Source organism: Fusarium vanettenii (assembly GCF_000151355.1).
Source record: "Fusarium vanettenii 77-13-4 chromosome 5 genomic scaffold NECHAsca_5_chr5_3_0, whole genome shotgun sequence".
NCBI lineage: Eukaryota > Fungi > Ascomycota > Sordariomycetes > Hypocreales > Nectriaceae > Fusarium > Fusarium vanettenii.
This window is the reverse complement of record NW_003315878.1, coordinates 129,577-352,939: the sequence shown is the minus strand read 5'-3', so window position 1 is coordinate 352,939 and position 223,363 is coordinate 129,577. Positions and strand designations below refer to the sequence as shown.

Here is a 223,363-nt window from a genome sequence, read left to right as displayed (position 1 = left end):
GAGGGGTCGTGCGGCTTGTGGTGATCGTCGCTCTCTCGCGATAGAGTTCGCGGGCACACCAAAGAGAGCAGCCATGCACCCCGCAACCCGCGGCTGCGGACCCGCGGTGCTAATGCAGAGATCCAAGCGAGCGAGCCTTCAGCCCGTCCGTCCAGGTGAAAGGGCCGCTGACTGATGGGTGGTGCAAGGTAGGGCGAGTTGAAGGTTTGGGTTGGCAGCAAAGTCAATTCCAGTGTCCCGTGCTTTGATAGTATCGGCAGTTCAACCAACTCGATAACCAGAGGACCGAATGTTCCGAGTATCATACAGGCATATTGTAGTAGCTGGTTCTCGAAGCTCGGCAATTGCTTGATAGGTGCTGGGTCTTTTGTCTCAGAAGAACCATCCAGACTACTACGCTCAACTGCGTTGTGTGGGAAACAGAGGCGTCTCAGGCTTCACCAAGACTTGTACCCAGAGACTAACCAGTCCTTGGAGCGGTTAGCTCGTGCAGGATGCCGTGCTCTGTTTCTCGGCATGGCATTCACACATTCACCTCCCAACTTGCTGATTCCCATGAAATCTCGCTGGAATGTATGCTCACGGGACCGGCCGCCTGGTAGAGGAAGCCACCAACAAGAGTGCCCCCTTGGGGCCACTCGTCTACCATTCGCCAAGTTTCACTCGAAACTTGACAATGAGAAACCCAAGTCACCCACAAGTCGACGGTCCAGTCCCCCAGACTGTGGGTGGGAGGGCGTAGTGTCCATCCCCCTCCATCTGCAGCATCCCTTCTGCATGCTTACCGCACCTTGTTGGCCCGCAGCCAGTGAAATGCCGCATCATCAGGAATGGGCGACTCACAGGTCTACGACGGAGATGGGAAGGGAGCGGCAGCTTGCAACGCTCTAGACCGGGCTGGAGTCTCAGCTAAGGGGAGACCACGGCGTACCGTGTGCCTCGGGTCATCGATTTCCCTGATGTCGGTGATCTTTGCGCCGTGGACGTCGTTGCGCTTCAACTGGCGCCTCGGGCTTTGAATATCGAGGTATACGACCCGGTATGTTCATGGAGCCGACGGGCATAGATCGGAGATGCATTGGTCGTCTTCTGGAAGGGCGGAGTGAAGAAGACCAATCAGCCGTTGGAACTGGCTATGACGACAATGTATGCGAAACGGTCTCTCAAGAGGCTGAGGTTAACAGCACAGTTCCCCCGAGCTCGGCCCCTGGATTCCACGGAGTGTTTAAGCCGTTGACATAGTTCTCGACTATCAGTCAAGATAATTTATCGGCGAAACTGTGTGTTAGTCTTTGGACCTCCACAGACACAGTTGAAAGTCTGGAGAAGGGGATTGACAATCTGGGGCATCGGCTCCACATGTCGGAAGCCGGTGTTCATCTCGTAACCGCACCGCAACCTCGCGGATGTTCCAGGCGGTTGTCGGAAATAGGGCGCATGATTTTGTCAGTCAAAGATTCATCAACTCGGCAGACTACCGGATTACTTGCTTACATATTCGCGCAGACGGCATGCTATTGTAATCAACCCGGGTGGACACGATGCCGAGTAGTCTCCGCAGGTGCAAGCAATATTAGGCGAGGGCCACTTTGATTGGGCCCTTGTTGCGCCTCGGAGATGTATGTAAGTACTATGTAGAGATTCACGGCAAGTTTACATCATGGCCGCACCCAACATATAATCACCAACAACATGCAGATATATATATATATATCAACGACTCAACACCAGACTCACAACATCGCACGCAATTATCCCTACCCTAGACAACCACGACACAGCGGAGTCGCCGTGCTAGAAGCCCCCCACGAGCGCCGCCCCGTTGCAGCTAGCGCCGCAGTTTCGGATACCGCATCGGGTCTAAGAGGCGATGATGCAATCGGCGCTCTATCTGATTCGACCGGATTTCTAAGCATCACTGAAAAAAAAGAGGTCGGACCCAGCAACAACCACCACAAGCCGAACGACGATGCTTGGAAGGCGAGACGATTCGAGTTAGAGGCGAACGAGTGCGAGTCGAGCAAAGAGAATTTGTTTCCACTGGAGGATCCACAGACAACACCACCACCACCACCACCGTAATCGCTCCATCCCCATCCCGCTCCCGTTTCCTCTTCGTTCGGCGCTTCCTGAGAGGAACCCCACGACCTGACCTGTCAAGAGCTCGTGGTTAATAAGCGATTCCCTCTTGTTTTCTTTCTTCTCTCCATTATCATCACCTTGACTCGCTCTTCTCAAATCATCCACAAAAAAAGAGAGTCCAAAAAAGAGGGCCGCTTGTGCTTGACGATCTACACGGCCCGCCTGGTCTTCTCCAAGTCTCAAGTCAAGACTCGGTTCACGTGCGACAGCCTCGGCGACGCCTCCGGGTCGTCGCTCACCAACCATCCATCGGTTCAGCGAGGCGATACCAGACTAGAGCGCGTTTTGCGCCAGAGATTTCCGCCTCATCTTTTGTCCTGGGTTCTCAATTGAGGGATTCTCTCACCAGGATATCACCAGTTTTTTTCTTGTCAGATCGAATATCGAACCCCTCCGATACTTGGCGTTTCCCCCGCCTAGCGGCATTTCGCCGGTCTCGCTCTCGCTCTCACTGACGAGTATATACGACATCATTCGCCATCTTTTGAAACCTGAGGTTGTCTCCTCTATTAATCTCATTAGCATTTTTTGTTACCATCGTATCTTTTTTTTTCTATCAGCTGTTTCTCGCTTGTTTTAACCTTTCTGGGTTGTCTTTTCCGAACTTCCGAGTAAACGCCTAGAGCCCAGAACTTTGAGACGGCGTCTCTGGGCCACCAACCAGACTCAGACGCCAACTTCCTAGACCCGAAAATTCAACTCTTGCCCACATTCACTCACTCTCAACTTCAAACTCATCACCATGGGTTTACTGTAAGTTATATCACTCACAAGTGCAAGAGTGCTTGTCAGGTACTGCTCAGAAGCATCATCAAGCTGACTTGACTTCAGAGCACTGGGAACTGCTCTCGACTGGCCCGAGGCCAAAAAGCGCGCTCCCCAAGTCCGGGAATGGGGTATCAAGGTGAGTCTCATTCTCTTTCAAATCGCTGTTCGTGTCAGTGGCTGGTAGATGAGGTCACTGGCAATGACGTATCCAGACATGAATGCTGACGTATGCAACTCAAACAGCAACTTCTCGAAATCTGGAACAAGGCAAAGGGCAAGGAGCGCGATGCTTTGTTATGGGGCGATGAGGTTAGTTTTCAGTTATGAAATGAAAGTCTAAACCGCAACTCACTTCCATCTAGGTTGAGTATCTGGTTGTGACATACTCGGAAGACAACCAAAAAGTCTTGCTTTCTCTCCGACAAGCGGAGATTCTTGAGGCACTGGCTGCCGATAAGGAACTCAAGAAGGAGGGTGGTTGCGTCCCTGATCTTCAAGATGTTGAGACGAAGAAAAAGTAGCTCACCTGCCTCTACTCCTCTGTTCAAGGGTGCTAACTGTTCACCAGTTCAAGGACCATTCCTGTGTTCCACCCCGAGTTTGGCCGCTTCATGCTCGAAGCAACCCCGGGTAAGCCCTGGGGCATTGGCTTCAAGGAGTTGCTGGATGTTGAACCCGACATGAAGCTGAGAAGGAAGATTGCCAAGGAGCACATGCTGTCCACTGAGTACCCTATTACTCTCACCACATTCCCTCAAATCGGTGTCCCTGGGCAGTTCACCGACCCATACTACCCACCATCGGGTCCTCGCCTGCGCTCTCAGTTTGTTCCGGATGAGATCGCCAACCCCCATATCAGATTCCCAACTCTGGCGGCCAACATCCGCTCTCGCCGTGGCCGCAAGGTTCAGGTCAACGTCCCCGTGTTCCATGACAAGAACACACCGAGCCCCTGGAAGGATCCTACCGTCAACTTTGACATGCACAACTGGCCCGAAGACGACGATGTGCGCAACGGTGCGGCCCCTGAAGACTTTATTCATATGGACGCCATGGCCTTTGGAATGGGCAGCTGTTGTCTCCAGATCACCTTTCAGGCCAAGAACATCACCGAAGGAAGGCAGCTCTACGACCAGTTAAGCCCCTTGGGTCCTATTATGCTCGCTTTGACTGCTGCTACACCCGTGTACAAGGGCTTCCTTGCTAACACGGATGTGCGGTGGAACCAGATCAGCCGCGCTGTTGACTGCAGAACACCAGAAGAACTGGGAGAAAAGGTACGTGAAGGGCTCTACACTCGCAGAGAAGGATTTGTTACTTACATTTTCATAGCCCCTGAAGGAAGGTCAACGGAGGATACCCAAGTCACGATATGCGTCCAACTCGACGTACATCTCGACGGACCCACGATTGAGGAACGAGTATCTCGACCCTGACTTGGTCTTTGACCCAGCCATCAAGGCTCAGCTTCTTGAGGGCGGCATGGATGACCGACTTGCCACACACTTTGCACATCTCTTTATCCGAGATCCCATTGTCGTTTTCGAGGAGGACCTTCAGGAGCTGGACCTCACCAAGACGGATCACTTTGAGAATATCCAGTCAACTAACTGGCAGCACATGCGGTTCAAGCCGCCGCCTGCCGAAAACAACATCGGATGGCGAGTCGAGTTCCGGTCCATGGAGATTCAGATCACCGACTTTGAGAATGCTGCATTCTCTGTCTTTATGGTGCTTGTCACGCGTGCCATCTTGTCGTTCGACCTCAACTTTTACATCCCCATCAAGAAGGTTGATGAGAACATGGAGCGTGCCCACGCTGTGGATGCAGTCTTGAAGGAGAAGTTCTACTTCCGAAGGAATCCCTTCCCTAATCGACCTTCGAGAGCCAACACGGTGTTTGGCGAGGACAGCCGACCTGGCTCAGCACATCCCAGTCGACCCCCATCCCCTGGAGGACCTGTGGAGCTCGAGTACGAAGAGATGACTGTCAACGATATCATCAATGGATCGGAATCGGGCGACTTCCCCGGACTGATTCCTATCGTTGAGAGCTACCTCGATAGTGTCAACGTAGACGTCACGACCAGGTGCCACCTCTCGACATACCTGGACCTAATCTCCAAGCGAGCAAGCGGCGACCTTGACACGACAGCTCGATGGATCCGCAACTTTATCGACGTGCACCCCAAGTACAAGCACGACAGTGTTATCGACGACGAGATCAACCACGACCTCATCGGCGCCGTCATCGCTATCGGCGAGCGGGAGAGCGCGGGCCGGGGTTTTGCGGGACTCGGCATTCACGGGCTGGAGCGGCTACTGAACGGTTTCCGGGGAGGCTGCGGCGGCGGTAACAGCAGCAAGGCGGCCAACGGCAACGGCAACGGCAACGGCACAAACGGAGAGGTGGAGTCCGGCAACGGTACACTCAAGCGTAAGAGCGAGTGGATTGACGGGAACGAGGGGGCGGCGCCGTGAGGAGCGAGAACATATCTGGGACGGAGCTTTTGGTCCTTGGACTGTAATGATGGCGACTAAGGATGGGAGATGGCTGGCAGCAACCGATGTGACAGATAGACACATCCGGACCGGTTATCCTTGGAAAAGCCACGACTGGTTGTTGAAATGCTACTGCTACCAGGGGGGGGGGGGGGGGGGCTTGGAAAGAATAGCCGGCTTACAGAAAGAGATGCACACACACACACACACACTCAGTCAGGCACACACACACATACGCACGGGTCGTCGGAGCCATGTTTCTCATCACGTTCCCAAAGAGCTGAAAAAAGCCTGTCAAAATATTAAAGTCAAACGGCATGACATGCCCGCCATTCCGCCTCATGACTACACCATGATGCCATTTATGGAATTGAGACAGAAAGACGACACATGCTCTCGGACAAAAAAAAGAAAGCATATCTCTCTTTCGCTCCTTGGCATCCTGGACCCTTGACACCTCAACAGCCAGAGTCAAAGCAAGGTCCCTTTGAGTTTCGGACCATGTCTCTGGCCCATTCATCTGAGACCACTGATGGATGGGCTTGAACAGGACACACTTGACTCATGTTCTCCCTTACCGGAGATGTCAGAACCCCCCCCCTCGTCTTTCAGGGAATGCCAATGCCAATGCCGTGCCGTGCTTTTCGAAAACGCCATATTTGTGTGCTTGCTACCGCTGCAAGGTTTTGATCTGAGTTGTGTTAGTGTCCAGGAGACTATGAACTTTGAACTGCGCCCCCTTTTTTTTTCTTCTCGAGATACTCTTTTCGGACTTTTTATTAACCATTCATGGCCGGTTCCGACAAAGTCCCATAAACTTCCATCATGGCAAAGTCAGAATCAACCGTTCCTTTTCTCTGCGCACGCCCTTTGGTTTGCTCCGTCCCCCCGCGGACCCGGCCGCCGGATCCCCGAGACGGGCAACCTCTCTCTCTCCGGTCCAAACGACAGGGTCTCGACCACGGCGGAGTCTCAGGACGGAGGGAACGACGATGAGACGCAAACAGGGACCCTTTGCGGATGAGTGAGAGAGACAGAGACATGAAGAGGGTCGCGCCAGTTCACCGGTCTACGCAGCGCGCCGACCGGTGAGGCGGCCCATCTCTATTTAGAGAGGCATGTCATGCAAGATGCTGCGCTGTTTTTGCTTTTTGGGGGATTTAGCGAGGGAGGGGGGGGGGTCCAACGATCGATAGCGTGGATGGGAGGCGGGCTGCAGATGGGGGCATGAACTAGAAAGCTACATGTCTCTTTTCTTTCTGGTCTAGCTGAACACATGTTTTTTTTTTTTTTCGAGCTCGCCACGGAGAGAGACAGTTGATATCTGACAGAAAATTTAATCGAGATGTGAGAGGGAGGAGCGGGAATCGAGATCTAAGGATGGAGAAGTAGAAATTGATTGTCATATTTTTCGCAACCGGAAAGAGAAAAAGAAAAGAAACGATGTGAGCAAAAGACACATGAGACTCTGGATAGTTGTGGACATGCACGGTAACCAAGGCGGGAAGGGATCGTCAAAAAAAGAGGTGCGGCGGGCCATGCGATGTGAGATGCTGTTTATGCCTGATCTGATCTCTCATCACGTCGGAGCCGGGGTTGAGGTTTTCTTTCTTGCATCTCGGAGAGCCGGTAAGACCGGGATGGGCTGAAAGGAGGGGGGGACGGGACGGATGGATACGCGTATGTATGTATTTGCATAGGTATCCTGCTGGTGAGATGTCATGTCTCGGAGAAGGAGGAGTTTACTCCCCTGCGAGCGACGACTTGGTAACCAGAATAGGCTGCTCACATTGGGGTTTTTATGACTATATCTTTGTAATATATGAGAAGCTACAAAGACGATATACGAAAAAAAGGTGATTGATAGGATTAGAGTTTCTGACAGAATTGCTTCAAGCTAGTTTACTTGATACCTCCTTTACTTGATGTCACCCTCCTTTTTTTTTAATTTTTTTTTTTACTAATGCAGTGACGACTGCAGTAGAGCAGAGTAGAGAAAAATGTCGCAGACGCCCGTCATCGGAGAGAAAGAAAGAGCCTCTGGAACGTGGGAAAAGGCGTTTTTCTTCTTGTGCTGAGTGGAAATAGGGACCTGGATTGCGGGATCTTGGAGGGGTGGATCAGAATCAGATCATGTGATCAAGTGGATTGAGGCCCTTGTCAAGCGGGAGAGCATGTGTCTTTGAATGATGTTTTCTTCTTCTTCAAGCAATGCATGTCTCTCATTGTTTGCCATGGTGTTTTTTTAGTGTATGCCATGGAACAAACAAACAACCATGTCTTGAGGTGCAGGTTTCTCGTTGTTTATCGATTACCCAATTAGGCAAGCTCTCCCTTTTTTTTTTCCCCACATAACTGCCGACAACATTCCAATTTCTTTTACACTCTCTCTCCCTTTTTCATTTCTTGACGCCGGATCTCGATCCTTGAATCGATCTAGCTTTGCGCAGAATCGGACTTGACGTGTCGTAAAACCCAATCTCCAGAAAATGAGCTGAGACAAGAGAGAGAAGTCCTCCGGCCGCGGTTGTGTCCCGATCCGGGGGGCCGTGACGTCGATCACACTCCGGAGTCGGGGACCGGGCTTCTCCGCTGGGGTTGTACAAGGTAAACCTCAACCATGATCTGATGATGCATGGCAGAGATCTTGCTTGACGAGAGGAGCTGAAGAAGAAAAAAGAAATGAGATGGGAGAAGCACAGCTGAGCAGGGGACCAAAGACCTTGCTTCATCTTCACCGTTTGTGCCCTTGAGCTAGAGACCCTGGCGTTCTCGATAGTGTGTGCCTGTCTTTTGACGGGACGGGGTCAGTCACCAAGCTACGGGGAAAACGTGTGACGTCGTTAGGCCGCGTTCTTGAGAGGTTATCATCGGTGTGTTTTGGCTAAGAGTTTCTACTCCGTATCCGTGTATAGCTTGACCATGAACCCAAGACATACAAACACAACGAACAACAGCTGCCGCGATAGCCTCCCCCCCCCCCCCCCCCCCCCCCCCTCGCCTAGAGAAACCACATCCCATGCAGCGTCGCAACGCAAGGGACACACATACATTGCCGGACCTGCAGCGCGTCTATCAGGAAAACCGTTTACCCAGCCAGCGCAACCACGAGGCAGCCCTCCGCCTTTTTGGTCACATTCCTTACAGCGGGCCTCGAACCTTTGCTTTTTCCGAACAGAGGTCTTGCCTCTGCCGCCTTATGTTTCTCTCTCCCAGCCCGCTTTTCTTATGCGGGCGTGGGGGAATCTCTCTTCTCCTTGCATTAAACGCCCCCTCCCCTAAGGTGCGGCATCGACAGGAGGGAGCTTCACTCTTTCTTGACCGGGCACCACGTGGTTTTCCCGGCCGGTAGCTCGCGCGTGGCTGAGACAGAAGGATTGGAAAGAGGTATGGAGTGGCTGCGCGTAGACCATCAATGACGGGGAACGGACTATATGGCCTTGATGGGAAAAGCTGAGAAAAAGGCGTGGCGAGGTTTTGTCTCATCTTAGCCTAGCAACCTCCCCAAATCTTGAGGCCACCCACGATATTCTGTGGGATGATTTATGGTGCTACAGCTCTCTCTCGTCACAGTGACCATGTGAAAGGACGTTATTAGAGTCAAAGAAAAGAAAACAAAAGAAAAGAAAGTGACAAGCATCCGGGAACAAGAGAATAAGTCTCACCGTGATGCACAATACACATGGCTGGCATGCCACACAGCTCCGCTCTTTCTCTCTCCCAGAGCCTCACAAAATGTCCTACAGGGAAACAATAACAAAATCACAAGGGTGTGAAGAGATGAATCTCACACTCTCGGGCGGAAGCAGGAACTTGAGCAACAAGCAGTTCAGATTTTCAACCAAGCGCTGACAGACACGCGGCACAAGAAGAAAACCCGCCCTTGACGGGAAGAGAGAGAAGCAAGTGTAACCGTCACACGAGGAAAGAGTATAGAGTAATAGGCTAAGGAAAAAGATCTTGAAAGACGTGCAGATCGCGTGCTTGCAGCCATGTTTCTGATGGAGTGGCACAGGGGGGGGGAGGGCAACACTTTGGGAGAGCGGGGAGACACGACGCATACGAGGTCTTGTGCTACAGAGAAAGGTATTAAATCAAGGCAACGGGAGTTCAGTATATTATGTGAAGTTGCTTGTGTGTAACCAGACAAGGGAAGAGAGTCATTGAACACTCCTGCAGCTTTGGGTGGTTCAGGCATCAAGACGTCCAGGGATGGCTTCACAACCGATGCCAATCTCAGATGTTGCCTCACAACGACTTCTTGTCGATCCTTTAACATGGAAACTTGGCAGGATACATTTAACCAATAACTTGGTCAATAATTAAAGAGTCATCATAGATATTAGACAAAGAGATGAACGAGAAAAAGAGTCAAGCATCAACCTCCAAATAACACCCCGTGTAACCCAACCTCAACCTCGACGCGATACAAACACAACAACTCACCACATGCACGCACGTTCCCGTGTCCGATGAGCTCAAGCAGGCTACCCGTTCGTTAGATCTCCCCCCTCCACTACCACCCGTCCCCGGGGAGGAGCCTTGTGTACTGTCGCCCTTTGCCCGCATCCCGTCCCATCCTCATCCTCCTCTGTGCGAGTGTGACACACGCCCCCCTCCCTTTCTCGTGTAACAATGTCTGTTCTCCTCTTTCTCTACCCTCAATCGCAGATAGCATCCTCTTGAGGCATCAGCAGCCGCCGTCTTTTCTGTTTGCAGCTTCACTTTCTGTCTCTCCGTTAAAACTTAATGCCAGCCCCTGTGGAAAGGATAATGATATATATAGTTCACCCAGGGTTCAAATAGTCGGCCAGACTAGGGATGACCCAAACACACGCAGGCAAGACAAACACTAGCTAGACCCGGCTGCTTGCCTACCTCCTGTCGTCAGACCCTGAACCTCCTCCTCCTCCTCCCACGTCTTGCTTCATCGGCCGAGTCCATGGCCTGATGTGGCGTCCTGCCTTATTCTACCACCCCCCTCCCCAGCAGGATTCCTTTCTCTTCCACTGTAGATGGCCTCGTCCATTAGATCTGCGACACTTTTCTGTTCGTTTAGCCCCTCGGCACAATTTAAGCGCGGCCAAGATCATCTCTTCACCTAGAATGCAGCTGATGGACCGCTAATCACCGAGCTAACCTTCGCCAATCTTGGATAGTCGGCACAGCAAGTAGTCTAGCCTCGATGCCCAAGTGGCAACTGAGCGCCTCTGTCCTTGTTGGGCTCATGCTAATGCTCATGCTCATGCTCATGCTCGCCCTGAGACAACTTGGCACATTGTGAGCACAGAGCCCATAGCACAGCACAGCACAACTCCATCTCTATGAGCGCCAAGCCTGGTCCAGCATGGCCTTCAACTCCATGCCTATCGCTCTCTGCAATCCCTACATTACATCACACCCGAGAATGCACATTGAGTGAACAGGTGACAGACAGACAGGTCCTCATTGTTGAGCGTGACACAACCACTGATTGCTTGAATCTACTTGCTGCTAAACATCCATCGTTGCTTGTTGACTCTGTCAAAACAGTGATCCGTTTCGCTTCAACATCTGCCTGCTCTGTTCCGCTCTCTTCTTGCCTTGATCGTGTCGTAAAGAAACATGAACCGCACATGCTGTCCGTCCATCCATCCTTCGCCTGGCCCACTCCAGGAGCCACAGGTGGTCTGAGACACTTCTTTCATCCTCCATCCATCCCTTCCCTTCTGCTTCTTCCATCGCCCACGCCGTAAAGCCGCTGCAATTTTCCTCTCGCCCCACAACACCATGTATAACGTACCCTCCAAAAGGAGCTAGGCCAACATCCAGTTGGTCCTATGCGATGATTGCTCTCCGCTGCTGCCCCCACAAACTGTTCCTGGTATCTCTCCACTGTTGGCGTGGTCCAGAAATCTCTTTTGTCTAGGAATTCAAACCTAATCGTTCCGCCCAGAAATTCGACAAAAAGGTACACCTGAAAATAATCCGTGCTTGAAAAATAGTTGGAAGAAAAAACGCCTGAAATGCCGACGGGTCCATCCGCAAAGCCTGAGGTATCCGAGATGTAGAAACGTATATACAGAGAACGCCCTGACGTCGGCGTTCCGAAACCGGGTATTAATAAACGTTGAAAATGTGTCTTGCTTGAAATCATCAAGTGAAGGTTCGCTCTCGCTCCGTCTCGAGTGAGATGTGATGCGAGGAATCGATCATGTGACTGTCGTCCATCATGTCGCAATTTCGTGCGTCGAGGCCGCCAGATGCTGCCCTTGTTGACTATAGTCCGAGAGATTTCATTGTCGGTGGGCCTCTTCAGGCTTGGGACGGATCGACCTGGCCTCAAGCTGGCGCTTTCTCTCCAGTTTGGCGTAATGCAGCCCACAGGCGTTGCAGAGCGTCCTGGCTCCATCGGGTCCACGTCGCCATTCAGGAGTGTCAATTCGGTTGCAGCTGTGGCATCGGCCAGGAGGAGCAGCGCGCTATTTACTTCGTCAGTCCTGAAAGACATCAACGGTTAACAGTCCAACTCACCCCTCGTCGCTTCTTGACTTCTGTGATACCGTACTGGGGCTTCATTCCATCCCCGTACATATTCACATCGTGCTCCTCTTCGTATGGCCCCTTCATCTTGGCACCTTCTCGGGCTCGCTCGTTTTGAATCGAGGTTTGCACAAGGTCCCTCACTTGCTCCAAAGATCGCTTGATGAGCTCAATGTTACTGAGCATATCCGTCACTTCACGTTCCGTGGGCAGTCTTGCTGGGATGGGGTGGGCGCCATGCTGTTCTTGCGCGATTCTGCTGTAAGCTTCCGCAAAGTTGAAAATCGTGCGAGACGAGCTGCCAATCTGTACGGTATTAGTATGCTTTCGTCAATTCGTTCAGTCTCTCACTTACCCGACTCAGCGAGTCTTGGTAGCTCCAGCTCTCAAAGTGTCGGTCCACGGTAGCGTCATATCTGGCACGGGCGGCGTAGTCGGCCTCCTCAGCGTGTGTGGGCGGTCTGGGGTCGTACGGTCCCGGAATGTGAGGTGGCACACCATGTCTGGGAGAAATCGGATAAGTGGGCAGAGGCATCTGACCAGGAGGTAGTTGGCCAGGCTGGTAGGCAACTGGTCCTGGTGGAGGAGGAGGAGGGTGAGCATAGACGCCGTTGAGCGGGTGGTGAGGCTCCGGGGGCTTCTGCTCTGTGTGGTGGTGATGCTGAGGAGGCAGCTCAGGCTTGGCTGGTGGGCTTTGGCGGCGATCAGAGACGGGAGGAAGAGATGGCCGGCTGCTGAAAGGGGGCCGAGGCGAATCTGAGAAGGCAGGTAGAGCATCCTGTCGCGGAGGGAACGATGATGTCGGGTGGAGAGGGCCTGGGGAGTGCTTCTCAGCCTCGGGGAATGGTCGAGGAGCCGTTGCAAAGGGTGAAGGCAGGCTGGAGGCGGATTGGAGGCCGGAAGAGTGAGCGGGAGGGTAGTGACCCGGTTTGGTGCCTGAGATGACCTCTGAGATGGATGGAAGCGACTGGCGATTCGATGGCTCGTGGTCGTCGGTCGACTTTCGAGGCTCAATGGAGGAGATCATGTTGGAGATGCTGGCACCCGAACTCGGATGGGAGTAGCTGGAGGGCGACGAGAAGGACGGCTGAGGTTGATAGTGGGAGGACGGAGTGATGAGAGTTGCCGTGGCCATGGCGGGAGTGTCCCGATACGACCTGTCGAGAGAATCCCGCGAGTAGGATGAGTGATGTCGATGATCCGAGTAAGGCTGTTCGGGTTGGGGTAGGTGGTGGAGTTGGTGTTCGGAGTTTGTTGCAGAGTGACGGCTGTGGGAGCAAAGGGGATGTTAATATGGGAGGGGCAGACAGAAATACGAGAGCTCTCAGGTCGGGATTCAGACGGACCTTTGCCTGGTTCCAGAGTCAACCGCTTCCATAGCGGGTCTGGCAATTACCAATGATGATTTGGGACAATTTTAAGGCCGTAGATGCATCTGACCTGGCTAGATCCGGCTGGGGGGTGCTTGACGGGTGAAGGAAGAGAAAGAAAAAAGATGGGGAGGGGGTGGTAAAGGAACTCAAGGAGCCAGGAATGGGGTCAATACACGGGACCAGGACAAGATGTGACAACGGACTCAGGTGAGGATTGGGGATGGGGGTGTAGAAACGGGGAGGGGCCGACGAGGCGAAATAAAAAGAGGCGAAGAAGCAAAGAAACAAATAATACCAGGCAGGGCCAGGGGGGTGTGGGTTAGATCTGGCGTGCGATGGGCAAGCGACAGGGACCCTCGTGGTGGCGCTGGGCGGGACGCTGGCAGGGGGTTCCGCCTGGGTCTTGGTTGGGACTTGTTCTTGGTCAACCGACGGGGGGGCTGACTGGAGACCGCGGCGTGAAGGGTTGGCGTTGGCGTTGGCGCTGGCGCTGGAAAGGCTGACTGGGGAACGCCAGAACAGAACTCTCGGGGCAGAAAGATGGATGATGCTCGTCTCCGGGACACAGACGAGAGAAGCAGAGTAGCGCAAACTCAACAAGGCGGCCGACTGTCGCGGAGCTGGCCCAATGGCCGGGGTCTGGGGACGTAGCGTTCACTCTGGTCCAAGACAACGCGCGAGAGATGGTCGAGTGGAGCCAGAAACCACGGCACTGGATTGCACTTGTCTCTGGCTGGGAGCTAGCGAATTGCTGAGGGGGGCCTTGTGTTTTTGGCTGGCGAGGGGGGCAGATCGCTCGACAAAACGTGGGCAACGGTGTCGCGCGGCGTGGGCTGGAGTGGGAGCCTCGTGCTGGAATGTACCAGTTGGTTGACCGAGCCTTGGCTTGGCGGCCTTCTTTCTTGGTTCTGGGAGCCGTGATTGATGCCGTCACGGTAGTAGTAGTCGTCGTATCAAGCGGATCTGAACAAGAATCTCTTCCTTCCTTCTAGCTTCGTGGCTGCGTCCTTTGGTGTTCCGATATGTGAGGGGACCTGGGAATTGACTCGCGGATATGTCGACAACACACAGACACGGAGCCGGGCAGCGCTGGCCACTAGAATGGCGGGCAAGGACAAATCCTGCTGCTGCTGCGGACGGCGGTGTCTCTGCAAGCGCTTGAGTCAGCGCGGGAGGCACAAAAGAGGCACAGAGTGGGTAATTAGGCGATGGGAGATGTCGAAGTGAAAAGACGAGGTCGAGGATGGAGGTCGAGAATAGAAATCGGTTATCTCTAAAGGATCGAGGTTAGGTTTCCGTTGGGAAAGGAAGGGGGGAAATGTGGAGGTGGGAGGAAAGAAAGGAAAGAGAGGAGAGGGAAGTAAATGGAGCACAAAGGGCAAGTGCGGAGGAAGATGAGGGAGATCGGGCAGGTAAGGTAGGTTGAGATGGAAGGAGCAGCACAGCAAGCAACATGCACTGCAATTACCACCTCACCTCAACGAGTGCAACCGCCGAGAAATCACCAAATGCATTTGTTGCATACACCAGATGTGAGATCAGCGCCTTGAAAACCCGTCCATTTACCACTAGGACGGGCCAAGGTCACGAAAACTACGGGGACCTGGGGGTCTACGAGAAGCAAGCAAGCAAGCAACCACCTAGACAGGCAAGCAGGCAAGCAAGCCCAGCCCTGGAGAGACACATCGGACATCGATGCATCCATCACACACACAACACACACGCGCGCACGCATATTGGGAAGCGCCAGCAGCCAGCCAGCAAGCAAGCAAGCAAGCAAGCAACCTTCAAGCAGGGGGGAGGGTTTTCGTTTCTGTCAGTTCAGTTCGGGGAGCGTGAACATGGATCAGCCAGCACAAGGTACCTGCGGCGCGGTTATTTGTAAGAGATACAAATCAGCCGATCCAACACGGCAATGTGCCTTGACCGACCGTGTCCCAGGATGTCTGGCCTTGGTTCTACGAGAAGGAACGCTTGATCGGGATCAAGAGATGATCTCTATGGGTGGTGGACTTGCGCCGCCAGCATCGGGTGACGATACAGAACTCTACAGGCGCTTCACAAGAACCGTTCTTTGACGCAGCGAGCGTTAGGTCGTCGCTCCTGCCGGGAACGGTCGCGGGTAGAGGTACCATCCACGCGACAGGGATGATCAAGGTTCGCTTCCAGTTGGAATCTGGTAAGGATGCCAGGGAGAAGGGGGGAGGACGACGGCACGACGGTTTACAATACGGTATGGGTGGAGAGGAAGCGCAGGGATCCGACAGAGAATCGATCATGGATGAGTGGGCCTATTGAGAACAGACGAGCGAGGGTGATCGATGGCCGATGAAGCAGGCAAGGGCAGGGGACGCCATGCTGCCCTAGGGCTGTGGTTTTTCGCCTCTGGCGAGATTTGGAAGGGGGCTCAATCTCTTCATCTCTGCTCATCTCATCTTGGTCGCCAGCGCATAACAGAATTGCGTCCCCGATCTCCACCGTCCGCTTCAGCGCGCTCACCCAGACGCCGCGGCTGACGGGTTTGCGCGAGTGCAGAGGCCGGAAGGGGCGAGACATTGGGGCACCATTCATCCAGTGCCGTCGATTCAGACGCTGGCCTTGTCGGGTTCTGCACCGATGGCCAGGGCATGACGATAGCTCGGTGCAGTAGCGGCTGGGCTTTGGAGATCTCCAATCTCGAGCACTGGAAAATGGTACGACTTGCAGGGGGTCCTTGCTCCTGGGGGTCAGCAGCGGTCTAGCTTTGGTGGTCCACAGAGAACACCAGCATCCCCCCGGACCACCCCCAATGCCACTCGACTGGGAACCGACGTTGTTTTGTTGATGCTTCCAGGCGAGGGCGCGAGCCGTCTTGGCTCCTGCTGGTCCTTGTTGGGTCTGGCGATGGTGGTAAGCGCAGCGCACGTCGTGAGAGGCTGAGGGTGCTGAAATCTGACGTCGGGCCTCTGATGACGGACGCGGATGGGGTCATTGGTGGGTGAGAAGCTCGGCTGGGGGAGGGAGGCCACGGCTGCAGCGCTTGGCAGCAGTCTTGTTGCTTCTGACGCTGCTGTTGGACCTCTCTCGTGGGCAGCCAGGCCACCCATCACATCGGCATTCTGGCGCTGGGCTGGAGGACTGTCTCTCATCGACACATCACATTTCGATCCAGCACGGCTCCCCTGCCTACTACCCCCTCCCTCCCCTGCCGTTATGCGCTAGGGGCGTGGGAGTGCAGCGACGCTAGCCTGAGGTAAATAGGGGGCAAAAGGGCAGGAAACTTTGCCATGGCTCAGATGCGTCAAGATAGGAGATGAGGGCACCGTGCAAGCTTGGACGAGAAGCATGGAACATGGGGGATTCGCGGCTACCTAGAAGAGGCAAGGTACAAGCTCGTCGTCGTCGATGCTAATGAAGAGGCGCGGACAGGCTGCGGAGGAGCTTCAGCCGCGGAGGTCGGGATGGCTCCAGGGTCAGGCGTCTAGAACGATGAGATGGAGGACGATGAGGGAGGGTGGTTTGACCGCGGGTGGGATGGTGCCAGGTAACGCTACAGCAACTAAACCCCCTCTAGGCGATGACGGATGGGCGAACGATGGACGATGAAGCGATGGACGATGTGACGATGAGCGAGATGGGCCGCTATCCAGACCCAGATTGGGGCGTTCCGATGGATGGGCGGCACCACAGCCAGGTACGTCAGCGGGCTGGGATCAGGCCCCGAGCATCTTGTGGCCGTCAATGAGGTAGCGGCATGTACGAAGTACCTGGGAAACCTCGGACTGACTGGCCTCGAATCTCCTTACATCAGAGAACCACTGTCCAAGTACCTCGAGGTCCCCTTGCCGGGGGAAGAAGAAATCCAATTGAACGGCCCCCCCGCGAAGAAAGCGGCAGGGATAATTCCCAGACGGCCTAGCCGCCACCACGCGAAGTTGTTGACGGCGCCGCTCTGGCGGGTTGCCCATTACCCAGCACAGATGGCCCGCGGACCTAATCTCTCCAGATCAGACACGCCCTCGATTAGTGCGCCGCCGCAGTGGACGGACGGGCTGGGTCGGTGTGGTTGTCGCCACTTCGCCGATGAGCCAAGATGAGATGAAGATGCCGTCCTGGAGGGATACTGTACAGTACTGCGTTGTGCTGACTGGTGTTTCTGGTTGGGGCATGTTTCTACCGCTCGCCGCCAATATCTGGTGCCCGACGACACCTTCTTGCATCGGCATCAGGTCTTGAGCCCGTCGTCAATCGGAGATGGGGTGGTTGTCAGCCAAGATTGGAGATGCAATGCACCTCAATCTTTCTACGGACTCGCCGTCTTCGCTTGACGTCGACAAGCAGATAGGCAGAGATGGATGCTGAACCAGAGGCGCTCGTGCCAAGCAACGTGGACTACTCCTCATGGTCATCTGGTGATGGCTTCCACCGACCTTCCTCCTCGGGACAGGCAAGGCCCGGCAAGCACCTGATGGCCGCCGGGCACATCCCACGATTTGATAATGAACGCCAGCCCGGGCAGAGGAGATGACTGAAACACATGGATAAGTGTGTACTGCACATGAATAATGTTGCGTACACACGGCGTCGATAGCGTGAGGGTTTCAATCTGAAAAGCTGAGCCATCATATCGCCGGGCGTCGCATCCCGGATGCCCGACTCGCCCTCCCCAGGGTGATCCCGGCGGGCCATCGCCCGTCCCAATCTCCGTTGCCCCAAAATTCCCCATCTCACCGGCCTTCCAGAATGTTGTACGAAGGTGGTAAAGCGCGCAAATCCCTACTCTAGTCGGGGTTCTCTGGTCTAGTCGGGGTCCGACTCGTTACCGTGTTTGTCAACCGTCTTTCTTTGCTGATCTGTTTGATGTTGTAGCATTTCTGTCTTGTGATGGGCAATTCTGGCTTGTCTACGACGCTGAGATGTCACCTCGCAATCACCAAAACAAGGCATCACCGGTGTGTATTGGGGAATCACGATCTGCAGCTCGCCCTCGCACGGTTGCTGCCAGGAGGAAATGGATGGTTAATGGGCAAAACCGCCATCCATGACGAGACAACCCAGAACGCCCCTCCGCTAGAACTTCTCGTTTGAGCACTGGCCCTTCCAAAAGTTGATGAATGTCCCAATCTCCTCGGCCAGGGTCCTGTTGTTTTGGGACAAGTCCCACGCGCCACGGGCATGGCAGATGATGCTCGTCGAGACATGGGTTCCCTGCTAGCAGGCCCACAGCCGCCCTTCCGGCATCATTCACGATGCTGTTCCCAATCGCCTGGGAATCGGCTGAGCCCTTTTTCGCTTCCCTGAGGTTGGGGTGTCCCGTCATGAGCAGCAGCAGCAGCAGCTGACGAGGGTGGACCTTGGAGGCCCTGCCTGCAAACACCAACACCATTGAGATTACGGGCTTTTGGCCGCCTTTCATTTCCCTGTCTTGTGAATGGCGCTTCTGGCACTCCCTCTGGTGGCTCTTGGGCAATTCCCATTTCCTCCCCTCCCCACAGGCGCTGCGAAAACGGCCATGCTGTGTTACGGGGTCTGTGTGAGCGTCTGTGAGTGAGTGCATGTGTGACTTCAGGGACATTTCCCGAGGTGTCGATCTCGGCCAGATCGAGCAACCATCTCGCGGTTCCTATAGGCTGTCGGAGAAGAATCCGGTCAAGCTTGTTTTGTTCTTCTGCGTTCCCTCCCTTCCCTTCCCAGGTATAGGGTGACAGATCTCGAGGTTTACCCAGCCCCGAATCTGACCATCTGCCTCAATATCTGGCCCGGACTTGCGGATATGCATGATGTGGGATGGGATGGTGACCTCTGCTCGTGTAAGAGGGCATGATCCATCATCTCGCAGCGCAGCATGATTGATCCTTATGGGATGGTGGTGTTGGCCATCTATCTCGTTCGCCTTTCCCGTCCGGCTGCAGTACTACTCCACCATCAAGACGTCACGTCGCTCATGATGGCACGGACACGACTCGGAGAATTCTGCCAGCGCAAGAATCTTGTGCTTGTGCAATGAGCCATACACCTACGGTACATCCATCGCATCGCGTCTCTACCCGAGGATCCCCGGCAGCCATGATACGACTTGAATACCCGGCCGTTACCTTGCAGTTTCTTCAAGGCCAACAAAGTGAGAGATCAGAATATGCTCTGGCTCTGCCCCGTCAGCCTCCCCAGCTGGATGCTTCTAGCCCTTCTAGGGTGCTTCTGTGTTCCCCCACTGCCCAACGGTCAGCCTCGGCTGCCACTAGCTGGGTAGCTCACTGCCGACCTGAAGAGTTGCTTCATCCATCGTCAACTCCAAATTGGGCCAATCTGGGGCATCGCTGACACTTGGATTCATCTTCGACCCACCGTAGCCAACAAAAGGATGCTTGTTTGCCATTGCCTGCAAATTCAAAATCGCAAGCTTGTTTTTCTTTTTATTCCTTCTTGCTCTCTTTATTTTTCCTTTTCACTCTCCGGTCTGCACCCACAGTAAACCGGCAACCCACCTGTCCATGGATCCATGACCATTGGGCGGGCCAACCCATATGTTAGTCATGTGTGCCCTCATCAAGAGCTCGGGTCATACGTTTTTTGACCCTTCCGCGATGTCCACCCGGCGTCTTCCCCGGCGGGCGAAGGCTCTGCGGCGGAGAGCCCCGCTCACGATCCGGTGCCCACGCAGTTATAGCCGCCGACGTGGGAGCGATGCCTGCCCATCGTCGTCCGGCTCCGGGTTTTGAGTCCCTGACATGCTACGATATGGGACTCTCCTGGACTGGAGCAGGAGGTAGAGAAGAAGCTTCAGCCATGCCATCCCCACCGAGGAAAACCGAAGAGAGAACCCGGCCTGCCCCAGAGAAACAGACGGGGGTCGACCGGCCACTTGGCAACCTAGGCATCAGAATTAGATGCCGGCCGGGCTTGGAACACCGTCCTGGCCGCACGACTTTGATCCGACCTCAGGCCAATACGAGAAATACTCGGCTGGATGTCATGATGCATCTGGCCGAAACGACTGATGTGTGTTCTCTTGCCGCCAGAGCGCGCACATACTGTAGGTACGGTGCAGCAAAACAGACGGGTAGGTATTGCCGCGTCTGTACGGAGTAGCGGGCGGGCGCTTTAAGACGTGCTGATGTGAGGTGCCGTCTCGGTGCTGTATGTGTGTCTGTTTGTGATGGTGACGGATCTGTGCATCTGTTATGCCGTGTCTTCTGTGGCTTGGCTTGTCTTGATGACGGTTGCTCTCCTACTATTCTTACTGAGCCACGCCTCCTCCCGTGCTCGACTGCCGCCCGGACAGATGTGTCATATCCATCTTGCCGATGCGTCGACTTTTGGGCATCATGTTTGAGCCTCTCCATCTCTCGCTTGTACCTCGGCATTCTGTGACGGTTGTCAAGCAACAAACACGCCATTGACGTTGCTTCTTGAGCGGTCCCCCTGGACGACATCTGCTCTACCCAGGCACAGTACAGGAGCCAGGCCAGGGATGTTGGCCTCGGGAATAATAGCAGGGTCTGTATGCCCATTGTCCGTCCTGCGTAAAAAGGAAAATGCCGTAATCTGCGCATGACTGGCACCTCTTGACATCGGGGAAAAAAAAATTAAGCACGATGGCCTTTGTTGCAGGGTGGGTCTCCCATTGTCCTCACCATTGCCTCAATAGGCATGTAGGTAGTATTCACGAGATGGATGTATGGATCACGGGCCCATAACGGTCAAGAAGTATGGATGTCTCTGGAGATGCTGCGTGTCAGAAGCATTCCACACGAATCCCATTGCCCTGCTGCGCTGCGTGTACTGTACCGTACTGCAAGTATGGATGTATGTACGCAGCACCTACATCGAGATTGCTTTTGCGCAACCGTCCATCGCCCTCGCGTCTGTTGTACAGTCTTGTAATGGCGTCGGCCTAGTCTAGTTGGCTTTTCAAGGTTCCAACGGCCGGGATCTAAAGGCCAAGACACGCGGAGAGTTGCTCTTGGTTCAAGAGAGACTCGACATGCCAGCGAACGAGCAGCCACCTGTTGGTCATTGGGCGGCGGGCGGTGGTGAGCCGCCGGCTGGTTCATGAGGAAGAAAAGCTACGAATCGGCCTCAAGACTGCAGTTGCAGTGACACGGCCGCGCCCACCCTCCCCCATGTCGACGAGTGCGCCAGAAACGCCCAATGTCGTCAGGGGCCCCGATCTCGAACGCTCCGGCCCTGTAGGGACCTTGCCAGGAGCCCACGCGTTTCTTCTCTTCCCTTTGGGATGGCGGACACGATCATGAGATCCCCACGATGCGGCGTCGCGCACGGTTGGAGGTCCAACCCAGCTCTGGACCACTGGCGTTGGGAGCTCACCCACCACCAACTCTTTCTCCCGCCGCTGGCAGAGGGCATTGCCATGGATGGGATGCCAGAGAGCTAGGGGCAAGCCACCGGCGTCCGGTTATTGAACTGCGACTTTGGGGCTGGTGGTGGTGGTGGGCCAGGAAAGATCTCAGGGCGTGGGCAGCGCTAGAAGCCTAGAACGCCCTTGACTGCAACAAGGGGCTTGCGAGGTGGTCTGATGTCGATCGCATCGAGCAACTTACTCGCGGAAAGGGCTTTTTCTCTCACTCAAAAGACAAGAAAACCTTTTCCAACCTGGGGCCCTTGACGATGGCAATGCAAGAGAGAAAGAAGGAAAAAAGTCACTAATGTAGCCATCCAGCCTCCGCCCCCCGACAACGCCCGGTTCGCTGCTTACAGCCCGTGGTTACACCGGAACCATGGCCAAGTACAGTACAGTAGAAGCAGGCGACCTGTAGTAAATTCATGGAGCTCTTTTTGGTGATATGCGGACTTGTATAGTGTAGTGTCTGGGGGTGGACGGTTATCCAAGCCATCAGCTCTCGCCGGTGGTGGTGACACAGCCAACTCATCAGACATTCATGGAACCCTACATGCCTTGTGCTGCCAGGCAAATCAATCAATCAGCCGTCTCATCACTTGCTCAATGACGACCGTGACGCTCCAATACTCGCTGGCCTCACATGTCGCCCTCTGTTGATGGGGTTGCAGTCATGGAAGGGGGCATTTTTGGTTTCCCTCGCAGCCCGCCAACCATGGTTCGCCTTGGCTCTGAGACAGAGACACATATGTACAGTACACACACACACACACACACACATCTTTAATGATCGAGGTCTTGAACTCCCATCGAGCCTGTTTGCCTTGCCTGCCTGTTATTCCTCGATACCCCATATTCACAACTCGCTTATGCAACTCCAGCCACAGTCAGATTCATTGCTTTGCCCCCCTCCACCTCCTGATACAGTCCAACTCGCCGCGCTGCTGCGGCAGCATCGGATGCGATGCATGCTGCCCAGCTGGGGTTGCTCCCTTTATTTCTCATACATGTCGGTCATCAACCAAACTACGCTACACTACCCCCAGTCTGCGAGATCCAGGTACATGGTGGTGACCTCGATCCGCATGCCCCCAAGGTATGTATCTGGTATCGCCAGATGGATCCTACCTTGCCCTGGGCAAAAAAAGACGCCGCTGCGGTCCCGGTACTGGGTGTGCTGCGCCGCCTCAAGTCCGTCCTGCGGCAGCTGGCAATGGGATCGAATGAACGAGAGGTCACTGGCACCATCAAAAGAAACCAGATCGAACGGTTTAACTGGGGAATGGTCTCCCGGACAGAAGGCAGCTCTAGCAGAGCGTTGCATCGCCGAACTTGCTGTTTCCCTTTCAGGCCCGGCCGGTGACACTTGGGTGTGCGGGCTTGTCTCATTTTTTCTTCTTTCTGGTGGTCCTTTTTGCTTGCCAGTCTGACACTGCAAAAAAGGTCTCTAGCTACCATGTGGATAGTTTAAACGCCCACCCCCAAGCACTGCCCGTTTAGAAGGGGGTTCCCTATCCTACCCACCGGGATCACACGTGGTGGGCCAAGGATGCAGGCCCGCGGACGAACTGCATCTCGAATCCCACCAACTGGCAACACCCGATCTCCCGTCGAAGGCGTGCATCGCGTGCCGCGTGCGAATGGCCTTGCGTGACCTCCCGAAGAGGATAGGAAGAAAACGCCTAACTGATACCGCTCATCGCCCTCCGCCATCCCGGCCTCCGTCGACGGAGTGTGGGTCCTCCGGGCCCCGAGTCCGTCCGGGTGGAGGACGGGATGCAAGAATTCTTTGGGAAAAATGACAAGACGATTCAGTTCTCAAATGTAAGAGGGAAAAGAAAAGGCACTGCAAGGGGAATGCGACAGAGTTTTTGGAAGGATTGAGATGCCTGCTATTTGCCCTCAAAGAACTTACTTTGCCCGGGCCAAAAAGCACTAGTCTATGTGCTGTGATAATGATCGACTCCAACATGAATTATGTCTTTTGCCCCTTCATATCCCATATCATCCTGGTCCTGGGAAATCTGGATCTACCAACTATTGGCTTCGGGCTAGGCTAGGACACCGGCTACGGAGCATTATGGCTGACCCCTTTTGTTAGCTCTAGAGGTTCTGGAATAAGGCGGATGAAATAGAGTCAGACCTAGGCATTGAGCAATAATAGATGATGCTGGTCAATTGAAGTTGTAAACATCCGAGCATAACGCCTAATGTAGATAGACATAGCTGAGACAAGATAGAGGTACTGGATACACCGGACCAAAAGACACCCATCCAAGTGAATTCAATTGCCATTCCCCCAAATTACCCAATTGGTTTACCTCGACTCCGCATTAGACCTCATCAAACAGCCCAGAGGTATCCGTACCAACGGGATACTTACTCGCTCACCTTGAACCTTGAACACCGCGGTGTTTCTCTGTCCGCCAGTAACTGGTACCTGAGTACGTAGTACTTTGGTAGTAATGTAAGCTGTCAACAGGGAAGCGACCCCCCCGGATGGCTCCTTCCACGCGCCGTTTCGTTTTCCAGGCGGAAAAGCGGGACCTCTTCCCGCCAGGGCTTCCTTGTCTTCCAACCGCTCTAGTTTCATCCATCAACGAGCTCCAAATTGTGCATCCCAGACATCGGCTCCGCGGCGTCTGATGATCCAGCTAGCAGGTGGAATACGGATAGCCGCAAGCTCTCCCTTCATCATCGACCTACTGCAGAGTGTCTATGACACCTACCACCTTGCGGCGATGCTACCCTTGGCCGTCCGAGTCGTGAGATTCACACGCGAACCCCCTTCGCCTTGTCTCTGATGCTCCCCCGCTGGTCCCCGAACTACGGATACCACGACCCCCTTCGAGGGATCCATCTCGATTGCTTGGCGCGTCAAGATGACCATGTGGTAAATCCCGTTGGTTTCAATTTCCTGTCCTCGACACGCGAGAGACAGACGCCTCCTTGCGCTCGACCTCATCCCTGCTTTTAAACCGTCACCACTCCGTCACGAACGCTCATCTCTCCGTTCCAGATTCTCGATGCAACTCGACGGCACCAACCAAAACCCTCTTGCCGACAAGCTTTCGCCATAACCAGGCACCCAATTGTCTAGTTGGTCGCCGGATCGGTGGCTCTGCGCCGCATCCGAAGTCGGCTCGCCTCAGTTCAGCGCCCGCGCCAAAGCAAGCGATCAGCGCCAGCATCGGGGTGCGATACAGCAGTTGCCGGCTCGAATACCAAATGTGTCTCTTTGGTGAATTATCCCCGACCGATCTCATGCAAAGCGCTTGCCATTTTCTCCTCGGCGGTTCCAATGCCTGGTCCTGGAAATCGGCCAGGGGTCCCCCGGCCATCGTCTGCCCCCCTTTCGATCTTCTTCGCAAATCGACCGTGTTGACGGGTCATGTCGACGGTTGGCAACGGCCCTCCATCCCTACCGTCCCAAACACTGCGGCGACATCTCCGCAATGCCCTAAACTAGAATGCTCACAGGCTGCATCTCAACCATGGCCAAGACCGGGGATCACTGACCGCCGTTGGCAATCGGGCAATGGTGGATTTGCATCCCTACGCGATTTTCTCGAATGCTCTGATATCCGACAGTCTAGGTGATTGGGTGTTTCGGGTTGACTGCAGCACACACAAGCGCGGGATTCCGAGGCAACGTAACCTGCGACAGACAGATCTGAACTCATCGTCAAGTGTGTGATGGTTTCCGCAGATGGACTAACCAAAGACGGGCAATTCAATGCCAATCACATTGCAGCCAACCTCGACGAAACAATGCCAAATGTGACGGGCGTTTGCAAGAGTCCTCAATTTAATTAATAACCAGCTACGAAGTAAATGCCGCCAGCATAATTGACGCCGCGAGATCTGATAAAAGCACACGTCGCATTTCGCTGCACATCCCTACTATTTCCGCAATCGGACAGTGGCCCTAATGTATCAAACCGTCCCCTGCAGCTTGTCGATTTCAACGGCCGCGATTCTGCAGCAGGCCCGAAAAAAGAAAGCAAGCAGCAGCAGACAGACATGGCCCTGCAAGACTCTTTACAGCCGCTGCCGGTCCTCATCGAAGTCCGGGTTGTGGAGACGGCTGGCTGTTTGTCGTTGTTTTTCGCGTCAGAGGACCACCAACCATCATCCATCCATGGATGGTGCTGCAACGCTGCAGTGCGCGCTGCAAGCGCATCAAACTCAGCTCTTGTTAGGGCGGCGAATCATTCGGCAGTTCTGTGCACTGCACAGGTGTGTACAGTGGCACATTCCAGGTCCTTTTGACGCCTAGCCCGAGGCGCCGTTTCTTATTAATCGCCGGAGCCTCTACGTAAGAGCATCCTGTCAGAGGCTTGCTTGGTCCTTGACCTTGACGAGGCCTCCACGGGAACCCTGTTTAAGCATCAGAGGCCTGACTTGCACCATGACCGAATGCGGCAAGTGACCATCTAGCCACCTTTCAACTGCCGCTGTCTGTCTGACTACCCCATGTGGAGGCCCGGGTCTCACTGGTTTCTTCCGACTCGATGAGCAAGTCTCGGGGTTCTCGTTTAGTCATGTGTCGTGGACGCTATGAGAGGTGGTTACATCCATGCCCCGTCATCAGATGATGATAGTTTCCACTGTCGACTCCGCCGATGAGCCTGCCAGAGCTCGTGAGCAGCCGGCGGGCAGGCAAGACAGACAGACAGACAGTTGAATGGGGATCCCGGCCCACGATCGCATAGCGAATGCAGCCGAGATTTGGGTGGGAGTAAGCTCTCGCCGAGTGTGGCCCCCAAAGTCTTCCATCCAGCCAACGCCAGCCGATCGGATCACGATACAATGACGTGGCCGTGCTTCCACAAGCAGCCCGGCCACACCCCCAGATCGATACCTGATTCCTGGGTCGAACTGTATCCCTACACCACATGCAGTCAGGTCCTGGCCTCGAAACACTACCGAGGCGCTCGCCCAGATGCAGATGCATCTGCCTACGATGCTGACGAATCCCACAGCGACGCCAAGTCCCATCCGACCAGTTGACAAGGGAGGGTTGCGTCCGAGGCGATCGGTGAGAAGCCGCGAGCACGTCTCTGTGGCTCCCTCGAACGCCAATCTACTCGGTGAAGGTCTTCAACAACCTGAGCAGTCAGTTATACCAGACCGTCATGTGAGCTATCGCCAATAATTCAAGGCAGATGCCTCTTTCTGCCCGTTCATGTATGGTACAGCCCGTTGGGCTTGAACGACACAGACGCAAACACGCGTTCATCACACATTCAGGCTGAAGGTTAGAGGCGAAGCAACAGGTCGCACCCCCAATCGACTCCCCCATTGACCAATTCAGGAGGAGCAAGGACAAGGGTTCCTCTGCAAAGACTAAGACGAAATGGCGGGAACCCTGGGATCTGGCTGCGGTGGGGCGGATTCGACAGGACGATCGTCTGATCCCAGGGCGCCGTGCGCTAGCGAGATCCTGCCCGTCCCGCGAACACACCACACCGCTTCCGGCTCTTAGAGACACGCCCCCCTTTTGCTAGCACCTCCTGTACGCATGGATACTTTGTTCGGAGCGCGCTGGAGTAGCCTGCAAGTAGCGCCGGTTGTCCTGTTGCTGCAGGCGTCTCGAGAGCGCTATGCTCGCCTGGACATGCTTGATGCTCCATGCTCCTCCAGTGACAACAGGAGCATCAACCTACCTCGGCTTCATCTGCTGGCTCATGTCAAGCCAAGCAAGGTCTCAGAAAGAAGGATCCAGGAGACGTCGCTACGATCCGGCAAACGTGCGATCTCGGGCCTGCAGATGAATTGATCGCGATGTCGTGGTTAGTTAGCTCACCTCACCACCGGCTGTGCAGCTGGACCCTTGGGCTATCGAGCTTCCTGTCTTGGTTAACTGGCTCTCGCTCCATGACACACCCCTCTGCGTACAGCCGTCAGCATCATGAGCATCATCATCAAGTTGTCGATGCTGGCGAGCGCTACTTTACGCTGGACCTGTCTCCCGATAGTTCCAACGCGCACAAGCTATTGGCCACAAGCGCACTGCAACGATAACCTCAGATGCTAAGGGAATTCTCTTTCAGAAACGGACCATTGCACAGCGCCTCTCTCTTTGGATACGCGGGATATTCTATGGTTTCTTCGGCCCTAGCATCTCCATGCTTCCATCATCCGTCTACGAATACTCGAATGGGGAATTGTCGGTCAAGGATGTGAGATGCAAGTGCAAGCCACACCACGCCGGTCAACGATTCAGCAATTTGGCTCCAGCATCCGCTCCTTGGCGTCGCCGAGTGGTCTGATGTTGCGGAATGCCATTGTCGGGCATCTGCACGGCCTTATTCAACTCCTCACATGCCCGAACGAGTCATTTACTTGGGGTAGGTGACATGGCATGGTATCCGTATGGCATAGCACCTATAACACGGGGTTCCTTCACCGTTTGTCAGCCTCGTTATGGAACACAGGAGGCTGCGACGAGGCTGGCAACTATAGCATTCCTTGTCGCCACGACGACATCGCATCGTTCAGCGGTACGGTGCACCGCAGGGTGACACCCTGGTCGATGTGATCTCGGGTCTTCGCTTCACATCATGCCCTCAGGGGAAGGAGAATAAGGAACGGCACGCGACAGCCACCTCTTTCTCTGGGGGTTTTGAGTTTGACGATGGCCTCAACGGCGCCGGGGAGACGAGTTCCAACCGGGTTTTGGGCGAGCGCCACGAGCGGAAAGAAGCTCTGCTCGGACAGTCGCCCTCGACGGATAATTAACTAGCGTCGAGGTGATGGCAGCCGTAGGAGATCCAGGGGGGTGCTGGCTGTCATGCTCAACTTGGCAGGGCCCTCAAGCAGTCAAGCTTGAGCTCGAGCGTCTGGTCAGTGTCCGGGCGTGGAAATCAACCCACACCAGGGTGGTTGCCGTCTCTCTAGCCGATCCAACTTGACTAGTGGGCGACCGCGTTCGTGGATTCTTTTGCGGCGCGAGATGAGAAATTTCGCATTCTCTCCCCAGTACCGGCCCGTCGTCTCAGCCTTACCAACCCTAGCCACCGACCACAGTTTGGTTTGCACGGGCTGGGGCTTGACGAATAGTGTAGCTGCAAGTCAGCTCGGCTGGCCGAGGCTTGCTTGCTTCTTGCTGCGGCGGCCCCCTGGAGGCAGCACACGACCAATCGCGTCTTGCAAGCTGGCGTGATGCATCATACGATGTCGTCGCCGGCTGTTGTTCCCCTTGACGGTGTGCCGTCCAGTCATCGAGATGCCGAACGGGTCGCGACCGATCTCTGCTGCGCACGACTGGGGTTTATTGAGATGCGGGCAAACATGACACGGGCGATGAGGAAATACGGCAGATGATGGGCGTGCGTGTGATGAGATGGACTCTGTCAGTGTGAGTATCCCCCACATATTGGGCCAAGCAAGGCTGCGTGTGTCTCTGTTCACACAATCGGCACTGGAGAGTCCCAATTCCCCGTATGGTCATCGCATCTCATCTCATCGTATCGTATCTCATCTCGCCAGTATCGTGGCGGGGGTGCCACCCCGGCGGCTGGCGCCCCGCTAGAACGGCGGCCCCTGATTCAAAGCCTTTACTGTCATTCATCTCGGTCTCGGTCTTTTTGTCCTTTACAGTTTGGCTTCTCCGGCGTCGAGGAGACGGGACATTCTACGGCATTTGTGTTGACAAGGGTGGGAGAAGCTATGACGGCACACTACCTGGTGCCTCGATATACGGATGCTACGTGGCTCTGGTGTGTGAGAGGGCACACGCAGGTCATCGTGGAAACATTGGTCTCGTGGAGAAGAAAAAAAGAGAGAGACGGTCCGGGATATGCAGATGCATGCATAAGACTGTCACGCACATCATTCCAACGAGCATTGACTGCTGCTTTGGTTGGCTAGTTATGCAATGCCATCGAGAAAAAGTGACGACCACGAGTCAAGTTCGATATGAGAGCCCCACGAGTGGAGGTTACCGACGAAAGCTTCCAGAAGGCCACGAGGTGAGGCGAGGGAGGCGGTCAATTTGGATGAGACAGAAGAGATGCAAGGCCTGGCAGAGTTTGACTGGCCTCGTGCTTGCTTTCTTTTTACGTCCCCTGCCTTGTTTCTCCTGTTGGTGACCGGAGCACGACGCATTCCGAAACCGAAGAGATTGTTGCGAAGACGAAAGACTCGGTATATCCAACAATGCCGTGTGTGTGTGGTTCCGCTGTCAAAGATTTTTTTTGTTTCTGGTTTCGTTTCAAGTCGGCTCATACGCATCCTCTTTGAGAGGTTCCTTTCTTTTTCCACGTACGTTTCGACCTGGAATCGTTCCACGGGTACTGCGTTAGCGGGTGGAGTTGACCGCGATGTCAAGAGGTTGCTTTTTCTCCGCCATGTGAAATTCTTTGGGTGAGCGGCCCCTTTGGTTTCTTTTCTTTTTCCTCCGCTTTTCCCTGCGGATGTTTGCTTTTTGGTCCTCGTCTTGCAGTTCATCATGATATGATGTTCGGCTACGGGGTGGTAAACAGCCCGGGAAAGCCATGACCCTTGACTTGATTATTCCCTACCCAAGTCCGTCCACCTCTCGGCTCCGCGCCCCCGGCGTCATCAGTGGAGAATAAGGAACGGGGCCGTCTCCTGGAGGGCGTCGATTAATTTTGACTTGATCGCTCAAGGAGGGATGAGAGGCAGGGCAAGGCAGGGAAGGATCCTTTGTTTCGTCGAATACGGAGGAACGCATCGCATCGAGGGCCTCTGCTCTGCATGCCAGGCAAGGGTCGTGTATCGGGGGGGGGGGGCGCATTCGGGCTTTTCGGGGTGGAGAGCCAAAGCAAACAATGAGAGTATGGAAAAAGTAAACTATCGAAATGTGCCAGGTTGTAGACATGGAAATGGCATCATGTCGATGGATGGACGGACCTAGAGAAGAGGGCGTGCGTGTTTGCATCCATCCCAGGAGCTTGGGTCAGGCTCCAAATCTGCAAGGACAGGACTGGACACCGACTCTTGGAGTTTGCTCCTGTTGTCGATGCAAAGTGTTCAACTCGTTACGAGTCACCTCCAGTCCATCAAGACGCTATCGACAAGCCGGCCTCTGATTCGGGGATCGGCCATGGGGTCAGATCAGGTCAGATCAGGAGGACCCTTTTTCTTGTTTGTGTCGATCACCCGGGTCTGGACCTCTGCCCTTTGGTTGGCTCAGCTTAGACCTCAGCCGCTCTCCAAGGAGGCCACATCCTCGTCGCCCATGCTCACCAAGGACTAGGTGCAATTCCGATGCTCACCGCCAGCTATGGGTGTGCGTCTCTCTTCACCAAGAGACGATGAGACAGTGGCTAGGTTGACGATCCAGGGTCTTCTGGTTCGGGTTGAGAGCTGACGGTTCCTGCTTAAGCGGGAGAGATTAAGGCAAGCCACCAAGATAAAAGTGCATTCTCCAGAAGCCATTTTGGGCCCGACGACAAGAGATTGAGGTTAGAGCCGAGACGGACGCTTCTCAAAGGGGAGCAAGGCTTTACTGCTTCGGTCATGGGACCGAGACAAGCGTCGACCCAAGATGCACTCTATCTACGGAACGTAAACGACCGACGACGGCGCGGAAGGGCTGAAATCTCACGAGAGACTGCAGATTGGCTGCATCGATGTGGAAATCGGAAATCTGCAGCGCATCGAACAGCTCTTGGCCGGCTGTCTGTCGACTAGCTACTGCGGATGACACGGCTGAAGAGAGGCCAACGTCTGAGACATTTATCGACGGATCGGTTTACAGGTCTTCAGCTGTGATTCAGCCGCCGTCGAAATGGTTCACCACCCCCCGTGTCAACCTGACACTGACTACTGCGCAGTAGTAGGATGGGGGGAGCTAGCTACTGTAGGTAGCTTTGACTGACAATCCGCCCGCCTGCCTGCGCTCGCCGCCTCTTGGAATCGGTATGAACAGGGCAGAGAGAGAGGCTGATGTTTGTCTCTGATACTGCTGGATCTTCTGCTGTCTCAGCCTGCGCCTTGCCTTGCGCATGATGGGTCTCGATGTCAGAAAGAAGGACAACAGCGAAAACAACAAGACTCCAGCGCATGAGAGGCTGGGGGCGTGTGCACGTCCACGCCCAGCATCAGATCATGACTTTCTCCCACTCACCCACTAAACAAGGGCGTGCGCGATCGGGATGATGGGGGAAAAGCAGGGAAGAGCTGAGAAATGTGGTTATGCAAGATCTAGACGGGGATCCACGGCGAATGAGGCAATCAATGGCCTCGATTCTGGCGCATGTTGGTTGTGATATGCAACTATTGAGTGGGTTTGATTGTTGGTGTTGGTCGGCTCATGCAGTGAGAATGAGTGAAGATCGGGATCCGTCTCTATCTTTGCTTCTCCTTGACGACACGACATGATATGACATGACGATGTTGATGTTGGTTGATATTCGGTCAAGAGGGCTGGGCCAAGACATAGTCACGGGTCCAGTCTGTTTGTCGTTGGCGCATGGCTGTTGGTTGGTCGGTGGTTGGCTGATGCCATCGCCAACTGCCAACTTTTGGGTGCAGGGTAGTTGGGACAAAACTACAAGTTCGTCTGTTGGTCGGCCTCTTGTTGCTGTTTCGTCGTTTTGCATCGCGTACCGGGGGCCTTCTCTTCAAGGTTTATCTAATTCTCGGTACCAAAGGAATCAGAAACCCTGGCGAGTGATGAGAACGGCACGGTTTGATATGCACCCCAGGTATGTATTGTTGCTCTGTTGGCAGACTCACTACTACATGCCATACAAGGAAACCACCCTTGGCCCAGCCCGGTTGGAATTGTACACACACGGGGGAAAGACGGCCGCAAGGAAGGTATTGTGCTGGAAGAGATGGCCATTGACCATATCCCCCCTCTGCTCACCAACAGCGGGCTGGCCAACAAGAGCGTCTTGCCAACAAATGTGTAAGTGGCCAAGGGACTGCAACTCCCTGCTCATATTGACCACCATAGTTGGACCGAGGTGCGTTGTGAATACAACTTGCACCAAGCCAACGTAGTATCCCGAAAAGAACAAACACATGCCGACGAGTGCATGTGAAGGTACTGGTAGGACAATGGATCAGGTCATGCAGCCACATCTGCCCTCCAAGACTCTGAGAACGGCCCGATGAGATGACCTTTTCTACGAGAAAGTAAATTTCTCTAAATCGACGACAATAGAAAGTCAAGTTCATGACTAATGCAGTAGTATAACATAACAAACCCAACGCCCAACAGACAACTTGGATATGAGGTGTCACATTTGAGCTGAACTATCATGACACTGAGACATATGACCAATAAGTAGAGTAACAAGAAGACCTAGAATTGCTGAGAGAATAATTGGCCTAGGCTAGAAAGACACAATTGTAAGTCAAGTTACTTGACATCAATATTGAGACTTGAAATACAACTCTTGTAGGGGGTAGTTGATCAACTTGATATGACAACACCTGCACTAACTCAACATCACAAACAACCACAAGAGTATTCAAGTCAAGATCGTGTCATTTCATTCATTATACTATAAAAGTCCGACTATCGCTGCGACTCCTCCCTCTTCTCAACACCCTCCCGTCCAATAGAGCTCATATCCATACCCTCACCCTGCGTAGCCGGCTCCCGCAGACCACCCCGTGCAGCGGCATCTGTACCAACCCTAGCATTCTCACCACCAGCACCGACGTTGACGGTCCGGGCATCGGCGGATTGCCAGTCCGAGGCTGTGGGGGGTTGATCGGGGAGGGGGAGGTTGGACTGCGTGTTGGCGATCTTTTGGTCTTTGGATTGAGACATGATGACTTCTGGAGAACCTATTAGAACTTGTTTTTCTTCTTCTTTTTGGTAGAGGGAAAGGTCAAACTTGCTGTGGTTGTGGAGAGTTGGTTGAGTTGAAAGGTATGTAAATGTAGTTGTGGTTGTAGCTTGAAGTTGAAGTTGAAGTTGAAGTTGAAGTTGAAGTTGAAGTTATCTGACAACTCAACCACGTTCAACAGCCCTTTTAATATTCAACCCCCAGCAACCTCTAGTCATTCAGAAGCTCCCCTGACAAAACTGCAATCGCGATCTTTAACATCATCGCTGACGTCAGTGACGTCACCAGAGCCTCAACTCGCACCTAAAGCTCCGGCCCTTCTCCACCGTTACAACATCATTACCTCCTCACAAGAGATGGAAGATTCTGACGGCTTCTGATCTACGCAAGTCGAGGATCGACACATTGACAAGAGTCAAATCGAACACGGCCAAGAAAACCAGGTTGGAGACAAGGTACTATGATGAATATACCCACCACAGTCCAGGGGGAGAGCAGTGCAAGTAGCTACAGCAAGGTTTCATTTCCTCTATCATGTCTCAAAAGCCAATGCCAATGCCAATCCATCGCCCAAAACGCCCCGTGCTCGCAACGAAAATGTCTGACAATATCAACATCCAACCCGCTCTGACGTTTGTTGCGCGGCTCTACCTATCCCCACTTCCTCAACCCATGCCTTTCAGACTTTTCAACACCCCTAGCCTACTCGTCGATCCGTCTCGGCCGACGTAGCTTTCTCTCCTGCATCTGGGTTGAGGTAGTCGGCGTCTTCGGCGGCCTCGTACTCTCCAATAAGGTCTGCAACTACTTGTCGTGCCTCGTCGAACTCGTTGAGGTTCTCGGCAAAGGGGGCTGTCTTCTTGTATCCTTCCATGAAGGCATTGCGCTTCCGCATACCATCATACTGTCTCAGAATCCTCTTGAAGAGCTAATTGTGTTGTTAGAACGGTGTAACACCACGTAACAGGACTCAAACTTACAGTTGCAATACTCGTGTGATTAGCCAGCATCAGACCGCTCACACGATGGCTCATGGGAATATAAGGACTCCTCTTTGTCAAAGCCACCTGGATACTCGCAGGACCCCAAGGGATGAATGTAGCGAGACGTCGCTCCCGGATACGTAGCAGACTCTTGTGGACATCAGTAGGGTCAACCTCGCCTTGGATCACGTTCAGGATCGAGATGTAGCAGCTCTTCTTTCCGGGAACTGTTGACACCATGCGGTTCTTGGGCTGGAGCAGACGTCGCATCACGTCCAGCACCGTCGTCTTGCGCACCGTCTTGGCTTGCTCGACCTGGTCGCCGGTGAAGGGCGTGTATGCTGTCATGAGGAAGTGACACCTGGGAGTTGGGATGAGAGAGGCGAGGATGCTGACGAGATCGTTGTGCATGTAGCCGGGGTATCGTAAAGTCGTTGTGCTGGCCGACATGACAGTGGCAACCTGTGGGACAGTCAGTACCCCTTATCTAATGGTTCATGTGGTCTGGGCTAGTCTTACAAGTTGGTTCGTCTGTTGGAAAGATGGCTCCTGAACATGCAGCCTGTCAGCGGCAATGTGGGACAGGGCACCATTGTCGAGCACGACAACCGAGTCGGCGTGCTGCGTCAATCGTCTCATGGAGAGAACACTGTTGTATGGATGGACAACGACATCGCCGGCGTTGGTCGTGTCAGGAAAGACCGAGTAGGTCTGGATGATCTTCTTGGGGAAGCGGTCGTTGAGTTTCTCAAGGAGAAACGAGCCGAGACCGGAGCCAGTACCACCGGCAATGGAGTGAAGCATCATGAAGCCCTATGATAGTCAGCAGGTGGTCTACCTACGGCAACTCGATGGGCACTCACCTCGAGGGAGTCACTGCCGTCAGCCTCTCGATCAATCATCTCCATGATGTCTTCATATACTGCCTCGCCGCTCTGGTAACCATCACCCCAGTTGTTGGCGGCACCCATGCCATCCTTCCCCACGTAAAAGTTCTCGGGGTTGTAGATGTTCTTGTAAGGCCCCGTCTGGATTCCGTTGAGGACCTGCCCAAACGTCTTAGCATATGATATCGTCCGTCGAATCTCGTTTCATCGCACGTACCCTTGGTTCCAAATCAATCAGGATGGCTCGGGGGATGTATCGCGTATCGTCGCTCTGGTAGTAAAAGACATCCTTTCGGTCGCCGCCTTCGGTCGCAAAGTCTTCGAGGTTTCCGTCTTGGCTGATGCCGTGTTCCTGACAAAGTTGCTGCCAGAACTGGCTTCCGACTATGGCGACAACAAGAGTTAGCGAGTGATCATGTTGTCAGAGTGCGCAGCGTCGTGGGCATTATCATGTGCGATGCGGTGCGGTGAACGAACGGGCTGGTGGGGGAGAGGAGGAGGAACTGACTGCTGTTGCCGCACTGCCCGGCCTGGATTGTGATGATTTCCCTGTAATAGATTATCAGCTGCTGCCTCTCGGCTTGAATTAGAGGTTGCTTTACCTGGGCATCTTGTCTTGTCAGGGAGTGATCAAGGTTGATGTTTTAAGTGGAATCTTTTCTGCGACAGCTCAGCCTTGCTTGTTTGGTACAGTAGCCGTAGCTCATGCTCTTTCTTACGCGACGCGTGCCGCACCTTCCCTACCCAAGCTCTGCTGATCCCCGCCCCCGCGTTTCACAAACAATTCACACCAACACCAAATATCACTATTGTCAATAGACATATAACATCACTATTACATTACATTTAATAGACTATTGTTACAAATGAGATTGGATTTGCACATGTACTGCATGTAGTTCCCCCTACAACTATTGATACACTCACTCACTCACTCACTGCTGTCCATCTTACAAAACAACCCTTCCTATATCAGTCTCTGCTAAGACGAGATGGCATGCCATCACTCGGTACTTGATAAACAAAACAACAGGGGTCTCTGTTACTGTGACCCCTTCCAATGCTTGCTTGGTTGCTTATGAAACGCAACTTTTGTATTTCATACAAGTCAAAGTCAATCTTTCTTTGCCTGCTGGGAAAATAACATCTCCCATCAAATGTCTCGCCTTGGCCTCCCTCCCTCCGCTCAAGATGGAAGACAAGAACCTCGAATCCCTTCGCAACGCCCGCAATGCATGCTGCTCCAAAAAAGAACCTTACCTTTCTATGCTGGCACCCGCATTGTGCTTCTAGTATACTCCTGTTTTCCTGTCCTCCGCATTACTTTTTCTTGTTCAACTCCTTGTGCTTTTCCATGGCAGCCGCCAACTCCTTAGCCAAGTCTGCCGTCTTGACCTGGATCATCCAAGTCTCAAGTCCGTCGCCCTTCTCATTCGATGTCGTGATCTTGACATACTTCTTGTCTGCCTTGTACGACATGTCTGGCAGGACAGCTCGGTTCAGCGCAATGTGTCCTCGTGGCTCCGCCCGCAGGAGCAGTCGCACCACGCTCGTCTCCTTGTGCTTCAGCAGCCGGAGAGCTCCCACGCCCTGCGTTGACCAAGGGCTCTGAGACTTGGACTTCTTCTCCTCCGACTTCTCACCGGCTGGCACAAACTTCAACACCTTGGCTCGTACATCGTGCAGCACGTCCTCATCCTTCTCCAGATTTTCCGTCAGGTTCACCTGCTCTTGCTTGTCGCCCTCGTCGCCGGCCGCCGCCGCTCCTTCAGCCTGGGTAGATGGTTCCGGGGTCCCGCCAGCTGGTGTTGTGGCCAGGCTAGAGCCTCCCCCAAGACTGAACGGTGTGTCTACACCCGTCGCTTTAGTGGGAGGATTTTCCGACGTGGAAAAGGAGACTTACTGGTCCCGGTGGTAGATCCACCAGCTGGCGGTTGGAGGTTGCCAAAGGCCGGAGCAGCTTGGTTGGAACCAAAGGTTGGCGTCGAGTTCTGTGCCGGGGAGGCTCCCGAGAAGCTGAACGCCGGCGCTCCAGTAGATCCTGAGGCGCTTCCAAAAGAAGGAGCGTTGTTGTTGCTGCTCTGGTTGGCGCCAAACGTTGGAGCTGCTGTGCTGCCACTGGCATTTCCAAACTGGAATGGGCTGGAGCCACTCGGCGCGGCTGAAGTGCTTCCAAAGCTGAACATGCCTCCAGAAGTCGAGGTCGGGGCGGAACCAGAGTTGCCTCCATTGTTACCCGAAGCGAAAGGGTTGTTGAAGGAAGATCCCGAGTTTCCAGACTGGAAAGAAAAGCCTCCGGATCCTGAATTGCTTGTTGAGCTGGCAGCGCCGAAGCTTGTGTTGGCACCGTTGGTGGTGCCCGAAGCACCGCCAAAGATGGGAGCAGCAGGAGTGGTCGAAGCATTGCCAAAGCTGAAGATGGGAGCGGCTGACGCTCCAGTGCTGCCACCATTGAAAGCCTTCTTGGCTGGTGATGGTGCGTCCTGCTTCATGGGACTACCACCAAACATGGGCGCTCCAGACGAAGCTGGCGACTGGGGTGCGCCGAAGAGAGGCTTCGCAGGCTCCGAAGTGCCATTGGGCTTGGCGCCAAAGCTGAAGATAGGGGCAGCAGCAGGCTTGTCAGCAGCAGGAGCATCAGTCTTGGCCGCCGTCGATGCATCACTACTAGCGCTAGGAGCACCGAATAGGGGCTTCGCAGCAGGTGTAGTTGATGCGTTTCCAAACAGGTTGGTGGCATTTGCTGTAGGCTTGACGCCAAATAGAGATGACGCCGGGGTGGTTGACTCGCCACCAAAGAGCGAAGTCTTAGGAGCCGTAGAGGACTTGTCACCCTCGGCAGGCTTGGCACCAAAGAGCGTGGAGGACTGCATCACAGGCCCACTGGATTCCGCGGGCTTGCTAACAGAACCAAACAAGTTAGTTGTGGAAGGAGTGCTGGGCTTGTCGTCGACCTTCGCTCCAAACAAGCTGGAAGCAGGCTTGGTAGGCTCAGCCTCCTTAGGAGTCTCAGCAGCTGGCTTGGGGGTGAAGAGAGAAGATCCAAAGCTCGGCTGAGCAGTCGGGGCCTTGACCTCGAACATGGGCTTCTTGGGAGCCTGATCATTCTCCTTGTCAGATTCACCTCCCGTCTTGTCAGCTTGTTCAGAGACTGGTGTTGACTCCTTCTCAGCAGGCTTGTCCTGCTTGGGGGCACCAAAAATGTTGGAAGTGGTAGTGGTCTTGGGAGCAAATAGGGAGCTTGTCGGCGCCGACGTAGTCTTGCCGAAGAGAGAGCCAGCCTGGCCGGTAGAGGATGGTGCAAACTTGATAGGAGTGGTTGTGGGATTCCAGGTTTGGTCAACGGGCTTGGCCGCAGGCTGCTCAGGAGCTTCAGTCTCAACCTTGTCCTCTACGCGCACAGGCTGACCGTCACTGCCCTTGGTGACTCGATCGAACAGGCTTCGTCCGGGAGTGCTCTCCCGGGTTCCAGGCGCACTGGTATCGGCCACAGCACCACTGGTAGGAGCCTGCGGGGCGAAAAGACCAGTGCCGACCTGTGAAGCTGTCTCAGTGCCACTGGCAGCAGCACTGGGCTCGTCACTCTGTGCTGTCGCCTGGCTGTCCTCCTCAGCATCCGAGTCGGCCTCGCTCTCGGCATCGGCGTCGACACCACTGTTCTTGGCCGAGCTTGCATCAGAAAGATAACCAAAAATGTTGCCACCAGCCGCGGCATTGCTTGGCTTGAGATTCTGCCCAAACACACTGCGGGCAAGCGCAGATCCGCCGCTGGTAGGCTTGTTGAAAGCGAAAGGGTTCGGCTTGGCGCTGCCGGCCTCATCGACGGGCTTAAGAGAGGGCTTCAGAGGGGAACCGACGGGTGTAGACGACTTGTTCGCAATCTTCTCGAACAATGTCTTGGCCATAGAGGCCTGGCCCTTTTGCATCTTGGAAGGCTGGCTCTCGGCCTCATCGCTCACTGAAACCCTGCGCTTGTTCTTGCCAAGAACAGACGCAGGAGTAGGTACCTCGACGGGTGTCTCAACAGGTGCCTCCTCCTGCTCGGGAGCGCGTCGTTTGTTGCTGGTCGAGATACCATTCGAGACAGTGTCCTTGGAAATATCGTCGTCGGCCTTGCGCTTCTTTGAGGCTGTGGGCTTAGTAGGAGTAGGCTCAGCATCCTCCTCCTCAGGCTCAGGGAGACCATGCTCTCGACGCCACCTCTTGAGAACATCCTTGGATGGCTTGACGTTCTGGAACTCGTACAGACCGTACCGCAGCAGAATGATACTCCGGCTCTTTTCAAACTCCTTTGCAAAGTTGATGACGTTCAACTTCCAATCCTTCTTGGAAAAGATCTCGTTCGCCGCATATTTGAGCCGTCGAAGGTCGAGGATGCAGAAGAATTGCCGTCGCTGCTCTTCATCAAAGTCTGGAGGGCAGAGGTGGGAGAGGAACTGGTCAGCGTAGATGGATCCCTTCGAGTTCCAGTCCTTGGGGATCTTCTTGGTGAGGGCCTCACCAGAGAGCTCTGGATCAGGATCCTCGATGCGCATGGTGAACAGCTCCTTGGACGTGGCCTTGGACGCCATGCCCCGCGGCGTAACCTGTGCGGTCGACTCTCGGAACGTCCGACTCGGCTCGGGAGTAGCGCCAGGGGCAAACACCTTCTTCATGGTGCTCTGAGGTAGGCTGGGGGAGAAGGGCGCCACCGGGGGTGTGTCGGCGACGGCAGAGACCCGGAAGATGTTGCGGGCGGTGGCAATCGAGCTCTTGCTCAGACTGCTAGATGGAATCTCATCGCGAGTCGTCAACAACCTCCGCGACGATTGGGGAGTGCCACTAAGGCGGCTGGTCTTGTATGGAGTCGAGACGTAGGCGCGCTTTGCGAAAGGCAGAGCAGGACGCGGACGAGGTGTGCTCCTGCCGACATCAGCGGCGTCGCCGTCGCCGGGGATTGAAAAGGTGACCATCTCGCACGACTGTAGATGGGGGAGATATTAAGCGGGGGGGTGTGTTGGCAGGGTGGTGATGAAAGAAATATCGAACTCGACGTCGCGCGTTTTGAGCTCGATGGATGGGATGGGCGTTGAGGTGGCTCGCAGACGAAAGGGGCGGGCCCAAAGGGAACGGGCGGAAAGCGAGTATTCGATCTGGAACAATGGACAAGGAGCTTAGACAAGCTGTCCTTGAAGTTTGGCGATGCGGCTTTGATGGCAGCGCAATCGCATTTGGCCCGAGGTCGCCCTAGGAAACGGCACGAGAAGGCGAGTTGCACGAGGGCGAAGGGCGGGTGGTGTTTTGGGTGTGCGAGCGACGCTGCTGGGCACTGGCTTTCTTAGGTTCTTTCAGAAAAAAAATAAAGGCGGGTCCTCTTTCACCCTCTGTGGGCGGTCCTACCGTCACCAAGGTAATAGAAACGGACCTGACTCCTCAGGCACCAAGACCCAAGGCCAAAAAGAGCAAAGCCGGTCTTGCGGAATGCGTGCAGGTCTCGTGACTTGGCGTCTCTCTGTCACCTCTCCACCCTCTCTTTGTATTCACCCTCGCGCGCTCAGTCCACCTCCGGTCATCTTGGATGCAAGTACGGATTATGATTCCTGTTTAGTTGGTGTACCTGGAATCCTCTGGATCCCTCGTACAAGCACGGATTCACTACACGGGTCATTCATGCCAATCATTTCAGACCCAACGAGCATCGCCTTGCGCAAAAACTTGCGGTCCATTGACCTTGGTACTTGCTGCATCAGCTGCATGTATCCATCCACCCACAGGCATCTGGATGCCTGTCGTTGGGGCTTGGGCACCAAAAACTTGGCACACAAAGATCATCGCCCCCAAGGCAAAGGTCACCATCAAAAACATCACACTCATCATTAACAAGGCACACCATATGACAGTAAAAGAGCAAGTTCCATTTTTTGCATCCTTATCGGTCAGTCCTAACTAATGAGCGTGGGCTCCCCTCACGGAACAAGATACGACTTGAAATCTGTAATACCTGGCGGCAACTGTTTTCCGGCCAGCCTGTGTAAGATTGTCGTAAGATTCGCCAACCTTGACGAGGAGAAGACAGAAGAAATAGTACAACAGAGCAAAAGAGGGGGAGACGACACACAAAATGATCATCGCAAGCAAACCAAAATCCAAGGCCCAATATCCCAGCTTAAAAAATCAACAACAGGACGCTCGCTCGCTTACTTGGTAGCGAGCTTCTTCTTTTGTTCTTCCAGATATTCCTCATCTGAGGCATCCAGAATGTCGTACTCCTCGTCTGTCATGAAGCCATCATCGGAATAGTCCCAGTCATCCTCAGCACTTTCAGCCTCCTTGGTTTCCGGCTCCTCAACGACGGGAGCGGGCTCAGCAGCCTCGTGCATGCTGGCCACGGGCGACTCCTTCTCGAGCTTGGGGAAGATCATCTGGCTCGAAGCCTGGCTCTCCTCCTCCTGCTGGGGCTCCTCGACTGGGGTCGGCTCCTTGACTTCAGGCTCGGGCACGGGCTCGGGCTTAGGCTCAGGCTTGACCTCCTTCTTGACCATGCGGACATTGACATCGCACCAGAGACGGTGACCGAACCTCTCGCCATCGGGGTTGGTCAGACGCCAGTACGAGATGACCTTGCCAGGGCGGGCAGGAGTGCGGAGCAGCACGGTGAAGGGGAACTCCTGGCCGGGGGCGAGAGGAGGGTAACAGACAGTAGACTCAGAGGCAGAGAGTAGCTCCGAGACACCAGCAGGGTGGTTGGAGTCGACGTGTCCCATGTAGTCACCACCGACGAACCTAACGCTGCAGCCAGCGGGCCAGGTCTCCTTGCCCTCATTGCGCATAGTCCAGGTCTGCTCGAAAACATGGTTGGGAGGGAGGATGGTGCCGTCCTGAATGCTGTCACGGACGAAGACAGCCTTCAGCTCCTCCAGGGGAGCTGGGACGGGGATGGAAGTCTCGCGCTTCTTCTCGTCCTCAGCCTTGACCACGGGCTCGGGAGCCTTGGCAACGACCTCGACAGGGGCAGGCTCAGTTGGCTTCACGTCGACAACGGTGCGGACGGGAATAGAGTTGCTTCGGGCCGCAGGCACAGGCTCAGGAGCCTTGGGGGTGGGAACGCGATCACCCATCTCACGCATTTGCTGGCCGTTCTGGTGCTCACCAGTGGTGGTAACACTGACGTGGCGGACAGGAGTCTTGAACTTAATCAAGGGGTGAGTCTTGTTGTGAGTGTTCATAGGACTAGCCTCGCAGTTGGCGCAGAAATCCAAGTCGCTGCAGATAGCGCACTTGTAGCGGGTACCGCGAATGTAGTTGGGGTAGGCCTCGCTCTCGCAGCAGAGGGGGCCATCACAGCAGATGCCAATGTGGACGGCAGGGGGTGTTCGGACCCGAACGTCAGTGAGCTGCTCATAGATTGGCACAAATCGGTGGCCGTGGTGAGTGATCTTGGAAGACTTCATGCAAGTGGAGCAGAAGTCCCAGTCGGGGCAGTCAAGGCACTTGTGGCGGACACCACAAATGTACTTGTCACAGCCATCACAGATAGCGTGGTGGAAGTTGTTGCGGCCAGGCTTCATCCTAATAGTGATGTTGTCAGGCATCTTGGTGTCCTTGACAGCAGGGACAAAGCCGTGCTTGGGATGGTGACCATGAGCATCCTTTCCGAAGCATGTCTGGCACAGGTCAAAGTCTTCACAGACGGTGCAGTGAAGGAACTCCGCCTCGGGGAATTCTAGGAGGGTTAGCTTCTGGCGGGAATGAGCGCTGAACTTATACATACCTCGAACGCAGCAGTTGCAAGTTCGCATGACGCCGAGGTTGGCCCATCGAGCAGCCAGAGGCTCGAACATGGGGTGAATAGAGGGAACCTCATCCTTGGGCTCAATCTTCGGCTCAACCTTGGGCTCGATCTTAGGCTCGACCTTGGTCTCAATGGTGGTCTCAACCTTGACCTCGGGCTTCGGCTTGGGAGCGATGGTCTCGGTGGTGCTCTGCACGAGCTGGCCGTTGACAGTTGTGCGCTTGATCAGCCAGTGGTCCTTGCCGTGGCAGGTGATTCCCTGGTCGATGCAGGATTGGCAGAGGTCAAAGTCTCCGTCGTCACAGGTGGAGCAATGGTAGTGAACATCAGGGATGGTCTGCTCGCAGCTGTTGCAGCAGACGGCAAAGGTAGCGCCAGTAGCAGGGCAGATGGCGGGAGCCTGAATGTGGCTGGCGGGGGAGTGGCCGGCGGGGAGGACAGTGAAAGGGGCCTCATGCAGGTTGGTCAAGTCGTGGCCGCAAGTTCGGGGGACCCGAATCGGCTGTCGCTGTCGCTCCATAAAGTTGGCAAGTCGGGCCTCGAAGTCCAGGCGGGTGTCACGACGCTCTCCGATGTATCGAGCGGCATCGTTGAGGAGAGTCGCGTTGTAGGTGCGAGAAAGAGGGCTGACGCGAGCGGGAAGATCAGCATCAGGCGGTGTGGTTGTCGCGACCGGAGTCGGCGCGGGAGCCTCAGCCGTGGGAGTAGGAACGGCGCTGATTTCTTCCTCTTGGCTCTCCTGAGCGGTGTCCTTGGGCGTCTCCTCGGTCATCTTGGGGACGATGGGGGATGCGAAAGCCTCGGGCTCGTCTTCGACAGTGACGGGTTTGGGGATAGTCTTGGACAGGTCCTTGATGGAGACTCGGATCTTGAGCTTAGACTTGGCCTTGGCAGCGCGGTAAAGCTGCTTATAAATAGGGATGTTTCCGGGCTCAAGTAGGACGTAGGATCCTGCAGAGTCAGAGTATCGCTCAAAGGTAACCTCGAGATCGGCAGGAATGTGGAGGAAGGTTCGGAGCTGGCTGGGAGTTAGTTTCAAGGCAATTGCTCGTGATGGCGTCGTGAGGTTAATGAGGAAAAGTCATGTATGTGAAGAAGTAGATGGAAAATACAGCGGCTGTGAAGTAAATTGAAAGGCGTGATGAAGATGTCAACATACGTTAGTCTCGAGTGTTCTGGGGACCATGTCCCGAAGAGGCATCTTGGTACGTCGAGTGATGCCCTCGAAGATCACCTTGACGGTGATGACATGGTCAAGAGTAGAATGCGAATGAGTAGCCATGATGGCAATTTGCTCCGGCTGATGCTATCGCGAGAAAGTTAGAATGAATTTCTTCCGCCGCCTCGATCCTTGATGGATGAGGATGTTGAAGGAGAGGATGACGATGCTGACGGGTGGAGCCTTACATTGCTAGTTCGGGGCGGTGACGAGGATGCTGTTATCGGCCGAGATAAGGAATCGGCGGTGACAGGACGGCCGTCGCCCGTCGTATAGATGCTCCCGGGGATTATCTCACGGAGAGGAAGGATGCAGTGTGGAAGGGGAAGGGGGAGAGGTCTGTCGGAGGTATGGGGGGATAGGGTTTTTGAAGGAAAACGGGGTAGCGATGGAAGAAGTAAGAACGAGGGAGGAGAAGGAAGCGGGAGAAGTAAGTTAAAAGAGAGCCCGTCCAGGACTTGAAAGCTTCCGCACGGGCACCTTCCTCGCGTCTAGGTGTTGCCAGCTGCTGCTGCTACCGGCGGCTGCAAGTTACTGCTGCTAGGATCCAGCCTACCTAATGCTAGGCACTGTACCACCTACGAACGGCGGCTTCCACGGGGCCCAGTCCACTCGCTACCCGCCGCCGCCGCTGGCAACTTGACTGGGCCCCCGGGACAGGCTTGTCGCCGTCTCTGCTGTAACTTGGCGAGGTCACAGGTGCGCCAGCTGACGGGGGAGCCTGGTTGCCTTCGGCACTGGGGGAGGGGGTCGGTCGATCGGGGTACTTTTTTGGTGTTAGTGCGGCCATCCCCATCTCGGGCCCAGGTCCAGAGTCACCTATCAGTGACGGGGCCGTCAGCTACAGTACGGAGGAGTCCGCCCTGGCGCCCCGGATGTGAGAAAGCTTGAGGCGACAAACGCAGCACTTGGGGCCAAAGGCAAAAACCTACAAGTCGCAGGACGGAACTGATGATGATGAGGTCGTTCCAGGCCAGGGGTGTGTACTTAGGTACGAGTTCCATCCTCTGTTGCAATTGGTCTCTACGTCGGTGGTCTAGCCGGCCGGCCTCTTTGAATCCCCCTTGCTCAGGCTGCCTTGCCAGAAAGTGCACTTTATTCATTACTGTACAACTTCTTCCACCTTCTTCTCTGAAGTAAGGCAGGCTCTTTTTGGCCACTCGAGTCCTCAAGGCAGCCGAGCATGATTCGCAAACGGTCGCCTCCGAGAAACCAATGTCAAGGCAAAAGCCGAAATGGGCAAACTGTGAGTAACACAGTCAACTTTCTTCTTTCCCTGTGACCTGTGAATCGATGGGCGGTGGAGTTCTACTTGGTTGTTGGTTCGACGTTCCCCACCGAAAGGCGCAGGAGTAACAAAAAAAAAAACATGCACTATCGATACAGCTGAGACTTGGCTTTTCGCATGTATCATGGAGACTACTCTGACAGTAGAACATGGGTTGAAACAAGGTTGATCAGATTCATCTCTAGTTTCTTCTCTTCTCTTCTTCGCCATCGATACCCCTGAAAAGAACCTGACTGACTGACAAACTCCATCATCTGCCTGGTCACTCTAGTCACTGTGCAATTCATCCATCCATCCATTCTGTCACCCCCCTGGTCCCCTTGTTGTCAAATGCTAGGTCGCTCTCTTTAGCCCATCCCCAGGATTGATCAGAAAGAGTGGAGAGCATGAAGCAGGCTGCGAGTGGCGTCCTGGATCACGGAAAAAGAGGGGCAGGGGGGACGGGCTACCAGACGCGCGATAGGGCGAGAGCCTCACGCAGGCCCTGTCTCAACCCCAGACGCTATCTGCGGCCAGGTACCACATGACGGCAAATGCTTCCCTCTGAGCTCTTGATCGGTGGACGACCGGGGGGTGATACTGTGTAGGTACTTACGCAATGCCGCCTCACCGATGCCGCCATCCATGCTCTTCAGGTCACGGACTCGCGGTCACGATGCGTCTTGGGAAGACCCATCCCCCGCTTTCGAAGGGCTCGACACGACACATGGAGAAGGGAAATGTTGCTTTTGTCGAGTTCTCGGTCTTGTCTCGGGACACGGTGTTTCTTTCAGATGAGCATTCTCCCCCCAAGATTCCCAACCTCTATCGCAGTTGCGATCGATTGGCGATTCACCACTCTCAGCTCAGACCAGCGATATGGATGTCGTACAGTACAGTGCATCTTTGAACCCCAGCTCACTATCAATCCGACTGAACCGCACCCCCGGGACGTCCGGGTTTGACCTGGAACGCGCCCAGAAGGAGAGGGAGGCAGCAGCTTGGCCACCTAACTACAGCGCCAGCACCAACGCTTGGTCAGCCTTTGGTTCGTGTTTGCTTGCAATCGCCATCACCATCTTTCTTTCAAGGCTGCAAGGACGCGAGGCAGTGAGTTTGCGTATGTCTTGTCGCCTAAGATGGTTCGCCTCATAAGCGATCAAGACATTGCTTACGGATACTGTCACCGTCTGAGACAGCTTCCGCTCGGCGACGGACAGCCTCCTCCGCCGAATATGTCTTTGTAAAAGAAATCAAACTGCCCCCTCGGGCAAGGGATCCAGAAACCAGGGACATTTCGAGTTCCTAGCATCAACAGCGTCAATGCACCGCCCAGGGAAAAATAAACAAAGATCATCTGGACAAATCTCTAGATAGATCCGGCTACCTACCTTGGACAGACCAGACCATCCCTGACACTGATACGCCGGGTCCACCCACAGAAGCTAGTACCTTGCCTTGCCTACAGTAGGACTTGGTCAATCCTGGCTCTCTCCAGTCTCAGGCTTGTTGTCGCTCGCTCGAGGCGGGGGACGAGATAGTGTAGCGTGCAGTGCAGGACGGAGTACATGCCGTCTGTTAGCGCGCCGCCCTGCTTCCCCCTCCAGCCTGTCACTATCCGTCCTCCACCACCTTGGTCGAGGCGATCCGATGCAAGCTGCTATCCAATCTCTATCGCGTGACGCAGAAGGCAGCTCGACGCGGTTTTGGAATGTGCGTCGTACAGTATCACACACATGCCGCCGCCTCCCCCTCTTCCCAATCACGACAGTCTGACTCGGACCTCGGACAGTTGGTTTGACGAGTCGGAATTGAGAGTGAGGTGAGCTGGAGGCTCGAACGACACACGACACGAGCTCTTGGAGCTTATCCCGTCCTGCCCTGCAGCTGTGCTAAACTCGATGATTCACTTTTGTTGGCTTTTGCTGACTGCGTCTGTTGGAGGCGTCTTGGGACATGCATATGATCAGTCGAACCTCCATGATGGGAAATCCGCAAACAGCTTCCAAGTACCCGGGTACCTATTTCCAACTCTGCTCAATGACCACGAGCTCACAACACTTTTCCTTCCAACCTGGACACGATTCCATGCAAACCTCAATACTTCGTACGTAAAGTATCCTCCCGCCAAGCCTCAGCTCCCCATGCCCGTACATGCATCCCTACCCTAGACATGGACGTTGAAAAAACCTGTGCTGTCACTTGGAAGTAAATTGTCCGTACAGTATCAAAAGTATCGCCCGTGACTTCATTACCGCATCATCCAAACCCAAGTACCCGTCCAATTGCCCTCCCCGTACCCCCTGGTCTTTTGTACACCTTGTTTCCAGAAACGTCAACTCGCGTCTCTTACCCCATGCCAGTCGGTCGTGTATGTATGTGCAGAAGAATCCAACAAACAGCAAACCCGTCCGTGTCACCCCGGAAAAAGAGCCATTCAACTTTGTACATACATGGCCACTCCGGCGCTTGAGGTCGTCTGACTGCTCTGCTTTTTTTATTACTGCAATATCCCCTGTTTCTCTTTCTCCAGATGGAGCAACGGAACCAATCCCCATGCTTGTTCGTCATCCCAGGGGTTCGATGTTTCCCCGCGAACAACTCAAGTCAGACACGGAAACGAAATAAGACGAAATTTCTCTTCTCAGTTGCCGAGTTTGACCTTTCCCCATGGACCCATGTTCCCCATCCATGGCTGACTTATGACCATGGCTAAGCCATCATCTGGTTGGCCAATGCCTGACTCGACAGTCCTCACATGAGTCTCTCGAAACGGGAAGCATAGCCATGCTACCCATGGAGCTATGGATGTCTTTAAGCGAGGTGGAGACGGGGGAATCAACAAATGCTCCCCTCAATTGCACATGCCTGTCACAGCTCCGCTGCTATGACGTGTGAACAGCTCAGATGGACGACCGGACCGAAGAGCCAAGAAAGGCGTCATGATCAAGCTCGGCTTCTTCTGTTCTCTGTCCAGAGTTTTACTCACTGCCTCGGGCCATGATGAGCTCCTCGGACTATTGTCAATTGAAACGTGACTCACACGAGAGAGACCGTAGGCATCCTGATGTGCCCCAAGACTTGATTCACCAACATCAACCACAGACCGTGAATTCAGGTATATAGTGCTCCAGACAGACAGACACCCAAACGCCGTTGCCTTGAAAGCACAGCGCCACGCATGAATTTACACCAAAACACACATAATAGGGGGAAGAATAGATGGATTGCTAAGGCAAGGAGCAGAAATCCCTAGCAAACCACCTCCCCCTCCAACCTCCAAACTTCTTCCTATCCGTCCCGACTTCACCGGCCATGGAAAAAAACTCCATCTCCTGTCAATGATAAGAATACCAGCCATGATACCCCTACTCGATCAACTCCCATCCGTCAATCCATTCCAGGTAAAGATGCCGAGTCCGTAGAGTTATGGTAGTCATCACGCAGCCATCTTCTCTTTGGCTGGGAGCCTTTCAGGCACAAAATAAGAATAAGTCGTCCAAGAGACCTGTGATTGCAATACGAATCATCAGGGGATCTCCAACCGTCTCGAGATGAAACCTCAAGCCCCCCGAGGTGTATCACAGACGCCCATCATCTCCACTGCCTCCTCCTGCTGCCCCGCGGGGCTTTTTGGGAATAAACGTCGCAAGTGCTTTTGTGTTTTTTAGGTATAAGGTCGTAGTTGTAGCTATTAAATCGAGTACGCGTAGAAAGCATTGGGATAAGTGAAGAAAGGGTAACCAGACATGTCACAGTTCTACTGCGGGTAGTAGACCATGCCGGGGGCCTGCTGGGGATAGTAGAACGCGTCTGGGCTGGGCGTCACCATGCCGTTCATGCCTATCACACTGGGCTGGTATCCCTGAGGGGCCGAGTAGGTAGGATAGTTGTTGACTGGCGGGAGCTGAGAGGCGTCATAATAATAGACCATGCCGTTGACCTCCTGTGCCACGAGATTCGAGCTTGGTGGAGGGGGTTGGCCGTTGCCAGGCATAGCCAGTTGCTCAGGTTGGTTCTGAGGCGTGTAGCTGCCAGGAGGACCTGGCTGACCAGGGACATACGGAGGTGGACCACCTGAAGGCGCCATGTTAGGATTGTTGTAGTTGGGCGGGTAGTAATAGCCTTGCTGTGGCTGAGGCTGGGGTTGGGGCGGCTGCGCTTGGTAAGGCTGCTGGTTGTAGTACGGTTGCTGGCCGTACGTGTTGGGCTGGAATGGTGCAGCATGGATAGCCCTCTCAGGGATCTGGGATAGGGGGGTGCCGGTTGAAAGCTGAGATGGGTACGAAGGCTGACGGTTGTGGGATTCTTGAGAGAGGCCGTTAGCCATCTGGATCGGCACCTGCTGATGGAAGGCCTGCTGGAAGGCCTGAGGACCCTGCGTTAACGTAGGCGATTCAATATCGGCAACTGAAATGCTCTTCTGCGGACGAGGCTGATGCATAGGCAGCGCTGATGTTGGCCGGTTCTCCTGGAAGGCAGGCTTCTGGGGAAGCGGGTATGTCTGCGGCGGGGGCAGATCATTAATCGATGTCTCAGACATGATAGGTCGCTCAACAGCAAAGGCTGGATCGGCCGGTCCGGGGATGGACACAGGCATAGGAGCTGCCATTGGCGGAGGAGCCATTGTGTTCATGGGGGGCACGTCTGGACGAGGAGCAGGAGGAAGTCGAACAACTGGTCGAGCATTCTCAACGGGGATCGGCGGCCGAGAGATGACGGAGCCGGTAGGAGAGAACATGTAGTCTCGATCAACGATGGACGACCGTCTGCTGAGGGCCACACTGGGTGTGTACACACTGCCACCGTAGTAGCTACCACCAAACATGCTGGTCCGTCTCGAGAATCCACCCATGGAACCGAAGCCAGAACGGGGCTTTCCTCGCATACGTTGCTGGTTCGGCCTCATTGCCCGCGGAATAAAGATGAATGACCTATCAGCGGCGGGATAAATATATCGAGGAGGGTTTTCGGGTAGCGAGATGCGGACGGGCTTGTCCCGACGCAGAGGAGGTCGGTGATCGGGTAGCTTGGTGTACTGCTTGACGGCAAGACGAGGGATGACAGCTGCGGCCTTCATGGACGGAAGGAAGACCCGGACCTGCGTGTTACCAATGTGTTTCTCGGTGGAGAGGGTCCGGTTGATGGGAGTCGGGTTGGGTTCACAGGTTGGGATGAAACCATTCCCGTTGGCTGGACCCTCATCATCAACAATCATATGTCGAGGCCGTGCTGGAGGCGGTGGTTCTACAACAGTCTCGTGCATATCATGGGTCCACGGAGAGTTGGTCGTTGGGTCTCCCGGGTGGTGCAATTGACTGTTATCGGTCAGTAAACCTACGGTACCGAAGAGGGGGAGTGACGGGTGATGACATACTTGATGGGTGCATACGGACCCCCGATACCACCACGTCCGCCCCTACCTCGACCTCGTCCGAAAGGGCGGAAGCCATTCGCCGCAGGCCCGGCATGTCTGTGGTCGTGCATGAAAAAGGCGCCGCGGTTGGGCACAAAGGCAGGATCCTCGTCTCTCCTGCGCTTGTAGTCTTCGTGCTCCTGGCGACGTCGATTCGCAGGGGCTGCCTGTGGTCTAGCAGACGCCGAGCTCACGACGATGGGAGCTGCAGGCGATCTGGGGGGCGACGGGGCCGTCACCTCGTCGAAATGCATCACCTGGCCAGGCTGAGACTGATCCGTGATGGAAAGACCGTGAAGCATCATGTCGGTATCCGTCACAGGCTTGCCGTCATGGCCAGAGTCGGTGCCCAACTTGGAGGCATGTCCGGCGTGTCTTGGAGCAGCAGGAGCGCCATTGGCCTTCTTCCTCGCATTTGGAGCCGTCGGGGAGGCCTCGTCGATGTTGCTAGTATCACTGTCATCGGCCGGATCATTGTCGTCGGTCAGGGAGCCGTCGGTGATGCTATCGTCATCGAGGTCGAGAGCGTCCGGGCCACCCTCGTCGTCGCCCTCGTCCTCGACGCGGCGGCGTTGACCGATGAGCTTTCTACGACGAGGAGCCGCAGCCATGGTTGCGCAGCGATGAGGGAGATGAAGGAGGCGACCGAGGGGGCTTTGTGGACTCGAGGGATGGGATGCGACGAGATGTGGTTGTCATTCGGCGGCGGCGGCGGCCGGGGGGGAATGCGAGAGAACAACAGCGAAGCGAGCGAGCGAGAAGACGTCGAGTTTGAGGCCGAGGACAACCAAAAACCGGCCGGCGGCGAAGAGCACGAGATCAAGAATCGAATTAACCCCAAAAAATACACCAGATGCTGATGGAAATAGACCCAGACGCAAGAGCAACCGACCAGCCGCTAGACGATGAACCCGAGAGACAACGCAGAGAGGAACCAAAGAAAAAAAAGAAGAGACAGAGAGGGGAAAGGGGAAGGGAGGAGGCTCGATGGAAGCTCTCACGCCGTGATGCAGAACTCGAGGCTGCAGTTTGATGGCGATGGTGGAGAGCGACAGTCGCGAGAGAGAAGAAGGGGGGAGGAAGAGGCGGCGAGTGGAGGAGGAGGAAGAGACACGAGAGCAGCAAAGATATGTGGTGATGGTGGTTCCAAGAGAAGATTTGGCAAGGTAAATCGGATGGATCGCCAAAAACTGCTGGGCCCCCGGCCGATGAAAGTGGTGGTCCGCCGCCAGCGCCAGCACCTCTACTTACCACTACCACTGACTTGCTGCCAGCCAGCCCCATCCATGTTACTGAGCCTGTCCACCCACCCAAGCAAACAAGTACCGCCCGCGCAAACCTGCGGTGCGCCGTGACATGTCAGACTAGCTCCCCCACCACCGGCTAGCAAGAGAGTTGCTGAGGAGGCTTACTTCATTGCACGTTAGCCCCATCGCCCATCCAACGCTGGCTGTCCGGAGCATCCATGGGCGGGCTCTTGATTCATCATCATTAGAATCACCACAGCATCCGCCGCTGCCCAGAGACAGTGAGAGAAGGAAGCACTCTTTCTTTTTGCTTCCGGGTTAGAATTCCACCAGAGACAGTCCCGATTGCGGACTTGCTCATTCCTCCCGTCGCTCTGTTGCGCAGCGCAACACGTCAAAGGGCAAATCACATTCGCCTCGTCCCGCTTTATGCGACTTGAGGCGCAATCAGCAGCGACCTGTATCCTCCGTGACGGACGACCTGGGCCTGCCCAGGCTGCGAGGCATCTTGCCAGACGACCCTGCTGCACCACACTGCGTCAGACACATGATGCCAAAAGGTCACCTCTCGTCTTGATGATTGCGGGTACATTGTCCATGGAAGCCATTTTCAACCCCCATTTGTCACCATGTTTTTTTTTCTACTGTTGCCCCGCGTTGCCTACCGTCTGCCTGGGCGTCCTGCATTCGACGTCAGATCACGCCAGATTGTTGTTGACCATGCCACCCAGGTTCAAATTGACTGGTTTGCGTCTAACAGTTATCAATCCTCCCAAAAATAGAGAAGACTGGAACATCTAAAAGTAGTTATGTTTTTGTATACGCAGCAGCGAACACGAGAATACACCTGTCCCCATCTTGATTGGAGAAGCCATGTTTTTCAACTGGCCACGGCAATTGACCCGAATTACCCAAATAGGTAGGCTGGATAAGGTTGAGGTCGTTTTTAGCTACCTAAATTTATGATGATGCTGGCCGGGGTCGTGAAGCTATAGCTGATCCTTAGGATGCTATTAATAACTCGCATCGACATCTGAACTTTCCAGAATAGGTAGGTATTCGCTATCCTAATTTTTACGCTGAAGAGTGAATACCATCCACTCTCTTATTCCCTGTGATAGCCTTGTACTCTGTTGTAACCTTGATTATCTATCGTTGTCTTGGTCACATGTCACTTCTGGCGACCCAGGTCGCTTTCCCTTCACAACAACGCGAGGAGACGTAAGCCATGTAACACACAAGAGTCATTCTCGCTGCCTAGGGAGTCATCCATCACTGCCAGAAACCTGCTCAATAGTAATGGCAAATATCAGTCTTGGAGGGATGAAATGAGGCTCCAGGCTAGATCACCAGGTGTGGGTGATACAATGCAAGTTTGACTCCGTTTGAATCTGCTAACTGGATTTGGGGATCTAGAGATAATGCGAGGCAGAAACAGTGAGTTACTTGTCGATGCTTTAGGTTTGATTTACTATACAATGCTGTACTTGATGCAGTAAAGTTGAATCAGGCAAGCTATCGTGAACGTGGAAGTAAGAATATACCTTGATTTTTCTCAGTAACAGAGTGCGTTACTGAGGACGAGCTAGAAATGTTTAACACGAATTAACTTGTACTCCCTTAAGTAAAAGCATTCTGCAATTTCTCTTACTTGCTGGAAACGAGATAACGGTAAATGTTGATGGCGAGCTGGCTAGTGTGTTGGGTGCGACAACAATGACAAGAAAAGTATCAGAACCGCATGCCTTTAGATGAAGCAAAGTACATGCAGAAATTTTGAACGAGATAGAACAGATAAATTTACTTGGAAATCCCTTCCAGACGTGGAATACGGCTGGTTTTGGCTGTTGAGGACGGTCGCTAATAATGAAGGATGCTAATAGAGGAACCACTCGAAGCTAGAATTAGCATGAATGTACAAGCATTTTTCTCATTGAACCCATCTTCGAACCTGATTTACCTTCATCTCTGCTTGTTTTCACAATTTCAGACCGATTGTATGAGTTGAAACCACAGCGACTTTAATGGGCGCTTGACCTCGGTCTTGGACTAGGGGTGTATTCAACTACGGTCACAGGATATGGACAACAGCTCATCTCTCAATAGTGATACCAATCACTCCTAAGTCATTGATCTCTTTCACATGAAGAATTGCCAACAAATGGTCAAAGATCCGTATTTCCACACGCTGGCTGTATTCAGGCCTCAAGAATCTTGCTGAAGGGGAGTTGTAATACTTGAACCGAGGGCCGAATACCAAGACAGCCCCCCTCCCACTTGAAACATCTGCACCGGGTATCGGTCGATGCATAATTTCCTGGGATTTGATTGCTGAGGGAGTTGATTTTGTGGAATGCGATATTACTTGTCAACGCTGAGTTCCAGATTAGCACGGGCGAGGTTCTGAGACATCTTGAGGAATCTGTTGACTGGCCAGATTCCTTTTTTGAAGCTCCTATCCCGAGGTTGTCCGGGAAAAGCACGTTTGGTTGTGATATGTCGATTTGAACTGACTCGATGTCTTGAGAAGTTGACAGCAAAGGCGTTGGGAGTCCAATGATGATACCATTGACCATGAAGCAAGTTTGTCTCTGCAAGCACATCTCGAACAAGACCAAACGAAATTAATGATTAGAATAGTAATATTTGAGCATTGGCCTCTTTGCTTGACTACGTATCTACCATTCATCTCATCGACACCAAGATGTTGAGCCTCTCCCGCACACACATGCAGCAAAATCAGCCTTGTCAGATCCCAAAAGCAAAACCCACGCAGGATCTCATTATTCCCCATCAATCCTTGGCTCTCGTCAGCGGACTTTGTCCGGACGAGTTAAAAAAGGAGACATGGGGTAATAGAAATTAACAAAAAAAAAGGGCCAAGAAGCAAGACATTCCTCCACAGCAGGGCATCTTTTACCCCACGGTTTGGCAAAATGCTTGCCGAGCCAATGGCAAGTACTTGTTGGTTTGTTAGCAGCTTCAACCTAGCCCCATTAGCTTCGATCCCTGGGCCTGGGGCTTTGGTTAGAGAGGGATGGCATTCTCGTGGATTGCGAGTGAAGCGCCCGTGATATTATCACCAGCCCCTCCCCACTGTGACGTAGCTCTACCTAGCCAATGCAGCTAGCTAATGAGGTACCTAAACCCAGTCTGTGGAAAACGGCGGCATAGCCGCTGAGCTTCGTCGGTTGCTCCAGTGGAGACAAGGACTCCCTGAAATCAATGGGAAAGGCGGGGGTTTTGCTTGGAAGTTAAAAGCTGCTGATGCCAGCTCACAATCGTCTCGTAAACTGCGTGACAGGTGCAATTGTGATTATGCCCTCGTTGACTGTCCACCTTGATCACATGGTCGTCATATCGAGCCTGATGCAGAAGATGAGAGCTTCCCCTCCTTTCAAGCCCGTTCATGGTGGGGTTGTCCTTGGTATCAAGAGGAGACTAGAGATAGCGGAGGTTAGCAGACCTTACGCAACTGACAGGGCACGGCTCCCAGCGGGGTCCAGCCTAGCCAAGCGAGGGAGGGGGGAGCTCCAGGGCTTGTCACTGGTGCAGCTGCTGTGGTGATGGATGGCTCCCGTCCCAACACCAGATCGTCACCTAATTATGGGAATCCATCCATCCCCCTCCACCACCACCACCACCACCACCGCCGCTGCCGCAATCTCTACTGCTACAACACCATATACCCCTCTCCCTCTGCGCCAATTCCCTCTCACAAGCCTCTTTTCACTCTGCTCGACCCTTCCAATCCTGAATCAACCTTGCTCATACGACCCTCGAGACAGCTTCAAGCTTGTCCGCTACAAACCCGCCATCATGGCCAGCCTCCCCTCGCAGCACCCCACCCTCTCCCTCCACCTCTCCGACGTCACCCTCACCCCGCTCATCACCTCGGCCTCGTCGCAATCCCACCTCGAGTCTCTTACCGCCCTCACCTCGAGCGCCCTCTCCTCCCAGACCGCCGCCCAGCGTCTTGGTCTCGGCCGTCCTCAGCGCCTCATGGTCGAGTACCCGGAGCGCGGGCCCGTCGTCCTACACTCTTATCTCGACCCCCGCGATACCGCCGAAGCCAGCGCCGCCGGGAACAATAACGCCGCAGCAGCAGCAACTTCGAGCCGTCCCGGTTCAGCACCCGGCTCTAGTCACGGCCCCGACTCACGGTCCGAACCGCCACCCGCAAAGGACGACCCACGCTCCGAGGACGCGGCGCCGCTGCTCGTCGGTGTCGTGGTCGCCGGATCCGCCGAGGAGGCGAGAGAAGCCCGCCGTGCCTCTGCGAGGCTGGAACGCGTGGGTAGAGAGTTTCAGAAGGAGTGGGTGGTCGAGAGTCAAGACCGCGCACACGAGGATGGGCCCGAATGACGCGACTCCCCTGCAGCCAGCCATGTCAGGGACACGCACGGCGTCCGCAGAAACATGCGCCACGACCAAGACCAAAACCACGATTACGAAGCGATGCAATACAAATGGGATAATACCACGGAGGAACGAACATGAAGAAAAGAGGCGAGCGAGAAAGAAAGTGTATGAAAAATCTTGGTGACATGGACGCTTGCCATCCAACTCGAGCCGTCATCCTTAAAAGAGGAGACGAACTACGAGTATTTGGGTTTATCTATGGAGTATGCTACTGAGCGAGATACCTCAGAGGTCGCACATAGATCGATCGGTATGATTTTTGGTCCGAGACAGACCAGACCACATCCACCACATCCATCAAACTCTGTTTTTTGCCATGTCGTGGAATCATGGAAATCACAGAATCACATGGCAAGACATATATACCAGTTACAACAACAGACGCAGCAGATACAGCACAGTTACTTGTTCTAAAAGATTTGAATTCATCTCGCGAGACGTCTAATTTACCATACGTAGCCCATAAAACCTTGCTCCAAAGCCCGTCGTCATCACTTGCATAATCATTCTGCCCGGGGTCGGCCCGTCCCGAGCCTCTTGCTAACTCATCACTCTTATTCTTGTTTTTGTTCTTATCTTGTTCTTATTTTCTTTCCTCTTTGCTCTGCTCGTCTTGAATCTAGATGATCTGCTTGAACGCGCGGTTGAGGGGGGAGCGGATGTTGGGGACGTCCTTCCAGAAGTCGACGGTGGCAACGGCACGCTTAGCGACACCCTCGGGGGTGAACTCGAACTTCTATAGTCGGGGTTAGCAAAGGATTCTGCGGGGATAGAGATCTGGGGAACCGCCTGGCCCAAGCTTGAGCTGACCAGGGGTAGGGGATAACTTGCCTTGTAAACATCCTTGTAGGCACCAGAGGCACCGAATCGGTTGATACCGAACTGCTCGTGGGTGTAGCGCTCCCAGCCCATGGTGGTCATGACCTCAACGGACAGCGAGGGGATGCCATCGGGGAGGACAGACAGGCGGTACTCCTGGTCCTGGAGGTCAAAGGCCTCGAAGCAGGGCAGAGAGACGACACGGGCCTTGATGTTGTGGTTCTCAGCGAGGACCTTGACGGCATCGAGGGCAATGGCAACCTCGGAACCAGTGGCGACGAGGGTGATGTCGGCGCCCTCAACCTCTTGCAGGACGTAACCACCCTTGGCAGCCTTCTCGATGGTGGAGCCCTCGAGCTGGGGAAGGTTCTGGCGGGTCAGAGCAATGATGCTGGGAGTCTCCTTGGAGGTCAGGGCGACGTAGTAAGCACCGCTGGTCTCGTTGCCGTCGGCAGGTCGCCAGACGAGAGTGTTGGGGAGAGCACGGAAGTGGGCAAGAGTCTCAATAGGCTGGTGAGTAGGACCATCCTCACCGAGACCGATGGAGTCGTGGGTGGCGACCCAGATGGTGCGGACGCGGGACAGGGCCGACAGACGGACGGCACCAGCAGCGTACGAGACAAAGTTCAGGAAGGTACCGGCGTAGGGCAGGATGGTGCCGTAGGCAGCGAGACCGTTGAGGATGGCACCCATGGCGTGCTCACGGACACCATATCGAACATATCGGCCGGTGTAGTCGCCGAGACCGGTCGACTTGGGCTGGAAGTCGACGGCATCCTTCCATCGGGTCAGGTTGGAGCCAGTCAGATCGGCGGAACCACCAAACAGCTCGGGGATGGCCTCGTGGACCTTCTGGAGAACAGTCTCGGACAGCTTTCGCGAGGCGATGGCGGGGTCGGCGGGGCTGTAGACGGGGAGGTTCTTCTCCCAGCCCTCGGGGAGGTCGCCAGTCTGTCGTCGGGCGAGATCAGCGGCCTCGGTGGGGAACTGCTCCTTGTACTTGGCAAAGAGCTGGTTCCACTCCTGCTCAGCAGCGGCACCCTCGGAAGAGTGCTTGCCGTAAAGGTCGTAGACCTCCTGGGGAACGACGAAGCTCTCCTCGGGGTTGAAGCCGAACTTCTCCTTGAGCTGCTTGATGTCGTCAGCCTTGAGGGGAGAGCCGTGGACACCGTGGGTGCCCTGCTTCAGGGAGCCGAAACCAATGGTGGTCTTAAGCTGGATAAGAGTGGGCTTCTCAGTGTTGGCCTTGGCCTCCTTGATGGCAGCCTCAATGCCCTCGAGGTCGTGGTCACCGTCACCGACGGTGAGGACCTGCCAGCCGTAGGCCTCGTATCGCTTGGGGACATCCTCAGTGAAGGCGACAGCAGTGTCACCGTCAATGGTGATCTTGTTGTCGTCCCAGATGGCAATCAGGTTGCCGAGCTGGAGGTGACCAGCGAGAGAGCAGGCCTCGCTCGAGACACCCTCCATGAGGCAGCCATCGCCGAGGAAGACGTAGGTGTGGTTGTTGACGAGGTCGAAACCGGGCTTGTTGAAGACAGCCGCGGTGTGAGCCTGGGCAATGGCCAGACCAACAGCGTTGGAGATACCCTGGCCAAGAGGACCAGTGGTGACCTCAATACCGGGTGTGTCATGGGCCTCGGGGTGACCGGGAGTCCGGCTGTCGACCGACTATAGCAACGGTAAGCAAGCAATGGCGAGAAAAGATGTCAGAATCACGTACTCGGAAGGCCTTGAGGTCATCGATGGTGAGGTCATAGCCAAAGAGGTGGAGGAGGGCATACTGAAGCATGCAGCCGTGGCCGTTGCTGGAGACGAAAAGTGTCAATTTTTTTTTTATTTGAATGAGCTTGTGGCGTCGGCCGCCGGGTCAAAGACTTACGAGAGGACGAAGCGGTCACGGTTCAACCAGTCAGGGTTCTTGGGGTTGAAGGTCATGAACTTGTTGAACAGGACGTGGGCAACAGGGGCCATGCCCCTAGATAAGAGAGTCAGTATTCATGTATTTTGCTGTAGAAGCTCATCGGCGACGAAGCGGAGGGTGGGAAAACTCACATGGGAGCACCAGGGTGTCCCGAGTTGCTGTGGAAGGTCGCATCAACCTGTTGAGAGCTCGTCAGTTGACATTATCTTTTGTTTTCTGCTCATCATGAGAGCTATGAAGCTGCCAGGTACACGCCGAACGCGATGACGAGATGAGAGCCAGCGAAACAACAAAATCAATGAGGCGGTGACGCCCTCTTGCGATGGTTGTGACACTGTCTCTCTCACCACATTTCTCTGCGCGTCCCCCCCCAAACTCAAGGTGAATGAATGGCGGGGCAGGCGTGGCGGGGTAAAATCCAATGCACAAGCAAGAGCTGGAGGGGAAGAGGAAAAAGCTTACCGCAAGGGTGCGGATGGTGTTGATGGCCTTTTGATCGATCTCGCCGTAACCCATTTTGCCGAATGTTTGAGAGACTGGTTCTATGAAGGAGGAGAAAGGAAGAGGAAGAGAAGGAGGAGGAGGAACGAGGGAAGAAAAAGGTCGTCGAATGACGGGGAGATGAACGGAACAGGTCTGACGTTTGCTGGAGGGGTCGTGTCATGTATTTAGCGGTCTCCAGTTTTCCCAGTCTCGAAAAAAATGGTCGGCCGGGCGGTATCCCGCAGGCCTTGGCCATCATCGCCTCGAGAATGAGCGGACATTGGCTGACACGAGGTACATGCTCGAGTAGGTACAGTCTGAATCGAGGTACATTGACGTTGGGGGAACAACAAGATTGCTCATCATCCAGATGGTAGGTAGGTAGCCGTCGAGGCATCTCAACTGTGGCGGGCCCCGGAGCTTGGGTGGTTCTCGGGTCGCCAGGGGGGCAGCTCCAGGGCCCCTCGGCGCCATGCAGCCTGCGTCTTCAGGGCATCCTCCCCAGCGCGGCCAGCAGGTACAAGTCCGTCCGGTCAAGGTGGCGGCCACGCCAAAAAGGGCAGGCCACCCAGCTTCCAACTGGCTCACCACTTCACCTTGCCCACTCACAACTCAGATTCGAGCTCAGCAAAAACAGCACAGAGCTCGCCGCTCTCGCCGCCCTCGCCGCGGGGGGACAAGGTCAATGGCCGGCGAGACGCCGAGTGGGGTCCCGGTGGGGGCCGTCCTTGACACCAGTGACGCTGGGAGCCCCTCCTCCTGCGACCTGGCGCCCCTCGAGATGGCTCTTGATGTTCCAGTCGAGATCCCGCAGAGCCCATTCACGGGCGACCGAGCTGCTGCGTGCTCGAGATTAACCTGCAGGTGCCTGCCTCTTGACGCAATCCCTCCCAATTCCCAGCGCCCTCGTTGATCCGTTCGCTGGCCCCTGTGGAGTCTTGATGGAGGCAGATGGCAACGGCGGCACTTGGCTGTGAGGAACCTTTACCTCTGTGACGTCGGTTGGCCACTCCATCATTACTCGAGTGAGTCTTCAGATGCTGATGATCTTGCCGCGTAAAGAGTCTTTTTAAAATCTCTTGCGGCTTTTTCTCGCTGTATCCTTCCTGGCTTGTAATCGCACTAATATGAAAAATCTCCACGCCGGGCTCCGGAGCGAGTACATATTTCGCTCATAGGCTGTGAGACTGCAGAGCCTTTCTCACCAAATTTAACCGGAGAGAGGGTGAACAGGCAGAAAAGGATACCTACCTCAGAATGGATGGCCCGGAGGTTGGAACACTGGCTGGCGGGCCCCCGCGGGGGCTTCAAGAGGGGCAACTCCGTCTTCCGTGGCCGAGTCGGACACAACTCCGTTGCGATGCTGTGGCTTCAGTTGAGCGATGCGGACCTCTGACAAGCACACGAGGCCCGCTGGATAAACACGACCCGAGTCCCTGGTTGGACCGGCTGCTGGACAACCTCACGATCCATCCGCACCAATCCAGACAAGTAATTGGCCTGTCTCGGTGACAGAACTCAGAAGTACACATAGGGAGGAGCAGGTCGAAGGAGCGATAGTCGGAGAGGAGGGCCGAGTGTGATGGAGCAAAGACGGAGATGTGGCTGCGCTCGTCAAGGTGTGCTCGCTAGCAATGCCTAGCACCTTGATGCTTGAACATCCAACCAGGTGTGTGGTTGCACTCGGGCACGTCGGCGGAAATGCAATGCCCCAGCCCAAAGACGGTAAAGGATGGACTGTGTAAGCGGTTATCAAGAATGCAGTAACGGCTGATGAATGATATGATATGTATCCGCCCGGTCTGCCCCAAAACCTTAGCAAACCTGGGCGGCGGCCGCCTGTCGGTGAATAACACCAACCTAGGCGTGATGCCACACTCAGGAGACGAATCTTGGTTATCATGCCTGCGAGCTGCTGACTTATATGGCGACAAGTCATGACACGTCCGACGTCTTCACCGAGAGATTGGCCGGGTAGGAAGCTTTCGGCCGGAGTGGGGGTTTCACCGATTGTACGGATACCCCACTCTATTTTCCAATGGAATTTACAAACCACCACCAGACGAGACGACGACGACAATCAACTCTTTTGGAACTCCGAGCTCGCCGATACACACGTCTTGGCTGACCAAGCTAGACTAGAGTGAAATGGTCAAGAAGACGGGCCCCTCCAGAAAGGCTGCACCTTCAAAGCAGAGCAACAAGAAGTCGGCCGCCCCGGCGCAAAATCAGGAAGCTTCTTCACCACCACCTCTGCAGAGCCAAGCCGAGCAGCAGCGTCTGCTCGACGTCTTTTCCAATGCCTTCAATTCGACCCTCACGTCAGATGACTTTGCAGGTCTGCTGCAGGAGGTGAAGCAGGCTCTGTTCAATCGCGACTTTGCTACTGCTTTTGGGAGGGAGGATTATCTCGAGGCGTATGCGGCGAGATGGAGTCCTACACGGACATTATGCTATACCACTGTTTTCCTCGGCATCAAGGAACATCTGGATGGGGTTCTAGCTTCTGAAGAGGGGAGTTTCAGTGGAAAGAATCTGGAATTGAGTACCCAAGCGGGTTTGACCAAGGATTCTAATGCTCTGGAACAAGATATAGAACCTGGTGAGGCATCTGCTGAAACAGGACCAGATGCTCCCAAACCCGAAAGGTCTCAACCACGAAGCACTCTGCGAATGCTCTCAATTGGAGGATGCGCAGCCGAGCACCTCGCTTTTGCATCCTACCTCCAATCCACCTCGAGCAATGGTCATCTGACGCTCCTTGACTCGGCTCCCTGGGCCAGCGTCATCTCTTCTCTCGAGTCGAGCACAAACTCCCCGCCCCCCATCTCAAAGTATGCGTCGGCGGCCGCGCGCGCAGCGAACCGCGCGCTTCTTGAGCCGGGCCAGCTTTCTGTCGAGGTCGTACAGCAGGATGTCTTGGCTCTTGATGCCGATGCATTGACAGCTCAGTGCGCTGGTGGCAAGGTACCCATCGTGGTGACGCTGTTGTTTACCCTCAACGAGCTGTATACCAGCGGAGGCATTGGGAAGACGACCAAGCTCCTCAAGAACCTCGGACAAGCCCTCGCGCCGGGGAGCTTGGTTCTCGTGGTGGACAGTCCTGGAAGCTACTCAGAAGCTGCCCTGGGCAAAGAGAAGAAGCGGTACCCTATGCAATGGCTGCTCGACCACACTCTCCTTGAGACCGAGACACCGGGTTACTCCTGGGAAAAGCTGCAGTCTGATGATTCCATCTGGTTTCGACTCCCAGAAGGCTTGTCATATCCAATTCCCCTCGAGAATATGCGGTACCAGATACACCTGTACCGTCTGGAAAAGTCGTCTTGAAACAATCCTATTATTATACTGCAAAAAACTTCATGGTATCTAAGGTCTGTCGTCTATGTCGTTTCTAGATGGGAATCTTTTTCATGCCCATACCATCTTCTTGAGCGAGTGCCCCAGCTGCTCTAGCAACCCGGTGTTCTTTTTCGCCTCTTCCAAAGAGATAATGTCCCCGGACTGGACCAGGCTCTTGCGCTCTTCCCCTGGGCGCTCTAGTTGTCGTTCCAGCGCCAATCGCTCAATCTCTTCGCAGATGGTGGAAACCTGCTGTGTTTCGGTCTGCCGTGGGCCATCGTTTCCGAGGACGGCTACGGAAGAGTCTACATATGTTGCCTTGAAGACAAGCTGGCGCAGGCTGGATGCCGACGACGGTTTGCTAGAGAGCAGGTTGGCCAAACTGGCTGGGATGCTGGCATCCTTCTGCGCAGAGGGGTTCTCCTTGCCGGCCATGTCGCCACGGCTTGAAAAGGTTCGGGTGTTAGTGCGTCGAAAATCACTCTTGCCTGGGTTGTAAGACACCACAAAGCCGGCGTTCTTGGTCTCGTCGATGTGAGAAAGAGAGATGGTCGAGGTGATGTATGTGCCGTATTTGATGCCCGTGATGTTGCCGAGCTCGACGCGCTCAAACGAGGACACCTTGTCCGACTTCCAGTCGAAGCGGCAAAGGTAGAGGGCGGCATCCGTCAACAAGAGGACAACTTCCTCCAATGGCAAGGCCTTGATGGTATCAGGCGCGTTGGGGCTGAGGAGTACCCATCCCCCGTGAAACTCTTCCTTCTCGTCTGCTATCACTCTCTTCTGGCACAGCTCAACCGCCAGTTGTCTCATCCTGACTACCGACACGGCAGGATCCTTGGTCATCATGTCGCTTTCAAACTCCTCAAAGATTTTGGCCGTGACGTTGCCGAGGAGGAAGTCTATCGCTGCCTGGCTAAAGTAGTCATTGACCATTCTGTTTGGTTAGCAACTCGATGAGCCGTCAGGGGATTATCAACATACCCGCTGTAGAATCTAGCAAGAGAGAGACCCAAGTCGTTCAAAGCACCTCGATAATCTCTCTTTCGTGTTCTCGTATAATCACCCTTCATGGCAGCCGTCGACGCGTACTGCTTAGACACCGCATCACCGTTATCCGCCCACAGGGTGTTGAACCAGGCTGTCTCCTGGTCCACCTGCGCGCTCATGTCGAAACCCTCCTCCTTGAGCTGGACCTCGAGCATGTGCTTCCCAAATGAGCTCTGACAGACGTTGGTCCGGTCGAGGCAGTCCATGCAGTTGGTTCGGAGGACGCCCTTCTGCTGGATCAACTGCTCACCCTCTTTCTGGACGGTGCTTCCGAAGCTCTCAATCTTTTGCCTTAACTGTAGGAGCAAGATGCTCACGTTTTCAAACTTCATGCCCCTACAGGCCGCATGGAAGTCGAACCATTCAAAGGGTATCGTCTTGCCCTCGCCTGCTTCTTTGTTGAGCTCTTCGACACTCTTCTGGTAAGCCGAGCCAATTGAAGCCTCGACACCATGCTTTTCTACAAGATTGACCACTTGCAACTGCCCATAATTTCGAGAAAGGCTCTCAAAGTGCTTGTGGCAAGCGACACGATTTGCCTCCTCGGAGTGCTGCTGAATGGGCACTGGCTTGAAAGAGTATGGGGACTGTGTGAAGAAAAGAGGAATGCTGCCCCTGATTTGCATGAACGAGTAGACTTTTGAGGATGCGTCCCATGCAGGCGAGGATAGAAGCTGCTCTGTCTCAACCATGTTTGCGACGAAACCGTCTTGATCTATACCGCGGCGGAGATATCTCAGACCAGCTCGCTTCGTAGACCTGCGTGATATCAAGGTGATGAGATATCTCCTTTCCGATGAACGGAGGTCAATTGAGGCTCTGGAGCTCTCAAGTGGAGGAGTATCCGCTTGGGACTTTGACGGCGTGAGGTTGGACAGCTCGACGGAGTCCTTGCCCGTGTCGTCCATTTGCGGAGGTTGACCATCAACGACAAAGGTTCTCTGTCCAATGAAGCCTTGCATCAGAGGTAGAGCCAAGGAATCGTGCCCAGAAGAGATAAAGGGCTGTAAGAGGTTTCGGTTCCAGAAGAAGACGTCGTCCACCTGGGCATGAAGGGGCGTGCCATTGCTGGGTGACACGGATCTCTTGGCGAGTGAACGCGTAAGATCAAAGTCGTACGAGAAGTAGAAACTCCGTGATGAACCAAAAAGGACTTGAACAGTCTTTAACAGCTTTGGGAGAAGCTCTGGCTCACTGAGGCGACCTTTCGTGGGTTCTTCATCTGGCGTCTTGCTTGGTGAAGTGTCGACGATGGCCATTTCCGGAACGCTCGCTGAGTTGCTCAATCCCATAATCCTCTTCTGATCCATGGTCCAACCGCTACGGCTGAACCATCGCTGGGCGAAACGCCCATAACTGCCCCTCCTGCGGATGACGTCCTCGGCGACACGGCTCCTGGCAGAGTCTGGCCTAGCATCCCCATCCTCAATGACAGCGTCTTCGACTTCGTCCGATGTGCGCGAGGGAAGCTCGACTTCTTCCTCACTGCTATCGCTCTCATCACCAGAATCGCGAGCCTGTCGTGATAGGTGACTGGACGTCCTTCGAATGGACTCGTCGGCGCCCGTCTTGGAGGTGCATGGTGTAACGGCTACTTCGGTCACAACGTAGATTGGATGACCGCAGATCTGGGCGACCTGCTGACGGCGGGTAATTGTGATGAGATAACTCAACTTGGAGACAGTGATGAGACCTGGAAAGGGTAATCGACGTCAGCCATGTCATACATCTAGGGCTGTAAGCGCGCGGGGCCACAATGGCATACCAATGACGCCAAATGCCTCGAAAGAAGACTCGGGCTTGGAAGCGTCGGGGATATGCTCGCGTGCGACGTGCGAGACGGTGGCATCGCCATACTTGATGCGGACGGGCTGGAAGGGCCGCTGGCCTTTGGAGGAGAGAGGTTGGATGATGAGCCCGTCGATCGCTGCGCAGATGAGAATCTTGCGAGCGATGGCTGGCATTGTGCGCGGGGAGCCCGTGTCGTTCACTGTCAACAGCTGAATATATGCATGAGTAGGAGAGAAGTTGAGTCTCAATCCAAAGTGGTCACAGTAGAAGGAGCATAGGAGAGACCAGGACCATCCAAGCTGAGCTGAGCTGAGCTGAGCTGCAGCTCAATCGATCACCAGTTCATAAAAAAGCAAGCGACTGCGGCGCCTAATGACCGCATCAGTGGAGAAGCTCGAACAACGCTGTCCACTAAGCGGCCCACGCACACCAAACTCCGACGTCGCATTCGCATTTGGCAATTGGAGAATGGGAGCTACATCCACTTGGCCTCGTTTTCGTATTTGCCTTCACCTCGAATTGTCATGAGCGTCCTTGTCTGTGCATTAGAGTGGACATCCATCGTCAAGTCCTTGCATGAACTTATTGGCTTCGTCATGAGAGTTGCTGATATTACTGTCTGCAGCCTCGGTAGTCCATCCAACACCAATTCAACCACCCCGACGGCCCGCCTTGTCAAACATTAACCACATCCAACCAACAAGCCGACAGGGCCCTCATCGACGAAGTATTCCATCTTTTTCTTTCCTCGTTCGGTGGGTATCTTAGATGGCGAGGCGCTCGACCTTGTCACGCATGGCTCGGATCTGGCCAGCAAGCTCGCTCGCGTCGTTGCTGGTGATGCTGGCGGCGATGACAGCACGGCTGACACCGCAGGCACGGCCAAGGTGCATCTTGCTGCTGACGTAGACGTAGGGGACTGTTAAGATGTCGTTAGTAACCTGTCTGGATCGCAATCTATCCAATTGCACTCACCGTTCTTATCCTCGCAAAGGAGAGGGAGGTGGAGGAGAATAGCGAGGGGCTGAGTATCGGCAGCGAGGATGACAATCTCAGAGACACCACGGTTCAGGGTCTTGGTGGCCTCGTTGGCACCCTTCTTGAGCTGACGGGCATCTGCGCAACATGTCAGTACTGGTTTTCGCTTAGTCGGTGTCGAGGGAACGTACGCTGGGAAGACTGGACGAGGTCGAGGAGCTCCTGCTCGAGCTTCTGGTCGGCCAGGGGCCAGGCTGGCGAAAGGTTAGTCTCTGGAGATAGACCTGTAGATAGAATATCCATACCAGCACTCTCAGACATGGTGAAAGAGTAGGTCGAGGTTTTCGTGAGAGGAAGAGTATCTGATAAAGCGCGGGTTAGCAGCTGGTTCCTCTGGAAGCGGTGCCGCGAGATAAAGGGGAACAAAGGGGAATAAACTAACAAGATGGTGTCAAAGATCAGGGTTCCTTGCGTTGGCTCGCCCTGAGGACTATAGCTAGAAGATTGAGACGAAAGTGTTGATGTCGAACAAAGTCGGAGGGAAAGAAAAAAAAAGAGCCACCAAAAAATGCGCCAAGGCCCCCAGAAAATTTGAAGCCTTGCGCCAGAGTGTGGCTTGCAGTTCCTGCGCGGGATCCACACTCTTGAGATCGGCCAACCACAGATTGCTGTGGCTTTGACCTTCGGGTCCATCTTTAATCCGAAACAAGGCGCCCCGTGTCAGCTTATGTAAGGCACCCCCGTGCTCTCTCCCTCAGCAGCAGTGTACAGCAAAACCTTGCCGCGCCTGCCTTCCTTGGTTGAGACCTTAACAAGCAAGCAACATCGCATCGCACCTTCGTCATCCAACGACCGTCAACAGCTCATCAGCCCGTCGATCTCGTCGCATTTCCCTCTTCGATTCTGCCGACAGTTTGCTTCGTTCAACGTAAACCACAAAACACAACACCGCCAAAATGGTTTCCGAATACTGGTACGTAGTGTTTGGTTGCGCGCCTCCTTGCCCCCGTCATCACCGCCGAGGAGCTCCCTGGGCATCGTCCGGAGCTTCAGGCATCTCCCAACACGGTCGAATTCCATTGACACGACCCTCTACCTTCTTCTTGTTGATGATTGAAGCTAACATGCGCGTTCACGCAGCCCCGTTTACTCGGTTAGTCCTCCACGTCATCCGTTCTCCGACGTCACCCGTGATGCCTCGCCTGGCTTCCAGGGCGTCCACGATATCGATCCGACATCGAGCTCAACATAGCTAACCATCTCTAGCCCTTCTTCGGTGCTATGGGCTGCACCTGCGCCATCGTCTTCACCTGTCTCGGTGCCTCCTACGGTACCGCCAAGTCTGGTGTCGGTATCGCTGCCATGGGTGTCCTCCGACCCGATCTTATCGTCAAGAGTACGCGACCCCGAAGCCATCGATCGCCATCTCGGTACTGACCTTTATAGACATTGTCCCCGTCATTATGGCTGGTATCATCGGTATCTACGGTCTCGTCGTCTCGGTTCTTATCTCGGATGGTCTGAAGCAGCACCTGCCCCTTTACACTAGCTTCATTCAGTTCGGTGCTGGTCTGTCCGTCGGTCTTGCTGGTCTTGCCGCTGGTTTCGCTATTGGTATTGTTGGTGATGCTGGTGTCCGAGGAACTGCTCAGCAACCCCGTCTCTTCGTCGGCATGATTCTGATTCTGATTTTCGCCGAAGTCCTGGGTATGTTTCTGAAACATTGTCACATTACGTATTACCCGCTAACCAATCCACTTAGGTCTTTACGGTCTGATTGTCGCCCTGCTCATGAACTCCAAGGCCAACGTCGAGGCTACCTGCTAAATTCGACACGGCGACGCGACGTGTTTGGAAGACAGCTTGACAACTCCTCAACCACACGAGCTGCTCTCTCTATCATGTCTTGACTACACAAGACAAACGGCGTTACAGTTTTCTCCGTCGGTCTTCTAGCAGGAAACACGACGGGAGATTTGGGACGTGGGCGCAGGCTTGGGCATGGTGATTGATATTTCCGCCCCCCTTGCGCATAAATCGGATAATTGAACTCGAGCTACTGATATATTTTTGTTGGTTGGGGATGGATGGGACGCGACGAATCGGAGGGTTTCTGTAAAATAGTGTCAACATGCGTGTTATTCTCTGGGTGGCTTCTCATTATAGACGCTGAAGGGACTCAAGTATCTATGTACGCTGCCGCTAATTGTTTTGTTCCACGTTTCGCCTTATTTTCTACTGGCCTTGACGATATCCCCTTCTGGATGAAGACGGACGTGTCAGTGCCTGAACTGAACACACGCTGTTGTGACACTGGGGCCGTAATGACACCAAGGTTGACTATGCTCAATAAATCCTCATGAGTATGTTTTTGATCATGTTAGGATAATATGATCTAAATGAAAGAGGAACTCTTCTGGTCTCTTCTCATTATTCTCCTAATCCTTAGAGTATGTTATATGATAGATCCAATAAGCACCTAGTTAAGTCATGTCTAAATCACCTTTTCCTTCCGACAGCAGCTTTTTTCTTCCTTTTCAATGACGTTTTGGTCGTACACAAGATTAAAGAACACCAATAAACACATGATAGCATCAAAACCCAATGCTGTAAAACCAGACAATTCTTTAATAACCTCTTTATCGTATTAATCTACTGCTTCAAAGCAGGCTAACATAACTCTTTATACAATACAAGCAAGTATTCTTCATTACAATATTTCTAAGCAGCCTCAACATGCCCATCCCGTCTCTTTTACGTCAACGTAGATGGATGGCTTTTTTTTTGTGTCATGACACGTCCCTGTATTCTGGACGTATTGTTCTCAACCCGTTCTATCATGCCCCTTCTTTTTCGCGTCGCACAATCCAAATCGACCCAACACCGTCCTCAACATCTAGGGTCGTTATGTACGGAATAGAATAGGGCACAGGGCCCTATGAAAAGGTAGAATTGAGCTAAATACTCGTTCTGCCCATGACATTCCCTTAAATGACGTACTGGGAGTTTTGTTAGTGATGGCTACAAACGAGGGATGATGAAACTCACGGGAATAAAGAGGTAGGGCACACGTCGCTCATACTCAAGCCAGGCCTCACCATACTTGCGACGGCAGCGGGTAATGTCACGCGCAGCGCGGTGAGCAATCATGCAGACGAAGAAGACGGGGTAGAACCAGGGGAAGGGGCTCTCGAAGCCGGTGATGAGACCCCAAGAGACGGCGAACCAGACGTCGGCCGTGTAGTGGATCTTGCGGGCAAGTCCGTACCATCCGTCGACGAGGATGGTGCCCTGAGGGGTGGTGATGGTCTTGGGGTTGTGGATGGTCTGCCAGGGGACCTGGGGGAAGGTCTTGCGCCAGACAACCTTGCCCTTCTCCATGGCACGGAAGCGGTTCTTCTGGCTGTTGCAGCTGTCCCAGACCCAGTACCAGAAGAGGTAGCCAACGAACATGGCGGCGAGGATGCCGCGGTTCCAGCGGTAGACGTCAGGGTGGTGGTTGGCGAGGTAGATGGTGCAGTGGCAGTAAGAGAGAGGGACACCAGCAAGGTTCCAGAAGATGAGCATGAAACCCCACTTCTCATAATACATGTCCCTGAGTCGAGTTAGTGAGAGTCTTGTGGCTGGAGCATCATGGTGTACTTACCAGGTGGTGATGATGAGCTCCTCTCCCTTGGCACAGGCGTTGGCGTAGAGGAAGTGAGCCATGACGAGGAACCAAACCTCACCAGAGACGTAACCGTACTGCTCGTGCTGGCGAGCGGCGGCACCGAGACTCAGGATGAGGAGGATGTACCAGGGCATGCGAACCTCAAAGAACATCTTGAAGTCGAGGATGCCAAACATACGGGGGTTAAGCTCAGCGCCCATGAAGAAGTCGTAGATGGGGTAACCGGTCATACGGTGCTGCTTACCGCGCCAGAGGGCGGAGAAGTAGGCGACAAAGCTGACGAGGAAACCGCTCAGGATGGCGACGGACAGGATAGGACCGAACTCATCAATGGCCGTGTAGAGAGGCCAGGCACCCGAGAAGTGAAGAGCGGCAAGGATGGCGAGGGTCGTGTATAGACTGAAGTAGGCATTGCAGTAGTAGCGAAGCTGCTTGCCTCCCTCATGGGGGAGAGGCTTGCCATAGCCCCAGACACCAGGGAGGACGCAGTAGAGAGTACCTTCGACGATGAGGTAGGACCAGTACCAGGCCCAGACCTGAAGGCGAGGATAGGCACCCGTGTAAACGAGGTTGACAAGATGAGCACCAAAGTCGGCCCAGGACTGACCGGCCGCGCGAGAGGGGAATTTGCCATCATAGTAAGTTGCGCCAATCCACATGTACCACATGAGGATAGGGAAACAAGTCATCATGGCGAGGGTGCCGAATGAGCCTCCAAACTCGAACTCGCCTGAGTAGTCGACCTTGGGGTCCTGGCCTGGCCTCCAGCCGTCGACGACATGAGGATCCTGAGGAACACCCTCAGTCTTGTCAAGGACGCTGGTGACAGGGGCAAGGACACCATTGGTGTGATCGATGCCGTTGGCCTTGCCATTGCCATTAGCATGGCCGTTGCGGTTAACGGCGCCCATGTCGTCCGGCTTTTGCACGTCGTCCTCGTCGAGGTTCTCAACAAACTTGGTGGTACGTCGACGAATTGGGGCAGCGCGGGGGGCGTTTTCAGCGTTTGAGCCGGAGTCGTTGTCGGCGTCTGAAGTCTCAAGAGGCTGGGAAGTCTGTCGGCGTGTTGAGCGGCGTCGAGAAGGGGTCTCTACCATGCCCTCGAAGAGTTCTTTCTTCCTGAGCCCGGGTCAGTCACTGCGTGGCATGATGGAGAGGCATATGTTGTGGGGGAGTGGCAAAGGCTCGACGAGGTTATGAACCTGTCCAGGAGGGCCAATTGGGTCGAGAAGAGTATGGTAGAAGTGTCAATGGGGTTTGTACGAACCTGGGGGTTTGGCGTAGAGAGTATCTTGAAGACATCTTCGTCGAGGGGGCTCAAAGGAGCCTTTATATGCGCGCACGAGGTCAAGAAGAGGGGATTGACAAGGACGGCGGTCTGAGAGAGACGGGACTGCCGAGGACAATGGCGGGCGTCTCAGAGCCGTGGGATGCGAGACACTTCGTCAAGCCAAGCAGCAACTAGACAATGCGACTCGCTGGGTGCGCGTCTGCTGGTGCTGCGAGGAGAAAAAAAGAGTGGACAAGGGCCAGCGAAGCGCAACGAGGCACTGGATGCGGACTGGATGCGCCTCTCTCAACAACAGGGGGGGAGGGTAGAGAGCGAGCGGTGACGGGCGTCTCCCGATGGAGGTGAGCCTTGAATTAGTGTCAGGACCTGTCGTCTAGACTCTAGAGAATGTCTAGATGATGGTGATGATGAACAACAGCAACGCAAAAAAACAACACCTCATGGAGTGAAAGATACAACCAGAACAAGATCAAGGGGGAAAGAGGAAAAAAAAACAATGGACAGGGGAGGGGCGTGTGACGATGGGGAATGAATCCGAATAAGAAAACGTGTTGTGCTATTGGCGCCCCAGACCAAATTCAATCATTGTTGATTTGCATTGGATGGAGTTTCTCGGGCGCGGGAAGTTTTTCTCCTGGGGTCCGGGTGACAAGGGCCAATTTCCCAGGGGATTCAGCCTATCATGGCACAGCTCTGACAGCCTGACAGGGCAGTTGCTTGACAACAGCAACAGCTCTCTTTCCTAGTTGTCAAGTGCACGACATGTAAAAACACATCATGTTTGTCTAAGCCTTGACATACACAAGTTTCCCCTTATACATTACCCATCTAAACACTCAACAAACAATTGCACACCCATGAATTCAACATCAAGACTCCAGCTGAAGTTCTCGACGCTCTTTTTTCGCTTCGATGCCTGTGCGTCTGCGAGAATCTGATGGACCCCGGGGCCCGGACGCGCTAGTTATGCACCTTTCGTATAGCTATAGACAGAAATAACGAACCACTCTACACACTTTGGCACTAACTGACAGTCCCCCTATTTATGTCTTCATGCCCCACTCCCCCCACAAGGTCCATCTCCACCATGAACCATCCAACCCCCAGACGATCCAAGCGAGTTGATGGCTTCACCCTTGAGCCTCACTACCTCATCCGTCACTCTCGATCAATCACCATTCCCCAAAGAGACCAGGGTAGTGCTATACGAAACTTGCATGACGCTAGCCCCCGATCCCGTCTCTCGACGTCAACGTCGTCTACAGGCCTCATCCTCGGCATCGTGATAACACCCGGTTTTGCGGTCACTCTTGCGCTGTTTCATTGAGGGGTTTTCTTCTTTTTGCCTCTCGCGGCCGCAGTGACGAGTCTCGCGTGGCAAGATGCTACTTTCTGCCCCCAGTTCCATCACCCTTGTCCCGGAAGAGGCTTTGATGCCCGGCGCCTCCCCCAGCTCCACACTTTTCTTGTCTCATGGTAAAGTTTGGTGGATATATCGAGGGGTCCCTTTGTTTTCCAAGCTTGATCAACGCCGAGTCGGACCATTCGTGCTGAGATCTAAGCCTCGAGGGGGACTGGGCATCACTTGGATGGTTCTTGGTCCTTGCCAGCTGGACTAGACGAAACTCGCATCTCCCCTCCACGGGTCCCGCGGGCTTCTCTGTCCGATACCTTCATATCAAGCGTGGGATGGCGGGATGAGTATCAACCGCACTGGAAAGGATCTGGTTTTAGACTCCACGGGGGTGTGTTGGTTTGATTCTTTCTTGCTTACACCCGCCCCTTCACCCCGGAACTCATCCGCCAACCAGCCCATGGCCCAAGATGAAGCGCCAGAGATGTTGAGAACATTATTCAGAGGTACCGTTACTTCTCTTCTTGGTCAGCGGTCCGAAACTCCTTGATTCTGTCACTTTCTTCGACTCCATCCTCCTGCTTCATCCGTCCATGGTCCCTCCCACCCCGGGGGCCCACGATGTGATGTGTTGTCGACGGTCTTTCAACCGGCAGTACTACCCACAGGATATCCCAGTGACCTTGGAGATACTTGATACCTTGCTGGGTACAGCCTGGGTGACTCTTGGATGATTAAGATCCTTCATGCCAAGCTGAAGGCAACCGTTCTAACCGACTGCAAAGGAAGTGTAAGTCATTACTAAAAGGATCATGCTTCTTGATGAGCAATTGGGTAACTTGAATCGAAATGTGATGCCTGAAATGTGGGTTTACTTCCATCTGGCTGTGCCACTGCAGGGTCTTCTGGCTTCTGCTCCAAGTGTTGACCCCCTTTCCCAACCATGCCCACACACACAGCGTCTCTGGAGACAAGACATTCCCTTGGCCCAAAAAACCGGTCAAGCTGTGCGAATGATCGTACACTGATTAGGCAGATCGTTTTGGGTATCCGTGTGCATCCCCCGTAGCTCCTCCCCTTCTCCCCCCTCCCACTTAGAGACCGCGATGCTTCAACCTACCAATATTTCCAGGACGCTGATCTTTGGCGGTTGGCAGAAATAACTAAGATTAAATAGCCAAGTAGCCTTTTAGTTCTACTTGTTGTTCAATGTCTTCGAGTCAGACTCCCTATTCTTCCCGGACTGATTTAAGTTGTCTTCATGTTGGTGAAGGTCAGCTCTTGTCTGCACTGCCTCCGTTATAGCCTCCTATACATAACTGAACGTTGATTCACTCGGTAAAATTCTTCTTTCCTCTTTTAAAGCCCCGTGGTCTTGCGACCCTCTGGTAGTTCTATCTCGAGATTCGGATACTGGACAGTTGTGGTGTTCTTTAGAGCCCAAAATAACGAAGCCATGCCTTCATTTTGGTAGCTTCTCTAGATTTTTAACTCCTCAACTACACCAATTGACTTTCTTATTTCATTTTCCCCCTCCGCTCCATTGAATAGATAACTATTGAACGACTGTCGCTTGGATCAGCGCTGAACGGCTCGCCACCTCTCTCCTCATACCCTACATCTTTATCCTCCAATGAGTACCTCATCAGAAATAACGAAATGAGACTCTACCTTCTTTTTCAAACTCAATGACTAGTCATGGTCTTGCATTCTCCGCTTAGTTGTAGTAGAGGCTCTTTTCCTAAGGTGGAAGTTAGCATCACTAGACAAGGGAAACACTCATCAAAACAACAGACGCTTTGTTTTGAGTGGACTTCCCGAAAACCAACGACTCTGAATCATGGTCATGTAACCAAGCCCCTAAGTCTTATGGCTTAGGGCCCAACTCGATATTAAGACGCGCTTCCTCGCTCGCATTTCTCTTCATCTTCTCCTATCATCCCTTGCCTCTTCATCCTTTCTCTCCCCACACAGCATCTCGTCATCTCACCTCATCGCTCGTCCTCAAACTCCTTCATCCGCTGTGCTTGATCTACAAGCACGGTACGTGATATCGCGCCATGGCCGAAAATCGCGACATCGCATTTTGCGCCCAAGGTTGGGCCTACGACACAGGCAAAGTTGACAGACCAAAGAGGCGAGTCATTCGAATCCGCAGGGCTCACGACAGTAGGAAAGCCAAGGATATTCTCAGTCTCAAAGACACAACCGACGCTGGCCTTGTCATCAGCCCCAAAGAAGATGACATTGAAGGTGTAGAACAGTGCGTACCACGTCTTTGAGTTGTGTTCTGTCACTAACTTACATTTCAGCGGCTTGTTGGCTGTCATCGTTGGCGAGCTTTTACCACATGACATATCCGACCACAAGCAGTTTTCCAAACCTATATCTCTACATAGCTTTGACCCTAACGCCCATACTCTTATTGAGACTTGGCCGCCGACTCGTTTAGTTGTGGGCATCATTGGCCAACAGAGGTGCACGCTGCATCTTTTGCACAGCAAGAGGCATGATGGCTTATGTGAAGCCACCCCCTTGCCTGGACGGGAGACCTGCGACGACAGAGTGGTTTACTACTAGGAATGGACCCATGGCGTGACAGGTACACGACGGTGCCATCGCAAACAGGCCATCAGGCACAACGTCAATGCCTTTTGTTCCGAGTTTCGAGGAGAGGCACAGGAGGAGCCTCCTCAACAGACTCAGTCATCTCCTCTGGCTGGCCAGGGCAACCATGACCAGAACTACGAGAGTTCCACATCGGAGAGGGTGGTTTCTTTCATCAGCACGGTTGTTTCAGCATACAAGACTTTCTCGAGCAAGACCTACCTCCAACAGGTGATAGACCGCTTCAGACTATCGGAACAGACTCATCTCGAGAGCTTGTCGACTCCCGGAGAGGCTAGCATGGACGTCATCCGCAACATGATGGAAGGAAAAGGGGTTCTCGATAGTGCTCAAGCAGACAGTGTTGTCTGTGCGTTCAAGGTTCGTCGTCGGCTATCGCACAAGGGCGGGAGAGACTGCTAACACGCGCGTCTTAGGAACTCTGGCCACGCCAGTTTGAGGTGGTTGGGGAAGACATAATCAACATCAGCACTGTCATTGAGCTGACCAGGGGCCTTTGTGCGATCTTGGCATCAGGGACTGTCATCCACGAGTCTCTATACCTTGGCGTCATCGTCTCGTTTTGCACCATGTTTTCCAACTCGCACATCGCTGACGCAGGCGAGGCAGAATATCACGGCAACCTGATTAAATCAGCAATCAGGATTACTCGAGGAAGCGCACCAGACACCATGACTGTGCGTCCATTGACACAGGCAGCCGTCGCAAACCCCGGTGTTGCTCTCTTTGAGACCCTGATACGGGATAATGATACACGCGTACAGCATTTACTGGCCTGGATGGAGGGTGGTAGGCGGGTGCTTTCCCATGGAGGTCTCCCCAGGCAGCTACACACAGTGGTTCAACTGGCCAATGTTGTCCTTGGTACCCAGAACCAGGAGGCTATCGTGACAGCTCTGGGGCAGGTGAAGCGGCTGGTTCTCAAGTCCGCTTTTGAGTTGGTTTACAGAGTTCTCAATCCAATGGACGACAATGATGAGAGTTTTGAAGAAGTCCTGCAAGCAGCAGTTTATGTCGTGGCAACCGATGTGGTCGAAAAGCTTGCGACAGAGGCTGACCATGAATCTGACGCCATGGAAGCTCAGCCAACGCTACCTGGACTCCATGCCAATTTGTTGAAGCTTGCAGACAAAGTCTGTGACCTCTACCATGCTCTCGGCTCAGGGAAAGAAGATTGCGCCAGGGAGGCTGCTTGTGAGGCTGTCAGGGACTACGTGGAGAAGAAGCACGGCGAGGACTTCCTTGGTCCGTCCTTTACCGTGGGGCTTCCGTCAAACCTGGGCAGAAAAGATGTCGCACTTATTCGATACATGCGACTGGTTCTCGAGAAGGAGCGCGATATTCCTTGGAGTCAGGACCTGGATAAGGAACTGGAATGGGCGAGCAGAGTGGATTGGAAGCAGTGAGGTTTGAAGGGTTGGTGATGGTTGATGGGTCAATCTGCTTGCTGAAGCTCGAATTCAAAGGCACCTGCTATTTAGAACCAGCTAATGGAATCCAGATTGCAAAGAATGACAATTTAAAAACTGTCCATCGTTCACTGTGCAGGTAGTAGGGGTTATAGTTGATTTGTGGCTGGTCCACGTGGGCTCTATGTGAGGGCAGATTCTTGCTATTTACTGGGTTAACTCGGAGTTTTTGCATTTATCTACGTGCCTAATTACCTTTGGTTGGTATTAAGAATGGAGAGCTGCCTTGTGGATGATCCACGAGGCTCATTGCTTGAAAGGGGGGGGGGGGGATGGCGATAAGTGGTGCAATGCCTTACTCTTCATATAATTTACGTGCAGGGTGATGCGATGCTTCTCTGTCCATTTAAAATATTAGTAAAAACAGGCAAACACCCACAGGTAGGTACCTTTATGGACTAGGTAGGTACGGGGATTCGACCGTGATTCATTGTCACTGCTGGAGCAAACGACTACCTTACCTAAGGTAGTCGTTTGCTACTCAAACATCATCCTCTCTCCTTCCTCTCTCCTTCCTCCCGTCTCTCCTTCCTCTCTCCTTCTTCCCTCCTCTACTTTCATCCCCCAACATCTTCTCGCACTTCTCTCTTCAATCTCGTCACGCTCATATTTCACTGCAGGAATCAATCATTTTCCTCCGTGAAAAGATATCATCAGAGCGAGTGCCTGTTTCTGTCCACCTCTTCCCAGCTCAACAACACCAAGGCCATTCTTCCACTGGAACCCAGCTCACGCACCCTAACTGCCCTCTTCGCATTCACAGGCAGCCTCTTCCATGGAATCTTACATCATCAACCGTCACAACAGGGTCAGCATGCCTTCTTCCCGTCGCAAACTCGAGGAGGAGCAGGTTCCCCCTTGGGAACCTGGTAGATACATGTTTGATATCGAGGCCGAAAACGCCAGGGCCGCGCAGAACCGACGCAACGAGCGAGAGGGGAGGGGAGGCCAGAGTGAGACTGCTGCTAGCTCCAACGAGGCTGAGGGAGCCACAGACGACTGCTTTCAGCTGCAGCACTTGGTGACCCGCAAATCTGACAACCCCCAGCCGATGATGGTCGGAATTGGCGAGACATCAGTGCATTTCCTTGACCTCCTGAAGTCTCCAGAGTTTCTCCAAGCCCTTGTACGTATTACTTTCCAGTTGAGCGGTTACCCAGACCCCAGTGCTAATGAACTTACCCCCTGTGTAGAACCATCTCACTGCCTCCGACACTGGGCCCACGATTCTACCCCGTCTCCAGACCGAGCTCAAACCATGGCAGGCCGTCGGTGTCACCAAACTTCTGCAATCAACCGAGTCCATGTTCAAGGGAGCCTTGCTTTGCGATGAAGCCGGCATGGGCAAGTCTCTCACGGCACTGACAGCTGCTCTGATCAAGCGGAAGCAGATGCTGCCACGCTGTGGCTTTGTCCTCGTTGTTTGCCCTGCTGAGGGTGTTCACCCATGGTGTTCCGAAATCAAGAAGCACTTCAAGAAGGTATGATTGCTTTCCGTCCGTAACGGATTTTATGGTGCTAATCATACTCTAGGATGATCGGCCATCTTACATCATTCTTGACAGCGACAACATCCGGTGTGATCAGCTTTTGCAATTTGAAGTTGTCATCTGCTCTACTTCCTTTCTCGTCAAGAAATTTGTAGATCACCAGGAATTCGTGTGCTTCTACGACACGATTCACGCCCTCGACATGCCTGTGGCACAGCAACGCTTTCTTCACCAAAAGCTGGTGCATCCCAAGTTTCCGCTCCATTCTGAGTTGTACAAGATCATCAACCGGAATATTGCTGTCTTGATCCTGGACGAGTCACACATCGCCCATGATGAAAGCACTCTGCTCAACGCTGCTGTGCGTTCGCTCGAGTATCACCACGCGTTCTTGATTTCTGGGACACTCAGGAAGAGCTCCTGGCGGGATCTGGCGGGCCAGTCCATGATACTTCCTGGTAGCCCGATTCAGAACATGGAGAAATTTGACGAGATCTTCAAGACGGCCCAATTAACCTCGGTCGATGGCGACGGATCGATGCAAACAGCTGCAACCTGGAACATGCTCTCACGCTACTTCATGGGCCAAATAGTCAGCCGTCCTAGTTCAGTTCCGCCCATTCCTGACTGTACAATGCAAGTCACAGTGCCCTCCGAGCCACAAGATCGTCTCATGTACCTGAAGATTACCTTTCTGGTGCTGGAAGGAAAGAAGCTCATCAAGGACCCAAAGACTGTCAGCCGTGGACTAGCGATTCTCAAGAAGGCACAACAACTCGCCTGCCACCCGGCTGTCTGCAGCCACCATGCCATCAGTATCGGAATAGACGAGAACCTGACGGTTTTTCATCCCTTTGCCGAGTTTGAGACGGATGTGATGAAGAAGCTCGACTTCTTCCTTGACAGCTGCTTTGAACCTGACCAGGCTGTTAACGATGGCATGCTCATGGAGATGTGCAACTCCAGCGATTCTCTACCCCTTGGTCAGCCTCTGTATGGCCCATGGCCCAAGGACGCCTGGAAGCAGCTGGACATTCGTCAACGACAGCTCGTTACCGATGGGAAAGCCAAGCTGAGCTCCATGACGGCCGATGAGTTTTCTCGATTCAAGAAGTATTTGTATTCCCAGCCTTGCGCTTTCAACAAGTGGCATCTCTTTCTTCGACTGGGGCTGAATCATGACGATGTCGAATCTACAAACGACAGGGATACCTTCTCTACCCCTGAGCTCCTGGACAGCCAGTCTTCCGTCTGTAGCGATGATCTCAAGGCCGCTGAGGATTTTGCTTACCAGGACGAAGGCTTTAAGAACTACGGCAACATTCACGACGACCGGCAAGCCCTCTCAAACAACTCAAAACAAGGAACAAAGGGAACAAAGCGCTCAAACTACTTGTGGACCAAAAAGTGGCAGGACTATGTCTATTACATGGAGGAGGATGAATACATGTCGCCTCGAGTACGTGCCATCGCGTCCAAGATCGCCGAGCTCCATCGGCAGCACCAGGACGAAAAAGTCATCGTGGCTTCCACCTCGGTTCTGTTTCTGGACATCATATCCCGTGTGATTGACGTCCGGGACAGATACCTTAGGATTGTTCGGTACGACGGCTCAGTCAAGCTCAAATACAGGGCGGTTTACGTAGACGATTTGAACCGACCTGTCGATATGGCTAAAAAGGTTGAGCTCCTTGACGCATTGAGCATCGCCGATGAAGGGGGGAGAGGAAAGCTTCTTTGTGAAATTATGGAAGCTGAGGGCTGCCGCGTCCTCCTCCTGGATGCCCATGTTGCTGGCCCCAGTCTAAGTCTGACCGGTGCCTCGAGAATCATCTTCTGCGAGAAGTTCTGGACGCCGGGTTTGGAGGAAAAAGTCATCGGATGTGTCCGCCAGTTCCCTCAGGAGAAGCCAGTGCACGTCTATCAATTCTTTGATGAGATGTCAGACATCGATCTCCTTGTGAAGGACATGGTCAGGGACGAGCATGAGCCCACCCAAGATGTCACTGCCTTCTTCAGACGAATGGACACGGATGTCGTTCAGGTTCCAGAAGTTTCAACTCGGGAGGAACATTCTATGGCCCTTGAGAAGCTCAGCGAGAACAAGGTGGTGGTCTGAAAGTCGACCTATCGATTACCGATAGAGTAGTCGTTGAGAAGAGGCTTGGGCAGGGGGGATAGACACTGTGTTACAGGGGAAGGGAAATTCACATTGGGGGAAAGGAAGAATTGGTAAAGACGAGAGCTATCAAGAGTCAACGGCAAGGAGTGAGTATCAAACATTGCCGTCTGTTTTTGGGGCGTGATGCCGGGAACGGAAAAGGGGCACGAACGTGGAAACTAAACTCGAGATTTGCCATTAGGAAATTGGAACGGACTGGTAAGGAATTTCAAGTTGATAGCATTCACATGTGATATGTTATAGCGAGAAAACCTGATAATGGAATTTACCAGGATATACACCAGTAACAAAGATGAACCTGTGAATGATGAGAAGAAAGGACCCGGCGAATTGTAGGGTTGAACCCCTATTCACCTCGACTACATAAAGAATCACGTACAGAAGCAATGAGCGGAAATGTTATAATTTAGGTATCGCCAATATTGACACAGTTTATTTCTTCGCCAGTCCCGTACCATCCCGTCCCGCACCATGTGTTGAAATGCCACGTCCCAAAGTGTTCGCCTTCCAGTCCATAATCCCACGTTGAGTTGAGGGTACAATACCGTTCATTCATGCCAGTGTATAGTAGTTATATCTTCTAAAAGAGGCCGTCAATCTCACCAGTCTCGACGTCGACATCGACGTTGAGGTAGCCAGGGGCCGTGGGGAGACCAGGGATGGTCTGAATATCGGCAGCCAGGGCATACCTAGACACTTGTTAGTGATAGTACATTCATGACTGAGAAGGGGAAACTTACAGATATCCTGCTCCAGCAGCCATCCGGACATCACGGATAGGAACCGTGAAGCCGGTAGGAGCACCCTTCAGGTCAGGGTCGTGAGAAAGAGAGTACTGGGTCTTGGCAACACAGATGGGCAGGTTTCCATAGCCTTGGCGAGTGTACGTGTCCACCTTCTTCTGGGCGAGCTCGCTGAACTCGACCTTCTCGGCACCATACATCTTCTGACCGATGGCGGAGATGCGGTCCTGCACGCTGCCCTCCAGGTCATAAGTAAGCTTGAGCTCCTTGGGCTTCTCGGAAGCGGCAATGACACCGTTGGCCAGGTCGACGGCACCCTTGCCTCCCTCAGCCCAGTGGTTGGACAGGATGGCGTCCTCAGCGCCGGCAGCAATGGCCTCCTCCCGGATGACAGCGATCTCGGCATCAGTGTCAGTAGAAAACTTGTTGATGGCAACAACGACAGGGATGCCAAAGGACTTGGCGTTGGCAATGTGCTTCTTCAGGTTCACGCAGCCAGCACGGAGGATGTCAACGTTCTCCTCCTTGTAGACAGCGCTGAGAGCAGCGCCAGGGGCGATGGGAGGACCGCCGCCGTGAACCTTCAGGGCTCGGACAGTGGCCACAACAACGACAACGTCAGGAACCAGGCCAGAAGTACGGCACTTGATGTTGAAGAATCGCTCACCACCCATGGTGAAATCGAAACCGGCCTCAGTAACAACGAAGCCAGACTTCTCGCTGAAGTCCTCGTCAGGCTCAGTACCCGCAAGCTTGAGGGCAAGCTTGTCAGCCAGGATAGAGCTCTGGCCGATGCTGATGTTGGCAAAGGGACCAGCATGGACAAAGACAGGAGTACCCTCGAGGGTCTGCATAAGGTTGGGCTTGATGGCATCCTTCATGAGGGCAGTGAGAGCACCTCCAGCACCGATATCATCACAAGTGACGGGGTCACCGCTTCGCGAAGTGGCAACCACCATTCGGCCGAGGCGCTCACGCATCTCGGCCAAGCTGTTGCTGAGAGCAAGGATAGCCATGCACTCACTAGCAACAGTAATGTCAAAGCCAGTCTCCCGAGTCTGTCCCTTCTCAGTGGGGGCAGTTCCGACCGTGACTCCACGAAGGTGACGGTCGTTGACATCGAGAACTCGCCTCCAGGTGATGGTCTCGGGATCAATATCAAGACGAGCGAATCTGTGGATCTCATCCTCAGTCAACTCGTCAGGGTTGGTCTTGTCAATGCCAAGCTTCTTCAGCCGGCGGAACATGACAGGGGCAAACTTCCTCTGGCCGTTCTTAGCCGGTACCAGTCGTCGGTACAGGGGGCCGTCCTTCTGGGTGTTCTCGTGGAAGATACGAGTCTCAATAGCAGCCGCGAGGAGGTTGTTGGCGGCAGTGATGGCGTGGATATCACCAGTAAGATGCATGTTGAACTCGTCCATAGGGATGACTTGGCTGTAACCTCCTCCAGCAGCGCCTCCCTTGATACCAAAGGTAGGACCCTGGCTGGGCTGTCGCACGTTGGCAAACGTCAACCGACCAACATGAGCTCCCAGGGCCTGGGCCAGACCCATGGTTGTGGTAGACTTGCCCTCTCCAAGGGGCGTAGGGGTGATGCCGGTGACAACGACATAGCGACCGTTCTTTCGGTGCTCGAGTCTCTTGAGCAGGCTGAGATCAACCTTGGCCTTGTACGCGCCATAGGGCTCAAGCTCGTGGGGAGCAATGCCAACCTCGGCGGCAATGCGAGTAATCTGCTTGGGGGTCTGAGATCGCGAAACGGCGATATCAGAAGGAACAGGGTCCTCGAGCTTCAGGGGCAGGGGAATGGTCTTCCTGAGCTTCTGGGACTCAAAGTACCATGTTGTGGCATCGATAACGTTCTGCATAAGCATGGCAACCGTCATGGGTCCAACACCACCAGGCACGGGGGTAATGGCCGAAGCAACCTCGGAGGCAGCGGCGTAATCGACGTCACCGACAAGTCGGTATCCGGACTTCTTTGTGGAATCCGGAAGGAAGTTTGTTCCGACATCAATAACAACAGCGCCAGGCTTCAGCCAGCTGCCCTGGACGAACTGAGGCTGTCCAATGGCGGCCACGACGACATCAGCCTCCTTGATGTAGTTCTCAATGTTCTTTGTCTTGGAGTGGCAGACAGTGACAGTAGCATCGGCGTTTCTCAACAGGTAGCTCACAGGGCTTCCGACAATGTCACTGCGTCCAAGGACAACGGCGTTCTTGCCCTTGAGGTCAACACCGGCCTCCTTGAGCAGGATCATGACACCCTTGGGGGTGCATGGCACAAAGAGAGGCTTGCCACCACGCTTGGCAAGCTCTCCGATGTTTCTGGTGCCAAAACCGTCGACATCCTTCTCATCTGCCACAAAGGATGTGACAGTGTACTCAGAGATGTGACTGGGAAGAGGCAACTGGACCAGGATACCGTGAACAATGGGGTCATTGTTCAGCTGACGGATGTGGTCCAGCAGTTCAGCCTCTGTGATAGACTCTGGGTAGTGAAGCAACTTGCTATCGATGCCAGCCTATTAAAAGTGAGTCAATAATTGAGTTACGCAAGTGCCATCAGTCTGACTCACCTCTGCGGCGGCCTTGAGCTTCATGCGAACATAGGTAGCTAGGCGGGGTCAGTGAGAAGATCATCAAGTTGTGATGGCGGGGCAGGGTATCACGAACAAGAGTCAGATCGATCACCAACTGGACGAATTGAGTCAGCATTAAGCAATTGAAGAGGCTGAGAGTAGCACAAGTGACCATGACACACCTTGGATGATCTTGAGGCAGGGCTGGTATCTGGGGTTGAGCTTTTGCTTAGCCGCGACTTCGGCACACAGCCGCTCACGGATGGACTTTGCGATGGCAGTGCCGTCAATCTTGGTAGCGACCATTGTGGCGGTAGTCGAAGCGAAGTTCCGTCTCTGATCAAACAATGGATACAAGATTCGGCGAACAGAAGGCAAAGAACCAGCGACAGACACTGAAGCAAAGTTCAATCGTCGGCTGTTGTCCGAGAGGCAGTCGGCGTATATGAAGTGGGCTGCTGGGCGAGGGGGAGGGGCAGTTGGAATAGTGGCGCCCAAGGCCAACACTGGCACGGGCACGGGCGACACGGGGGAGACGCCCGAACACGTGTGGGGACGAGTTTGCCTTGACCTTGACGACTTTGTGCGTTGCGCCGCCTGTGGGTGGGTGAAAATGTGACTGTGAGCCCGAGTTTGCGGGTGTGAGTGGTGCGTCCAACGGGGCCCGGCTATTGCAGGTTCGGCTTGGTGTGCCCGACGGCTGCTGCGCCGTAGGTGCTGGAGAGTTAACAATATTGAGAATGGAGGCCATCTCGGGACCCTTCGGCATACATCCGCAGTCGATCCCGACGCGGCGTAACGGAGCTTGACCCCGGCCATGATCAACTGGTGGTATATATCTGATGTCGTAGATGCATACCTATGTGCCGACCTAGTATGAGATGCCGAAAAATCTCCATACGCCCGTACTTGGTTGATTAAACAGGAATGGCCTATGTTGGGGAGTGTATCCGATGCCGGTTGTGCAATAAAGTTGTTGTTCTAGGAAGGTGAGGAGAGAACGAAAGAGTAGAGGAAAACGCCTGGCTGCCAATGGTCTCGAACGTAATTCTGACAATATCGTACAGGTAGGAATCGCAAGCAAGACAGAGAATTAGGTCTAGTGTTGCAAGGAACAGACGATCAAGTTGAGATCTTCACAGTCCTCCTCCATCTTTGACGGATTCCAACCGTCGACGCTGCTGGTCGTGTGATGCCCCCCTAAGACGAGACAAGGCGAGATGTAAGCGTCAGCGAGTCGACGTGACTCAGTCGTCAAGAGCCAACAGCTTCCTCCAGGATCAACAATGGATCAAATTGGAGGGTCAAAGGTTCAGTTTCGCCTCAGGCTGGAGATGGTGTCAGTCTGGCCTCTTACACAATGAGAAGTTGCAAAGTGGTTTCCAAGAAATCGGGCCAGTAAATGGTTGATGCCTCAGGACGGGCCGCCACCAGGCGAGATTCGACGTCAACAAATCCATGCTATGATTCCACTTTCTGGGATATCTGACAAGAAGGATTCATAATATGACTCTTGAATCCTTGAGATGACTCAATAGTCTATCGATGAATCTATCACGGGAGTCACTATCTCTCGAATAATAGGCAACCAAGGTGTTGAACATGGCAAATCCAAAAGTTGACACCAAGTGTCAGGCACAGCCTTAATATCCATACCAAAACTAACCCAGAAAAGTAAAAGTCCTGTGCCCCCGCGAGAGGAGGGGGGATTTGTGCCCCACCAAAACGCACAACCGCCAAAAATTCCATCGCGAAAGCCCTCGCCATATAACCAGCCTTTCCGAACTTGCCTCCGCCATCAACCCCTCCGAGCCCCTCAGATAACGACATTATGCGGCCCATTCTTCTTGCCGGGCACGAGCGTGCGCTCACCCAGATCAAGTACGTGAAAGAACCTTTCCTTCATCACTTTAAGGCGATAAATCTTCAAGAAGGAGGGGAAGAGGGACGTGGAACATGAAATGTCCTAGTTCCTTAAATAGCTTGGAATACCACTCAGAACCCCCCCGGCTAACATCGTCGACCACCCCCAGATACAACCTCGATGGCGACATCATCTTCTCCGTCGCAAAGGACCAGCAGATCTGCGCCTGGTTCTCTCACAACGGCGAGCGTCTCGGAACCTACCATGGCCATGTCGGTGCCATCTGGACTGTCGACGTCGAGCCTACCTCTACCATGATCGCCTCGGGCTCCGCCGACAACACTATCCGTCTCTGGGAGGTCAAGACCGGTCGCCTCATCAAGACCTGGGAGTTCCCCACCGCCGTCAAGCGAGTCGAGTTCAACGAGGACGGCACCAAGCTGCTGGGTGTCACCGAGAAGCGTATGGGTTACCTCTCCAACATTGTCGTCGTCGACATCAACCCCGACGTCAACGCCGAGCAGAGTGACGAGAAGGTCCTGACCATCGTCTGCGACGAGAGCAAGGCCACCGTCGCTGGCTGGAGCGCCATGAGCAAGTTCATCATTGCTGGCCACGAGGATGGCAGCGTGAGCCGATACGACGCCAAGACCGGTGACCTGCTGGACAACGTCCCCGTCCATGAGCTTAACCAGCCCATCGTCGACCTCCAGTGGTCTCCTGACCGAACCTACTTCATCACCGCCTGCAAGGACAAGACTGCCAAGGTAGGTCGCTTCTGCTTACGGGCCAGACAAATACTAACCTCTCCAAGCTCATCTCTGCCCGCGACCTCGAGGTTCTCAAGACATACGTCGCCGATACTCCCCTAAACAGTGCCACCATCACCCCCAAGAAGGACTTTGTCATCCTCGGTGGTGGTCAGGCCGCCATGGACGTGACCCGAACCTCTGCCCGTCAGGGTAAGTTCGAGGCCCGCTTCTACCACAAGATCTTCGAGGATGAGATCGGCCGTGTGCGAGGCCACTTCGGTCCCCTCAACACCGTCGCCGCCGACCCCACCGGCAAGAGCTACGCAAGCGGCGGAGAGGACGGCTACGTTCGAGTTCACCACTTCGACAAGGGCTACTTCGACTTCAACTACGAGGTCGAGAGGGAGCGGTTGAACCGAATGCAGTAGATGCCTTCTTTTCCTGTGTGCTTGCATAGTACGGCGTTTTGGGGGACAAACAAATCCTTGTTTTTTTGTTCAAGGGGCAAAAAATTAAACGGGAGGGGATGGATGAATGGATGGACGGATGGATGGAAACAAAGAGTGTGTAGGGGAGGGAGAGGAAGACAAAGGGGCTTGTAATTGTTACCATCTCTCCAGGAGGCTTAGGGAACAGGTCGAAATTGCACCATTTGATGACGTATCTACGACTTGGGGATTTGGATACGCCCAGATGGCTAGGCAGTCCCTCTTGAAGAATTCATGTATATCGCGACATGGCACCGTCTTTACGCTCATGACTTCGTAGTAGACCTCACAGCACGCCGGTTAGACACCAGGCAGTACAGGTATCTAGACGTGGTTCTTTTGCTCTCAAACAACTATTTCACACTCAAACCGCTCGCCGTCCCCGCCCCCTTTGCCCCAGCCTTGAGGCATCATTGTTAATCGAGGTATCTATCATACCCCCTTGAATCCTGGTACAGTCCGTCGTGCCAGACACACCAAATACTGACATGAGCAAAGTAAAGCCCTAAACTGCAACCAAACGCCAAAAAAGATCTACCCACCTGTCCTGCCAAATACCTGCCGATCAACCCAAAGGCCCTGTGCCATTTTGCTTACTTCTTCCTGCCCTTCTTGCCCTTGGTAGAACCTCCTGCATTAGACGCGGTGGACGCCACGCTGGATGCTCTTGATGGAGTGGCCGAGCTGTTCTTGCTTGACTTGACTGACTTGACATTGTCGAGAGCCTTGTTCTGTAGATTTTGTTAGCAGCATGTCAATGGTAAGAAAGCTCTGTTATGCATACCTTGACACCGTTCTTGGCCTTCTTCTTGGCAGGGGCCATTCCAAGAATGCTGTCCTCGTCATTCTCATCGTCGGGCTCTCGCTTAGCCTTTCCGTTCACTCCATTAGAACCACGGGCGGGAACATCTTCGAATTCCTTGACGATGGTCGTAATCAGGGTAGTGCAGCGTCGGGAAAGCTCAATAGGCGTTCGGCTGAGGAAGAACCAGTCGAATTTGAACAAGGGGGATTCACGGATATCATCCCGCATCTTTTCGTACAGGCCTTCCGAGTCGATGCCATATCGATCGAGCAGGACCAGAAGGAATCGATCTTCCTCTTCCGTGTAGACCTTCTTGTTGGTTGTGGACACAGAGTAGTTGATCTTGAGCTGCTGTAGGGGGACTCTGTACTGCTGCATCTTCTTCCTCAGGAGCTTCTGGTGGTGTCCGAGACGTCGGGTTCGTTCCTCTCCGTCCTCGATAGTCTTCATGTACTTGGGATAGTCTGCAATCTCGGTGTACCGTTGCCAAAAGACCTTGGCATAGGCCTTGATTTCGGCCGCAGACTTGCTGTCAACCTCCTTGGAGATGCCTTCATAGGCAGTTCTGCCGTACTTGCCGGATCCGTTGACAAACTGTTGAAAGTCGCGTCGGTTCCACTCTCCAAATCCTTGCAACGACAGCTTCTCCTTTTCCTCGCGCTCTTCCTCGGTCAGGGGGGTGGCGTTGTCGATCTCTTGCTGGTCGAGAGCTCTCTCAGCTTCTCGCTCCGACAGGTTGTCATCATCACCATCTGGCAGAGGCACCTTATAGCCAATCTCCTTTCGGTAGTATGCAGTCTCTCTGTCCTGGAGATCCCTCAGACGCGGTGGGTAGAACTGATAATCGTGTACTGGAACTTGCTTCGGTGCTCGAGGCGCCTTGGGCTTCGCATCCGCCTTGGGGTTGGGGTACATGGTCTGTCGGAAATACTTATCCATCGAATACGACTGTTCCTTGCGTTCTCGCTTCGCCGGGTTGATCCAGGTCATGTTGATGTTCTTCTTGGTATTGGCAAAGTTCTCTCCATTCCACTCGTAAGCCGACTCCGAGGTGAACTTTTGTAGATCATCGATGCCGAGCTTCTCATACTTGGCATTCAGCTGCTTGGTTCGGTTTTCACCTCGAGCCAAGATCTCATCAATGTCGGCGTCACCGATTTCAGCGTCCTTGGAAGCCATGTTACCAGTAGGTCCCTTGGACTGGAACACCTTCTCAGCTCCGTGTTGAATCATCGACAGAAGTTCGTCCTTGTTTGCAGCAGCCTTGGCGGCAGTCTGAGCACGACCTTGCTGAATGACAAGCTGGTCCAGGCGGAGCTTCTGTGCCGCTCTCTCCAAAACCTTCTCCTCGATAGCATTATCCGTGACGAACCTGTACACAACAACCTGCTTGGTCTGACCGATTCGGTGCGCTCGGTCCATGGCCTGTAGATCTGCCTGGGGGTTCCAATCACTGTCATAGAGAATGACAATATCAGCGGTTGTCAGGTTGATGCCCAGACCACCGGCTCGGGTTGTGAGGAGGAAGATGAACTTCTCTGAGCCGGGCTTGTTGTACTCGTCGATGGCTGCAATACGGTCCTCGTGTGCTGTGCCACCATCGATACGACAATACTTGTACTCGCGGAAGACACAGTAATCTTCAAGAATATCAAGCAGTCGGCTCATCTGTGAGAAGATGAGAACGCGGCTACCTTGCTTCTCAAGTCTGTTGAGGAGCTTATCAAGGACAGCCATCTTGCCCGCATTGTACACAAGATGCTCGTCGGTAGTGTATGGAGGACCAGGCTCAGCTCCCTCAAACAGGTAAGGATGGTTGCAGCACTTTCGAAGCTGCATCACAATGTTGAGGAGTCGGGTCTTGGACTCCCGCTTTCCACCAGCTCCGTTGACCGCGTCGATGTCCTTCTCCAGGATCTTCTGGTACCACTTGACCTGCATCTCTGACATGCCTAGATAGACGTTGACTTCCTTCTTTGGCAGCAAGCTCTTTTCAACATCGCTCTTCACGCGACGGAGCAAGAAAGGCCGAAGGACCTTGTGGAGTTGTTGAACAACAGTGTCTTGATCGCGGTCCTGGCCTGAGAACCACTGATCAAAGGCCTCAGAGTCGCCAAAAACGTCGGGCAGCAAGAAGTTGAGAAGTGCCCACAGCTCGTGCAGGTTGTTTTGTAGTGGAGTACCTGTGATGAGGAGTCGGTTTCGGGACGAGAAGAGTCGGATCACTTGTGACAGTGAAGACTCTTCGTTCTTGATTCGATGCGCCTAAATACTGTTTAGTATAGTTGCATTCACTTTGCGTAGAGTGACAAACCTCATCGATGATGATGTACTCCCAAGCAAACTTCTTCAGGTGTGCCTTCTCACGGAGCACCATCTCGTAACTGGTAATGCAAACATCAAACTTCTCATCCACAAGGCGATCGTTGATCAGGTTATGTCGCTCTTCCTTTGCTCCCTGAAGCACCAGAACATCCACCTCTGGGGTCCATTTGGCAAACTCTCGCTTCCAGTTGTCGAGAGTAGACTTTGGTACGATGACCAAGTGTGGTCCAGTGATGTCGACGATGTGTCGCAGGTAGCCGAGGAAAGAAATTGTTTGGAGCGTCTTTCCAAGACCCATTTCGTCGGCGAGGATACCAGAGATACCGTTCTCGTGGAGGGAGATCAACCAATTGAGACCAGCAACCTGGTAGTCGCGCATAGTACCCTGAATGAAGGGGGGCGACTCTCGGAAAACAGTCTCGGCAGAACCACCATGCTTCTCGTCCTTCAAAAGTTCGGCATCTTCTTCGGCTTCCGTACGTCGGCGTCTGTCGCTCGTGGCGCCTCCTTGCCTTCCAGCGCCCTTCTTTCCCCTGGCAGCCTCGGCATTCTGTCGATCAATCTCGGTCATAATATCGCGGATCTTTGGATCGGGATTCGTCTCGATGAAATGACGGAATAGATCGGTGAGGCCAAGCAAGTATCGGAATCGGCGAATGGTGTCATCTTCCTGTGGATAAGAAGTCAGCATAATGGTGGATAGTTGCAGCCTTGTCCCAGAGGGCTTCGAACCTTGGACTCGCCCAGGCGATCGTGCTTCTTTCCAAAAATGCTTCGACGTAGTTGGTTAACCTCCGTGCGGCGCTTTCGGCCATCTGTAGTGGGCTCTCCGGCGACACTGCTAGCAGTGGTGCTGGGGTTCTCGGTGTCTGTGTAGTCGGGAGTCTCATCGACTTCCTGGAGCGGGCCATCAGTAACGAGCTCTCGCGTCGCAAATGAAGAGCAAAATGCAATTCAATAGTTGAACTCACCATTTCCTCCTCCTGGCGGTGCTCCGGCGCGTCTGACATGGACGCGTCGGTATCCACGGCGTTGGCTCGAGAGCGAGGCGCCATTGTGAACCGAGTGTGAGTAGGACCTCTTTACGCGACTGGCGTCGAGGAGACGCGTTTGGAGATGGTGCAGAGAGAAGCGCAGTCCAATGCAAGTGATCCAAATCGCTTCTTGTATCTTCCCGGGGACGTTTTCGACGAGGATTTGAAGTCGGGACGGGGATCACGCCGCTTCGTTACTTGGAGAATGTGTAGATGTTTTTTCGAAGGTGCCGGCGGGTAGAATCTCGACGGGCACCTTGAAGGGGGACGGTTTGGGGCTAGTGCCACTGTGCGACCCCTGTCATCGACTGGACCTCATAAAGCGGCCCCACGATCCCTGAAGGAAGAAGGAATAATCCGAGCAGTTTTCAACGACGTCACTGAACAGCTGTTGTTAAATCGAAGCGAAAACAACGAGATTGCTGGAATTATCTCTAAAAATTTCACCCCAAAATCTATTACAAAAAATTTGAACCCTTCTCAAGCACGGCATCGCAACTCCTCAACTTGCAACACCAATTTGAAAAGAACGTCGATCCCTTGGGGCTCACGTGACATACCGTCCCCCCCACTCCACGTGCAAACCCCCCCTCGGTTAGTGCCGTTCAGGCTCTGTGCGGCGTTGAATGGGTGGATGACTGGGCGAACTTCGTCGTGACCCAACGTTTGGTTCATCCAACGACTCGATATCTTGGGAGGCATAGCTCTTCCTGAGCGACCTGCATACAATTTGTTTGACTCTTGTGCTTGGGGAAACACTTTTCTCCCCCTCTATTCTGTTTGTTGACGACATCTTGGGCGCCAAAATACCGCTCCCAAGCCTACCGGCCTCAACCCTAGCGACTACCTACCAGGTGAGGCGATTAACCCTTCAAGCTCCCGAACCTTTCTAATATTGCCCTTCCAGCTCTCTAGCTCCTGTACCAGTCACAGTGTCTACCATGGAAAACATGCGGGGCGTCACTGCCGGCCCTGGCAGGCAGTCTGCCCAGCAGGAATCCCCTGAGCAGCTACTCGACGTCTTCAAGGCAGCGGCGCTATCCGTTACGAAACTGTACAAGACTTCTGCGGCCGCACAATCGAAGGCTCGGGCCGATGGGTATCAGGACTGTCTATATGATATGCTGGCGTTTTTGGACAAGGAGACTACGGGAACAGGTGACGGGGATGGCTCAAAGATTCGGAGATGGGTTAGGGAGAGGCTTGATGGCCGGGAGAGCAGCTCGCCAAACACCGAAAGCGAGGACGAAGTCGACAAAGCAGAAACATCTTCATCACCCGAACTCACTCGCCCCAATACCGTTGCCCAGCAGTTGAGCCAAATGCGAACCGACTCGGCACCTCCAAGCGTCCCTCCTACTGCTACTGTTGAAGAACAAACACCACTTGTGGTCCCTTCCCAAGACAATTTCACGTTCCAGTCTGCGCATCCGTATCCCAATATCGCCACTCTCAACCTTTCCGACTCGAGACCTCACGATGGCTCGTCTATGACGGCGACAAGGCCGTCCAAAGCCCGCTTGAACAACCCAGGTCGAGCATGTCCCAGAGGGCCAGGACATTTGGCACAAAGGGCTGGAGCTAAGCGCAAGTTGAACTTTGACGAGATATTCGATCTTGGCAGCCTGGGTGGAAAGGATCCTTTCGGCAACGGAGGGGGGAAGCGAGGCCGGCATGCTTAGTGCTCGGCTGGTGGACACAGGTACCTTTGGCTTGCGCATAGCACACTTATCACTGGGCAATGGAATTCGATAAACTGGATGGGATGAGGGCATGTTTACAGACGGACGCATGGACTAGCATTAGAGCATGGGCGGCGTTTGGAGGACGTAACGACTGCATTTGGGGGTGTTGAGGGTTTACACACACAATGTCTATTGGCGGTTTGCCATGATATCTACAACGAATATGATTATTTAACGATGATTTGGATCTAAACATTACTCTCATGAGGCCTCAAGATCTTTCCTGCTTGCCTCCCTATCTACTATTAATAGATGGGCTGCGAGTTCATCAACATGGTCATCTCTTCTTCCACTCCCTGGACGACAATGCTAGGTCAGTCAGGACAGCATCCGGAGAAGCCACTGCCAATATACAGGCAGCCTCTGCCAGATGATGCAGATGAAGCTTTGTTGTTACTGGTACCCGCTATTACTGAGAGCCTCGTCAAAGCCACCAAGGCTCACCTGAACGATAGCTAAGCACGAGGCGGAATGCACGATATTGTATCTAAAAATGGCATAGAACTATAAATATTGCAGTAGAGACAAGGGAGAAAGAATAATCAAGCATGCAAGTTCGATTTTAAGTTTCCAGCAACATGGTTCTAACATCTAGAGGTTATTAGAGCCTGTTTTGTCTCTCCATGCAGGCACTGGTGAAACTTGTTATCAGGTCAAACCTAAGGACCAGTAGGTGACAAATCTCATATCAGGAGAGGATAATGATAGAAAAAGATCTGTCATCTGGAATGACATGGGTAATGGGTCTTTTGACCTGCCAACCTGTGAGAAGCTCAAACAAGGGTTCACATGGGTGGATGAACATTGTTCCAGTTGTGTGTTGGCTTCAAAGACTGTTCTCTGCGATCAAAGCTGTCAGTGGATGGATGCTCACTCCGCCCTTGCCCTTTGTTGACTATGTAAAGTCAACAAGTTAACTTTAGATGACGACAACTTCAAGCGTAGTACGTATACATGTCCTGTCAACTGCGGTTCGCCAGAGAACAATACCACCCTACTGTATTGCGCATACGCGGGCGGACGATTAACCATCCCTGCTTACTCTATGCGACCTGCTGCTTGTCATCAAGACACGACAGGCGATCTCAACCATTGTAGGTGTGGCGTCGACGCAATCCACGAGACATTGTTGACGTCTCCCTGGGTGGCTCAGCACCCTGCTCGCACGCACGCAAGCAAGCCACCAGAACTTGGCGATCTGCCTACAGGTACTCCGTACAGTACCTACGCAGTCTGACAGGAGCGAAGACGCGTGCGAATGCGGGCTCAGTTTCAGCTCGGCGGATGGGCGTAGGTAGTGGTTTTCTATTTGACAGGGGCTGCAAGAAAAGATTTGACTTCCGACGCATACTCGTGTGAGAAGCAGGTTTCATCCTCCACCTTGTTCTATGCAGGTCTGGGCTGCAGTTCTGCCAGGGAGCAAGCAAACAATAAGGCCACCAGCGATTGAGCCAGCACCAACAGCAAGGCATCCATCCATCTTGGCCAGATTGCAAGCGCCCTGGCCAAGCAAGCGCCGGGTGATCCCATCCCTCAGCCTGAACAGGACTGGGCGCCTGGTGAGAAGCTGTGCCGGCGAGCCGTGCTCTACAACATTGTCCGTACTCCATGTCGGATGCCCAAGGAGGCAGTTGGGAGTCATACTGTGGCTCGGTGCTTCATGTATTCGCCATCGTGCTGTGCTGGCTGGACCCACGCCCATATAGATGGAATTCATAAGCATTATCTATGAATTCCTCATCAAGGCAAAAAGAGTGCCGAGGCTGGTGTGTTTTGTCATCTGAGGCTGGGCCTGAGGCACAGACGTAGAAGGTACTGTTTGGTTCTGCCACCAGAAAGGTACCTCCAAGACCCATGGCGGTATGGCGGGCTGCCTCCCCTCCCCGCCCGCTCTTTGGCTCTGAGCATGCCTCGACCTCTGATTCTCCAGCCATTGGATCAAGTTGGACACTCGCTCAATGAACGCTCAGCGCAGTGGAGGCAACAGGAACCTTTGGTAACCACTAATCTCGGGTTGTCTAGGCACTCTGGTCCACCAAAAGGCCCCCGGCCACCCGGCCTGTCTACCCGCCAGGGCGCATTGGATGGCGGATGGGACTGGAAACAATGGAAGGTCGATTGGATTCCTCTAGGCACTTTCTGCCCGCTGAGCTGCCTGTAGTTTTGCCATCTGCCCCTGCTGGAAGCCCGATGTATCATCCTGGTGGCATCCATGGAGGTACCTTCCCCCCCTCCCACCACCACCTGCACCGCTGAGAACTATCCCCGTCTCGTCCAAGGCCCCATCCTCCGCCGCCCTCACGTCCTCCCATCATCATCAACACCAACCACGACGCAGATACTCTTTCACCAGCCCACTCGTGGCGACGTGGGAACTACCTAACTATCGCCGACCTACTTCCGTCTCTACTCCTCTCCAAAAACAAAATTTCTTCTCCCGCTGTCGCGCTGTTCTCGTCTCTTTGGCTTCAAAACGCCCGTCTCGCGTGTCTATTCTCTTCCCGTTCCGGCCGCCGCCTCCTCGCTTTGGAAGCGGGGAGTCCGTGTCTGGTCTTTAGGCCCGCCGCCCGTGCACAGCCTCAACCTCCCCCCATTGCCCCAACTCCAGCGTCGTCAACTTTCTCCAGCCGAATCCTCCTAGTCGATCCCGTCCTTTGAACGCCTCTCCCTGATAAGGCTTCGACTGCGCGTCCTGCTCCGGCCATCAGGAAGGATATCCATCAACGTTGTTGTCCTTGCTGTGACCTAGTCCCTCGCTGCGCTGCGCAAGAGGTGACACCATGACCAGTCGCACCGATTCCGGGCTGCCCAAGTAGGTTCATTCCCAGCCGCCCATCCATCGCATCGCGTTCTGCGCCTGCGAAGGGGCATTCTATCCATTCGGCCCCTTCACGATACATGTGCTAACGGTTCTGCAGCAGGGCCAACCTTCGGGTTACGAGTGAGTCGCTCTCGTCCTTATACCCCTCCGCCCGAGTTCCTCTGTTGACATCATCCTAGTTATCGCCGCCGACGGTCTCTATAAGAGGGATGTTTTCCGTACGTCGTTCCATAGTAAACAAAGACTCGAGCTCCTCGTTAACACGCACCAGGCTTCCCCGACCCCTTCGCCGTCGCAACCATCAACGGAGAGCAGACGAAGACGACGACCGTCAGCAAGAGGACTCTCAACCCGTACTGGAATGAGAGCTTTGACTTGTAACGTGCCCCGCCACCCCAAACCTAGGACTTATCAGACTCACAGCCTGCAGCCGTTCCAACGAAGATAGCATTTTGGCAGTCCAGGTCTTTGACCAAAAAAAGTTTAAGAAGAAGGACCAAGGTTTCCTGGGCGTCATCAATATCCGAGTTGGAGATGTCATGCCCGAACTGAGTGCGGACGCTGACGGTCAGTTGACCTGTGCCACCTCCTCGACACTTGGAACACCCTGCTGACATAGACATGCGCCTTTCCAGACCAGATGCTTACACGAGATCTGAAGAAATCAACCGATAACCTTGTTGTTCATGGCAAGCTAATCATTAACCTTTCTTGCAACCTCAGCGCCCCTGCTCGCGGTGGTCAAGCATCGTCAACTCGACCCTCACTCGGCGCCGGCCCCTCGAACCTTTCCTCCCTCTCCGCACCCCCCTCAGAGAACCGCCCAGGATCCTCCATGTCCGGACCAAATGGAGCTGCCAGCTCGCAGGTCAACCTGCCGCACCGGCCTTCCAGCATCAACTCTGTTGGCGGCGCCAGCGCTCCTGGGCCAAATGCCGGTGGACAACCTCGGCAGTCAAACCAGTTGAGTCCATTCGAGGATGCACAGGGGCGTCTGCCTGCTGGTTGGGAACGCCGTGAAGACAACCTCGGACGTACTTACTACGTTGACCACAATACTCGAACGACGAGCTGGAACCGTCCGACTTCGACTGGCACCCAGCAGGAACAGCGAAACGACAGAGAGGCGGCCACTCAGGTGGAGCGACAGAGACACCAGAACCGTACCCTACCTGAGGACCGAACTGGCTCCAACTCGCCTACTCTTCAAGCACAGCAGCCTCAGCAATCATCATCCCCGACCGCTAACGCCGGCGCGGTGATGCACACCGGGGCTACAAGCCCAGGCTCTGGCGAGCTACCACCAGGATGGGAACAGCGATGGACGCCTGAGGGTCGACCCTACTTTGTTGATCATAACACCAGAACTACCACTTGGGTTGATCCGCGCCGACAGCAGTATATCCGCATGTACGGTGGCCAGAACAACGCCAACGGACAGATTCAACAACAGCCAGTATCGCAACTCGGCCCCCTTCCAAGTGGCTGGGAGATGCGCTTGACGAACACAGCTCGTGTCTACTTCGTCGACCACAACACTAAGACCACAACCTGGGACGACCCACGACTTCCGTCATCACTCGACCAGAACGTTCCTCAATACAAGCGAGACTTCCGAAGAAAGCTCATCTACTTCCGTTCCCAGCCGGCGATGCGCATTCTCAGTGGACAGTGCCATATCAAGGTGAGGCGATCTCACATCTTTGAGGACTCGTTTGCGGAAATTACTCGCCAATCGGCTACGGATCTGAAGAAGCGGTTGATGATCAAGTTCGACGGTGAGGATGGTTTGGATTACGGTGGTCTCTCGCGAGAGTTCTTCTTCCTCCTTTCACACGAAATGTTCAACCCCTTCTATTGTCTGTTCGAGTACTCGGCCCACGACAACTACACCCTCCAGATCAACCCTCACTCTGGAATCAACCCGGAACATCTGAACTACTTCAAGTTTATTGGCCGTGTCGTTGGTTTGGCTATCTTCCACCGCCGATTCCTGGACGCCTTCTTCATTGGCGCCCTCTACAAGATGATGCTTGGAAAGGCAGTCGCTCTTGCGGACATGGAGGGTGTTGATGCCGACTTCCACCGATCTTTGCAGTGGATGTTGGACAACGATATTTCGGGTGGGATTTTGGAGCAGACGTTTTCGACCGAGGACGAGCGCTTTGGAGTCATGACAACGGAGGACCTCATTCCCAACGGACGAAACATTGATGTCACCAACGAGAACAAGAAGGAGTATGTTGATCTCATGGTCAAGTGGCGAATCGAGAAGCGCATTGCAGAGCAGTTCCAGGCGTTCAAGGAGGGCTTCCAAGAGCTCATCCCTCAAGATCTCATCAATGTCTTTGATGAGCGTGAGCTTGAGCTTCTGATTGGCGGTATTGCTGAGATCGATGTCGATGATTGGAAGAAGCACACCGACTATAGAGGATACACTGAGTCGGATGAGGTTGTCCAGAACTTCTGGGCGACGGTGCGCTCGTGGGATGGAGAGCAAAAGTCTCGACTACTACAGTTCACAACGGGTACTTCCCGAATCCCTGTCAACGGATTCAAGGATCTTCAGGGCAGTGATGGCCCCCGACGATTCACGATTGAAAAAGCAGGAGAGATTACCAACCTACCCAAGGCACATACTTGGTAAGTCCAGTTTGATATTTCGGAGCGAGAGACAAGACTAACAGCGAATAGTTTCAACCGACTCGACTTGCCCGCTTATAAGAGTCTAGAAATGCTTCAACAGAAGCTCACGATTGCTGTTGAAGAGACAATGGGCTTTGGCCAGGAGTAGACGAGACGACAAAGGCACCACTGTTTGGTGGAGATATTGAACTTGCAACATTTACACTACCTAAAGGCGACTGCTGTGGCGTTGCCCTTCAAGACAGCGACCTCTTCTCTCTGCCCCTTCCTCTCGCTCACACACACACAAACTGTTTTGGGTATTTGCTTTGGTTCAAAGAGTGGACAGACCTGGGTCGTTTGGCGCTGGTGGATTAATTGACGTTCAACATGCGATTGATGCAACCCCTGTTTCCCTCTCTGCGCAAGCTCAGAAGCGTAGCGTATAGACCAGGGACGGCATCCAAGCCTCGTCGCCCTAGCGGACGAGATGGGCATGCCTCGTTGGGTTTGCTCTGTGGTGGGACGCCCTCGTGGGCATTGTGGAATTCTTACTCTACAGCTTAATCGAGGTGGACACCAGAATCGACGGGGCCCAAGCAAGGATGAATGGTGATCGATGCTGTTTTGACAACTGGAAAAGAGAGTCTGTACCTCTGTGTATTACGTACGATGTCGACGGACGAGACGGATGGAGCCAGCGAATTTAGGCGGAGGGAAAGATAGGGTTCACAGCGCCTCCTTTTTTAACATTCATCATATACTATACAAGAACGTTCACTACGTAGATGCTGTGTCTTTTGGGTGTGTTTGTGGTCGTATCGGCTGTCCCATTCGAGGTATCAAAGCACCCTGATAGATGGAGTTGTGACCTATGAGATGGATACATATCTTCAACTCGGATGGAGGAGTGTGACATCATCATCGAATACCTCTAGTGTCTTGATATCCCGGACTAATGTGATTGTTGCAAAGAGCCCATGTCAAGTACCTAGGGACGGTATCATCTAGCTGGTTATTTTCATTCACATATCGTTGCCATCTTCAACATTGGTGAATCAGCCATTCCCAAGTTAGTCCTTCAACTACGAATCACAACCCAGGCATGTTGTTTCCGCATATCTAACCTAGTGCGGTCACTGCGTGGTGTTGTACAAAATTGCATTTCCTTCTACCATTCTACCGGTGGGAACCCCAGTATGTACACCCGGTAACAACAAAAGAAAGACGTCTTTGGTGCCGCCATCCTCTTTACACGGCCTCTTTGATTCCTCTCCCTGATCAATGCACTCCAAAATCATCCAAATCCTGACAAAATGGGCCACACCAGCACCTCGGTGTGTCTTCTGTCCCAGCCCTGCTGTCCAATCCTTCCTTTTGCCTCGTGGCCTGTCGTCCAAAACCAAGGGGGCAGGCAACTCCTCAACCATGCTCACTCCATCTCTTCATCGTCGGTACCACATGCGGGTGATCTTGGTGTTGCGCATCTTGCGCTGGAGCTGGAAGATGCCGTACATGAGGGCCTCGCTGGTGGGGGGGCATCCGGGGACGTAGACGTCGACGGGGACGATACGATCGCAGCCGCGGACGACGCTGTAGCTGTAGTGGTAGTAACCTCCACCGTTGGCACAAGAGCCCATGGAGACGACCCAGCGGGGGTCGGGCATCTGATCGTAGACCTGTCGGAGGGCGGGAGCCATCTTGTTGGTGAGGGTACCGGCAACGATCATGACGTCGGACTGTCGGGGAGAAGCTCGGAAAATGATACCGAGACGATCCTGATCGTAGCGTGGGGTGGAAAGGTGCATCATCTCGACGGCGCAGCAGGCAAGACCGAAAGTCATGGGCCAGAGGGAGGATTGACGAGCCCAGTTGGCTATCACATCGAGGGTGGTACTGCGGGAGGTTCAATTAGCTCCAGGTCATGGATGACGACGCAATTGAGTTCGGAGAAGATAAATATCAAGACGGTCGAGTATCGTAAAGGGACGGGCCACGTACAGGGCGTATTGGATGACGCTCTTGGTACCCTCCTCACTGGGAAGAGGGACCTCCTTGCGGGCCTTGGCAAGACCCGAGGAGACCGAATGGGTCTGCAGGGCACTGGCATCGCGACGAGAATTGGTCGAGAAGGCGGCGGTGGTGGTTCGGAAGGGGGCAATGGCCATCGAGGGCTTGACTACAAGGCGGTTAACGAATGTCGGCATCGCGACGGGTCCCATCTCCGAGCCAGCGTCACAAAAAACCCGCCGGGCCGGGGAGGGATTGTATGTCGCTCTCTATTAGAAAACACGCACCTCGGAGGGCCATTGCGGCCGCGAATCGCGAGGCGGGAAGCATCTTGCGAGAGTGGACGAGTCGGCGGACGAGGCGGCCTCGATCACTCGGGTTCAAGAGGAGGGGAGACTGGGGTGCGAGGGTCGACAATGGCGTTGGCAAGAGAGGGAAGCTTTCGGTGCTTCGAGGAGGATGGGATTCGCCTCTCTTTGCTTGCGGACCTGGAATAAGATGTCTCTGATTGGTCAGAGGTAAGCTAGAGAGTCCGGGGATTAGCCGGTTCGGTCTGGTGATGGATAACCTCGGCGGCGATTGGTTGTGGGGTGTTAGTGCAAGTCGTTGACAAGTGGGAATTGGGAGTCGATGACATGGACAATTGATAAGTTGCCTCTATGACAATTTTCACAAGCATTTTCAGAGCAGTAAACATTTTGTGAGGATTCATTCCTAAATCACAGGGGGGTAAGACAGATAGGTAGGTAAGCAGTTGAAAGGAACCTTGTTTGGTTCTTGACATGGGGGTCGAATAGAATCGGAGTAGAAGAGGCTGTCTTGTCTTGAATCATTCCCCTCTGCTCTGGGTTATCACATATAAAATGAAGAGACGTGATGAGAATTCTCTTAGAAAAGCAAACTTCAGTAGAACTTTCTTCTCTGTTCTTCTCTTACAAAAGTACTGTGCACAGCATTCCATGTTCACTTCCCCAAGTACATACCCCATCATTTACCACCATTAACCTCAATCAAGTTACTACACGTCACTCTATTCTTGATCCCGCCATGGAAGACCACGCCTGTACTTTGCCCACACCCCCCACGTATTTGGGAAGTTTTCGAAGTCGAACGCAAGGCTACTACAGTTGGGCGGCACAATGCAATTATCCCCAAGGTTGATGCTACACACCCACTAACCAAAACATTCCGGGTGGCTTGCAGCAACATCATAACGGTAACACACCCATCAAGCACCTGAATAAAGTGCAAAAGGAGCCCATCAGCAAACACGAACGGTTGGACCTTTTATTTCTAACTGAACTTACGTTTTGAGGCGCAAAGGAGATGCTTCCATGAGCACATCTGCCCACTGCTGAGAGATAGACTGAATGTTGGGAAAGAAAACAACATGGATCCAAATCACATGTTATAAACAGTTATAACAAAAAATCCTTTTAAAATAACCGTTATAACTATTATGATATATAAAATTAACACATTACTACCTTGGAAGGTTTTCTATATTATAAAGATATTTTATGACTAAAAGTTAGCCTAGGCTGCCCAGCCAAGCTAAGGCAATCTAAAACCTTGGAGCTCAGCCAGTCTTCGCCCACCACACACCCCCCAGTCTCATACAGTACCCATACCCAGTCAGGCGCCTGTCGGTCCTCGACAACCTGCAACTCGCAACCATCGCGTCGCATCCATCACAGTTGCAAATAAAACAGAGCATCTCTGGCCTTGTTTTTGCAAGGCCAACAGTCTTAACCATGTGGTCCTCTTCTGGGAGCAGCAAGAAGCCTGCTCAGTCGGTGAGTTTTGCCCGCCCTCTTTGTCCTGTCCTCGAGCTTGATGATGCTCACGAGACTCGACGTAATCGGTGCCCTCCTTGCTAACAGCCCCACCGCCGCAGGAGATGGTCCAACTCGGTATGTCGTTGCGATTCCCTCTCCCCACGGGGTCGAGGTGTTTTGAGGTGCAGGTTGTTCGTAACAAGGTTGAATGTGCTAACGATAGATCAATTGCTGCTTGACAGATCGCTCAGAGTATGTCTTGTCCCGTCCTGGCTGTTGTCTGTGCTCGCGCGCTGAAGCATCTCGACCAGGTCCGTATCGCCATTCTGGAGACCGCCTCCAAGAGACAGCCACAGCTCTACCCCTAAGAGGAGTATCACGTCGCCTGGAGGTCATGGCTCCGGCCTCGTGGTTGGCGCCGCCTATTCGCATGCCGATATTCTCAAGTTTGACTCCCTGTAAGTCGTCGACCTGGCCGTGAAACATGATGTACTCTCCCCGCTGATGCCAACCACCAAGAAACCCATCCAGCTCCTCCCGACCAAAGACCCCCCCTTCCTCCTCCGCAACCAAGATCCGAGTTCACGAAGCTTCTCCCCCGCCACGGACAACCCCGGGCAAGACATCGTCACCGCCCTACAAGAGTTACATCAACTTCCTCTCCAACACCAACGATGACTGGAAGGCGGACGAAGACGACATGCTGGGTTACGAGGACGACGACGGCGATGACTTTGGGCTACCCAGTCTTTCGAGCATGAAGAGGAGGTCGCGGCGCATCGCTACACAGAACAGGGCCGAGTCAAGTACATTATCGCCGACGACAGAGGAACCCCCCGATGCGCTTCACTCGAGACGGTACTCGAATAGCGCCGATATCGCTGTCGAGCGTCCTGCGCCCACATATCCCATGCCTAAGAAGAGCGAGGGCAAGATTCTACGACCGCAGTACAAGGAGATCCTCAGAGGTGTGTCATGAAGATAGATCAAGATGAACATGACTGATCATGAATAGACCCTGCCAACGCCCTGCACCTTATCAACTACCCAACAGTCCCCGCAAACGCTACGCAAAAGGAAGCCGATGCGATTAATTCTCGAATCACCCGTATCAACAAGTTCAAGAAGCTTCTCCAAGCCTCCACCATCTCGCTGCCCGACCTGAGGTCGCTAGCCTGGTCTGGCGTGCCTCAGGAGGTCCGCGCCATGACCTGGCAGCTCCTCCTCAGTTACCTACCTGCAAACAGCGAACGCCGGGTCGCCACATTGGAGAGGAAGCGCAAGGAATATCTCGATGGCGTACGTCAAGCCTTTGAAAGGGGCGGTGGAAATGCTGCGGCTGGTACGACTAGCACAGCCCCTACAGGCAGGACGCGGGGCTTGGATGAGGCAATCTGGCATCAGATCAGCATCGATATTCCCCGAACAAACCCCCACATCGAGCTCTACAGCTATGAGGCCACTCAGCGGTCGCTGGAGCGCATCCTCTACCTGTGGGCGGTGCGACACCCGGCCAGCGGCTATGTCCAGGGCATCAATGACCTGGTGACGCCATTCTGGCAGGTCTTCCTTGGTATCTACATCGGAGACCCTAATATTGAGTCTGGCATGGACCCTGGACAGCTCCCTAAGTCGGTTCTTGACGCGGTCGAGGCTGACTCGTTCTGGTGCTTGACCAAGCTGCTCGATGGCATCCAGGATCACTACATTGTAGCTCAGCCCGGCATTCAGCGCCAAGTTGCTGCCCTCCGTGATCTTACAGCCCGGATCGATGGCAACTTGTCCAAGCATCTGGAACAAGAGGGCGTCGAGTTTATTCAGTTCAGTTTCCGCTGGATGAACTGTCTCCTGATGAGAGAAATCAGTGTCAAAAACACCATCCGCATGTGGGACACTTATCTGGTTCGTACTTATCCTATCAACACTAGTTCAAAATTAACCATCTGTCTAGGCTGAGGAGCAAGGCTTCTCTGAGTTTCACCTCTATGTCTGCGCCGCTTTCCTCGTCAAGTGGTCCGACAAGCTCGTCCACATGGACTTTCAGGAGATCATGATGTTCCTTCAGTGCCTCCCCACAAAGGACTGGACCGAGAAGGATATTGAGCTGCTCCTCAGCGAGGCCTTTATCTGGCAGAGCCTCTTCAAGGGCTCGGCCGCTCATCTCAAGGGTCAGCCAGCCCGTGAGCCCGTTACGAACCTGCAACTCTAGGCTCTTGTAAAAAGACAAAATCACCGTCATCTTCCTAGTAATTCTGCAGCTGCTATGGCGTTGGTTTCTGATTAGTGATGATGGATTGGATGAGGGATACCGTCTCGTAGCGAAAGCGAGAGTTTGTGAGGTCAAAAGGCCTGTATATATCGGCACATTAATGAGGATGGCAATGAGGTTGAGCATGAGGATGATGATCAAAACAACAGCATGACGAAAACCAGGACGAGCAAGACCAAGACAAGTCAAATGCATACGTCGGCGTTGATTCTTACTTCAGAGAGGTTTTATTTTTCTCCTCTATCGGTGATGGGGATTTGGTATCATATTTACTATTTGGGTACAAGGGCTATACCAACCTTTTCTACAGTTAAGAGTATTAAGAGCGAGGGACTCCCTTCTCATCCCATCCATCTCTTTCTTTCCTACTCGCTCGCTTGCTTGATCCTATTCATCCAACGTCATTTGGTATTGTACAGGCGGTTTTGCTTCGGGTACATGGGGTATGCCTCCTTCATGTTATGTATATGGACGCACCCCGGATGATGATGATAAACGCTCACCCTTCGCGTATCGAATGCCATCCACATTATCCTCGAGATATCCCGCCTCTTGTGAGCGCATCATCCAACTCCGAACGCCAGGCCGTGATAATTAGTATATACGTGAGCAACCCTGCCAGCCAGAATCCTCAACCTGGGGTTAATCCTGCCCAGGGGAGTGCCGTATAGGTAGGTGCCAAAGAATCGATTCTGCTTTCAGCTCAATCGATGAGATTCCACCAGGTCCCTGATGAACCCTAATTTTTCGCGATCTTCGTCGCAGACTCGCGCCCACTCGAGCAGTAGACGCCAGGTGTAGAGTGCCATGTCTTCGCGCCTCAGAACCTGTCCAGCCCATTCTTTGCCCCTCTCAGCGATGTAACGGGCAGCCGTGTCGCCACCTGCCGCGTCATCGGTGAAGAACTCGAGAATGGCGTAAAGGTCCTGGAACGTGTTGTCGAATGGCACAAAGTGAACCCACGGGGTCAGACGGTCGTCGTGCCACTCAGCATAGACGGTGGCCTTGAGTGGCATACTCGAGGAGCGCAAGAAACCACGGAATCGAGCGCTGAACGAGTTGCCGTCGGTGTCGGGGAGGAACTTGTATTTATACTGCTCCTTCATGGGCATGTACTTGACTTCATGGAAGTAAGGGGTAAGATGGCCGCAACGATCATCGCAAAGCATGCGAGCGAAGCCGCAGTTAGCAAACTTCTCAAGCCACTTGCCAATCGATTTAGAAGAGCGATGGCTGCTGTTGTACTGATCGTGTGATGGCAACTGGAAAGTCTTTGGTTTCACACCACCATTCTCGACGCTATCGACATAGCTGCCGTTGAGCATTTGCATCAGCCGATGGCGGTGGAAGCGATGCCATTTATCGGCCGTAGCTCGACCGCCAGAAGCATCGCCTCGCCAGACAATGCCCGTCTTCTTGGCATGCCATGCAGGTCCCATCTTTTCACCTCCAGAGTAAAACTCATTGTCGGTAAGATACATGGCTCCGGGGATAAGCATCTCGTTGTTCATGGGGAGCTTTGATCCGCCAAACATGGGAATCAGCTCCTTGGAAGTGGACAGACTTAGAGGCTGGACGAAGCTACCGTGCATCTGGCGAAGATGCGGTTGCAGGCAAGGGTCCTGAGCGGCAGTCCAGTTCTTGACATAGCCCTTGTAGGCGTAAGGGGCGTTCCAGTCTGTGGGGTAGTCGACGGGACCTTTGAGATCGGAGACTTGCTGAGCATTGCGCGACGGAGTGTTGGGGTCACACGTCACACGGGCAAGCTCCCAGTAGTTGGTTGAGCTATTGTACCACGTTGGGTCGTACGGCTGAGGCTTCTCGGCGTCTAGTTTGGCAAGGCTCTTGAACTCGGTCATGACCTCCTTTACCGGAGGCATGCGCCGGTTGCTACCCTCCTGATCCACAAGCTTGGAGAGCTCTTCAAACGGGACGAGAAGGCGAGGTTCGTCCATGTAATTAATTGGCATGTCAACGTCGGGCAATTCCTTGGCAAAGTCCTTGACAAGGTCGGTCCATAGCTGGAGCCATGGGACACGGTCTTTAGTATCGCCTACGCCGGTGGCCTCGCCGTTTCGAACCTTGACGACCCAGTGCCAGGCAGATGCGCGGCGAGCGAGGGTTTGAGGGTCGAGCGCCCAGTATGGAGTCAAGTCTTTGTATATGCGATCAAAGTAGTCCTCGACGATAACGGCATCCGAGGCTATGGCGGCCTCAATCCACTTGTCGAAGCCTGGAGGTGGGTGACGGCCGCGACGGATGCGATACCGTTCAGCGGCGTCATGGAGGTTGTAACTGCGTTTTGTAAGAAGGGTCTCATGGCGTGCGCGAGCGTCTGCCATGAGCTTCTTGATCGGGTGCTTGGGACCTATGGTGACAGGCCCCTTTGGTTCGGTAACGTCCCAGCCCTGGCTGCTGGTCCATAGTAGGTAGTTTGTGATCGCGAAGCATACGATGAATGCTGTGCTGAGGTAACGGAAGACTAGGCGAGAAGGCCAGGCCGATAGCCATTGTTTGAGTCGCGGCCACATGACGAGCATGGGGGAGGAATTAGGAGGCGAGGCGGGGAAGTCGGAGGGTCTATGCGCGCCACGGAGGAGCAAGATATCGAAGCATCGATGGACGGGAGCTCAGCGAGCGCAGCAAGAGGGCATTGTCGGAGGAGTGGGTGGAAGGAAGGATTCGGTTCGCTTAGACTTTTGCGCCGGCCGGAGATGTACGTGTGATGGAAGTCTCGGGAGTATCGTAGATGGCGCCGGATGGGTGTTCAGAGGAGTACAAGAAGCCGAGGAATCGAAGAAAAGGGGAGGAAAACAAGAAAGAAGGAGAAACGATCTGATTACGTTGGTTGACAGAACCAGGAAGAGTGAGGTGAGGTGAGGTGAGTTGAGATTGTGGTGTTGAGTGGTCAGGTGGAACGGGAAGGAGTCCCGGACAAGTCAAGCCAAGTCAAGCCAAGTCCCTGGCCCTGTTCGAGTCGAGGTCCTGGTGGAAACTTGGACTGCCCAGGAAATCGCCGCGAGGTTGCAAGTCGAAGCTTAGTGGATGGGAGGCGCTGGGAGGCTTTGATAGTTGGAAGGATGGTGCGCTAGAGCGTGGAGAAGGTCAGAAGGCCCGCTGCAGTTTTTGCGGAGCCACATGAAGCTTGACCTTGACAATCAAGGGGAGCAGGGGGAGCATCCAGGTTCATGAGCACCTGGAGCAGGGAACGCTGCACTGCGGGCAGGCTTCCAGGGTTCATTCATTGCGGTAGAGACCGCTAACTGGCCCAGGTAGCTCGGCACAATAGGCGCTGCGTGCCCCGGGGAATGGATCTAATAAGAGGAACACGCTCTCAGTAGCATCCACCACGAGCAGGATCCCAGTCTGGTGCATGTGCTGATGGGGTGAATCCTACCAGGCATTCTGCAGTGGCTGAGGGGGGATCCAGGGTGTCGAGAGAGCCGAGGACCTCCAATTGCGAGCATGCGCCGAACAGTTGCCAACCTGGGTAGGTAGATATTTAATTGAGCAAAAGGAAACGAACGCTGCGCTTTGTGTTTCATCAAATCCAACGCCAAAGCTTCCTCTCTTTTTTCTCTCTGGTCCGCAGTGGCTTGCCGCAAAGTGCAACAAGACCACCAACAAGGCCCCCCCCCCCTTTCGCCGCATACTACTCTGCGCCGTACCCATCACCTGCATAAAGAAATTGAAGCCCTCAGGAGGAGACTTGGAATAGGGGAACCCCAAGTCTCAGAACGGCAAGAAATATGGCGGTGGCCAGCGTGCGTGCCCTGAGAAGTGATTGGCTTGGCGGCGTCAGTCTCGGGCCAACAGAATGCCATGTGTCTGAGATGGAAGCCGCTTTTTTCTTGTCTCTCGGGATGTCGGGCGTAAGTTAGTGCTCCAAGTGGCCATTGGAGAACAGGGAAAACCCCCCACAAATGCCGTCTTCGAATCCGGCTTGGTTGGTGTTGCAGATTGGGTTTGGAGGCTTCGTACCTGCGTATTAAGGTGCCGCGTTTGCCAGCTCTACCATGCGTGCCATGTAATTAGTGCTCAGAGTGGCTGCGCTTGCAAGGCCTCACATGATATTGCTTCGGACTGCAAATATGCTTGCTTTATGATTTTTAGCCTTAATAACCTAAAATATTATGTTAAAAATATGATCAGATGGGGGATTTAATAACAAACAGTTGCAAGCCTATTTCTTATAGATGCTCAAAGACATATATTCACGGCCAAACCTTACATATCCACCCCTGTTTACGGCTGGTCATCTCAAGTCAAAAGAAATCAAGATTGAAAACTCCTATCCGTCCTCTGGCGTGTTGGCTATTTTATCCCCTCCCTTCCAATATATTATTATACATCGTTCTGCCTTGGCAAGAAACGCGCGCCCTTCTCCTTATCACAGCCGGGGCCCTGAACATGGAAAGAAGAAAAAAAACAAGAGAAAGCAGAGCATCAGTATCAGAACCCAACGTAGCCACGAGAATTGCCATCGACCCCATGAGTCTCCTCGACCTCAATCTCGAAATGCTTGGGCTGCTCAGATCGCCGAGACGGTCCCATGGTGGATGCACTTCCCTGCTCCTAATAGGGAGCAAAGCCTCGACCACGGCCCCGGTAACCACCGCGGTAGCCTCCTCGAGGGAAGCTGCCTCTACCGTGGAATCCTCGACCTCCACGGAAGCCTCCACGACCACCGCGGCCGCCCCGGCTCATGCCTGGGATGTTGGTGCGCTTGGGTGTCACCTTGATGTTGCGCCCTTTGAACACGCTCTCGTTAAGGACGAGGGCCTGGGCGACCAGGCTGGGCTCGGTGAACTCGACATAGGCGTACCTAAAATCTCATGTGTCAGCAGTCGATAGACCGTCTGAGGGCAACCTGCCAACGTACCCCTTCGGTTGTCCAGTAAACTTGTCAAGCAAGATGGTGACTCGGTTGATAGAGCCACAGCTCTGGAAGTGAGCCTGGATCTCCTCGGGCGAGGCAGAGTAGTCGACGTTGCCCACAAAGATGCTGCGCGCATCGATCGACTCTTTGTCATCTGCCAGATCGGCGGACTGCTGTTCTAGAGTAGCCTGCATCTCTCGAAGCTTCTTGGCCTCCTCCTCCATTTCCGCTACCCGGCGCTTCATGGCAGTGATCTCTTCCTAGGGCGCCTCGTCAGTTCCTTCTTCAATCCACCTCTTTGCGCGCCTCACGCACCTCCTCGTTCGCATTCATCTCGGTTTCCGGCTCGTGCTCATGCTCATGCTCATGCTCTTGCTCATGATCGAGCTCGGCCATGGGCTTCTCCTCCGGTTTGCCCGAGTCCGACATGTTTGCAGCAACGAGATTCGGTCTAACAATATGTCTCGAGTCGAGGAGGGATTCTGCGTGGGTAGGCGTTAGCGGATGTTGACTCGTCGCAAAGGAGCAAAAGGCGTCGATCCGAGACGCAGACGCGCCCTTGTCGTCATGGACGTCGCAAGCTGCAGAAATGATCAGAAGACACAAGACCAGAAGAATACGTACAACTCCAAAAAGCACCTTGCGCAAAGCTGTAGAATGCAAGGCGACGAACGTCCGAGCAATAAATCGGACAGAAAAGGCTGGTGCTGAAAGAAAGGATTGAAGATGATCAGGGCAAAGCAAGAAGAATGGTGTCCCCTGCAGCCTTTGCTTGTAGGTACTCCGTAGGCAGGTAGGTACCTATGCCTTCACTGTGGCTTGCATTCATCAGGCTGAGAAGCCCCGCCTGTTTTTGACTCGCGCCGCTGCTCTATTGGGCAGTCCTGAGCTTAGTCATCATAACAACTTAGCCTTTGAGCTCCGCATCAGAACGACCACGACAGATCCAACACCTTCTCAACATACTCTTTGTACTCCAATTCTATCCCCTCGACTCTTTCAATCCTGCACCTTGGTCTTCACACACCCTTCTTTGATTCCACGCGTGGGCTTTGAGCCCTCGGCAAAGTTGCGCGTGACTTCTACCCGTCCGGACTCTCTTATCACGACTTGGGCCTTTGCGCCAGACCCCAGCCGTCACGATGACCGAGCCCGAGAACTTCGAGGATGATCTCTTCGCCGACCTGTAAGCCACTATCAACTCGCACATGAGCCGTCGCTTTTGTATCCCAAAGCAACATTCAAGCTGATACTCTTCAAGTTACGACGATAACGACGCTTCCAAGGCGGCACCTCCCCCCGTAGCCGCAGCTCCGCCAGCCCCGGAAGTCCAACCAACCCATACCAATAACAATGACCAAGATGGGCCGTATCAGCATCAAGACGCGGGAGGTGATGAACACATGATGCAGGATCAAGATGATGATGACGATGATGTCGATTTCAACCTTGGCGGAGGAGGCTCTACAGCTGGTCACACAAGCCAAGTTGCTACTCATGACGATGTCCCAACACCTCCGCCGTACGGAACCGTACACAAGGCAAGTGCCAAGGAAGACGGGTGAGTTTCTTCTGTCCCATTCCCTGTGATTTGTATCCCCCATCTGCCCTAGGGCGAGTATTGTGGTTTGCCTTTGGTCGCGTGCTTGCAGCTTGGATCGTAATGGCAGCTGCCATTTGGCCACGTAGCAGTGGCTGTTCTGTTGGGTGCTACTCAGACATCTCGGAAGTTGGCTTGGCTGGAAAGGTTCGCGGTCAAATGAAGAGAAGAGGCGTGGCATTCAGAGACATCAACCCGGCAAGACTCAAAACGGAGGAACTATCGTCAGCCGAGTCGAGAGGACTTGGGATCAAGACTATGATCAAGTGAGACGAGGCATCCAGCAATTCCAAGAGGTCTAATCAGGACCAAGATACTTGAGACCAAGAGGAGGATTTCAGTGTCAGACTTGGGAACTCGCCCTGTGGATACTCCCGAGAAAGAATCAGCCGGCCCTAGTCAAGACGAAAGACCCTGCTTCCGTCTTTCATAGCCATCAGTCGCAGAGATCTTATGAGCCAGTCAGAACGGTCAGACGTTCTCCTTGCTATAGCGAGATTTTGCAGCGAATAGCGCTCGAGGCCAGTACCTAGCAAGACAGAGAGAAGAGTCAAGACGATAGCACAAGACGAACAAATATTCGACCAAGCTGATCTGGCATCTCTCGCTGCATTGTCTGCGACATCTTGCGACTACCATGGCGATTCATGAACACCATTCGCCAACCATCAATCAACTGGACCCCTGATCACGGGTCTCGGGAGTTTCACATCGCCAAATTTCAACACAAAACGCCAAGAGCCGAGGGGTACTCCATGAGGAATAGACCTTTCCTGGTCCTGAACTGCCTGTCTACGCCATTATTGTCAAGCAAGCTCTCATAGCCTGCCTCGCGGATGTGGAGCCTCCTGGAGAGCAGCAGACTTGACACTATTCATGTTGACCGCCCTGCCAAATCGCGGCCTAAGGCACCTGTTGTCGCGATATCAGATGCCAAAATCAAGCTGTTCGTGCTCAGCCCACGTGGAAGGAGAAGACCCAAGAAAGAACTCTACAACATGACCCTGTCTGATGCAAGCCACCATGCCACAGTCAGGGAACCAACAAGCTTGCTGCAGCCAATACGACCCATGCCTTGCAACCGCCATCACTTACCATATCACCAAATTCGGGTACAAGACTTAGTCATTCGCGTACTGACATGTTGAAATAGTAAAATGTTCATTGGCGGTCTCAACTGGGAGACAACGGATCGTAAGTGGCCTAGAATCACGTCAGAGTGCGGTGTATCCTGACCCTTGATAGAATCCCTACGAGATTACTTTTCGCAGTTTGGCGAGGTTGTGGAGTGCACCGTCATGAGAGATAGCAGCACAGGACGGTCACGAGGTTTTGGTTTCCTCACCTTTAAGGACGCCAAGACGGTCAACATTGTCATGGTCAAGGAGCATTTCCTGGATGGGAAGATTGTCAGTTATCGGTGTCCCTTGAAGAAGCTACAACAGGCTAATACCGCAGCAGATCGACCCCAAGCGTGCTATTCCCCGTGATGAACAGGAAAAGACAAGCAAGATCTTTGTCGGAGGTGTCAGTCAGGAGACGACCGACCAGGAGTTTAAGGAGTACTTTGCCCAATTCGGTCGCGTTGTGGATGCGACTCTTATGATGGATAAGGACACAGGCCGACCACGAGGATTCGGTTTTGTCACGTTTGAAAGTGAAGCCGGTGTCGACGCCTGCATCAATGTGCCCCTGGAGATCCATGGAAAGCCCATCGAGGTCAAGAAGGCCCAACCCCGAGGCAACCTTCGAGAGGAAGAGGAGGCTTCTCGACGCAACAAGTTCAGAAAGGATGGCGATCAATCCAGCCAGGGATCCATGGGCCAGCAGATGAGTAACAACGGCATGACGCCCCAGGCCATGGCCCAGTACTTCCAGCGCATGCAGCAGTACTTTGCCATGATGCAGTCGCAGATGGCCATGAGCCGAGGAATGCCCATGAACCCAGGCATGTGGCAGAACATGATGCAGATGCAGCAAATGCAGCAGCAGATGATGGGCCGTGGCGGCGGCGGAGCCAATGGGCAGAACATGATGAACAACATGACGCCTCAGATGATGCAGCAGATGCAACAGATGCAACAGCAGATGATGCAACAGCAGGGCCAACAGGGAGGCCAAGATAACTCGGCTGCCGCAGGAGGCGCCAGCGGAGGAGGCGGTGGTTTTAATCAATACCAGCAACAGCCTCAGGGAGGTCGTCGCGGCGGCCGTGGCGGTGGTTACGGCGGCGGCGGCGGCGGCGGCGGCGGCGGCGGACACGGAGGCTACAACATGGGAGGAGGAGGAGGCGGCGGCGGAGCTCCGACTTCATGGGAGGGCATGTATGACGATGTCCCTCAGCCGAACCCCAACCAAGGCGGCGGTGGCTTCCATCGCAGTGGAAGTGCCGGCGGGAACGCTGATCCCCAACACGCACCCCCAGCCAACGCTCCCACGGGACCCAAGAATGCCGGCAAGCCAGGTGCCAACTACCGCGGAGGCGGACGAGGAGGCAACCGTGGATTCCACCCATACTCGCGATAAAGACAGACGGTACATCAGAGTTGGCGTTTGTCACGCAGGAGTCGGTTGGTTACCGAGCCTGTGGAGAAGTCGATCGGGACGGACAGGGCTACAGGTGTACAATACCACGGAACCCCTTTGTTGTTTCTTGATGTTTTTTTCAGGGACTCTGCATCTTATCTTTTTTTCTTCCCTTTTGTTTTTTGACTTTCAACAATGGGTGGTTTTTCTTTCAGTAAAGCCAGGTTAGGCTAAATCACAGGGGGTAACCAGGGAGGTGAATGAATTTGCGCGGGATAAGTCTGCAGTAATAACATCTAACAGCATATCATTCACTATGAAACATGTGATCAGGTTTTCTAAACGTAACGGCACTAAATTCGATGGGGTCTACTGGCACTACGAGATAATGGTGAAGTTGGCACATAAGAATAGTAGAGGCATCAAGGCACATGTAGAGTCACCATTAGCAATGCTATTGATGTAAATGGTACCACACTATTCACACGAAGAAGGCTTCAAGAAGACCAGGTTAGTAAAGCACTAATGCTTGTACTTGGTTGCTTATTATTGTTTTACACTGCTCAATGCTTGGATATTATATACACTCGGAATCAAAACGCTCTCAAACCCCATCATCTCACTACTCTCGAGAAGCCATCTAGCAGGTCTCGGAGAAGGAATCGGCCTTGCAAGAGGTGCCGTCGGGGCCGCTGCTGAGCTTGGTAGGCTCAGAGCCATCAGAGTTACCCTCGAAGAGGTCGCAGGTCTTGCCAGAGTCCTGGCAAGAGTTGCTGATGGTGCAAGTGTCGCCGTAGTTGGTGTTGACTTGAGACATGTCAGCTGTGAAGCCTTTACACAAAAAGAAAGGGTTAACTTACTGCCGCAGAGAACACCACCGTCAACAGCGGCAATGTTTTCAATAACAACGTTACGAGGGCCACCGTTGTCCTTGCAGTTACCGCAAGCTCGGACAAGCTTGCCGTAGTCCTCGACGTAAAAGTCAGAGATCTCGACAGTGCCGCGGCCGTTGAACTGGACGACCTTGTCGGAGGCGTGGAAGGCACCGCCGCCGCGGATGATGGAGGTGCCCGACTTTTGCTTGAGGGTGATGGCGTCCTCGCAGACGTCCTCGAACCAGACGTTCTCGAGGGTGCAGGTGCCCTTGCAGTGGACGCCCTCAGCCTGGCCGGGGCCGATGATGACGTTGCGGAGGGTGGCGCCGTCCTCGAGGATGAACATGGCGTCGTCCTCACCGGTCTCGGACTGGTCCTTGCAGACAGCGGCTGGAGATGCGTTAGCTAGGTATGTATGGATGGTAGGTGAGGAGTCTTACGGGATCGGTCGTAGTACATCATGCCACCGTCGAGCTCGCCGGAGACGGGGATGGCAGTAGCGGCGGCAGTAGAGCCGCTGGAGGCGGGAATGGTTCGGGTGATGCCACCAGAGCCGGAGCCGGAGCCGGAGCCAGATCCGCTACCGGATCCAGAGGTGGGAGCAGCAGCGGCGCTGGTAGGCTCGACAACGGGGGTGGACTCCTCATTGTCACCCTCCTCAGCGGGCTGAGAGGGGACAGCAGCAATAGAGGTCTCGACAGGAGCGGACTCCTCGTCATCACCCTCCTCCTCAGCAGGCTGCGAGGGAACAACGGGAGCGGAAGTCTCCACGGGAGCGGTCTCAGCGTCGTTGTTCTCCTCCTCCTCCTCAACAGAGGAAACCTCAGTGGCAGGGGCCTCAGTGGACTCGGGAACCTCAACCTCCTCAGCGGGAGGGTTGGAGCCAGAGTTTCCACCCTGAGCACCAGGGACACACTGGCTGTACCACTCGTTCATCTCGACACAGGTAGAGCCATCAGCACAGTCGGTCTCTCCGGTGAAAGCACCTCCACCGCACTGGCCGTAAATCTGAACGGCAGCAAAGGCCGTGCCAAGGTTGGCAACTGCTAGAAGGGTAGAAGTTCGCATCTTGAAATAGGTAGGTAGTGAATGGATAGGTATTATCGGGCGTAAGGCTGAAACAAGGTTACAGATAAAGTTGTTGTAAAAGAATGTGGTCAGCGGGCCTGCCCGAAGCTACCAAACAAAGTAATGAAAGAAAGCTGCAAAGAAAGTCCTGGTTTGTCAGATCTCCTCTCACCCTGGGACAAGGCCTGCCTTATATATAACAATAACCATCACCACATATACCCCAGGCAGGTCCCTGAGTGAATTTGAGCATAAACACCAACCGAAGATCCCGAGACGTTAGGCGACGATACCACCGCTGGGGTAACTGTGATGGCCAGGTGGACGTGAGCAAAAGCCTCCAATGAGACTGTGCAGAGATGTCTCCCTAGCCTTGGCTGTCAGTCGAGGCCAAGCTTAAAACAGCCCTTCTCCAGACATGATTTAAGCTTGGCTCTCAGCTTGTTTGAAGTCGGGCAGTTGGGATTGGCGGACTTTCTAGAAACCCGTCATGCTTGTTGTCGAGGGGTGGGTAAGGGGCAACTATGCATCCTGGTTAAGCATGAAACTGGTGGATGCAAAAAGAACCAACAGCTCGGCTAGCGATGTGATAAGATGTCCGAGTGTTTGCTTGGTTTCACTTGAAACGAGCTGAAGAGAAGGCATGAAGTGTACCCTCGAGTTTTGAATATGTGAGCATGAAGCCGAAATAGCAGTGTCTTGGCGGGCAAATGAGACTTACCAGCGGAGAATAACAACACCAGCAACACACATCAAGACCCGCTGTTGGTTCCTGTTGTTGGTTCGCTCAGAGAAACCCTGGAGATAATCAGCCAGGATGTTTCCAGACCCGCCAGTCAGCCCCGTGGCGCCGGTAAGCATCGTTTCCAAGAGGGTCCCCCCATGTGGGAATAAGATGGGCAGGGACCAAGACCTGAGACGCACAGCGTTTGGTGTGCACCTGGGGAGGCAACGGAGATGCAGGCCCAAGACTGCAGGTAGCTCCGAGGCGAGAGCGACGGTCCGGAGAAAGCTATCTCGCCAAGCTGGGCGACAATGCGAAAAGGAATGCTTAGCATCGCTAGGGTGCTTATTCAGGGGTGAGGTTTGATTAAAGGAGAGTGAGAGCGTTGGAGATTCCACGTGCTCGGTCATGTGATGCTCCAAGGAGTGGTTCAGTGACTGCCACAGAGACGAGGAAGCAAATGATAAAGTATCCGTGTTCGTTCCCGCTCCTCCAGTCTTGTTCCTCAAGTTGTTTCTGCCTTGTTCCTGCAACATGCTACCGAATAAGGGTAAGAAGTCAACAGAGTGCGACAGGCTTGAGCCGCCTTACGCGCCCCTTGAAACAGCACAGTTTGTGATTCTAGAAGACTACCTAAGGCTGAAGATGATCATCGGCAGTGCACTATCTGCATAGTTCCCGAAAATCTCATCGCCCTAATGTTTGAAACAAAAAGTTTATCTCCAGATAGACTGTTGATACGAATTCGAGTGGTGGACTGATAGAACTACCAAGCAGATCCAAGGTATCCCCAGCTTATCCCCCTAAAGTCAATTGACTACACGTGAAAGTCACGTGAGTATTTCTCCAACAAAGCTTCGCCCACCCTTTTACCCCTTTTACAGGATTTGGTTGGGGAAGAGGTTGCAATGGTGACGCCACTGGCCCAGACCGACGGGATACCGATATTGATAAGCTTCACAGTGGGAGAGGATAAATAACGACTTGGGCTTGGCCTTTCTATGTAGAATACGACACGGCCAAAGAATTGAAGCTAGCAGGCCTTGTCACGAGAGCAATTGCCCATCTCATCGATGGATCGATGTTACAAGCGGTGACCATCACTGACACTACCGGGACTTGGAGATTGCTCTCCTTTCTCACACGAGAAAACCTGGGCCACTTTTTTAAATTGATCTGTCATTACGACGTAGCCAACGGGTAAAGAGGGCGAAAATCAAGCTGGGCTGCCTCCTTACGCCATAGTTCATCCCCTTGAAGCGAAGAGTTCGTGATAGATTCTCTTTCTTATTTTCTTCTTCCATCCTTCCCCCAACTCTTTGCTCTCGTTATCTCGCCTCCTTATCATCACGTCACGTCAGACCTTCCAAGTCTCGTCTTGTCCAGGCCAACTTTTTGACCCCAGATTTTTTGCAAGGATCCTGGCTCCTTTGGCCCCAATCAGGCCAAGCCAAGCCCCCGTCGAGACCCGGTTTTTTTCGCGTCAACGTGGAACTGAACTGCTTCGGGAGCCATAACCGTTCCATCGTCCAGGTGCCGTCGCCCGCCTCTACACACGAAAGTCGCAGCACACGCAATCCAACGCCGCACGTACAGAGACACGTACGTACGCCTGTTATCGAGACGAGACCAGCAGCCCAGTCGAAGCCGCGTCATCACTTCCGTGCCCTCATCTCTCAGTCCCTTAGCCAGCCATGTCTTCGCCGTCTGGTTCCTCCCAAGGAGGCAAGCGCAAGAGGGTCTCCCTTAGCCGTCCCGACTCATCTGTCGACCTCCTTGACAACGGTATTCAGACATCCTCCCGTGATGCCTCTGGCGAGGAGGGAGACACCACAGCCGCTGAAGATGGTCGACCTCACCACCGTGCCGCCGCCGTTAGCGGGCCCATTCCTAAGAGGCAGCGCTCCAACTCGGACCGCATCATCGAAAACACCGATCATGCCCTCGACCCCGGCGAGCCCAGCGACACCACCGAGGCCAGCATCGACATCGCCGAGCGTGTTGGTCGAAAGGCCCGCAAGCCCTCCCTGAGGGATCTCGACGATGATGATGACGAGGGCGAGATTCACGCCACAGAGGCCATGCCCCCTCCTCCCATTGGCAAGTTGACCGATCCTGCCGGTGGTTACAAGACCAACCCTCCTCCCGTCGGTCGAGCTGTCCGTGTCTACGCCGATGGAGTCTTTGATCTCCTCCATCTTGGGTGAGCCAGCACATTCTCCTCTCGCCCATGCAATCGCTAACAGCTTGCAGCCACATGCGCCAGCTCGAGCAGGCCAAGAAGGCCTTCCCCAACACTACTCTGGTTGTCGGCGTCACTGGCGACCACGAGACGCACAAGCGCAAGGGTTTGACCGTCATGTCCGCCGCTGAGCGATCCGAGACCCTCCGTCACTGCAAATGGGTCGATGAGGTCATTGAGGACTGCCCTTGGATCGTCACCCCCGAGTTCCTCGAGGAGCACAAGCTCGACTACGTTGCCCACGACGATCTCCCATACGGCGCCGACGAGGGCGACGACATTTACCAGCCCATCAAGGCCGCTGGCAAGTTCCTCGTCACCCAGCGAACAGAGGGTGTGAGCACCACTGGTCTCATTACAAGGTGGGCACAGCCTGTTCCTCGCGAACTTCTACCCCTCTAACCCAGGATACAGAATCGTCCGCGATTACGAAAAGTACATTGCCCGACAGTTCAAGCGCGGCACCTCTCGCCAGGAGCTCAACGTGAGCTGGCTGAAGAAGAACGAGATGGACCTCAAGCGCCACGTCCAGGATCTGCGCGAGAACATCACCAACAACTGGACCACCACCGGCCAGGAGCTCGGCCGCGAGCTCAAGCAGTTCTGGCCAACCAGCCGACCTCAGAGCCCTGCCCGGTTTAACAGTGCCGGTAGCGCCGAGCAGCTGCGATCGCCTACCACCCCAGGTGGCGGCTCTGGTACTCCCAAGGAGTTCATCACCGGTTACGCCTTGGGTCTTGTCGGTGGTGTGCGATCATGGGTAAGCTACGAACAGATCCTCTATGAGCCAACTCAACTAACAGCCATATAGATGACCAAGAGCCGAAGAGACGCGGCAGACGGCAGCCGACCCGTCAGCGACGACGAGTCGGAAGAGAGCGATAACATCGCCAATGCCAATGCCAATGCCAACGCCAACGCCAAGACGTCAACAGACCCCGCGATCAATACCCCGACTACTACCTCCAAGCTATAGCTGGAATATGAGATAGCTCAAGAGTGGGAAAATGGGGAAGAAGAAAAAAACGATGCCTAGTAGAGAGCAAAAAAGGACCGGGGTCGGGGCCACTACAAAAATGGGCAAAGAATTGTTTCGAACCTCGCAATGGGTCTTGGATTACTATTTTAATCAGTCTTTCAGTCGTGCACGTTTAATACAAGGCCGGCATACAAGGCGTTCCGGCTTGTCTATGTATGATTTTTGCTTGCATTGCATTGTTCATTGGTGGTGGGTTGGTTTGGTTGGTGGAGCGAGGTCTGGGTGCTCAGCCTGGATGGCGAGAGTATTCTTTGACCACGTGTGAGGATTACGAATAGGCTCGATGAATTTTCATATTTCGTGTTTGAGTAATGTATGAGTTGGCATGTGTTGCATTGTTGTGTACTTGATGTTTTGTCATGCATTTTCGTGTACTCCTACTCCGTCGGTGTTGATAGGAACTTTGGTCAATGATTACTGAGCATGCCCTTTCTTCAGCTGGTCAAGGAGCTGAAAACTCGCACTGCATTCCCCAATCTCGGTCATATTTACAGCGACACCCAAGGCACAGCTGAAGTACCTGAGAGATCCTCCCGCGAGGCTGAGTTGTCGGATATCTTCAGTTCCGATCTCTGCGCAGCTCCAGGGTAATCCATTTCCAAAGTGCATGGGGAGGGGATGGCGCAGCAGGGCTGGCGCGTCTAGGCGGCTACGCGGCTAGACAACATCGCCAGAATGTCGTGCTACGAGAATGTAATGTTGCATGAAGCTGAAGACAAGTTGCAGAGTCTGAACTTGGAGGTTGTGGTGGTAGATGTCAGCTGTATGTCGATCAGGGAAACCATGTAAGCGACCGCAGCAAAGTTGATCGGCATTTTTTGATTCTCACAGCCGACACAGATCGTTGGTGGCTATAAAAAGCTTGTTAGGTAAACTCTGATCAAACCAACGCCTTGCGGGAAACCGCTTTGGATCTGCAGGTAGCCGTCTCTGCCGCCGACGCCCCGGTTGGGAGGGACCAGACTGTCGGGGCCATTGGAGCAGGGATACGAGAGGTGGTTGTGGTGGCACAACAGACTACCGAAGGGGGGACTCGGTCTCACGCAGATGCCGTGTGAGAGAAAGACGGTGAGTTTCTCTATTCAGAGAAAAGTCTCTGGGCAAGTGTGTGGGGGTTTATCGGTTGACGCTCAGTTTGTGAGTGATGGAATCATGCCTCACAACTTCTTGATTGGGTTCCTGCGTTGCCTCGGCGAAGATCTCTGCCTTTCCCATCCACTCACGCGAGGTGGTATCAGGCCAGGAGTGCATCAAGACTGAAGTTGGGATGACACATTGCCCACGTCTAGCAACGAAATCAATGGCACGGGAAGCATGCAGCGAACGAGTTCACGGGATGTGACTGGGTAGATGAGCGTCAAGGGGTCAGAGCGTGTTAGCGAGAGCTTGGCTAAGAGATAACAGAACTAATAATTGTTTCCTCGAAGAGTCATTGGCAAGTCAAGACAGAAAAGGACGCATCTGGTTGTCGGAAGACAGAATGGGATACCGGAACCAAAAATAGGTTGGCTGTTAAGCGCCGGAGGCTTGCCATGGGTTGCAGTTCCCGACAGGCAGTGGACGTTGACAGTGTGCGCCGCATGACGGGCCGAATGCTACGGAAATTTGTGCAGCCTTGTCTTTCAGGTTGTGCATCGCCGTGAGGCCAGCTCAATCAAATAGAAGATGCCTCTTGGCTTTTTCTCTTGTACATCACATCACAGGCCGGTGAACGAGCTGAGAGCTGGGAGGTGAGTGAGTGGGTGGGCATCCAATCTCACAACGGGCGGATTTCCATTTCTGGCCAAGAGGCGGGGACAGGCTCTGCAGAGCGTGGAACATGGAACGGTCCGGAGCGCCCCGCATCCTTTTTGTCGGGACGGGGGCCAACAAGAGTTTTTGACGCTGTAGATATCCAAGCTCCGAACTGGCAAGGCATAATCGTGGAGAATTTAAGCTCCTAAATCCGGTGTCACGCTGAATGCCTTGTCATGGATAAGCTTCTCGTCACATTGCAGCACAGGCATGGATCGGGCCTGTGTTTATGCTGGGCCGTTCTCCCGTCGAGTCGACCAAGTTGGCCGGCGCTTGGCCGACAAAGCAGGCAAGCGAAGAGCAACAGTGAGAGGACCCAACACGCGCAGGGTGTAAAAATAGCACACCAAGAGGTGAGACACAGCCAATGGGCCCGTCAGTGGCTGAGCTCGAATCCTCCACCATCAACTTTGGGCCGGGTGCCCGGCCGCCCTAGCGTCTAGCAGGGGGAGGGGGCATCCAATGCCACCCTCACAACGTGTACAGGGGGGGCGAGAATTGACGCTGCCGAGCGGCTGTTGCGCGCGCGCTGAGGGAGGGATACAGGGTTCAGCATCCAACGTCTGGTGATTTGATCATGAGGAGGCGTTTTTTGAGGAGGCTTCTCTTGTTTTTGTCATTGTCGGTGAAAGAGGTTGGACTCATTGGGAGATTGATCGACTCAGTTTCATTGTTCAGAGACAGAGAGACACGGACACGGACACGGACCATGCCTGCAGCACGGTGCAACGGCGCGCTCGCCCTATGAGGCTGCATTTGCGGGGGTTCTTGATATTAACAAACCAAGTCAATCAATGTTAGAATGCAAGTGAAATGAATGAATCTTTGTTGGATTATCTCAGCAATGTAGATCCCTTCGGCAGTGTCGGGGTTCCTTCCCAGTTATTCATCAGCAAAGACATTGCTTGTAGAAGGAAGGTGCTGATGACCGCCTCCGTAAGCCAACTTGCCTCCTGTTGCAGTTGTTCGAGGTAAGGCCAGGTGCTTACCAATATCTCCAGCGCTCCGTTTCTTCCATTCAATGCTGCCTTCTAATCCTTAACACTGCAAATATTGAACTCTCACCACAACACCAGAAAACCCATGCTCGCACAGCCACTTTGCATATTTGACTCTTTCCACTGCTGCCGATCCTGTCAGCCATTCGCCCCATGATGCTCCTTTGTCACGTTGGCGACATCGATCCTAGATCGACTCTAGAGCAGTCACCAACAGACGCCTTGACGCCATACCCGCTGACGCCCTCCTGGTGCTGGCCCTAGCTCCCAGTTCCTCCGTCCCATCCTGTCCGCTCTGCTGGAGCTGCTCCCTCACTGGGCTGGTCTGGTCTGGACTGCTCCTCTCACAGCGGCCGCCGCCCTGGTTGCTTAGCTTCCCCCGCCTGCTGGAGCTCCATCCATCTCCTGCGTCTGTGGCAGCCGAGTTTTTCTGCATCACCAACGGTCCTGCTAATTATGGGTTCGCGTGCTGAGCCGTCGTCGTTCTTTGCCCGCTGGCCTGTCTCTCGCCTCGCCGCATTGGATGATCGACGACGCCATCTAAGCGCGGCTTTCTACTGTATCATCCGCAGGAGTTCGGATCTTTCGGGGCAGAGTTGAACCGTCGTTGCTGGTACAGTAGCCTTTCATGAATCTTGCGTGCGCGCGCAGACGCTAGCCGCTTGATCAGGTACCGTTCTTCCAAGGCTTAGATGGCGCTTGCGGCCCCGTCCCGCCACTCCTCCTGGCTGGTCATGGATGGGGATGGACGAACAGGGGATGGGCGGAAGCTTGAGCAACCGGCAGGGGGTGATGTGAGAAAAGAGGCACTTTTTCAGCACATTGGGCGTCCTCACCACTCACTGTTGGCATGATGGAGTCGATCACGGAACGGGCAACCAACAGGCGAGTCCAGTGCCTTGCATCAGGTGCCCTCGGTCCATCCATCACTGCTACTGTATGTAGTTGGCATCCATGCTGCCATCCATGGTGCTCGGGGGTGCTGCATCCATCCATCTAATCTTGTACTCTCCAACCCTGGCTCAAGGGCCCTGCGCCCCATGCTCAGCTCGCAGGGTTGTCTTCAACCTTGGGTCGACGCCTGTTGCTCACTTCACTCGCACTTTGCTGCCCAGATCCTCTCCGATCCTTTCTTTTGATGACGCTTCCTCCGAGTTCCTGACAGCAATGCCTCTCTCGGTTTGCATCTTTGTAATCTTTGCAAATCAGGTCGATATCGCACTCGGACAGTTTCTCTCACTCACACTCACCCCTACATCCCTGCTCACACTTGCACTTGGCTAGCTTCGCCCACGCTTTGTCCCCCCCAAGTTCCAGCCTTAACCGTCCGTCTCTGTTTCGTCTCGCACCCATCCCATCATCGACGTCGACGTTAATCTGGGATCTTGATTCTACGCCAACTCCCCCCACTATTCCTCCCGCCTCCTGCTCTATACCCTCCTCCGTTACATGACCCAAAATCGTTTCACCAGCCTGGACTTGATCTTCAGCCTCCTCGGGGGCTGTGTCTTACTAACTTTGTCCGTGGCCTTCTCGAACTCTCCGAACCCACTGCCTCATTAACCAGTGCCCCGGTTGTCACGACTGGCCATGGCTAGTCTCAAGAATATCATGAACACCGACGACGAACACGTCGATCCGCGATCCGGAAGCCGGCCCATAGATTTGGCTTCAAGGCCGTCCCTGCGCCCCAATCCATCGGCCTCCGGCTCAACCTCATCGTCTTCCCATAACAGCAGGCCTGATCCACCTACTTCTTCGACGATATCTTCTGTCGTCGATCACCTGTCATCTTCGAGCACCAACCACAACATGACCAGCCGCCGTCGTAGCAACACGAGTCTTGACTCTCTCGAACTGTCCAGCCAGGCGGGTCCATCGTCAAACGCTCCCATGAGGCCCTTTACAGCAGGAGTGGGCAATGAGCCCCATGTCAAACTGACACCCATCACTCGAAAGATTAGCAAAGCAAAGAAGGGCGTTCCAGTTCATACCTGTGATCGATGTCCCAAGGTGCGATACCTAGCTCCTTATCTTAACTCCGGACAGTTCCAACTAACTAGCTTAGACCTTCTCCAGAGCCGAGCACTTGAGGTTTGTTCTTCTCTTCATGGCTACAACCATATCCTAACCATTTTGCTACAGACGGCATCAACTGAGTCACTCACCTCCTGATCTGTGCTGCCAGGTTCCAGGTTGCAACAAGACATTCTACAGAAAAGATCTCCTTGACCGACACATCCAGAGACAGTACGTGGACAAAGACACGTAGGACTAGGCTATCTGAAGGCTAACCTGTTGTAGTGAGCAAGAGAAAGGTGCCAAGGACCCGAAACCGTCCGTTTCTCGACGCAACTCAAAGACATCTACACAAACATGCCCAAACATGACTCAGGAGACGGGCTTGAAAATGCCTGACAACCTCAATGGACCCCGAATGGGTGCCATGGGTGGCTCAACAAACAACTCTACAATGGTCTCCGGATCGTGGACATCCATGACCGCTGCTCCAAGTGTAAGCCAGAGCTACACGACGCCGTCCAATATGACGAACACCACAGACAACTATCCTATGGGAGGAACAGACTATGTTATTGGGCCGACGACAAACGATACATTTGGTCAATATGATTCAGCACCCCGAGCTATGCCGGAACTTACAATGTTAGCCATACCTGATAACGGAGCATCAGAGGTGCGTTGGCGAGACTCAGGGATGGCTTCTTCAGCTTCAGAGAGCACCTACTCGACACCATCGGACAACATACGGCACCCACAGTTCCCCATCCGTACCTCAAGTGAGGACTGGATCAACTCTGTTCCATCTTACCAAACCGCCTCAAACGAGTTGCGAAACCCGAGCATAGAGAATGGAGCATTCTCTGTCCCTTTTACATATACCAGCTCACCCCCGCAAATCTACCAGCCCGTATTTGGTGACATGGGCCTCCCTCTCCCTGGGTACGCTGAAGGGGATACGTTTGGTAGCGCGGACCAGATCCCAACCTCTACAGTTCGTAGCATGTCCCCTTCACTGGCTGTGGCTCAATCTGAGACTTTAGTCGCCATCCCATCGATACCATCAGGTCGGATTTTCGGCCTTTCCGGGTGCGGCTCTCAGCCTCCAGATGGGGGCAGCCTATTAAACATAGAACTGCCAGTGTCGCTGAACGCAGCGGCTAGCGAGGCAGTTCCGGAATATCTCAAGGTCTACTGGGACAAGGTGCACCCCAACTATCCTATAATCCACAAGCATACCTTTGGGAAAGCAACTGTGGCCGCTGCGGAGCATCTCGAGGTGCTCCGGTATGCCATGGCCGCAGTGGCAACACAATATCTTGCTGATAAGGACGACCGCATGAAAGGGGCTCAACTGCATGCCTATGCTTGGCAAAAGTCCAAGGTGGTGAGTACAAAGCGGCCAGATCACAGCCATGACAGCTAGCTAACTAATGGATGGTAGTTTACTCAGGAAGACGAATGGCCGTTGCCTGTCAAGCAAACCGTTCTGCTTTGTGAATATTATGCACGCTTCCGCGGTAGAAAGACCCAGTCTTACAAACCCTCTCCCCGGTTCACTTCACTCTATCACAGGGTTAGTTCAGCTTGATCTTTTTTCATTTTCATCACCACCTTACTCCCCAACGACAAGATGATCTTGTCGATATTCTTCTTCTTTAACTTTTTTACATTTTCTATTCATTTCTCTCTTTCGATGAACAACTTAACTTCTCCGGATGCCATGCTCAACTCCACGATAGGTTGTCGGTGGCCAGAATAAATCTGCTCCCTTTTTGTCTACCCGTGATACCCAGCGCGCATGGAAGACGTGGATTGAAACAGAAGCCCACCGGAGGCTGGTGGCTGCTTGTTTCTTGTTGGATGTGCACAGCTCGCGTTATCACGAAGGCCAACACGTTTCTGCGGCCGGCCTGGATTATTCTTCCCCAAGTACCCTTCCTATACCTCTCACAGGCGACACAACGCAGCTCTGGGAGGCAAAAGACGCCCAAAGTTGGGCCAAGACACGAACGAAAAAGAGTCCGAAAACTCTCTGCAATACGAACCTGGGGACACTCGCCGCTTCCAACATTGCCACGGCACCACCCTTTGACGCGTCGGTCCTACTCGCGGCGTATTCGCTATTCCTCTCTCCTCTTCAGTCTCCAACACAAGCCAGCCCCATGGACAATCTAAAGGGCATCCAAACCGAGACGACTCCCATCTCAAAGCTCTTCCCTAGTTCTGCCGTTGCCAACACCTACCTGGCCCTACAATACACCCCCCTTGAGTGCCTTTTGTCGGTGGCTGGGGAGAGTTGGGTGTTTAACAAGAAGGTGCCTGAAGTGAGCACCTACAAGGAGCATCAGAAGGTGGTTGAACAATGGTGCAGATCCGATATATCGTCCATCGCAGCAGTCTTTGCTGCCCGGGCACTGAAAGCTTTCCTCAACCTGGGAGCTTCATCGGACCAAGCAGAGGAAAACAAGGCAAAAGAGACACGCCGAAAGACTGTACCATGGACAGACATCTCGGACTACTGGGGCGTGTACGTCTGCGCTCTGATCTGTTGGGCCTTCAGCCGCACGGGCGATAGGGACAGATCCAACACACCGGTATCACGGGAGACAGCGACACAGTGGATATTGGCGGCTTCAGATATGGAGCCAGCTGATGTACAAAGTCAAGTCCAACGCTACGAGGCTCGAGGAGTCGTCAAGCTTGCGCGGGAAGCGTTGGCGACCGATTGTCTCGGAGGAAGGAACATTATGTTTGAAGATGCCGTGGGGGTTTTGAAACAGCTGGAGGGGAAGTTGGTGGGGGCAGTCTAGAGGGCGTTTGAGAGAGGCCTGGCGTTGTGAAGATGGGATTGCACTTTCTTGTTTCTTTTTCCTTTTTCGTTTGGGTTCACATGGTATCATGAGGCTTTCATGAAGACGGCGCACAGAGATTGGCGTTTGGCGGTCAAAAGAGAAGGGACATTTGGTTGCACACATACGATAGAGAAGGGTGTTTATGGATGGGCTTTGACCCCCAACTTGGGGATTCAGTATGCCTCGGCATAGAGTAGGGCACAGCAGAGTAGAGTTGCAATAGGCACTCAATTTACCACTTGGCGAGTTCACATGTCTGGGTGAATGTTTGACTTGGCGGTAAAGTGGTTGAGCCCCTCTTGAGTATCGAGCTGAGACATGATGTAAATGTCATTGGGTGGGTAGGCGTTGGACACTGATACCACAGGATGCACCACATTTGTTGGTGTTGGAAGTATTTCATCGGAAGCATCGGAAGGATGCCGAAGGGTGAGATTAAGGAATGTAGCTGACAGAGGGTAATTTCAGACTGGGCTGCGATTAGTGGTTACAAGTAAGAAGAACAACGTCATGTCGGTATGAATAAAGAAGTAACGTGGTTATATGGGAAAGGGGATGTGCTGATGGGAGGGGAGCTTTGATGAGGGGCTGGATCTGGTGGCTTGGAGCGCTGTCTCAGCCTCTCGAGGTAGAATGGAAAGGATCTCTGGTCGGGATTCCAGTGACGTCGGCATGACTTGGGAGAGGGTGTCAGCGGTGAAACGTAGAGTGAGATTTGGCTGAGATTTGGGTAGAGTTTTTGTCGTGATTTTGCGAGCTGAAGGAGAAGTGGTCACTTGTGCACATGATATCGTTTATACGAAACGGGATGATTTGAGGCTCGGCAGAGAGGACTAATACGACGTGCTCAATCACATGCGAGAGAGCGTAATAAGGGAACAGGCTAGAAGAGAAATGAAGGCAAGTGAAATAAAATAACCTAGTCGAAATAAAGAAGCGGTGACGAGAAGAGAAGTAGCCGGAATGTCAGAGCGTCCTTGTCCGTGTTGAAATGATGGTGGAGGATGGGATGCGATTGTAGCGGATGCGAATTCATGGATGATTCCCTTGTAGGACTAGCTTGTCTGCACCCAAGCGGATGGGATTTGTCCTTTTTTCCCTCTGTCTCTGTGTCTCACTCATCCGCATTTTCGAGTCTTGTCTTTGTTGGATGCCTCCCGGGACAATTGTACTCAGTCGGACCATGATGAGGGCCAAGAGCTCTGATCTGGCAGGTCTACCGGAGAATCGGCACCACAAGGCCAAGAATCTAAAAGGGCCTTTTCCCGAGGGGCCGGGAAGATCAGAGGGGGAGGGATGAAGGATGGGGGGTAGCACCAGTTGCCTATTCGGGGGAGGGATATGTCGTATGTCAAAAAGATGCAAGCGTGAGAAAATACCTTGACAAAATAATACATCATTTATGGGGTACACAAGGTTCAGGGGTGAACTAGTTATTTACAGTTGCATGGTAAAAGTGTCCTATTCTTTTTACGCATCCACATTAGGCACTTTGGGATCGGAGGGATTATTTCTGTGCGGCTGGGCTGAAGGAAGCGACCTTGACCTACAGAATGGAAGGATCTGGGCCATGCTAAGCAGGCAAGCAGACGACAAAATAGCTAGTGCAGAAGCCCAGGGAATGCAGGCGAGAGGAAATGTAGTAACCCAACGACTCGCTAGAGGCTACTAAGAAGAGCAACCTCAGGGGGTAGGTTAGGTTCCCTCTCCCGCCGCAACTGTCACTGTTGCAATGCGCCGTAGTCCCCTTTTTTTCTCGCGCACTTTTTTTCCACGCTACGAGAGACCAGACGAGTTCATTTTCGTATGTAGTCCTAAGTGAGGTGACCGCCTACGTGTCCCCGTCGTCTAGGCTTTCCTCCTCCCCCGGCCAAGTCGGCACGGGAAAAGCGCGCCGCCCCAACAACAACAAACGCCCCCCCGGTGTGTGGGCGGAGAGGCGGCGTCGTTGGCTCATGCTAAGACATAAAGACAGGACGGGGGGACGGGGGAAGACTAAATTGAACGGTTGGTATGTCCTTTTATTTTCTTCTTTCTTATTTTCTAGGCTTCGAGTAATAAAAGCCAGGGTTTCCCTTTCTTTTGCGAGAGGAACTTGGAAAAAGACGAGATTAAAGACCAGGGGAAATCGCTGTTCGCTGTTACTCGATTTAGCATCACGGCACTCCTGAGTCCCTTGAGCCCTGTATCCTTAATTCAGCCTTCGCGTACCCGTACCGTAAGTAAACGGAGCTTACATTCTTGCTCTTTTCGATTTGTTTAGCTTCTTCACCTCCATTCCATCTCTTGTTCTCCTCATAAACCTCTTGTCTGCCACTCTGCCACTTCTCTCGAATCATTCTACCATCCCTACCTCGAATATCAAACGTTTACAACGCCCTCGCCTTTTGCTCCACTCAAAAGGCCTGACCGTCGACTGCACCCCGTCCCACCTCACGGCGCTGACACGGAGGCTTGGCCGTGGCTTGGCCTCTTGTCGCCTTGTTGCGTCACGCAGCCTACGAAGCCAGAATCCAATTGCTGACGAGAGAAGAAAAAGGGGTGATATTTTGGTTATACGAAAAAGAATACACGACAACTACGAAAACAGTACAAATACCGGGGTTATGTACTGCGAATAAGAAGAGCCAGAGGTTCGGGTGTGTTTGAAAGAGCGAGGAACTGAACGAAAGACAAGAAAAAAAGGGGGACAACACAAGAAAGAGCTGGAGCTGAAGCTGGGGCTGAAAAAGAAAAGGATTCAGGAGGCGGGTATCAAACAAGTCACGGCTACACGACGAAACATCCATTCACGGGCCCAATCCTAGAGAAAGTACAGGACGAGACGAGACACGCACGAGACCAGTATTGTACCAAGAGAAAGGAGGAAAAGACGACACGTTGAAGGCGACGACAACGACAACGGCAACATCCATTCCTTGGAAGTCGACCCCATCTTGGACCTTTTTTTCTGCTTCTTGGCTGGTTCTGGAGCTTCTTAGTGACGTTTTGTTACCTATTGAGCTCTCTCACACCCACCAGAGCTAAGAAAAAAACAAAAAAGGTACCTTTTTCTGCCGCTACGTCACCCCATCCCATACAGTGCCGTCTCGCCCGGCCGCTCTTCCCCGCCCTCCCGCGATCCAATCCCAGCGCCGAGATCACTTCCCGCGCGTCCCCCCTCTCACGCTTCCAGCCCCGGACCTGAAGCGCTGGAAAACCTTGGCCCTACAGTGACCTTCCAGGGCTTTGTCGTGGGCGTCATCGCCTGGAGCTGAGGGAGCCCCTCGGTCCACTGGACTGCCACGGGGGCCCGTTGGCACCTGGACCCGTCCACCCTCTCAGGCGATCCCCGCCGTCGATCGATCACTGCCCGTACAGTAGGTAGAGCTTGCCCAGCAGCTTGGCTGGCCCAGTTCGTCGTCATGGTGCGCATCATCCCGACTCGACTCAAGCCTTCGTCTCGATCCTCTTCCTCCTCCTCCACAACCATCTCTGTCAGCAACAACAACAGCAGCAGCAGAGCAAACAGCCCCCCTACGCGATCAAAGATGGACAGCACAAGCCCTTCCAGAGACGCAGGAAACGGTCTGGCTCTCAAGATCTCCATCATCAAGGTAAGCAGAGCAGTACCCCAAACCCCGACGCACACACTGGCCAGAATTCAACCCAGGGGCACCCAGCCCTGACGACGCATCACCGCCTCTTCATCGAGTTGGCTGTATTTCGCCGCTTCAAACGGCGACGCGACTGAATACATTACCCCCGAGATAACACTAACAAGAGTGCTAACATAGATTCATTAGGCTAAAGATCTCGCGGCCAAGGATCGCAATGGCACCTCAGATCCCGTGAGCTACCCCTCCCCCTCCATCCCAACATGGGCATTTTCTCGATTCTAACATGAATTTTCTCTTCAGTACATTGTCGTCTCCCTAGGCGAAGCCCGCATCGTAACCCACGACGTGCCCAAGACGCTCAACCCGGAATGGAACGTTACCGAAGAGATTCCCCTCACCTCGAGCCAGAACCTCGTCCTGGACTTTATCTGCTGGGACAAGGACCGCTTTGGCAAGGATTACATGGGCGAGTTTGCTCTTGCCCTCGAAGAGATCTTCAACAATGAAAGTGTGGAATCAGAGCCACGCTGGTATCCCCTCAAGAGCAAACGACCCGGCAAGAAGACGAGTGTCGTCTCTGGTGAGGTCCAGCTGCAGTTCTCCCTCTTCGACGCGACCAATCCCGCCGCGACACCACAGCAGATTCTCGAAAAGTTCAACATCCTCGTGGGTGCCACCTCTCGCAACATCACTCCCTCCATGACCCCCAACCTCGCCCCGACAACCATTCCCCGATCTACGCCTGCCGCGCAGGACAGCCCCAGCGACGATGACGACGAGGACGAGGACGAAGATGAGGAGGATGAGGATGATGAGGGTGACGACCAAGATCCTACCAAGCGCAAGCGGAGACTCCGTATTCGAGGACTCAAGAAGAAGCGGCGCAACAATCCATACGCGTTCGCCAGCAATGGTTCCGACGTTGTGGGAATCATCTACCTCGAGGTTGTCAAGATCACAGATCTGCCCCCAGAGTCCAACTTGACCCGCACCAGCTTCGACATGGATCCTTTCGTTGTGACGTCCCTGGGAAAGAAGACGTACCGCACTCGACGAGTGCGCCACAACCTCAATCCTGTCTTTAACGAGAAGATGCTCTTCCACATCCAGAGCCACGAGCAGCAGTACTCGTTCGCCTTTACCGTCATTGACCATGACAAGTACTCGGGCAACGACTTTATCGCTTCGTGTAATCTGCCCGTCAAGGAGCTGATCGAGAAGGCTCCCAAAGCAAACCCAGAGACTGGCCTCTACGATCTCCGAGTGCCTGACCAGGCTGTGCCGCCCACTTCGCGATCACGCTTCAAGAAGCTTGCCGTGTCGCGCTCGTCGTCATCGCAGAGTCTGAGCAAAATGATCCGACCCACAATGAGCAAGAACGCATCGAGCACTAGTACTACATCGATTGACCCGACTTCAACGCCCTCGGTCACTAGTCGCAACTTGCTGACACCGGGCGAAGCCATTGCCAACACGGGGGTTGACAGCGACTCGAGCCAAGAGAACGGCGATCCCGGCTTCAACGATTACACCGTGTCCCTCAAGATGAAGAATTTGGACAAGTGGGAGAGCAAGCACAACCCCGTGCTCTATCTCCGCGCCAAGTACATGCCATATGATGCACTCCGGCAGCAATTCTGGAGAGCCATGCTCCGGCAATACGACGCAGACGAGAGTGGTCAGATTAGCAGAATCGAGCTGACGACGATGCTCGAGTCTCTGGGCTCCACGCTCAGTGAGACCACCATCGACAGCTTTTACCAGCGCTTCCCGCACAGGGACGCTGACAATGACGAAAACTGGGAACTCACAATGGATGAGGCGGTCATCTGCCTGGAGGATCAGCTAGAGCCCAAGAGGAGATCATCGGGCACCGTGGGCGACAAGCTCAAGGGTCTGGTTCCTGAGATGAAGAATCTCCTCCACATATCAGGCCATGGCAACAGCGGCGGCTCAGAGAGCTCCAGTGTCCTGGAATTGGAGCCGCCCTCGGGCACGCAGACGCCCTCATCGGTCACCAACATTCCTGCGCTCAGGACCCCTGCGGATGAGGATGGTGATCCTCTGGACAAGTCGGACAGCGACGATCGTAGTGAAGAGCATGTCGTTGAGATCCGAGAATGCCCCATCTGCCACCAGCCGCGACTCAACAAGCGCAAGGATGCCGACATCATCACTCACATTGCGACTTGCGCGAGCCAGGATTGGAGACAGGTCAACAGCGTCCTGGTCGGCGGCTTCGTGACAGCGAGCCAGGCGCAGCGCAAGTGGTACTCCAAGGTCATCACCAAGATCTCGTACGGTGGATACAAGCTGGGTGCCAACTCGGCCAACATTCTGGTGCAGGATCGACTTACGGGTCAGATCAATGAGGAGAAGATGAGCGTCTACGTGAGGCTCGGCATTCGTCTGCTGTACAAGGGTCTCAAGTCTCGGGATATGGAGAACAAGCGAAGTGGGTTTACAATCTGAGGACTACGAAGAATGTGCTAACGTGAGAATAGTCCGGAAACTGCTCAAGAGCCTGAGTATCAAGCAGGGCAAGAAGTTTGACGACCCCGCCTCAAAGGAGGAGATTGAAAAGTTCATCGAGTTCCACGGTCTTGACATGACCGAGGTTCTCCTGCCCCTAGATGAGTTCAAGAACTTCAACGAGTTCTTCTACCGTGCCCTCAAGCCCGGAGCTCGCCCATGCTCTGCGCCTGATAACCCGAATATCATCGTGTCACCCGCAGACTGCCGTAGCGTTGTCTTCAACAGCATCACACAGGCGACCAAGATCTGGGTCAAGGGCCGCGAGTTTAACCTCAAGAGGCTCTTGGGCGATGCCTATCCCGAAGACGCAGCCCGGTACGAGGGTGGTGCGTTGGGTATCTTCCGATTGGCGCCACAGGACTACCACCGCTTCCACATTCCTGTAGACGGTGTCATGGGCAAGCCCAAGACGATCGAGGGAGAGTACTACACGGTCAACCCCATGGCTATCCGCTCAGCACTTGACGTGTACGGCGAGAACGTGAGAATTCTGGTGCCTATCGACAGTGAGAGGCACGGAAGAGTCATGGTGATCTGTGTCGGTGCCATGATGGTGGGCAGCACCGTCATCACTCGCAACGAGGGTGACCAAGTCCATCGAGCAGAGGAGCTTGGCTACTTCAAGTTTGGTGGCAGCACAGTTCTTCTGCTGTTTGAGCCTGGTCAGATGCTGTTCGATGATGATCTTGCAGACAATTCTAGCGGAGCGCTTGAAACTCTTGTAAGTCGATTTCGGACAGAAGGAAAGACACAGATAGCTAACGTTGTCAAACAGGTTCGCGTGGGCATGTCGATTGGACACTCGCCAGCAGAGTCACAGTGGACTCCTGACATGCGCAAGGACGAGGAGAACATTACAGAGGCAGACAAGAGAGATGCCAAGCGACGAATCCAGGGCAACGTGGCGTTGCAGGACTCGCCTGAAGGCAGCGGGGACGATAAGCCGCCTCACCGACCGACGACAGCGCCCACCATCAACACCATGGCCGCGTCGGCGATGTAGAGGCGGCGGCGACAAGGCAGAAGGGAACGATGTAAGCGGAGGAGCCGGCGGTGGAGACGCCGAAGACGAAAGATACATTCAACATTGGCTAGGGTATGTAGAAGGCTATTATGGGCCGTTTGGGGCATCAACAGGACGGCCATTCGGTTGGGCGAGGTTGGGATATATTGATTGTGATGAGAAATGACGAGAACGAGCACGAGAGACCAACATCAGAGCTGGGAAGAAAGCGAAAGCGGAAACGAAAGGAAACAAAACAACAAAAGGAACAAGCAGCCATAGCCATGTCTTTGTAAATACGTGTCATTGGGTGAAGCAGGTAGTATCGATATGCGTACATGCAAGGTTTGAGTACAGGGGCATGTGAATTGTGCTGTAGTATTGATGTCAATTGTTGGGCCATGTATAGGACTGTGAAGGACTGAACGTAAGATTCCAGCCCCATCGGTTTCTAGAAGGGCTCGGTTCGGAAAGGAGAGGAAGGGGCTGCGGTGTCAGATCGGGTCGAGTTCCCGAACCGAGCGAAGCAAACATGGTGGATGTCCATGACATGAACGCATTGCATTGTTGGACGTGGGGTTTGTATTGAAAGACATGGGGAAACTTGTATCTGCCTTGTTTTTTATTCTAGCTAAATGTATTCAAAATCTAGATTAACTCTTTGAGATTCTGTTCAAATGCCGTCGAGATAAGCCGGACGAGGCTATTCACAATGAGCACGTGATGTGGGGACTGGCCTTCCCAAAGTGGATAAAGGGAGCACCGACCTTTCGGTCCAGGGTCAGGATCGGCGGGTCCCGATCTTCCAAGGATTGGGAATGAGCAGATGGTCAGGCCACTGCGGCGGGTAGGAGCGAGGCACCGCTATCCGAGGGTCCATTTTGGTCCTTGGATGTGAGATGAGATTTGGGAGGGATCTTGGGCAGATTTTCACAGGTGGACAATGTCTTTAAAGTGTTTAAAGTGTTTGATATGTTATTGGTTTTGGGTATCTATCAGCAGCTAAACAGATGCTTGCTGGTGCTTAAAAAAAGAGAACTTGATAATAAAAAAAGAGGCCGTTGCAAGTTGTTGTTGTTGTTGTTGATTAGGTTAGGTGTTTATTTCCCACTTTGTCCCCGTCCCTAGCGCGCCCTTGTTGTACCTGTTGATCGGAAGAATGATGCCATCGACGCTTGCGTGTCATGTTAACGCCCTCGGCGGGTCTCGCACGTCTTGGAGTAACAAGTGTCGTTATGTCACTCCGACGTGGGATGCCGTGATGTTTGCTCTCTCGGAGCTGGCCTTTTTCTTTTCCCCACAGGGTTTTCTGGGCTGTTTATGGTGGATATTTGTTGGTCGTGTGCCAGGGGATGCAATGTTGGGCCCCTAGAAAGAATGCCGAAAAGGAGATGAAAGCAATACGCCAGTTGCTAATCCCAGTGAAAAGAGAAACTCGTCTAGCGAGTTTGAAAGAGAATAGAGTCAAAAGGTTTAGTGACGACTGTTGGGGTTCCATTCTGATTCAGACGCGTTGGAGGGACGTCGCTCGGAGCGGATCTGGGCGGGAGGAGAAGGGGAGCGAGAAAAGGGACGGATGAAGGACGGCGATGGCTGAGAGCAGTTGGGCTCTGGCGAGGTCTGTCGAGTCTGACGCCAGGAGGCGTAGATTTGCTTGCAGAGGTGGGCGGTCATTGTGTAGGTCATGATGGCGGTTGTAGTAGTAGTAGTAGTAGTAGTAGTAGTAGTAGTAGTAGTAGTTGTTGTTGTAGTGTAAGTGAGGTTGAGTGACTAAGCTGGATGAATCAACTGAATGTGTGTGATGGTAAAGAAAACAAGATTAAGAAAGGAAGGCTGGTCCTTATTTATTAGATTCCACGAGGCTCTAGAGTTCCACTGACTGACACACACACACACACACCCCCGTTGAAAAGATGGGGGACAACCAAAAAGAGACGCGTGGGATCAATCAAGATCCCTGGCTGTCGTCGGTACCTGGAGTGGAACCTAACTGCCTGCAGTCAGTCTGACTCTTTGAGAGGTACCCGCTTCTTGTTCTTGTTCTGGGCTGTCTTTTCACCCGAGTCGAATGTCACGGCCCATCAGCGAACCGAGACCCTTTGGCAGGAGAACCCGGAGGAGCTCCTCCCAGGTGTGTTTTTGACCAATGGCGTTGACGACGTTGTAATAATCAGCTGTGTGGCGGTGCGAAATCGCATGACCTTTTTATCTGTGGCTGTGAGGCAGCCAGAACTGACTGGGCTGTAGAATCCCCTGAAAGTCTGGACCTGAAAAAGACAAGTCAGCAACATGTCTTTTCAAGTGGTCGAGAATTAAGCCCATCAGCAACATCTGCAGGGAGCACAGACAATCAATCTATCTACCTACCTAATGTCAGCTTCAAGCTCAACTGCAACCAACGTCTCATGGAACCACTCCCTCTCCAGCGTGGGGGTTTGAAGCTTTTGATGCACGATTTCCCCTTGAATCGTGAGAGGACCCATCTTTGATTATCTCTCATCGTAGGTTGCATCCTAGCGGGATCGCCTGCCTTTTCGCTGGGGAATCGACTGTTGAAACAGTCTGTGGCTGAGACAGTGACCCCACGTGACGCACCTCTACACACCATCTTCTTAAAATATCCCCTGGTGTCCGGCTAGCCCCGCAACTCGATCAGCTCAGCCCTGTCAACTTCTGGGCTGAAGTGGTGCATCAACACCACCATCGTGGCAGTTGACGCCGGCGCTAGCCTACTTTTTCAAGACCCTTCAAGATCTAACCACCTTCCAGATTATTCTAGCTACCCTTTGTCAAAGAGACTAGAGTCCATCTCTGATTAAGGATCCACTACTGTCCTTGTCAGTCATGACATCTACCTTGAACCAACCATCTCGGCATTTGAGATCATACCCCTCAAGGTGTTCACACACACCTGGATGGCGTCAATCATCCATGACCCAGCTTGAAACACATTTCAAAGGCATCAGGGTCACCTTCATCTCACGGAACCAATCACGTCAATGACAAAGAAAATCTTTATTCATTATATGCCCAACTAAACTTTTCTCCCTCAATAGCTTCTCCTTAAGACGACACACCGGGTATATCTAACTACCACATCAAACAAGACATTCAAACTCTTGACCAAAATCCAACAAACACCAGGACAAATATCAATACCAATACAAGCTCCCATATAATGCATAATGCCAGACATTCACCAAAATCACCACATCACAGAAACATCCATGGCATGGACATGCATTCAACATCATGTTAATGTACTCCACCTCCACCTCTCATGCACCTCCAACTTAGGCGTACGCTCTCCCCACCATGATATCCCCCACAGGTCGTCCCGAGAATGTCGCGTGTCCGGCATTCATCCCCACGCCTTCTCGCACCACCCCCCATCGAACCTCGAGCGCCTCCACGCCGCTCTCTCGTGGTACACGGTGGCATCTCGCGCTGAGCACCGCTGAGCAGGTTCCGCCTCGGAGAGTGAGCGGGTTTCCTGCCGGCTGGCCGCTCTCAACGGCACCCCGGGGATCCACTTTTCGAAGCGATAGCCCCGCGACTCCGAGGCCTAGCACCAACATGAGGGTAACTAGTATAAGTAGGGGCAGCGGGCTGAAGCCAATGCCAGACGTAGAGCCCTCGCTGTGGTCCAGTGACACGAGGAACACACCTTGGCTCAGGAAAAACGCCATAGCCGTCACCATAAAGAAGAGCAGCCATGACACGGGTCGGGGTAGAGTAAGATATAGCGAGGTCGTCTGTGCTCCGATGGGCTGACCCGAAGACACTCGGAACGGGAGAAGAGAGCCGAGCGAGTACTGAGAGAACTCGTGCGAGAGGTACAGGAGCGTCACTAGCGCGTTGGTCGAGACGTACAGGACACCCAGGAGAAGTTGAGGCAGCGCAGCAATAATTGCCAGGCCAGCTCGGGATGCTCCCTCAGGCAACTCATACACCACCGTGGCCTTGCCGAATGATGAGAAAGGGTTCTTGGGTCCCGCAAGCGCACCCAACACCAGTGCCGCCACAGCCAGAGCAAAGGGAACGAACCAGGCCGAGGCCCAGGCCGCCCATCGCGAGAACGAGGGCACCTGATACCACCGGCTCGACTGCGTGAACCAATACTTGGCCTCACGCTCACCCCAAATGCCCTTCTTAATCTCAGCCTTGGTGATGAGGCATGAATCCTGCGTGGTCGGATCCGGATCGGCGAGGAACGAGGTAAGGGCGTCGCCAAGTGTGACAAGAGGGTTGAACGATCGTTGAGTGAGAGCCAGGGCGAGAGAGATAACCAGAGCGAGGACGATGACTAGGTTGACAAGAGTAATAGCTCCGAGGAGGGGTCCGTTGACATTGAGCGAAGCCTCCGACTCTCCCTGGTAAGGTTCGGCAAGGCAATAATCGATCGAATCCTTGGAGCTGTTGTTTTCGTCGAGTAGATCAGACAGTAGGCCTCCTTTGGCGCTGTTGATTTTGGAAGAGCCAGACTTTGTCACGACAAGACCAGAGCTGTAGTCAGTTTGAAACGCGTTGTCAAACACCGAAATACACTCATCCGTCTCAATTCGAGTGAGAAGGGAAAGAGTCTTGACGTCTTGGTTGTCGATAAACGATTTCGAAACGAGGCGAAGATCGGTAACGGGTGCCGTATGAGATGTGATGATTAGGCCATTATAGCTGTGAAACTGTCAGCATATCTGCTGCTGTTAAGCAAAAACAAACACAAGCCAGTGACCTACATTACTTGAGAGATAACGGCGAGCACGAGAATGACTGCGGAGAGTGTAGCTCGCGTGGGTGAGATTAGAAACAGGTTTCGCACAGATGGGATGCCAATATCGAGCCACTTGCGTTGCTCGTGAGCATTGTCCACCTCTGCGCGAGTCGGGCTGCTGAGAATCTGGAAGACGTAGTTGGCTCCGGCGATGAGGATAATGCCAAAGATGTTCACAACCGCTAGAATCCCCCGACTGATACCCTCCACCTGGGTTGACTTTCCCTCCATCAGAGACGAAACGTTGGTCGAGATATGTCCCTTGGCAGCTGCAAGGGCGAGACAGATAATGGAAGCAACGAGAATGAGAAGGGCCAGAAGAACATTTGCGGCGACACCTCCCCTCCAACCAGCCATCAGTGATCGTGGAGCCTGTGGTCGTTCCTCCTGAAGCATCTTTTCCCGTTCAGCCCTGGGCGTACCTGGTCTCGAGTTGTTTGGTGAAGTAGAAGCCGAAGCGATAAAATCTCCATCAGTTCGTGAATCACGAGCACGAGGGAACTGACCCGGCTCTGGGCTCTCTGGGATGCGGTGCTTCCGGGCCAGAGACTCGGGTGTCTCCCCGCGGATAAAGTGGACGACATAGTCGGGGATAATGTCGCTGCCCAGCACAGTCGATACGGAGCGGCTGATGCTGCCGGCAGCACGGCGAGGAAAAGAACCCGAGCTGTGCGGGATAGATCGCGAGTTGGATTGTCGTCGTCCATAGGTGGGGATGGAAGATCGTGAGTTGGTGAAGCTGTGAAAGGGCCATCGGACGGTTTGCCGGCCTGAAGAAGAGGTGAAGCCTCGAGTCCGGCTCGTTGGAGGACGTGTTGTAGAAGATGATCCAGGTTCCTCCGAGATGCTGTTGTCGTGTAAGTCGGCGTTCGTTTTTGATGAATAGCAAATATCATTCTTTACCTCTCAAAGTTCATAACCGAGCCCGGCTTCTCCCAAACCCATGGTCGAAATCCCCGGGCAGAAGGGGGTCCCTCCATTGAAGTGATGGTCTATGAGAAGATGGATATGTTGGGGAAGGGTATACAAGCAAGTTCAGATCAAGGTGAAGGATGTAATGCCAGATTGTGAGCCAGAGAACAAGATCAAATGGTGGTAGCACTGCTTCTCCAAAGGGGACAAAAATAGACTCGGTCACTACGAACGAGGCACAAATCAAGAACAGACGATGGATGTGAGAGGGGGGGGGGGGGGGGTGAGAAGATGAAAGGCTACGATGAGGAGCACGGCTAGCCTCAAAGACAGATACCAAGATGAAAAGAGGACGAGATAGAAACGAAAAGAGCGGAAGAGAAGAAAAAATGAGTGTACAGAAAGGAAGGCATCAACAGTCAAGTCAAAGCAACAGGACGTGTTGGAGGAGGAGAAGAGACGGGACGAGACGAGGGAAACCCGGGAACCAAGAGGAGACGCGAGAGGAACACGACTAGAGAGCGAATGCATGCTCGTCATTCAACTCCCAAGGCGAGGGATCCTAGTTTCTCGCAAGGATGCCCCCTCAAGGGGTCCTTGTAAGCATTTGCATGAATTCGAGGGCCCCGCCGGCCAATCAACGCGGCCCGACGCCAACGGATATCCCGCCAGGGGGACGTGCTCATGTTTCGGGATCAGCACAAGGCTTTGGGGGCAGAGTCAAGGTTGGAGTCGAGGTGGACAGTTCTTTTTAAATCAGGAGCAAGAATGGATCGAGTCTTGGTCCAATTACTCTCTGTGCTTGTGCGAACTTCAGGTCATGGATCCAGCACGGGCCAGACCACAAAGACGAAGAAGAGACACGAGCTCAATAGACAATGAAGACATCTCGTTTTGACGCCGGTAGTTGGGTACCAAAGCAAGTAACCCCATCTTGCATCAAAAAGGTTGCGATTCGCTGTCGAAGCTGCATCTCAAGCGGTGAAAAAAGTCGGCCAGCCTTGCCAGCTCAGCAGCACACCACATATAACTCCCACATTAAGACTTGCCAGCTCTGCCCTTCTTTTCTTTTTTGCAGCCCGACAACCAGTGACTCAACACGTCGAGGCTGGGCTTAAAACTCGGCCGCCTAGGCGCATCATCGACCCTCTCTCGTCAGATTTCTCTGCTGGTCCAGAGTAGCATCGACGAAGGAAGTGTCTGGGGTGGCGGTGCAGGGCAGGGGGATGGATATACACGCGCTAGAAAAAAGAGGGCCGTCCCATAGCGCCCTAGATCCTGGGTTGAAACGCACAAGAAAAGAATTGTTGAAAAAAGAAACACACGGACGGGAATAAAGATGGATGAAAAGATGAGAGTCCAATTTGACTGTCGCTCCAGATGTTCGAGAAGGCGGGTAGGCAGAGGGAAAGAGAGACCCTGTGGCTTCCTTGCCGTCTCATACCCCGACACAGCCTTAACCCGGAAAAGGAATGGCTCGTGTTTCAAGTTGCCTAGAATGGAATAGCGCATGTTGCAGGTCGTTCTGGGTCTGGGTCTTCAAGTTTAATTAAGGGACGTGACATCACGGGCCATCAGCATGCCATTGCAAACCTCTAAAGAGACGAACCCTTCATTTTGCCTTGGCCGTCATAAAACCGTCTTACTCTTTCATTCACTCAGCTGTGTAGTGGATCATCATCACATTGATTATCCTAAATCACCATGCCTAATTATATCCACTTCTTATGCACACTCTTCTCCTCCCGTCCAGCCCCCGGCTCTCCTGCTCACACGCATCATGAATATACCAACCCTGGCAAATAGGAACATCATTCTCGATAAGTATGCGCAGTTCATATTACGGACCATCGATATATCAGCCCTGGACGTCATCCCCAGACCAGCCGGGAAAGGAAACATTCCAGGGGAGCAGCTGAAGCACAAAAATAGCACCACCCTCCTTCACAAACGCCTATCCCCTGTCTCTTGTTCCCACAACCTAGCTTTCGCAGATTGAAACAACATCTATTCGTGATAACATTGTTCCCTCGAGTCTCCAATAGAGGATAGTCAACGAGCCCTTAGCCCATCCCATCTTACAAAGCCCACTATCCTCTTCAAACAGCACGCAACAGCAACATCAACTCCCCGCTTAAAAGCAAAACAGAACCAGAAAATCGTAAACGAGCGCCGTGGCTATGCGAATCTTGATGCACTTTTCAGCACAAAACGTATCCTCCCCCTCAACCGCCCCTCCCGTTCCTTGATTAGGCCAACAAGTCCTCGCGTCTACTCATGACGACGACAATGTCGTGATCATTCCTTTACAGTGCTCTTGTTGGGCAAACCCCCTCAACAACTTCCCCACTCTCTTCTCTTATCCCGAGTCTTCCGGACACTCGGTGCCTATTTCAGTCGACGATCGCGCTCTCATCGATTGCGCTCTCGTCAGCTTTGTTGAGAGCCTCCGTGTTCTTGGGAACAGTGATGTTAGCAGCAGCCTTGTGCTGTGCCTCGGCAAAGTGCTCCCAATGCTCCGGATCACTCTCTTCCATGCTCTTGAGCGCAATATCACGATGCTCTTTGAATGCCCTCACAGGACCCTTCTCCTTGACAATCTCATAAAGCTCTCCGCCAATATCCTCCGCAAGTTCCGAGAGCATCCGAACGTGCTTCGGGTCAGAACTGATGTCGTCGATCGTGCTGAACAGGTCCATCTGCTCCTGCTTGAAGAAGCCAACACGGAACCGATGACCGGCCCGGAGGATCCGACCCTCTTCCTCTGCCAATGTTTTGGCCATCGAGTTCGACCTTGACAGTGCTCCGGCCGCATTGAGCTCGGAATCATCCTCGTTATCTGAAAGAGCCAAAGAGGGATCCTCTGGTGGGAGTACAATTGGAGCCTCCACTGCTCCCTTGGTTTCGGCCCGTGGTCGAGCTGGCTTGATAGGCTCTTCGCGTGTATCTGGATACTCGTCCTCGAAACGCTTGATGATACCCTGCAAGGTATCGTCCAAGAAGGTCAACCTACGCAGGTTGTCCTGATCACCAGGGTTGGCCCTGGCTTTGATCAGTGCTGGCTGGAGACGGAGCCGGATCTTGCGAGCTCCCATCAACAAATGCTTCGACATGTCCTTCGCCTTTCCTCCTGTTGATAGTGTTGGCGCGGGCCTCGATTCACCGTTCTCGACCTCACGAATGAACTCGCCCGACTGTCTCCGGGACTCATCACCCCGGTTCTTCAAGCAACAGGTCAACGCCTTGACCACGCCGGTGCCTCCAATAACATAATCCTCGTCGGGCGCCGAACCATCGATGTCGATATCCTCATCCTGATCTAGCACGTCGTGTCCGACAAGATGCGCAAGGACATCGGGATAATTATGGTGCTTGTGATCATGCCCCTCGAGACCATTCTCAGCCAAAGTTGAAGCAAGAGCCGCATTGATATCGGCGTCAGGGATTCGTTCCATGTTTCGCAGGCAGTAGGCAACGACCTGTTTCGCCATTGCCTTGACGATTTCTCCAGACCGGTCGCTTGGAACTTCAATGTCCACGCAGATGAGGCTCTTGGACACGCGAGCCGCTGCAAGTAGGGAGGCATATAAAGCGCAGGCCTCCTCTTGGGCCTCCTCAGTCCTCGCGTCGGCCAGCTTCATTATCTCGGTGTTGTTGGTAATGTTAATGTGTGCAAGGGCCTTGACTTCGGGCAGGACTTCAACCAGGGCAATCGCCTGCTCTGGTGTCATCTGAACATCCTCGAGATGAATGCGCTTCAGGGCCTTCATCTTGGGCAGATATCTGGATCAAGTTAGTCAACTGATGTATGCAAACGCTAAACAATTACGAAACTCACCTTCTGAGCAGGCCAACGGCGCTGGGAGTTGACTGGAACAACGCCGGATTCTGCGACAGATCGATGAAGCGAAGGCCAGTCAACTTGGCCATGGTCGGAAGAATCTTGCAGAGAGATGACGGCGACAGGTTGCAATCAGCCAGACTCATCGCCCATAATGTCGATTGATCATTGTTGATGGCCGCTGCTAGGGCCTCGGTGTGCTCGCTGAGATCGTTTCCGCCAAGATCTAGACCCTCACAGTTACCGGCAGCGAGGAACTTGATGATGTGCCGCACACCTTCCTCATCGATCTGGTTGTGTGATACACCTAGCCGGCGAACACCACACTTTATTAGTCCGTCGATAATTGTCCCCAGTTGCTCCATGCTCAGACCAGTCTCGCTCAGGTTGACCAATTCGAGAACTGAGCCGCCAAGACGTTCCCCAAGCGCCTTGGCAAAAATGTCTGATATACCTCGGGGGATCTGAACGCCATTGGGCAGTGAACCATTCTGCTGCATCTGAGGTTGGCGAGGGAATTGAATCTGGGAGAGGTCAAGGAATTTAAGGGGTCGACAGAGGTAAGTGAAGAGAGACAGATGCTTCCACCCATCAGGACCGATCTTGTTGTTTCTTAATACAAGTCGTTCCACAACACCGCCCTGGTCCTCGAGGTCGTGCTTGGGTTTCCCTCGTTTCGAGACGCTGCGCTTTGCGGCAAGGAGGCCGGCCAGGATGACTCGTACACCCTCGTCGCTTAGCCCACTGTTCTCCAACAACACTTCCCGAACAGGTACAACGGCTAGATAATCTCCAAGGGTGATCAGATCCGGTAGCTGGAGCCAGTAGTTGGTTAGATCGAGCTTGTTCACCACGCCAGTCGAGGACGAGTAATTGGACGAGTCGTTGAGCTGTTCAGTGATCTTCTTAAGAATCGGCGTCTCGCGTAGCTGACAGCATCTTCGGTAGATGCGAACAGGGTTAGTAGTTGGGTAAGACGTCGTCTTAGGAGCCTTGACAACCGGAGGCGTCTTGGTGTTGGTGTTGGTGTTGGTGGAAGAGTCGCTACTGTCATAACGGATTTCCATGGGGATTGATCCATTGGCCTCTGCGAGCTTGCGCTTCTTTTCCTTCCTGGCCTTGCGTTCCTCCTCGCTCTTCTTTTTCTTCTCCTTTTTCTTAGTGTTCTCTTCCTTCTTCTCGGATGCCAGGGCCGTGCTGTCGTTGGCGGTCTCGTTCTTGGCTTCGTTCTTGGCCTCGTTCTTGGCCTCGCTCTTGGCGGCTGGAGGAGGAGGAGGAGGAGGAGGAGGAGGAGGAGGAGGAGGAGGAGTTTCAGTTCCCTCCTTCTCGGGCTCTTTTGGAAGAGGTTCCCCAGTAGTCTTCACTGCTCCATTGGTCTCCTTCTGTTCCTCTACAGCCTTTGGGTTTTTGAGGGCCTCCCCTTCACCCTTTTCTGTCATCTTCTTCTTTTGCACCTTGTCGACATTGTTAGGCTGCGCAGTTTCGCCCTCGACGTACCGAGGCATTGGCGCAATTTCGACGTCGACGCAAAAAGCCACCCTTCGCAATTTGGCGCAATGGAGTTCGGATATAGGACATCGCTCCCGGTTCTGGTCCACATTCAAAACCACCCTGTCGACCAAACCGTGTCCTAACTTTCCGCCAGGCGAGAGTGCACCGCTAGAGGACGAGGATAGACGTCTAAACACACCCAGGAAGCCGGCTTGACCACTCTTTGGCGGGGCTGGTATATAAGGACCGTCACCTTCGGGTTTAGAGGCATGTTGCAGGACAGCATTCTTTGTATGCGAGAGTTTGGGAGGAGCGGGATCGGAGATTGGACTGGGTGTCTCTGGTATTGAAGCCGGTGTTGGTGGGTTGGCGGGAGGAGAGCTGGAGGAGAACTTTGCAGAAATATTGGAGAACCATGAATTGCGACGGTGCGGCGGAGTTCCAACCGGACTTGGTTTATCTACAGAATTCGAGCGCGAGGGTCTTCGTTGAGTAGCAGAACCGTTTGAGGGCACAGCTTGGCCATTAGTTGTACCGTTGGTATCGGGCGACGGGTTGTCTGTCGGGGCCGAAGCCGGCGATTTTGGTCTCGTAGTTGCGCCAGGAATCTGTCGCGGCAGGGCTGGCGAGGGACCCTTGGAAGGAGGTGAATTCCTTGACGCTTTTTCTACTCTAGAGGTCAGCTCGGAGTCGTCGTCGTGGTTATCCCGGGAGGCGATGCGATGGGACGAGGACGGGTGGCGACTTGGAAACATGCCTTTGGGAGCGCCATGGGTCATCCAGCTCACATCTACGCCGTGGACCTGCTCCATGCTGGGATGGCGGCAGCGACGAGGCTGAGGAATGTGGATATGAGAGTAGTAGATAGATGGATGCTGTGGATATATTGGGGTGAAGGAATATCTCAGATATCGGATCAAGGGAGGGATTTGTAAAGAAAAGAGGAGAGAAGGTGTGTCGAGGTGGTGGTGGTGGTGGACGGTGGGCGAATGCTGGAGATGGTCGAGGGTGGGCTGGATTTGGTTAAGAATGGTTTGGCTGAGTGGAGGGAAGCTAGATTGGATTGCCCTGCTACAGGTAGTAGCAGGTACCCAGTAACTAGGTTGGAGTACCGGGAACAGTGGTGCGCTTGTGCTCTATCCGTCGAGTACAGGTACATTTACCTTTCTACCGGCATTAGTTGACTAGCGCGAGTCGGACGCTGGCATGGCTCGCGGTCTCGGCCTGGAGCGGGACAATGATGACGGGGGGAGATGAACAATGAGGCTTCTCTTCTTTTTCATCTTGATCTTATTGATTGATTTATGGTGAACTTATGCGCAGGCGGGGGCGAATGCGCGGGCGTACAAGTACCGTTGACCTGAGGCGAGTGGATTACATGTATCATGGCCATTCAATCATCGCCAGCTCCAGCTCGGGTGCTTGCTTTGCTTGTGCTGACCAAGGCATCAAAGCAAACTAAACTCTGTGCTTGTACCCTACTAGCTAGGGCTGGATCATCAAGCATGACGGGGGTTTGTGGAGTCCAGTCCTTGACTGACGGATAAAGATGCATGGTCACTTTGCTGTCCGCGGGAGGGGGGGGGGATCTGGTTGATACCATTGACGAACAATCTCGTAAAAAGGAGACTGATTGTAAGACCATGACAATTTCAAAAAGACCTTGTCCCAGCTTCAAACCAACACAAACAAATCCCCCATGATCAAACGGCAAACGGGTAGAGGAGGCTTCGGGCGGGCAAAGAGTTGTCTGTCGGTAGGTACCCCGGCTTTATCGGCGTCAGTGCGAGCGCCGTGGCCGATTCTAGCGACCACCACTCATCATGGGTTGGTGAGATCCTGGATCCCGGATATCCAATCCTCGGAGGCGAGCAACGGGAGAGAGGCTTTTGCTTTGTAATTCTTTCCCGTCCAGCCAGCCTTGAAAACCCCAATCCTCGTGGTTTTTCAGCCATCGAGATGTAAACATGGGGGAAAAGGGGTAACCCGTCATTTCCAGCTGGAGAGAATTAAAACAATGACACCCCGGGTTTCCTTGTGCAAGCAACGTCTGATGATGCATCTCCTCCCCTCAGCCCATGATGGGCACAGAGCAGAAAATCGACAGAGGAGGAAAAAATCGTCACACAATCCCTCGTGATACATGGTAACTGACAGGTTGCAGAGACCCTCGCGGCGCACGTGTCTTGTAAGGGAAATCTTGGCGAAAAAGCGATGCGATGTCATCAGGGTTCGTTGCTGTTGTTCCCCGTCACACAACAGGATCCATTTCTTTCTCTCACCTTCAGCCTTCACCTTGTGTCTTGTTCAGGAGTGCAAGTCCGGGGAGCCAATCAGGCTGGTATTGAAGGTAAGGAACATGACATCAAAGGGGGGTGAGGGAAAAAAGCAAAAAAGGTGCCCAGAGATGCCGAGCTTTGTCCATTATGTGCCGAGACATGGAAGAATCCTTTTACACGCAGGTGCATCCTTCAACTTTTTTTTGACAGCTTCTTCAAGAGTTCCTTTTCTATCATGAACCAAACTGCCTGATCTTTGTCTCCGATCCCAACCTCTAGACATGGCTGATGATGGTATGTTTTGGCGTTACTTTCGGCTTGCCCCTCCCTTGCACGCGCCACCCCAAACAGCAGAAAATCGTCACCAAGCCCGCAGATTGTCTGATGCGATGCGGTGGGATGGATGGGGATACCCGCGCGGGCGCCCACCCGCATTCACGTCGGGGCCGGAATATGCACCCGCTCCGAGGGATAGACAGAATCGGGAATCGCCACGACAGTTTTACGGCTGAAAATAACGAAATAACGTCCGAGCCCCAGCAAAACAAGTCCAGTCTCTCCCCTGGCCGACCGGGCTTTGCTTTCATCCCCCGGCCGTTGCTTGTTCATCGTCAACAAGACGTGCCGACCTCGGCCCGCGATCCCATCATGTTTTCCTGCTCGAGATGACCTTGATTTCATCATTATTCAAGGGTCCTTGCTCCGTCAGTATCCACTCCCGGCGTCAGGTTCCGTTCCGTGGAGAGCCATTATTCCACCCCTGGATGGATGGATCCCCCGCCTTCGTCACTCGCTTCTATTCTCCCGTGATGGATACATGCAACCTCGAGTATAATTCCGCCGCTCGGGACTGGGACTGCAGAAAGAGGGATATTGGTCAATCGCTTCCGTCAGCCGCCTCTAAGCAACGCTCCGTCACTGTCCGAGTCCGAAATACCCGGAGGGAACCCTAACCCCAGCGACGGTTCCAGATTACTCATGCATCCTCATGTCTCATGCTCCATCGGTCTGGTATAACTTTAAGAGAGATTAGCTCCGGGCCGTTGCTTCCAGGTCGCGAATTTCCACGAGATGCAAGACTTGGTTGGAAACTCTCTCAACCGTCGTCTTACCAATGAGCTCACCACTGTTGAGCCTCATGTAAGCAGCAGTTCCGAGACTTGGCGATGGTGTCGTGCCCTAAACTCAATGACTTGACAAAGTTCAACGTCAGCCCTGCCAGCGCTCCTTTGAGTTGCGTGCAACTCTCAGACTAGGCCCACAATGGGCAAGGGCACACGCACACACATACAGTACAAGTACACACACTCACACGACACGACACAACAAGCACAAAACTTGAATCGAGTACAATCAGACACCCGTTCACCACAGCTATGGAATTTGGCGGGAAGGTATCTTTTTGATAATTCATTCATGTGACCCAGTGTACGGACCTTTCCTTTCCTCGAAACTCCAAACCCAATGCCAAGGTTAACAATCGTCAAATGCCCACACGGTTGAAAACTTTTTATTCCTCGTCCAGAAGCTCGGCGATGCGCTCCTGCACCCGCTTCTCCTTCTGCTCCTTGGTCTGCTTGGGGGTTCGGTACTTCTGGGAGATGGCCTTCCACTCCTCCTTGGTCTTCTTCTCACCCTCACCCTCGGCCTTCTTGAAGGGGTCCTCACGGATGGCGGCGTGGGCCTCAGTGTAGAGATCCTCAAGACCCTCAGCCTCGACATCGTCGTCGATGTACTTCTGGAACTGGCTGCGGTAGCGCTCCTCATCGTCGTCGGCAAGAGTCTCCATGTACTCAGCGACGTGGCCACCGTAGATGTAGTTGCGGAGGACATCAGCGTCGAGCTCCTTGGTCTCGATGTCGTAACCGGGGAATCGCTTCTCGGAGTGGGGGACGAGGATACCACCGTCAGAGGCACCCTTCATGGCACCAAAGACACGGGCACCGGTGGAGGTGCGCTTCAGGCCAACGTCGAGGAAGACCTTGAAGGGGCGGCGCTCGCCATCGTCGGTCTCGGCGGCCTCGGTGAGGGTGAACTCACCATCGGCCTCCTCGACACCGGTGAAGTCCTCGTCGAGGCCGAGCTTCTTGAGGGCGCGGCGGGCGATGAGGAGACCGGTGGCGTAGGCAGCGGCCCAGTTGGTCAGACCGTGCTCGATACCGTAGGCCTTGAGCTCGTGCGAGTAGGCAGAGACGAAGACCTTGTCGCCAGAGATCTCGGAGGAGATGATCTGGCAGATGATGTCCTTGTTGGTGAAGCGGACGACGAGGCGGTACTTGGGCGCATTGTACTTGTTCTTGGCCTGGGTGATGAGGCGCTTGCGGGCGTAGTAGTCGGTCTTGCCCTGCTGGCGGCGCTTGTACTTGGTTTGGTAGCGGCTGATATGGTCAGTATGATTTCGTCTCCAAAGTAGGGCGAAGCGGGATAACTCACCTGTAGTACGCGCTGTTCTTGACCAACTTGTGGAAAACCTATCGCACATCCCCGAGTCAGCAATTTGCGCTTCAGATTTGCTCATCCTCCTTCCGAAGCAACTTGCTGTGACTCTCGTCGAGCAATTGGCATTTCTGCCAGGAATGAAAACATCTAGAGGAGTCCTCTGCTGAGCGACTCCCCCGAGATAGGCCTCAACTTACCATCTTGACGGTATTTGCCAACGACGACGTGTGATACTGAGGTTGGAAAGTTGATGGAGGGATTCAAAATCGGGCTGGTGGGGGATAATACTTTTCTGTGCCCTAATGAATCGCCAAAATCGCTTAGCTCGTGCCTGTGGACCTGGGTTGGGGACGAGGCACGTGATCCAAGACTCGGTCCCGATAAGAAGGCCTTATCTTAACAATTTTCCCCGCTGAATGCTGGGGAACCCATGCCGAGGCTTGTGGGTGGGGTTCCTCGGAGTTGAATGTCCCAAGGTCCGGCTTACACTTGGGTGCCATCGTTCAAGAGTAACACAGATTTGACTCCAAGACTTGACCGCCGATTTTCTGAACTATCATCATCATTTACAGTAACTAATCTCAAATTCTGTCCAGCAAAGATGCCAGAAGAAAAGCCCAAGGTCCTCCTCTTTGACATTGGAGGTGTATGTGTAAGTAAACCCCGGTGACATCAACACTCTTGACATTCCCCTTTCCGTCTCTTCCGGTTGTTCAGAGCTTTCTTTTCCCATACAAAATAGCGAATTCGCAAGGTAATATCTTTCCATGCTAACACCCTCCAGGTCGTGTCGCCGTTCCAAGCTATCCTGGATTATGAGTTGAGCTTGGGTATCCCCCCTGGATGGGTCAACTACTCTATATCCAGCACCGCCCCCAATGGATATTGGCATCGGTTAGAGAGGGGAGAGATATCCATGGACGACACATTTTTCAGCGGATTTACCCAGGACCTTCATGACCAAACCAGATGGGAGGCGTTCTACAAGAGAGAACAGGGCAAAACCCCCAAGCTATCGACAGAGACGCCTCCTGTTCCCGATGTCGATGCGAAATGGTTGTTCAACGAAATGATGACCGTCTCTAGTAGCGCCGATCCCTGGATGTACCCAGCGCTGAAGAATCTCAAGGAGAGTGGACAATTCATCCTGGCCGCACTCAGCAACACGGTCATTTTCCCTCCAGGTCACAAGCTCCATGTCGAAAACTTCTTTGACGAACCCGTACGGGCGCTGTTCGATGTCTTTGTTTCTTCAGCTCACATCGGAATCCGTAAGCCGGATCCCAAGATGTATCAATTCGCCCTCACGCAGATTCGCGAACACGCTGAGACCTATAAATGGTTGCCTCGTGGTCAGGGGCTGGGCTGGGATGAAGGCATTACGGCTAGTGATGTGGTGTTCTTGGACGATATTGGTGAAAACCTAAAGGAAGCGCGCAAGCAAGGATTTCGAACAATCAAGGTTAACCTGGGGAGGGCGTTTGAGGCTGTGGATGAGCTGGAGCGAGTGACTGGCCTGAAGCTCGCTGGCGACCATCCAAAGATACCCGTGGAGCCTAAATACCACCAGGCGAAGGCGAAGATGTAAGACGATATCATAATGGGGTTGGAATTAGAAATTAGAAACTGAGTGAGATGCGTCGTATCTCAAATCTTTCGGGCAACATAGACGTAGAGAGTGTCAGACACTTCAATCTTGCCGTTGACTGCAGCATTCTCCCACTCTTGTTGGAACTTGTCTCTACCACTAGCTCTCAGTGTGTCTGCAACAGTCGTTCCAGCAAGAGGGCCGTTCAAGATTTGATCGAACTGCGCATCGGCCTGGTCGAGGTCGAGGTACGTGTTGCCGAGACCCAATGCCTTTTCCACAATCTCTACCTTTTCGACCACAAAGCCCTGTCGTTCTAGTATCTCGCTGAAGGAGTCTTTGGACTTGATCCAGGTTCTATTCGAAGGGAAAGGGAGACCCAAGTTTCTAGCGACTTTTTCCACCAAGAGGCCTGAGGGAAGATTTTGCTCGTGAGTGATGTCGATGACGACTCTGCCGCCCGGCTTCAGATACTCGCGCCAATGGGCAACGACTTGCTCTGGATGTTCAAACAGGACAAATGCGTTTGAACAGAGAATGAGATCGAAGCTATCCTTTTGCACGTGTGGACATCCGATCAAGTCGGTAACATCGTGCTGAACCAACGTAAGGCGGCGAACCAGAGGTGGGTTGTCTTTGAGCTTCTCCCGCGCCTTGTCGAGCATGGCAGCTGTGGCATCGACACCAACGACAGTGCCTTGGTCGCCAACTCGTTCAGCTGCAATTATGGCATCCAAACCAGTGCCGCATGCCAGGTCAAGGATGCTATCGCCGGGCTTGATGGGTGCTACATCTGTGAAGCGTTGGCTGTATTCTGGGTGCCAGGAGTTCTCGTAGTCGGTTGCCCGCAGGGTATACATGCGCTGAGCCGAATCAACCTGGGTCTCAAAGGAAGTCATCGTGTTTCTTGGGTATGCTCCGGATTGTATGCTCTTGTTTGATCGGATTGAGGGGTTGATGAATTGCAGCGATAAACTCTATATTTGTAGTTCGAAGCGTACTTGAACGCTGCTATAGTAATCAATCTTGGTCATGACTGACGGTGACTTGTCAACCCGAGTTCGGCGTATTATTGAGCGAATTGACGCTTGTTCATGTAGTTGATTGGTTTCTGATCACGACATTGTCTCTAGTGATGGTTGAGTCATCAAGAGTCACTGGACTGAGGGAATTCCATCTCCATCGGACATGCATACTCTTCACATCCCGATGCTGTCTTAAACAGATCTATTGTTGGATAATGATAAGATGAAAGTGGAAGAACTCATGGCTTCTATTCTTGCGCCATCTTCTCCACTTTCCGCCCTTCCCGCAACGGCCCGCTCCCCCGTGCTTGCGATGGCTTCATAAACGTCACCTTGTACAAGGAGATGGCATCTAGATTCGGGGTCGAGTTTCAGCAGATGGGCTAACAATGTCGCAACGCAAGGCGCAGTCAGGGCGAGTGTGCAGAAAATGTGCCTCGCCTCGATGCGGGTGCAAGGCCTGAGACCGGGGTGCCACTCTGGGGCTGAATCACTAGCCAAGACTCATTTCCTACACTTACAACTAACACACGAGAATAGAACAAACAATACTCAATATTCAGAGTACTGTTAATGTTTGAATGTCGTTTTCAAGAGAATATAAGATGCTCATACTCGGGACGAAATGAAGCCTCATGGTCGACAAAAGCTATCTATCCATCCCCCACGAGAAGCGATGCTTGAGCTACCAACCAACACCTGTTGGCTCAGCTCCCTCTCTGTTACGAGTCTTCATGCAACCATCACGAGGGGCTCCACCCAGCTGATCCCACCTCCCCATTCTGGCCAGCATCAAGACCCAAGTCGAGACAGTCAGGAGGCCCTCCAAGCAGGCTTCGCCTCGATGGGCGCTTAACCCCCATCTCGGGGTAGGCAAAGGTAGGTGCTATATATCGTCGAGTATCTGCGGGAATGTTGGCATAGAAACCATCACCAACCTCCTCTTATCCAATCTTCTTATACCGTGTACACAATGGCCACTTCTCCTTCTGTTACAACATGGCCTGCCACGGCCTCCGCTCTGCGGGAGCTGCTCGGCATGGATGCCTGCCACAGCATGACGTGCCATGGCAAGACCCAGAAGAAGGACAACCCACGGTGCACTGTCATTATCAGCAAGAAAGACTGTAATGAAGCGGCCAAGCTGCTCGACCAGATTGTCGAGCTTGGCAGTTTCAAGGCTGCTCAGTCAATCCTCTCTGATCTCGCATATCTGATCATGTGCAAGAACAAGAGGATAGGCCATGGGGACAAATTTGGTCCCTCTCAGATCTCGAAGTGGAGAGTCAAGCTTGAGTCAATTCCGATCCCTTCGGTCGAAAATGAGGAGCAAGAAGAGGATGCTTCATCAGAAGACGAAGCTGAGGATGACTCGCCAACACCTCCCTTGTCAGTCTGGCATTCAGATTCCGAGACTGACGAGGACACTTCCACACAAGAGGACACCCCAGACTTGGCCTCCCAGACACCTCCATCCACATCCGACTCCCGCAAGACCACCAAGGAAACCAAGATCGTTCACAAGTTCGAGCGATACAGCATTGTTCGGTCAACAACATTCATCAACAAGAAGATCAGAAAGCTCTTGCTCCGTCCACTTCTAGACCGCGAGAAACAGGTAGACGGATACATATACACCTACACCTTTCCCGAAAGCTACCACGACGCGGCGCCCTATCTCAAGATAGGCTACGCAAAGGATGTCCAGGCGCGCATGTCTTGCTGGGAACGCCAGTGTAGATACCGCCCCAAGGTCCTAGTCCAGCAGAGCGCCGACCACTACGTCAAGATTGAGGGGCTCGTCCACGCACAGCTGATCAACCAACGCAAGGTCGAGGCAACGGGCTGCCCGGTGTGCAGCGTCCGTCATAATGAATGGTTCAGCGCCAGCTCGCTTGACGCATCTAGGGCTGTGAGCCTCTGGGCGTCATGGATGAGGCAGATGCCCTATGATGAAGAGGGGCAGCTGAAGAGCAAGTGGAAGGCCCGTATCGAGGGTCTTGACATGAGTGATGCTGCTTGTTGGGAAGAGTTGGTGAATGCCATCTATGTTGACGACGAGGATGATCTCTCTGAAGAGGATGAGTTTCAGTGGTCAACTGACGATGAGTCTCATCACTCTGCAGAGGAGTACGAGATTTATGAGAGTGAAGATGAGTATGGTGACAAGAGCGGATCAGATGATGAGGAAGAATGATGATGGATGTGAAACGACGCTTGAGATGATGATTGTACGATGTACGCGGCAATGTCTGGAGTTTTGGTTGGGTTGGCTTTGTTTTACTCTAGATTTCTTCTGTTATGATACCCCATAAAGTTATTGATTTACATATTCACATATACCATGCGATCCGATATAAGACATCAAATTGACTACCATCCAAATGGTCGAAAGTTCCATGCAATATCATTCAAGAGCCCCCCAAGCCGCGTCATGCCTTCTTCAGTCTCGCCATCTCTTTCTTCCATCGAGAAACCATGCATAGAGGGCATCTTGTCAGCATATTCCCCTTCCAGCCTTGTCTCATACCACTCCTTCAGTGGCCGCGTCTTCGTCGCCAACTCCCCCAACGTGCTATCCTCAGTCATTTCCTCTTCAGAGAGCGTATCTCCCGTCACTGCAACAAATTCTTGCATCGCCTTGATGTTCTGTGTCTCTGCTTTCTCAATATGCGCCTGTATCTTTCCTAGCACGGTGCTTAGGTTGAGTGTTTGCCGGGCGGCCGCGGGGTCCCAACCAGGGGCGTCGATGAGCAGCAGCCGTGCCGCCAGAACCATGACAAACGCCGCTTGGTCAGTGGTTATAATAGCACGGTTTAGTATATCCTCTGGTGACGAGGAGAGTAAGAGGTCAAAGAATGACCGTATGGCGTCGAGACAGTTGCGGAGGCAGATCAAAAGATACACGAACGGGGCGACGCCTTCGTCTGGATGATCCGCCACCATAACGGCAGGCTCATAAAGACGCACCAGAGTATACTGGTGATAAAGCTGGAAATTTTGATGATGGCTTGCAGAATCATTCCGAGTAGCTACTTCAGCAAGACGTTCCAGATCAGCTCTAAAACGACGCCCATTGCCTTCAAGGAGAAAAGCATAGGGTCTAGAGAGGGTGCGCTCATGTGGTTCGCCAAAGCCTTTTGATAATCTTTCGCTCATTTCAATAAATCGTACGAGATGTTCCAGGGCGGGGCTAGATGTCGGGCTTTGAGACGCTGATATGTTGTTGCAGCAGATATCAATATGTGCTGAGTCAAGGGGGTTGCTCCGAGACTGTTTGGTCGAGATACTTGAATACGTCAGTAGTTTTCTGTTGGATACTCATATTTTACACTTACACTGAAAGAATGCAGTAGAGTCCAAGAACACAACGTTGCTCATCCAGAGAATGTGTCTTTACTACTTGTCGCATCTTTTCTGTCAGGCCCGAGGTCCCTGACTGATTGGCGATGTTGGCCTGCTCAGGCAATGGTGAGGACATTTGAGTAATTCCTAGCTTGTGCGCATATCCGAGACCAAGAAAAGCCAGGTTCGTAACCTGTCCTTCGTCGATGTAGCAAGTGTGCGCCCTGTTTATCCGTATTAGATATAAGCAACGTAGTGCAAAGTGGATGAGCATCTTACCAAGCGGTGACAACTAGCAGGCCTTGAAGTAGATCCGGAGTCTTTTCTTCCTCTACCAGCATTCTATAGCCTAGGTACGCAAGCGTGTTGCGTTTCATCTTGACAACTCTTGATCTAGGCAATGGCGAGGCAACAAGCATGATGGCTCGAAACAAGAAAGGCTTCTCCTTGTATAAGTCTTCGGCTGCTGAGTCTTCCTTCACAGTTATAAAGGGAAAGTGCAGTGTATGGTTACGGCGGAAAGTAGTCAAAGCGAGGGTTGCTTGAGGCCATGAAAGCCCAAACGGAGGTTGTAGAGTCTGGGAGTTCAGTGGAGAATCGACCTGCGTATTATTATTAACCAGGCCTACAGCACCTCTTTCATGACCTTCAGTGCCTATGATCAATCAGTTGAATCTATTAATTACGGGATCTTGCTTAGGTAGAAAAAGGCGTTACATACCGTTATTCTCATGCCCCCCTGAGACGGAGTTTTGCTCTAGGGTAGTCGAGCTTGAAGCAACATCAGATACCCATTCTCATAAATCGACTGTATTTAAACCATACCTGTCACTCATTTTTATCTTCCTAGACTTTCTCAAGCTTCTCGTAGTCTGAGGTACGCATTCTATATTCATGCTCTGGCACCTTTTCCACGTTAGCTACACGCTCTCGACGAGTAAGTGGTGGGGAGTGCTCACCTATCACAAAGATGGCGCGCAACATTCTCTTGCTGAAAACGACATTTCGCCTTCGCCTTTACACAAGAGACGCACGATCTGAGCCGACGTGGCGGACTAGAGGATCTTTCCGCCATGGTCGGTGAGTATTTCGAGGATTGTTCTTGGATGGTGCTGAGGTCAGTCAGCAAGTGGTACCTATCCAATGGATATCTAGATTCGGACCAAGCTTAACCCGGCGTGACCTTCAGGGATAAGATATACTTGGCGTTCCACTTTGAGACTGTGACCATTCAGGTATCTTCTATCGCGCACTAACTGCCCAATATCCTGCCAACTCAACACCAATATCAACGTTTTCCAGTCCAGTCGCTTGCATCTCGCTTGTTGTCTCGCTATCGCTTCGTGCTTTTATTCGACTTTCCCAGCCTCAAGTATATACGAGGCCAGAATCTCTATACCTCACCACCCGCATAACTAATACAATACCAAACATGTCCTGTGAGCCATGATGCATAACGAGGAACAATGCCCCGAGGCTGGTCCAGGGTTCGACCCCCTTCCCTTCCTTTCCTCTCGCTTTGAAAACGCCAACGCCAACCCTGAATCAAACTGCAGTGGTATCTGTTTGCAAAACACATTCTTCCTGACCTGTCACAGATGCCCTATATCTCCAAACGCCGCACCCAGGGCCCAAATCTCCATTGGACTGCTCTTGCTTCTTCTCCACTCGCACATATCCGCCTTTTGCACCTTGTTAATCGTCGTCTAGGATTTCAATCACGGTCGGTCGTGCCGGCATGGTGGATTCGGACCGCCGGGTATCCCTTTTGCTCACTGTCAGGGGTCTCGGCGCAGGTGACTCGTCATCATCAGTGTCATCTGGCTCCTCGACAGCACACCACGATCCCGTGGCATCTATGGTGATGGCCTTTGTCCGTGTGTCACCATTGGCCACCAAAACCTGTCTAACTCCGACAAGGTAGTCGTCAACCCAAAGACTGCTGGGGCGGGCATCCTGCCCACAGATTGGGCATTTCCACACATCCACGAGCGAGGGCTCGTCCCCTACTTGCGACGCCCCCCCTCCTTGTTGTGCCGGTTTCTGAGGCCGCGTCTGGAGCCATGTCTCCAAGTCGAAGCACTCGAGGTGTTGGCAATTAGCTCCTCGAACAGGAATGTTGAATCTAGTGGCACTGAAAGGGTCTGCCAATGAGACTGACAGAGTCTCATCCTCGATGATGACATCGTCAGAGTCCGAGCCGCGTAGTCGTCCTTGTATCTTCCGCTTCGTATCCTCCATTGGAATTCTTCGTCCTGTCTCGATCATCTTCATGGCAGAATCGTGGCTGATGGTCTCCACAATCTCAACTGCCATGAAATAATTGACGCCCAGTTTCTGATTTTGTGAAGTTTGAGGAAAACTGAATCTTAAACTGTTCTCGCCCTCAATCAAGAAGTCGGTCAGCTCCATCGGCTGATCCTTATGGAAGTGCTGCTTTCGACGCAACTCCATGCAGGTATGGTTGAGATCGAAAAAGATGTAAGGAGGCCACTGTGCTGCTGCCAGCACCCAATCTGCCTCTTGAACCACTGTCTCCTTGGCAGACCGCGCGCAGGTACGAAGTCTGTATCGGCAAGAGCCTTCAGAGTAATAGCAGTATGGGAGACCTTCTCCTTGAGTCTTCCTGGCAAGCCTCCGCATATGATCATTGGGCACGTTGAAACTCAATATTCGTAGACCTGTTTGTGGTGCAATCAACATGGGTTGAAGCGCAAACTGCTTGATGTATTGGTAATAACGAGTGTTCGCCGGTTGTGCAGGGACGCGCCGAGGGCTACGCAGGCCAACCTTGTGCAGACCAACCTGGAGCGACACTCGCCCATACGGGCTCATTGGGTACTCTGTCTCAGGGATTGGTGCGAACGCCCGCCTTGGCGGAACTGGTTGGCGGACACCAGGTGTTTGGTATGCTTGATGCTGCGGCATCAATGCTTGTACTGGGTGAGGGTAGTTTGGTGAAGTGGGTGTCAACACGGCGTGTTGCATGTGGGGAGGAGGTTGCATGGCTTGATGGGGATGCATCATCTGGGTATGAGGATGTGCCATTGGGGCTGGGTTCATGACTTGACGAGGTCCAGGTTGCGGAGCTTGTTCAATATAGTGAGGCTGGGCCGTCGGAGGATGTTGCAGGTAACCCCCCTGGGCATTTGGAACTGACTGCGACGGGTATGCAATAGAGGCTGCTCTCCTTTGCGGATTGAATGGTGGTCCATTTGATAGGAGAACAGGAGCCTGGAGTTGGCCCTGGGAGGGCAAGACAGGCGTTTGCGGTGTACTCTGAGATACATTCCTTGAATGTGATGGTGAGGGCCCAACGCTGGCCGCCCCAGGTAAGGACGGTGGTTGAATCCGTGGGGAGTAATAGTTGGTAGCAGATGGAGGCGGAGCTATCCGAGGATCGGCTGGCACATAGTTTGGACCAGGCCTTCGATGCTCCTGGAGGGCCGGACTGCCCGGCGGAGGATGCTGGTTGGTGATTGCTGGACTTGACACTCTGCGATCGCTAATCGAGGGCCGCGGGGCCAATGCGTCGAATTGAGGCACTGAGGAAGATTGCGCCAACGCCGGTGATGTTACCGCTGTGTGAGATGGGACTACAGGCGATTGAGGCACTGAGCGTTGTCCGCGTCGTTCAGCTACCGGGGCAGTGTGAGTGATTGAAGGAGAGAGCATTGCATCTATGCGTTCGAGGAGAGGTTAGTAACCAATACAACTGTAAGAAGGGATATGCAACGTACTAGATGGGAGTTGCTGCTGCTGTCGTAATTGTTGATGCTGGATTTGAATCTGGTGACGCTGATGTTCTTGCAGTACAAGACTTGAGTACTGGGCTATGATCTGAGACCGAGCTTGGTTGATCCTCTCAGAAGTGTCGCCGCGATCGACCGCAGCAGCTTCATTAGCTCGATCCTTCTCAAAGATGTCGTTTATCGCATTTGCTACAGGGCCGTCTTTAATGCCGAGCCATCTGCGACTCATGGTAAAGAACATGGCCTGCAGCCCCTGAGAAGGGCAGCGAAGTACCTCGATCAGCTCGCAGGCAAGAAGCGGATGCATCCGGGCTCCGACGGATTGAATGAGATTATACCAATTCAATGAGAGGTGGACGAGAAACGTGCCAATGTCCTTGGCCAGGGCGGATGGATGAAATACTCTCAAGACTTCCGCCAGAGGAACAGGAAAGTTGGCAAACCATTCCAGATGAGAAACTGACATGGCTTGGTTATTTCTGAGGACGGTCTGTAATGTTTCAAAGGAACCATCAACTTGACTAGGGTCGACTAGACCCTGGAACATCTTGTGGACTGGTGCTTTATCCAAGGACCAGGCACAAAGGATTTGATGAAGTGCGATGTAGAAGTGATCGGTATTGGCACATGCTTCAATCAAGATCCTGTAACGAGGTTTCTCGACATTGTCATTCAGAAGTCCCGCGCTATCGCATTCTTTCACGCGGCTAGTAATGGTTTCTTTCCATTGCATAGACAGAGTCTGGTTTCTCAACTCGGTGGGTGTGAGCGGCCCTTGAACACGGGCGCGCTTCGCCCGATGTAGATGTACATCAGAGTTAGGTCCATCGGTCCTTGCCCTGGGTTCTGAAGGCGCAACAACGTGGATCTGCGTGTTTGCTGGGAGAGATGCTGGTAGAACCGCTGCTCGGTTGACCAACGCAGCTGGAACCTGCGCGTTGACTGGGAAGGATATCGGCAATGTCCCTACTTGATTGACTGAGACAGGCGGGGTAGAGTCAACGGTCATGTTACGGCTCGGCGGTTCGGTTGGGGGTGGATGAGGAGGCGCAGAATTCGAGTTGTGCTCCTGGAGAGCCGGAACAGTATTTGTAATGGGTACCGCGCCGTCTCGGTCCACGCCGTTAAGGAGAGGGTGCCTCGATGCTGTGCCCTCGGGGTGGGCGGTTGGCAAAGTGTTGGCGCAGTCGTGCTGGTTTGCAACATTCGGGCTCGGTGCGTCAGTCAGTGCTGGGGAAGGAAGGACAGTTGAAGGTCTAGAGAGTAAGTTAGCGAGAACGACAAGTCTAAGAACGCTTGTGCCATGTATTGCGAGCTAGACAAGCTAAGGCTGCCAAGCGACACTAGGTTATTTTCCCCAGACCAAGCGTGACACAAGGCCTGGATGAAACTGCGACAGAAAGGGGAGAGGATTCTTCCTGTACCTAATCGTTTCAACAGAAGCTGTCGGCTGATCAACAACGTGACCGATGGAAATGTTCTCATGCTGTGGAGCAGTCTCGTTCGGGGTAGGCAGGAGAGCGGTGGTGACGGGTTCGGTAGCGGGCTCTGCTGTTGCTGTTGGGCGTCCTCGCTTTCGAGGTTTGACCTGGGAGGGTCTGGGGGCCGGCCTGGGAGCGAAGTCTGTAGATGAGCCGGTTGTCATCCAAGAATGATTGCGACCGCCGAGGAGCAAGTTAAGAGTTTCATTTGACGTCGCGATCTGATGGGATTCGGAGGGAGGGACGGCCCTTGGCTGGATTGACCTGGAAGTTTGTGGCATTTCACAGGTTGGTGATATCTGGGGAGGTTCTGGGGAGGCGATCGCGTATTAGCCCGGGAGAATGTCGTAGTAGAGACGAGATCGTGAATACCATTTGGATGTTATCTGGGGATCATGCTCAACGTCGTCGCTTTCTAAAGTCCAGAGCCGACAGGTTAATCATGATTCACCGAATGGTTGCGCGGAGAGCGAGGGTGTCAGCGGCGACGTGCTGGCGATCGCGAAGCCGGGGCGAGTAAATCGAGGCAAACGTGTCGAGGATCAAGTCGTCGGCGAGTGAGGATTGGAAGAGAAAGAAAACTGTTGCAGTGTGGTGCGAAGGAAGGTGGTTGAAGCGGCAAGCGGCAGGCGGCAGGCGGAGAAACCGTGGGAGACGAACGCGGCAAGTCCAGTCAAAGGGTGCAGTGCAGCGCAGTTGCAGCGCAGTGCAGTTGCGACCCCGGGCGAGGGGATAGAACTGGAAGGAACCAAACGGACGGGGACGGGGAACCTACAGAAAGGCAAGGGTGATGGAGCAAACAAAGAAGAAGAAGGGCTTGGGCAAACGCGATGTTCTCTTAAGCCATTAGCTCGCCCATAAGCCGTCAGCCGGAAGACGGCTGATGCTCGTTGTGACCCTATTCGCCTGGTTGGTCTTGGTGCTGCAGTGTTGGAGCAGGAGCCCGTTTGTATGCTCGCCGAGGCCGTCCTGCGATTGGGCTGACACGGACACTGTGGGTGGAGATATTTTCTTTGGGAGGGGATGTAGCGGGGAGATGGGGTCGGCCAAGATCACCAACGCCTCACGACACTTGTGAGGTGGGTGGGTGCTGCAGGTAAGGCAGACTGATTTCTTTCGTCTTGAAATATTTACTCAAATGGAGGTATACATGGCGTTTGATCTTCCTCCCATCTTTGAAGGTATATATCCAGTGTTGAGCCAACGACTTCTTTGTCTCAAAAGCCATCCATCCCCTGACTGGTCCGGATCTACCTGGACAAGGTGTACGTATCGAAGGCAGACAAATCCACTTACACACATGATTGTGAATGTATCAAATTTCAAGTTTATCACACGCACAATTACATAACGAAAATATTCCTCCAGGTGACGAGAACAAAACGCGAAAACCCCCCTTCTCAAATAGGAGGACCTCGGATAACTGAGTCGACGCACTCGAGCCCACTTGAGCGTGCTTGGCTGCTATGTCTTGCTTGATTCCGGCATGCGAGTTGTAGATGCAGGACTGGTGATGGTATCCACTTGGATCGGGTAGTGTGGACACGGATGTAAAGTCCATGATTCGTCTATTCCCGTGTTTCGATGAAGATCTAGGTTTTCCCAACAACTGCTCCAACTTGGTTGTCTCGTGTCTGTCGATATCGGGTGTTATCAGGAACGCTGCTGTCAATGGCGTCTGACTCGCTCATCCACTGAAACGCAAAAAGGCCTCGCACCTGAAAAGACCGAGCGAAAAGGCGCAATTACCCCTGCTATGATCTGACAGTGTTTGAAGTCGATCAAACAACCAAACTCCAGGCATAATAGAGTTATGCCGGACGCTTCGCTTCCATGACCCCGGCGAAACAAGACCATCTACGGGTGCCCAGACGCTACCTGAAGTTGTGAGCATCAGAGTCAGGTAAGTTGAGTTGAGTTGTTGGGGGCCTCACTGAGGGTGCAAAGTGCAAATGCACAGCTTATCCCGCGGGCACTTTCTCCCCTTGTGCCTGCCTGTAGGCTGTCTGCTCCGAGTAGGTACTGTACCTAGATGCGGCAGGAACGGGCAAAGTGATAGGCAGGCACCACGATGTTGCAGTCAGTCGCTCGTCCATCCATCCATCCACTACGAAGGTCCGAACACGCCGGGCATGTCATGTCCTTCCTTCCATTCAAGATTTGCAGTCCCGTAAAAATTCTTTATTGAATCCCCGCGATCGATACTAAACCTGAAAACTCTTCACTTTCTTTCTATCTACCTTCTTGCTGCCTACCTCTACCTCCACTACCTAGACATCCTCCTCCTCCTCTAGAAGTGCACATTCAAAATACGAGCTTTTCAGCTTCAGTCCCGGCCCGCCTTCTGTACAACACTGCGCGGTGGCCTTTGCCATCATCAGCGGCTCGTTGCGTCACCCTCACTCGCTAGCTGTACCACGTCTCCTTTCCCAATCTCCTGTGGGTTCAGCAACCCCTCGTCGCCATTCGCGTCTTTCGTTCTCGAATCAACCTATCTCGTCCTGTGCGCGTCCATCTCAGCTCTGCCAAATCACAGAGAACCACGGCTCGGCTCATCAACAACGCTTTATTCTGTCCTGATTTCACCACAAGCCCACTGTGTTGGCATTACATCCCAAAATAGAATCTGCAAAGGTTGGCCGCATCACCCAATCCCGGATACCCCCTGGAGTGGAGGAGCCCAATGCACCTCTGAAGCAACAAAACCTCTTCCAGAACCTTGCAATTGCCGAGGAATTCTGCTTTCAACAATTTCACGCTTCTGACGGGCATTTTCAGGTCCAGACAGGGTCCAAACTATCACTGCTATCTCCTCCCTCGTCTTCACCCTTCACGCCCTTTTCAATATCCCATCCACTTGCTTGATCACATCCAGCCCACCTTGATAAAAAAGTCATGAACAACTCGGGTCGCACCAATCGCAGCCCTCCACGCTAGTTCCTCTCTCGCCCTGTCCAGGGACCACGGTCCTCTCCCGCCTCCCCAACCGCCGCTCCACTACCTACAGCAAAGCATACCTTAGCGTACCATTCGACTGCACCACCACAGCACCACAGCCACAGCGAAGCTCAGAGCACCTCAGAACCCGACAGCGCAACTCCGTCATCTCCAGCCATCCCGCCGGAGTGCGTCAACCAGGCAGACAACCCGTCCTGGCAATACAGGCTCGACGGATGGCGTCTGTTGAGCGTCTTCACCAACTTGCTTCTCCCTCCACCCACGGATAGACTCCTTAGGCCTCCCCCTCGGAACCGCGCCACCGTTCGGGCAGAGTTTAAGCCGCCCTTGAACCACCACTCCGTTTCTCGGTCTCTCCGGCCTCGACCAGTTCACCATCAACAAATCTTGCCTCAACCATCACCAGCGCATCGCTCCGTCACATCATGGCCTCTAGGGGCCCTAACGAAGGCCCTCTACGGCCCGAGGTTGGCGACACCCTGATCGTGATACGTAAGCTTGCCTTCTAGCCCCTCGTTGTTTCTTCGCCAAACTGGTGATGCTGACGAATATCTTCGACATGTAGACGATTTCCAAGCTCGAAGCTCTGATGAATTGAGTCTTGCGAAAGGCGACCGAGTCGAACTCATAGAACGAGATGACGAGTTCGGCGACGGTTGGTTTCTCGGCCGCCACCTGATAAACAACAACAATGGACTTTTCCCCGAAGGTCTGCATCCCGACGCTTTCACCACTTCTGCGCGAGAAATAATTGACCATCCATAGTCTACACCAGACCCGCCCCCAGGATCGTTCCTACGAGCGCCTTTAACGCCGCTAAAGCCCCAGCTTCTCACCATGATGCAGCACAAGACTCGAGGGTCATAGGCAGCGCGGATGCAATCTCAAGGGAGGAGCCGATCCCAAACCGGCAATCCGTGACGATTCCCCAGCAGCCGGTGACTCTCCCTTTGAATAATATGAAATCGGAGCCCGTCCTGGCTTCGAGCGAACCGCCCATTCTGCCGACCTTGAGCCATCTCACCTCACCAAGTCAGGATAGCCCTGTTCTGCACGAAACCCTCAACGTTATCAACGAGCATATCACGGATTTGCGATCGCCGGCGAGCAACGGTGGACTCCGAGCAACAGCGACCGATTCCGGAAGCGAGTACAGCACGCCCCTCGACCACCGAGCGTCTTATATCCATGGCGAGGAGACTGACGAGGAAGAGGAGGACCTTCACTCGCGCGTCGAAGTTGAAGCTTGGTCTCCCGATGATGTGGCTGAATATCTCTTCACTTCAGGTGTCGAGAAGCACCACTGCGAGGTCTTTAGAGACCAGGAAATTTCGGGTGAGGTGCTTCTAGGCATGGACCAAAGCTCGCTATTTATCAAGGCGTTTGACCTCGGCTCCGTTGGCCGGCGGCTGAAAACTTGGCACAAGATCAAGGCTCTGCAAGATGAGGTGAATACTCACGGACTAGAAACGCGGCGGTCGACGCAGACGTACGGAAACGACGGCGCCGAGGAAGTGAGGCGCGTAAGGAGTCGAACAAACACGATCACCAACCGGCCAACATCCATTCAGACGAGACGGCTTTCTCTTTCGCAAACCCCCAAGGCCTCGCCGACACTTGCCACACATCACGCGCAAGACAGCACAAATCGCGCCAGCCACATCAAGAGACCGTCCGCGGCGTCTGTTAGGGAATTGCATCACTCACGCCGCCATTCTTCATCGACCGACTTCCGCAATGCTGGAACACCTGCCGCCCCCGGACTCTCTCCCACTCCTAAGATTACCAACACGGGCACCTATCCAGGAGTGGATATTACGCACAAGAAACAGCCATCGTTCGACCGGAACTGGACACTGGGGACCGCCTATTCTCAGACCTCACCACGACCCCTATCGTCAACCGGCCTCCAGGATCTTCTGAGTCCCCCTGGACCGGACGCGCACGACAATTCCTCGGTAGAGATGGATCGGGGTTATTTCTCTGGTACAGAGGTTGAAGGTAGCAGACGCCGGAACCTACTACGAAAGCGCGACAGCGGGGCAGAGTCGAGGAAGTCAAGTTATGCAGAAGAGCAAAGAGTTCGAAGCGCCACGGCCATCTCGAGGCAGTCAAGGTTCGGTAGTGTAGGATCCATGGCAGAGGGTGGTATGTCTTCAGCGGCTCAGAAGTACTATGGTATCCAGTCAGGTCCTCACCGGCGAACGGCATCAACAACTTCGGACTCGATTAGGAATTTGCCTCCAGCTGGTGAAGCTCCATCGCCCACTGTCACCAAACTGGACACTTCAGTCGGATCAGCTCGTTCAACGGCATCGCCCAGCACGGCTAAACATCAAGGATTCAACTCGGATTGGCTCGCTTCGGTGGTCAACAAGCCTATTGCTTTGGCTGGGGGCAAGGGTATGCGCGCGATATCCGACAACCTTGGCCTTGACCGATCCAAGACTGCAACACCCACAGACTCAACAACCAAGGAAATTATGGTGGAATCACCGTCACGAACCGGATCAACGACACCCTCGGCCGGAGCCAGCTTTGACCTCGAGTCTCCTGATACCGCGAAGAGCCCCAGCACGACAACAACGCAGTCGAACAAGAAGGGGGGAAAGAAGGGCAAAAAGGAGACGAGCGCCTACACGCGCGGCTTGCTCAAGATTTCGCCCAAGGAGGCGATGAAGGATGCCGATTATAGTGGCTGGATGAGGAAGAAGAGCTCAAACCTCATGACGACCTGGAAGCCGCGTTTGTTTGTTCTCAAGGGGCGTCGGCTGGCATACTACTACTCGGAGGATGATGAACAAGAGAAGGGCCTTATCGACATTTCGTTCCATCGAGTTCTCCCTGCCGATAACGAAAAGCTAACAGGCCTCCACGCCACTCTTACAAGCGTTGTCGGAGGCCAGGCAATGCCTGCTGACCCTGCTGACGCGAACCTGGATAAGGGCGACGATTCCATTTTCATCTTCAAGCTTGTCCCTCCTCGCGCGGGCCTCTCGAGGGCAGTGAACTTCACCAAGCCGACGGTTCACTATTTTGCTCTCCCCAACTTGAAGCAGGGGCGATTGTGGATGGCAGCCCTGATGAAGGCAACGATCGATCGTGACGACACCAAGCCCATCACAACGAGCTATCAACAGAAGACGATTTCTCTTGCCAAGGCCAGGCAGATGCGGCACCGCCCACCGGCGTTGATGAATCTCGATGAGGGCACTGAAGAGCATGCTGCTGCTGTTGCTGCGGCAGCGGCAGCGGCAGCGGCAGATAAGAAGGATGCCAATGGCCTAGGCATCTCATACGATGAAGCTGACAGTGGCGTTTCTGGCGTGGATAAATTGGCAGGGCAAAAGGTTGAGGATGCCAAGACCAGTGTCGAGGCGGAAGAGAAGGACGCGCCACATGCCTCTTGAGGCCCACGAGATTCCCTCTGTCGTGTAGGGGCGGACACGCATAGGATGATGAATATTTGAGGCGACGTGCCGGGCCACCGGCGCCAACGGAGGGAGTCTTTGCTTTGGAATGGTGTGAGGCGTTTCGGTTCTTTCCTTGAGAATATTCCCCTTTCTTTTACTACAACTTTTCCCCTCTTCTCATATAGAAGTTTGTCTTTGTTGATACCTTGGGCTCAGTCAGGAGAGGACATGAAAAGTCTATCAAGAATGGGTGAGCCAGAAGCAGCTGGAGGGAGGGATGGAGGGGAGGAGGAGGAAGCTGTTTACATGTTAATCTACGCACACGCGTGTGCTACGGACGCAGAAACACGAACGAGCAGAATGAAACGTAAGAGATGACGATGACGAAGACGGCTTCTTGTCAGTCCTTTCAAACAAGAAGATATGGAGCGATGGATGGATGGATGGATGGATGGATGATTTGCCGGATTTGGGAAGGGGTTCTGTGGATGGGTACATATTAGCGACTTTAACCTCTTTTTCCTTCCTCTTTGTTTGTAATCTGAGAAGAACCATTTTTCTTGGTGACGAGATGGAGCTTTGCTATTATATGTATGTGCGGGTTTGAGAGATCTCTGTTGATCAGAATCTCATGGGGCGAGTGGAAGTGTTGCGAGGGCAGACAGACAGATAGTTATCAAGCACAAGTGATATCACACGAGACGAGTTCAAGGCTTGATTCATTTCATATTGCATCTGGATTTAATTTAATAGCACAGTCAGTTAGTCAGTCGCTTGCTCTAGAGGTATATCGGGGGATATCAGCAAATGGGAACCCCCCCATGAAAAACTCCACGTCCTTGTGTCGAGCAAAGGTCCAAGCCCAAGGTTGTCTTGTCGTCCGTCGGAATGGCAGAGGCCAGCCAACCAACACAACACCTTGCCTGGCCCTCTTGCTCTCGTACGTAACAACGTCGACATGACATATCCATCACGCCCGATCTTCGTTCGTATTCGTCATTAGACCGTCCAAAACGCCTCGAATGCACGTGTACCCGGTTGCACCCCTTCCTTTCCCTGTCCTCTCTTGCGCCGTCCGCCGTAGTGGTACAATAAGAGAAAACACACGTCCTAGTCTCAGGCCAGTATTCTAGGGTCATGAACCTTGGACTGTTTGGTTCATGCCTTCCAACAACTGTCTGATAGATTTCATTAGATGCTGCTCGACGCCTTCAAAGTTGCCGACTGTTTCACCCTCCCCAGGCGGGGGCACGATGCTGGCGTCTGCGAAGCCCAGGACGCGGTCAATGGCAGACAGGGTGACCGCCTCCGCCTTGGCCTCACCCAGCTTCGCCCTCAGCGCCTTGACCGAGACGTCCTTGAAGCCCGTGAGAGATGCAAGAACCCTGGGTTCAAGAACAGGTGGTAGGTCACTGGCAGGCGGAGAAGCGGAAGCTGCTGGCCCAGGGGTAGGGCTATTCTTGGTGAAGCCTTCCATAACCTGACGGATGCCCTTCATACAGATGCTTTCCATCTTGTCATTCTCTGTTGCCTGCTTTTTGAGACCAAGGCATCGATTGAGAGCCGACATTACTATGCCTTCTGATCTCGGGTTACGAGCCCTGTTCAGGTTCAACACCAGGCCGTTCTTGAGGTTGACCACAGCCGCAAGAAGACGGGGGTCGATGACAGGGCGGGCTGGGGCAGCAGCTGCTGGTGCTGTAGCAGGTGGACGAGTTGTCTGAGCAGCGGCAGTAGCAGGAGCAACAGGTTGGGAAGCTGGCGCAGGTCCAGGGACAGTCTTGGCTGCTGCTAGTGGCGGAGGCGGTTGAGCAGACGCTGCTGCTGTGGGGGCTGCGGGTGCTGCATGTCCATCTTCGCTCTTGACCGGAGGGTTTGCTGGCGGTGGCGGTCTCGGCGCATACGGTGAGCTGTAGGCGCCTGGTTGAGGACCGCCGAGCTGGGGCCTAGCTGGAGCTGGCGGAGGTCCATAGCCTGCCGGTAGCTGTGCGGGTGCCGGCGGTTGTGTTGGCGCTGTCTGGGCTGGCTGGCCCGAGGATGGTTGACCGGGAGCTGGCTGGCCGGGGGCAGGAGGAGAGGCCGACGCTGCGTAAGGCTGCACTGGTCGCGCTGCCTGAGCCTGCTGTGCGTTGTAGGCCGGCATTTGATATGCCGGAGGTGCTTGGCCAGGGGGGTATCCAGGAGCCCCGGGTGCCACGTGCTGCGCAGCACTGTATTGATACGAATACTGCTGATTGTAGGCTTGACTGGCTGCCAGATTATTGCGGTCGGGAGAGGATGCCTTTCTCTTCTTCCCTGCGTCAAGCTCAACTCCAGGGACACGAGACCAGAGATTGGTAGTCTCGTCCTTCCTGAAAGCCTCGTTCCCAATGAGATTGTGCCGCACACTGCTCTCCCACCCCTTGGTCTCAGTGCGGAAGAAGAAGTATGGATATCGTTCGCAGATTCGCTTGTAGATCTGCTTAAGAGTGAGACCATCCGGTCCTGCTGCCGTGAGCGTCTCGTCGATGAGCACGCCGTAGTTCTTGTTGGGCTTCTGCAGCTCTTCTTTAGTGTAGTCATTGACATTGAGGTTGAGAGGCGGTGACTTGGGGCGGGCCTTCTTCTCCTTCTTTTCTCGGGCACGCCTCTCAGCGTCGGAACCCTCGGCGCCATCTTCCTTGGGCTTGCGAGGCTTGTATTTGCGCTTCTCAGGTCGCTCACTAGCATCGTCAGGCAGAGGATGTTTCCTGGGCCTTCCCACCTTGCGTTTGATGGGTGGTTCAACCGGGGGAGCTTGTGGCAAAGTCTTCTTAGCCATCTCTTGCTGCTGCTTCTTTAGCAATCGCTGTTCCCGTTTCGACATGATGCCGTTCTTTGGTGGTCTGCCCGGGCCTCGCTTCTTGGGAATCTGAGGCATCAGAGCGTGCGGTTGAAGTTCAGTCTCGGGTGCCAATTCAGGTTTGACAAAGTGCTCGTGTACCGGAGCAGGTCTCTCCGGTTCTGGCTCTCGCTTTGGCTCTGGCTCTGGTTCAGCCTCCACCGTCTCCATCGGTTCAGCTTCCTCAGCTTCATCCGCCTCTTCAGCTTCTTCAGCTTCAGCTTCAGCCTCGTCTTCTTCTCCAAAGTCGGACAACTCAGGCGGGCTTGCCACCTCGGAGAGCTCATCGCTCGTGTCCTGGACTTGCCCATTGACGTGTGAGGATTCAAAGTCGAAACTCATCTCCTTGCCGCCATGGGCATGTCGTTTCTGAACCGCTGTTTCCTCTTCCACGTCCTCTTCAGCACCTGTCCGGCCTCGCTCAACTCCGTTGATTAGGAATCGAAAGTCGATGTCCTTGATCTGGAGGCGATCACCACATTTCAGCACCACCTTTTCGCTCTTGTAGTGAACATCTTCGCAAAAGAAGCCATTCTTATGAAGCGGGATGGCCTCAAAGACACCCTCCTTCTCATTATATGCAATCTTGAGATGCTCTCGCGAGATGGCCTTGGTCTTGGACGCGATGTTGGGACCTGGTGAGTGAATGCCGATAAAGGGGACGTGCCAGGGTGATGGTCGTAATGATGTCAAGTCTACTGCCGCAGCGCCAGGGGTATGAGAAACATATTGTCGATTAGAGATCATGTTTTCTTGCGCCTGCGCCGCCGCCTCATCGTTGTCGTGCTGCGATGAACCTTGAGTGCTAGTCTTTCTTCGCTTTGCTGGCCGACCATTCTCTCCGTTGTCTGATTCAGGGCCCAACATTCCTCCCTCCTCGCTCACGTAGGATTTACTAAATTTGCTTCGGTCAGGTCCTCTTGGGGGAGATGGGGGTGGAAGGCCATTCTCCGCATGCTGTTCAACACGGCGACGGTAAGCTTCGTCACGCTTCTCATCGCGACGTGCCTGCTCCAGTGCGCGCTGATCTCGTCCAATGATGACGGCGTACGTAGTCATCTGGAAGACACTGTCGGCAAACTCGATCCGAGCAAACGACTCGAGGGTCTTATCAGCGTTCGCCTGACGGATCGAGTTTGCCGGAGCAAGGGCATTAAAAGCTTCGTCCATGGGGTTAGGCAATGTGACCTGTGAGGGGGTGATTGTAGTCGGCGGTGCCGCCATTGAAGCCAATGCCATCATCATATACGCATGCTGGTTAAGCGTGGGCAAGGACACCGCGTTGTATGGCGTCGAGGGCGCGAATGTTTCATTCATGTTGTTTGCGGGGATATCCAGCTGCATCGGAGTAGTTTGTTGGAGCTCGACAGCACTGTTTGATGGCGCACTGGCGTCAACGGGGGCAGGAGCATCGGGCATCGGGAGGTCGTTGGAGTTTGCATCAACAGGAGCCAAAGCCTGTGTACTTGAAGTCGTCTCTTGTGGTCGTGTTCCAAGCGCGGCGTCGGCGTTGAGAGCAGAGGTTGCGAGAGTGTTTAGAGCGGATCGGGGAGGCGGCGTCGAAGGTGGAGGCTGCGACGCCGGCGCTGTCGCCGAAGCAGAAGTTGTAGCTTCTCGATTCGGAGTCGAGGGTCTCGGTACAGGAGCGGTCGAGGATGCTGTTGGCGATGTTGTGGACGGGACTGTTGGAGCTGAAGCTGGAGTGGGTGTGGGTGCCGATGGAGCAGCGGCAGTTGGCGGAGGCGCGGCGGATGTTGCTGATGATGATGATGAGGACTCGGCGACAGGCCCTGCGGCCGTTGAAGAAGGTGCATTTGCCGAAAGTGAAGCAGAAGGAGGCGCCGAAGTGGCCCCCTTGGAGTCGCGACTGTCGGCGTCGCTGGCATGGGCGGTGGCGGGCAGTGTCGCCGTCGCTGTCGATATCGGTGCCGGAGTCGTCGCGACCGCGACCTGGGGTTCCGGGCGGTTCCCCAGGGCGTCGGGCAGGCCATTGCGGCCGGTCATGGACGAAGTCATCGCTGTTCGCAGGAGCAGCTCCTTCGTCGCTTCGCCCTCACGGGGGTTGTGACTGACGACGACGGGACTCGACTTGGGCGCCGGGGCCGTGATTTTGTCGAGAATGACCGTTTTGGGGACAAGGGACGGGGAAAATAAAAGGTTCGAGACAAGGGAACGAGGCTTTCGCCTGGGTCCTTTGAGCCGCGATGTCTGGGAGGGTCAGAGGGGGGAAGGCTGCGCGCCGTGATTGGCCTGAGAAGGGGCTCCTTCCCTCACGGGCTCCGAATCTCCTCTCACTTGCTAGCCTGACTGGTGATGGCTCCTGCCGCTAGTACCCATAGGGGGACAAGGTAGGGACGACCGTGACGATGGGCACTGGACCGTTGAAAGCCTCCTTCCCTATGGATTCGTTGGAATGAGATGTTGGAGTGTAGATGGGAGCCTATTTTACAGACAGAATGTTGGAGAGTTTTGCTGACAAGATGCCGATGATGAGCGACACAATTGTCTCTTGGAGTGCAGGTGGTGATTTGGCTTGCGTCTTGGTTTCACGGTGCGCCATTGGTCGTTCGTTCCTTGTTATTCAGGAAAGAAAACAATCCGGGGGACCTAAGAGCCAGGTGCTACTTGCCTCCCCTGCCAGTTCCAGCTTCGATGATTCACAACGGTAAGAGCCACCCAAACGTGCTCTCATTATTGTACCAGATGATCAAGATCAATAATAATGCAAGCACGGTCTCACTTTTATTCAATCTTCTCTCCTGTTCGTTTTGTCAACGCTCAATGTTGGATGTGAGCGTTCGTCGCTTACTCATGACATCTTCCTGATAGCCAGGGATACCCGTGCATCAGTAGCTCAAATGAGGCCGTCTCCAGAGGCGCCCTTAACCAAACAAATAAACATTCCTCCAGGCACTGAAGCCCTGTATCTCAGTCTGCACCGTGGCTTGATGTGGTGGAAATGGTACATAAAACCCCTTATTCACGTTTTGATGGATGACGATGGGATCCTTGCTACAGCATGTTCAACTTCAATGAAGCCCCAAGCTTGAACATCAACTTCTTACACCTACCTACTAGCTACAGAAAATGTCGTATATCTGAAGGATCTATCTCATGATGCGCTCATGCCTTCTCATGCCCAACAAAATGCAACCTAGAGCCCAACGCCAACGTGGTAAGATAAGCTCCAAGCCTTGTGCTCATATTCTGAGTCAACGATAATGAGTGTCGCGCAAAGAATACGTTGACCATAACACGTGTCAATGCCAATACCAAATGTCTACGAGGGAAAGAAGCAATGCAAAAGCCAAACGCCGTAAGAATGCGAACAGTCATCAGCCAATGCGTTGTACCTTGACAAACAACCCGTGTCAAGATCAATGAAGAAGGGGGTCACGCTCAGATGTGAAGATTCCTCGACTTGAGTGCCACTTTGCCAATCGTTCAGAGAGTCGGTATGCCCCATGACAAAGCATGCCCGCCAGGAACCCGACAGCATCGTTCCGGAAGGCCAGGATTCCGGCAGTTGTCATGAGCATGACGGTCCATCTCTCGGTGCGCTCCTCGTCTGAAAGGTCACGATGTCGGCGAACATCTTGTCGCGCAGCGGTCTGCCACAAATCGGAAGCTCCTTGGTTGAGGCTCTGGCCGACCTTGGCCAGTTCGAGGCCGGCCGCAATGACCATGATGCCGAGAAGGCTCTTGGGATAGTGCCGCAAGAGGTCAACCAGAGTTTCACCAAAAACAAGGCCCATGATCAACTTGAAAAGGCCGAGGATGATGATACTGGCGCCACTGCGAGCCCCAAATCGGTACTGCGCGGCCAAGCCCCCAGCACCGTGACAGACAGGCATGCCTCCGAACCAGGTGCTTGTGAGATTCATCAAGGCCACACTGATTCCGATAGAACCCACCGAGGGTGTAGGGATATCGGGTAGAAGATCCTGAGATAGTGCGCTGACAGCGATGATAGAGTTGAGCGTCGTCAGGGGTAGCTGGCCGATGGCCATCCACAACGCAGGTGAATCATCTTTCCCAACCCATCGAGGCATGACAAACTGAGGATGCCAGACGTGGAACCACGGCAGACTCTGTTGAGACATGAGAACCTGAACAAAGGCCAACAGCAGCGCAATAACGAAGAACAGCAACGCATAGGGGAAGCGAGATAGCTTCTGGGTACCGATGAGAGCAAGGAAAGCAACCAAGGCCCAGATGCGGTTATCAAGAGCCGGATGAACCCAGTGAAGGGGTTGGAGCAGCGACGAACCAGCGCCGAGAATCAACGAGAGACCAGCTCCCAGCTGAATACCCTTGACCACAGGGATAGGAACGACACGCACAACCCATCGCAAGAGGCCGGTGACGCTCATGATGAAGACGGCTGCGCCAACCCACTGTCCGGCAGCAGTTACTACGCTCATAGCAGAGCCATTCGAGATGGCTGCCGAGGCAATAGCCTAGAAAGAGAACAGTATAAGTCAGCCTGTTTAATCTAAGAGTCCGGGTAATCCGGGAGAGTTGCTGGTAGGCTATAAATAATACTGACCTTCATCGGCTGAACTGGGAGAGGGATGCCATAGAAGACACCGGTGAGGATGTTAAACAACCCCGAAAATACTAGGGTGGTGCCGAGATGAATGGACCCTTGGGCGGCGAGGGCGATCATGAGCGGCAGCAGAGTGCCCAGATCGCCAAGAGACCCTGAGATCTCGGCCCATGGCGCCGCGCGAACAGTTGCGAGGTTGTTGCGGTTCAGACGGCGCAAGTCACTGAGCCATGAAGGCGCCATGGCTTGGAAGGGGGCAAAGGCTGCGAGCAGCTTGCTAGGATGTGTTGATTATTGAAGACGTCAAGTATGTGAGAGGCCCAGCACGGGAGAAGCCTAGACTCTCACAACCTGTATAACCGCTGCAGCCACCAACGGCGACGGTGTTATCCCTGTCGATCCGCCCGACGTTGCGTACGCTGTTGGCGCTCAACTCAGAGGCAAGAACAGTATCAGCAAGGGCATCGAGTTCCGGAACCTCGGCAGAAGTGCGCGGTTTTGGGCGCAGACAGAAAGGGTAAGGTTGGCGGCCTTGGAGGAGAGAAGAGGCGTTACGTTGGGTGGGAACTCCAACGAGAAGGCCTGTATGACAAATGACGCGACTCAAGCAGGTGCATCCGCTGGGAACGTCGGTGACGATGCCTACAGAAGCAACAAGTTCGCCGCGGCTACTACTGTATCATGAAGCGGAATTCGAGATGCAAGAAAAAGCCGCAATGCACGGTGCTATGTGTCCGTCCCAACCAGGGCCACGGGATCGTTCCTTGATTCGCTTCAAGCCCATGTCTCGTCTGTCCTGTGCATTCACGTGTATAAGTCGAGCATATATCCGCCCAGGGTTCAAGGTCATCCGCCAGCCTCATCCGGGCTGCTGGCTGACAGGCGAAAATGCCTCTTGGCACAAGGTTGAAAGACGGTGACTGCAGATTTCACTGTCCCAAGCCAAGTACCGCCTAGAAAACCAAGAGGCACGTTCGCCGATTCAGGCTTGTCGCCAAGGGCCAAGCCAAACCCCAAGAAACAACTGGATCTTTGATCAGCTGCAGCTCGCTGGCAAACAACATCCAGGCAGCGGAGAAGCCATGCAGGACCTGGAGATCCATGGATACGTGGGGCGCCCGGCTTGAGTGACTTGGGCCGGTTATTGGACTCGTGACATTCATGCTTCCATTCAGAGTTATTGGAACCCGCGTCAATGGGGAAACCGCTCGAGATCCGTCTGGAGGGGACGGGAGACGGTATGCTGCGCATGCACACATCCAGCAGCAACGTGGAGGTGTCTTTGGGCCGCTTCGAGGCGTGAGGTCTTACAGAGAGAGCTTGACCTCATTGGCGACGGCCGATACCACTAACCACGTACCCCATACTTTCGCGGCTTCGGTCCTGTCTTGGCCCTATCCCGGGCTTTGGTGACACTGGCTGGGATCGGTTCTGGAAGCCAATGGCGGCGGGATGGGATCCCTAGGTACAGATTGTAGAGCGGTTGACGCCTGATAATCCGAGGTCCTTGTCGAAGCGCGTGTCTTTCCTTGGGTCAGCCACAAAGCAAGCAAGCAAGCATCCAGCCGCGGCGCCGGCCGCCGGAGAGTGCAGTTTGACTTGTTACGGTGTTTCGACTTGACGTCTGCACCCGTACAGTACAGTTCTTATCGCATACATCATGAGCAAGCGAGGAAAAGTTACGCCCAGGATCTCTCCCGTCGCAATAGCCGGCGCATGTTCCCTCCATGGTCCAGACACACGACACCTAACCCAGAATGCCATCTCGTAAAAGATGAGACTCTGTATGTCTCTCATTCTCCTCGGGCAAGGCTATGAGGTCATCGGCGGCGGTTGTCGCGGAGGAGGCTGGTAGCCGGGGCCCAGCGCCGGTGGCAGAGAGGCGTGAGCGACGGTAGCGAGGCGGGCGCCTCCCGGGGACAAGTCGGCATCTGGGGTGAGAAAACCCTTGCAGGCGTCGTCGTTTATCCCTCGTCTCCCGGGACTTCCAGGCGGGATTTGCACGAAGGATGGATGGCCCGGGCAGGGCTCCTGGCTTGTTCCAGCTGCTGGCCCCCGGTCCAGACTTTGGACCGCGATGACACCGGGGGCGGGCATGGCCTGCAAGTAACAGCCGCCGAACAGCGAGCGAGTCCGTCGGATGAACTCTGTGTGGGTGATCCCATTCGGGGACCTGCACTGATGTGGTCTTGATATTTATGCTGAGCACTGTACACTACTTGATAGTGTTCAAGTGGAGGAGAGGAGACTTGTGGATGAGCCAATGCAGGTGCATTCAGTGGTCAGCCACGGGTGTCGTCCTCTCCACTTGTGAAGCCTTCTGCGCGCATCATGTCCCCAGTTCCAGTCCCAGGGCCAGCAGCGAGATAGTGAGTGACAGACAAGATCCATGTCATACCATGGGAGCCCCCATGCCATGCACAACGCAAGTGTCAAGATGAGGCCTTTGTCCGGATCATGACGACACAGTCGCCCTCGGCCCTCGCTTGTTTGACTCGCGAAATCGCAAAAGCCCATCCTCGTCCGGAAGAGCTACTGTATCAAACAGGAGTGAGTCTCTTTTCTGCTCGGTTGCCTCGGGCAGGCCGGAGCGGGCAATTGGCCATTGATAGACAGAAATTAGTCCCGCAGCGCAGATGCAACCTCCGGAAACAGAGGATGCGCGCTTCTTCCCGGCACTGGGGCTTGCTTTGGTGCCGGCCTCTGGCGTTGGTGTGTGTGTGTCTTGTCTGTTGATGCTGGTGTCAGGTCCTTCTAGCCTGCACAGTGTCGTGTGTGACTGTGGAGAAGCCGGTGGGGACGTGGCTTTTGAGATGGGGCTCGCCCGAGGAACTTGGAGAGAGGCCGTCGCTCTCTGATACAGCTCAGATGGCTTTGATGCGATGCTTTCCAGTGATGAAACTGCTGAAGGAGCAGGGTTTTTCGGGAGTACGAGTCCATTGACAATCCATTGAGCTTAGCAGAGGAAAGTAATGTGCCGAGGAACGGGGTAGGCCGTCAATTGGCTCATCAATGGACAATGCCAGTCGAGATCCAGTCTCATCTCCCATCACGAATGTAATCAAACAACAAAAACAACAACAATAACTACTGCAATGGAGCTGGAGCTGGAGCAGAAGACGTGGGATAGGTGAGGCTAGAACCCTCGATCCAGTTCTGGAGAAACGGCACGAGAATGGAGTCGCCTTCATCTTGGACCCCTTTCGCAATCTCTCTCGCATCGTTCTAGCGACGGGTTATCATGACCGACAGGAGGACAGGACCGCTCTCTATCGTCAAATGGATTTTGATGACCAGAAATTCGCGCAGCTCATCTTGTCGCAGGGCAGGCAGACCAGAGGCCCTCGCTGAGATTGCACTGTACCGGCACTGTACTTGATGCAGAGCTTCTGCACGCTGCATGGACTGCACTGCACGCATGCATTTCATGGCCCTCGTGGGCCGTGGGACCACGAGTGGGATGGAGCTTGAAATCGGCAAGGCTTCCCCACATGGGTCATCTCACCGCACCGCCCTTGACTGCCGTGTTCCGAGTTGCACCAGAGATGGCTCCTCTGCTTCCTGTCCTGTCCTGTCTCTTTTTTTTTTCTCTCACGTCGGATATTGATGGCTGGGCAGGCCGCTCTGCTTGCCTTGCTACCCAGGGTCTAGCGCCAGTACGGGACCTGAGCGTATCGAAGCTAGTACCAGGGACTGGGGGTCGCACCGCTGTACAAGCGGCCCGTTCGTGGAGGTAGTAATTGGCGAAACGCTGGCCTCGTCTGGATGCTGGAAGCGGTATGGGCCTGCAGACTCGAGGTAGCTGGTGACATGGGAGCTACCTCCTGTCGAGGTATGCGGATGGGTTTCGCCATCATCAAGAGACGGGAGTCCCTAACGACGGGGGGAGTGAGCGATTATTACAGTGCACTGGCTGATCGGGGCTCGACCTCTCTGCTTTCCAGGACCTCCAATTCGTTCGTTGGAGGTTGGCAGGCATAATTCTCGCGAATCTCGGGTGCCTCTCGGCGTCGCCTCATGAATGGATGGATGGATGGTTTGGTTGTTGGGAGGTATTGTCGTCCATCATCCTCGGTCAATCCATTGTTGTTGTTTGGTTTGGTCTGGCCCGGGCTGAGTGGAATATGCCTCGTCAAAATTGCTGATACTGTTACTTTTGGGCGGAGCTTTCCTCCAGCCTTTTCCTTTTCTCTCGACTCGCCTTGCACTCTCTTCGAACCCGTCTTAACCGACCCATTGAGTCCTGACTCTTGTTTAAAAACCTCCCTTTAGAGACTCAGGCACGCCAAGCAGATTCCAATTGACCATCCATCCCAAGTGACAACCAGCGTGTTTTTGTTTTGCAGGTTCGCAGACCCAGCGCCCATCTTGTGAGTCCCACTTGCTAGCTTCTACCGTCACTCCCCCCGTCCCATCCGTGCCATATGGAGATCCGCTACGCAGCTGGAACATCATCATCACCCAGAAATCCACTCATCCCAGGGCCATTTTTCCGCGTCAGGTTCGCCGCACAGTGCGTGCCGTGAAAAGAGCGCACCACAATCCCCAAATGCCTGTTTATCCCGCCACCCTCTGCCTACCTCCCTGGACGCTCACGCCCCTCCCCTACCACTAACACTAACAGCGAGAAGAGAGACGGACGGGACCCTGGCTCTGGCTCTGCTCGGCGTTGCCTTGCAAGCTTTTTGTTCTGCTTGACTTGCCTCGCCCTTAGCCAGTCCTATCCTGTACTTTCTCGTCCAGTCGAATCCACTCTGTTTGGCCCAAGCTTTTTTTTGGGGCGTGACGCTGTCGTCTCCACTTTTTGCGACCTTTGGTGTCTCTTGGTGCCGAGAGCTGATCAACAAAACCACAGCAAAGCCCGCCTTCGCGACCAGAATCACTTGCTGCTTCTTCATCACCCTCCAAGCTTCAAAAGGTATGCCACACATATTGTCCTTTTGCTGCCGTTGCTGCGCGTTTTCCTGCCCCCGACTCAAGTCCATTGTTCGATCCGACCATCACCAATTCCAAGTCAAGACCAAGTCCATGACCAACCATCATCTGCCCTCCATGTCGCCCGACGCCGCCGCCGCCTCTGTGCTCTCAAGATCCCGGCTCCTCTGCCGGCCTCTGCGCCTGGGATGATGGCTGTCAATGACGGTTGCCAAGCAAATGCGCCGATACGGTTTTGCTCGCCTTCAACTCGCTCGCTCGTGGCTCAATTGATGGACGGCTTGGTCATGATTTTGGAATTGGTCTGGATTAGATGGTCAATGGTCTCGGCTCAGGGCATCTGGAAACCTCAGCATCATCGTTTTATCACTCAGTCTGGACCAAAACATGACAACTAACATTGATTAGCAATCTCCACTCTCGACACAATGGCCGCCATCAAGTCTCTCATCACCCGCGACGAGGTCGTCAACCAGCTCGTCAAGCGCGAGAAGAACTGGGCTGCCCGGGAGCCTGGTGTCATGGTCGTCTTCTGCATTGTCGGCGTCGGTATGTTTTGACTCTGTCAATCTAGCAAGAGCGCAAATCCTAACTATCATAGTCGCCATCGGTCTCATTGGCCTCTTCATCCACAAGAAGCTGGCTGCCCGCAAGGCCAACAAGGCCGTTGTGGTTTAGACGACGTCAAGATGCCAGGGGTCGAGGGGAGAGGAGGGTGGCCCGAGGCGTAGTCATGAGCGTCTTTTGGATTATATGCCTCGGGGTCCCTCAAGTGGTGTTACGACAAGGTGCCTTTCTGCGACACGCCGGGTGACCGACTGTGACCCCGTATCCCAGTCAAATATCGGTTAACGTCCCCCATCAATTCCTCGCTCGCCGCCCTGGTCGGCCCGGTCGCTACCTAACGCTATCGGCCGACGAGAGCGGTGTGCGACACTCTGTACATACCCTCATACCACCGGATCGAGTGGGACAAATGTGCTGGAGGACGGGTTCTTGTCGAGTGTTCGCGGCAAGGTGGCTGTATTCTATATTCTAATGCTACTGATACCTACCTGTTTGAAGCAATGCAATTGATTGTTTCTCCTTACCGATGATGACTGTGTTGAAGCAGGGGTGATGATGAATGAGTTGACAGTATCGCGAGTCTTCGGCCCGAACCGAGTTAATAGTGAATCGATCACGACACAATCGTTTTCGCAAATGGACATCACTCTAGGCAACGCTTCTTCTCGCCTGCTTGACAGATCGATCAACAAAGAACGCAACCATGATAACAGCCTTGCTCATCTCAAATTCTACAAAGACACCCTTCATTCTCAACACTCAACAATGTGCTCGCATCAGCCTGCATACTCCCCTTTAAGCTTCATCGCGTCTATGGGGCGTCTACAGTGCAGAACATTGATCTGGGGTGCATGTTCCGGCTGCAAACCCGCCTGTATCTTACAAAAGGTCTATCTGTCTAAGCACTCATGCATACAAATACAAGTACACACCCTACTTTCAATCGCAGAGTAGTAAAGATATCAGTATCCTTCCTTTGCCAACATATCGGCAATATCCAGATAAAACGCAATCGCGTTAAAGGTTCGTCTTATGCCCATCCACTCGCGCACCGTCCATCCCACCCGGTTCGACCAGTTAATGAGATCCAAGTGGCTCACGCCGAGGAGAGTCCCTTTGTATGTGCCCCAGTGACTACTCTCGACGCTGACGAGCCCGTCGTTAGGTCCCTCGGCCTTGGTCATCACGGCATGTGGGTGCCGGAACGGGCTCAGCAGCGCCGGTCGCTCGACGGCTGCTCCGTATGAGAAGTAGTGTACGTCGGGGTTGTCAGGGGTGCTCGGGTTGAACTCGTCGGCCATGTATCGCCTTGTTAGTTGCGCAAAGGCCGCAGTGCCTAGGCCCGCCCGTTCGAGCATCCAGTATAGCCGGGTGAGGTGTAATGGCGAGACTTGCTCGTCGAGGAGATAGTCGGCAAAGGCACTCCCACGATGGGGCGTAGCGACGGTTACGAGGGCGGCGACTCGGACTGGAAGGGGCTTGAGGTGCGCAAGCATGTATCGAGCGTCGAGGCCGCCCATGCTATGTGCGATGATGGTGACGGCCTCAGGGGCAGGCGCATGGGCTTCGAGGGCAGAGCGAAGAGCGGCGGCGCGGTCGGCGATGGAGGAGGATGGAGGCACGGTGGGTGTCAGGACTGTCGCCCCCTGCGCGGTGAGGGCATCTCGTATGCCATGCCAGTACTCGACGGCTGGGAGGTAGGATGCGAGGCGAAGCTCGGCAAAGCCGAAGAGGCCATGAGCAAGGACGATGGGGTATTTTGGAGTCTCTACAAAATATTAGCACAAGTCTTGACGGATCTTCAGCCTCTTTCAGCTCTTCTAGGAGAATATAAACATACTGTACTTTTCTCGGATCGTGGCATAGTCATCCGATATCTCCCTTCCCAAAGCTTTTATCCGAGGGTCCTCAGAACGCCGCAGATACCGGCCAGACGAGAAGCCTCGGCTAACAATTGGAAGCCATTGTATGCTTGATGATGGTCTTGGCGATGCCAAAATAAGCGCCCTGCGCAAGAGTGCTGATCTGCTCATGGATCTGGAGTCGCATGAGCTTGGGGATATAATCGTCTGCAAAGTGCCCTCGGACGGCCCGGCGTTGGGGGCAGGTGGAGGTGACGTCACGGATGGAATTTTTGCGCTGGTGATTTTACTGGTCGAGAAGCTTTGGAGTTGGTCTTGACTCAAGGGACTCGATCACTGGCTTGAAAGTATGGACTACAAACTGCTGTCTCAGTAACACTTGGACTAAAGACTACGAGAATTTGTACCTAGCTGGTCAAGAAAGGCGGATAAAAACCTTTGTCATGATCAGTAGTCGTGTGTCCTCACTGGCATATTAGATGTTCGGCTCGCCCTCACCCTACACGCATTGTAGACTCAGAGCCAACAAGCTATTTGACTGACTGATTTTCAGTTTACGGGAACGATTTGAACGTATCAGGTCATCGATTTAATTTTATCGTGGTCTTCGTCTCATGTTTTTAAGAAACACATGTTGCCCGTTATATGATTCTACTTTGTTGGCGTGACCCTACGTTTGAACCTCTAAGGGTGAACACTCAGCTTAAGGGATGTCAACTTACCCCAATCAAAGCCCCCCGAGGTTTTGTTAGTATTCAAATAGACCCAGCCTTCCCAATAATCGATTGACGCTGGATCGTTTCTTTTAGTGCGGGGCTCTTTAAACGCCTGCGTGATACTAGGTCGCTGCTCTGAAGTCAGAGAACACTGGATGGTTGAAGATTGTCAGAGCAACATGCTAGTTTATGTAGAAATAGGTTAAACATGGCATCCTTGTTACGCCTTTATTTGTCTGCTACGAGATGGCTGGGTGGAAAGACAAGACCATACTTGCAAAAGACATAGTTATGGACCTGTTGTTTAGAGCCTCAGGGCGGCTTTTCGATAGGACTGAGACTAACTCGGCTAGAATCAGTACCAAGACTACATCGTACGTGTAAAACGCAAGTATCTCTCTCATCGGTACAGCATCTTACATACGTGTTCGACTTCCTTGAACGTCATCATGTCTTAGGGTAGCACAGCGCCTTGAAAGTGGGGTGTTGGGCCTCGGATTATCGATGAATAACCCATTTGGATGATTCCTTTCTGCATCCTCTTATATCTCATCTTGGGTATGTAGGGTGGAATGGGGGGAAGTTCATATGATAGAGGCAAGCGACCAACTCGGGCAGTTAATGCTTAGGTCTACGTGGGAGCTAGGTTAGCAAACTGTCAATTTGCATCGTTGATGTTTAGATTGGACAACAAGTCTTGACGTATGAATCCCTCATGCGAGTATGTTATTAATCCCTCTTAACAAAGTTCGTCTCCGAAACTCCTGACCGATCATGGGCAAAGCGCATGCTACTGGGTATGATCCAACGGGCATCTAACTGCATTACTCTCCCAACTCCCTACCCTCCCATCCCATCCTATCCCATCCATCCACAACGCCCGCCGTCGTCATTACAGTTGAGTGCATTAAAATTTAAACATTCAAGCCGTGCTTTGCAACGATTTAGTTCTTTTCAGGGGGCATCTGGCTCGGTGCGTTTTCGTTGGTGACGCCACTGTAAGCCGGCCGTGATTGCATTCCATCAAAGGGACCCGATAGGTTCTCTGCCATGGCCTCATCGTAGCTAGGCGGTGCATCGTCATATGGTGGTGCGTCCTGACCTGGTGCCAGCTGCGGCGGGTATAGCGGATCATGAGCTGGTTGAGGAGGTACTTGATGAGTAGCCTGAGCTGGTCGATGTTGCTGTTGTTGAGGTGGCGCCATCGAGGCACTCGCTGTGTTTGTACGGGGCGGCAGACGAGGAGGTAGGCCATTGGCGGGTGCATTCCCAGTAAAGGTCGCTCGTCCCGGCCGGCCAGACCTCGCCGCCTCGACGAGTTCGGGTGGTGGAGTGATACCGGAAAAGACCTCTAGCTGAGCAAAGTGCAGTGGTAGATGGATGACCTGAGGGTTCTTGGATGGGTCTCTGGATGCAATACCCTTTTTGGGTTTACCCCAAGACAACCCAAGCTTGACCTCGAGCTCATATCTTCGGGAGAGGTTGCAGGTGACAAAGGATGGTGCGACGGTGTTGGGAAGAGGCATATTCTTCCACACATCGTCGGGAATCACTAGCTCCTTTCCAAGCTCATCCTCTGGCGAGAAAGTCAAGGGGATGTTGAGGTTAGAGTTGGCGGCGACCACCCATCGGTTGAGTTTCTGATTGTGAAGCTCTAGAGCCCGAACATCTGTACGGCCAATCAGATCCATCTGGAACGAGACCAGGAAGACCTGATCCGGGTTGTTGTTCAACCTCTTTGCAATAAGTCTTAGCGGAATGGGCTTGTTGCAAGTCAGTATACTGGGGTGGGGCAGACGGGCGGAAATCTCGATAGCCGGAGCCGGGGCGGTTTCGGGGGACGGCTCCGGGGTGGAGGCAGACTTGGAGTCTTCACTACCCTTGAAGCTGAAGAGTGTACTGCGCTTCTTGTCCGGCACTGGGGACCTTGGCCGGAACGTAAACGGCCTGCGAGCAAAGGCTTCCTGGGCCGTGTGCTTGGGCCGCGGTGGCTCGATTGGAAGAAACTTGAGACCAATCTGATAGCGCCAGTTCTCTTTGAGCAGTCCTGGACGCTGGATCGTGACCTTGATGTAGTAACGGATCTCAGCCTCCATGGGGTAGCCAGTCAGTGAGGGTGGCAGCGTGCGGGTGACATGACGAAGATAGAGTTGCTTGCTTCCGTCCATGACTCTCACACCTCCAATACCAAAAAGGCCACCACCTCCAAAGCCGCCTACATTTGCCATGCCACCAATCTTTGACATGGCCTCAGGGTCGCTGCAGGCATTGTTGATGGGAAGCTTGAAATTGAACGGGAACTCATGCTCGCCGGCTTGGAGTGGGTATGAACCATATGGACTCGAAGAGCTGGCGTAGTAGTCATCTGGAAAGACCTGTTGGAGCTTGTAGAGGATCTTGTGGTTCTCAGTTGCAAGGCTACCAGGGGGACGCTGGGGGGCTCCTGGTGGCCTAGGAGCGTAATCCGCGTCAAAGGCGTTGGGAGCTTGTAGAGCCGTACCCGACTCGCCTTCAAGCTTGACAACGATGCTACCGATTTGTTCTGCGCGGTTGAGACCCAAGATGATGCGGCCGCGGATGAAGTCAAGATTGGTGTAGAACTCAGGCTGCTGGTCCAAAGCTATGCGGATGGACATGATGGACAAATAGCAGCTCCGAGCAGGACACGAAACAGAGGCTGATGTGCGACGTGAGGTGATGGAGGAATGAGACGATTTGGGCCTAATGGCCCAATGAGGTGTGATAGCAAATGGGGTGGGCGGAGAGTGATGTGCCCTTTGATGACCAAAAAGGGCGGTTGTATGTGTAGTATGCAGCAATTCAGACCTGGATTATCCTTCTGAAAGGTGCCAGGAGATGGCAATTTCTCATGGATACCGATGTTTGCATGAGAAGTGGTTCATAAAGCGTTGGTCTGGGGAAGCTTCGGATGGAGCTTCGTCACCGATGCTCAGCCTCCAAGCCAAGCCCCCCATGTGGCGGGCAGCACCTTAGAATGGAGTGGCTCAAGCATTATGTCATGTGGCTAAGCTACTCGTGGCTCGTGGCTCGTGGCTCGTCTCGTGGCTCGTCTCGTGGCTCGCCTTTCTTCTGGTTTTCGCGGCAGCCGGAGCCACTTGTAACCGACAAGATTGCCGCGCCAAACTGCCAGGCTATGGGAGGTCCTTTTAAGCAACCGCTCCATTCACCCTCAGTCTTTCAACATGGCAAAAGTCCCTCCAGGCAGGGATGGTTCTCCTCAGCGGGACTTGTTCCTTGACCGGAATTCACGCGACCAACTCTTGATAAAATATCCCCTCCGGCTGTGCCGCGATGACTCCCAACCAAGCCCAAAGGTTCCTGTGGAGAAGTCTCTAGGACTCCCCGGAAGAGGTCTCAGACATGCGGCCTTCACCAGCGGGTCTCGAGGTGCCAGGTGCCGCGTGCCGCGTTGTCACCGCGAACGTTGCAGATGCAGACTCGAGTTGTTGGTGACAGCCAGTTCATGATGGGCACCTGCTCGATCCAGCAGTCAAACAGGTCTTCGCCTCCACTTCCCGGCCGATGGGAGATCAACCAACAGCATTGAGTGGAAATGCCATCACATTCCATGGACTGGATGGCTTCATCATGTCGGCAGAGTGGATACAGGCCACACGCCTGAGCCAACAAACACGACCACACCATATCGGCACTAAGTGTCTGTCAGGGCACCAGGGCCGAGATCGACAGCTCCCGGGCCCGCCTCCGAGCCGTTTCGTCGCCCACTTTGCACTGCACGTCGAACCAACTGCATATCAAGGGTCCCCCAGGACCCCAGGACCAGCCCCCAAATTGTCCACTTTGAGTCGATCGAAATGCTCCGAGGTCAACTAAACCTCCTTTCAAGCAGTAGCCCTGTTCCCGAAGCACTCTCATGCATAGTACGAGCCCAGTCCCAGGCCTACTGCGCGCTTCCGCACCAACACGCGAATCTTAAATCATGCCATGATCCATCTGTCACAGCCGGAACATGCTTGCAAACAAAACTCCCGACGACCAGTCGCAGTCGCCTTTTTCGCCCCCAGCTCGCGGAATGGAACGATGCGGCCCGCTTGCCGCCAAAGATGGATGCCTCCTCTGGCGCTCGTCCACCAACCAGAGTGATATCTCACCGACTTCGTGGCCCTGCATCCCTCTCCGCGCGGTGCAGGCTGCCGCTGTTCCCCGCTTGATCTGGCTGTGATTGGCAGGCTTGGCCCCCAACTCAGCCAACACCTTGTCCAGAGATTGTGTCCTGCAGGCAAGAGATTGACCTTCCGCCCTCGTAAATTCGATCCTGGCTTGGCCCAGGATATACTCTCCCACTGCCATGTTTTCAGTCGCAAAAGGTTCTGCAGTTGGCATGGCCATGTCAAGTCGTCACATACATGCTGCTTGCACAACGCTCTTGTTCTCGGAGACACTCTTCGCCCCGGTGACATACAAGGGTATCGGGTCAAATCGTCAGCTCGTCCTTGGTGGCTCACTTCGAATTCCCGCGCATTGCCTACTCAGCCGATGACTGGTTGCCATGGCGAGGTACTTGCACTTTGCACGATACGTGCACCCTTGTGCTCTTCCATGTCGATCGTGCCCAAAGCTGGTTGGCTCTCTCCGCCCATCGGGCTTTACGTCTTGCAAGTTCCCGCTCTCAGCCCTACACTTCATTGGCCACTGAGAAGGGCATCTCTGGAAGGCGTCCAACTGCCTCCATGGGTCACGGTCCGGATTGTTGCACTGCAGCATGGCCCCTCCAATTGTGATCATTCTTCTACAGCGCCCCGTAGCTGCAGAGCCTCACATGCATGTCTCTGCTCAGACCGGCAGGTAACTGTGATGGCCTGGCCATAGCCATGCTTACCTGGTCTGGCACCCCGTAGGCAGTTTGTGTATATGTAGTGGGCCAAGCCTCTTGTGTCTTGCTCTGGATCTTTCTCCCTTTGCCTCGGTTGCCAAGCCTGTCATGATAACTTGCCAACCATCGCTGGTCGACAATCGACGATGGCAGGAGACTGTGGTTCAACCTGTCCAGCCTTTGGTGGCTTCTACGCATACAATCCAAGCGTAGGCGGCAATGCCGTCCTACTGGTCGCCTTTTGCCTTCTCGCTCTGGCGGCCCCCTATCTCGGCTTTCGATCGCGGACATATCTATTCTCTGCGGTGCTCACAACCGGACTCTTTTTCGAAGTGTTGGGATTCATCGGCCGGCTCCTGCTACACTCGAACCGAGACCACCAAGGTCACTTCTTCCTGTTCTTGTTTGGGACAGTTCTCGGCCCATCATTTCTCAGCCTCGCCATCTTTATCATCCTCCCTCATATCCTCGGCATCTATGGGGAGCCCATCTGCCCGTTCAGGCCACTCCTGGCTGGTTTCGTCTTTTGGGGACTCAGCGCTGGCAGTATGCTATTGCAGCTAATTGGCATCATCTTTACAGCATACGAGTCCAGCGGAGTTACTGTATGTACTCCTGAGCATGGCGGTAATAAGGCTGTGATAAGCTGACATTGAAGTAGCGAAAGCAAGGCGCAATCGTCACAGCCGCAGGCTTGGCCATCCAAGCCGCCGCACTGGTGGCATGCACTGGGCTGCATTTCTGGTTCACCCTGGGCCTCAGTACCAAGCGAGGAAGCCTTGATGCCAGACACGTCCAGATCTACTCGTCTTCCCATTTCAAGAAGTTCCTCATGGGTAATTGGCCCTGCTCTGTAACGACTGTGACACTCGCTAACTATAGGGCTTAGCAATGGAAGTAGCGTCGACTCTCCTTATCGTCTACTCGATCTATCGCCTCGTCGAGTTTGCGGATGAAGTTTCCGGGAGCCTCTTCCAGAATGAGTCTGCCTTTATGGTACTTGGAGGAGTGTTGCCATTCTTTGCTGGCGGCCTCTTGACCTCGTTCCACCCCGGGACTGCGTTCCTTGGTGCCTGGGACTCGACATCACCCCGAGGAACTAAGCGTCACAGACGGCCAGATCCGATCCAGTCTCCGACTCCAAGCGGTCATCCCGTTCATCATCTATACGAACCCGATATTCGAAAGCAGCTCTCTCCCACTTCTTCGAAACTCGCGAGAGATTCGGTGGGCTCTCCTGAGTTGCCACCAGGCTCCCTCGGCCTCCCTTCACATCCCAAGGCTGCTTTGAGCCCACAGATCCCAAGGGATGATGCGACACCACGCAAGGGGCCGCCTGAACCGTTGAACCTTACCAACCTTGCTTCGCGACAAAGCTATCGACAACAAGATTCTGGAGGTCGAGTGGCGAAGAATATGGTGCACAGTGAAGAGCTGTGGTAATGATCCAGGGCGGCAACGGATCAGATGGACATGGATACGGTTTAGGAGCATCCGCGATGCTTTGGACGGGCTTGCGAACTGCCGCTGGCTGGCTGGCTCACGTTTCGCATACAGTGGAATCACATTGACTGGGATGCTTCACTGTTGGTCGAATGGAGTACTATGTACGGGGCTTGGAGGGTACTGGATACCGTACAATTTTAAGGCTTGACTGTGGATACCAGGTAGTGCTTTGAGTGTGTGGTCCTTATAGATAGGATTGGATTGTGTGTTGGAGGCATTGATTCAGCGAGCGATTGATATCAGGGGTAGATATTTGGCGCATATTTTACCCACAAGATGGCTAGTTTACAGGGACTTTAGGAACTCTATTTACTTTGAAAGCTTTTCTCCTCTCTAACATTATAATTCTAGTCTTGTAAATACTGATGGAAGTTTTCGAGGGAGCTGAGGGAGGCATTGTCCATGGTCACACGCTTGGTGTTGGCAATTAATGAGATAGAAACAAGCGTCCCTTTTCCTGAGGATGGTAATGCCCGAGTTTCGTATCAGGAAGTACTAGGATCCAATAAAACCTCGTATGTTTGTGAGGCGCAGCGATACATGATTTGACAAAGAGAGAGGTTACCATCATGGATGTCTCATCCCAACCAAAAAGAGCTGTGATTAATCACTTGCAGCTCCCCCCCTCCCCCAACACAGCTCCACAACAAGACGTTACATCCGAGATTGCCACACTGTGATCAAGGTGAAACAAGCAGCACCAACAACTCTTCAGTCGAGAGAATGACTGGTTCGTTGGCTGTTGGCACATGAGAGGAAAAAAACCGCTCTTGAGTCATCTCCTCGGCACTGGCGGTGAATTGATTATCGAAGCACCATGTGATTAACTCGAGGGATTGATCAGACCATGGAGGTAGAGGTTTATCATGCAAAATCTGTCGGAGTCGAGCGTTGCTGGCGGTTAAGTATGTACTTATGATGGTTCTTGACCGGCAGAGTAAATAGGATTGGAGCCTAGCCTGTAGTTTAAACAGTAGAAATTCTTGAAGCGTACTCACCGTCGGAGGGAGCGGATGTTCTCTGCTTCTCCTTGCAGCTCCATTGGCTTGCACCAACAACGGCCTCGGGGCCTCGGGCATAATCATGGTCAAGCTTGTTGGGCCACGGCAATTGATTCTCCATAAGAGCCTGTTCTAGCTCATCACAGACACACCTGATGACTATTCCACAAAAGCCGAGTTGAGCATTCCAGTCATGGAAGCAGGGCGGTTACAGACACTTCTAGACGCTTGGCGATGAGAGGCACATGACCTCGTTCCCCAAATCTCAACCGTCGTGGGCTCTCCAACAACTTGGAAATCAAAAAAGCCAACGGCGTCAGGAGAGAGAGAGAGAGAGAGAGAGAGAGAGAGGCAGGGTCTCGTCCTTTGCGCCCGTCACGCTCGAGCCCTCTCTAGCCAGGAACGGGAGTGTAGACCCGGCGCGCCGATCCGCAGGACAACCGAATCGGGTGTCCCGCTGCCGACGCCAACGAACGCCATCGTCTTTTGACACTGAGACAATTGTCATGGCGGCAAGCTGTGCCCTTGGTCAAACCACCATCTGGGGGGGGGGGGGGGGGGGGGGAGAAGCTGAGCTTTGATAGGTTTGTCTTTTTTGTTGAAGAGACGAAACAAACTCTGGCTGTGAAACAAGAGGGGAAAGCCTCCATGATTGGGAAAACGGCCCGTTGATGATGTTTCTGAGCACAGCCCTTGTGTCGGAGCTGCTGTGATCTATTCCTGTGATGCGTCGTCTCGGGAGCCCAACTCCAAGATCTAGTTCCCGTAGCTCGGACTTGTGCGGCCTAGGGGTCTGTTTGGCGAGACTCTTCCATTATTACTATAGGCTTACTTGTGTGTCGCCGCGGCATGTAATTATTCCATTAGATTGTTTGTCACCCATTTTGTAGATTTCGAAGTAAAATCCCAAGTCAATTACGGCTTCAGCCTGGCACTTTTCTTTTCATGAGGCCTCGGGCTTGTCTCAGATATGACCTCCTCACAGTCATTAGCTGTCCCCGGCCACAGCCTTTCACCAAAGATGTCCTCGGTTACAAACCACACCTTGCCGAGTCCGGCGACCAAGAGGCCCCTTGAGGCGCGCCACAGCCCAACATCTCCATCCGTTCAGATCCTCCCCACGGGTGTCTGTTTCTGGGTCTCGGTGGCGCTGCTATCTCACCTTGGCTGAACTATATGTCTACCTTCCCCTGTATCCTCCACACGACGCTTGACCTAGGTCGTCTCTGAGCTTGAGCCGTGGCTTGAGATGCTCGTCCAAGTATGGCGTAGTCAATATAGATCCCCCATAATAGGCTTGAGTTCGCCCCCTTGGGCTCGAATTTCCCCAGCAAACGAGCAAGCTCGCCCTTGGACTCGGATTCATTACTCAATGTCTTGCCACTTGTTCTCGCGGTTATCAGATATCCTGTTTCGAAAACTCGGCCGAGACCGACGACTCCTGAGCCCGGCGAGCACCTGGGAGAACCCGCAGGCCATCTCCATCACGACGACAATCACTGTTACCAACGAGAAGAGATGGCGGTCGGACCAAGAGTCGAGCCGCAGGCGGAGGGGTCGCTTGGATACATCATGCTGAACCTCAATATTGCGCTCATCGTCATCACGTCGGTTATTATGACCTTGCGGTTGTATGTGAGGGGTGTCATGATACAGGCTCTTGGGTGGGATGATCTGTTGGCATTTATCGCCTGGGTGGGTTGGTGTTTAGTTGCTTCTGTTGCCCGATTTGGCTCTAATGAAGTGAATATAGGTCCTCGCAGTCACCCACTCTTCTCTAGAAATCGTCGCCGTTGGACATGGAGCTGGATCTCACATAAGTTCGCTCACTCCAGAGCAGCTGAATGCCATCTTCTCGGTATGTCTGAGCCAGACTGGGCTGAAAGCTCACTATTACTGACACGGATGACTTGATAGCTACTACCAATTAATTCACTAATATTCTTCTGGGCAATTGGATTTGTTCGACTGTCTATCCTGGCCTTCTTCCCTCGATTGAATAGAGAGCGTAAGGGTATCTCGATAGTTCTTCAAGAAGTGTATAGCTAACCTGATCTCAGTACGTTTCATGGTATGCGTCTGGATAACAGCCTTCGTCATCATAGCTATTTCTCTAGTCGGATTCTTCTTCTTCCTTTTGGAGTGTAACCCTATCATGTGAGTCTGGTATGTGTCGACTATCATTTTCAGCTCTAACTGTGCGTGTCAGAGATCTTTTCAACACCGGAAAACCGGATAGGAAATGCGTTAGCAGAGAAAAGGAGGCTCATGTTATGTGGTCACACTCTATCGTCGGCTCATGCCTCGACGTTGTGCTCCTTGCGCTTCCCCTCTGGGTGGTCTTTACCAATATGATGACTCGTCCCAAAATCATCAAGCTGACCCTAATCTTTTCCGTTGGCTTCTTCGCCGCCATCACTGCATTTATCAAGACTGGCATGATTCTTACGGCAAACTTTGCCTCGGATCCGTTTGTCTACCTTTAGTTTGCTCATGGAGGTTGTGCTAACACTAAGCTTGCAGAACCTACAACATGATCAGGGTATGTCCCTGGACGGCTCTAGAGATTCACGTTGGTATCTGGTGTGGGTGCTTCCCTGCTCTACAGCCTCTGCTTCGCCTCATGTCTACCAAGCTCAAGCTCCGAAGCCGCTTCGAGAGTCTCAAGTTCTCCCGTGGCAGCGGCTCCAACACTCTTGATGGCGACTGGCGCAACGACGCTAGCTTCGGTAATCCTCACTTTGGGAATTACAGCCAAGGAACGAGAGGAGTGGTATCTGATGCCGACTCGACGACGGGCATGGTGGAGCTTAGAGAGCCCAACAAGGGCATTAGGTTGACGACAGATGTGTTGGTGAAAGTTGAAGATAGGGGTTATACGAGGGATCGAGTCGAGATGAGAACAAGGGCATGGGATGCGGTTTGAAACAGCATTAGACATTTTAGCATATGGCGAGCGAGTTTTTGGGTTTTGGTGTACGGAGTTTCTTCTTGCTTTCTGTGTGCGTCGATATTGGCGATGCATCTCGATGTTCGGCGCCACGATACCCAGGAGCGTTACAGTTCCTTACTATGACCATAGATAAAGGTTATCTTTCTCAATTGCTTTTTTTTTTCTGGGCTCCGTCTTAATATTTGTGCCTCCAATATGGGTCAAATCACACAGAACTCTTCCCGAGATGAGCCATGGCTATGCCCAGGACAAAGAAGGGCTGAGTCCAGCTGAGCCTACATAAGCTAACCATGCCACGTTGTCGGCATTGCCGAGGGGCTATGACCTTCAGTAAACGACTAACCAGGCAGTGCGGTCTCGTAGACACCAAGTTTGCAAAGTCCAGCCGATCCGTGTCTTTATCTAACAGAACAAAGAATACAAGTCGAGGCACACTGGATTCAGAAAGCTGGGAATGGGATCATGCAATAACCTATTGTCGCCTCATTTGAAATGACGCTAAACTGGGTGTGACACACGGATCAATTCTGTTTTTGGGTGTTATCACTTGGTGAGCCAAGGGAGGCACAAACAAAGGATGTCAAGTCCAGCCGTGATCAGCTCACAGACCAACACCCTTTAGTTGGGAACTGCCTAAGTAAATTGCCACTACATTCAATCTAGGAGGCAGTCCGTATTACTGTCATGAGTGAGGGCATTCCTGGGTACTACGAAGGCATGATTACAGTTGATAGTATCCAAGGAGTAAACCCGCCAGCATGAGCATCTATTGGAAGTTATAGTAGTGTCCGCTGTGTGCAACCACAAGAAACCAGGCATGGGTGCTTCCATAAAGCGTTTTCGTCTATGGGGCTTGAGGGTCATTGAGCCCGATCTCTTTGAGAAGCAAGTGCTCTTTGTTGTTGATGACCCTTGACCCTTCCCAAGGTCCCATTCACCCACACAAATTTATAACCTCGAGCTCCCTCGTTATTGTTCTCTTTGAACAAACCCAGGACATCACTTTGACAACGAATCTCCATCTCAAACCACGAAACATTGCGAATTCACAATGAACGGCAACTGGCAACAACAGTCTGACGACGAGACTGAAGACTCGTTTCAACAGACCACTGACACTGACGGAGATCGGCTTGATCAGCAAATTGCGGATTACCACGAAAATCAGGAGAATCGCCAGAGGCATGACTCCGAGTGGTGGGGGACAAGGCACCCGTACCCAGAGAATGGAGATCCTGATCGAGAGTTTATCCATGCACGGAACCCTCCCATCTCAGGTGAGGAGGTTGATGATGCCGTTGCAGCATTCAACAGAGTTGCCACGAACCAAGGCACAGAGGAATTCAACACCCTTAACGTCTCCATGAGGCCTACTACCCCTCCCATGGAGCGGGCCAGGAAGCAGGTGGAGGGTCTAGTTGAGCAAGGCATCGAGGTCACTACGGCACTGAGAGATGAGATCTACGAGAAACACACTCGGGACAGCGGCCTCACCGCTGCTATGCAGGAGTACTGCAGGAACGGAAACGACGTCCCTCACGCCCACGCCAACGAGTTTCTCAAGATGCACGACCGGCTGAAAGCCCTTTTCGCCGAGAAGATGACCGAATCAAGCAAACAGATTCAGGAGCTGAGTGACAACTTTGACGATTACAAAAAGTCCAAAGAGGAGCGGGTTGAGATGCTTGAAGAGAAGCTCAGTGAGTCAGAGACTAAGCTGGCCGAAGCCAAAGACAAGCTGGAGTCTAAACAGAGTGAATTGGACAAGATTAAACAGCAAGGCGGCGAGGATTCGACACAGCAGACCAATGGGACCTCTCAGTCAGAGGAAAAGGTAGCTCGTCTCCTCAAGGAAAAGGCTCGGCTCCAATCCAAGATTGTCATGTACGAGGCTGGCAAAACACGTGAGGAGGTGGAGAGCGTTGCTGGAGGTAAGAAGAACCCGAAACTGTTTGGTTACTTTGCTAACTTGGATAATCTTTGCTTCAGATGAATTCAGGGTGGATGACGAGTACACGGCCGACCTGATCGCAGCCGAAGACCGTGCCAACACAGCAGACCGAGAACGCCAAGCCGGCAACCACTTTCACCAAGAGTTCTACGAGGCCATCAAGGAGAAAGCAGAGCGCTGGGAAGCCAAGGCTATCACCGCTGACAACAACTCGGATCAAGATGGGGCAATGTCGAATGACACAGTGGAACTGCTTCACGAGGTGGCTCGCGATTTGGATGAGATGGTTCTCGGGTTTCAGAGAGGCTGGCCACCGGCTCACGATGCATTCGACGTTGGTCAGATACAACAAGACAACGTCACCAAGGATGCCCTGGAAAGATCCGGCAAAGAGCTGAGAGAGAGTAAGTTAACAATCAGAAGCGAGGCCTTTCCAACGTGCCGCTAATGTAGACTCCAGAGCATGAAGAGAACAAACGACGGATGCAAGACCTAGAACAACAGGAAACTGAAATAAAGGAGAGGCTCGAGGATGTTGCTAAGCTGATAAAGGAAAACGCCGAGAAAAAAGAAGAACTCGAAACGTTGGTCAAAGAAGTCGAGGAGTCACAAAAGAACCTGAAAAAGCCCACGGACGAGGGAACCACAGGAAGCCCGGCGCCATCTTCACCAGGAGAGTTGGTGAAACTAAAGGAAGACCTATCCAAACACAAGGACTGGCTGGCGGAGAAGGATGATGAGAACAATGACCTCAGTCGTGAAAATGACGAGCTGAAGGATCAGGTGAAGAAGCTGGAGGGGGAAAAGGAGAAACTGGAAAAACAACACAAGGAGAAAGATAACAAGGTCAGGAAGCTCGAAAGTGAGAGAACAAGCCTCTGGGATAATAATTCAGAGCTAATCAACCACCGAACTACTCTTGAAGCCGACATCAAGAAGGTCAGGAGCGAGAAGGAGGAGCTGGAGAAGGAGAAGAAACAACTCGAGTCGGAACAGGCGACCAACCAAACTGAGCTTAAGAAGCTCCAAGACGAAAAGGACAAACTGGAGAAGCTCCGACAAGACGAGTCCAAGAAACTCAAGGAGTGTATGACAGCACGACAGAAGAAGGGGGACCTCGAAGGCGACGCCAAGAAGCTTGACGACCTTCGAAAGGAAAAGGAGAAGCTGGAAGCGCAGCATGCGACTGATCAAGACGATTTGGAAAAGGCCAGAGCCGATAACAGAGGTCTAACCAAGGAGAGGGACGATCTACAGCAGAGTCTTGAAAAGAAAGTCCAGGAGACAAAGGGTCTTGAGCAGGAGAAGAAACAAATGCACGTCGACTGCAAGGAAGAAAAGAGGCGGCTCGAGATGAATATCGAAGCCCTGCAAGAAAGACACGACGACAAGGAAAGGGAAGTGGAAGAGCTTCGTCATCAAGGGGATTCCAACTGGCGTTCCGCCGACGCTCTCATCAGGGCCGCCGCCAAGGCCGCCGCAAGGGCAGCCAGAAATGCCGGCAGTCCAGACGATGATGACGACGAAACTCCTACCCTGGGGGGAGCCGAGTTGTCACTCATGGACCGGATCAACTACCTCAACCTATCCGTCTTCCTGAGAACACGCAACTACGTCGAGCTCGCCCTTCGCGAAGGATGCAACAGGCTGGCAAACATGCTTATCCACGACGCCAACAAATGGGCCGAGCAGTGCAGAGAAGATCTCTCAAAGATGAACCCCAGCGTCAACAACCAGGTCCGAGCATCTCTTTACGTCCTCAATGGCCTCAAGAGGGTCATGGTCGCAAAAGACATGAACGAGATCAACAAGGGGGCACGAGAGTTCAAGTACGGACAAAAGATACTCGTCGCCCAAGATTCCGACCCAGCCACGTTTGGTCAACTCATCGATCTCGCCGGCAGCTTGGTCGAGTGGCTAGACAGACTCAATATCTCGCATGACCATCCCGAGATGCGTCGGGGTCTGCAGGTTGACAAGGTTTCTTGGAAGAAGAACATTGAGTTTGTCGTTACGAGACGGGCTAAGCTTCAGAGTGGATTGAGAAATGATCCAAACTTGAAGGCTAGTGTTTTGCGTCGTACTGGCCTTCATTCTCCCCTGACTCCAGAGAGGTGGGGTGATGATGTCGTTCTTGAAGAAGATCTCGGAGACGATGAAGTCGTGTCGCGAAAACGAAGTTCAGAAGACGGTAACTGAGTTCAGGAGTGTTTCTTTCATTTAATGTTTAACGGGGAGGAATTGGAGTCTTTGCAAATTTTGCATGTATTTCTTTCTTTCTTTATGTCGTACCAAACATGTCTCATAGGATCTCAGTCCTTTCCAATGTCATAACCCATATCGTCTACGGTATCCTAATAAGCTCAAACACGTGATGCTGCTTTTTCCATACCGATCCAAATCCGCTTGTAATAACGAAGCGTGTCCTTTTAATATCGTGATTCATAACTCTCTTTAAGGAGCGCTGTAACCGCCATCGATGACAAAGTTGGCACCGGTGGCGTAGGTGGAAGCGTCAGACGCAAGGTAAAGATATGCGCCCTGGAGCTCATGAGGCTCACCCTCGCGTCTATTTCTAGTTAGTCTCTGAGTATCTCCATGTCATCAAGATAAACTTACCCCTGGGGAATCTTGTCGTGCCACATCTGCTTGGTCTCCTGGGGCACAAAGTTGGAAATCTCGGTCATGATGTAGCCGGGAGAAATGGCGTTGGCGCGAGCATACTGAGCCCACTCGACAGCCAAACTCTTGACAAGGTGAATGACACCAGCCTTGGCGGCGTTGTAGGCGGCCTGAAGCTGGGGGATGTTGACGATGCCACCGCTCATGGAAGCAGTGGCAACGAAGCTGCCCGAGGTGTAGTTGGTCAAGGGCTCACCCGTAAGGGTAGTACCCTCGTTCTTCTGGCGACGCCAGTGCTTAGCAGCGGCCCTGGCAGAGTAGTAAGTGCCGTCAAGGTCAGTCTGGACGACATCACGGTAATGGTCGACAGGCCCGTCAACCATGGCGCCCTTGGTCCAGGGGATACCGGCGTTGGCGACAAAGATGTCCAGACGGCCATTGAGGTCCTGGACAGACTGGTCGACAGCCTTCTCAACTGCCTCGGCATCCCTAACATCAACCTGGTAGGCCTTGCCTGTCAATCGGGTCAGCGGAAGGTGATAGCTTTGGGGATAACCTCATGATGGTCAACCAATGTGGACTTACACTGAATGTTGTACTGCTTGGCAAGCTCCTCGGCACGCTCAGGTCCCTTGGAGTTGCTAAAGTACCAGAGAGCAATGTTGGCACCCATCTCGGCGTAGGCCTGAGCAACGGCCCAGCCGATACCGGCGGCAGCACCGGTGATGATGGCAGTCTTTCCCTCAAGGGAGAAGCGCTTCATGATGGATCCGCCATCGATCCAACGCTTGTCATTGTGGATAAAGTTACCTCCGTTGAGTGGGTGAAGATCAGACATGGTGATAGTTGTGTGGAGCTGTCAAGGGTGTTGTGGAAGAAGAATGGATAGAGAGGAGAGAAGGAGAGGAGGACGCGGAGGTTATGAATAGCGGCAGACCGGAGTGCTTCTAGCTCAGATCATGAGCTCCTACACCGAGGAACGGACCCTCATTGATTCAACACTCGTTGGATCGGATCCGCCCCCGTATCTCCTTGCCATTCTCCCGACTTCTCCCCCGTATTGCGGACAATGGGCATCGGACTAGTCGTTTACAAATCCCTGAAGCAACGGTCCACACATGGCACTACGATCCAACAATGGGTTATGCGGCGTCCCGGATAGGAAGTCCCGGGAACAGAGCCTGACGCAACGGCCCCAGACATCACCGCATCTTGGCGAGGGTGGCCCCGCTTCTAGGCTTCCGGAGTACAGCGGTTTGGCTGATACCTGGCGCGAACTGGCATGTGTCGGACGTCGAGTGGTGCGCCAGAAAGCACCGGGGAAACGCGGCGGATGAGCGGTCGACAGAGGTGAACATCTGCTAGAGCATGTACGACGCCGGTCGGCTGGAGACCGATGTTTGGAGCCCTGATCTGAGGGGCGCTGATTGGTCGGCATCCCTGCTTCCGGAACTGCCACCCTGGACCTTGAGGGCCTCACCTTGGAGGTGTAATGGTGCGTCGAGAGAGGCGTCCCTTGCTTGCTGTTGTGTTGGGTGTTAGGTTCATAGGGGACCTGACCTGGATCCCCGACCGCCGCTGGCTGTAAGGGCCACTGTGACGCTCTGCAATGCAATGGCGCCTAGAAACGCCTTCTATTTCTTCAGCTGGGCTTTTAAGCCTTGCCCCGCGCGAGTGAGAAGTGAGGATATCGACAAGGAAGAGGCAAACAATCAGTTCCATCATCTCATGGATCCAAGACCAAAAAGACCCCGACGTCACTGGTGGGGTTACCCCACCATAGCTCGAGGGCAGGAGGGACCTTGCGAAGGTACATGGTACTTGAAGATAGTGGGGGTTCCTCCTCCGTCTTCACCTTCTGTAAATGCTAATGCTAGGGTAGGAACCATCGAGGTCCCGGATATTGGACACCGACACTCCTTCCCATTCCCAGACGCAAGGAGCAGACGCGGGACGCAGATATTTTCTTGCCACGGGATCCGGCGGTTAACTCCCCACGTGCAAAGTCTCTTGCATGAATCATGCCATAATTTGTGACGCCGTTGATAGTCTTACGCTCGTCAATCACCGTCTTTAATCACGGTCAAGGTTTCTTACCAGGTTAAGAGACAGACCACGCGAGCAGGGGTCATCACAGCCGCCCGCCAGAGCAATCCATCACCATCCAACATGTCAGAGGCAAAGACAGAGATTGCGTCCTCTCCAGGGACTGCTCGACCATACGACTCTAAGCTGGGGATCGTGACTGGAGGCTCACGAGGTCTGTCAAGCACCCCATCTTGTCACCGTCTCGTGTCCTTTTTGAGTTGACTCGTCACAAAGGAATTGGTGCGGCTGTTGCTGCTAGATTGGCCGCCAAAGGATGCAATCTACTCCTCGTATACACGTCCGATTCATCGACTGAACCTACCAAGCAGTTCTGCAGTGAACTGTCGTCTTCCCACAAGGTTCAATGCTCTGCTGTGCAGGCCGACTTGAGCAGCCCGGCTGAGGCTGCAGAAAAGATCGTTGAAGCAGCACGATCCTTCTCTGGCTCATACAGCCCGAACAAGCTGTTCCAAATTGATATACTCATCAACAATGCCGGCGTTGCTTCAAATCAGCACATGAATGACCCTAAGCAGGGTCCTATTCAAGAAACCGAGTTTCAACGTGTATACTCCGTCAATGTCCTGGCTCCGCTTCTCCTCACACAAGCTGTCGCCCCGCATCTCCCCGCAAACCGAGCTGGCCGCATCGTGAATGTTTCGAGCGTATCGTCATCCATCGGCTATCAGGGACAGTCCGTCTACGCGGGGAGCAAAGCGGCCCTTGAAGCTATGACACGGACTTGGAGCCGTGAGCTGGCCTCTCGTGCCACAGTCAATGCTGTCAACCCTGGGCCTGCATGGGGAGACATGTATGCGGCCGCCGGAAAGACGTTTTGGGACATTAACCAGCCCTATGTCGACGCAGCGCCCCTGGCGCAATATGACGGCGAGGCTGATGTCCTGGCTATGGCAGGGCCGGACGCCGAGCGCTTCGACCATATCGTACGCGAATCGATGGGTGGCCGACGGCCAGGATTCACGAGTGAGATTGCAGGCACCATCGATATGCTGTGCTCAGCAGAAAGTGGATGGACGACGGGCAGCGTTATCTGTGCTAACGGCGGCATGAAGATGTCTATCGCTTAGAATGTTGCCTACGTTGTCTGGCAAGAGTCCTCCGATCCTGTCGCCATGTGCAAAGGGACGGTATCGACGGGTCGATAGGTCCAAGTTCCCATTGCAATGGTGACATCCGAGACGGCTTCCTGCTTCAACAGGCGGAAAACAAACATTGGAATCTCGCCCACGGCGAAAGTTGCTTTTACCCAGTACAAAAGGACTCGAGCTTCTCCCAGTGAAACCCCACGTGAGGCCATTTCGGCTCGACTTTCGTGCAGGAGGGTTGCCATAGTCGTTGGTCGAGCAAGTGTGTATGTGTGAGATGCGAATTCACTATCCGCACAGGCAACCACACACGAGGAGGCCCACGGAGGAACTGTCCCTCTTGAAACCCAACTCAGCCTGGCCCGTCGGGTAGTTGCTGAAATGGAGGCCCCTCCCGTCATTCCGCCGTGTGCCCAGAGGACGGGGCAGGACCGTTGTGTCTCTCAATGCGGTGAAACAGCCAACACAATCAGAGCAGAAAAGGAGATGCAATGGGGTTTCAGTTCTCCAGCCCTTCTGTGTTCTATTCTCAGATTCACGCCTTGGACGGGTTGCGGCATCACTGACACGGTGGCGTTTGCTGAAGGTTGCTTCAGTGGCTGACCATGATATTAAACGGAACATGTATCATGCCGAAGATGTTGAAACGAAGCATTCTCCGAAAGATGATGAGTGTAGCCATGATTTCAGGGATCTGGAGCCTATGTGCGATGCAACGAAACACGGTTAGCAGACTCGAAAACTCTGTCAGCTTGACAAAGCAGGCCTGGATTCTCTGTCATCCGTCACATCTGGGGTAGAAACCGAAGATACACAGGATGGCCCTACAAGATCGAGTCCTAAGCCTTCACGTTGTTCTGATTCGCTGGCAAAGCGACAAGACAATGTGAGATGCAAGAGGTGCCAATATCGACTCAGGAGTAAGACATTCCGCGTCCTTTCTCGAATCTGACCAAGATTGTCTGGGGCGAATATTGGATTTGATACGAAGTCGGAGCCGGAGAGTGCGAGATCTTGAACCATTCCCTTCCATGGCAACTCTTCAAACCAGCACACTTGTTGGCCTGGAAGATCAGGTTGAATGGCTGGTTGGCGCACAAAGTTGGTGACACAGCAGGCACTACATCTGAGTGCCTTGGATTTCTCCTCCAACCAAGCTTGCGCAAACAGTTTACGGACAAGTCATTGGCTGTGTGGCGAAATGTCACCGCGTGGACACTACGGGGTGAGCGGATGTTTCGCCATCCCTAGTTCCCACAAGACAGGAGGGATATTGTTAAAGAGAAAAAAATTGACTGCAAGAGGGCTAGGGATGTGTTTTATGGCTGCTTTGATCTCACCGTACCCATGCTGATAGTTGGGAGAGTATCGATCTCCTCGACTTGGTTGGCTCTCACGATCAAATGCAACCCTTGTCTTCTCGATGGTTCAAACTCTCCTTGACAGGAACCAGGGACCAGGAACAGAGTTTGAAGGCGACCCACATCCCGAGAGACGGTTGTCTGTCAGTCTCTTCTAGCCTCTTGGCTTAGAAGATGTTGCGAGTCGAGATGTTTCCACCGAGGAACCGCCCGATGATCAGCGCCGGCTTAGACACCGGCACATTGGGTTTACCGACTCTGCAATTTGTCCCGAGCTCGTATGTCTCATCCTATATCTTGAGTCGTTTGTTGTGAGCAGTTTTGCAGGTCGAGCCGTTTGGTTGAAGGTGACAGACTGTCTCAACCTTGAGCGCCCTAGGGCAGCACCAAGGTTGAGCAACTGGTCCGATGACAACGAGACACGGGTGCGTGATTTCTTCGGGTACCTGAGAGGTTATTTGTCTAGTTTGCATAGATGGAGACTATCCATCTGGCCATGTGGTTTGTCTAGATCCACAGGTTGTTGACCGACAAGACTGACTCGCCCCTAGCCGCCATGATTCATGCCAGTTGCCGAGGGTTCAAGATAACTGACCACACAGCTGCCAGTTGGCTGTCATCAGTTTGACTGAACTTCTACGTGTCGGCTTCCCGAATCACGGGTAGTGCATCGACCCGGCAGATCCTTCACGGCTTTGTCTGCAGCCCATGAGCCCTACGCCCGATATCACCACACTTGACTCTCCGTGGAGACCCTCTTGTTTCAAGTTTTCCCGATGCCTCTCCACACATACACTCTTAACTGTGTGGGACACAGCATGACCGACGAGTCAAGAGGGGAGGGATTCAGTAGATAAAGACGAGCAAGCAGCCCTCAGTTTCGAGGTTTTCCGCGCATCACTTTCACTTACTCTCGCTGTCCACCACCGTGCTACTTCGGAGATTGAGTCTCTGATACACTCCTTGATCACTCTCTTCACGTTCGTTGTGTCCTGTCATACTGCGCACACAGGTCACAGTCTCACTCGTTAGAAAGCTTGACTGAGACTCCTGCCTCTTTGCCTTCTTTTAAACCACACTTTTCTCCCTGCTGCCTCTGGAAGGCCCTTTTACTCGTCCTCTCGTTAAAATCCCTTGCTCCTTACACAGCTATCATGGCGGGCGGACACGCTGATCCGGCGTTTCTCGCCAAGCTCGCCCGGCGCAAGCAGATGAACTTTGAGTCTATGGCCATCTTTGCAGGGGCCATGGCTGGACTCTTTTGCCTCTTTGCGTTTCCTCATCTTCTAAGACGGATCGGAGCTGGACTCGGTGCTTCACGAAAGTCGAATGCTGTTACTCGGTTTTTTAGGTATGAGACTTTCTTCCCTTGGGGAAAGATGCTGTAGCTGACGATGCGGTAGAAAGATCAGAGGTGCCTGTCTACAGGAGTTTCCTTGGGTACCTTCAGGGGCGCACCTGATCCTCATCACTGCTTACCTGGCTATCAACGTTATTGTCACTTTCACCAACATCGACAACCAAAACATGTCGCTCCTCTCTAACGTGGCATCTCGAACTGGATGGTAAGTATCATGGCCATTTCCTTGTGTTCACTTACTGACAGGAGCAGGATGGGTATCGCCAACCTACTCATTACCATCTTCCTGTCTCTCAAAAACACTCCCCTGGCCATCTTGACAGCTTCATCCTATGAGCGTCTCAACATTCTCCATCGTGTAGCTGGCTACACAACCCTTATCTTTATTATTGTTCACTCATGCGCCTATGCTGCCATGTTCGGCATGCAGGGCCTTATCAAGCGCCTCACTGAGCGGGACGAGATCTTTGGAATGGTTGCTACGGGCTCGTTCCTAGTTCTCTCCATCACCGGCGCTGTTCTTCGTTCTTGGTGGTACGAACTTTTCTACTACATTCATGTGACTTTCTGGATTGTCGCCATCATCACGACTGGTCTTCATCAGCCCGAGCCGAGCAAGAAGGTCCTCTACGCTGCGGCTGTCGCTGGTGGGATCTGGTTCTTGGAACGTATTGTTCGTTTCATTCGTATTGTTATCAACAGCACCAACAATACCGTCACTCTTATGCCTCTCCCCAATGGCGGCACTCGAGTGACTCTTGCAAAGGCGCCCCTTAGGTCCGCCCCAGGCAAGCACGGCTTCCTCTGGATCCCAGCCGCCCGCGCCGCCGAAACTCACCCCTTCACCATCGTGGCCACAAACCCTCTCGAGTTCGTCGTCGCTGCACACGATGGGTTTACCCAGACGCTGCACAAGTACGCTCTCCAGAGCCCGGGGATCAAGCTCAAAGCGTCGGTCGAGGGTCCTTACGGCGCTTTTCCCGACGCGAGCAAGTATGACAAGGTTGTCCTCGTGGCAGGGGGCAGCGGAGCGAGCTTCACTGTCGGCGCGGCGCTCAACATGCTCGAGAAACTTGGTGAGGAAGACGTGAAGGAGGTTGAGTTTATTTGGATGATTAAGAATCAGAGTAAGTCGTATTCTTGAAACTTGAAGAATCATAACATCTGACCGAGGGATTTAGCATATCTCACTTGGTTCTCTGACCACCTCGAGACTCTTCGAAGTGACCGTCGGATCTCTGTCAAGGTCTACGTGACACGCGTCTCGGCAACCGAAATTGACACCGAGAAGCCCCCCTCGACGTCCAACTCGTCGTCAAACTGCACTTTTGTAGATTCAGATCCTGAGAAGGAGGCTCTTCCACGACTCACGACCCCAAGGCTGTCGGCAGACATTGAAAAGGAAGGCTTCTCGTCGCCTACCGAGTCCCCTGCCTCACCTAGCGCCGACTCCACCATGGAATTTCCTAGCGAAATTCCTGTCATGTATGGTCGACCTGACGTCGCTTCTCTCATCCATGGTGCGGTTGACGGCGTCTCCTCGGACAAGCGTGTGTTGGTCATGGGCTGTGGGCCTCGATCACTCATTTCCACGGTCCGCAACGTGACGGCCGAATGTATCACGTCTGATGGACCAAGCGTGGAACTGCATTGTGAGCAGTTTGGCTGGTAGAGGCTCCTTGATCAAAGAATGTCATTGGTGGTTGATCAAATAGAGGATGATGTTGATGCAAGCTCATGACGGAATGATCTGTTGGTGCCTGTTAAGGCCTTCATTATTCGATTACACATGAAGTAAATGAAACAACACGACTGATGATTGAACAATGAAACGTGATTCTCATGATGGCGACCTTTTTTGCCGCGAATTCTTGAAATATTCTGATTCTGCCACGTAGGGCATCCTGTACCATATAGACCGATTTCATATCGTCGTCCATATATATGTTCGTGTAAAAAAAAAAAAAAAAAGAGGTATATGTACCGATATCCCTTCAATAAGAGATATCCTGGGTATATAGAAAACATTTCATCCGTCATTGATCCAAACGACGCCCCCTACCCCCCTTTTTTCGCTGTTTATTTATCCAAGAGGTAAGAATGAGAAACATGAGGTATAGAAGAAGAAAAAGGGAAAGGTCATGAACATTAGTTTGATCGTGATATAACACCATTATTGTCCTCATTATGCTGCACAGAGGGCTGTGATGAGCGACGCCGTGATCCGAGGAACTTGGCGCCAATACCCCTAGTGCCTTTAGACACCATGTCGAGAAAGCCCTGTGACTTTTCCTTCATCGAGGTCGTCCGGCGCATCCTCTCGACAATGATCGTCTCCCAAGGGGAGGGTGCCTCTTCGTCTGGCCGGCTGAGGGCATCGCGTACAGCTGGACAAGGGTCGACCAGCTTCTTGGCATCAGAGGCGAACTCGAGAAAGATCGGGTAAGCCATCATGACAGCCTGCAAAGCGATGACGACGGAAAAGGCAATCTTGACAGTGCCGCCGTGCTTGATGATGCCGTACATGACAAAGGGGAAGAAGGCAGGGCCAGATCCACCCATGGTGATGAAGGCAGCAGCGCGCTTTGTGCGTCTACCTTGGCCACGAAGGCCAACGGCAAAGATGAGGGGATAGATGGGGCCCTCGAAGAAGTAGAAGAGGACGATGGGGATGACGAGGAGGTTCGGGTTGGGAGGACGGACAACCACGGGGAGTAGGGCGAAGAGGAAGCACATGGCGATGCATGTGGTGAGGACTGTGCGAGGTTGAGGGAGTCGAGCGTGGAAGACGGAGAGGTAGGTGAAGCCAGCTGCCATAAATCTCGAGACGGCAAAGGCAGTGTGAGCAATGAGGAGGTAGTCGGGTATAGAGAGAGCGATGCCGTGAGGCTTATCGGGGTTGCTTGTCTCGCTGGCGCCATTGGTCGCTTCCTCACCCGTATCGACGTGGTCGGGGAGGATGGAAATCATGAGGCTCTTGAAGTAGATGCTGTTGCACTCCTGAGCAGCGACGTACGTGTACTGAGCGATGAAGGCCAAAATGACGCTCCATGTGCGCAGTTGAAAGCCGCACGTCTTTCTCTGGGGGTCTGTAGGGAGGTGCTTGGCTGACTCTTCCAATTCGCGGTCGCTGACTTCTGGAAGAGGCATGTAGTAGAAGAACAGCCCCAGGGCAACGCAGAGCAATGTGATGCCAAGATATGTCCACTGGACGTTGATGAGAGACATGCTGGTCGTGTTGTCCTGCTCAGCAATACCCTTGAAAAAGACCTTCTGGGCAAGTAGGCCACTTAGAACACTGCCAATGCCTTGGATTCCTTGAGCAAGAAGCACACGCGTCTCGCCATATTCAGGGGGGCCACATAGTATCAAGAAGGCGTTTGCCCCGACCTCCAAGACGGAAAGTCCAAAGCCAACAACAAAGTTGCTAAGCATGAAGCCTGGGTAAGATTGAGTGACGGCAGAGGGCCAGAAGATGATGGTTCCAATGCCATAGAAGCAGAGGCCAACAATAAAGGTCACTTTGAACCCGCCCACGCTGTCATGGCCGTTGCGCTTGTGACGCCTCGATCGGTTATGCTCGTCTCTTCGAAGGATCCATTCACCCACGAGTAGAGGGCCAAAGAAGTAACCACCTCCAAAGTATACCGAGGTCATACCCAGCGTTTCAGCGGTAGTCATATTGTTGACGGACGCAATGACATTGTTGAGCGTGTTCAAGAGGCCATATGAGATGCCCCAGAGTAAAAAGAGGATCGAGACAATGGTGCAGTACTTGAAAGACTCCTTCTTGTTGCACTTGAGCATACTCTTGGGTCTAGCCATGTTGACAAAGCCAAAGTAGACGCCTTCTCCAGTTCCTGTCGAAGAAGTCAAGGTGGTCGAAGTCTGAAAGGTAGTCGTCCCTTGCTGAGGAGAATTGGCTAGTGGAGGTGCTGTCACCGTTGGTTCATCGAATGGCGTCGTCAAGAACTCCATGGCGCTCATGGGGGCGTCTGCCGGTAGGGGGGATTGGACGCCGGGACGCGCCACTGGCGGAGGAGGCTGCACGCTGGCGCGATGGCCCGTTGAAGGCGTGTCTGAATCATTGGGGCCCTTGGATAGACTGCTCCTGCTTCCATTGGGATCGTACAGCATGGAGGGGAGCAGCTTGAGAACAAGAGGTTTCAATGTCGGGACACAGGCGCAAGTCATTCCAACATTGACCTCGACAGCACTCCACATGAGTGATAGTGAAGCGTTCCAGGCAAAATCAGTCTGGCCGCCGAATCTCGACTGAGGGTCACCGCTGGCGCCGGTGGGGACCTTGGTGATTGCTTGCTGGAGGTAGTAGATCCGTATCACATCGACAACCGTGACAAAGATACCAACGGTGAAAGTAAGAACGAGAATCGTTTTTTGGCGCGAGGGCAAGCGCATGCCGGTGAGAACAGGTATAGGCAGGGCGAGGATGGCCAGATCGGTTACTATATTAACCGGGGAGGAGCAGATGAATTCGGTGAGCAACGGTATGCACTTGGAGCGGTCGTCATAGGCGGGATCCCAGGCGGCGGCAGTTGGACGGCATTGAAAGACGTTCATAAAGGTGAGGATTATGCCGGCAAGATTAACAATGGCAAGGACAAGCCAGGATGCGAAGCGTAGGACCCTTTGTGTGTGCTTGGCTAATCGCAGGTAGAATATCAAGATGGACGTCTTGGTGGCCATCAAGGCGGGATTGTACAGGATGGAAAAGACGTATTCGCAACGGCGGAGAGCGGGCCTCCGGCTCTCGTCGATGTTGACGTCGTGCCTTCCGAGGCCATTGTGAACTCCAAAGCAGATGGTGAAGGACAAGAAAAAGGCAAACAGCCATGCGAGCATCATGACGCGGTCATCCCAGGTAATGTTGCGGACGATAAATGTACGCGAGACCATGCGGGCAGCGACAAAGACGGTGGCGAGGACGAGGGTCGCGGTGGTGACGGCGAAGACGGCCGGCCCGCGATCGGGGAAGCCTCCATTGTCGGCGGAGGAGGCCGAGTCGGACATGTCGAGGTTGGGTTAGGCGACATGGGACTCGTAGAGAGTCGTCGAGAAGAAGAGGGAGGAGGTTAGCTTGAGAAGCTCGAGTCGCAAATAGACGGGCGTGCCATTTCTTCGGGAAGAGTGGGTAGCCCGAGGACAGGGATTTGAGTATATGCGAGGGCTTTTGAATCGAAAGAACCGGTCAAGATGGTCGGGCCAAGGTTCGAGTTATATCAAGTTGTTCGGTTAATGTTGGGTTTATAAGCTTGAGTCGCGTGGGCCGGAGAATCGTGGGATGGGATATATCGGATGACGACGGAAGGATGAGAGCAAAGGAGAAGAAGGAAAGTAGCAATTGCTTTAAATTTTGTCAATATGAGCCAAGCAAAAAGCAAGGCCGACCCGCCCCGAGGTTCTGGATCGCGAAAGGGGAGCACAAGAAAAGGGTTTCGTCAGGTTGGGCAGAGTGAGAAAAATAATCGACAACGTCTGGGGGGGTCGACGTTTGAATGGCGGCGGCAGCGGCAGCAACGTAACAGCGCGGGAGGGTGGATCTTGGAGTGTAAAAAAAAAAAAAAACCGGGGGAGTTCAGCCACCGACAGTCAAGCAATGAGGCTAAAAAGGGACCCAGCTTTGCCAGCTAATGGTGGGGGGGCAGTTGACATTGAACGGTAAATCAAACGGTGAGAGGATGAAGATCTTCCATTTCAATTTTGTAATAAGGACAAGGTCAGGGACAATCAAATCCACATCTTGTTTGAATTGACTCGAGGGCTCCAGGTACCCGAGTCCTGCCAAGGCCACAATGACAGCCTCTTGGGATGGCCATCGAGTTCGAGTTGCATGTAAAGAGGTCACTAAAGACATGCTAGTGACAGATGCTAGCTTCCCAAGCCCCCTCCAAGACGGGACAAGAAACGGATACGAAAATGCGGGTGATGCTGTCGTTACATGCAACCTTGTTTTCTACTCTACAGTACTCTACAGTACTCTTTTCCTCAGAGGGCATCGGCCCTTACTTACGTACAATTCTGATGCCATCGTTCGCTTATTGTAAAGAGGGGGAAATAATAAACATCCCATCCCATCTTTCAAGGTCCCTAAAAATCCCTCGCACCAAAAGAGAACTCTCCCCAAAAAGAGGGTGCCGGTGACGACGGATGGTGGCTCCGATAGCTTGGGAGTTGGTGGCTCTTGGCTTTTGGCTGATGGTGGCTTTTCTTGGGGGGCAGATCTCGTCTCGTTCGTCATCATCACTGCCACCCTCTTTTCCGCTGTCTTCAGCCTTTAAAGCCCGTCAGCAACAAAACTGGTGATGGTTCGCTTTCGCTTTCGGTCCTTTGTCGCAGCCAACATCTGCCGATCGAGACACACATCATCATCACACAACCTTTATTTGTCTCCCCAGAGTCTCGGTCTCTACAATTGACCTGCGGCTCCGCGCGCGGGTTGATTCATGATGGAGGGTTCTAGCTGACAGTGGCTGACTGACATCCTCCATTGCAAGCCACGCGCCTTCATTTCCCGCTACTGCTGCCGTTGCCGTTGCCGTTGCCGCTCACTTTGTGTCTGTCTCCCCCCGCTCCCGTTCTTCTTCCCTCCGGATTGTCTTGTACTTCACTTGTATCTTGGAGAGTTGTATCAACCATACGTCATTTTGTCTTCGGCTATCTCGAACGGGATGCACCAAGCTTTTGCCAAACCCTGATCATCGCCCTCCATTTCCCAACGTTCAAACGGCTTAAGTTGCCAAAACTCAAACTCCGCGCACTACCACGCGAGTGCGGAATTTACTCCTTCAGCCCAGCTGAGATATCCGTCCTTCTTTTTCCGCCATCTTTCGCCTCCCGTCTCTCACCGCAACTACAAAAGGAAAAAAAAACTTGCCTAACAAATAAAACAAAACGTTCCCCGCCTGCAGCCAGCGGCCGCCGCCCCCCAATCTGCACTGCAACTAGGTCACGAGTCTTGAACCCCTCCTCCCCTTCGCTGTCTTTTATCCCGCTGCCTGTTTCTGTTCTGACAGCGAGCAAATCACCTCACGCACACACACTTGGTCAAGTCATGTTGCGCCTCTCTGTCATCAGGCGTACCCCTCTAGACACCTGTCACGCTAGTTCTGTCTCCGATTGTCCAGATCACCCCCCTCGTAGCCGAGACAAACGCAGTGCTAGCCATGCAGGTGTGAAGAGTTGTCTTGGTGGTGATCCTGCAACCACGTATACTTGCATTAAGCTATCCATTGCCAACGAAGTAGAAAAAGGCACGAGGTGGCAAAAAAATGAGCCCTACCCCAGCAACTGCCCTTTTCTAACCAATATTTGAATTTGTTGGGTTTCAATTGTGATTCCTGTTGTGAATACCGAGGCTCTCCGGCTTCGAACTCCCAACTTCGGACGGAGCTGGAAACGGCTAGCTCCGAAATTTCGGAGCTCCGGCCTCTGACCTCCGGGCTCCGGCTCATGAGCGGGTAATTACCAATCACCGCTCATGGCGACATCTCCCATATCATGAGTGCCAGCTTCAACCTGGCCAAATTGTCTCGTCTTGACCGCCTATACTCCGGCATGAATTATTAGGTCATCTAAGTGCAGCGGTCAAGCCCGCACTGTTCTGGCCCTTCTTTGGTCACGTTGCTGATAACTTCGGCGCTTGTGCCTCTTCACTCCCGCATCCCGCATCATGACTTCCGTTCCGCAACCTCCGTCTCCCGGCGCCGCCCCGGGTCCGTCCTCGGCGGCGTACGGCGTTCACGACCTCCGTGATCATGATGCCGCAGCCTCTGAAGAGACACCGCTCCTCATGAGTTCCGCCTCCAGCATCAGCTCCCGGACATACTCACTATACTCGCCCAAGACTACCACCACAACCGGCCATGTCGAAGATGCAGACCCAACACAAGCCAGACCGCCGATTCGGTCGGCAAGGGCCCTCGCCATCACCTTTAGTCTTGGGCTTCTCATCTTCCTGCAAGGTACGAAAGTCTCACCGCCATGGCGCTAGCTCACCCCCTTGAGGTGCCCATGACAGGTCTCGCTAACACTCCCCAGCCTCCAACATGTCCGGCATGACCCTCATCCAGGGCACCGTTGCCGCCGAGCTAGGCGCCTACGAGGCGTCGGCCATGTGGTTCAGCAGCGCCTACATGATCCCCATGTCTTCACTCACCCCCATCGGCGGCCGCCTGGCCACCATCTTCCCCACTAGGACACTCGTCCTGCCCGTGGCGACGCTCATGGCAGCCGGCAGTCTACTATGCGCCTCTGCTAATTCCTTTGCCGAGTTTGTCGCGGGAAGGATAGTGGCGGGCATGGGCGCCGCTGGGGTCATGACATTGGCTGTGGTTCTGACGTTGGAACTGCCGAGCGACAAGACTAGGGGGATAGTCATGGGCTTGATCAATGCCGGCTTCACTCTGGGTGTTTCCTTTGGCGCTGTGGTTTACGGTGGATTAATGCCCCTTGTGGGATGGGTAAGTGAAAAGATGGATCTGAGAGACAACATATTTGACCAATCGCTGATACACCACAGCGACCCTTGTTCTGGGCTCAAGTCCCTTTCGCCTTTGTTGCAGGCCTAGGAGTCTACAACAGTCTTCCTCACTCTTTAGACTCGAGGGAAACTCCCAAGGGTTCTATTAGAGAAAAGCTTGCGCGAATTGATTACCTTGGGGCGATACTATTGGTGAGTTCATTGTGATACTATCGCGAGTCGCTCTCGGACTAACAAATGTCAACTCAAGACCACAACCATTGTACTCTTCCTCTACGGTCTCGCAGACAAGATTCAAGCCCTCCCTCTCATTCTCTCTCTCATCACTCTCACCTTCTTCCTGATCGTGGAGTACTATCTCGCCGCAGACCCGGTGATACCTATCAAGGTACTCTCCTCCCGGGGCATCCTCCTCTCGTGCCTCGCGCAGACGGGCTTCATGTCGGCCCGCTGGAGCGTGCTCTTCTACGCGCCAATCTTCATGCTCGCCGTCCGAGGCGCCGCTCCCGCAGCTGCAGGGTCGATCCTGATCCCGACCAACATAGGGTTCGGCCTTGGCGGCGTCCTCGTTGGCTGGCTTCACGTACGCCGCAGCGGTGCATTCTGGCTCCCGTCGATGGCGTCCCTGGCCCTGTTCAGCCTCAGCCTGTGTGCCCTCTCGCTTGCGGGCACTGCCGAGCTGCCGGTTGTCGTCTTCATCCTGGTCGTCTTTGTCAACGGCATGGCGACGGGGGGCGTGTTGAACTACACTCTGGCGCATACGCTGCATCTAAGCCACGACGACACTCAGTACATTGCCACGAGCCTCATAGCCACCTTTAGAGGGTTCGGGGGTAGCTTTGGCACGGCGATAGGCGGGGGCATCTTCTACCGCCTTTTGAGGAGTGGCCTAGTCTCCGGGTTCCTGCAGCTCGACGGTGGAGATGAGCTGAGCCATGACCGGCAAAGGCTAGTTTCCAACCTTTTAAGCTCACCGGGGCTGGTCCATGGAGGTGACCTGAGCATCGCAGAACGAGAAATCGCGATACAAGGCTATGCCGGTGCTTCACGGGGAGTCTGGACAGCTGCGGCCGCTCTGGGTCTCGTGGTGGTTGCGATTCAAGCGGCCACGGGGTGGACATCACCGAGCGAAGAGGATGAGGAGACGTCAGCAAGGGACATGGATTCCGAAAACGAGCATGTCGGTGAAGCGGAGATTTGAATACGAGTGTTATCAACTCAACTCTCGAAACTCGAAACTATCCGTCTGTCGATTTATACTTTTAGATATGGTCTGGTCTTGAGAATATCCTATATGGCGTGTTGCTTGCAAGTTTAAAACCAAAAGTGCATGAGGCTGAAGATTTTAAGTTGATGGCGTAGGAAGGACCTTTTGGCATAGACTTTTCAATAATACAGGCCGATATGACACTGACCAACTGTGTCTGGCTGTCGCTCCGACAATTCAACCAGGGTATCCCTTCTAGCCACCCGCGCGCGTTCCCCTTTCCACTGGAATCCGTGCTGTAGGAACCCATGCGAGTCAACGACGGCACTTACCGTGTAATCCTTTCATGGCGGTGCATGTGTGTGTTTTGCATAAAGCGCATAGCGACCAATCACAGCAACTCTGACGATGCTCCGTGCCTCGCTCCAACGAAATGCTTGCCCGATTCTCCCAAGCTCGACCGCCCCAAGGGCTCCCCTGCCAATCTCGCCAACGGCACTCTCGTTTTGGGAGACGCCCTCGCTTGTGGTTCTGCGGGCCGCAGGTCCGAATATCCTTGGCACTCTGGCACCCACCACATGTCAGAATCCGCACACCCCTTGCCCTGGCCTGACTTGAACTCGACACCCCTTGTCCCTTGTCCCACGTCACTCACGTCGCCGGGGAATACCTCTCAGCCCTGCATCCTGGACGCCGTTAGATCTTTGTCCTTCCTTACGCTAGCAGGGTCCCTGTCGTCGGCCTGGACGCTCGGGGTCTCTGTCCTCTCGGCCGGGGCCTCGCTGCCTGCCGACTGCACCTGCACACCTCTCTCCCACTCCCACTCCCACGGAGCTTCAAGTAGGCCCTTCTCCGGACGAGGTTGCACACAAGGCAATTAGCTGGTCGATCATCTTTCGCCTAAGAACTGCTACCTCTCGGTGATCGCCAGCCAAGAAGCGCTCCAATCTTCACCGCGTGCCCCCATTTAGAGTTTACGAGCATAGACATAACTAGCATCTTCTGAGAAGATGGACGTCGCACTAAATCGAACCGACCCTGGGTTGCTGAACCATATCTTCGTATTCCGCATCTTGAATCTACCAAGTTGCCTAGTTAGTTAATGTACAGGTTGCGCATTGTGCTGCGCATGCTTGCTCGCCACATTATGTACTGCTCCGCTCGCCTAAATAGAATTTCGGCCAAGCCATTGTTCGATCCTTCATTGTTTCTTCAGAGGGTATCCTGCCCTCGTGGATTCCCATGTTGTCGCATCATGCCTTTTGACTCCCTGTAAATGCTGCAAAATCCAAATGCGCCCAAAATCATCCAAGCAAGAAATCCGTGCGTCCCTTGAAACCCCTCTATACAGCAAACACGTCATAAATTTCAAAACTTGTCCTGCCTGATCTTCTTTCGTTCCTGAAGATCCCCTTGTTTCAAAACGGCATGACCTCAAGTGCCATGAAACAATAGCCATAATCCAACAGATATAGTAGTAGATCGATTCGAAACGCAACCCTCTTCAAGAGCTAGCCACGGGGCCGCCGAGGAAAAAGTCAAGTTCCCCTCCGTGGCCGTTCTGGGATCGGTGCTCGTTCTCGGCCAGTTGCTCTAGAAGAGCAAGAAATGGGTCCTTTTCCTCTCCCTGTCCTGTTCCGATGCTGCCGTTGTTGCTTCGGGCTCCGGGACTCGGCGCTGCCGCCGTGGCCTGATGAAGGTTGAGCTTGTTATGGTTATCCTCGCCTTGCCATGCAGCAGGGCTGCCAAACGCGTTCGTGGGGACCGTTCCAAACATGGCGTCGTACCCTCCGTTTGCCTCGTTAATCATTCCAGGTCCGGTATTCGTAACACTCGACCCCGACCCATAGCTGTATGGGGGGCTGAAGGGTGCGCCAGCCATAGGGTGCATCCCATGAGCTGAGACTGGGTGTGTTCCTGGCGAAAGGGTGAATCCCGCTGCAGCTGCAGCTGCGACCGCCGCATTGTTTGCCGATGTTTCGTCCATCTGCTCATGCAGAGCGTACATTTCTTGGCCCTCATGGTGGGGCGGCAGAGAAGTCGGTGTCGTGAGGAGGCTAGGCGATGAATGGGGCATCATGCCTGCAGTGTATGAGAACGACCGACGGGCGCTTCCCGGGGTGGGCAGCCCCGTAGTAGGAGGCTGGAGGCTGGAGATGACCTTGACATCTGGTCGCCTTCGGTTTGTCGGTGCGCTTGGTGCCGTGTTCTTGCGCTTCAGGCTTGGGCGCTGAGGCCCATCGGTGCTTCGAGGAGTTTCCTGGACCGGGAGGGATCCAGAGCCAAAGTCGATAGAAACGTCCGAAAGGCGAAGGTTAGCCGCATCAAAGCTGAACGATTGACCCCCTGGTCCTCCAATGTTGGAATAGCGGTCAAAAAAGTCCTCGCTGTGGAAGCCTGGTGTGTATCGCATCGAGTTGCGTGCCAATGCCTTCACTAGCTCACCATGAGCATGAATGATGTCTTGCAGTGTTTCCCGTTGATGCTGCACACATGCCCAAGCATACCGAAGCTCGCCCAAAAATTGCATCTCGCGGGAGAGAAAGTCTGAGGATGAACCAAAAACGTTGACCTCGCCCTGGCTGCTTTGCTTGCTGTAGTGGGCTCCGTGAACGTGAACCGTACCCGCTGTGCAGATGCAGAATCCCACAAATGCAGGCCAGTCAACGATGCCGGCCTGCTTGCCAAGCTGAACCAACTCCATTATGGCATTGGCATGGAGAAAACACATGTTGGTTGCCTCGATCTGCCACGACTGGTGCTGCCCTGTCTCTGCAAGTTCCGCTAGATCAATGGGGAGGAATGGGCGATAGATCAAGCAGTGGATGAGATGGTAGATGACCTTGCTGAGCACGAGAACAGTCGAGTCGGCCTGTCCAAATAGGGCGTTGAGGTTGGAGAAGACATCCTCAGTTCCAGAAGACCAGACGTCAAGGTCTTGTCGGATCTTGGACAACGTTGAAAGGGTATGCCAGGGGAAATGGGAGTCACCCTTGACACCACCTGCAGCCAGATATCGGTTTGTCTTTCCAAGAACTCGAGTAATGTCGATGAGCATGCCCATGCTTCCCTGTGGTTTCTTATCGCTGCCTTGGAAATATTGAAGGTTCGACCCTGTTTGGAAGAACTCCCCCTCCACTGGAAGTGAAGAAGAGTTAGGTGACCAAGAAGGAAGGCGTAGGAGAATGGTGCTGTCGCTAATAAGACTCGGCCGCTTCGATCCGGTAGTCTGGAACCGATCCAGCAGGTAGCAAGTCCAGAAGAGTCGTCGTCGCATCTCACGCTCAACTGGAGTCATTCTGGCCTGGGCGTCTGTCTCTCTGTGGATCTCAAGAGCCACAGCCATGCCAGTAGCGCTTGCTGGGTCATGTTAGTCAACGATCATGAGACTTCAGCATGGGTTAGATCTTACTCATGAGCATGTATGCCCTCTTTCCCTTCCCAGTCGCAGTAAAGGCGCTCACCAATAGCAGTAGTGCTTGGAGAGCATCAATTGATGGTTCATCGGTGTTGATTTCCCTTCTCGCACGAGCCGCAAAATCCTCACTGAGGTTAGCAGCTGCTTGATACCCACTTGGATCCGTTGTGTGTCTAACAGCCGATTAGCCTATTACCATGGTGGCTTGGGGGCGGGGGACATACCGTGCTGCGACTGCTGAAATTGCATAGGAAAGGAACTTGGGGAGCTGGTTCAACTGAAGTCGTTGCCGAATGGAAGACTCATCAACGATATAATAGGGCTTGCCGTGAAAACGAGCGAAATAGGTATCAAGGAGGGCCTCGGCCTGCGCTGGGGGAGGCGACAGATCTCTGTGGACGTGTTAGTTGGTAGCTCTCAGGTGTGAAGCAGACAAATGACGAACCTCGGCAAAGGCGTATGAGGAGAAAGGGATGCTGTGTCACCGGGAGAGGCGCGGGCTTCAATAGCGACGCGCTTGGCTGCTGGCTCGCCTGCTTCAGCACCCAGCGAGACGGAACCAGACCCCTCTCCTTTTCCAGCGCCGGGCATATTTGAGCTCGTTGGTGAAGAATCATCTTCTCCCTTTTCCCTCAGCTTGGCCTCAAGTCCATCCACTCTTTTCAAAAGCGCTTCCAGAACATCTGTCTTTGGGCCACGCTTCTTTGGTACAGCATCTGTTGGGGGTTAGCACGAGTCAGCACCACCAGATTCACAGCTTCAGAGCGCCCACCAAGCGCATCATGGCTGAGAAACAAGTCGAGACTCACCATAAATACAGGGGCACTGGAAGACCTGGCAAGCTTCGCATGATGGTCGAAGGCGGTTGCACTTGATCTATAGCGGTTCCGATTAGGCTCCGTCCGGATGACTTACAAGCGCGGGAAAGACACTCACCTTTCTCTTCCGGCACGACTTGCAGTTCATGGACTCTCGAGGTTCATTGCTCATGCGACGGGTAGGAAGGCGTTCAATGCCGACCTGCGGCCGTGGAATAGCCACAGGGTGGACTCCGGGTATATGAGGAACGTTCATTGGATCGTATACGGATGCGGTCATGTCTAGAATCGTGGAAACAATTGAGGGCCGTCGGTATACACGACGGCACGGCTGACCCTCCTGGAATCAGGTGGAGGTAGTTATCCAGAAGCTGAATCGTTGGAGGACAAGGCGAAGTGGCGACTCAAAGGGCTAGGTAGAGATCAAGATGGCGATGTTGGGAAGTATGCTGCGGTCCTGGTGGTATCAATCCCGAGATCCCTCAGAAGCGCAGTCGATGTAGGATGGATGTTCGTAGTATTGGCGTGTCGATGGCGATATAGACTGGCTGGGCGTGGCCGTCTTTTGGGTGCAGAGACGAGATACTGCCAAAACGCTCGGCGACTCAGGTTTGAATAGGGAACGGAAATGGAGAAGGAGTTGAAGCTCCAAAAGTAGGGTGAGGCTTCGTAAAAGATGGGACGGGATGGCAAAAGAAGGTCGACCGGTCGACTAGCCTCGGAGGCCCAGAATTGTACGACTGACCCGGACCCCAGTCGGCGGTCTCATTTTGGTCGTTGCCAATGTGGAGGTGGCTAGTGACAGGACCGGGGGGCGAGCATGAATGATGATGGTGGTGTCGATGTTGGGATGGATCATGGTGGGGAAACGGAGCTCAAGATGCAAGTCCATCCCTTGATGGTCCGCTCCAACGCTGTCCCCTCTAATGCTGGCTCCCATGGCAGGCTGGGCTGGCTGGGCTGGCTGGGCTGGGCTGGGCTGGCTCTTGCGAAGATGCACCAGGGCCACTAGCACAATCTCTTTTGGGCGTGGTGATTGCATCTCGCTGGCGTCTGGACCAGCCATGTCATTGGAGCGCGCAAAGAGGACGAACTATGTGAGGAGGAGGGGATGGTCGCCCCCAAACCGGCGGTACTGTACCCCCAACAAGGTGAACATGCCAGGCCCCCAAAGCACCAAACCGGGGAAGGGCAAGGCCTGAACCCGTCCGTCCTTGTCTTCTATTAAGCGTAGCATTTCCCGACACATCTGTCGATCCTGTCTGCTTTCCTGGTGCACCTCTGCCGATTCGATGTCTGGCATGGACCCTTTGTTCGGTCGAGCATTGAGCGAGCTAGGAGGCACACTCGGACTCGGTCCCAAGCTAACCCTCCCAGCCAGCTCTTGTTCGCACTTTGTTGCTGTCCGTAATTGACCCTGAGCAGCCGACTCCCTGTGCCAGATTAGGCCACACATCGCCCCAGGTTGACAAGGAATATACGCAACGCATTGTGCAAGGGACACTGGACCACCACGCGGGTCCCAAGTTCCAAGACCAGAAAGTCGGGCTCTTAGCGAAAGTGGCAGGGGCAAGGTTGGCAGCATCTAGTACTGTAGAGCGACGGGTCTGACGACGGCCATGGCCATGATAGACGTTGGCTTGTCTAGTGCCGTAACCGCCGGAGCGGTAAGGTACCGCTCGAAATGGATGGAAGGATGAGGTTGTCAGTCCTTACCTTACTTTACCTCCGTCCCCGTTGCTAGCTCGTGCCCCGTAGTTCAGCGAACGAGGCAAACGGTAGGGCGGGACAGGGGCATCGAGTCGAGCATGTTCGCTGGTGTTGGACGACAAGTTGAGGCCAGACAGGGGCCAGGCCAAGGTCAAGGTCAAGGTCAATGCCGCGCCCGGGAGCCACGAGTGCACGAGGCACGAACGAACGGGATAGGATGGGATAGGATGGGATAGGATAGGGAGCTAGGATGTGGTTCAGAAGAAGGCTTCGGGAGTCTTCCATAGTGAGCTAGGTCTGGAGGTGAGAACCTGGGAAAAGTGGCACCGACGTCAAAGCTCTCCCGTCAGATTCGCACCTTCCCTTCCACTTCCATCCTTCCAGCTTACCTTCCTTGCACCCTAGGGCCTAGGTACAGTAGGCCCTACTACGTACTCCTAGGAAGGTACGGATACCGCAGGCAGGTACCCAGCAGCCAAAATGTGAGGTGGGGGCCGGAACCTACTGTAGGTACCTTAGCGGGCACTTCGCTTAAGCATAGCGGGAACAGCGTTGTTTGGGGCGTGACTAGGGGCCGTCGATGGCTGGGGCATCGTGGGCGAAACGGACGACACGCCGGGCAGTCGCGATAGGGTGGTGGCTGCTTTTTTGGCCAGCCTGAAACTCTAGAGGCAGGATCTAAAGACTCTTGTCACGAAACTCACGATTCATTTCATCACCACTTCATCTGCCATGTCTGAGGAGCACTCGCTCGTGCATCACACTATCGATATTCCGCACTCGAAAGCCACGAGGACGAACCAAATGTCGCCACAAGCGATTTGCGCTTAATTCTACAACACGATCGATGCCAGACCGAGTTTGGCAACGTCAACCGTGAGCTAAGATTAGCACTCGACGCCATTTTTGGTCTGCCAACGGCCCCCGAGATCCTGGCCGGCTTCCATCTGAACTTTTGCAGCCTGACGCTTGGGTCCATCAGTCCCATGGGCCATCCTGGTCTCCCCTACCGATACCACGCCCTCATAAGGTACAGGCAGACTGTGCTTTCGCTCCCGTACGGGCTGCTACCTCGACGCTCTGGGCCCTTGCCTAGCCTGCCGCATTCTAGACTCCTTCCACCGGCATACCACTAACGGATCGATTGCGCACACAGGGTTCATGTCAATCTCGTGGTCTTTGGCCCCTCCCAGCTCCCGTCGATGGGGACGAGATCTCCCTGACTCCCTGGTCGTGGGTAATCTATGGCCCAAGCCAGGACCCAGCCAGACCTGTCACTGAAATGCCTCTTTTCTCCCCCTTGAACTCGACATTGAGCCTATGATTACAAAGCGGTACTCGCCCTCGCGTCGACCAGAGACAGGGGCCTGACATCTCGCAAAGCCAACGTCTGCAAGCGGCTCTGTCGAGATCCTTGCTTCTGCGTAAGAGTCAGTCTATGTGTGGCCAGCAGGGTCATAATCTCAATTGACACAGCTAAGCGCCACTGGCACGTCTTGTCAAAACCACATGGGGCCAAGCGGCTGCAGCCGTCTCATATCAAAGTTGTCACTCCCCTGGCGCCCAGCCGTCATTCACATTACCAAGAGAGAGGCTCCCGGGTGTTGCTGACAGGGGAAATAGATGAGAAATGACGTGACAACTCCGCGAGTGTCCCACCCTGGCCCAGATATCCTCAGGTGAGGTCCAGCGGAGTTGAGAGAGAGGGGCCGTCGACAACGACCCTTCAACAAGACAGCCACTTTTGATAGGATCGACCCCTTTTCAGAGATATCAGAACGTGGCAGGCTCGTCTAATTCCCGGGGCGCTGGAGATGGCGGGCTCTCAATCTTGAGCTCTACCGACCTCGGGAGATATCATCACCGCCAGCCATGCAGTCAGCGCCGTGGTTCGGATTCCGCGTACTCGCGCAACAGCCATGCCATGCCATGCCATGCTCAAGAGGTGAGACAAACGGGCGTTGTACCTGCATATGTGGGGATGTATCCAGCATCTCTCGCAGTCATAAGGCTTGCATTGGGGCGAACCAGTGGCGAGTCGCCGTGCTGGATTTCCTGTTAATCAGCAGCAACCCCTGAAGAAACTCGCATCCTTCATGACGGCCAGGCCAGTTCTCCGCTGTGTTGGCGCTCTCTTGCAGAAGGCGGTCCTTGAATTCTTGATGAGGCTAACAGCATGGCTAGTGTCGCCAGGTGGTGTGTGCTCATCTGCACGCCGTGGACGGCTTGCTCCCCCGATTTGGATCTTGAGTCCGGCCGGACATCCACGCCTTTCCGAATGCCCCCCTGTATGCCATGCCGCCTAGGTCCAAGTTGCTCTGCTACCCACGGCACTAAGACTCGCCTCGGCGTCCGATCGAGGTGCCGTATGAGGTAGACTAATCAATCTTATACACGGATGGGGACGAGCCAGCGCATCATGTGTGCACTTCCATCAATGCCGAGGCGAGGCATTTCCCATTGGATTCGGATGAACAAAGGCTGTTGTTTAATGCGTTACAAAATCGACGAGGCCCGCACGAGTTCCCTTGGTTGACCGACCCAACACAAACAGAGACAGACGGCTATCAGCCCAATGAAGCACTTGCTTGGCGTCATGGTTTCTAGAAGCGGATCAGTTGCTATGTGCGAGCCTTGGAATGCCGGGCACCCTGCCCTTTTCGACTCCCTGTCCGGGTGCCGTCCTCCACTTTACCCCAGGTGCCCAATCCGTACCCGGCTTGGATGGGCTTGGCCGTCGAACCATTCTCACGCTGTGACCTGGTGAGCCTGAAGCCTCTAGAACCTGTCTTTTTTTCTCACTGTGAGCCGATGCTCGCAAGCACCATGAGTGGTTCACCTAAAACTGAAACCAGCCGCGTCGTCGAATACGGTTCAAGATCTGAGATCATTCACACAACGCCCGCCATCACTTGGTGATGACGAGAAGCTTACTCTACGAGGTGGATTTGACCTGCTCACACTAGGTTATGGGTCGTAGTGTTTGAGCAGGCTGAAGTCTCAACTAGGGGAAGCAGCTCCGATGGCGGCCGAGATGTCTGCGCCCTCAACTCTGCGCTTTCTTTGGTGTTTTGAAGAACGGACGGCTTGAGAAGCGAGTCCGGACAAGCGCCTAAGTGCCTGCCAGAAGCACCCACTTGGTCTCTCGTCTCTTTGTGCAATGCAACTCTCGTCACCAAGAAGCGCCAATACGACACGATAGGCGCCGCTGATCGACGACGCCTCAAGCCTTCATCTCGCACTCTGCGGCTCACTCGGCGATCGCCTGGGGCTCATCCTTCGACAAGGTTGCCGGTTCGGACTCGGATACCGTGCTCGGATCCAGGCTTTCTTCAGTTTAGAGTTGAGAGCCGGATTCATAGATCACGGGTAGCTTGAGAGGTCTACTATTTATCACGGCTATGATATTAACATGATCGGT

At 53.6% G+C, this 223,363-nt stretch overlaps 51 protein-coding genes across 51 annotated transcripts; 23 read left to right on the top strand and 28 right to left on the bottom strand.

Moving 5' to 3' along the window:
- Positions 1–2,884: 2,884 nt before the first annotated feature.
- On the top strand, positions 2,885–5,391 carry NECHADRAFT_80283 (uncharacterized protein; the record flags this gene model as incomplete). Its single annotated transcript, XM_003051067.1, has 6 exons — positions 2,885–2,895; positions 2,974–3,046; positions 3,154–3,219; positions 3,273–3,427; positions 3,479–4,187; positions 4,243–5,391. The coding sequence occupies 6 exons, from the start codon at positions 2,885–2,887 to the stop codon at positions 5,389–5,391; spliced, it is 2,163 nt and encodes a 720-aa protein (XP_003051113.1).
- Positions 5,392–10,858: 5,467 nt separating this feature from the next.
- NECHADRAFT_104418 (uncharacterized protein) lies at positions 10,859–13,312 on the bottom strand (the record flags this gene model as incomplete). Its single annotated transcript, XM_003050693.1, has 5 exons — positions 10,859–11,844; positions 11,882–11,891; positions 11,922–12,240; positions 12,338–13,202; positions 13,281–13,312. 5 exons carry the CDS (start codon positions 13,310–13,312, stop codon positions 11,688–11,690), a joined length of 1,383 nt encoding a protein of 460 aa, XP_003050739.1. The 3' UTR covers positions 10,859–11,687.
- A 19,787-nt stretch (positions 13,313–33,099) lies between these two features.
- Positions 33,100–33,576, bottom strand: NECHADRAFT_102636 (uncharacterized protein). The gene is made up of 2 exons (XM_003050692.1): positions 33,475–33,576; positions 33,100–33,411 (listed from the first exon to the last, which is right to left on the bottom strand). The coding sequence occupies exon 2, from the start codon at positions 33,401–33,403 to the stop codon at positions 33,146–33,148; it is 258 nt and encodes an 85-aa protein (XP_003050738.1). The 5' UTR covers positions 33,404–33,411; positions 33,475–33,576; the 3' UTR covers positions 33,100–33,145.
- A 543-nt stretch (positions 33,577–34,119) lies between these two features.
- NECHADRAFT_80281 (uncharacterized protein) lies at positions 34,120–35,902 on the bottom strand (the record flags this gene model as incomplete). The annotated part of the gene is made up of 7 exons (XM_003050691.1): positions 34,120–34,350; positions 34,403–34,867; positions 34,925–35,218; positions 35,269–35,451; positions 35,510–35,676; positions 35,801–35,841; positions 35,895–35,902. 7 exons carry the CDS (start codon positions 35,900–35,902, stop codon positions 34,120–34,122), a joined length of 1,389 nt encoding a protein of 462 aa, XP_003050737.1.
- Positions 35,903–41,468: 5,566 nt separating this feature from the next.
- Positions 41,469–44,264, bottom strand: NECHADRAFT_41318 (uncharacterized protein; the record flags this gene model as incomplete). The annotated part of the gene is made up of 4 exons (XM_003050690.1): positions 41,469–42,707; positions 42,774–42,994; positions 43,043–44,081; positions 44,223–44,264. The coding sequence occupies 4 exons, from the start codon at positions 44,262–44,264 to the stop codon at positions 41,469–41,471; spliced, it is 2,541 nt and encodes an 846-aa protein (XP_003050736.1).
- Positions 44,265–49,309: 5,045 nt separating this feature from the next.
- On the bottom strand, positions 49,310–51,576 carry NECHADRAFT_40681 (uncharacterized protein; the record flags this gene model as incomplete). Its single annotated transcript, XM_003050689.1, has 2 exons — positions 49,310–50,867; positions 50,927–51,576. The coding sequence occupies 2 exons, from the start codon at positions 51,574–51,576 to the stop codon at positions 49,310–49,312; spliced, it is 2,208 nt and encodes a 735-aa protein (XP_003050735.1).
- Positions 51,577–55,913: 4,337 nt separating this feature from the next.
- NECHADRAFT_102635 (uncharacterized protein) lies at positions 55,914–57,050 on the top strand. Its single transcript, XM_003051066.1, has one exon. The coding sequence runs from the start codon at positions 56,032–56,034 to the stop codon at positions 56,575–56,577; it is 546 nt and encodes a 181-aa protein (XP_003051112.1). The 5' UTR covers positions 55,914–56,031; the 3' UTR covers positions 56,578–57,050.
- On the bottom strand, positions 57,038–59,908 carry NECHADRAFT_61008 (uncharacterized protein). The gene is made up of 6 exons (XM_003050688.1): positions 59,840–59,908; positions 59,509–59,555; positions 59,336–59,431; positions 59,177–59,261; positions 57,466–59,124; positions 57,038–57,370 (listed from the first exon to the last, which is right to left on the bottom strand). The coding sequence occupies exons 1-6, from the start codon at positions 59,891–59,893 to the stop codon at positions 57,254–57,256; spliced, it is 2,058 nt and encodes a 685-aa protein (XP_003050734.1). The 5' UTR covers positions 59,894–59,908; the 3' UTR covers positions 57,038–57,253.
- Positions 59,909–62,008: 2,100 nt separating this feature from the next.
- Positions 62,009–63,190, top strand: NECHADRAFT_40591 (uncharacterized protein; the record flags this gene model as incomplete). Its single annotated transcript, XM_003051065.1, has 2 exons — positions 62,009–62,378; positions 62,490–63,190. 2 exons carry the CDS (start codon positions 62,009–62,011, stop codon positions 63,188–63,190), a joined length of 1,071 nt encoding a protein of 356 aa, XP_003051111.1.
- NECHADRAFT_61005 (uncharacterized protein) lies at positions 63,186–66,216 on the bottom strand (the record flags this gene model as incomplete). The annotated part of the gene is made up of 3 exons (XM_003050687.1): positions 63,186–64,139; positions 64,187–65,945; positions 66,018–66,216. 3 exons carry the CDS (start codon positions 66,214–66,216, stop codon positions 63,272–63,274), a joined length of 2,826 nt encoding a protein of 941 aa, XP_003050733.1. The 3' UTR covers positions 63,186–63,271.
- Positions 66,217–66,613: 397 nt separating this feature from the next.
- Positions 66,614–67,537, bottom strand: NECHADRAFT_69255 (small nucleolar ribonucleoprotein SNU13). The gene is made up of 5 exons (XM_003050686.1): positions 67,464–67,537; positions 67,327–67,383; positions 67,213–67,275; positions 67,019–67,159; positions 66,614–66,962 (listed from the first exon to the last, which is right to left on the bottom strand). The coding sequence occupies exons 2-5, from the start codon at positions 67,340–67,342 to the stop codon at positions 66,808–66,810; spliced, it is 375 nt and encodes a 124-aa protein (XP_003050732.1). The 5' UTR covers positions 67,343–67,383; positions 67,464–67,537; the 3' UTR covers positions 66,614–66,807.
- Positions 67,538–67,847: 310 nt separating this feature from the next.
- Positions 67,848–69,247, top strand: NECHADRAFT_100472 (uncharacterized protein). The gene is made up of 5 exons (XM_003051064.1): positions 67,848–67,994; positions 68,162–68,174; positions 68,288–68,417; positions 68,468–68,728; positions 68,784–69,247. The coding sequence occupies exons 1-5, from the start codon at positions 67,978–67,980 to the stop codon at positions 68,846–68,848; spliced, it is 486 nt and encodes a 161-aa protein (XP_003051110.1). The 5' UTR covers positions 67,848–67,977; the 3' UTR covers positions 68,849–69,247.
- A 399-nt stretch (positions 69,248–69,646) lies between these two features.
- NECHADRAFT_104411 (uncharacterized protein) lies at positions 69,647–72,422 on the bottom strand. The gene is made up of 4 exons (XM_003050685.1): positions 71,959–72,422; positions 70,668–71,810; positions 70,070–70,616; positions 69,647–70,020 (listed from the first exon to the last, which is right to left on the bottom strand). Exons 1-4 carry the CDS (start codon positions 71,991–71,993, stop codon positions 70,009–70,011), a joined length of 1,737 nt encoding a protein of 578 aa, XP_003050731.1. The 5' UTR covers positions 71,994–72,422; the 3' UTR covers positions 69,647–70,008.
- Positions 72,423–75,396: 2,974 nt separating this feature from the next.
- NECHADRAFT_80270 (uncharacterized protein) lies at positions 75,397–77,370 on the top strand (the record flags this gene model as incomplete). The annotated part of the gene is made up of 5 exons (XM_003051063.1): positions 75,397–75,599; positions 75,649–75,790; positions 75,965–76,324; positions 76,381–76,641; positions 76,729–77,370. The coding sequence occupies 5 exons, from the start codon at positions 75,397–75,399 to the stop codon at positions 77,368–77,370; spliced, it is 1,608 nt and encodes a 535-aa protein (XP_003051109.1).
- An 877-nt stretch (positions 77,371–78,247) lies between these two features.
- On the top strand, positions 78,248–81,042 carry CHR2131 (uncharacterized protein; the record flags this gene model as incomplete). The annotated part of the gene is made up of 3 exons (XM_003051062.1): positions 78,248–78,559; positions 78,627–78,914; positions 78,967–81,042. The coding sequence occupies 3 exons, from the start codon at positions 78,248–78,250 to the stop codon at positions 81,040–81,042; spliced, it is 2,676 nt and encodes an 891-aa protein (XP_003051108.1).
- A 450-nt stretch (positions 81,043–81,492) lies between these two features.
- On the bottom strand, positions 81,493–84,775 carry NECHADRAFT_60993 (uncharacterized protein). Its single transcript, XM_003050684.1, has 5 exons — positions 84,613–84,775; positions 84,525–84,545; positions 84,428–84,465; positions 81,846–84,373; positions 81,493–81,794 (listed from the first exon to the last, which is right to left on the bottom strand). The coding sequence occupies exons 1-5, from the start codon at positions 84,734–84,736 to the stop codon at positions 81,686–81,688; spliced, it is 2,820 nt and encodes a 939-aa protein (XP_003050730.1). The 5' UTR covers positions 84,737–84,775; the 3' UTR covers positions 81,493–81,685.
- Positions 84,776–86,261: 1,486 nt separating this feature from the next.
- Positions 86,262–87,474, top strand: NECHADRAFT_41389 (uncharacterized protein; the record flags this gene model as incomplete). Its single annotated transcript, XM_003051061.1, has 3 exons — positions 86,262–86,311; positions 86,464–87,061; positions 87,109–87,474. 3 exons carry the CDS (start codon positions 86,262–86,264, stop codon positions 87,472–87,474), a joined length of 1,014 nt encoding a protein of 337 aa, XP_003051107.1.
- A 653-nt stretch (positions 87,475–88,127) lies between these two features.
- Positions 88,128–91,719, bottom strand: CHR2116 (SWI/SNF family of DNA-dependent ATPase; the record flags this gene model as incomplete). Its single annotated transcript, XM_003050683.1, has 5 exons — positions 88,128–88,265; positions 88,319–90,604; positions 90,654–91,334; positions 91,397–91,561; positions 91,636–91,719. The coding sequence occupies 5 exons, from the start codon at positions 91,717–91,719 to the stop codon at positions 88,128–88,130; spliced, it is 3,354 nt and encodes a 1,117-aa protein (XP_003050729.1).
- Positions 91,720–92,639: 920 nt separating this feature from the next.
- NECHADRAFT_104409 (uncharacterized protein) lies at positions 92,640–93,624 on the top strand (the record flags this gene model as incomplete). The annotated part of the gene is made up of 1 exon (XM_003051060.1): positions 92,640–93,624. One exon carries the CDS (start codon positions 92,640–92,642, stop codon positions 93,378–93,380), a length of 741 nt encoding a protein of 246 aa, XP_003051106.1. The 3' UTR covers positions 93,381–93,624.
- Positions 93,625–96,223: 2,599 nt separating this feature from the next.
- Positions 96,224–99,675, top strand: NECHADRAFT_104408 (uncharacterized protein; the record flags this gene model as incomplete). The annotated part of the gene is made up of 6 exons (XM_003051059.1): positions 96,224–96,255; positions 96,421–96,482; positions 96,536–96,641; positions 96,695–96,831; positions 96,900–98,907; positions 98,959–99,675. 6 exons carry the CDS (start codon positions 96,224–96,226, stop codon positions 99,056–99,058), a joined length of 2,445 nt encoding a protein of 814 aa, XP_003051105.1. The 3' UTR covers positions 99,059–99,675.
- A 355-nt stretch (positions 99,676–100,030) lies between these two features.
- Positions 100,031–101,229, bottom strand: NECHADRAFT_60986 (uncharacterized protein; the record flags this gene model as incomplete). Its single annotated transcript, XM_003050682.1, has 3 exons — positions 100,031–100,785; positions 100,891–101,068; positions 101,187–101,229. The coding sequence occupies 3 exons, from the start codon at positions 101,227–101,229 to the stop codon at positions 100,335–100,337; spliced, it is 672 nt and encodes a 223-aa protein (XP_003050728.1). The 3' UTR covers positions 100,031–100,334.
- Positions 101,230–102,653: 1,424 nt separating this feature from the next.
- NECHADRAFT_80262 (uncharacterized protein) lies at positions 102,654–104,886 on the top strand (the record flags this gene model as incomplete). The annotated part of the gene is made up of 7 exons (XM_003051058.1): positions 102,654–102,695; positions 102,783–102,812; positions 102,901–102,929; positions 102,989–103,135; positions 103,197–103,645; positions 103,693–104,579; positions 104,629–104,886. The coding sequence occupies 7 exons, from the start codon at positions 102,654–102,656 to the stop codon at positions 104,884–104,886; spliced, it is 1,842 nt and encodes a 613-aa protein (XP_003051104.1).
- Positions 104,887–105,644: 758 nt separating this feature from the next.
- Positions 105,645–107,486, bottom strand: NECHADRAFT_80261 (uncharacterized protein; the record flags this gene model as incomplete). Its single annotated transcript, XM_003050681.1, has 1 exon — positions 105,645–107,486. The coding sequence occupies one exon, from the start codon at positions 107,484–107,486 to the stop codon at positions 105,645–105,647; it is 1,842 nt and encodes a 613-aa protein (XP_003050727.1).
- Positions 107,487–109,521: 2,035 nt separating this feature from the next.
- NECHADRAFT_40692 (uncharacterized protein) lies at positions 109,522–110,082 on the bottom strand (the record flags this gene model as incomplete). Its single annotated transcript, XM_003050680.1, has 2 exons — positions 109,522–109,771; positions 109,829–110,082. Coding segments are annotated over 2 exons (504 nt in total), but the record flags the coding sequence as incomplete, so codon positions are not given.
- An 885-nt stretch (positions 110,083–110,967) lies between these two features.
- On the top strand, positions 110,968–113,951 carry NECHADRAFT_41418 (uncharacterized protein; the record flags this gene model as incomplete). The annotated part of the gene is made up of 5 exons (XM_003051057.1): positions 110,968–111,011; positions 111,087–111,386; positions 112,579–112,619; positions 112,671–112,845; positions 112,871–113,951. The coding sequence occupies 5 exons, from the start codon at positions 110,968–110,970 to the stop codon at positions 113,949–113,951; spliced, it is 1,641 nt and encodes a 546-aa protein (XP_003051103.1).
- A 640-nt stretch (positions 113,952–114,591) lies between these two features.
- Positions 114,592–115,894, bottom strand: NECHADRAFT_41889 (uncharacterized protein; the record flags this gene model as incomplete). The annotated part of the gene is made up of 4 exons (XM_003050679.1): positions 114,592–114,758; positions 114,812–115,216; positions 115,267–115,681; positions 115,739–115,894. 4 exons carry the CDS (start codon positions 115,892–115,894, stop codon positions 114,592–114,594), a joined length of 1,143 nt encoding a protein of 380 aa, XP_003050725.1.
- Positions 115,895–118,312: 2,418 nt separating this feature from the next.
- NECHADRAFT_100466 (uncharacterized protein) lies at positions 118,313–120,208 on the top strand (the record flags this gene model as incomplete). The annotated part of the gene is made up of 4 exons (XM_003051056.1): positions 118,313–118,821; positions 118,872–119,222; positions 119,275–119,620; positions 119,672–120,208. The coding sequence occupies 4 exons, from the start codon at positions 118,313–118,315 to the stop codon at positions 119,834–119,836; spliced, it is 1,371 nt and encodes a 456-aa protein (XP_003051102.1). The 3' UTR covers positions 119,837–120,208.
- Positions 120,209–124,278: 4,070 nt separating this feature from the next.
- NECHADRAFT_41324 (uncharacterized protein) lies at positions 124,279–127,523 on the top strand (the record flags this gene model as incomplete). The annotated part of the gene is made up of 4 exons (XM_003051055.1): positions 124,279–124,739; positions 124,852–124,945; positions 125,006–126,097; positions 126,453–127,523. Coding segments are annotated over 4 exons (2,718 nt in total), but the record flags the coding sequence as incomplete, so codon positions are not given.
- Positions 127,524–130,969: 3,446 nt separating this feature from the next.
- Positions 130,970–135,055, top strand: NECHADRAFT_69234 (uncharacterized protein; the record flags this gene model as incomplete). Its single annotated transcript, XM_003051054.1, has 5 exons — positions 130,970–131,161; positions 131,351–131,395; positions 131,465–133,619; positions 133,669–134,420; positions 134,475–135,055. The coding sequence occupies 5 exons, from the start codon at positions 130,970–130,972 to the stop codon at positions 134,700–134,702; spliced, it is 3,372 nt and encodes a 1,123-aa protein (XP_003051100.1). The 3' UTR covers positions 134,703–135,055.
- Positions 135,056–137,995: 2,940 nt separating this feature from the next.
- On the bottom strand, positions 137,996–140,453 carry NECHADRAFT_80253 (uncharacterized protein; the record flags this gene model as incomplete). Its single annotated transcript, XM_003050678.1, has 3 exons — positions 137,996–139,376; positions 139,439–140,320; positions 140,377–140,453. 3 exons carry the CDS (start codon positions 140,451–140,453, stop codon positions 137,996–137,998), a joined length of 2,340 nt encoding a protein of 779 aa, XP_003050724.1.
- Positions 140,454–142,778: 2,325 nt separating this feature from the next.
- Positions 142,779–146,489, bottom strand: NECHADRAFT_104404 (uncharacterized protein; the record flags this gene model as incomplete). Its single annotated transcript, XM_003050677.1, has 4 exons — positions 142,779–144,168; positions 144,224–145,443; positions 145,591–146,384; positions 146,447–146,489. The coding sequence occupies 4 exons, from the start codon at positions 146,487–146,489 to the stop codon at positions 142,779–142,781; spliced, it is 3,447 nt and encodes a 1,148-aa protein (XP_003050723.1).
- A 2,856-nt stretch (positions 146,490–149,345) lies between these two features.
- NECHADRAFT_60974 (60S ribosomal protein L5) lies at positions 149,346–150,663 on the bottom strand. Its single transcript, XM_003050676.1, has 3 exons — positions 150,633–150,663; positions 150,430–150,467; positions 149,346–150,374 (listed from the first exon to the last, which is right to left on the bottom strand). The coding sequence occupies exons 1-3, from the start codon at positions 150,633–150,635 to the stop codon at positions 149,507–149,509; spliced, it is 909 nt and encodes a 302-aa protein (XP_003050722.1). The 5' UTR covers positions 150,636–150,663; the 3' UTR covers positions 149,346–149,506.
- A 373-nt stretch (positions 150,664–151,036) lies between these two features.
- Positions 151,037–152,023, top strand: NECHADRAFT_40587 (uncharacterized protein; the record flags this gene model as incomplete). Its single annotated transcript, XM_003051053.1, has 2 exons — positions 151,037–151,087; positions 151,220–152,023. 2 exons carry the CDS (start codon positions 151,037–151,039, stop codon positions 152,021–152,023), a joined length of 855 nt encoding a protein of 284 aa, XP_003051099.1.
- A 1-nt stretch (position 152,024) lies between these two features.
- NECHADRAFT_69226 (uncharacterized protein) lies at positions 152,025–152,959 on the bottom strand. Its single transcript, XM_003050675.1, has one exon. The coding sequence runs from the start codon at positions 152,920–152,922 to the stop codon at positions 152,083–152,085; it is 840 nt and encodes a 279-aa protein (XP_003050721.1). The 5' UTR covers positions 152,923–152,959; the 3' UTR covers positions 152,025–152,082.
- Positions 152,960–154,021: 1,062 nt separating this feature from the next.
- Positions 154,022–155,245, top strand: NECHADRAFT_80249 (uncharacterized protein; the record flags this gene model as incomplete). Its single annotated transcript, XM_003051052.1, has 1 exon — positions 154,022–155,245. One exon carries the CDS (start codon positions 154,022–154,024, stop codon positions 155,243–155,245), a length of 1,224 nt encoding a protein of 407 aa, XP_003051098.1.
- A 176-nt stretch (positions 155,246–155,421) lies between these two features.
- NECHADRAFT_41759 (uncharacterized protein) lies at positions 155,422–157,019 on the bottom strand (the record flags this gene model as incomplete). Its single annotated transcript, XM_003050674.1, has 3 exons — positions 155,422–156,337; positions 156,387–156,617; positions 156,673–157,019. Coding segments are annotated over 3 exons (1,494 nt in total), but the record flags the coding sequence as incomplete, so codon positions are not given.
- A 5,054-nt stretch (positions 157,020–162,073) lies between these two features.
- On the bottom strand, positions 162,074–162,928 carry NECHADRAFT_80248 (uncharacterized protein; the record flags this gene model as incomplete). The annotated part of the gene is made up of 2 exons (XM_003050673.1): positions 162,074–162,397; positions 162,923–162,928. The coding sequence occupies 2 exons, from the start codon at positions 162,926–162,928 to the stop codon at positions 162,074–162,076; spliced, it is 330 nt and encodes a 109-aa protein (XP_003050719.1).
- A 2,081-nt stretch (positions 162,929–165,009) lies between these two features.
- NECHADRAFT_41472 (uncharacterized protein) lies at positions 165,010–167,994 on the top strand (the record flags this gene model as incomplete). The annotated part of the gene is made up of 3 exons (XM_003051051.1): positions 165,010–165,076; positions 165,150–165,293; positions 165,350–167,994. The coding sequence occupies 3 exons, from the start codon at positions 165,010–165,012 to the stop codon at positions 167,992–167,994; spliced, it is 2,856 nt and encodes a 951-aa protein (XP_003051097.1).
- Positions 167,995–169,132: 1,138 nt separating this feature from the next.
- On the bottom strand, positions 169,133–172,873 carry NECHADRAFT_80246 (uncharacterized protein; the record flags this gene model as incomplete). The annotated part of the gene is made up of 1 exon (XM_003050672.1): positions 169,133–172,873. One exon carries the CDS (start codon positions 172,871–172,873, stop codon positions 169,133–169,135), a length of 3,741 nt encoding a protein of 1,246 aa, XP_003050718.1.
- Positions 172,874–173,905: 1,032 nt separating this feature from the next.
- On the bottom strand, positions 173,906–175,649 carry NECHADRAFT_100462 (uncharacterized protein; the record flags this gene model as incomplete). The annotated part of the gene is made up of 2 exons (XM_003050671.1): positions 173,906–175,317; positions 175,407–175,649. The coding sequence occupies 2 exons, from the start codon at positions 175,647–175,649 to the stop codon at positions 174,235–174,237; spliced, it is 1,326 nt and encodes a 441-aa protein (XP_003050717.1). The 3' UTR covers positions 173,906–174,234.
- Positions 175,650–181,629: 5,980 nt separating this feature from the next.
- On the bottom strand, positions 181,630–182,977 carry NECHADRAFT_60967 (uncharacterized protein). The gene is made up of 2 exons (XM_003050670.1): positions 182,749–182,977; positions 181,630–182,676 (listed from the first exon to the last, which is right to left on the bottom strand). Exons 1-2 carry the CDS (start codon positions 182,939–182,941, stop codon positions 181,871–181,873), a joined length of 999 nt encoding a protein of 332 aa, XP_003050716.1. The 5' UTR covers positions 182,942–182,977; the 3' UTR covers positions 181,630–181,870.
- Positions 182,978–184,202: 1,225 nt separating this feature from the next.
- Positions 184,203–186,323, bottom strand: NECHADRAFT_100460 (uncharacterized protein). The gene has a single exon (XM_003050669.1). The coding sequence runs from the start codon at positions 186,120–186,122 to the stop codon at positions 184,431–184,433; it is 1,692 nt and encodes a 563-aa protein (XP_003050715.1). The 5' UTR covers positions 186,123–186,323; the 3' UTR covers positions 184,203–184,430.
- A 2,164-nt stretch (positions 186,324–188,487) lies between these two features.
- On the top strand, positions 188,488–190,164 carry NECHADRAFT_60964 (uncharacterized protein; the record flags this gene model as incomplete). The annotated part of the gene is made up of 3 exons (XM_003051050.1): positions 188,488–188,946; positions 189,003–189,177; positions 189,231–190,164. 3 exons carry the CDS (start codon positions 188,488–188,490, stop codon positions 189,782–189,784), a joined length of 1,188 nt encoding a protein of 395 aa, XP_003051096.1. The 3' UTR covers positions 189,785–190,164.
- Positions 190,165–192,420: 2,256 nt separating this feature from the next.
- On the top strand, positions 192,421–193,774 carry NECHADRAFT_80242 (uncharacterized protein; the record flags this gene model as incomplete). Its single annotated transcript, XM_003051049.1, has 7 exons — positions 192,421–192,543; positions 192,602–192,706; positions 192,875–192,907; positions 192,992–193,005; positions 193,058–193,318; positions 193,372–193,390; positions 193,457–193,774. 7 exons carry the CDS (start codon positions 192,421–192,423, stop codon positions 193,772–193,774), a joined length of 873 nt encoding a protein of 290 aa, XP_003051095.1.
- Positions 193,775–194,852: 1,078 nt separating this feature from the next.
- NECHADRAFT_80241 (uncharacterized protein) lies at positions 194,853–197,951 on the top strand (the record flags this gene model as incomplete). Its single annotated transcript, XM_003051048.1, has 3 exons — positions 194,853–195,732; positions 195,791–196,156; positions 196,243–197,951. The coding sequence occupies 3 exons, from the start codon at positions 194,853–194,855 to the stop codon at positions 197,949–197,951; spliced, it is 2,955 nt and encodes a 984-aa protein (XP_003051094.1).
- A 49-nt stretch (positions 197,952–198,000) lies between these two features.
- Positions 198,001–199,257, bottom strand: NECHADRAFT_69214 (uncharacterized protein). Its single transcript, XM_003050668.1, has 3 exons — positions 198,960–199,257; positions 198,372–198,888; positions 198,001–198,321 (listed from the first exon to the last, which is right to left on the bottom strand). The coding sequence occupies exons 1-3, from the start codon at positions 199,210–199,212 to the stop codon at positions 198,207–198,209; spliced, it is 885 nt and encodes a 294-aa protein (XP_003050714.1). The 5' UTR covers positions 199,213–199,257; the 3' UTR covers positions 198,001–198,206.
- A 1,286-nt stretch (positions 199,258–200,543) lies between these two features.
- On the top strand, positions 200,544–201,550 carry NECHADRAFT_41441 (uncharacterized protein; the record flags this gene model as incomplete). Its single annotated transcript, XM_003051047.1, has 2 exons — positions 200,544–200,634; positions 200,697–201,550. The coding sequence occupies 2 exons, from the start codon at positions 200,544–200,546 to the stop codon at positions 201,548–201,550; spliced, it is 945 nt and encodes a 314-aa protein (XP_003051093.1).
- Positions 201,551–204,083: 2,533 nt separating this feature from the next.
- Positions 204,084–205,961, top strand: NECHADRAFT_41555 (uncharacterized protein; the record flags this gene model as incomplete). The annotated part of the gene is made up of 4 exons (XM_003051046.1): positions 204,084–204,280; positions 204,333–204,494; positions 204,542–205,416; positions 205,471–205,961. The coding sequence occupies 4 exons, from the start codon at positions 204,084–204,086 to the stop codon at positions 205,959–205,961; spliced, it is 1,725 nt and encodes a 574-aa protein (XP_003051092.1).
- Positions 205,962–206,437: 476 nt separating this feature from the next.
- NECHADRAFT_40730 (uncharacterized protein) lies at positions 206,438–209,320 on the bottom strand (the record flags this gene model as incomplete). The annotated part of the gene is made up of 1 exon (XM_003050667.1): positions 206,438–209,320. One exon carries the CDS (start codon positions 209,318–209,320, stop codon positions 206,438–206,440), a length of 2,883 nt encoding a protein of 960 aa, XP_003050713.1.
- A 2,659-nt stretch (positions 209,321–211,979) lies between these two features.
- On the top strand, positions 211,980–213,990 carry NECHADRAFT_40720 (uncharacterized protein; the record flags this gene model as incomplete). The annotated part of the gene is made up of 4 exons (XM_003051045.1): positions 211,980–212,271; positions 212,348–212,769; positions 212,829–212,981; positions 213,040–213,990. 4 exons carry the CDS (start codon positions 211,980–211,982, stop codon positions 213,988–213,990), a joined length of 1,818 nt encoding a protein of 605 aa, XP_003051091.1.
- A 1,510-nt stretch (positions 213,991–215,500) lies between these two features.
- NECHADRAFT_41859 (uncharacterized protein) lies at positions 215,501–218,512 on the bottom strand (the record flags this gene model as incomplete). Its single annotated transcript, XM_003050666.1, has 6 exons — positions 215,501–217,356; positions 217,409–217,587; positions 217,639–217,806; positions 217,860–218,130; positions 218,224–218,290; positions 218,345–218,512. 6 exons carry the CDS (start codon positions 218,510–218,512, stop codon positions 215,501–215,503), a joined length of 2,709 nt encoding a protein of 902 aa, XP_003050712.1.
- Positions 218,513–223,363: the final 4,851 nt, after the last annotated feature.

What these genes read in the sequence shown, in the direction of transcription:
- NECHADRAFT_100472 (XM_003051064.1), top strand. An exon ending in ACCCGATCTTATCGTCAAGA is followed by an intron (nt 68,418 to 68,467) that starts GTACGCGACCCC and finishes TGACCTTTATAG; the next exon opens with ACATTGTCCCCGTCATTATG. An exon ending in GATTTTCGCCGAAGTCCTGG is followed by an intron (nt 68,729 to 68,783) that starts GTATGTTTCTGA and finishes CAATCCACTTAG; the next exon opens with GTCTTTACGGTCTGATTGTC.
- NECHADRAFT_60974 (XM_003050676.1), bottom strand. An exon ending in AAGAACAGCGCGTACTACAG is followed by an intron (nt 150,375 to 150,429) that starts GTGAGTTATCCC and finishes TGACCATATCAG; the next exon opens with CCGCTACCAAACCAAGTACA.
- NECHADRAFT_69226 (XM_003050675.1), bottom strand. Translation starts at nt 152,922, where the DNA reads ATGACTTCCTTTGAGACCCAGGTTGATTCGGCTCAGCGCATGTATACC.
- NECHADRAFT_60967 (XM_003050670.1), bottom strand. Translation starts at nt 182,941, where the DNA reads ATGAGCAGATCAGCACTCTTGCGCAGGGCGCTTATTTTGGCATCGCCA. An exon ending in CACGATCCGAGAAAAGTACA is followed by an intron (nt 182,677 to 182,748) that starts GTATGTTTATAT and finishes AATATTTTGTAG; the next exon opens with AGACTCCAAAATACCCCATC.
- NECHADRAFT_69214 (XM_003050668.1), bottom strand. Translation starts at nt 199,212, where the DNA reads ATGTCTGATCTTCACCCACTCAACGGAGGTAACTTTATCCACAATGAC. An exon ending in CAAGCAGTACAACATTCAGT is followed by an intron (nt 198,889 to 198,959) that starts GTAAGTCCACAT and finishes CCCGATTGACAG; the next exon opens with GCAAGGCCTACCAGGTTGAT. An exon ending in CACGACAAGATTCCCCAGGG is followed by an intron (nt 198,322 to 198,371) that starts GTAAGTTTATCT and finishes AACTAGAAATAG; the next exon opens with ACGCGAGGGTGAGCCTCATG.
- NECHADRAFT_102635 (XM_003051066.1), top strand. Translation starts at nt 56,032, where the DNA reads ATGGCCAGCCTCCCCTCGCAGCACCCCACCCTCTCCCTCCACCTCTCC.
- NECHADRAFT_102636 (XM_003050692.1), bottom strand. Translation starts at nt 33,403, where the DNA reads ATGTCTCAATCCAAAGACCAAAAGATCGCCAACACGCAGTCCAACCTC.
- NECHADRAFT_104411 (XM_003050685.1), bottom strand. Translation starts at nt 71,993, where the DNA reads ATGTCTTCAAGATACTCTCTACGCCAAACCCCCAG. An exon ending in TCTCTACGCCAAACCCCCAG is followed by an intron (nt 71,811 to 71,958) that starts GTTCGTACAAAC and finishes ACCCGGGCTCAG; the next exon opens with GAAGAAAGAACTCTTCGAGG. An exon ending in GAGCTCATCATCACCACCTG is followed by an intron (nt 70,617 to 70,667) that starts GTAAGTACACCA and finishes AACTCGACTCAG; the next exon opens with GGACATGTATTATGAGAAGT.
- NECHADRAFT_69255 (XM_003050686.1), bottom strand. An exon ending in CCTCGTCCAGTCTTCCCAGC is followed by an intron (nt 67,160 to 67,212) that starts GTACGTTCCCTC and finishes CATGTTGCGCAG; the next exon opens with ATGCCCGTCAGCTCAAGAAG. An exon ending in CCTTTGCGAGGATAAGAACG is followed by an intron (nt 66,963 to 67,018) that starts GTGAGTGCAATT and finishes ACATCTTAACAG; the next exon opens with TCCCCTACGTCTACGTCAGC.
- NECHADRAFT_60993 (XM_003050684.1), bottom strand. Translation starts at nt 84,736, where the DNA reads ATGGTCGCTACCAAGATTGACGGCACTGCCATCGCAAAGTCCATCCGT. An exon ending in CTGCCTCAAGATCATCCAAG is followed by an intron (nt 84,546 to 84,612) that starts GTGTGTCATGGT and finishes CAATTCGTCCAG; the next exon opens with TTGGTGATCGATCTGACTCT. An exon ending in AGCTCAAGGCCGCCGCAGAG is followed by an intron (nt 84,374 to 84,427) that starts GTGAGTCAGACT and finishes CACTTTTAATAG; the next exon opens with GCTGGCATCGATAGCAAGTT.
- NECHADRAFT_61008 (XM_003050688.1), bottom strand. Translation starts at nt 59,893, where the DNA reads ATGGGTTACGGCGAGATCGATCAAAAGGCCATCAACACCATCCGCACC. An exon ending in ACACCATCCGCACCCTTGCG is followed by an intron (nt 59,556 to 59,839) that starts GTAAGCTTTTTC and finishes AGCTCTCAACAG; the next exon opens with GTTGATGCGACCTTCCACAG. An exon ending in GGACACCCTGGTGCTCCCAT is followed by an intron (nt 59,432 to 59,508) that starts GTGAGTTTTCCC and finishes TCTCTTATCTAG; the next exon opens with GGGCATGGCCCCTGTTGCCC.
- NECHADRAFT_100460 (XM_003050669.1), bottom strand. Translation starts at nt 186,122, where the DNA reads ATGTCCATCCGCATAGCTTTGGACCAGCAGCCTGAGTTCTACACCAAT.